This window comes from Phocoena phocoena, chromosome 14 (genome assembly GCF_963924675.1).
Source record: "Phocoena phocoena chromosome 14, mPhoPho1.1, whole genome shotgun sequence".
Lineage (NCBI taxonomy): Eukaryota > Metazoa > Chordata > Mammalia > Artiodactyla > Phocoenidae > Phocoena > Phocoena phocoena.
Window position 1 is genome coordinate 14,564,380 of NC_089232.1, and position 225,008 is coordinate 14,789,387.

General features: G+C 46.6%; 1 protein-coding gene across 1 annotated transcript; it reads right to left on the reverse strand.

Annotated features, from left to right (window-relative positions):
- Nucleotides 1-7,330: 7,330 nt before the first annotated feature.
- Nucleotides 7,331-168,021, reverse strand: TCF7L1 (transcription factor 7 like 1). Its single transcript, XM_065891248.1, has 12 exons — nucleotides 167,782-168,021; nucleotides 167,636-167,699; nucleotides 167,270-167,397; nucleotides 31,903-31,986; nucleotides 13,594-13,726; nucleotides 12,561-12,663; nucleotides 12,171-12,254; nucleotides 11,283-11,426; nucleotides 10,431-10,590; nucleotides 10,237-10,344; nucleotides 9,276-9,351; nucleotides 7,331-7,987 (listed from the first exon to the last, which is right to left on the reverse strand). Exons 1-12 carry the CDS (start codon nucleotides 168,019-168,021, stop codon nucleotides 7,554-7,556), a joined length of 1,758 nt encoding a protein of 585 aa, XP_065747320.1. The 3' UTR covers nucleotides 7,331-7,553.
- Between the last annotated feature and the right edge of the window lie 56,987 nt (nucleotides 168,022-225,008).

Below are 225,008 nucleotides of genomic sequence, written 5' to 3' on the forward strand. Positions count from 1 at the left end.
AATAATAAAATTAAAATAAATAAAAATAATCTTTAAAAAACCCTTTAATATGCTTCTCAATTGTTTCTCTGTTGTAAGAAAATCTCTCACACACACCCTCATTACTAAGGAGAGAATAAGAATCAGAAAGAAGTGAGAAATCTTTTACAAATTAGTTCAGAACTGTGACTCTGGCTTAAGGAAGTGAATTGGTAAATGAATGTTTCTAAAATGTCTCTCCACTTCCCCTAAATAAATACTTGACTAGCATTAAAGGATTTGGCTTAGGACAAATGGTTACTAGACTTATTGTGATGTATTTTGTAATGTATGCAAATGTCAAATCACTATGTAGTATACCTGAAACTAACAATATTGTCCATGAACCATATTTCAATTTTTAAAAAAGGATATTGGCTTGGTGCACTCGTGTGCGTGTTTGTGTGCGCTTGTGTCTGTGCATGTAGGTAGGGGAATGGCAAATTATTAAGCCTGATCTTGTGTCCATATTATTAGCCAGGAGAGAAAATAAGGGTCCGAATCATGCAGAGTTTGTGGGCTATGTCCAGGGTTTTATATTTTATCTTAACATTAATGAGAATCCATTAAAGCTGTTTAAGTAGGGAAAAGATAGAGTAGGGAATTATTTATTTATTTATTTTGGCTGCATTGGGTCTTTGTTGCTGCGGGCTTTCTCTAGTTGTAGCGAGCAGGGGCTACTCTTCGTCGCGGTGTGCGGGCTTCTCATTGCAGTGGCTTCTCTTGTCGTGGAGCATGGGCTCTTGGCGCGCGGGCTTCAGTAGTTGTGGCATGCGGGTTCAGTAGTTGCGGCAGGTGGGCCCTAGAGCTCGTGGGTTTCAGTAGCTCTGGCTCGTGGGCTCTAGAGCACAGGCTCAGTAGTTGTGGCGCAGGGGCTTAGTTGCTTTGCGGCATGTGAGATACTCCCAGACCAGGGCTCAAACCCGTGTCCCCTGCATTGGCAGGCAGATTCTTAACCACTGTGCCACCAGGGAAGTCCCCAGAGTTGGGAATTTTTGAAGATTAGTCTGGTTGTAGGGTGAAGAATCTACTCTTGGGGTGGTGGGGAGAGAAGAGTGGATTTAGAAGTTAATCAGGTAGGAGGCTGTTGAAATAGTCCTAGTAGGACTAGCATAGGGACAGTGAGAATGGAGGGAAGTGGTTGGACTCAAGATAAATTTGGGAGGTAATACCAACAGACTGGATATAGGCTATAGGCCTGCCTTACGCGAGGCACAAATCTACTGTGGCACCTATTTCAGGTGTGTGGTTTTTCTCCAGGAAGTGCTGCTACCTAGAATAGGAGTAGAGAAGGCAGATTTTAGCGCTAACTCCTAACTCACACCAATTTTGTTTTAAGGGAATGGTAGGGTGCAACTTGAATAAATCTTAAATTTCCTTGTACTTCTTTGTGATAAAAATGCTCAACAAATTTGGAAAAGAAGGGGCCTTCCTCAACCTGAAGGGGGCATATACAGAAACCTCACAAGTAACATTATAGTTAATGGTAAAAGACTAGATGCTTTCCTCCTGAGATAAGGAACCATGTCTGCTCCCACCACTTCTACTCAACTTCTTACCGTAAGTAGCCAAGACAATTCAGCAAGAAAACAAAATAAGAAGCATCCAGATTGAAAAGGAAGAAGTAAAACTATCTCTGTTTTCAGATAACATGATCTTGTATAAAGATAATCCTGAGGATTTTCTAAAAATTTATTAGGACGAGTTCAGCAAGGATGTAAGATGTGAGATCAATATATAAAAATCAATTATATTTCTATACACTTGCAACAGACAATCTAAAAATGAAATTAAGAAAAATTCCATTTACAGTAGTATCAAAAATAATAAAATGAAATTTAAGAATAAATTTAATAAAGAAACGCAAAACGTACACTCTGAAACAATAAAGTATTATTTAAAAAAACTAAAGAAGCCCTAAATAAATGGAAATACATCCCATATTCATGGATTGGAAGCCATAATTGTTAGAATGTCTATGCTCCCCAAATTGATCTACCAACACAATCCCTATAAAAATCCCAGGTGGTATCTTTGCAGAAATTGACAAGCTGATACTAAAATTTATACGAAAATGAAAGAGACCCAGAATAGCCAATACAGGTTTGAAAAAGACGAACAAAATCAGACGACTCTCATTTCCCAATTTTAAAACTTATTACAAAATTACAGTAATTAGGACAGTGTGGTTCAGGCATAAAGATATATGGATGAATGGAATAGAATTGAGGGTCAGGAAATAAACCTATATATTTATGGTCAGTTGATTTTTGACAAGGGTGCTGACTGTTCAACGGGGGAAAGATTAGCCTTTTCAACAAATGGTGCTGGGATAACTGGCTAATAAACATATGAATGGTTGTTCAACATCATTAGTATTAGTTGGGTAAATGCAAATCCAAATCACAGTGAGACACACTCCACACCTACTAGGATGGCTATGATAAAAAAACAGAAAATAGGAAAATGCATCAGGGAAGTGCAAATCAAAACCACAATGAGGGCTTCCCTGGTGGCGCTCGTGGTTGAGAACCTGCCTGCCAATGCAGGGAACACGGGTTCGAGCCCTGGTCTGGGAAGATCCCACATGCCGCGGAGCAACTGGGCCCGTGAGCCACAACTACTGAGCCTGCGCGTCTGGAGCCTGTGCTCCGCAACGGGAGAGGCCGAGACAGTGAAAGGCCCGCGCACCGCGCACCGCGATGAAGAGTGGACCCCGCTCGCCGCAACTAGAGAAAGCCCTCGCACAGAAACGACGACCCAACACTGCCAAAAATAAATAAATAAATTAAAAAAAAAAAAAAAAAATTAAAAAAAAAAAACCACAATGAGATATCACCTCACACCTGCCATAATGGCTATCATCAAAAAACTCACGAATAACAAATGTTGGTGAGGCTGTGGAGGAAAGGGAACCCTTGTACACTGTTGGTAGGAATGTAAATCTGTGCAGCCACTGTGGAACACAGTATGGAGGCTTCTCAAAAAACTACAAATAGAACTACCATATTGACCCAGCAATTCCATTCCCGGCTATATATCTGAAAAAAAACATAAACGCTAATTCAAAAAGATACATGCACCCCAATGTTCATAGCAGCATTATTTACAATCACCAAGATATGAAAGCAACCTGAATGCCCATCAACAGATGAGTGGGTAAAGAAGATGTGGTGTATATATATGGTGGGAAACTACTCAGACATAAAAAAACCACAAAATTTTGTCTTTTGCAGCAACGTGGATGGACTTGGAGGGCATTATGCTAAGTGAAATAAGTCAGACAGATAAAGACAAATACTGAATGACATCACTTATATGTGGAATCTAAAAAATACAACAAACTAGTGAATATAACAAAAAAGAAGCAGACTCACAGATATAGAGAACAAACTAGTGGTTACCAGTGGGAGAGTGGGTGGTACAAACTACTGGGTGTAAGATAGGCTAAAAGATATAATGTACAACATAGGGAATATAGCCAGTATTTTGTAATAACTGTAAATAGTGTGTAACCTTTAAAAACTGTATTTAAAAAAACGAAAATAATATGTTGGTGAGGATGTGGAGAAATTGGAGCCCTCAAACATTGCTGATTGGAATGTAAAATGTTGCAGCTGCTATGAAAAAGAGTTTGGCAATTCCTCAAAATGTTAAACATAGAATTACCAATATGACCCAGCAATCCCACTTCTACATATAAATCCCGAAGGATTGAAAACAGGGACTCAAACGTTTTATTTGCTGTACGCGGGCCTCTCACTGTTGTGGCCTCTCCCGTTGCAGAGCACAGGCTCCGGACGCGCAGGCTCAGCGGCCATGGCTCACGGGCCCAGCTGCTCCGCGGCATGTGGGATCTTCCCGGACCGGGGCACGAACCCGTGTCCCCTGCATCGGCAGGCGGACTCTCAACCACTGCGCCACCAGGGAAGCCCCAAACGTTATATTTGTATGTGAAAGTTCACAGCAACATTATTCACAATAGCCAAAGTGTGGAAACAACCCATGTGTTCATCAATAGATGAATAAACGAAATGTAGTTTATACATACAATGGACTATGATTGAGCCATAAAAAGGAATGAAGTTCTGATATCAATACAAGCTACAATATGGATGAACCCTGAAAACATTATGCTAAGTGAAATAAGCCAGACACGAAGGGACAGGTATTGTATTCTACTTATATGAGGTGCCTAAAATAGGCACATTTATAAAGATATAAAGTAGATTTCAGGTTCTTAAAGTCTGGGGGGAGGGAGGAATGGGGAGTTAATATTTAATAGGTACGGAGTTTCTGTCTGGGATGATGAAATGGTTCTGGAAGTTGTTAGTGGTTACGGTTGCACAGCATTGTGAACGTACTTAATGCCACTAGATTGTCCACTTATATATATTTTTTATATTTTTTATATTTGCCACAATTTAAAAAGCTGTATGTCTGAGTAGGGTAAAAAAATCTGGCAAGTACTCAAAAAAAGGTAAAGAAAGACAAGGCTTTAAAAAAATGAAATCCTAGGGACTTCCCTGGTGGCGCAGTGGTTGAGAGTCCGCCTGCCGATGCATGAGACACGGGTTCGGTGCATCGGTCCGCGAAGATACCATATGCCGCGGAGCGGCTGGGCCCGTGAGCCATGGCCACTGAGCCTGCGCGTCCGGGGCAAAAAATGAAATTCTGATACAACCTGAATGCACCTTGAAAACATGCTAAGTTAAATAAGCCAGGCACAAAAGGACAAATGTTTTATGATTCCATTTATATGGAATATTTAGAATAGGCAAATTCATTGAAAGAGAAAGTAGATTAGAGGTTACTAGGAGCTGAGGGGAGGGGAATGAGGGAGTTATTGCTTAATGGTTATAGAGACTCTGGGGTGATGAAACGTTTTGGAAACAGATAGTGGTGATGGTTGCACAACACTGTAATGGTAATTAAAGCCACTGAATTGCACGCCTAAAAATGGTTAAAGTGGTGAATTTTGTTATTTATCTATTTTACCATCATAAAAAATAAAAAAAACGGAATGATGTGCCGATACAGGTTACAACATGGATGAATCTTGAAAATACTCTGCTGAAAGAAGTCAGTGAGAAAGGACCACATAGTGTAGGATTCCATTTAAACGAAATGTCCAGAACAGACAAAGCCAGAGATGAAAAGTAGATTCATGGACGTAGAAAATGGACTTGAGGACACGGGGAGGGGGAAGGGTAAGCTGGGACGAAGTGAGAGAGTAGCACTGACATATATACACTACCAAAATAGATAGCTAGTGGGAAGCAGCTGCATAGCACAGGGAGATCAGCTGGGTGCTTTGTGACCACCTAGAGGGGTGGGATAGGGAGGGTGGGAGGGAGACGCCAGAGGGAGGAGATATGGGGGATATATGTATACATATAGCTGATTCACTTTGTTATACAGCAGAAAGTAACATTGTAAAGCAATTGCACTCCAATAAAGATGTTAAAAAAAAAAAAGTAGCTTCATGGTTGTTTAGGGCTGGAGGTGGGGACGGGGGCGTGAGAAGGAGGAAGTGGAGGGTAAGTTCTAAAGGGTACGGGGATTCTTTTTTTTTTTTTTTGCGGTTCGCGGGCCTCTCACTGCAGCGGCTCTCCCGCCGGGAGCACAGGCCCCGGACGCGCAGGCTCAGCTGGCCATGGCCCACGGGCGCAGCCGCTCCACGGCATGTGGGATCCTCCCGGACCGGGGCACAAACCCGCGTACCCTGCATCGGCAGGCGGACTCTCAACCACTGCGCCACCAGGGAAGCCCCGGGATTCTTTTTGAAGTAATGAAAATGTTCTGAAGTCCAGTGTGATGATGGGTACACAACTTTGAACACAGTCAAAACCATTGTACACTTCATGTGTTGTGTTTTTTTTTTTTTGTCTGCGCTGGGTCTTCGTCGCTGCACGCAGGCTTTCTCTAGTTGCGGTGAGCCGGCGGCTGCTCTTTGTTGTGGTGCGCACGCTTCTCACTGCAGTGGCTTCTCTTGTTGTGGAGCACGGTCTCTAGCAGCGCGGGCTTCAGTAGTTGTGGCACGCGTGCTCAGTAGTTGTGGCGCATGGGCTTAGTTGCTCCGCAACGTGTGGGATCTTCCTGGACCAGGGACTGAACCCGTGTCCCCTGCCTTAGCAGGCGGATTCTTAACCACTGCACCACCAGGGGAGTCCCGAATTGTACACTTTAAATGGGTGAATTGTATGTTATGTGAATTATACCTCAATAACACCATAACAACAAAAAAAATTAATTGCAGTGCTAGATACATGCAAAGCAATCCAAGGATACCTCTCCTATCTTGGCAATTACAAGAAGACAAACGAAAATAAAAAGATTCATTCCTTTGTATCTCAGTTATCTATACTGACTGGTCTGTGTACATTTGAGGCTGGAAACTGGGTTGAATTTTTCTAGTCGTGTCAGGCATGATTTATATCCCCTTCCAATAAGCAGCATTCCTCCTTTGCACGTCTGCAAAAATCTCACGCAGGGCTTGGTGTGAAGAAGGGGGCTTGATTCAAGAAAAGGACTAAAATACTCAGAAAAGGTCTTGCAACTGCAATTTTATTTTCTTTTGTGAAAATAAACAACTGGGAGTTTTAAATTGCTCCAAAAAACCCCATAAAAATGAAAAGAAATACACACAGAAGAAGCATGTGAGGTGATGGGGGAGGGAGGAGGGTCTTCAGAGCTTTGGCAGATTGCGCTAGCATGGACCTGGGTGACAGGAGCCAGACCTCGGAGCCAGGTCCTGTCTGCCACTCTGGGGCTGTGAGGGGACATCTCGACTGGTAAGGGGGTGGTACACAGGCTTCTTCACTGAGGAAGTGGCAGGCACCTTGAATCCCTTTAAATGCGGGGAAGAACCACTGCAGAGGACCTGTTCCCCCACCAAAAGCTGGAGACTGGGGCATTAGGGCCACTGAGGGACAAGGGATGCTGGTGGAGACAAACGAGGCCGAGGTTTCTTCTTACATGGTGACAGCCTTACACTGGGCAGAGGACGAAGGTGAAGGCAAGAACCCACGGAGCTGAGCAAAGGAGAAAAATGTGGGCCAGGTAAAAGGGAATGTCCAGGAATGGGATGTAGATGAAGAGGCTGCGGGCTAGAAATGGCAGCAACGGCCAACATGCAGGCTGGGTGGGGGAAGCCGGGACGCGGGGGGTGATGGGAAGCCGGGACGCGGGGGGTGATGGGAAGAGGCAGGAGGGCAGAGAGTCCAGGAGGTAGAGACAGAGGTGCCTTCTGCCCAGGTCCATCCACCGCTGCACATACAGGAAGAATAACACACTACTTTTCAGTTCTTGTTTTTTAAAGATTTTTGTTTTGTTTTGTTTTTTAAAAAAGCCTTAAGATCAGCTACTGGTTACATCTACAAAATGTAAAGTGCTGCTGTTACCAGTCACTTTACAGAACAGTCCAGAGTGGTCAAATATTGACCAATAAAGTTTCCTTTTTTTTTTCTTCTTCTTCTTCTGCATCGTTACTACTCGATGAGTCACGTCACAGCCTGCATAGGTCAGTGGGCAGCTTAGTGGGCAGACTTGGTGACCAAGGAAAGAGGCTGGGCCTGGAGCACGGGGAGGGCCTGGTGGGCATGGAGCGTGGCTGGGAAGGAAGGGGGGGACGTCAGCAGAGCTGTGGGCACGGACCCAAGGGGGAGGGGCCGGGACAGGATGGGGGGCTGGCTGCCCATCTGGCCAGAGGAGGTGGCGGCAGCCTTTGCTGACAGGAAGGTAGCCGAGTGGAGAGCCAGCTGGGCCCGGGTCTCTGGCTTGGTGGTGAGGGAGAGGGGCTGGGCTTGCTCTGAGTGGGTGGCGGCCGGGGCAGCCGGGGAGGCCAAGGCCGTGGAGGGTGTGGCCGGCGAGTCCAGCATGCTGCCGTGGGAGGAGGCAGGACTGTCACAGGGCTTCTCAGGGGGCAGGTACTGGACACATGGCTTCTTGCTTTTGGAGGCCAGAGCACCTAGGGGAAATAAAAAAACCACACAAAAGAGTTAGCAGCTAGGAGCGCGGTGGGAGGCGGAGGTTGCCGAGGAAGCCCAGCTGTACACATCGCCTCCGGAAACAAGAATGCGTACAGGGAGGGAAGTGAGAACCTGAAATGATGGCTATGGCTTTCAAGACACCTAGAGCACAGACAAGGGGCAATGCCCAAATGCCAAAGACTCATTCAGAACCTGCCTGGAAGGAAAATAGCTCAGCCTATCACATCTTCATCTTCCTGCTGAAATCTCATCATTCTGGGGATGGATCTCCACTCAATTTGCTTTAAGATCTTTGGTTTATGGTGCTGTCAGAGATAGTACAGCACCTGCTAAGCAACGTGGTATACAGTGGACTTTGCATCATATACATAGTTAGCTTACGTGTACTCCTATGGAGATGAATACGCAAATTATGCAGATATTAGAAAGGTAGGAAAGGAGATGAAAAGAAAAGCAAGGTGATAAAAAGCACTTTAGGGGACTTCCCTGGCAGTGCAGGGTTCAGGACTTGGCGCTTTCACTGCTGTGGCCCTGGGTTTGATCCCTGGTCAGGGAACTAAGATCCCACAAGCTGGGTGGTGCAGCTCCCCCCCGCACCCCCCCCCCCCCAAAAAAAAGCACTATAGATGGAACTAAACAAGTTCTGCACTTATCCTGGAGTGAGCATGAGATGGGAGGCTTGACTGAAATACTGGTCACAGTGTGAGCATCTCTCTGCTGGGTGGGATTCTGCTGTAGAAAGATCCAGTATATATTTGTGGCACAAAGGGGCACCCCCCAATCCAAGTGAACAATTATTTCTGTTATTCGACCAAACAAACATTGGAAGAAAACCTGATTCTACTGGATTCACTGATAGGTGATATGTCCATCCCTAATGGGCTGCCTTCCTAAGGGAATTTCAAGGATCATTTCAGTGACATTCAGTTTTTACCTTATGCATTGATTTTAGAACCTAACCCTCAAATAAGACACAACTCAACTGAATTGAAAAGAGCCTTCCAAGTGACAAAGTGCTGGACCGTTTAACAAGCAGAGTGACTGGAAAAATCCCTTCACTTCTTTGAGCCTCTTAACAGATCATCTCCAAAAAGGGGATGATAATAACACCCCCGCCCGAGTGTACATAAGGCTGAGGCCTTGAAAATGGCAGCTATCATACGGCATTGTCACCGTGTCCATCAGAGTCCTGGGTACAAAGTACCGGCGGGTGTAGCTGGGATAGGGAAAAAGAAGTAAAGATGCAGGGCCCTCCTGTAGACTCACCGTCTGCCTCCTGGACTTGCTGCTGGGACTGGGTCTGGGACAGCTGCTTTTCTCGCTTCCTCTTCTTTTTCTTACCCTGAAAGATATAGCCAAAGGAAGAGGTAACCAGGGACAGAATAACCGGTTTTTCTGGGGGACTCCCAGCTATGAAGCGGGGAGACAGGATACTTCCTGCACTGGGCACCCAGATCACACTCCCCCCAGGAGCCTCACAAGGTGGCACAGTGAGACTTCCTGGAACACTGCTTCCCTCCCCCACTGGATCCCTTCCCTCCAGCTCCGGTGTCCTGGCTTTCTCAGAAGGCCTCATTCTTTTCCTGCCCTTCAGGCTGATTTTTCCATTTCTCTCCCTAGAACAGTGTAAGGTTCCTGATCTTTTCTGAGGGGTCCCAGGTCTCACTGGAAATCTAATGCAGCTGGGAATTCCCCCCAGCTGTCCAGTGGTTAGGACTCTGTGCTTTCACTGCCGAGGGCGTGGGTTCAATTGGGGGAAAAAACCCAAATAACCCCCAAAAAACTAACGTAGCTATGCAGCCTTTTGGCACAAAAAAAGCAAGTAACAGCATACATACAAAAACCTTCCCAGTTTCAGGGAGTCATCAGAAATGCAGGCAGCGGCTTACACATTGGTCTCTGAGCCCCAGGTTGGGAACCCTTGGCTAGAGACACTGACCACAGAGCTAGCACACAGCTCACACTGCACCCTGAATTATGGAATTAAAGGCTGAGTCCACTTCCAATGGGACAGGCACAAATTTGATTCTGTCCCCAGGATACCAAACCATGGCCTTGTTGCCCTCCTGAGAACTAAAACGTCTTCCTTATTTCTAGAGAAATACAGGCTTCTCCCTGGCCTCCCTGGAAGCTGACTCCGTTGACAGGGTCCTCTGTCAATGGAGTCAGCTTCCTTTGCCCCTCTTCCTCTTGCAGAGGCTGCTCCTGGTGTCTGATGGGCACGTACGTAGTTGTCTCGGGCTGACCAGGTCGGGTAGAGCTGTGAGTGAAGCTGCCGCTCCTTCCGGGCCAGTTCATAGTACTTGGCCTGCTCTTCTCGGGACAAGTTGTGCCACTGCGGGAGAGAGGACCAGCGACGACAGAGCGGTGAGCGTGGGGGACGCTGAGCCACACAGCCTGGAGCACAAGGGCAGGCCTTACCTTTCTCCCCAGGATCTGGTTAATGGCTGCACTTTCCTTCAGGGTGCACTCGGCCACCACCTTGGCCCTCATCTCCTTCATATATAACATGAAGGCATTAAGAGGCTTCTTCACGTGGGGTTTCTTTTCTTCCTCTTTTTTCACTGTGACGGGTGATTTCCTGGGAAGTCATAAGGCTGTAGGTTAGCTGGTATCAGCTGTCATCTCTCTAGGAAGCTAAGGGCTGTCTGCCTCTGGGGAGGGGAGATGCTGTTGCTTGGACGATAATGTAAGTTGCCCGGGGTTGCTTTCAGAGCCTGAGCACCTAGTTCGTAGCCTCTGACAGACCTCCGGCCATATTCCAGGAAAGGACAACTTCCTGACAATGGAACGGAGGGTGGTGGTGAGAGCTGGGATGCGCTGGCCGCAGGGGAGAAAGAGGAGGGGGCAGGGCACTTTAGGCAGAAACGGAGAGAGGAGGTCTCCTCGGCTATGAGGCACCGACTTTGGCTTTCCTGCTGTCTTTATGGCACAGTGGACAAAGCACAGGCCTTGGTGCTGGGTACAGCTCTGCCACCGGTCAGCCATGTGACCTTGAGAATATTCTCCTTTCTGGGGCCTTACCATTTTCGAGTGTATGGGGGACGGGGTGGGAGGGGGAGAAGGAAGCTAAAAGCTCTCTCAGGTTCTCTTTCAGCCTCAAAGTCCTGGTTGTAAAACCTTCCTTAATGTGAGAAGAGATGCACGGTGTCTCTGAGAGGATGGGAACTCCAGGGGTCAAAGGGAACAGTTCCCAAGGGAGAGGGTGTAGTTGAGGAAGCTGTCAGGCTGCTCAGAGACTGGCCACCCCCCATCAGGCTGCCTGTTACTCACGCGATCACGGCCGGGCTCAGGCTGGGGGGCGCCGGTTCCTGCTTGACGATGGGGGAGACGATAGCGGGGTGGGGGATCCCTGAGGTGGGCAGACCAGGATGGGCCGGAGCCACCATGTGAGGGGAGAACCGACTGGAAACCAGGCTATGTACCAGATGGAAACAAAGACAACAGAGGGATTCAGGCAGAATGCTTGTCACCCACAGAGGATGTGGCGGGCCCCCAGTCTTGATGGCGGAGGTGTGTAAACACCTCTGCTGTGGCAGTGTTGGAGCAACGGAAGGCCATGCGCTGACCTCGACAGAACCGGTGTGGGAAACACCCAACAAACCTCCCTTCCCCCACAAGCGTGCAGGTTTCCTATATCTGGTGCTGAAAGCAGGTAGGATGAAAAACACAAAAGAAGATGCAGCGGGTCTGAGGCCAGAGTACACAGGGGGGAAAGAAGGGCTTAGGCTGTGGGTTGCACTTCTTTTGTCACCGGCGGTACCACTGTCAGGTAGATCGGCTACTGAGACAGAAATCCCCTTTGGCTGTTCCCCTCTCCTGACATCATTGCAGGAACAATTAATCTCCCAGCTTCAGAGTGATGTACTCAAAATGCTTCAGTGCCACAAAGCCAAGCCCAGCCCAGCCCGTGAGGGGACGTGCAGGAGGGTTGAGTGTGAGGGCTTTGAAATGCTTCTCTTAGAGAGATGGGGCAAGAGTGGGCTGAGCCTATGGTCTCCATCCCCACCTTATCAGAGAGGCGAGAGGAAAGGTGAGCGCCTGCCTCCTCGCTTACTGCCAAGAGAAAGCTGTGTAACGGTCAGAAATGGCAGGGACGCTGGTAGACAGCCATTCCCTGCACTGCCACTTCCTGCTCACAGCTCCAGTCCCAGGACTCACCTGGACATTGAGGCATTCATGGCGAGCGCAGGGTAGGGGTGCCGGAAGCCGCCGGGAGGAAGGGAGTACATGGGCTGTCCTTGCCTATAAGGGCCAGGTGCAAGGAAATCTGGTCAGCAAATTGGCTAAAATGGGAATGTTCAGGACAGGGAAGGAGAGGCGGTTGGGAAGAAAGGATGATAAGTAAAGGCAGGAAGTAGGAAGGAAGAGTTGGGGGGACACTGCCCTGGGGAGAGCAGGGAGGTCTGAGTCCTGGGCTTTGGTGAGAGGGCTCCACGTGGGGGAGGGGGGGGCGTCTGTATACAGACCACCAGGACCGGCTGGAGGTACAGAAGTTAGAACTCAGCATAAGGAAGGAGGGAGGGTAAGAAAGGCTGTAAGTTTCCTTACTGTGGGACGAGCCAGCCGAGGGGATGGGGGATTTGCCCGACAGCTCCGGGAGACAGTGGGTAATACGGAGACAGCTCAGATGGGTGAGGGGGCCGGGGGATTCCTGCTTCCAAAGAGAGATGTGTCAGACAATTCCTTGGCCCTACATTAACACCTTAAAATAATATCAAACAGGAGGTTCCTTGCCCTATATTCCCAGGTGCCCTGGAGCTTGGAAGGCCCTTTCTTTTATTATCCCTGCCCTCTGTCACCAGTAACTTCCAGCTGCTCATACAGGAGTCGTCCAAGACACAGGCAGGAAATTTTGGACTGAGAGACCCAAGATAGCTCCAGAGTCATCAGCTAGAAAAGCTGCCTCATTCATGGAAAGACAAACTTTGGATCTCTGTTCCACATTTGTCCTCCTTATTATCTGTAACTCATAGTAGCTGTGATTTCTCAAGAGGAGCTCCAAAAATGCTTTGACCCATGGAAACGCTATGGGAATTTTATGAAGACTCTGGCTCCCTCTGGGATGGAGTTTGGGTGAGCAAGTTAAAAACAACAAGTCAACTCAGTCTACTGCTTTATAGCTATACTTATGTCTGGCTAGACTGTTTACTTCCATATGTTCAGTCTGGGGCCTAGGTTTTGGTTTAAGGAGGCACAGCCTGCAGCCGGCTAGACTTCAAAGTCAATGAGAAAGGAGATTTTTTTCCCCCCCTTCCAGGTCATTCCAATCTTAAAGTTTTAAGACATTCTAACGTAGAAGCAGCAGTGGCAGAGCAACACCAAATGCTTGCTGTGGAGCCAGGCCCTGTGCATCATCTCATTTAATCTCCTTTCATCCTCACGATGACCCAGTGATGCAGAAGGGACACGTAAGGCACTGATGAGCGAACTGAAAAGGCTAAACTTAGTGGGCAGGGTTAGAGACAACTGAGAGTTGGAGACATGGTCTGTCCGATTCCAGGGCTGAAATACTCCCCGAAAAGAAAAGCCCGCCCCCACTGGAGCTGTGGAGCTGGTCCAGCCTGAGCGGGCCCTGACTCACCTGTCTTTGGATCGATCTCTGGGGAGAGGTGTGTGGGAGGGGAGCCAGGGGAGAAGTGGTCGTTGCTGTAGGTGATGAGGGGCGTCAACGGGTGCATGTGGTGCGGGTGCTGAACAACAGGAACTTTATTGGACTGAAAGACAGAGAGAAAAAGACTAGGGACAGTTGCCAAGGAGACGGAGAGTACGGGCAGACCTCAGAGCCACTGCAGGTTCCGTTTACTGCTTTATTTGCAGTAAAGCAAATCACACACACTTTTTGGTTTCCCGGTGCATAAATCTATTTTTTTTTTAAAAAAAGAAATTTCTTCTTTTTTTGGCTGTGCTGCACTGCATGTGGGATCTCAGTTCCCTGACCAGGGATGGAATCCGCACCCCTACAGTGGAAAAGCAGAGTCTTAACCACTGGACCGGCAGGGAAGTCCCTCCCAGTGCGAATAAAAGTTATGTTTACACCGTACTGTAGTCTGTTAAGTGTGCAATGGCATTATGTCTAAAAAAAATATGCACATACCCTAACTGAAAATACTTCGTCAAAAGGTGCTATCATCTGAGCCTTCAGTGAGTTGTAATCTTTTTGCAATAGTGACATCAAAGATCAGTGATCACAGGTCAGCCTAACAATTGTAATGAATACACTTGAAATATGGCGAGAATTACTGAAATGTGACCCAGAGACACAAAGTGAGCAAAGGCTGTTGGAAAAATGATGCTGACAGACTTGATGGATGCAAGATTGCTAGAAACCTTCAATTCATAAAAGATGTAATATCTGCGAAGCACAGTAAAGTACAATAAAACAAGATATGCCTGTAAAACCTATTGTTGTGTACTTGGTTGAATAGATACCAGGTGTTTTCCATGCAACATGCCATTCAGCCCTCGAAGGGTACTTGAGAGAAAGCAGCGGTCTATACAGCAGAGAAAGAACCAACAGAATTAGAGAAGGGATTACATCCACCCTCCTACGTACCCTCTTCACAACAGCCCAGCGTTACTCAATTCATGTGTACTGCGTGGTGCTAAATGCTACAGGCTGCTGAATTATGAACCGTGCTCTATGTAATCTCAGTGACTTTAGAACACACGCTTTCCTTTTCAGTTTTTTTCTTTTTTCTTCTTTTTGGCTGCATTGTGCAGCATGAGGGATCTTAGTTCCCCGACCAGGGATCAAACCCATGACCCCGGCAACAGAAGCGCAGAGTCTTAACCACTGGACCGCCAGGGAAGTCCCTCAACATACGCTTTCCAAATGAACTTCCTAGAAAGGGTAGCTCATAGGTTCACATCTGAGACTGGTAACAGAGCAGTGAGGGAACTGTCACCATCAGACCTCATATAACCAGTTGTCATGTACAGGGTTTACAGATACCACCAAGAGCACTTAAAACAGTTCTCCCTGGAGAGTCTCAAACACTCTACTGACCTAATTATCACATTTCATTTACAATACCAGAGAGTGTAAGGAGTGCATTTTGCATGACTGTTAAGAAAGCAAACACACTGGCATGTCACCAACACATCCTGCTTCAGAAACGTTAAAAAACGGAAAAACCTGCGTGTCCTGGAATTACTAAACTGAATTAATTTTTAATTGTCTTGACATAATCTGACTTAACAATAAAGATTTTTATTATAAAAATGGCTATCGTCCTTATTATAACCTAGCAAAAAAGCTATGATTATCTTCATTTGAGGAATGAGGAAACTGAGTGGGGAAAGATTAAGTAACTTAGCCTGAGCCACAGGGCCAGTAAGTGGTAGAACTGGATTCCTATCAGCCCTTTACGGTTCTAACAAACCACGGTGTCTTCTCTTGCACTTCCTGGCACCTCAACAGCCTAATCAAAACATCTGTCAGAGAAAGGACTGACACACATTTTTTCGGATAATAAGGTAAATGAGTTACAAGTGGAGAAGAGATTTATTAAAAAAGAGATTCGTAAACAGGATGATGATTTGGTGGCATCTCACGGGCCAGATTTCCAAACTTCTGTCTTCCCAGTTGAATGTTTCGTTTCATAGGTTCCTGAGCCCTTCAGCCTTTCACTCAGTGCCCCTTGGGTGCTCATCATGCAAGCAACTATATGTACATCTCCTAGGCGCTCGTGTGCTGACAGTAATCTTGCTCCATTTTCAGTAGGCTAAGCAGAGATGAGAGGCAGAGTCCTGGAGCAAGGCCTAGAACCCAGGGGCCCAGCTCTCAGACTCACAGAAGTGAGACCAAGAATGCAGATGGTTCATAACCAAAACCACTAGGTGGCGCTGGCACACGGCTGGACCCTGCTGGTACCTCACCTTGAACAGCTTCCTATCACCACCCTTAGTGGGCTCATTTGACATTGCACAGTAAATTCTAAAATTCTTTTCTTCTTACTGTTTTCACCTGTTCCTTCACTGGCTTTTGAAGAGGTCTCCACGTACATGAACATACCGCACAAAGAAGAGTACAAAAAAATTATTTTAAGGTCAGATTTCTAGGATCCTGATGCAACTCAATGATGCACTGAGGTTTCCCCGGAAACAGCTTTGTCTAAAGGGTGATTTTTAGTATCATAAAAGGAATAGAATTATTACTAAAGTGACAGTAAATGATAAAAAGAATGACACAAAATGATTACAATTTTTAAAAAACACATAAATTCTATGATTAAAAAAAAAGACTAGAGGCAGTTCCCTGGTGGTCCAGTGGTTAGGACTCGGTGCTTCACTACCATGGGCTGGGGTTCAATCCCTGGTTGGGGAACTAAGATCTCATCCCACCAGCAGTGCAGTGCAGTGGAAGAAAAAACAAACAAAAAGACTAGAAGCACACCAAAACATAAACAGTAAGTATATTTGAGTGGTGGGACTACAGGTGGTTTTGTTTTTCTTATTTCCCTTTCTGTATTTTCCAATTTAATTATTACCTACTTAAAACTATACTTACGATGAACATAAATCTCCTAAGAAAGAAATACAAACTATATTATAAAACATTTAGAAAACACAATCACACACACACACACAAAAGCCAAAAAAACTCCAGAATCACACTAGCCTAACCCAGTCACTATTATCATTTTGGCATATCTCCATTCATTTAGACTTCTTGTACATCTGTTTTTCATTTATAGCTCTCTTTTGTTAAATGTAAAATTTCAGCTTTATTGAGGTATAACTGACAAATAAGATTGTTATATATTTAATGTGTACTATGTGATGATTGGATATATGTACACAGAGCCATCTTAAAATACTTAAGAGTATTACGAATCCTGACTGGCCATGTGCTCTTGAGTTTGGCTTCATCAGAAACTGACAAACAGGACTAAAGGTCTGGAAGGCTCGGGTTCAAGATGGTGGAGTAGAAGGACATGTGCTCACTCCCTCTTGCGAGAGCACCGGAATCACAACTAACTGATGAACAATCATTGACAGGAAGACATTGGAACTCACCAAAAAAGACACCCCACATCCAAAGAAAAAGGAGAAGCCACAATGGGACGGTAGGAGGAGCGCAATCACAATAAAATCAAATCCCATGACTGCTGGGTGGGTGACTCACAGACTGGAGAACACTTATACCACGGAAGTCCACCCACTGGAGTGAAGGTTCTGAGCCCCACGCCAGGCTTCCCAACCTGGGGGTCAGCAACGGAAGGAGGAATTTCCAGAGAATCAGACTTTGAAGGCTAGAGGGATTGACTGCAGGACTTCGATAGGACTGGGGGAAACACAGACTCCACTCTTGGAGGGCACACACAAAGTAGTGTGTGCATCGGGACCCGGGGAAGGAGCAGTGACCCCACAGGAGACTGAACCAGACCTACCTGCTAGTGTTGGAGGGTCTCCTGCAGAGGCGGGGGATGGCTGTGGCTCACCGTGGGGACCAGGACACTGGCAGCAGAAGTTCTAGGAAGTACTCCTTCACATAAGCCCTCCTGGAGTCTGCCATTAGCCTCACCAAAGAGCCTGTAGGCTCCAGTGCTGGGTCGCCTCAGGTCAAACAACCAACAGGGAGGAAACTCAGCCCCACCCATCAGCAGACAAGCAGATTAAAGTTTCACTGAGCTCTGCCCACCAGAGCAACACCCAGCTCTACCCACCACCAGTCCCTCCCATCAGGAAACATGTACAGCCCTCTTCGATAGCCTCATCCACCAGAGGGCAGACAGCAGATGCAAGAAGAACTACAATCCTGCAGCCTGTGGAAGAAAAACCACATTCACAGAAAGACTGACAAGATGAAATGGCAGAGGGCTATGTGCCAGATGAAGGAAAAGATAAAACGCACAAAAACAACTAAATGAAGTGGAGATAGGCAACCTTCCAGAAAAAGAATTCAGAATAATGATAGTGAAGATGATCCAGGACCTCAGAAAAAGAATGGAGGCAAAGATAGAGAAGATGCAAGAAATGTTTAACAAAGACCTAGAAGAATTAAAGAACAAACAAACAGAGATGAACAATATAATAAATGAAGTGAAAAATACACTAGAAGGAATCAATAGCAGAAAACTGAGGCCGAAGAATGGATAAGTGACCCGGAAGACAGAATGGTGGAATTCACTGCCACAGAACAGAATAAAGAAAAAAGAATGAAAAGAAATGAAAACAGCCTAAGAGACCTCTGGGACAACATTAAACGCAACAACATTTGCATTATAGGGGTCCCAGAAGGAGAAGAGAGAAAGGACCAGAGAAAATGTTTGAAGAGATTATAGTTGAAAACTTCCCTAACATGGGAAAGGAAATAGCCACCCAAGTCCAGGAAGCGCAGAGAATCCCATACAGGATAAACCCAAGGAGAAACATGCTGAGACACATAGTAATCAAATTGGCAAAAATTAAGGACAAAGAAAAATTATTGAAAGCAGCAAGGGAAAAATGACAAATAACATACAAGGGAACTCCCATAAGGTTAACAGCTGATTTCTCAGCAGAAACTCTACAGGCCAGAAGGGAGTGGCATGATATACTTAAAGTGATGAGAGGGAAGAATCTACAACCAAGATTACTCTACCCGGCAAGGATCTCATTCAGATTTGATGGAGAAATCAAAAGCTTTACAGACAAGCAAAAGCTAAGAGAATTCAGCACCACCAAACTAGCTCTACAATAAATGCTGAAGGGGCTTCCCTGGTGGCGCAGTGGTTGAGAGTCCGCCTGCCGATGCAGGGGACGTGGGTTCGTGCCCCGGTCCGGGAAGATCCCACATGCCGCGGAGCGGCTGGGCCCGTGAGCCATGGCCACTGAGCCTGCGCATCCGGAGCCTGTGCTCCACAGTGGGAGAGGCCACAACAGTGAGAGAGTCCCGCATACCGCAAAAAAGAAAAAAATGCTAAAGGAACTTCTCTAAGTGGGAAACACAAGAGAAGAAAAGGACCTACGAAAACAAACCCCAAACAATTAAGAAAATGGTAACAGGAACATACATATGGATAATTACCTTAAATGTGAATGGATTAAATGTTCCAACCAAAAGACACAGGCTGGCTGAATGGATACTAAAACAAGACCCATATATAAGCTGTCTACAAGAAACCCACTTCAGACCTAGGGACACATACAGACTGAAAGTGAGGGGATGGAAAAAGATACCCCAAGCGAATGGAAATCAAAAGAAAGCTGGAGTAGCAATACTCATAGCAGATAAAATAGACTTTAAAATAATGTGACAAGAGACAAGGAAGGACACTACATAATGATCAAGGGATCAATCCAAGAAGAAGATATAACAATTATAAATATATATGCACCCAACATAGGAGCACCTCAATACATAAGGCAACTGCTAACAGCTCTAAAAGAGGAAATCGACAGAAACACAATAACATTGGGGCACTTTAACACCTCACTTACACCAGTGGACAGATCATCCAAGCAGAAAATTACCAGATAGATTTAATTGATATTTATAGGACATTCCATCCCCAAACAGCAGATTACACTTTCTTCTCAAGTGTGCACGGAACATTCTCCAGGATAGATCACATCTTGGGTCACAAATCAAGCCTCAGTAAATTTAAGAAAACTGAAATCATATCAAGCATCTTTTATGACCACAATGCTATGAGATCAGAAATCAATTATAGGGAAAAAAATGCAAAAAACACCAATACATGGAGGCTAAACATATGTTACTAAATAACCAAGAAATCACTGAAGAAATCAAAGAGGAACTCAAAAAATACCTAGAGACAAATGACAATGAAAACACGACGATCCAAAACCTATGGCATGCAGCAAAAGCAGTTCTAAGAGGGAAGTTTATAGCAATACAAGCCTACTCAAGAAACAAGAAGAAAAAAAAAAAAAAAAAAGAAGAAAAACCTCAAATAAACAATCTAACCTTACACCTAAAGGAACTAGAGAAAGAAGAACAGACAAAACCCAAAGTTAGCAGAAGGAAAGAAATCATAAAGATCAGAGGAGAAATAAATGAAATAGAAACAAAGAAAACAATAGCAAAGATCAATAAAACTAAAAGCTGGTTCTTCAAGAAGATAAACAAGACTGACAAACCATTAACCAGACTCATCAAGAAAAAGAGGGAGAGGACTCAAATCAATAAATTAGAAATGAAAAAAGAGAAGTTACAGACACCGCAGAAATACAAAGCATCATAAGACACTACTACAAGCAACTCTATGCCAATAAAATGGACAACCTGGAAGAAATGGACCAATTCTTAGAAAGGTATAACCTTCCAAGACTGAACAAGGAAGAAATAGAAAATATGAACAGACCACTCACAAGTAATGAAATTGAAATTGTGATTAAAAATCTTCCAACAAACAAAAGTCCAGGACCAGATGGCTTCACAGGTGAATTCTATCAAACATTTAGAGAAGAGCTAACACCCCTCTTTCTCAAACTCTTCAAAAAATTGCAGAGGAAGGAACACTCCCAAACTCACTCTATGAGGCCACCATCACCCTGATACCAAAACCAGACAAAGATACTATAAAAAAAGAAAATTACAGACCAATATCACTGTTGAATATAGATGCAAAAATCCTCAACAAAATACTAGCAAACAGAATCCAACAACACATTAAAAGGATCATACACCATGATCAAGTGGGATTTATCCCAGGGATGCAAGGATTCTTCAATATACGCAAATCAATCATGTGATACACCATATTAATAAATTGAAGAAGAAAAACCATATGATCATCTCAATAGACGCAGAAAAAGCTTTTGACAAAATTCAACACCCATTTATGATAAAAAACTCTCCAGAAAGTGGGCACAGAGGGAACCTACCTCACCATAATAAAGGCCATATATGACAAACCTACAGCAAACATCATTCTCACTGGTGAAAAACTGAAAGCATTTCCTCTAAGATCACGAACAAGAAAAGGATGTCCAGTCTTACCACTATTATTCAACATAGTTTTGGAAGTCCTAGCCATGGCAATCAGAGAAGAAAAAGAAATAAAAGGAATACAAATTGGAAAAGAAGGAGTAAAACTGTCACTGTTTGCAGATGACATGACACTACACGTACAGAATCCTGAAGATACCACCAGAAAACTACTAGAGCTAATCAATGAATTTGGTAAAGTTGCAGGATACAAAATGAATGCACAGAAATCTCTTGCATTCCTGTACACTAATGATGAAAAATCTGAAAGAGAAATTAAAGAAACACTCCCATTCACCACTGCAACAAAAAGAATAAAATACCTAGGAATAAACCTACCTAGGGAGACAAAAGATCTGTATGCAGAAAACCATGAGACACTGATGAAAAAAATTAAAGATGATACAAACAGATGGAAAGATGTACCATGTTCTTGCATTGGAAGAATCAATATTGTGAAAATGACTATACTACCCAAAGCAATCTACAGATTCAATGCAATCCCTATCAAATTACCAATGGCATTTTTTACAGAACTAGAACAAAAAAATCTTAAAATTTGTATGGTGGCACAAAAGACCCCGAATAGCCAAAGCAGTCTTGAGGGAAAAAAATGGAGCTGGAGGAATCAGACTCCCTGACTTCAGACTACACTACAAAGCTATAGTAATCAAGACAATATGGTACTGGCACAAGAACAGAAATATAGATCAACGGAACAGGATAGAAAGCCCAGAGATAAACCCACGCACCTATGGTCAACTAATCTATGACAAAGGAGGCAAGGATACACAATGGAGAAAAGACAGCCTCTTCAATAAGTGGTGCTGGGGAAACTAGACAGCTACAGGTAAAAGAATGAAATTAGAACACTCTCTAACACCATACACAAAAAGAAACTCAAAATGGATTAGAGACCTAAATGTAAGACCTGACACTATAAAACTCTTAGAGGAAAACATAGGAAGAACACTCTACGACATATATCACAGCAAGATCTTTTTTGATCCACCTCCTAGAGTAATGGAAATAAAAACAAAGACAAATAAATGGGACCTAATGAAACTTAAAAGCTTTTGCAAAGCAAACTACAAACAAGACGAAAAGACAACCTTCAGAATGGGAGAAAATATTTGCAAACGAATCAATGGACAAAGGATTAATCTCCAAAATATATAAACAGCTCACACAGCTCAATATTAAAAAAACAAACAACCCAATCCAAAAATGGGCAAAAGACCCAAATAGATATTTCTGCAAAGAAGACATAGGGATGGCTAAGAAGCACATGAAAAGCTGCTCAAGATCACTAATTATTAGAGAAATGCAAATCAAAACTGCAGTGAGGTATCACCTCACACCAGTTAGAATGGGCATCATCAGAAAATCTACACAAAACAAATGCTGGACAGGGTGTGGAGAAAAGGGAACCTTCTTGCACTATTGGTGGGAATGTAAATTGATACAACCACTATGGAGAACAGTATAGGTTCCTTAAAAAACTAAAAATAGGATTACCATATGATCCAGCAATCCCACTACTGGGCATATACCCAGAGAAAACCATAATTCAAAAAGACACATGCACCCCAATGTTCATTACAGCACTATTTACAAGAGCCAGGTCATGGAAGCAAACTCTATGCCCACTGACAGACGAATGGATAAAGAAGATGTGGTACATATATAAAATGGAATATTATTCAGCCATAAAAAGGAACAAAATTGGGTCATTTGTAGAGACGTGGATGGACCTAGTGACTGTCATACAGAGTGATGTAAGTCAGAAATAGAAAAACAAATATCGTATATTAATGCATATATGTGGAACCTAGAAATATGGTACAGATGAACTGGTTTGCAGGGCAGAAATTGAGACACAGATGTAGAGAACAAATGTATGGACACCAACGGGGGAAAGCGGCAGTGGGTGGGGGTGGTGGTGTGATGAATTGGGAGATTGGGATTGACATGTATACACTGATGTGTATAAGAACCTGCTGTATAAAAAAATAAAATAAAATTCAAAAAAATAATAAAAGAAAAAACAAGGGAAGGGGTGTTGGGAAGATAGATGAAATAAACAGCAAAATACTGACGGTTGTTAAGGCTAGGAGATGGGCACATGGGATTTCTTTGTACTGTCTGGTTTTGTATATGGTTGGACAATTTTGCAATAAAATTTTTAGAAAGAAAAAAACAAAGAAACTGGCAAACAGCACCGAATGGGTGGAGAGTTAAGTACAAAGCAGAAATATGTGAGTTATATCTAAAATGCAGGTCTCCTCACTTTAACACTCCGTGAGTTATTAGTATTGGTTCCCATTAGGTGGCGTCATTTTCCAAAAAATGGACTGGAAGGTGGTGGGGTTCTCAGAAAGAAAAAGGAAGGTAGACTTTTCCTTGGTCAGCCTGGGAAGATGAGGCCTCTGGGACTGATTAGCAAAAATCACTCCCTTCAGGGCTGACTCAGGCAAAGCTCTCCTAGGAGGCTACCCTCCCAAGAAAAGTTCCCGCTCTTTTTGCTCCTTCGCTGTCCCCAGGGGCAGGATGTCCACAGCATAAACACAGGCCAAGGGCAGGAATGTTGAGAACCAACACACACCTCTCTGTGGACAGCTTGCTCTGCAGTGCAAAGAGCACGCCCAACCCAGAGTACAGGTGTTCCCTGGGCAAGGTAGCCGAGTCCAGTTTTAACCAAAGAAGAGCATCTCAGAGCCACCTTGGACCTGAATCCTTCCAGCCCATCACGTAGACCCACCCCTTTCCCAGCTCAAGTGTTTCTTGTCTGTTTTGGTCTGTTTCTAGGGTTGGTCCAAGCCAAAGTTCTCCCTGAAACTCCTGGTCCTGAGGAAGCAATTCATCCTCTCTTCTACGGTTCATGACTTTCTTCCAAGTTCTAAGTAAAGCCCATGCACCACCACAGATGGACCAGCCACCTCTCCACAAACCATCCTTCCATGAGGCCCTGCCACTCTCCACTGCCTGCTTCTCTCAGTAACTGGCTTGAGGCCTTCACAAAGCCTCTTGCCCCGAGTGTTAATTCACTACCTCCTTTTCTTCCTGATCTGAATTTCAGCGATAAGAAGGATAACGTTTTTTAGATCAGGCAAAGAGGAGCCTTAATTCTGTGGTATCACCTACAAAGCAGACACAGACCACCGAACAGGCTGCCCAGAAAAGAGCCTCAGAGGTGCACCGGGTTGCTAACTGTACCTGACTTTATATGTTTAAGAAATATGCTCAGGGTTTCCCTGGTGGCGCAGTGGTTGAGAATCCACCTGCCAATGCAGGGGACACGGGTTCGAGCCCTGGTCTGGGAATATCCCACATGCCGCGGAGCAACCGGGCCCGTGAGCCACAACTACTGAGCCTGCGCATCTGGAGCCTGTGCTCTGCAACAAGAGAGGACGCGACAGTGAGAGGGCCCGCGCACCGCGACGAAGCGGGGCCCCCACTTGCCGCAACTAGAGAAAGCCCTTGCACAAATGAAGACCCAACACAGCAAAAATAAATAAATAAATAAATTAAAAAAAAAAAAAGCTCTATCCACAATCAATCGTCTGTTTAGTGGTTGAGAAAACCGTCTCTTTTAGTGGGCCAGAACTGTTTTTTCAAGAGATTATGTGCTCAAATGCAGGACTTGGGGGAAAAAGGAAACTGGTTTGTTCCTAAAATACTAGTCCAGTCACAGCGGTGGATTTATAATATAAGCAGGGGCAAACAGGAACTTAATTAAAGTTGAGGGAAAAAACTCCTAATTCTCTCTGTGTGCACACACACACCACTCTCTAACAAATACTACTTTAAAGGCGAAATGTAAGCTCTTTGCCAATTCTGTCATCGTATCCTATTAAAGAAAGGAAATTTGAACATGTCTCCTATACAGAATTTTCGAGAGAAATGGAAATTCACACTTTTATTTATTGGGTAAATGTTTGTGGAGACTGTCTACACAGCAAGGACCGAGTTGGGCAGTCAAAGGGCTGGAGGCCAACAAGCAGAGGTGGAAAGAACCTGGGTCTCTGACGACATGGCTGGATTGCTGATCTAATTGGCCCTGCAGAAAATACGGATCACAGGCATTTATGCTGCATCAAATATGTGCCAGGCACAGTTCTAGGTCTCGTGAACGCACTAGAGCATCTTGTCTTTTTAGACAAAAATACCTATCCTTGCATTAGGTACATTCTAATTGGACAGACAGACAATAAGCCAAATAAATAACTAAAATATTAGATAGTGATAAATGTTAAGGAGAAAAATCAAGTCAGGGACGGCAGATAAGAAGCGAGGCAGGCGTGGTTATAAGTTACACACGCTGACCAGGGAAGGCCTCAATGAGAAAATGACTTTTGAATGAATACATGAAGGCAGTGGAGTGAGGTGTGTGGGCATGAGAGGGAAGGGTGTTTTGGCAGAAGGCACCCAGCGCATTGGCTCCGAGGTGGGCAGGGTGCTCCACGTGTTTGAGGAACCCCCGGGAAGCCAGTGGACTGGAGCGCAGAGAAGAAAATGATGGGATGAGAGTCTATATTAACGTACTAACAAATATTCTCTGAGCTCCTCACAGGTGGCAAGCAGTAAGCTGAAGGCTCTGAAAGATGTGAAGATAAACCAGGGTCTCTGTAGGGCAGCAGCAGAGAGAAAACGCTGCAAGGAATTAGAAGGTGCTTTAGGTCCTTCTTGGAAGCAGTGGTACATTTCTGAGGTCTTTGCAAATTGGACTGGGCACAAAATTCTTGGTATAAATCTTTCCTTATCAAGACTCTCCCTTTTCTACTGTTTGCTGGCATTAAAGGCAGCAAAAGAGAATCCAGAGTTTACCTTTATTTTTGTTCCTTTGACACTGGCCTTTTCCTTCCTGCATAGCTGCTTGTAGGAAGAAAAAAACAAATTAAACCCTTACGGTTCAGACTGTTGCCAGGACGTGTCTAGGTAAATGTCAATTTTCATTTACTTTGTAGAATTCAGGTGAGTGCTTTCAAGCTATACGCTTGAGGTTTTTTATTTATTTACTTGTTTTTTATTTTTTGGACATGCCGTGCAGCATGTGGGATCTTAGTTCCCCGACCAGGGATGGAACCCATGGCCCCTGCAGTGGAAGCACGGAGTCTTAACCACTGGACTGCCAGGGAAGTCCCTAGTTGTTGTTTTTTTTTTTTTTTTCCGGTATGCGGGCCTCTCACTGTTGTGGCCTCTCCCGTTGCGGAGCACAGGCTCCGGATGCGCAGGCTCAGCCGTCATGGCTCACGGGCCCAGCCGCTCCGCGGCATGTGGGATCTTCCTGGACCGGGGCACGAACCCGTGTCCCCTGCATCGGCAGGCGGACTCTCGACCGCTGCGCCACCAGGGAAGCCCCCTAGTTTTTGTTTTTAAAGCCCAGTTTCACTTTCTTATTGCCCACTGCCGTTTTTATTGGTTGTGTGGTCTCTTCTTCAGGAACACTATTTGTAGACTGGTTTTTAGCTTCTGTCCTCTATCACCATCTTTTTCATCTGTGTCATCAGTGCACAGACCTGACTTGCCACGATGTCCATTCTGCTCTTCACTAAGAGTAATGAGCTGGGAGACACAGGTAAGGTTTCCCAAAAGCTAAATCTCAGTAGCAGAAACTAATAAAGGAATGATGGAGGTCGATAATCTTCAATGCCTGCCATGAATCGTGGGTGCAAGTTTGATGAGAAACAGGGCATTTATGTAACTTCAAAGCCTCTCCCTACAGAGCGCTTATTAATTACAAAGGGAAAGAATAACCTCACAGAGGAAACACATGTCAGACACCACCTTAATCAAATGATCAAAGCCAGCATCACCGACTTTGGGACAAATGGACAATAAATAAATAAGAACAAATGGACATCGGACTCCCAAGGTGATGCACGGAGAGGCGCACATCAGTGCGGTGGTGTTCTTGCCAAAAAAGCGCAACCCGAATCTAACCATGAGGAAACCTCAGACAAACCCAAATGGAGGGACATTCTACAAAATAGCTGGTCTGTACTTCTCCAAAGATGTCAAGGTCAGGAAAGAGAAAGGCTAAGGAACTCTGTGAGATCAAAGGAGACTAAAGGACTGGCAATGAAATGTAACCTGTGATCCTGGGTTGAACTGTGGACCAAGAAACACATACAGCTTAACAGACACTACTGGGACATTTACTGAAATTTGAATATATATTGTGGGTTAGGTAATATGAAATGTTAATTTCTTGATTTTGAAAACTGTACTGTGGTCATTGTAAGATACTGTCTTTCTTCTTAAGAAATACATCTGAAGTATTTAGGGGTAAAGGGACACAATGTTTCCAACTTACTGGCAAATTGTTAAGAAAAACTCATATATACTGCATGTGTCTGTGTGTGTGAGAGAGAGAGAGAGAGAGAGAGAGAGAGAGAGAGGGAGAGAGAGAGAGGGAGGGAGTGCAGGGTGGGCAAGGGATGGGGCAAAATCTCTGGATCTAGATAAAAAGTATATGGGAGTTCGTTGTATTATTCTTGCAATTTTTCTGAAAGTTTAAACTTATATCCAAATAAAAAGCGAATACTGTGTAGTAGGAATTGAAATCAGCACTGGAGGCAGAGTGGAGTAGCAACAGGCTATATGATGAATTTTGGGGTCTACACAGGTATATTTATAAGATGGAGAAACTATATAATTTAAAAAGGGAAACTTCGATGAATGTTTTTAATCGAGAGCTGGCATGCTGATCAAAGTCAGGCTTCTCAGCTCTCAGCTCAGCTACTTCTTCGGAGCAGTGAGACAGTCACCCTTTAGGAGGGCTTCCAGGCCCTGCCTTCCATTAGCCATTGGATACAAAGCTCTGCGCCTTGCTTCTGAGTGGGGCACAAAGCTTAGTGCTAAAACAGGGTGTTCATTATGGTTAAAAGAAGTATTCAGTCATCATCTAGAAAGCAAGTTACAGGTGTGCACACACACAGACAAGAGACTGAAATAACATGCTTGTGGGTTGTGGGATTACAGGTCTTTTTCTGTGTACTTTTGCATTTTCCCAAGTGTTCCACACACGTGCATGACTTTTCTGGTTTCAAAAACGATTTAATTAGGGACTTCCCCGATGGTTCAGTGGTTAAGACTCCATGCTTTCAACACAGGGGGTGCAGGTCCGATTCTTGGTCGGGGAACTAAGATCCCACATGCCACATGGTGTGGTCAAAAAATTAAAAAAAAAAAAAAAAGATTTAATTAAAAATCCTGAACGAGAAGAGGAATTGGACTCAGGGGCAGAGAGGGGTTCAGAAATGGGCATCTACCTTTCCCCAGATCACTGATTCTCCATCCATTCACAAATGCTTCCTGAGTACCTATGCTGTGCCAGGCATCATGACAGGTGCCAGGTAAACAAACGTGAGCAAAAGAGTCGAGAGTCCTATCTTTGGGTTGGTTATACTCTGGAAGCGCGTCTATTTGTTTTGTGTGGTTGGGCGCGGCGTTCCGGGGAGAGGGTGGAGGGAATGACACGGAGCAGGCACGTGGGCCACGGGGAGGGATCAGGGTAACAGTCTACACTCAGGGATACTTAGTTTTTAGAGCTTGTTTCAAAGGCATAAAAATTCAAGTGGTAATAACACGTAACTCCATCCCCACCCTGGCCCAGTTGCGGCTTATTTGTACACATTTCCCCGACAGGCAGCTTCGACACGACTCACTGCATCTCTCCAAGTATGCAGGCTGTTTCCTCCATTCGCCCTTCTCCCAGGGCCAAACTCATCTCAAAATATTCTGCTCGTGATTCCAAAAGGAATTCCATAATCCAGTGTTTTCATTTTTCTAATAAAAAAAGCCAGCTGGGCTTCCCTGGTGGCGCAGCGGTTGAGAGTCCGCCTGCCGATGCAGGGGACACGGGGTCGTGCCCCGGTCCGGGAGGATCCCACATGCCGCGGAGCGGCTGGGCCCGTGAGCCATGGCCGCTGAGCCTGCGCGTCCGGAGCCTGTGCTCCGCAACGGAAGAGGCCACAGCAGTGAGAGGGCCGCGTACCACAAAAAAAAAAAAAAAAAAAAAAAAAAAAGCCAGCGTCCAAACCTCCGACTACTTCCGGTAACCTGCTTCTCCGCTTACGCCTGCAGCCTACAGAATCCGGCATCTAATAAACTGGGATGGTCTCTGGTCCCTCCTTCCCTTTTGCCTCTGATATGCACTGAGGGCATATCAGATTCTCCATTCTGGCTGCCCCTTAGAATCTTCCAGGGAGCTTAGAAAACTAAGATACCAGCCCCACCCCAGACCAGTTAAATCATATCCTTGAGAGAGCAGATGCTAAATTCTCCAGGCTTATTACCTCCGTTACCTTTGCAATGTGTCTATTTGATCTGGCACTTAATAATTTGAGCCTTCATCACCTCTTAGTCTGCTAAATGAACAGTATTTTAATTGTTCTTTCCCTCTCTTCATCAAAGCAGTGCTAGTGGTGGTGCTGGTGATAGTAGCAAGCTAGCCACCACTGAGTCTTATTCTGTGCAAGTTACAATTCTAAACTCATTACAATGCGCGGCTTCATTTTCACACAACTCTGAGGTCAAGTCCTCTTCTAATTCCTGTTTTATAGATGAGGAAACCAAGGCAAAGAGAGATGAGGTAATTTCCTGCAGCTGCACAAGTAGGAAGAGGTGGAGGTGGGACTCAAGCCCACTTTATTAAACAACCTCCAACACACAGGCATCTCAGGTCTGGCTCCTACATACACGTACACACGTGTCTCTCAGAAGTTAGAATGAGAAGGCCTGACTTGAAAATGGAGAATGGCGGTCTTCTCCCAGTCTACAGAATTTCAAGTTAATGTTAAGGTTTTCTCCCATGAATGTTCTTTAAGTTTTTGAGGTCTGTTTATCTATATTAGAGCGTAGAGTGTAATAATATACAACTTACTAGAAAAGTATCCATTTTGCTGTCTACCATGTAATGTATCCACTGTTCCCGGTTTTCCACTGTCAGACAAAACATGAGCCCCTGCTCCACCGCAGTCCTGAGATCATATCCGTATAACACACATCTGAAGTGGCTGTAGGTTTGCCTGGCAGTGGGAACTATGGGTAGAGAACCTTGTTAAGAGCTTAGGGATTTCATATATTTTCATGCCACTTACAATGAGATAATAAGTGAGGATGAGTAGCTGATTTATTTAAGGAAAAGAATCCAGAAAGAAAATGGAAGCTTAGGGCAAAAAAACCCTTGATAATGTCTATTAATACAGTCTCCCGGAGCCAATGAAAGAATTATAGGAAGCAGAGGGCTGAGAAAAAGTTGGGCAAATGACTAGACTAGGTATCAGATGGCAAATGGATCGGGGATGGAGGTGCAAGGTCTAGCTCTTGCGTGAAGTTGGGCGGTGAACATCAGAAGGGAAATAACATGATGCATCACAGGAGGCGGAGGGCCATACACAGGCTTTTTATTTCATTTTTCAGAGCTGGATTGCTCTGCAACAGGGAGGATGGGAAACTCAAAGAGTCCGTGTGTTAATTTTAAAGAGAATTCACTTCCTCTAAACGTAAATGAAAATTTGAGAAGATACGAAGACAGTATGTGAAGGATACTGGCTGGGGGATGCCACAGGATGGGTGGGGTGCGATTTGAAACAGAGACAGCTGTGCTGGGAGGGGACAAGCCAACTTTGTTGGGGGGTGGGGGTGGGGGTTGGGATGCCGTGTCCTCCACAATGACTGACCACTAGAGGGCGCCTGTACCTCGCGCTCGGCCATCCCAAGCTGTCCTGGAATCTGGAAGGCCACAGGCCCTACAGGCTTACTCAGGACTTGGTGACTGGCCACAGACCTCTCAGGGCAGCCTGCACAGGACGGCTGGCCCTGTTGCTCACTGGTTTCTCCTAGAGATTGTGAAACAGCAATCCCCACGTGTCTCCCCAGTGGATGGCTATGACGGTCACCTCAGAACTACACATGACATTGCTTTGTGTACCACCAAGGGCTCTGCCACTGTAAGCTGGTGTCATGATTCCTGGAAATCACACGGGCTCACTGTGCCATTATGTATCTCTCTACGTATACCTTCCTTCTCCTCAACTAGGCTCTAAGCTTCTAACGAAAAAGGGCTATGAGGATATCTTAAAACGTCCTGAAGGAGATGAAATACTATGTCTGGATTTGCTTGAAAACAACCCAGTGTGGCTGAAGGGAACCACTGAAATTTGCCCTAATAAAGTTTTAGAAGCATCATGTATTCCCAGGTCTCCCTGTCTGTAAAATGGATGAGTCACACCAGCTGGGGTTCCTTCTAATTGGACCCTCTGTGTTTCTAAGATCCACTGCACAGGGGACAACAACAGTTAGCTTGTGAGGCATGTGGGTTGCCCCAAGCTCTTAAGAAAGTCCAGGAAAAGGGGGTGCAGGGTCCCGGCTGGGAACATCTCCTGTCCTAACGATTTCAGTCTGTTGCAAGCCCAGGTGAGGAGACCTGTCAGATCCCATTTCTCTTCCTCCTGGGACACACCAGACCTTCCTTTGTGGCTGTGTTGCCTCGGACCTTGGCAGGAAGGCCTCAGTTGCCCCTCGGGATTTTTGTTTGCCTATGTTTTAATTTAATTCTTTTCTCTAACATCCTTTATAGAAGAGCCTCTTCAAGTGTCGCCATGCAGCTCTGCAGGAGAATCGGGGGCTGCTGACGGAGCTCCAGCGGGAAAGAAAGGAGAGCATGGAGAATGCCACTGCTCAGGTGGGCAGCAGGGGAGGACGGGGGTCACCAGCCAGGGGCAGCGCTGGCGTTTCCGATCTCACAACATCCCGGGTGGTATGAACGTGTGCCGAGATGGCAGTGATGGGGGCGTGCACGGGCAACACCCTAACTGTTGTGCCCCTGACTCGTTCGGCTCACACACTTGGGGCAATACTTGCTAGAACTGCGGGAAGGTGGAGGCAGGGACATGGGACAAGACAGTGAGAGTGTCCCTTCCATGCTTTAAGGAGAAACGGACTTACCAAGTGTGCTGGGGACTGTGACCTGGTATCCTTGACCGTGGCGCTGGCGGGGACATCGAGGAGGGGCCATTTCATCTGCAGGTACTGCACAGGGGACAGAAAAGAATGCAGCTGGTGAGCGGGGGCCTCTCGTGCACCCCAAGTGAGCAGGGAGGCGCTCTGTGGTGTGGGGGTACGACCGTGGCTTATTTTACCTGCACGCTCCTTACTGTGTCAATGGCCAGAGATCAGAAGAGTGCAGAGCATACACTGACAACCACTACTGCCACCAGCCCCTCTGTCCTTCTGGGGTAAAAACATGACAGCACAACTGACCAAAGTATTCAAAGACCCTATTGGTGAGGGTCTTTAGTGGTGGGACAAGCAAGACGCATCAAGGGACCCAGGGCTCCCAGATGGTGATCCTGCCTGTTCATTTCCATCTCTTACAGCAGCACGGGCACAACACTCCCCAGGAGATAAACAGCCTCTCCAGAACTATCTGGTGAATGAATGAATAAAAACCATCTGCCTGACACTTCCAGGGTCACGACTAATATCTGTGCATATGCAAGATGTGGAACTTTACTTCTTGTAGTGTTTCTCGATCCTGAAAAGATTTTCCAGTACCCTACCCTCTCCCATGTATTACTGCAAAAAAACCAAATCAAACAATAAATCCCCAACACACACACAGTCTTTAAACGAAAAGCCTCTCCTCAACCCCAGCATGGCAGGGTGTTGGGCAAGAGTCTGGGAGAGAATGGGTGGAGAGGCAGTGACGGGCTCTGGAGTTGAGAGTTCATAGGTTCAGGTTCTCACTCTGCCGATTATGCTGCGTGACCCTGGATAAGCGTCTTAACAACTCTGAGCCTCAGTTTCTTCGTCCATAAAGCAAGGTGATTATCACTAACTTTATACGTTGTTAGAAGGATTAGGGACAATGTCTAGTATTGAACACAGTGCTGTGCACGTGGAAGACATTTGATAAATGGAAGCTATTATTTTCCTAAGCAAACCATTAGTCTTTGCCAGGAGCAAAATACACATGTTGTCCGAGTGTCAACACTGATATGGTGCTTCTGGGCAGCAGACCAGCCATGCAGCCTCTTTGCAGAGTTCTTGAGGCCACTTTGAAAATTCGAGCTCTGATAGAATGTGGTGGCTCCAGGAAGAGTTTCCCAAGGAGACAGAAAGAAGTCTTTGAATCATCCCTTGCTCTGGTCATTCAATTTCAGGGGAGGGGGAGAAAAATCATGATTTGGCCTTGAGCTCTGAGCACAGGTCAGGAAAGGAGGATGGGCAGTGCCCCTTTACTCTCCATCAACCACAAAAATTGACTGAGAGGGCAGGGGCTGGGCTTTCCAAAAGGTATCCACAGGCAGGAATAATAACCCAAGGACACATCTGCCAAGGGCCAGCGAGTGGCAGAAACAGCAGCTGGGATGGGCCAAGGATGCCTGGCCATGGGAGGTGGGAATGAATAAGGACTGCTCCACTCGGGACCCTCTGGTGCCCTGCCCCTCCCCCCAACTGAATGTCATCTCTATCCCTGTGCTTTGCTGATCCTATCTGCTTCCTTCCTTCACACCCTCACTCACCTATTTCCCTTCCCAGGAGCCTACACTTCCTAGATGAACTAACCGCGATTTAAATGCCTTTGGCAAGTTAATAGCACTGGACAAACATCGGTCTAGTGAGTTAAACTCATTTCCTCAGTGAACAACAACATTTGTGCTACGGTGGCAGTTTTCAAAGCAGACTTACACACGTAAACCAGTTTAATCTCCACAGCATCCCTGCTACGACAAGTCACGGTGACTGTCCTAATTTTCCGACGAGCTAATGGAGGTAAATTCAGGGTGAAGGACTTGCCTGCCCACGTCGTGAGGAGTTGGAGCTGAGGTCTCTTGACTTCCAACCCCACACTCTTCGCCACAACACGAGTCATAAAGCTTTTCATAACACTGTCCTCTTGAACATTCCACTGCCCCCCCCCCCCCCCACAGCCTTTGCTCTGATGGCCTTTTCTCTCTCCTTTTCTGTCTCGCACAGGGTTGGCCACCCAGAAGCTGAATGACTACATACACGGCCATGTTCTCCTGTAGGGACACTTGAGGTGGCTGGAGCTTACTTACCCTCGAGTGTTAGCCATCACACTCATTTCTCTACAAGCAATAAAAGGTGCTAAGGAGAAGCGTCCCAAATTCACCCCTCGCCACATGAAACACAAAAGAAGTGTTCCTAAAATCCATCAACTCTACCAGCATCTGATTCCCTATTTAGAGTCACAAAGATCCTCACTGAACACTTCTTCACTCTTGTTGCTTACCAGGAATGTTTCTTAGACCACGTCAGGGTGGCCCAGAGAAATCGATCTGAATCCTGGTTTGGGACAGGGCTGCAGTTTTGGGTCTTTAAGAATACTACCCGCTGACCTTATGGGCTGTTGGACATAGCAGGCTTGTAGGGTGCTTGCACAGAGTTTCTCAACCGTGGCGCTGTTGACATTTTGGGCTAGAGAATTCTTTGTCGTGGGGCTGTCCTGTGCATCTTAGGATGTTTACCAGCATCCCTGGCTTTACCTCCTAGAATCCAGGGATGCTGCTAAACATCCCTGCCGGTAGCTCCCACTCTCCGGCCCAGTTGTGATGAGCAAAAATGTCTCCAGACTTTGCTAAATATCTCCTGGAGGGGCAAAACTGTCCCCCCCGCAGTGAGAACCACTGCTCTAGTGGTTGAGGAGCTGGTACCCACTATACTATAAGATGCATGAGGGTCCACATGCCTTGGTACTGGGGCGATCAATGTACAAACATACATATAAAACATACACACACGCATAATAAGGGTTTTTAGTAGTAGCTACTATTTATGATTGTCTATCATGTGCTTGGTGGTTACGTACCCCCCAAGACGTCTGGGCTTCTGACGGGAGGAAACCACAGTAGCCTCTTCTCCCCTTAAGGTCCACTCTTTTTTAAAAACTTGAAGTATAGTTGACTTACAATGTCAGTTTCTGGTGCACAGCTAAGTGATTTAGTTATACATGTATATGTATATTCTTTTTCTTTATAGGTTATTACAAGATATTAAATATAGTTCCCTGTGCTATACAGTAGGACCTTGTTTATCTATTTTATATACGGTAGTTTGTATCTGCTAATCCCAAGCTCTTAAGTTAGCCCTCTCCCACCCCATTTCCCCTTTGGTAACCATAAATTTGTTTCCTATGTCTGTGAGTCTGTTTCTGTTTTGTAAATAAGTTCCTTTGTATCGTATTTTAGATTCCACATATAAGTGATATCATATGATATTTGTCTTTCTCTGTCTGACTTACTTCACTTAGTACGATCATCTCCAGGTCCATCCATGTTGCTGCAAATGGCATTACTTCATTCTTTTCTTTTTATGGCCGAGTGATATTCCATTGTATATATGTACCACATCCTCTTTATCCATTCATCTGTCAATGTACCTTTAGGTTGCTTCCATGTCTTGGCTATTGTAAATAGTGCTGCTATGAACATAGGGGTGCATGTATCTTGTCAAATTACAGTTTTCTCCAGATACATGCCCAGGACTGGGATTGCTGGATCATATGGTAACTCTATTTTTAGTTTTTTTTTAAGGAACCTTCATACTGTTTCCCGTAGTGACTGCACCAATTTATATTTCTACCAACAGCGTCGGAGGGTTCCCTTGTCTCTACAAAGGGGCCACTCTCACTCATTAATTTTAATGAAACCTGGAGGCTTGGAGGGTGGGTGAAAATTTTTAGCCCCGTCCACTGCTGAAGTCTGGCTCCTTACCGATAAGACAGGCGTGGAGAGGTGGTGCTGGGAATAGTGTACGTCTTCCCAGGATCCTTCCTGCTCCAGTCGATGACGGGGGCTGGGGGTGTGTGCCTGTGTTCAGACAGGACTTCATTCCGAGTCGTAGGGAAGTGGAGGGCTGTCACTTCCCCCTTTCCACTTTTCTGCTTTTTTTAAGATTTTGAAACCAGTGGTGGGAGTAGGGGATGGGAGAAGACCTGTTAAGAGTTGGAGTCCCTGCAGCTTAGTCATGGAAGGCCTCTGGACTGTAATTCTGAGGAAAGGAGCATTCTAAAGGGACAGCTGAGCTTCCCAGAACCACGAGTTGGGGCAGAAGGAGGTAGCAACACGGCTTATAACCCTTCCCAGCCTCCTTCCCAGAAATCTGGAGGTGGCTGTGCAGTTCTGAATTCCTAGGTCAGACTCAGCCCAACGATCAGCTGAAATAAATCTCTCTTGGCTGTAATTCTCATGTGCGGCCAGCCCCGCAGGGCTAATCACTCATTGGTGGGGAGCATGTTCTTGTGGATTAAGAGATGTGTGGCTAAGCCTAGATTCCCTGCACAGTAATGGCATGTGGGCAAACTAAAACTGCTGGCTTCTCCAAGCCCAGGCTAGGCTCCATCCAACTGGCCACAACTGGCTCCTGACCAGTCTATCATGGCCAGACTTCAGCACCTCCCTCCTGGGGGGCGCGCACCGTGATGGAACGCATGGGACCCGTGTGGCATCAATGCACTGACGGCCAAGCAACAGCAGTAGCCACCACGTATGGGATAAGCGCTCTCTTCTGATTCTCAAAAAACAGAAAGAAGAAACTAAACCCAAACGGTGAGGACTGCTAACCCTCAATTTACAAATGCTACTGAACATGCCGTTGTGTGCGATGACTCTGAGACAGGCCGACAGGCAGTTTACCAATCTTACTGAATCTGGGAAACTCTTTTTGTGGGACTGGAGTTCCGTGGAATGCACTTGGGGAAGTCCTTTTTTTTTTTTTGGCGACGCCGCGTGGCACGTGGGATCTTATTTCCCCGACCAGGGATCAAACCCATGTCCCCTGCAATGGACGCTTGGAGTTTTAACCACTGGACCACTGGGGAAGTCCCCTCCCCCCGTTTTTTTTATAGTTCGTTTACAATGTCATGTTAGTTTCAAGTGTAGAGCACAGTGATTCAGTCATACATACATATATATGGGAAGTTCTGCTATTGTGGTTCACAGTTAAGTATAGTGAGGCTGTGGTTTAGAACCTGTGTTTACCTTGTTAAGGAAGGATGATTCTGTTCCTTTTTTTTTTTTTTTGCGGTACACGGGCCTCTCCTGTTGCGGAGCACAGGCTCCGGACGCGCAGGCTCAGCGGCCATAGCTCACGGGTCCAGCCGCTCCGTGGCACGCGGGATCCTCCCGGACCGGGGCACGAACCCGCGCCCCCTGCATCGGCAGGCGGACTCTCAACCACTGCGCCACCAGGGAAGCCCCTGTTCCTATTTTTAAATCGTTTTCCCTGGGACAGTTGTTGAATTCTCTCAGAATCCACCAAAATGGTGGTTTCTCTTATTTGCCTCAGACATGAGATGGGATACATAATAGATTTTCTTACACTGAAACACCCTTGTATTCCCCAGGTAAACCCTATTCAGTCATGATGGCTTGTTCGTTCTTATATATACTGTGGAATGCTAAACATGAGTGTCTTAAGATTCATACTTCTACATTCCGAAGAGTGAACAAGTTTTCTTTTTTTGGTGCCGCCTGTATCAAGTGTTGCTATCAGTGTTATTTGGGCTTTATCATGTATACGGGTGCCGCTCGCTCTCTCTCTTTTTTTTTTTTGCGGTACTCGGGCCTCTCACTGCCGTGGCCCCTCCCGCTGCAGAGCACAGGCTCCGGACGCGCAGGCTCAGCGGCCATGGCTCACGGGCCCAGCCACTCCTCGGCATGTGGGATCTTCCCGGACCGGGGCACGAACCCGTGTCCCCCGCATCGGCAGGCGGACTCCCAACCACTGCGCCACCAGGGAAGCCCGCTGCTCTTTCTCTTAATGTTCTGGGTCCCTTTTGGCCTCTTGGGCTCCTCTCCAGTACCCTCCTTGGGGATATCCCTTGGCCAGGTGGGCTGTTGCCGCTCAACTTGGGCCTAGGGAAGGGTCCCTCTGCAGCGTCTCTCACTGGAGAGCCAGAGCCCTCTTCTTGCAGGGAGGTGGGGCACTGGGCCCACAGAATCCCGCTTAGCCTGGAGACTGTGAGGCAGATTAATTGCAGCTGTGCCCTGGAATTTCCCCAACATACAAATCTTCATGATGTAAAACAGCTGGGAGGAAATCCCAGCATGCCCTGTCCAGAGGCAGAACTGCCAATGAGCTCTGGAGATTAACCCTCCGCCTCCCAGAAGGTAGGAACGGCCCCTCCCCCAGCCAGCCCCCCCGCCCCAGCCAGGCCCCCCAGTTCCAAGCTTGCTTTGGTGGAGACGGGAGTCTCCAGGACTCTTGGCAACGCCCACGTTCTCCCCACTCACACGTTCTCACAGAAAACCCTTTAAGCAGGGCCCGGGCAAGAGAGGAAGCAAAGCCTCATGTCACAGACTCAATCGCAGTGTTCCCGGAGGAGGGTGCCCTACAGCGGGAAGTCAGGAAGCAAGTCAGCTCCAAAAGATGCCCAGGTGAGAAGACCCCACTCCACAGAATCCCTTCTGCTTCTCCTTGGCGGGAGGGACAGGCCTGGTGCACACAGAAAGGGCCCCTTTCTCTACCTTTCCCGTCTTGTGGTGTCTGTGCTTCAGAGCAGAAGCTTACCCACTTTAGGTGACCAGCCTTTCCTGCCTCTCTGGTCCCCAGTGGTGAACGGAGATTCTGGGACCCCATGAATAGAGAAAAGGCCTTCCCAGGATTCCCTCCCAGGAGATGATATGGCGCGGCAGCCACCCAGGAGCACAGGCTAGAAACCCAACCCCACAGGCAGATGGCCGTCCACCCCACAGTGACGAGGATGTCGTGCAAAATGCTCTCCGCTTCCTTTGAGAGATGATCTTTAACATCAAGAATCGTATTATAAATGAAAAATGTGAACAGTCTACCAGTTTTTACTTACTTTCCATTCTGCCACAGTTGGGGATGAAATTGTTCTTTGGGACAACTGCAGTGGTTTCCCAGACCCTACAAGAGTTCAGACTTCTAAAAACAAACCTACCAGATCTCTTCCCTACTGAAAATCCTTTCCTGGTTGGTTGCTGGGTCAGGGGATACTCACCAGCAATCTAGGGCCAATTTATCCTTCTGGCTCCAACCCTCACCATCCCCACACCCCCTCACACCAGCTGCACTAAAGTTCTTTTCTTTTTTTTTTTAATTAATTAACTTTTGGCTGCGTTGGGTCTTCGTCGCGGTGCACGGGCTTCTCATTGCGGTGGCTTCTCTCGTTGCAGAGCACAGGCTCTAGGCGCACGGGCTCCAGCAGTTGTGGCTCGTGGGCTCTAGAGCGCAGGCTCAGTAGTTGTGGCGCACGGGCTTAGTTGCTCCGTGGCATGTGGGTTCTTCCCGACCAGAGCTCGAACCCGTGTCCCCTGCACTGGCAGGTGGACTCTTAACCACCGTGCCACCAGGGAGGTCCCTGCACTAAAGTTCTTAATGCACTCTGACTGTGCCATATTGCTCGACTGGTTCTTGGCCTGGTGTATCCTTTACTCGTGGGAAACTCTATCCCCTCCTTGCACCAAGGTCTCCTTCCCTGACAAGCCTTCTCCAGCTGCACACAACGGCCAGCCACACTCACCTCTGGGCCCCAGCTGTGCTTGGTGTTCCCATGGCACTCAGTATGCTGCTGCAGTTATCCGTTTGCAAATTCTGCCTGTCTTTTGAACCGTCAGTTCCTCAACGGTCACGTCCGCATCCTCAATTCCTTGCCCAGAAGCCAATATTCATGATGCCTCCAGACCCTGTCCCACCTTGAGCTTAAGCATGTTATCAATCTCATAAGCCCCAGTTTCCACATCTGTAACATGGGTCATCCAGCCTCTTCCTGAATCCTTTAGAGACAATGAGACACACATAATGGAGCCCCTTTCACTCTTAAGCGATTGGTTCTCACTTCAGTTGGCTTAGTATTGCCGAGAATTTGTAAATGCAGCCCGGAGCCTATGATACCCAACCCTGCCTGTTCCTGGAGGCTTCTTAAAGTCCTCTATCTTCTATCAAAATGGACATGAAGTTGATCTAAATTTGAAAACGTACCAACATTGAGTAATGAACTCATCAGTGAGGAGACAGAACAGCTTTCCCAAGTGGGAGCAACGTTTAGTTTTCAGAAGTCACTGAGGAAGATAAAATGAAAGTATTAGAAGAAATGGTTCCCAAACGATGAATTAGACACAGTTCCAGGAGCAAAAGCATAAAAAAATAAGGTTTACACCCTTATCCCTTATTCCCTTTTTCTAAAGATGAGTAGTTTCTGCCTTTGCTTAGTTTTATGAATGGCACTAACCCCCGAGTATAATCACCTTCTTTGTTTTGCTCAAGTTTAGAAGGCCGGGTCCCCTTTTCTTCTTCTTTTTAAAAATATTTATTTATTTACTTATCGGCTGTGCTGGGTCTTAGTTGCGGCATGTGAAATCTAGTTCCCTGACCAGGGATTGAAGCCGGGCCCCCTGCATTGGGAGCACAGAGTCTTAACCACTGGACCACCACGGAAGTTCCCTGGGTTCCTTCTTGAGGCTTTGTTGATAGGTGAGTTGTTGCAAATAAATCCAATTAATAAATCCACAAAGCACTGTAATAAGTGACTATACAATTTAACAACAGACACAATTTTCCTTGGAAAAGTTATTTAGAACCACAGTTTGGTACTGCTTTAAACCAATGAAGTGACTTTTGTTTGTCTAGCAACTGTCACAGCAACTTAGTCAACAAATATTTTTGGAGCCCCTCTGTGCACTGGCAGCAGAGGGGCTCCAAGATTATTCCATGACTGAAGAGTAAACTCAAAAATAAGACTGGGCTGGGGACTTCCCTGGTGGTCCAGTGGTTAAGACTCCGTGCTTCCACTGCTGGGGGCGCGGGTTCCATCCCTGGTCCGGGAACCAAGATTCCACATGCTGCGTGATACAGCCAAAAAAAAAAAAGAAAGAAAGAAAAAAACAAGAGTGGGATGGCTGGGTTTCAGTTTCCCCATCTCCTCCCCTTCCTCCCCAATAATTCCCCTTCTTTCCTGGATGGCCTCAAACTACTCTCTTCCCCTCCCAATTCAGAGAATCTTGCCATTTTGCCTACCAGATTTGATGAAAGGGTTGTTTTTAAAATTGGCTCCCCCCCAGAGGCCAATTTCTAAGTAGTGGAAGACAGAGCACAGAGGTGACACAGCAGGGTTCCAGGCTCTTCCTAACTTCTCTGGACTAGATCATCTCACCTTTAAAATGGGGCTATTTTACTTAATCAGCCTGAAGGCCAGGACCTGGACCAGCCGGCCTCCTGTGGAAGAAAAATCAAATGCAGCTGTTTGTCTAAAGCACAGTGGACGCCTGGGAGTGGAGCCTGGGTTGAGGTGCTCAACAGATACAGAACCAGGAGTCCTAGCTGATCCCCACTTCCGACCTGTGTACCTGAGGACGTTACCTGACCTTTCAGAGCCTCTGCTTTCTCACCTGTAACATGAACATAAAGGATTTTTTTTGTTGTTGTTGGTACGCGGGCCTCTCACCACTGTGGCCTCTCCCGTTGCGGAGCACAGGTTCCAGACGCGCAGGCTCAGCGGCCGTGGCTCACGGGCCCAGCCGCTCCGCGGCATGTGCGATCTTCCCGGACCGGGGCACGAACACGCGTCCCCTGCATCGGCAGGCGGACTCTCAACCACTGTGCCACCAGGGAAGCCCTGAATAACGGGTTTTTTATTTAGAGGGGTGATCACTTGGAGAGGACCAAGAGCTGGGCATGCGGCAAGCTCTTGGCAAATGCGTGTTTAGTCACTAAGACTTAGTTATTCTCGCTCAATGAGCATTACCTGCATTTTCCCAGGGACAGCTATTAACAGGGTTTGGCTCTTCACTCATCTGGGTGCTTTGTGGGGAGAGGCCCTGTGTGGGTAAATGTTTAACAGCTGGCTCCCTAAACAAAAACAAAAAGACAGGCCCTGCTTTGAAGCATTTGCTGGGATTCATGGTGTAAATATTCCCACCGTGGCTGATTGCAAGCTCCCGCAGTGAGCCGCCATGGCAGTGTTGGGAAGAGATGCTTATAACTGGCTGGGGCAACACCAATGACTGTAGGCGGGAGCTGAGGGGATCTCAGATCTGCCCCGACTTGCTGGGACTGCTGGCTGTGTTCACAGATGGCTGGAGGCTGACACGTGTGGTCTTGAGGGAGAGCTGGACACTTGGCCGAGCATGTCTTCCTGGCCGCTGTGTGCTCCTTTCAGAAGGAGCAGGGGACTTCTGCCCCCAGAGCTCTGGGTACAGCTGCTCTGTGGTAAAGGGACTTCTGGGGCAGAGACCTGCGCTTTCCAGAAAAGTCAAAGTTAAACAAACTGCTTTTGGGTCCTTCATTTTCCAAGCCTAGAGCTACAGGCCTCCTGAGTCCTATGTAGCCTCTTGCAGTGGCTTTGAACTTGGGTCTGCTGGGCCCAGGTAGTTTCTGTGCTCACTGCCCGACAATGGACACACCAGAGAGAAGCTTCTTCACGGGAACTGGCCTTGGATGCCGGGCCCTCCTTCCCTGGGTGGACCCCTGCCTGACCAGTCCTCCTCTGCCCTCTGGCTCCAGCCTTGTCGTGGCCACGTCTGGCGTATACGGACGGTACACCCCTGCTATCACGTACGATCACCTGTCCTGGCCCCGCTGTGGCCTCTGCCCTTGCACCACGTGTGCACCTAGAGCTGACCCCACACCAGTACATAGGGAGCTGCCTCCTTCTGCTAACGGCCTCACAGTAACCACAGCATGGAGGTACCATAATCTACTAACCAGTCCCATAACTGTAGACGTACAGGTGCTTCCCAGACTTTTGCCACCATGAATATCCTCATCACTTTGCTCATGTCTGAGCATAATTGTAGGACCCATCTCCAGTTGTGAGGGGACTGCTAGGTCAAAGGTATGTACATTCAGCTTTTTGAGAAGGATTACCGAAGACCTCCCAGTCTAAACCGTTCGCTACCAGCAACACACGAGAGAGCTCATCTCCCCGAGCCCTTGCCCACACCGTGTTATTCAACTCAACGATCTTTACCAGATGGGCAGGTGAAAAACCGTAGCTCACTGTAGTTTCAATTCACATTTCTCTTGTTGTAAGTGAGGCTGGGAAATGTCACAAGTATAGGTACTGGGTTGAAGGACAGAAAAAAGATGTGTAGCCAAAAGGGCTTACAGTCTATGGGAGCGGCGGGGAAAGGTGAGAGTGAGTGAGAGGGGTTGCTGGGGTTCCTCATAATTACAGAGGACTGTGCAGCCTCTATTGCATTTGACCTTCACTCGGGCAGAAAAAGGGCAGATGTGATAGGAGCCGAGGGCACGGTCTCTGGGGCATGCTAGCAAGCGGAGGGAGAGGGGAACCCAGGAAGTCACTGCTGCTTCCACTTCCCACCACCGTCCCACCCGTCTCTGTGACTGCAAGGCCCTTGATGACTCGAGAAAGAAAATAAAGGCAACTGGCCTTTTACCTGCCAAATCCTATAGGCATCTCTGGGGAAACACATTTCCTGCCCGGAAGCCCTCTCCCGCCTTGGCTCCTGTGGTTCCAGGTTCTGTGTGGCCTCTGGTTGGTCTACATTTATTGACCTGCATAAATGTCTCGGACCAAGTCTTCAGTGAGAAAAGCCAGTTACGGCGGAACCCGGGAGGACAGTCGCCAAGATGTTCTCACTGGGTTTTAGCATCTGGGGCAATTCTCTTACTTTCTTCTTTGCCCTTTTCTTATTCATTTGAAATTTTTACGATGACTGTATAGCATACTACCGCAACAGTAAGCAAAGCTATTAAAATAACAGCAACCCTAGGTTAATTGTTTTCATCACCCCCACCTGTGCCTTCAGTTTTCCCAAGTAGAAACCTTAAAATCTACCACCTTAATGTCTTCAGCTGCCTCCCCTGCCTCCTGTTGGCCACCAAGTTCCACGGACCCTGGGCATCTTTCTAGATTCTAGGGATTCAGGTCCTCCCTCTTCACAGCTGGTCTCCTGGCTCCTGTTCAGCACCTGCAGCTGGTCTCCTGGCTCCTGTTCAGTGTCTGCTCCACACTATCCCGGAGGCACTTGGGGGGAGCAACCCAGTTCGAAGGGGGCGGGGGTGGGCTGCAGGTCATCTGGCCTCAGATTGACGAAATGTCTGGTGTCCATATCAAAGAACGGCGTGGTGAATGGAGATGAAGGGTCCCAGTCTTCTTCCACAGTGTCACCACTGTTTCTGTCTCTCTCCCCATCTCTTCCCGTCCACCCTTTACTGGCTCCCAGAAACATCGTTCTAAAACACAAGACTACCCTATTTAAAGCTATCAGGTGGCTTCCCATTCTTACAGAACTGCCTACTTAGACTTATAAAACTGACCAAGAGGCAGTGAAAGCTCTGTACAGAACACTCCATAAATGTTTAATGGGCACCTCCTCTATCGGGTGGCGATTTATGTGCATGATATGCCACAGGGGAGGTTTTTTTAAAAGCCGTATAAACAACTGGAATATAAGTCAGCAGATGACAGGTTCAGAGAAGAGAGGGATTGAAATGGGCGGGATTCTCGTGGAAAGACCGGAAGACTTCACAAAGGAGGTGGCATCTGAGCTGGGTGGGTCACACAGGGAGAATACACTTCTGTAGTCATTTAGTTTCTTTAAAAAAAAAATTAATTAATTATGGCTACGCTGGGTCTTAGTTACAGCATGCAGACTTCTTAGTTGCGGCATGCGGACTCTTAGTTGTGGCATGTGGGATCTGGTTTCCCGACCAGGGATAGAACCCGGGCCCCCTGCATTGGGAATGCAGAGTCTTACCCACTGGACCACCAGGGAAGTCCCTGTAGTCATTTACTTTTGAAAGCACTTTAATTACCTCATTTGATCTTACTGACCCCTAAATATGGATAAAGCAGATATTATCATCCTCATTTTAAAGATGGGGAAACTGAGCCTGCTGGAAGCTCTTGGATTTACACAAGGTCATGAACTAGTTGATGGTGCAGTTGGCACGGGGACATGGGGCTTTGGACTTTTATGGTATGACTGAGAGGGTACGAGGGCATGCTCTCTGTCTTCTAGAAGCTTCAATTTCATCCTGGAATCTTGGGATCGCAAATACCGGGCATGGGTGCTGCCACACTCCCCTGGTGGACCCATGGCAGACACTGCTAATAGATCATGGCACTTCTCCCAATTAATGTTGGGTTAAGACCTCAGAATTCTCAACCCAGTACACCGGGCAGCCACTAATAGTTGGCTAAAATTGATCTGTGAGGTGTAGGCTGTTCATTCTGATTTAAGCCTGAAGTAGATACAGATACTCCGGCTGGCGAAAAGGAGGTGAGACCAGGCCTCTGGAACATTTCCCTCCCGGCTGGCACATGAGGAGCTACGTTCCTAGACAGAGGGGAAGGAGCCATAGAGAATGTGACTGGATAGCAAAACCTGTAATGACTGCAAAGCCCATTGACCAAAAGCAGGCCTGGGAATTCTGAAGTTTATGGATTTCCCCTGTGGGAGGAGAAGCTGGAAGGCATCCCAGGTATTGAGGAGAAAGGAAGCAGGATCTGTGGATAATCAATGGGCAACAGGAAGCACTTATCTGGGGCCAGTAAAGTACACAACACAAAAGAACAGCCGGGCGGTCTGGAGCTGCCTCCCAGTGCATGGAGCTCCGAGGGCCTCACTCCAGAAGCCCTCTCCGTGGCTCCCACAGGCCCAGCAGTGGCCAAAGTCAACAACTCCTGGGCACCAGGAAATGGGAAATGTCTGAGGAGGTCCCTCAATAGGTGGGCAGCTCTGGGAGAGATCTGGGACCCCACCGGCGAGACAGGATGCTGAGAATAAGGCCACACTAGCCATCTCTACACAGGGCTGTCACTCCTGATAACGGAGCCCAAAGTCCAGGTTCCTGCATCCGATGCTGCTGTGTACGCAAATTTGTGTGCACGAGCGGGTTAGTCACGCAGAGGGACGAAAAATGATTCTACATTCATATGGAAGTGAGGCTGCAGGAAATTAGGATAGGATAGTGGAAGGGCTAAGAAAGTAATGTTTGTGGGGGTATATCGTATGTTGATACTTTACGTGCATTTATCACATCAAGCTCACGCCTCCTCCTCACTTCATTTTAAAAATTTATTTATTTAATGTTTAAATTTCTTTTTTCTTTTTGGCCACTCCATGTGGCACGCAGGATCTTACTTCCCTGACCAGGGATTGAACCTGTGCCCCCAGCAGTGGAAGCGTGGAGTTTTAACCACTGGACCGCCAGGGAAGTCCCCTCCTCACTTCATGAAAGGGTATTGCACCTCATTCCCAATTCCCATCTCAATTCTATTAAATAACATCTCCTATTTTTAGTATTAAAATGAATACTTTAGTAGGCATTAGCATATATATATATGTGTGTGTGTGTGTGTACATATATACACGGAAAACTGCTTTCTTGGACGCTGTTGCTTTCAATAAAGTTCCATTTTAAAAAGTAGAAATAAAGTGAGTCAATTCAAAGAAAAATGTTAAGTAGATGCCATAGGTACTATGTGGCAAAGATTATGTACATAAGGGACATTTGAGGAACACTGCTGTGGGATCACGTGTTTAGTATGGTCATCCAGAGGCTACAGCAGATTACAGGCGGCATCCCTAGGAACTGGGAGAGGTCTGCAGACATAATCCCAAAGTCAGCATGTCCCAAGACACACCACTATTCCCAAATGCTTCTCACCCAGACCCACCATCCTCTTGTGTACTCCCAGGTCAAAACCTCAGAATTCTTTCCCTCCACCCTCTCCCTCACTGCTGGCTACGTCCTGTCCATGGGCTGCCCCAGTATTTTTTTCATCTCTACCACCCCTGACCTTGCAATGGCTTCCTAGTTCCTCCTGCAAGTCATGCACACATCCTGCTGCCCCACTGACTTCCCTGCTCATAGCCAGGCTCGCGGATCCCCCCTCGTCTCCCCTGGAGCTTCTTGGGCTCAGGAACCACTTACTCGTACCTTGGGTTGCCACAGCCCTTGGCACAGCACATCATCTGAGAGCTGCTTGATGACTACAGCAGGGTGTTTCAGAGTCAACAGAATCAGAGACACAAGCGCTTCTACCCTCTAGGTGTTGCTTCCCAGGCAGTTCTAAGTGGAAATGCATCTAAAGGTCAAAGGCAATCAGTGGCTATGCTCCTGCGGTTGTTACCAGAGACCCTACCCTTGCTGGCCTAGGGCAAGAGTAGTGATAACCACAGCCTTCTGGGCAGGCAGTGGATAGAGCCAGTGGGACCATCTACTGGTAGTGGGTGGTCTACCAGCTGATAAAGACTCCATTTACTTAATACAATAAGACTGATCAAATAAAAAAAATTCACTGATATCATATCTGCTTCCAACTATTTTAACATTTCACCATATAGTTTATATATTGATCACAAAAAGTAACCTGGTATCTCACTTAATTTTTTTTTTTTTGCGGTACGCGGGCCTCTCACTGTTGTGGCCTCTCCCGTCGCGGAGCACAGGCTCCGGACGCGCAGGCTCAGCGACCATGGCTCACGGGCCCAGCCGCTCCGCGGCATGTGGGATCCTCCCGGACTGGGGCACGAACCCGTGTCCCCTCCATTGGCAGGCGGACTCTCAACCACTGCGCCACCAGGGAAGCCCCTAACCTGGTATCTCTTCTGTAGGGCTGGTTGGGGGGGGATGATGACCCCAGGCTTGTGACGCTCAGCACTACTGTGGAACACAGCATTTCTGGAATTCATATTCTTTCTGGTATTACCATTTAGATAAGCAGGTAAGTAGGCGCAGAAGCCAAGGATAGCAAACCGTCTGCATAGAAGAGTAAACAGATGTCTTTAAAGACAACATTTACTGGGACTTCCCTGGTGGCGCAGTGGTTAAAAATCCACCTGCCGATGTAGGGGACACGGGTTCGAGCACTGGCCCGGGAAGATCCCATATGCCACGGAGCAGCTAAGCCTGTGCGCCACAACTACTGAGCCTGCGCTCTAGAGCCCACGAGCCACAACTACTGAGCCCACGCGCCTAGAGTCCATGCTCTGCAACAAGAGAAGCCACTGCAATAAGCCCACGCACTGCAATGAAGAGTAGCCCATGCTCGCCGCAACAAGAGAAAGCCCGCTCGCAGCAATGAAGACCCGAGGCAGCCAAAAATAAATAAATTTAATAATAAAAAAATAACATTTACTGATCAATTACCTTGTACCAAGCACTGTACCATACTATTGTATTTCCATGTGTTGTTTCGTTTAATCCTCATAGCCTTATACACTTTTTTTTTTTTTTTTTTTTTTTGCTGTGCCATGTGGCATGCAGGATCTTAGTTCCCCGACCAGGGATCGAACCCATGCCCCATGCAATGGAAGCACGGAGTCTTAACTGCTAGACTGCCAGGGAAGTCCCGCAGCCTTATAAATTGATGCTATTATTGTCCCCATTTAACAGAGGAATAGAACAGAGAGGTTAAGTAACTTGCCCAAGCCCTGTTCATCCCAGAGGCCACACTTAACCCTTTCATTATACTAGTGTTGGAAGAGAAGTAAACCACACCACTCCTCCAGTCCATCCTGGCATTTCTCAGATAAGGGCACTCAGACCACTGGCAGAGCTGGGATTAGAACAACCTAGGCATCCTGGCGCCCAGTTGCAGAAGAGCTAGTATGGATCAGGTTATTTTTTTCAACCAACATATAACTTACAGGGGAAAATATAAAAATAATTGGAAGGGGATGATATATTACTCTAAGCAAAGCAATATTATGAATGCCAATCAGCAGAAGTCATATAACACACAACAAAGGAATGATTGTATTATTCAAGATTTTGTTTTGGAGAATCCAGAAGACTTTTTGAGTGTGGCCATAGCTCCACACTGCCCCCTGGTGGTTCCCATGCACACGTTGGGAGCAGGCCAGGCCAAGGACTAGCCTGAACAAAGACTTTGGACCAGGATAGATGCCATGTGTACTGAAAACCACATCAGGGAAAGGCCTCAGAAATCCCAGAGGCAGTCAAGATCCTTTGGTCTAGGTACTTATCCAAACAGTTAAGGGAAATCTCTGGGCTCCACTTCCATTGGTATGCAGAATTTGATGTAAAGAAGTTATGAACTCAGTAATGAGTTAAATACTTTCAGTCTGTCATATTGGCTAAGGCTTTCCCCCTCTTTAGTTACCACGCGCACTTTTTCATACCCTGTTGGTGGGAAAGTAAATTAGTAAAGCTTTCTTGTGCAATTTGCAGGTATGTATCAAGTCTTCCAAAGGCTTACCACCCCTAGGAATGTATCCTAAGGAAATAATTAAGGATGTGAGCAAAATATAGCTCAACAATGCTCACTGAAGAGCTGTTTATATAATAGCTGAAAGACATTCAGTACCTTATGCTACAAATATGATATCCTAACTTATGAAGTAGGTAAATATTTATAGACGTGGAAAAGTGTGTATACTGTTAAAATGAAAAAGCAGGATACCAAACATGTATAGCAACCCACTTTTGAAAAAGTCTTCATATATGTTTTGAAGAGAGGTCTGGAAGGGTACACATCAGGAGGTGAGCTGAACTTATCTCTGGATGACAAGATTATGGGTGTTTTAATTTTCTTCTTTTGGCTACACATATATTGCTTTTAAAGTAGAAAAACAAACATAGGCACTGGGAATCACTTTTTTTTTTTTTTTTTTGCGGTACGTGGGCCTCTCACTGTTGTGGCCTCTCCTATTGGCGGAGCACAGGCTCCAGACACACAGGCTCAGCGGCCATGGCTCACGGGCCCAGCCGCTCTGCGGCATGAGGGATCTTCCCGGACTGGGGCACGAACCCGTGTCCCCTGCATCGGCAGGTGGACTCTCAACCACTGCACCAAGGATGCCCGGGAATCGCTTTTTAATTAGAAGTTTTAAAGACAGATAAGACTGATCGGGGGAAAAAAAAAATCAGTAAAGTCTATATTCAAATCTCTAGTCTCTCATTTCTGAATTTCTAAGGGCTATTTTTCCTCGAGTGGTGTCCTGCCCCTGACAACTCCCCCCCACCGTCGCCACTAGGGCCTGAAAAGGGGTGATATCAGCCCCTCGAGAATCTCTACTTGTGTCTGGGCAAGATGCGCTGGGCCAGCAGTGACCACCAACTGCACTCAGCCCCGCTCCCCAGGCAGTGCCCTTTGACACGCTTCCTCCAGCTGTTTTCCTTCCCCAACTGAACACCGATGGGTGCCCCAAAGGGGGCAAGTTTGGGTACCATTTCGACCAGAGGGGAACGGTTGTGGAGATAACCCAGTCGACAGGAGCTCAGACCTCCCTGGGACCTGCCTGGAGGAGCTTGAAAACACTGATTCCTGTCTCCTCTCCCTATCATGTTCTAGGGTAGGACTAGAGTATCCTTATTTCTTTTTTAAAGCTCCCCAGGTGATGCTAAAGTACACTCAAAGAGCTTTCTTCAGCTGCTAAGAACCCCTACCCCCAAGAACTTTCCGCAGTTTCTACCCACTGGGTTTCTCGTTCAAAGATGACCTCCGTGGATCTGATCCTGTCCCTTTGACACTCTTCTTATCCCCCAGAGCAAGCATTCACCCACTTACCCTTTAAACATTTTTAAGTTTCTTATTGTATGCCAGGTCCCATGTCTCGCCCCTGCCTAAATGCTTACTCAGAACACTATCTTTATTACAGAGAAACCATTATATGGATAAAGTTCAAAGTGGAAGTGTCTGGGAAATATGGAGAATCCACAACCTGAAAGCATCCTTTGCAGAGTCTCACAAATTAACCGTCAGGAGGTTAGACAGGAAATGCCTGCACCGTGATTCCTGCTGATGTCACTCGGCAAATTCACCATCACAACCAGTATCCCTTTAACATTCCTACTGGCGTCAGCACAAGACATGCCTTATTTCTGGGGTGGGAGAGGGGCCGCAGAGCATTCCCCGACCTCTCCAACCAAATTGAGAGCTTGGTCTTTATGGAATTTCAAGCATCTGGGCTAGGCTAGTTAGGTTGGGGAAGGGGGATACATTTCAGAGCACGGAAGTCCTAAAAATATTTCTTGAATCTCATGTCATTTCCCAAGGGACCCAGGAGCACACCTACTCTAGGCTTGGCCTGGGCATGAGGCTGCTTACGGAACTGAACTTTCACAGGCAAGCTGTTTGGGGAGCGGGGCTGGGAGGTGATCAGGCCTTGTTCAGGGCCCGCATCCGATGACCCCAGGATTCCACATTTCTGCCACTTCCTTCCTGAGGCCCTGGTTCCCATCCACTGACTCTGAAAGGCGATCCTTGAAATGAGTGACAATTCTATCTCCATGTCCCGGGATCCGTGATGCACACAGAGCCAGACTGGCTAAGTGTGGCTCACCTGAACGCTTTTGGTAAGTCACTGGCCAAATTCTCTATTTGATCCACCTTTATTTTCTATGTTACGTTCGTAGATGTCCACACTACTTATTAATTCCTTGAGGCCAGGGTTACTCAAATACATGCTGCATTAAACTCAAAGTCATGGTTTGAATGGGTCATTAATTTCGTCCTTCTCAATTTCCATTTTTCTCCCCAAAGAAGGAAAATCAGAGCAGTTGGCCAGCGTGCCATGACTGGGTGGGCCCCTGTGCTGCTGCCATCTCTCCCTTATTTTATAGTCTTTGGGGGAATTCCCTGGCGGTCCAGTGGTTAGGACTCGGTGCTTTCACTGCCATGGGCCCAGGTTCAATCCCTGGTTGGGGAACTAAGATCCCACAAGCCGTGGGACATGGCCAAAAACGAAAAAATTGTATATATATAATAGTCTTTTCATAAAACCCCCAAAGCACCCAACGTTGTCCCTTCCACTCCCAATGCCTCATCCCACTGCCATCTGGCTTCCATGTCACTGTCACTGTTCCTGGAAGGTTACTGCTGACCCTCTAACTACAAATTCAATGTCACCTTCCAGCTCTCTTCCCTAAGAAGGCCCTCAGCTTCTGGGACCCCCCTTTCGGCTGGTTCTCCACTTGCCCTTAGTGTCGGGTCTACCCCTCAAAGGCTGTGTTCTCAATCCTCCTCAGGCTGGTCAGGACCCAGTGGTGGGCACGACCTGTGGCTGCCCCAACCTCACTTCTCATTCCCAGCAGCCTCCTCTGCATCTTGACACAGGCAGCTTGATCCCACGCAGACTCGGCGAAACTCAGCCCTGATGCAGTTTCCTAACGTCCTGCACACCAGAGCTCTTTTTAAAGCAAAGGGGAACATTTTAACAATTGCACCAGGTGTGACGGTTAGTTTAGAGGTCAACTTGACCAGACCACGGAGTGCCCAGATATTCGGTCGGCATTATTCTGTGCGTTTCTGTGAGGGTGTTTTGGGGATGAGATGATTACATTTGAATCGGTACATTGAGTGAAGCAGATCACCCTCTGTAAGGTAGGTGGGCCCCCGTCCAATCAGTTAAAGGCTTGAGTAGCACAAACACACTGACCTTCTCCTGAACGAGAGAATGTTTCCTGCCTGATGACCTTTGAACTAGGACATCAGCTTTTTTTCTGCCTTTGGACTCAGACAGAAACATCAGCTCTTCCTGGGCCTTGAGCCTGTCGGCCTTCAGATGGAAACTACATCATTGGCACTCATGGTTCTCAGGTCTTTGGTCTCAGACTGAAATTAAACCATCGATTCTCCTGGGTCTCCAGTCTGTTGATTCACCCTGCAGTTCTTGGGACTTGCCAGCCTCTATAGTTGCATAGACACACACACAGACACAGACACACACACACACAGACACACACACACACACGGCTCTGTTTCTCTGGAGAACCCTAACACATCAGACAACAGATATGAACCAGGACGCAAGGTCACTCTGACTACTTCACAAACCTGGGGACAGTCTTTGCTCCTTCCCTCACCCTTACATCTGACGGAGGACCAAAGTCCTGTCCTTCTAACTCTGGACGGTCTCTCAAATCATTCCCTTTGCTCTGTCCTCCTCCTCACTGCCCTGGACCTCTGCAAAGACTGCCAACTGACCTCCTGCCTGTAGCCCTTCCTCAGGCCAGCCCATCCGTCATGCTACTGATTGCCTCACCGCCTTGCTGAGAGCCCTGGTGGCTCTGTGTTGCTTGCAGAATAAAACCTTCCTGCTCCATGGGCATCAAGACCCTAGCCCACCCTTCCCACTGCCAGACACCTGCCCCCAACCTCCAGCAACAACGTCCACCCATGCTCTAGCCACCCCGCCTTACTCTGTTCTCCGAGTGCTTCACTGTCATGGCCCCGTGCTTTGGGCAAAAACCTGCCATGCTTTGCCAGGGGCTGGACCAAGGCACTCCTGAGGGACCTCAGCACCCCCCAGTTGCATCCAGAGGATGTGTAGCCATCACAAGGTACATGAGAGAGCAACTGAGACCCTTGTTACAGGGCAGACAGGCTTGCTAGTGGCCTCCTGTTATTTCTGGAATTCCAAGTTTGGGGTGAGGACAGGGTATATTTGAAGCCACAGCAGTAACAAATACCCAGCATTATTCTCCAGTTCCCCACCCTCAGGAGTAATACTCCCTCGGTCCCTGAGCCATAATCCCAAGGGAACCTGCTAGAAGGCAGTATGAGGCATCAGCTCCAGGGACCACAACCCTTACCCTTGCTCTCAAATTGCTTTTGGGGTTCCCAAGAGACCCTAAGGTTGCCGGGTACCCCCATGTGTATAATGGCTCGTTCTTCTGCAGTTTATCTCATTCTCTTTTGGCAGTACTCTCTCCGGGAGTCTTCAAACCTGGATCTCTAACAAGTCCTTGATGAGACTGCCTGAACGACCCACACCTGTACCGCGCACTTGAGGCCCAGTTTCTTCCGAGTCACATCCCTGAGGCCTGCAGACCACTTTCTCCCTTACTTCACTTGGATTGTCAGAGGCTCCAGGGCACCGACAGATTTCCTCCCGAGAGGAGGCCCCGGGCTCAAAGCATATTCTTTGTAGCTACAACACCACCTACTTCTACTTGCCCTGATCGCTTAGGTTGGCTTTTGGTCACAGCTAATGCATATCTTCCTGTCCTTCCAAACTCTGTCAAGACACGTGGGTGCTGGTGGAATCAGAGACGGCGCCCACTTCACAACGTTCTCTCCACGCGGTCAGGGAGGTGTCCATGGGCCCGAGCTCACCGTGCTTCATAGTCCCGAACCCACTGAAAATGTCCTTCCCTTTAACGCCTGCATAGACAGTGGCCACGGGAGCGGGAATCCAGAGGTGTGGCCTGTGTGACGCATCTCAGTAGAAACCAAATGCCTTCACATACAGGCTTGTGGGCCTTCGGGTCTTCTAGTTACCTTTTATGGTGGGCTTGAGGGGATTAAATAATTCTACTAATATTATTAAAAGTAAATGTTACAGCTTTGGAATACACCCCCACACACAAATACACACACACCAGCAATAATCCCTTAAGTAGTCAAGAACTATAGCAATGCTCTCGAATCCACAATACTATAAACCACGAAGATACTAATTAGAAATGGCTGAAAGGCTATTGGCAAGAAGGAACTCGGAAGACGTATATAGATAGGGCTTGTCACAAAGAAGATACGATGATCGAGGGTGAGCAAATGCTTAGTAATTGTAATGAAAGCCCCAAATCCCAACAGAACTACTTGTACATACTACTTGTAGTAGAGGACTGCTGCTTTGGGGTTTCACCACTTAGACGTACCTCTAACTATGGTACAGGTCACAGGATGACATTCAACACATCTTTGTCAAGTGACCACTGAAACATCTTTCAACAGGTGTTGACCAATGGCCAGGCCCGTCACAGACAACGTTTCTTTAAATGATGAATCAGAAACATGGATTATCTCTTCTTCGGTTTAAATTCTGGCCTCCCTACCTGTAAAACAAGGGTGGTAACACTGCCTACTGCACACGGCTATACTGAGGATTAAATGAGGGAACGCACCTCAAGTGCTAGTGCCTTGTAAGCACTCAATAGCCATTAGCCACCAGCATCGTTTCTTCTTGTTGATGTCGCTGTAACACTGTGGACAGAGCAGCGTTTGCCTTAGTAAATAAGGGTGAGTTTGCAAGGCTTGTCCCCAGGGACGTCTTTTTTTTTTTTGGCTGCATGGCATGTGGGATCTGAGTTCCCCGACCTGGGGTCGAATCTAGGTCCTCGGCGGTGAGAGAGCGGAGTCCTAACCACCGGACCGCCAGGGGATTCCTGGGGATGTCTTAGTTTCAGGTGCTTCAGTCCAGGAAATGGAGAAGCCAGATAATCCTGTAGTTTGGGGCAGGCCCCAGGAGGTCTGCTGGGGGTGCACCATCCCTCTCTGAAGCCCCTCCCTCACACGTGCACAATGTCTGGTGACCTGGCCTATGCCCAGGAACACCCAGCCAACCCGCCCTCCCTTCTTTTCCCGGCATTTCACAGCTCTCCACCAGCATTTATTGTCCATTGTTCAGAAAAAAAATGAATCAAGCCATGACTTGAGGCTTGAATTCAACTTAAAAAATTGTGTGGTTCTAAAGGTCTCCATCCAAGTTTTTCCCAGAAGACTGTTCTCCGAGGGAAGAAAGACAACGAAATGGCTATATCTCAAAAATTTTCAGGCTCCATTATCCCACGGCTCTCCTTACCCCTTGAGACACGATTTTCAATAGTAAACTGGGCTGAAGTTTGAGGGCAAGGCCTGGAGAAGCTGTTTAATTCCTACCACCAAAGACAAACTCGGATTCTTTCACAATTCTCCCTCAGGCTGGCCCTCTGCTTTATAGAGCCAAACCACTGACAGAATAAATGAATGCAAAAAATTTGCCTTACAGCAGCGAACGCTAAGATTTTCTACAGATACAAATTCCCAGGCAAACCCACCCCAAAGATAATAAAAACGAGGGCTGGGTTGATTGGGCTTGTTAAAGGCTGGTTGCCTGATTTTCTTTAGGGTCTGAATATGTTTACATGGGGTGGGAGGACCTTACTGACACAGCAGTTTGAGAAAATCAACACAGGTCCACAGAACATTAATTAGTCTGCAGCGAGCTCACCTCTCATTCCACAAATACTTGCCGCGCACCTACCGGGCTCAAGCGCTCTGTGCGGTGACATGGGGACAGAAAGACTGTGGCTTGGGATGGCCTCGGCCCAATAGGGAAGACAGGCCTTGTGCCCCAAGTGATAAATGTGAGGGGTAGTGCAGGCAAAGAGGTGGGATTTGACCTAGACTTTGAAGAAGCAGTCCCCTGGCCCCCCCAGTGTAGGGGTGTGCACACCATACTCAGGGCACACCCAGGAGGAGGGACCTAAGGAAGAGACGGGAGCAGGCCCTGGACTCAGAACACCCCCTAGTTCCTGGGCCCACGGGTGCTCTACACTGTGGGGAAGACAGGGGACACGCTAGCGGCAGAGTGGGCCCCCTAAAGTGGGGGGCCCAAGGCAGGGGCCCCTCCTGCTCAGCCTAAGGGTGACACTGAATATAGGGAAGAATTTGATTTGCGGGACGCTGAGGCACAGCGTCCTGTGGTTTTGGTTACGATGATGTTAGAGGCTAACCTTTATCCCAGATAATGAATACAACAACATTGGTTTTCACCTAATCCTCTCACAAGCCTGCGAGTTCAGTATTGTTTTTATTCCCTTTTCACATATGAGGAGGCTGAGATTAGAGAGATTGTAATTTTACCAAGGCCACACAGCTAGGGGTGGAGGAGCCAAGATTCGAATGTTAGACTGAGTCTCGTGGCCTAAAAATACAGAGGAAAACCATTCCCCGATCCTGAATCATGGAATCAGAGACAGAAGGAACCATGAAATTCATTACGGGTGAATCCTCCCAGCGTGGATCTGCTGGTGGGCAGCGCAGAAGAAGAATCTAGGGTCTGCCTGCTGGACCATCATCCCCTCTGTGCACTGGGCACAGGCTCCCCAGGGGTGGGGCAAGCCACCTGGGGCTAGCAGGTGGCCAGGGCTGCCCGGTACGCATGTCCTGTCCAGAGCCATCTCCGTGGCCCTCTGTGAGCTGGGAAGGTGACTCAGTCCAAGCAGGCCCCTGGGAGTTCTTCCTAAAATTGCTGCTTTGATGTGTTCTCCAAATCCTGAGAGCAAAGTGGCGGGCTGCGGTGGGGAAGCCCCAGAATCTGGCTGCTCTGCAACTTCATTCTGTCTGCAAATGTCGGTGTGGGAGCTCAGACATCCCACAGTACTCCGGGCGCTTGGATGCCCACGCGCTGGGCCCGGAACCCTTGTCCCCGGCTTCCCTGCAGCTGTGCCAGCCAGGCAAAGCCTTGCAGGCTGGGAAGGAGGATTTCTTTCTTTCTTTCTTTTTTCAAAAATAAAAGCTTTTTAAACGGAGGTATACATTTTATATAGGGAAGTGCCTGAAACCTGTGTGTAGCTCGATGTATTTTTAATATGTACAATATCACGTAAGCATCACCCAGACCAAGATAGAGAATGTTTTAAAAGTTGATTGTAGGGACTTCCCTGGTGGTCCAGTGGTTAAGACTTTGCCGTCCAATGCAGGGGGTGTGGGTTCGATCCCTGGTCGGGGAGCTAAGATCCCACATGCCTCGCGGCCAAAAAACCAAAACATAAAAAACAGAAACAAGGGTTTCCCTGGGTGGCACAGTGGTGAAGAATCCGCCTGCCAATGCAGGGGACACGGGTTCAAGCCCTGGTCTGGGAAGATCCCACATGCCGCGGAGCAACTAAGCCCGTGCGCCACGGCTACTGAGCCTGCGCTCTAGAACCCACAAGCCACAGCTACTGAGCCCACGTGCCACAACTACTGAAGCCCACGCGCCTAGAGCCCGTGCTCCACAAGATAAGCCACTGCAATGAGCAGCCCACCACCGCAACGAGGAGTAGCCCCCCCTCACCGCAACTAGAGAAAGCCCGCACGCAGCAACGAAGACCCAACGCAGCCATAAATAAATAAATGTTGAAAAAAAAAAAAAACCGGAAGCAATATTGTAACAAACTCAAGAAAGACTTTAAAAATGGTCCACATCAAAAAAGAGAAAAAATCTGGAAAATAAATAAATAAAGATGAGGAAATTGGGGGTGGGGGGAGGTTAGGTGATTTGCCCAAGTCCACAATTTAAAAAAAAAATTGATTGTAAATTGCAGAAGTGAGCACACGAACACATTCTCCTCGTAAAGCATTTACACACGACACGTAAGCTGACCCCGCTCTGGCCACCACCTCACAGCATTCCCCTCCACACACAAGGCCCCACTGTTATAATTCAGTGTGTCCGGAAGCAGGGGCTTCCCTCTCAGCATTCCCAGGCCTTCAGGCAGCAAAGCAGCCTGGCCAAACAGGTTTGGGGTCTTTCTCCTACAACATTCTCTTCTGCCCACCCCACCCCCCATGCAATTCCTGCAACAGAGAGCCTGTGATTCTCCCACTGAGGAGAGCACAGCTGCCTCCCCGAGCTCCTTCCTGCGGTGTCGGTGTCGGGGGGCGGTGAGGGCTGCAGGGACCTCTCCCCATCCTCCTGTCTTAAAGCAGTCTAACCAGGACCCCTCTGAAGCTTGACTGCTGCAAACAAAGAGCGGCCCCCAGGGGCCTGGGCTGCTGGGCCTACACAAGGTAGAGGGGACTGGGGGGGACGCCAGCCTCTGAGAGGTGGAGGCACGTCTAAGCCAGAAACTGCCCGAACTGGTTACATTCCAGCCAGATTAGCACAAGGCCCAGGCCTGCTCCCGAGGCTACCCCTCCCTCCTCTCTGGGACCGTGAATAGGAGGTTTAACTATTTCCCTTCCACTTGGTGTCCAGCTTCACACACACTGACAACGCTCCCTGCTGTTTGCACATTAACCTTCCATTTGCCAGGCAGCTTCTAAGGGGCTGTGGATTAACACCCTCCAACCCAGACAATGGCCTCCGGGGAGGGATGCAAGGGGCTCAGACAAAGGCTCCGGGGGCCCCAGGCCCAGTCAATCACTGCACAGTAACCACTGCCCACGTGGGGTGGGGCTCCTGAGGGCTGGCGGTGCTCCCATAACAAGGTCCTAACGGGGAGCTACCCCCACTCAGTCCGATCTGAATGTGCTGGCCTTGTGATGACTGAGTTCAGGCCTGTAAGGAACCCCCAGCTCCCAGGAGAGTCCTGCAGGGACCAGGGACCAAAGCGCTGGGATGGGGAGCCCTCGGGCAGGCCTGGTTACCCAGCCCACCAAGTTTAGCTTTTCTCCTCTCTCCTGGCAAAATTGGATTCTCAGGAGATACAGCAGCTGGAAGCAGGAGATTCTGACCCCTGCCCCAAGGCTCTCAGGGAAGGTTGCCTGTTCTCTCACTAAGCCCCGACAGAGGCAACCAGTAGACATTACGCCACGTCGATGCCATCTTCTTACTCTCGTGTGCAGGTACGCACACCTGCGTGAACTTGGAAAAGAGGCAGGAGGGGAGGGGAGGGAGAGGGGAGAGAAGCAGAGTATTAGGTGTAGAAATGGTTCTTAAATGTTCCAGGCTAGTGGCTTCTCAGCTCCGGCTGCAAGATAAAGGCCTGTCCTTAGTATTCGAAAATTCTACTCCAGGTGATTCTAATGCAACCCTGTCCTGAAGCAGTGCCTCTGTTCACAGGAATTAGCCTGGGATCTCATTAAATGCAGATTCTGGGGCAACAGGTCTGGGGTGGGGCCTGAGATACTCCATTTCTAACGAGCTCCTGAGGGATGCTTGTCTGAGGACCACGCTTTGTGTTCGAGGCACTAAGACTGCCACCACACCCAGAGCAATTGTCCCAGCTGTGCACAGCGCTGCTGGAGTCCTTCCCTACATGGAGATGACCCCACGACAATCTAAAGTCTCTCTTCTCTTGACCTGGAAGTTCCTGGCCCTCTTGAGAAAAACCATTGGGTTTCCGCTCCTGTTTTCCTCACATGCCCGTGGCTCCTGGTCTAGGCCAACGAGACCATTTTTCTGACCTGCATCCCGTTCATAGTACTAATACCAGACAGGGGGTGGGTGAGGGCGGCATGCAGATTGGTGAGACTTTGGGGGGTTGGGGTGCAAATACAGCCCCAACGGAAACAGAAACCCTGGGGCAGTGCACATACGAGAAATTTAAGGACAGTTAAAAAGCAACAGCCACGGGCTTCCCTGGTGGCGCAGTGGTTGAGAGTCCATCTGCCAATGCAGGGGACACAGGTTCATGTCCCGGTCCGGGAGGATCCCACATGCCGCAGAGCGGCTGGGCCCGTGAGCCATGGCCTCTGAGCCTGCGCGTCCGGAGCCTGTGCTCCGCAACGGTAGAGGCCACAACAGTGAGAGGCCTGTGTACCGCAAAAAAAAAAAAAGCAACAGCCACAATTAATAGGGTTTACACAGGCAAAACTCATTAGGGTGGGTCAGGGTGCCAGAGTTCACCTTTACTGGGCAAACCCTTTCTCTACAGATAGTACAAATTAACTGCAAACAAGTCTGCAACGGGGGATATTGAAAAGGCTGTGAAACAACTTTCGAGCTCCCCAGATGCAGGCGGGGGCACCACTGACTTGCAACAGACACATGCAGACCCTCGCTCCATGAGCCCTTTGCCAGCCTGGTCCAAGTCCCCGGCGAAGTTCACATGCAATAAACCTGTGCTCCGTTGGAAAGGTTTTTTAATTCAGAAGACTGCCTAATCCACACCGACATCCACCCTGAGACCGAATCAACCGTGTTTCCAGGCAGTGCTGCCCGGGCCCCTGTGTACTGCTAAGGGAATCACTTCATGGTCATTGCTGTTTACGGTTTGCAGTGGTAACAAGTCTACAAACGATTATCACAAACGAGATGATGTAAGAGCAACCCCAAATAAAGCGCTCATCTGGCCACCCCGGTGCTCCGCAGGGCTTTCTGCCCTTCCACCTGGCTCCAGGCGATGAGCCCTCTGGCGGGCTCTGAACAGCAACGGGGCTGTTCTAAAGACCCCAGGGATCCTGCTGCCATTCCCTGCCCCCCTGCAAGGTCATAGACCATCGCAGGGTCTGCCTGAGCTAGGATTACATCCTGACTGCACCCCTTATGAACTGTATTACCTTGGTCTAAAGTTACCCTTTCTGAGCCTCAGTTCCCACGTGTTAAAAAGGTATTAGTATAATTCAGTTCATAAGGTTGTGTTGAGGTGTAACGGAGTTAAGGTTTAGCAAGCATAGGGTCTGGCTCCTATAATGATAATAAGAAATGGGATTTTTTTTTTTAAGGTGGGCAGGTTGGTCTTGCACCTCTCCTTCTCTGAGGCTCCAAAGCATATCATTCTCTTGAGACACTGACCTTTCTCTGCCTCGAGGTCAGCTCAGCTACTAGTCTTGTTGTCCTGATAGATGGGCAGATAGGAAGTCCAAGGTCACGGTCTTACTCATCTTTAAACCTCCCGCGATGCTCAACCCAATGCTTGCAGTCAGTAGGAGGCTGGTGGTTATTTGTTGCACTGATTTTCCAGCATGAACCAGCCAACACAGGACAAAGCACGGACCCCATGACCAGGTGGGTCCAGTGGCAGCACAGACCAGACCTCCCTCCCACCGTAAGCAGGCGCTGTTTCTGTCCTTAGGAACAACGGTGAAACAGGAATTGCACTTCTGCCCTGGTGCCAAATTCTTCGTGAAAATGACCAACACTGTTTTTAAAAAATCAGATAGTAAATATGTCAGCCACACAATGAGTAGGATCATAAACCTCTGTAGTTTCAGAGGCCCCTGATTCTTTTTCAGAAGCATGAATCCCTAGGGACTTCCCTGGCAGTCCAGTGGTTAAGACTCCCCACTTCCACTGCAGGGGGCACGGGTTCGATCCCTGGTCGGGGAACTAAGATCGCACATGCCGCATGGCGGGGCCAAAAAAAAAAAAAGCACGGATCCCTAAAGTTTATATTCAATGTAACAAAGGCTCAGAATGCATCGTTCAACAGTCTGATTGCTCTCCCTATATTACACCTTGTTTTGTCATAAGGTCAGGGGCCACCTTCTCCCAGGTTGTGACACACTTTGGTTGGACAGGACCATCTCTTTTGGGGTGGTGTTGGTCTAATTTTAGGCTTTCTGAGAAACTGCTGTGCTGTTTTCCCCAGGCTTAATTTCCTGGAGTAGGCAACAAAGATGCAGTTTTTCGGTTTTCTGAGGTTTTTAAAATCAGTAAGTACTTTCGTTTGTTTGAGTTGTCATCTATTGAGCTCGATAAGTTTCAGCTTGCCCTTTTGGGCCCCAAGAGGGACAGGACTAGCTCCGAGGAAAGCCCGCCCGTGGAGCTGGATACTAGTGGTGGAGTAGGGGTGGGGTAGGGCTCCCCAGGCAGGGCTGGGTAGGCAGAGGCCCAGGGTCCTGGGGGAGCTTGTGGTGCAGGCTGCTCCAGAACCACGGCTTATTCAGATGACACTGTTTGTGTGTAGACGCTTCTGGAGCTCTTCCTCAGAAATGGGCTGGAGCAGACAGTTGCTTCATTACACACATACTCTCATGGTTTCCTCGGCCATTCCCTCCCTGGAGCCAGGGACTCCCCAAACCCGCAGGGAAGAGCAGTGCTGGGCAGGGACCTCTTTTAGAGGGGTCATGCCAAGGGGTCCCACTGAGGCTTGGAGCAGGTATAAAAGCAAGAAGACAGAGTGCACACCCGTTTTGTGCAGCCTGCCTGGAGAGCTGTCTGCATGTTATGACAAGGATGTAACTGCCTGTAACCAGGTCTGTGAATTATCTAGAAGTCCTGCAACTGTGCAGGGGGCAGTCCCTATGGTGGCCAATTCAGGCCCATGGCTATGGCTTCAAGAGAAGAGAGCAAGTATTTCTCAGTTTAGAACCACTAGAAACCAGAGGTGCAGGTGAAACCTGTTGGGGGCAGGGCCGGACGGGAGACCAACCCAGGGCTCCCCGTTTCCTTGGGTGATCAGTCACTCTTTTAGTCCTTTCTGTCACACTACCTCCTTCCCACCCTCTTGTCACTCCCGTCTCCCCACCACACACACCCCCCCCAGAGACACAGCATGTCCAGCAGGGAAGCATCTAGAATGTCTCTTTTATTTTTTCTTTGCAGTACGCGGGCCTCTCACTGTTGTGGCCTCTCCCGTCGTGGAGCACAGGCTCCGGACGCGCAGGCTCAGCGGCCATGGCTCACGGGCCCAGCCACTCCGCGGCATGTGGGATCTTCCCGGACAGGGGCACGAACCCACGTCCCCTGCATCGGCAGGCGGACTCTCAACCACTGCACCACCAGGGAAGCCCCTAGAATGTCTCTTAACTGCAATCTGAACTAGAATGGGAAACTGTCCGCGAGTTTCAGGAGCAAGCAGACTTAGATGTCAGTCACAGGGAACAATCAAGAAGCAGAGACTTGCCAGAGTGATCCTAGAGAAGAAGAGGGGGCATCTAACATGAAGCTGTTGTCCAGTCCTCTCCCCCAGTGCCTCTTATGTCCAGCGGGTCCCTTACCAGGTGCTGAGAGAAGTAAACGGCATCAGGCGGAGGCCAGAGACTTGGGTTTGGTCAACTCTGCCCCATTAGCAGTGTGACCTCAGGCAGGTCCCACCCCTCGCTGGGCACAGCTTCTAGAAAAAGCCTTTATTGAAACAAACAAGTATTAAGCACCCACTGTTTACACTATATGCTGTGCACAATAAAAGGCCGGGGCTTTTTATTTCTCCCCCCTAAGCCTTCTCTTTGTGTGTGATGAGAATGAAGGCTGGTCATCACTCTGGACAATAATCCTATCCAGATATGGGTCATTAAGCGGGGCCGTGACCTACCCACTTGTGACACTAACCTCTTCTTGGTTATTCCAACACGTTATTCAGACAGCATGAGAAATTGCTTAATTTTTCTTTCTACTCCTAAATTGTTCAATTAGACCCAAGCCCCAAAACAAACAAACCATGCAAACCTCCTAAATACAAAGTAGGACCTTGGTACTAACATCTGTTTCACTCCCGACACAGGGGCTGGTGGAGCTCTCTCCCCCTATGGTGGCCTCAGGCTATGCTCTCCACATTTGGCCCCTAACTCTTAGCTGCTATTTAGAAACCTGCTAATTACTCCTTTACCACCTTTTTTGCTGCCCAAACTGAACATTAAGTGTCCTCCGGGGCCTCTATTTTCTGCTTTCCCTTTTCTAAGTGGCTCTGAAACGTCTGTCAAAGGTTATTTATCTGTCCCCCAGATGTGCTGAATTCCCTGCATGCAGGGCTTCCTTCAGAGAGGACAGCACAACCTGGGAGCTTTGAACATACACAAAACACAAAGTAGTGTAATATGACGTTTGCACATGCTTATTAAAAATCCCGCTTTTTTTTTTTTTTTGGCCGACCCACGCAGCACGCGAGATCTTAGATCCCCGATCATGGATCGAACCCGTGCCCCCTGCAGTGGAAAATCCCACTTTTGAACTAGTCTATGTTTAAGATCTTCTCATCGAGTGTTTTTTAAAAAGGCCAAATTGGGACTTCCCTGGTGGTCCACTGGGTAAGACTCCGCGCTCCCGATGCAGGGGGCCCGGGTTCGATCCCTGGTCGGGGAGCTAGATCCCGCATGAATGCCGCAACTAAGAGTCTGCATGCCGCAACTAAAGATCCCGCATGCTGCACTAAGACCCAGCGCGGACAAAAATAAAAACAAACAAACGAATAAATAAAAAGGCCAAATTACCAATTCCTATGTGTGGTAGGGGGAGAGGCCAGGGATGGCCGCAGCCTTATGGTTTCTGTCTATCACAGACGCTTCCCAGCGGTGCAGGAGAGCCAGCTGGCCCTGGATTATCAGCATCTCTTCCAAACCCAGTGTTCACTGTCGCCACATTGGTAGCTTGAAATCGGTCATGGTGGGAGTTTTTACACCATGGAAAATGACAAACACTACAAATCAGGGCACCCTCCACCCTCAGAGCCAGTTGTTAAACATCTACCAGCATATCACGCTTGTAACTCATCCCTCCCATCATTCATTTAAAAGAAACATTTATTGAGCATACAATCTACTTCATTAGACACTGGAACCCAAAGATGAGTTGAATAAGCTCGTACTATAGAAAAAAAGCAATGCAAACGCCACATGAAAACCACAATAATAACAGCTAAGTTACTGTGTCCGGCACTGCCCTAAGTCTCTGCATATGCAAACTCACTTAATCCTTAAGACAACAGTGTGGATCCAGAACCATTATCTTATCTTTTCCTTTTCACAGATTTGGAAACTGAGCCTCTTCCTCACCCCTGGAGCCCAGGGGTTTTCTACTGTCCCGTGAAAAGGCCCGAGTGTCACCCAGGTGCAAAAAACTCAGAGAAAGGCTCCACCAGAGCTCAGACTCAAAAGCGAATGATTTTATGGAGGCCTTGTGCCAGGAAGGGTTCTTGGAAGTGACAAAGATTATGTAAGTTCTGAGGAAGGTTCCAGAGACCCCAGTAAAGGCACTGGAGTGACAGTTCAGGCCAGCCTGAGAAGACGGGGTGTCTGCAATACAACAGGCCTCTTGTCACAAAGCCCCCTTCTCCTGGCTCACTTTGTCAAGCCAGGGAAACCCCTTCCAATTCTGGAGGAGAGAAAAGGAAGAGGCGCAGTATGCAATTAGGAGAGAACAAACGCGTCCTTGGATTCTCACAGATGAACAACCGGGGGGAGAACCCAAGCCTTAAAGCATGCAGAACCTGGGGGTCGCCGGAGCAAACACCCCGAAAGTCTCTGCTCACCCCTGTAAGGGTAACTGCAAGAAACAGGGCCCGAATCAGCACCGGACAGCAAGGGGCCATATTCCCCAAGCAGTCATGGCGGTGGCGGCAGCTGCTTTTCCTGCTGGGTTCCCGGTTGGAAATTCTGGAGGCAAATGCTTTCTGCCTTTAAAGCATCCAAAGAAAGAAACTGCAATTAGCGAATAACAAAAATCACATTTCTTAATGCTACTTCGTAAGATGAAAATAGCTATATCCTGCAAACAACCAGACAGTAGGCTGGGCCTTTCCTTAGGATACTAAGGAGAGACAGAAAACCAAATCCACTCCCGCCTTTCCCTCCTTCCTCCTGCCTTGCGGGTTTTCTTTCTTTTTTTTTTTTTGCCTAGGGAATGAGTCAAGTCAGTCAACAACTATTTATGGAGCAACCACAGGATTGCAGAGTTTGGGAGGAGATGTGGGCTGCTGGAAGAAGCCCAGGATAGCTCTCACTTGAGACAGTAAAAGGAAATGTCAATCCTCAGGCCAGGTCTAAACAGAGCAGTAAAGAACTGACTGCCACCCTGGGTGGGTTTATTCTGGACCAATCATTCCCTTCTGGCTGAGCGGCCTCTGAGATCGTAAGGCCAGATGGGTGGATCCGCCATGGTCATGCACATTTTTGGAAAAATACAAGCACAGTGCTCACAATCTTGATGGTTCTGGGGTGGGGACTGGCGGCTGGCTGAGATGCTCTTCTTTCTCCCAACTCCCAAAGGGCCCCACAGCAATCAACATTAAACAAATGTTGTCAGATGTTCATGATTTTCTCCTCTGCAAATGTAAATGTGTATGCGCTAGAGGGGAGAGGCTAGGAAGATCTAGGGCCGATAGAAAAGGCCTTCTGGGGGCCTGGCCCTCTCGAGTTTGGAAACTGGGTCGCATTTACTTGGCTCTAGAGCCTCGCTACTCAAAGTGTGCTCCTCAGACCAGCATCATCACCGCCATCTGCATTATGTTAGAAATGCAGAGTCTCAGGCACCACCTCAGACCTGTGGGAGCAGAAGCCGCATGAAACCAACAAGCTCCTCAGGTGATTCCCACGCATGTGCAAGGCTGAAAGGCAACAACCAGATAACCATGCAGCTGTTATTAAACGCCGCAGATCCCCCAAAGTCACATTTGGGGAACACCTGTCCTCCATACTGCAGGGGGCCAGTTAGCAGGCTCCCTAGATTTTCTGTTCACAAAAAGCAAATATCAGGAAAGCCTAAAGATCTGTAATGATATTATGACTACTGATTTAAAAATAAGCCACCTGGAAGGTTCCAGGTCAATTACACATTTGTTTAATCAGGACTGGAAGATACCTTCTTGGAGCCGAACAGAACCGAACGCAGCCCACAAGGCGCCCTCACACTTCTGCATTACACTCGACTAACAGTGCATGCCGGCCTAGAGTCTCTTCTCTTTTTAAATATCCAAGTATGTCTGAATAACCTGTATGGTTACAATTAGGGTCAGTGCATCTGGGGAAGTCACCGCAAACCCCCGCACATAAATATGGTGATTTTAATAACAAATAACACATTTGGAGACTGGAATATAAGTATGCAGGCAGAGGGAGCCACTGAAGATTGCTAATTTGCATGTTCACAAAGGAATAGAATCCAGCTGCAACATTAACACTTCATTCTACAGAGCCATAGGCTTCACGAACAGCCTCACCATCTGAAGCCCATTTCCAACCCCTCACGATTTTGCCTAAAACTCAACTTTAGCTGCCTGAGAAGGAGACTGGATGTTATTTTATTTTATGCGAATCCTGAAACACTGCCCAAAAAAATCCATTTGTTTAAGTTTTGTAAGTTAAGTCCAAAAATCTGAATAGATTTGATCAGATTTCTCAAAATACCCGCCTTGGCACAGAAAGAAAAATGGTCTAATTGGAAGAGATTTCTTCTAATAAGGCACCGGAATTTTAGGACTAGGTTCCAGCTTAGCTGTTGCTTTCCGGCCTCCTAGACTTGTTTTCAGTGTAAAACAAGCCTTTAAGAAGATAAATCTTCTGAAATAGGATGTGTAAGAATGAATGTGGGTGTGTAGGAGGGAGAGGCTACTAATACTAGTGGTCCTATTGCTATACTACAGTCATATACGACTTATACTATGATATATGTAACACATAACATACTATAATAACAACAGGTAGGGTGCGAATTTGGCCATCTTTGGGGAAACAAGGTCCTGGGAGGCTTTGTTTATCAGTCTGTCAAGTTCAATATGGAGTCTATTGAACCACTCACAGCACGTGTACTTGCTCAAATATCAAAAAGACAGTAGGGGCCTCCTGGGACTTCCCTGGTGGTCCACTGGTTAAGACTCCACGCTCCCAATGCAGGAGGCCCGGGTTCCATCCCTGGTCAGGGAACTAGATCCCGCATGCTGCAAGTAAGATCCCGCACGTGCCACAACTAAAATCCTGCGTGCTACAACTAAGACCCGGTGCACCCAAGTAAATAAATATTTTAAAAGAAAAAAAAAAAAGACAGAAGGGGCCTCCTGTCTGGATGTAAACCCAGTGGGGCAATTAAACAGAACTTGGTAAGAGCACAGTCAATTAATTGTCTCAGTTATGAAGGAAATAACTACAAAACCCTCCCGCTCAAATGGCATATATCTCATTGAAAGCTGTTTACAGAGAATGGTGGAAAGCCAAGGCCTATGGTGACAACAGCCATAGGCCAACGCTCTGGTCCTACAAATCCTACAGTCTGGAAGAAGGAAGGTTGTTTTTCATCCCCATACACCAAGCAGATGTGGGTCAAACCCTCCTTGGGGTGCATGTATCAGATCATGACTAGACGGCATGATTTCATGAGATAAGGAAAAAAAAAAATGTCTTGAGAGTTAAATGCTGAGGAGTCCTTAGGATTGCAACTCTGCTGAAGCTTTGGCCCATCTGTTCTTAATAAATGCCAGTGGCAATATCCGTGAATACACTTGTCGGAGGGGCTACTTCCTTTCCTCTTCCCTCTGCCCTGTCAGGCGATGGCCAGATGTGGAAATCAGGAGAACCGGGTGGAAAGTGCGGCCCTGCCAGGGGCAAATCCATCACCTCGATAAGCCTCAGCTCATCGCCTATGAAATAGGAGTGATTATAGCAGCTGCACTTAATTCTTAGAACTATTCTGAGGATCAGATGAGACAATGGATGTGAGTCCTTAGGTACGTCAATCAGCTAGGAACCCGAGCACCTATGACATAATCTGGAACATCCGTGGGCGAGGTTGGGAGTGTTGGGGGTGAGCTTCGTTCTTCAATGTCAGAAAAGGCATGTGACACTCCTCATAGTACCTCACCCTCCCAGGCCCCCAGACAAGCTTGCCTTTAAATTTTAGCACATTTAGAATTCATTAAGCAATTAAATCCAGTTTTGATCTAATTGAGTTTCCTCTGAGGGCAGCTTAAGGTTCCTCTAAGCCTGAGAAGCTTATGAGTAATTGGAAGCTGGAACTCCACCCCACTCACTTGTGTTGAGAAGCCCATCACCCATTTTCTTCTACCACGAGACTTAAGCTCTCTGGAGGCCAGAGCCAGGCCAGCCTCCCTGACTAGTGGCAGCACAAATAACACGACTGCATCAAGTCAGCAGCGGGGATGGTCCTGCCCTGAGCCACTGGTCAGAAGGAATGCCCGGCTGCCTCTCAGATGGAGACCTTCCTGGAGAAGAAAGGCTGGCCGGTCACTGGAGAACCAGGGCCAGCGCCGCTCTGCCCCCGAGGGGCATGGCTGCCCTCTATCAGAGTCCCTCTGACAAACCCCTTTCAGTGTATGACAGTCGCTGGTTCACTTTAAAGAGGCCCCCCGGACCTGATCCTGGAGCTCCAAGATTTCCCATTGTGGTTTCGAGCTGCCCATCCGGGGCTCCTTGTTAGCACTGTGTCCAGCCGGGAGCCTCTTCAGCTGCTCACTCTATCTAAGACGGCAGAGGGAGTGGTGACCGAGGCCCTCGATTCCCAGGAGTCCCCTAGATCCCATGCTCCTGAGCCAGCCCTGGGCCACAGGCAGCTTCGGTCCTTTGCATTGTGGGAACCCCAACACTGACCCACCGACGACGCCAATCTTCCCAGATCAGGGAGTTCAGCGCAGATTCCAGGGACTCTCCCTCCCGAGGCTCCACGGTGGCCAGGCACGCCTGGCATTTTGGAGAGGAGCCTCCTTTGCCCCAGCATCTGCCTTGATGCCCCATCCTGGAGTCTGTCCCGCTCTCCAGTAGAGTGCCATGTCCACCTTGGGAACTCCATGGCAACCACGTTTTTGAGGACAGTGGTGACCTCCATTAGCTCAACCTTTACCTTCATCTGGCCCTTGAGCAGCATCTGACTCGTGATCCCTCCCTCTTCCTTCACATACTCCCTTCCTTGGCTCAGGGACCCCGGACCCTCCAGGCTCTCCTAGCTCTTCGGCTGCTCTCCTCAGTTTCCCTTGTCAATTCTTGCTGTGAAAGCTGCAGTGCCAGGGATCAGCCCTTCACCTTCTTCTCAGCCCTCATCCCCCAGGGATCTCCTGTCTGGGTACCAGCAGTGTGCCAGTGATTCTAAGGTCTCTCTCTCTCTAACCCAGACCTTCTCCCTGACATCAATTACCCTACTGCCCATCAGTATTCTCACTGGATGTCCCAGCAGCAGCTCATAGGCAACACGTCCTAAACGGAGCTCTGGGTGATTTCCTCCCCATATCTGCTCGTCCCACAGTCTTTCCCATTTCAGTTTAATGGCACTTCCATCCTTCCTGTCATTTAGGAGATACCCCTGACTCTTTTCTTCTTCTTATACCCTTATCAGCAAATTCTGCCGTTTCCCCTTTATTTATTTATTTATTTTTTCCCCTTTATTTATTTTAAAAAATTTATTTATTTGGCTGTGTTGGGTCTGAGTTGCGGCATGCGGGATCTTTCATTGCAGTGTGCAGGCGTCTCTCTACTTGTGGCACACAGGCTCTAGAGCACACGGACTCAGTAACTGTGGCGCGCGGGTTTAGCTGCCCCATGGCATGTGGGATCTTAGTTCCCCGACCAGAAATCGAACCCATGTCCCCTGCATTGGAAGGCAGACTCTTAACCACTGGACCACCAGCGAAGTCCCCCACCTTCAGTCTTTACTGAAAAGTCACCCCTCAGTGAGGCCTTCAATAAACAGTTGTTAAGCGAGTGAATGAACAAATGAACTGGCGGTTTTGCCCTGAACCCTCCCTGAGGGGCTGGGACGCCACAAGTTTGCCTTGTCCCCGTTAGTTCTTTCCCTGGGGCTGGATGCGGAACCCTCTGCCCATGGCATCTCGCACCTCTAGGGGTGCTGTTCCCACTGTGGTCCATGACTGGCAGGGGATGGGGTCTGTCTCTGAAGGCCAACTCCGCTGGCCTGTCCCTCCCTGAGAATGGGGACTGTGCACCTTGTGCGTCCTAACATGTATATTTGGCTCGCCTGGTGCAGGGCACGTAGAGTGGGTGGCTCAACATGTATCTCCGGAATGAATGGGTGAACCAAACACTGCCTCACATTTCATGGAACAAGAATCCTGCCTCTTGGGCCAGGGAGCTCTCCTTTCCCCACCCCACACCCCTGCCAGCTCCCCTTGGTCTGGCTCCCTCCCTTTCCTTGCTACGCTTCCCACACCTCTTCTGTTTAGACACAGACAATGGTTTCACAGGAGAAATGGGTTATATCTCTCTACTCAAACAATTGAGTCCCTGTGAATAACGTGTAAGCACAGCGTCCCCAAGTACAGTGACCACGCTTGCCCCCTTCATCCCTTTCTACTCAAATCTGGCGCAGAGGTGGACACTGTGTCACAAACGCCTCATCGCAGGATACAAAATGGCCCTTGAGGAGCTCAAAACGAAGTGTGGAAGCCCCATGTGAGCTACTGAAAAGCCTCCATTCAGCTTCACCATTCCCGGCAATGAGCTACAAACGCTCAGTCTTCCGTACCCACCTCTGGGTGATAGCTGGCCTCAATGTCCCCTCCATCAAAACACGAAGAGAGAGCAAGGGGATCTCAAGCACTTCCTGATCCCAAGGAGTAGCCATCATGATTTATAGAATGAGTTCTTTTGCAATAGTATGCCAATTTTACAGGAGCTGAATGCGTACCATTTTGCCCACGTTGACCAAGATACATGAGGTTCAACTAGAAGCCAACTCAAGTTACTTAGTTTTGAATAACTACTATGTGCTGATACTTGGCTGCGCCGAGGTCTGGAAGAACTGTAGGAGGCTTTACCTTGAAAGGTCTGTCATCTAAGTGGAGAAAGAAAAACATGCCCTTTCATTCAAGAGCTTTAAAACAAAAAAAAAAGCGGAGCAGCATACCAGGGAAGTCCGAGACAAAATAGCTGCTTCTAAGAATAGGGAGGCTGAGAAAGAGGGAGATAGAGGTGTCGGGGGAGAGTTCTTGCAGGAGACAGAAAATTAGAGATTTTCAAAGAGGAGACATGGCAGGAAGCAAACAGCCCGGTGACAAGGCTTCACGCTTGCTATCCACAAACTGTGACATGGAGCCCATTCAAGAAGGAGGACACAGAGCTGAGTGCAGCTTCTGAGGTCCAGAGACACGGGGTTGGGGTTTGTATTGTTATAATAGTGTGGTCAGGCTTGGAGGAGAAAGTTAAGCTGACAAAACCTCAAGGACCAAGTGTAGGACCATTCTTTCAGGCATCCTGCAGGAACAGAAGGGAACGAAATTCTTATGTGTTCACAAATGGACAAGTGTGGATCTGGCCGGCTGTTGGCATTTTACTGGACTTGCGCTTTATGTGACATGGGTTCTATGTTGGCAGCTGGCAGGTGGCAGCTGGCAGTATGGGGGTAGCAGGAATGCCCCAGGGAAGCCAGCAGCCATGAGGTTTCCAAACCTCAAGGTGCCTACGGAAGAACTATGGGATCCTAAGTGTCAGAGATGGAAAAGAGCTGTTGGGGGGACTTCCCTATGGTCCAGTGGGTAAGACTCCACGCTTCCACTGCAGGGGACACAGGTTCGATCCCTGGTCGGGGAACAAAGACCCCACACGCCTTGCGGCACGGCCAAAAAAATAATAATAATAAAAATAAATAAATAAACATTTTAAAAAGGAAAAGACCTGCTGGAGGACATCTAAGTCTCCCTCCCTCTGGGGTCCTGCAGGTAAATGTTTGGTTTGGTTTGAAGTGATCCAGGTAGTGGAAGACGTTCTCATCAGTTTCTTCAAGCTACATGTTTTTAGAATCTGGGTAATTAAAAAACTTCCCTGGCCATAAAAAAGAAAGAAAGCGAAAAGAAACCTGAAAGGAATATTTATGGGGAAATAGAAACAAACTATTCCTAGACCTATGTAGCTGTCCAGCTTCTAAATCATAGGAGAGTTTAGTTAAAATACTAAAAATAAACAGTAGCTGTATTTAACTTCTTTTTTAAAATGTTTCTAAGGGAGCCAATAAAATAAAAATATACTTGGGGCTTGAATTATCTCACACAAACAAGGACTGTTTAAAAACACATGCAGTCCCCCAGGCCAAAGAATGGGAAGAACACCTTCCTTACTGCTTCCCCATCCTTAAGGCACGATCTATGCGTCAGTCAACAAACTTCCACTGAGTGCTATCATGCAGGAAGCACTGAGGACAGGGCACTTGCAGAGTCAAGTGAGAAAACCCTAGTGTTCGAACTCTGTTCCCACACTGAAAAAGAAAAACCAAAAAAATGCTGAGCTCCAAAAGACATTCTGTGAAAAATGTTGAAAAGGAAGACAAACCCTTTAAATGGGTGACCTTGGGTGTGCCCTTCCCAATCAAGTTAAATGTCACTGCTCTGAGAACTTGTACTTTCTGATTTCCTGATTCTGCAGAATCCAAAGCTAGCGTAACGAATTTAAACCCTCCAGCTTCCTTCCTTTCTCTATTTCCTTAAAAACAAAAACAAAAGCCACAGATTTAATATTTCCATTAAAATACAAGTTAACAAAAAGCATCACACATGTTTACCGATACCATGGTTTAGGGAAAAGAAATACATTTCTCTCTCTCTTTTTTCCTTTTGCTGAAAGATTACCTTTTCAAATTTCAGTAAGACACTAAATTCTGCCCCCACGTAATCTAGTCCATAAGTATATGCACTATTTTAGGCAATTTATCGTTTTAATTGTCTGTGCGCGTTTCTGCTATCTCTTGCTTATAAAATGGTGACTGTTAGAATCAGGAGGGAAATTCCCACATCAGCCCTCTTAGTCGCACTCCGGTTTTCCCATCCACACCTTCTGGGAGGATAGCTTAGTTTATTAAGATCCTAAATCTCCATTGCAGCCCTCAGGCTTCCTCTCCTCACCGCAGCCTTGTGAGGAAGGGACTCATCTCCATTGTGCAGAAGAGGAAAGGGAGGCTCCCAGAGCCACCCATGTAGTGCGGTGGCCACTGGCCACCAGTGGCTTCAGTGCACATGGAATGATGGTACAGCACATGTAAAACACACGCTAAAAACTCAATATGGAAGAACATAAAGCACCTTGGGAATAACTTTTTATATTGAGTACATGTTGAAACGATAATATTGTTGATAAATTGGGTTAAATAAAATACATCATTAAAATTAATTTACTTGTTTCCTTTTAATTCTTTTTCTTTTTTTGGCCGCACCGCACAGCAGGCCGAACCTCCCCAACCAGGGATCGAACCCGTGCCCCCTGCAGTGGAAACATGGAGTCTTAACCACTGGACCACCAGGGAAGTCCCTTTTTCTTAAATGTGGTTACTAGAAATTTTAAAATTACCCCTAGGGCTCACATTACATTTTTACTGAGCAGTGTTGCCCTAGAGGGCTTGGTGCAAAGTCGTCCACTGGACCAGGGGCAAACCTGGGCTAGATCTATTGTTCCTACTGCGTTTGGGAGGCATAGAGTTTCCCAGGGCTTGAGGAATTGGGGAGGGCCTCGCACACAGATGGGAAATGGTCTGCACTGTGCCCAGGAAGGAGGGGAAGGATGCCGCCTGTCTGCGTCCAAGGCAGGGCAGGGTTCCAACCCTCACAGCAGCAGTGGGAAGAGGGTACGAGGAACCCGGAGAGGGCGGGCCCTGACCATCTGCCTGGGGAGGAGCCTGCACAGGGGTGGCAGGGGGACCTCAGCCTGGCGGCTGGATCCAGCAAAGGAGGTGAGGTGCACGCACCTCCAAACTAGGCACCCGCTATGGACCCAACTCCTGTCCCTTCCTTCCATCCCTTTTTGACACAGTAGCTGGAGAATTATTTTGACATTTCTATTGATGATGAAGTCACACCCCCCTACTTAAAATCCTCCAATCAATTCCTCTGCACACGGAGTAAAATCCAATCGCTACACTTTGGTCTGGCCTCTGCCCTCCTCTCTGATTCCGTCTCCCACTTCCCACCCCGTGGCCTTTTCAACAGTACATCCTCACCTGGATCTCCCTGTCACTCTCATCACCTCAACATCGATACCTCAACAGCCCTCCTCTGTCCACCAATCTGAAGGAGCTCCTCCAACCCTACATGCCACCCTGTTTTAGTTCTCTGCCCAGCACATCATTACTGGTGGTGTTTTATCTGTCTACCCCAGTAGAATGTGATGCCCCTGAGGGCAGAAAGCCAGCCTGTCTCAGATACTAGAACAGGGACTGGCTCTAGAAGGCAACCCATAAATTAGCGCTGAATGAAGTAGGAGTGAGTAGTAGCCCCCGGCAGTGCATGACGGCCGAGTTCCTACTATGTATACGTGCAACACACTTGGTAAAATACTGCGTTTAATCTCCCACCCTGGGAGCTGCCATCATCTGCATGTCAGAGGCGATGGAAGAGTCCAGGTCAGACAGTGCCTAGTGAGGGCTGAGGTTCAGACCCAGACTTGGCTCCAAAGCCCTGCTCCTCCCTGTTTCTAGCCTTTCTGCTCCAGCCCTTCCCCCAGTACCTGGCCCCAGCCAAGGCACTAACCCTCTGACCACTGTCCGTGCTCCCGCTGCCTCCGCCCCTTCTCCTCCGACACCCCCTTGCAGGACACAAAGGGCCAGGAGGGGGGTCATTTGTGTGCTGGCCTTTCTTCCCCACAGGCTTATGGACTCTCTGTGAATAGGGCCAATGTCCTACAAAGGAATCTCCACCCCCTGCCCACTGCCACTGCGCAGAACTGTTCTCGGTATACGGCAGGAACCCAATAATCATTGGCTGCTGGAACAAGCGACTGAGTCGAGAAGGAGAGCCCTTCCGACATTGACCCCGAAGGCAAAGAGCCTGTCATCTGCCACGCCCCCTCCATCTGGCCTTCCCCCATCACCTTCTTCCCCAATCACTTTCCTCTCGCTCCTTCTCTTTCGGTCAAGTAGGCCCAGACCGCTTAGGCTTTTCATCACTTCGCATCACCCCTACTTGTGTCCTCTGTATGCGAAAAGCCCAGAGTCTCCGTAACTCCCCCTCCTTATGCCTCACATTCTTATCCGCCCCTCCCCCACCTGGCTCAGAGTCCTCCCAGGGCCCCCAGGGAGGCCCCTCGATCGGGCACCCTCCCTCCTCCCCCATTATCCGCAGCTCGCCCCTCTCCCCCTGGACTGTTTACACAGCTGCAGAATGAAGGGGACGCTCATTTCTCCCCTCCCCAAACCCAGGGTTAATATATGTATATTTCCGGCTCCCCACAACCTGGGGCAATGGAACTGCTACTCCAGCCCAGTCTCCCGTAAATAGTCCGTCCGCTGATAATGGCTCTTTCTGGGGATTGGAAAAGCGTGCTGAACCGCTTACAGTAAATGATCTCGTGGACGCCCACGAAGGCTGCCTTTCCGCGGCCCAAGACCCGAGCAGCTGTTCTGCACCATCTGAGTCCCATAAAATAAGCGACGGAAAGGTAGGCACACCGTAGACCTCCAGGTGACCAGGGGTCCGGCCAGGGACAATCGCAGTGGGCATCCTTGCTTGAGTATCATAGAATCCAAGGCTCGACCAAGTTGCAGGAAAACAGAAAAAGCCCCCACTAGACGAGCTGTTCAAATATCTTAGAACTAAACTAAGTAAGCTAACTAACTAAAGGCCTGGAAAGTATTCTGGACCTCTCCAATCCTAAGAGGTGCCCCAGATGATTACCTCCTTGACCATACTCCAGGCCAGGCGGGAAACTCAAACCAGACACATCTCGAAAGCAACCCCCATTAACGTCTGTAGTAATGGAGGTCTCCCACACTAATGTGGATTACATGAGATCAAAGTACAAATAGAAAAACCTCAAGATAGTGACTTGAGGTCTGAAGAATCCAATTCCTGTAATTCCTGGAAAGCCATGGAACTTTCCAGACTTCTGTCTCTGAAGAAGGATTCTTACTTAGCATTCTGACTAACTTTCTCCAAGGAACTAGTCTGGGGCTCTTGTTACTACCTCCTGTGTTCCCACTTCCCCGGGCCTGACACATTCTGAGAGGAATAAATACATACAACCTCCCCTACCCCATCCCAGGTCTTAGTACTGCAGGAACCAAAGGTCACTTTCCTCCTCCACTCATGGAATAAAAAGATTCCTTTTCAAGAGATGACCTAACTTGTCTGATGGGGTGGCCCCAGCCAGAAACCTGACAAATCAGCTTTTTCTTGAAATATTCACTTTTACACTCTGGGCTTCAGGGACAAAGCAGCACGTTTATACGTTTATCCCATCCAGAAGCCTCCGCTACACACCTAGGAGAGGAGCCCCGGGAGTCTGACCCCAGCCAGGGGCCCCTCTGCAGGGAAACCTGAGGGTGACAGGCCTGATTCTGTCTGTGATGTCTTCATGGGGTTCAGGACAACCATGACAACCCAAGTCAGTCCAGAGCAGAGGATGGAGCCTGAAAAAAAAAAATCTACTTGTACTCAGAGTGCCACGGGGACTAAAATACTTGCTGATACAGACAGGGCACAAGCTGTGGAATCACTATAGGGTTGCTAAAGCCATCTTGGCCGATCTGCAAGGTGGTCCTGTGGCCAAGTTTTTTTATCATCGCCAAAACGGTGCATGATTTGCCCTTGCACTTGAGATCCTAATGCCTAGGCTAGTGGAGAGCCTCACAGGTACACATCTTCTCACTGACCTTCACAAGGTTCTGGGTTACAGGTAGTGCATCAGTTCTGTGTACAGATGAGGGAATGGGCCCATGGTCACACCACAGTGACTCCAGGGACATGGGTCTGCCCCTTAGGAACTACACTCCCGGGCATCTCCATAGCGGGAATGACAAACCAGTCCTGTCACCAGGGCTGAGTTTTGCTTTGTAGGATAAGGAAAATGCTTGGGGGAGAACAAGGGAAGACAGACAGAATCTGTAATTAAATTAAACTCATAATATCTAAGTGCTTTGGATTAATATTGGTGTGTTATTTCAACTTAGTGTGGACCCAGGCCTAAACTAAGGGAAAATGAAAACAACTTTGACAGCCATTTCCTTGCTTTCTTTCTCCACCCAAGAGGCACCAGTGGTTAACAGTATGGTGGCAACAAGTGGGTCAAAGGTCAGCCCCTCAGCCAGAGCTGGTTTCCATGGAGATGGGGCCTATTCATCCACCACACAGAGCCTCTTCACAGCCACTTACACACAATTGAGCTATTACTGAGAGCCCAGGAGAGCTGTGTCTGGAGCACAGTGCACTAGACAGGGCAGGGTTTAATGGAGCTGATTAAATGGTAGTTGGGGAATTATCCCAGAGCAGGATTTGGGAATGTCCTTCAGAAGCAAGTTAAATCTCCAAGCCTGATCCCACTCCTAACACCCGTCCCTTGTACTGGGATAATGCCAGTGTTCATGCACTACTGCTCACCTCACTTTTCTTCCCGCGTGGCCAAAGTTGAGGACAAACCCTCGTTCTGAGATTCCCAGACCTTTAGCATCTTCTTCATTTGCTCAGCATCGCTGTATTTTTGTGATTTAGAAAGATATCAACCCAAAGGCAAAGAAGGAAAATTTAAGTAGGTGATCCACTTTGAGCATAAAATAAATTCCAGTGGATAGATGTGGTTCAAATCCAGTACCTCTTAGAGGTGAGAAATCCTTGGCATTTGTTTGGGAATTCTTGAAATCCCGGGTTTTTTTTTTTTTTTTTTTTTCCTGAAAGAATGGGGGCAGCATTCCTTCACAAAATGCACTGCCATCTGTAATTTATCAGACGTAGATTCTACCAAAACTCCCACAGCCTTTCAATAAGAGTGGAACAATAGAGGTGAAAAGTAAAATGACTAAATAAAAAGCCCTATGAAAAAAATTACTCTCTCATACAAAAACTTTAGATGAATGCTTTATATATAACCATCCAAATCTGGAAACAATCCAAATGTCTTTTGACAGGTGAATGGATCAGCAAGTACCGGCTTATCCATACAATGGAATACTACCTAGTAATGAAAAGGAAACACTGATGCAGGCAGTGACAAGAAAAAATCTCATTCCACTAAGCGAATGAAGCCAGACTCAGAAGGCTGCACGCTGTACGACTCCACTTATATGTCATTCTGGAAAAGGCAAAACCATAGGGATGGAGACCAGATCAGTGGTTCCCAGGATTTGGGAGTGAATACAGGGCAGGGGTTGACTACAAGGGGATGCCCAGGGGAATCTGGTGGTGTTCTTGTTCTATACTGTGACTTTGGTGGTACAGTTTGTCAAGATCCATAGAACTCCACAAAGAGTGAATTTTATACTATGTTAAAAAAAAAATCTCTGAATTAAGTCTTTTAGAGAACAAGTAAGGAAACAGTATACTGACTCTCCAGGCCAGGATAAAACAATAAAGAATCTGCTCTGTTCTAAATTAGACCTGCCAAGATCTAAACGCAGCACTCTTTATAATTCCGGTTGCTGTTATCTCCAACAAGGTGAAGGTGAAGAGGAATATACTCAAGAACTGAAGCATATCTGTTTCTGTGTTTTGAGATCTTGCTCTTCCTGAGTATGATTTGGGAAGAAAAAAATAATAGTGGAGGAGACACTCCTTAATAAGTAGGAGAGAAAATAATGGAAAGAGGATGAAAAGAAAATAGTTATGGTCTCAAGTGGGTTAGTGCCCGTATGCTGAACTGGGGTGAACAAATTCAAGGTCTTCGTGCAGAGGGTCACTGTGACCTCACAGAGGTCGGCCAGCCTTAGAAGATGAGACATACACGTGTCTACCCAGATCCCTGGAATGGCATCTTCACCAGGACACTCATATCACTGCAGTGGCCCCAGTGGCCAGGACAATATGGCACCCACATGCATACAACAATATGTATAGTCAGTATTTGTTGAGTAATGAGTAAATCTGAGGTAGGAGCTCAGAGAAGAAAATCTGATTAGAGAGAAAAGGAGAAGAAATACATGGAAAAGAATGTGCTGTATAGCACAGGGAACTCTACTCGATTCTCTGTAATGGCCCACATGGGAAAAGAATCTTAAAAAAAAAATAGAGTGGACATATGTATATGTATAACTGACTCACTTTGCTATACACCTGAAACTAACACAACACTGTAAATCAACTATACGCCAGTAAAAAGTTTTAAAAAAAGAAAAAGAAATACATGGAAGATTTACACAGATCATTTAGTCAAGCTGAGTATTAGAAAGTGTGCTGAGAGAGATTTAAAATAACAATTACAGGGCTTCCCTGGTGGCGCAGTGGTTAAGAATCTGCCTGCCAATGCAGGGGACATGGGTTCGAACCCTGGTCCGGGAAGATCCCACATGCCGTGGAGCAACTAAGCCCGTGTGCCACAACTACTGAGCCTGCGCTCTGCAGCCCATGAGCCACAACTACTGAGCCCGTGCGCTGCAACTACTGAAGCCCGTGCGCCTAGAGCCCGTGCTCCACAAAGAGAAGCCACCGCAATGAGAAGCCCGTGCACCGCAATGAAGAGTAGCCCCCGCTCGCTGCAACTAGAGAAAGCCCATGCACAGCAACGAAGACCCAACGCAGCCAAAAATAAATAAATAAAAAGGTAATAAAATAAAATAACAATTACAAAACCAAACACGCATAAAGCAAAAAACAAAAAACACCACATAAAATAAACCCCCAAAAGAGAAGACAGAGGCATACAGAGGCCAGAACGAATGGTATGGGAGCCTTAACTCTCTAGCCCTGAGCTACTCAGCCCAGACCTGTGTGCCATGCAGGCTGCTGATCCGGGAGGTTCCCTGGGCAGACCTGGAGGGAACACAGTGAAGATCCTAAAGCATCTCAACAGGGCGAACATTTCCATTGCCTTAAACAACATCCAGGTGCTGTTTACTAACATTAAAACTCACTTCATCTTCACAACAAGCATCTGAGGTGGGAGCTGTTAGTCCCATTTTACAGGTGGGAAAACTGAGGCACAAGGAAGCTATCAGACTAGCCCAGGGTGGGGTCTGAATCTACCCTGACCCGAGGTCTGCACGTATAACCCCTACCCTATTGGAAAAATGGGATAAACCCATGAAGACAGAGGTTCACAGAGATAAAGCCCTACACTCACAGCTATTCCACTGCTAAGGGTAGGAAGGGCACGGAAGGGCAATTATGGCTGAACTGACAGCTACACATACGACAATAACTTTGGCGGAGTCAATCCTGCCCTGTGGTGCCCCAAAAAGGAGGCCGCTTCACTGTCTGATGCTCCCCCCCAGCGCCCAGGGAATGGTGTTCTGGTCCAGAGCAGAGCGGCTGCCCAAGGACATTCAAAAGTATGTTGTCCGGAGAGAGTCAGTGAAGAGAAGACAACAGACGTCTGTCTTCTGAATGTGAAAGGCTGTCACGTGGACAAGGAGGAATTCCGCTGGCTCTGCTCCGCCCCTATCACTGCAGGTGTCCAGGCAGAGACCAGACAACAAATTGTTGCACCAGATAGCCCTCTGATCTCAGCCCATGATGAATTATTCTCAGATGCAAAGTGATCCTCAGGTCTCCGAGAGCAAGTGAGGAATGGAAAAGCCCCGTTCCAAACTCGAAGAAATGCAAACCAGGCTGCTGGGAGGAAGCAGCAGACAGCGGAGGAGAGGTGTCCTGTGTGGCTGGGTCGGGGATGCAACCTTGCAGTCCAGGGCATCTAGACACCCCATTTCCCAAGGGCGGGCAACTGGCAGAGCTCATGGCAGGGGCGTTCTTCCTGACGGCTTATCTACCTCGTCCATCAGCAAGTGTCCTTCCTGCGTTGTATCGACAGTAACTGCTGACAAGCTGTCCAGCTTCCTAGCAAATGTGCACGAAGCTTATTACCAGAGAAGCAATCGAAGCTTAGCGCCTGAGAAGCAGCGTTTGTTTGCTACCAAACCTGGAGGTGAAGCTTTGGTTTTCCTTGAGGCCTAAACACTGTAAAAATCTCCAAGAAACTATTTAGAGCATTTAGGAACTGGCGGGACTTCTTATGCCTCAGCAAATTAATCCTTTCTGTTTTGTATTACGATGAACAGTTGCTATTATCAAGATGTATTTCCAAAGAAATGGTTGAGAGCTCTCTATGCTTCATAATGATTATTTTTTCCATCTTAAAATATGTTTTCTACCAATAAGAGCCAAAATTATGCTTGGACACATCTCTTAAGATAATTTACTGGATTAAATTTGTGTGTTTCAAAGGATTTTCAATACACCCTATAATGTGTTGGGGAACATTTACATGCTCTTCCCCCCAGAATAGAGCATTAATCCTGAGAGAACCAAGATTTCAAAAGGCAAGGGATCTATCCAAGCTTAGACTAAGTTTTGGAAAGTTTAAGACATTTGCTCCTAACAGCAAATTAAAAGGTGATATCTACCCGCCCCCTCAGGCTTTTTTTCTGGTGACACAATCAAGTCGACTGTATAGGATGTATGGCCTGGGAAAACCAGTAAAAACAGCAACAACAGCAACAACTTGAAGCTATTACATTTTCTTTGTTAAAAGGACTTGTAATACTACTGATTCTGTCCCACAGAATAGGAGTACCATGTAAGGGTGTAGGAGAAATGGGTACTTTACAGTAGCCCCAGGTATAAACTGGTTGAGTCCACTGTAAGGAAATTTGGCAACATGATGAAGAGCTTCAAAACGCTTCTAACCTTTCACTCCATGAGCCCAGTCTGGGAATCAACACTAGGGTCATAATCCTAAATTTATAAAAATCTTTACACACAAAAGACATGCACTGGACGCTTGTTTATAAGAGTAAAATACCAGAAAAATCTGAGTTTCTAAAAATAAGGGGAATGGTTAAGCGTGTCAATTGGAGACAAAGCTCGTGATAAAATATGACATGAAGGGCTTCCCTGGTGGCGCAGTGGTTGAGAGTCCGCCTGCCGATGCAGGGGACACGGGTTCGTGCCCCGGTACGGGAAGATCCCACATGCCGCGGAGTGGCTGGGCCCGTGAGCCATGGCCGCTGAGCCTGCGCGTCCGGAGCCTGTGCTCCGCAACGGGCGAAGCCACAGCGGTGAGAGGCCTGTGTACCGCAAAAAAAAAAAAAAAAAAAAAAAAAAAATATGACATGAAAAAAGCAAGCCACCAAATTCTACCTCAGTACGAAGACACTGGTGTTTGAAAAGAGAAGCAAGTACATAATTTACACACCAGAAGAAAGGTCTGGCAGAAACTGGACCAACATATTTAAATGGTTATATTTGGATGACAGGACTCAGGGACATTAAAAAAAAATCTTCCCCCAATCTCCAAATTTTCTTTCATAAACATGCTTCTCTCTCCCTTTCTCTCTCTTCGAGTAGCTCAGTTAACACAAGGAAATATTCCCTCTGTATGTGCTCGCCCACCGTCTGGGGTGAATCTTCCCCATCTCCTTTCAAGAACGTACAGCCATATATAAACAAACATGCACATGTTCATACCTTTCTAATCCTTCCTTCCATCCTCTTCCTTACCCTCTCCCCCTTCTTCCCCCTTCTTCTTATTCTTTTAAATTTAAACAGACTTGGTATTATATCACACTTTTTCCAATAGCTCCTCAGTTTCCTTTAAAATAAGGTCCTAATTTCTAAGATTTCTGTGGCCTTGGCAGCCCATGTCAGCCTCTCCTTCATGGCTCACTCTCACTAAATTCAAACCATTCTGCACTCCTCAGGGACCTCAAGTCAAGATGTGTATCTTGAAGGGGACCCCAACCCACTGCTCCCCAACCTTCCTTCAAGGCCCCCTAGGAGGCAGGTGGACTGCACACTGGCTCTGGCTGCCCTTCCCCAGCGTAAGGTCCCTACATGTAAATAGACACTGATTTGTCCCCCCATCCCGCCACTTGAAATGCAGTCCCTCCAAGTACGGGACCCTAACTTTTTAAATAAATAAATAAATCTAAATCATTTACCTACTTCTCTGTAGTTTAAAAAAATGTTACTTCCCTGGTGGCGCAGTGGTTGAGAATCTGCCTGCCAATGCAGGGGACACGGGTTCGAGCCCTGGTCTGGGAGGATCCCACATGCCGCGGAGCAACTAGGCCCGTGAGCCACAACTACTGAGCCTGCGTGTCTGGAGCCTGTGCTCCGCAACAAGAGAGGCCGCGATAGTGAGAGGCCCGCACACCGCGATGAAGAGTGGCCCCCGCTTGCCACAACTAGAGAAAGCCCTCGCACAGAAACGAAGACGCAACACAGCAAAAGTAAATAATAAATAAAAGTTTTTAAAAATGTTACTTTTAGTTATAGAACCAACTGCCTATAAATAATACTATTAGCCATATTTTTAAAAGTAGAGAAAATAATTGGAAGTACTAATGGACCCATTACCCATACTGAATAATTTAACATTTTCCCATAGTGATCTCAGATCTCTCCCGACTTAAAAAAAAGAAAAGAAACAAAGTGTTATTGATACACAGCTAGAGTACCCAATCTCAGCCATCCACTTCCCCACCCTCCCCAGAAGTAACTATCGTCCAAACGTGCTGTTTATCATGCCTCTGCATATTTCTACACTCATTACATATATATTTTCACAATTTACAGACTCAATTTGGGTGTTTTCCCCAACTTTTTATTTAGAAAAACTCCAAAGTTACAGGAAAACTGTAGGAGAAGAACAATGAAAACCCATTTGCCCTTCAACCAGGTTAATCATCATTAACATGTTCCCAAATTTGCTTTATGTTTACCTCCCTCCCTATACATGTGTGTGCGCGCGCGCGCACACACACACACACACACACACACACTTTCATTTTGCTGAGCCTTTTGAAAGTAATATGTAGACATCGTGACACCTTACCCTAAGCACCAGGACACTCTCCTATGTAATCACACTCTCTTGAGAGTTTTAAACCTTCACATAAATGGCACTACATTGTAGGTATCCTTTAGCAGCTTGTTTTTCCCGATCAACATTAGACTTCTGGAATCTATTCGTGTTAACACTCATATATCTGGTTAACTCACTGTATTCTACCATGTGACTGCATTTAATATATCGATGGCTACATACACTGTTCCAGTTTGTGCTCCTGTATCCGGTGCAGCAATGACTATTCTTGGTCACGTCCCTTCTGCCATGTGTAGGAGATCTGCTGGGTCAGAAGATATGGGCATCTTCAATTTTACTAGATAGTGCCAAATCACTCCTCAAAGTATTATACTAATTTAAGAATCATTTACTAACCAATATCCTTGCCAACACCTGTGCTCTCAGACTTTAATTTCTGCCATCTCTTTATTTTAATTAGCATTTCCCTGACCCTGCTTCTTCTTTTAAACGGAAAGTATGGAACACATTTAACCTCTTCTGAACATTCTATGTCACCATCATGACCCTCCGTTACAAAGCACCTTCCTGCAGTATTACTTCATGTCTTTCCCCTTACCTATATGGTCAGCTGCCACTTTTTTTCTTTTTAAAGATGTTGGGGGGTAGGAGTTTATTAACTAATTAATTTATTTTTGCTGTGTTGGGTCTTTGTTTCTGTGCGAGGGCTTTCTCTAATTGCGGCGAGAGGGGGCCACTCTTCATCGCGGTGTGCGGGCCTCTCACTATCGCGACCTCTCTTGTTGCGGAGCACAGGCTCCAGACGCGCAGGCTCAGTAGTTGTGGCTCACGGGCCCAGTTGCTCCGCGGCATGTGGGATCCTCCCAGACCAGGGCTCGAACCCGTGTCCCCTGCATTAGCAGGCAGATTCTCAACCACTGCGCCACCAGGGAAGCCCCGGTCAGCTGCCAACTTTAATCTGCAGGTGATCAGGCCATCCAGCAACCAAGTGGTGTTCCTCAATCAAGTCAGTAAAATCCTGGCTAAAGGTCCAGGGACCCCACCTACTGATTAAAGAGCAAGAACTCTAGTAAAGGACAATATGACGAGTTTTTTCAGTGGAACAAGGGCCTATTTTAATTAAATAGTTCCTAGTTCTTGATTTGAATATAGATGTTTGAAATCAGTAGATGTATAGTATCTAGATAAGTAGTATAAACTCTCTACTCTGGGAACTAGTAAAAAATGGACAAGACAGAGGTCAGAAAGCTTACCATCTCCCCTTAACAGAAAGGTGTGCAGCCCTCCAGCCTGAGTTGTTTAACTGCAGGTGAAAGGAAGCAGCCTCACTTCAGTTACTCAGGAGGGGACAGGGCGGAAGAAGAAGAGATGGGCAGAAGGCGTGTGATGATGGGAAATACACTCAGCTGAAAGTCAGGCCCGGCTGGTGGTTCCAGCTCATTCTCCTGGTCTATAAAAGGAGATCAACTCGATGGCTTAAAATTTTTGTTCTTTCAACTCAAACGTTTAATGGTTCTACATAAAAGCCTTTGAAAAATTCATTTTACTTTGGTCCTAGCCAAAACTGGAGTTCACAGAGCTGACCCTGGGTCATCAAAAACAAAACAAAAAAAGATTCTATCTTCATTATTGAAGAAGTTAGAAAAGGGTAGGATGCATTTTAGAATTTTCCCATCAAAAATGGCTACAGTTACTTTTAGCGTCTTGTAAAGCAAGCATTTATTGTCTGGACAACCAAATTTCTTAAGGGATAAAAGACATATATACATGAAATTTTTTACCCCATAAATACACAGTGAACACCTCTCGGGTACTCTTCTAGGCATGGGGAGAGAACACCGTATCTGATCCTAAGGAATTCGTGATCTAATGGAGGAGACAAACAAGAGAACAACTGTTTTAATATAAACTGATTGGTGCTATTTAATTGTAGTATAGGCTACTGGAGGGAGAGGTGTACAGAAGTCAATCATGATCAAGAATAGGCAGTTCGCTGGCTTATCTGGTCCAGTCATTTATGAACATTTACTGCTGAGTGAATATGCCCCTAATGCATCAGCCTGTTCTAAGATGATGTCAGTGTCTGGAAGGAGTTAGGGCAGGAGATGTCTACACCACGAGTCATGCAATTCACCTACTGAATGAAGATGGTTAGCCTCTGAAGACTTCTGGTGAATCCCCAGCATTCTACAGACAATAGGATCAGTAAGAAGAAGGCAACTGTCTCCCCTTCCCGGGAGAGTCACTGGAATGAAAGCAAGCCAGTGGGACCCCGGCTACTACTAGAACTGATGCTTTGTGTTCTCCTGCAGTGCTCTGCTCACACACCTCCTTGCCAGGGCCTCCCCTCGCTCCTCCGAGCCTGAGCTGCTCCAGGTGATGTTTTAGTCTACTTTATCAGTTCTGTAAGGACTGGTTTTCCTGTTTGTCTCCCTGCATTACAAGCTCCCACGGGCTGGGACCCTGTCAGATTCTACTTGGCAACCCCAGAAGGTGTTCCGTAATTGTTAAATGGATGGACGGATGCATGCACACCAGGCATTCTTCTAAGGCAGGCGGGAAGGGAGGGGGTTGATGATATCGGGCTGATTAATTTCACAACATGTATACATTCGCAAAGCAGTAGAAAGCCTGGAAAATGTTTGTGGGCTGGTATGTTTGTTTTGATTTGCTTTATTTTCTGAGGCAAAGTGAAGTGGGTAAAATGCACTAAGTGAACATCACTAACCACTCACTGAAAGTTGTTTGGAATCCATCGTTTCCGAAAACTCCAAGCACAGCAGGACGTGAGGTTCCCAGATGGCAAGTGGGCTGTCAGGTCTTCAGAGGCAACGGAAACGGGCCAATTGCATTTTGCACAGTCACATACCTTCTCAGCAGATCCCAACTATGATTTCCGCACCAGTCAAGTAATTCAGGGGCGGGGGCGGGCGTAGATTAAAGGTACCTGGAGCCAGGGTGAGGGGAAGGCTGGGCAGAGAGGGCCCCAACTTGCCCATACTTTGTTAGTCTCCTTTCATCCCTTCTGAATAAAGTCTGCATTCCTTTTCTCAGAGAAGGAAGCCCTACTCCCCACCTAACACAGCGCTGGATGTGATGGACTCGGAGCCCCCCAAGCCAAGCTCCGCAAGGAAGCTGAACCCCGGCCAGTGTTAGCACAGGAGAGAAAGGCAGATTGTCCCCCTGGCCCAGCTCAAATGGTTCATTCTCGTCCTAGGCCTCAAAACCCTAATTTGACCACAAAAACCTGGCCTCTGGTGTTTCTGTTATGAGTATCGGATTCCTTGGGCTGAACTTGGCTGTTCACTGCCTGAACAAATTACATTAACAATACAGAGAAATGTATACAGGGCCTTAAAAACACTGCTGAGCAGGGACCAAAACAAAGACGGTGGTGTCCTAGCAACAAACCTCACCCCCCAGCAGCCTCCGGCCCTGCCAGGGATTGTAAGCCATGGAGCTCCTCTCTTCTCTGCAAACAATTAGGGACAGAGAAGTCACAATTACATATGGGATTTACAGCCAGAGGAGCAATCTATAAATCACGGAGCTCCCACCCCCGGCCATTCCCAGCCACATAATCAGAGCCAGATGTTCACCACAGCTGCTTCAATGTGGGTACACTGCTGTCCAGCTCAACCCCACTCCTCCTCTGAGAACCGGCAGGGGCTCCAGCCAGAGAATCCTGCCAAGCCAGAGGGGGCCTCTGCACCCTGTAGCTGGCCCAACTGTATGAAGAGCTGGGTCGTGTGGGAACTGTTCGTGAGAACCACTGCCGAGGTGCCCGGCGCTCTCACTGGTGAGCACCGTGGCTCCCGGAGCGCTCTGGAACTTTGCACAATTTGCTGACAGTGGCGACAAAAAACAAGCAGCAGCATTAATATTCATGATCACTTGTGAAGTACTGAGCACCCCGTGAGTACTTTATAGGTCCTCCCTCATCGAAAAACACTCCTAAGAGATCAGCCCATTTACAAACCAAGAAACTGAGCCTCAGAGAGGGGCAACATTTTTCTAGAAGGCTCCAGCGCTGGTAAGAAGCAGAGTAGCAACTCAAAGCTGGGTCAGCTTGCAACTGATGCCCCAATACCCTCATTACATTGTGGAGGGATGGAGACTGTGATTCAGGGTGAGGGGCTGGCAGTTCCCAAATTACTCTCTTGACTGTCAAACTTGGAAGAGACTTGTCATTATTTTATTCCTCCGAAGTGGCTGGCGTTTTAAATTTCTGGATTGAACCAAGTCGAACTATTAGGACCTGGGGCCATGGGAACAGCAAACTCCAAGTATGGTAAAAGCTAGGCTATTCAAATATTGCCAAGGTGTTTCTCTTCCCAGGCCTCCTTTTCACGCACGTCTTAATTTTTTAACTTATTAAGAGATACATGCAGTGATATGCACACATCTTAAATGTGCAGCTCAATGAATTTTTACATATGGACAAACCTGTGTCACCACCGCCAGATCAAGATATGGAACATTCTAGAACCCATTCTAGAAGTTTCTCACATGTCCCCTCCCAGCCAATATTCTTCTGCGCCGCCCCCCCCCAAGGCAGCCACTATTCTAACCTTTATCACCATAGATAGCTTTGCTTGTTTTTGAGCACGTGGAATCACACATTGTGTCTCTGGTGTAAAGACGTGTCTTTTTCACAGTCTGGGTTATTCTCAGCGTCAAACCCGGGCTCCCAATTCAAAACTACCAACAACGAAAACCCGACATTACACAACTAGTCCTGTCCGCTATACCAGCTGTGCAAGACAATTCCATGACACTTGGAATTCCTCTTCCCAGGACACTGTTCGTGGTTGTCTAAGACGCCCTGTCCTCAAGGGGTGGACAAGCCCCTGGCCATTTGTCTTCGAGCACTGCTGGTAACTGAATCTGGTAGTAACAAGCTGTGTTTACCCCACTTGTCACCTTCATCCTTCACCCGCTGACAACCACCATCTTTCACTCCTCAGGAAGTGCAGGAGGCCAGGGAGGATATGGCGGGGGGGGGGGGGGGGGGGGGGGGGCAGGAAGGTCTGGGCTCTGAGTGCCCTCCAGTTCGGGCTGTCCCTCACACCTCTCACCACCCACTGGGGAAAGAGGAGGCCGCCCACTTGCCATCCAAGCGCATGGGCCCCCTGTAGGGTTGGGACTTTCACTTAGAAACCTGGGCAGGAAAGCTATGCGGGGGGGTGGGGTGGGGGGGTGGAGTTGCAAGAAGTTTCCATGGAGATGATGCAAAAAGGCCAGCACAACAGGAAGGGATCCTAAGCAAGGAGCTGGGAGGGGCAGGATTTTCTTTTCTTGGCTTTCTCCCCACCATCTTGACCTCCCCCTGAAGCGCAGAGCTGCTCACCTTAACTCCTTGGCACTGCCCCAATTTCACTTCCCAGGGTGGTTATTTTTAGCTGCTCTGAGCACCTGTTTGTTTCCATGAACGTTTTAAAATTCTCAATCTGTTGTCATATTACGACACAGGATACTTCCAAAGGATCTAATGCTACCAGCCGGAAGTGGCAGATCCTTAGGAATTCATACTCTCATCCAAGCGTTTATGGCTGACACATAAATACAGTGGCCTACCTTCCAAATAAAACTGCGGGGCATGGGATGCCACAAAGGATATTTTTGGGTATAACTTCTAGATGCAAGAAACAATTGAAGGGATGGAAATATGGAATTATAGTATATTCTTTTTTTTTTTTTTTTTTTTTGGCCACACCGCACGGCTTGCGGGATCTTAGTTCCCTGACCAGGGATGGAACCTGGGCCCCCAGCAGTGAAAGCGCAGAGTTCTAACCGCTGGACCACCAGGGGATTCCCTTATAGCATATGCTTGACTTGTAGGCATATGTCTATCTGTGATGAGGACTGCTAGAAAATTTCAGAACTTAAAATTGACATAGACGCAGGCCACTCCCAAGTTCAGCATTTTGAAGCCCAATGCAGTCTTCCCTCACTGCCGCTCGGGTCCAAAAAGGAGCTGGGGCCCATCCCCACACCCCTGGCCCCCCGCATGCAGGGAATTTCACATTCAAGGGATTTCCTGGGCTCCCCAGTCTCGGCCCGTATACCTCTCTTCTGCTTCACCACCTACCTCACCAACTTCCAGGACTCCTCCTGGAATCAAACAGATTCTCTTGTCCTGGGAGATGAGTTTTGTCCTGTTCTAGTCCTGGGGGTTTCTAAATGCCGGTCTATTTTCTAATTCAGTAACTGATACGGGAGAGTCTTCTGACCTTTCCCATGCCTCTCTTGGGACCCCAACAGTGACCCTGAGCACAACAGGCTGAGCGGGGGGGGGGGGGGGGTGTGGTCCAGAGGAGGAGTGCCCACGCCCAACCTGTGAGTGAGCACATCCTTCCCCAGGGGTTGAAGGTACGGAGGTGCACCTAGCTCCAAACCTTGTGCAAGGCACACGGAAGCAGGTGAGAAAACTCTCAGCGGCGATGGCAGGACAGCTGTATGTGTTTGCAGCCACTTAAAGTAGCATGCACGCTCCTACCTCCAAGCTTTTACTCTTGCTGTTCCCCTGCCCAGCATCCTCTCCTCTCTCTCCCAGCTCAGACTCAGTTCAAAAGGGAACTCCTCGGAAAAAAACATCAAGACCCCAGACTGCAATGAGCCTTCCTTCCTCTGAACCACAGGTCAAACACGTGAACGCTTCCCGAAGCCAGGCAGAGAGTCGTCCTGATAGTAACAGAAGCCACAGTGACTTCCCTGGTGGTCCAGTGGTTAAGACGCCACGCTTCCAAAGCAGGGGGTGTGGGTTCAATCCCTGGTCGGGGAGCTAAGATCCCACAAGCCTTGCAGCCAAAAAAAAAAAAACCAGAAGCCACAATAATAATGATCTGGTGCTTCCTATGAGGTAGGTACTGCCGCTGCCCAGACCTCGAGAGAGGTCATGCTCACGGTCATGCCATGGGGCCAGAGTGGGGCCCTGGCTAAGTGGTGTGGCCAGGGTTGAATCTAGCCCTGCTCTCAGCCCCGACACAACACGGCTCTGCTGGAGGGGTGGGCATGGCCCATCAGAGGGGGACCGCCGACCGTTACCAGGCAGGCCCAGCCTTGCTATGGCGCTGATTTTTCAAGAGAAGCCGGAAGTCTGGATTTTTACATGACATTTTCAAACTTTGTAAAATCACTGTTCTAGCCCCAAATCTTGTCTGAAACAGAACTGGGCCAGTGGGCACAGGCTCTGCCTGCTGTGAACAACGCATCCTACACCTGAACAGGCACAGCCCCGTGGGATCTCTCCTTCCAGGTCTGGAATCCTGATTTCAATGTCTGTGGTTTCAGACAGCCCTTCTTCCCTAATTTACAAGCTAAGTGAGGACAGAGAGCAGGTCTTAGAATTCGTCACGTTTTACGAAATCCTCCACAGCATCTTGCCCTCCTGGGAAGAAGAGGGGAGAGACTTACCTTTACGGAAACGCTACTACATGCCAAAGCTGTTCTAGACCCTTCCATGTATCAGCTCATGCAATCCTCACCTGCTGGGTCGATAATACTGACCTAGCTTATTCTTTTTAAACAAAGGCAGATCGTGAAGGGTTAAGAGGCACTGAGTCTCTTACCTAAAGGCACGGGCACTGATGGCAGCCCCACGCACGCTCTTTCCAGCTCATGAAAGTTGTAAATAACTGTTGATATGCTCTATCTCTTGTGGTTCCAGGAAGGGAAATCAATTCCTTAACTCATGTTTATGTTTACGTAATGTAACGTAATGTTTATGTTTGAGAGGCTCTCGGTAAATAATAAAGCACTTGGACCCCTGGACACGTAAATTCTTAGAGCTCTCAGGGCCATGCTACCTTTGTCACACTCCCATGGAAGGAACAGGCCCTAACAGACAAGGTTAAAGTGTTGGGAACAGCCTGGATGAACCCAGCCCTCTGCGGTCATCTGATGCTCCCTTCGATGGTCTACTGAAAACTCTTCCTCCTCTGGATGAGTCATGGCTGTGTCTCATTATTTACGGTGGGTTTCACTCAGCAAACTGATCGTTTTACCTCTTCTTTTCCAATCTTTATTGTCTCGGCTACTGTGTCAGTGCAACCCCTCTCTCCCTTCCTAGCTCTTCACATTTGTTGTTTACTCAAACAAGAAGGCCTGTCTATCTCGCCTACCCGGCAATGACCGAGAGGCACCGCTAGAGATGCCTGCCAAGGGGAGAAACCGTAGGGCTCAGTGAGAGGCTGCGGCTGTGTGAGGTCCAAGGCCTCCCCATCAGGGCGGGCAGCTCCTGGGAGAAGCTGGAATGGAGATGGCGACACTCAGTGTGTGTGGAGCAGGGATTAGGCAGGAGGCGGGACCTCTCAGGAGGCAGGGGAGAGGCAGAGCTGAGGTCACTAGAAGGACCCAGCAATGGTCCTATTGCGGGGAGTGTCCCCCACAGAGCCTGACACAGGGCTGGGACCCAAGAAGTACTGCTGTCCTGTCCCCAGGGACACAACCTAGGACAGGTCCTTCTAGATCCTCTCCTTCTCCAGGATTTTAGGTACATGGAGATCGAAATGCCTTTTTTCTTACCAAGAGACACCTATGTCTCAAATGGGAGATCCCTTCAAAGAAGATAAACAGTTTCCTAACTCATTAGCAATCTCACTGGGACCTCCCTGCTGGTCCAGTGGTTAAGCCTCCGTGCTTCCACTGTAGGGGGCACGGGTTCGATCCCTGGTCGGGGAACTAAGATCCCGCATGCTGCATAGCGCATCCAAAACAAAAACACCAAACTCACTGATTTCCCTGTCTGCAACCACCCTAGGTCTGCTAGACTCCCCAGGACTGGACGTGTCGGTCACATTTGGGTGGGGGGAAAAATCGTCTCATAATTTGGAAATGCAATAGCTGCAGAGGTAGGTTTCCGTGCAAAGGTGTTTCTTCCCATCACCCACTCCCTGTGTCAGCCTTCAGTCTCAATGCTGCACCTTCTGCTCCTGGGGATGACCCAGGAACCTGCATTTCAACAAGCAGCCGGGATGATTCTGAAGCAGAGGTCCGTGGACCACACTTTGAGAATCACTGTCCTGAGGGTTCTGTGGGTTTGAAGCCCCTGAGCATCCTCCCTGTAGTTCTCTATTCCCTCCTCTGACCCAAGAGGCCCACCTGGACATTCAGGGTTCGAGCAGCTCCCCCTGGGAGCACAGACAATGAGCAGACCACAGGAAAAGCAGGCTGGCCAGCGACTCCTGGTATTGCGGCCCTCACCCCCAACTATGGAGGATGGATGGGGCTACAGCACATCCAACTAAGCTCTCGCCTCATTCAAGTGCCACTGGCTTCACACGCACCTCTGGTCACAGCCTCAAGCAAAAGGAAGGAGAAGATGTTCCATGGGTTTCTGTGCTCTTGTGGGCCCTACACTGGGGTCCTCAATCACCCTCCTCCTTTGCGCTGCTGCCTGGGGATGTACTTCCTTATTCACACCCCAGGCCCTTCTCCTGGGTGGCTTGGGAACACACATTTACCTGTCCCACTTGGAGAAAACTCTCCTAACTAGACCACCCTCTTTACCTGTTCACCCTGTGGCACTTTTAGATTAAGAGAAATACTTGACCCTGTTTTGCAATGACTCCTGTAAAATCTACAAAAGATGTGGAGGAGAAAGAAATCAATGACATACAAATGGGGCTGAACCTCCCAAGCCCAGAATATTTTGAAAAATAACCTTTAACTTTTTCGTATTAATTTCATATTGACTCCCAAGGGGAAGAAGAAAAAAATTCAGTTTTTCATAATCCATCACTTCCTCAAGATAATAAAAAATGAACTGAAGATAGCAAAAATGTGGCCTATAAACATCTTTTTCTTTTTTTTTTTCTTCCTGGAATTGTCCCTTCCACAAAAAAAGGGAGTTCCTAGCATTCCAGAGGCTCTCCCTCCACTGGACTTGGTGTTCAGTCCTCCCTCGGTATCCACAGGGGACTGGTTCCAGGACCCAAATCCATGGATGCTCAAGCCCCCCTATATGAAACGGTGTCATATTTGCATATAACCGAGGCACATCCTCCCACACACTTTAAATCATCTCTAGATTAACTGTAACACCTAATACAATGTAAATGCTATGTAAACAGTTGTCACTGTGTGGCAAATTCAAGTTTTGCTTTTTGGAGCTTTCTAGAATTGTTTCCCCCTGGATATTTTCAACCTGCAGTTGGTTAAACCTGTGATTCGAAACCCACGGATACGGAAGACCAGCTATTTTTGGCTCCAGATGTGTGGTAAAACTAAAACTGCGTGTGTGACAAGATAAACACACATCTAGAAATCACTCGGAAAATACGTAATGGTAAGAATTGAGCTTTTCTACCATGAATTAGATATGGCTCGCCCCCTCACTTCCTTCAGGTCTCTGCTCGAACGTCACATCTGTGAGGCCTTTCCTGACACCATCATACAACAGCATCCCGATCTTTACTCTCTCCGTTTCTTTCTCTGCTTTATTTTCCTCATCAATACCTGACATTGTATATTTGTTCATTGTCTCTTTCCCCAACCAGAAGGTGAGCAACTTGAAAGCTGCCGTTTTCTTCCCTGCTATATGCCCAGTACCTTGAGAGTGCCTGCCAGGTCAGTGTACCCAGTGAAGGACCTCATCCGTCTGCCCATCAGTCCATCCACCCACCCAAATATCTCCCCATCATTTAGTAAATGCCAACCACAATCTAGACGCCATGATGGGTGTTGTGTAATGGGAGAGAGACAGACGTGAGACAGATGTGGTTTTTGCTCTTGGAGAGAAAGATACCAGGCAGAGGTGTGTATACAAAATACAAAGCTATGTCTGAGATAAGTGCCTGAAAAGGATGGGCAAGGTGCTAGGAGAACAAAAAGGGCAGGACCTATTTACGTTTAGGGGATCAGGGAAGTTCTCCAAAGAAAGGGACATTGAAGCTGAGCCCTGGAGGCTGAGAGGGTTACCCAGATGAAGAGTGGGGTGAATGGGAAGCACTCAGGAAGATCCAGGGTGGGAAGAGCTTGGTGGATGTGAATGAGCGAGAAAGTGGCATAAAGAACAAGAAAAAGACCACATCTGGCAGACAGACAGGCGGTCACCTGGAACTGAATCCGTGACAATCAAGCAACGACTTTGTTTTTGCTTTTTTTAAACAACTATTTTTTTCTTTTTCTTTTTAAAAATATTTATTTATTTGGTTCCGCAGGGTCTTAGTTGCGACATGCAGGATATAGTTCCCCGACAAGTGATCGAACCGGGGCCCCCTGCACTGGGAGCGCAGAGTCCTAACCACCGGACCACCAGGGAAGTCCCAAGGATCGACTTTGTTTACAAGATTTATAAAAGCAGGGAACAGACAACTTGAAACGTCTGTCACACATATTATAAAAGAGTACTAATATTAATTATTAAAATATGGGTTGAAATCCTCATTTGTTTCTGCATCAATGAAGGTGCTTCTTCAATGTTTGAGAAAACCTTGGAATGAGGAGTAAATGTAGCTAAACATTTCCTGGTGACAGAATACCATCCCTTCACACTGTCCTTCAGAATGATGCTTCTGGCTGGAAAGTGGAGTCCACATTCAGGTTCAGGGGACTGGATTTAAGGTACAGAGTCTTAAAGGCAAATCCTTAGAAGATTGGATTTTCTTTTTTACTAGAGCAAAATATCTTATAATTTTTTTGTTTCCTGGGGTTTCTTTTCTCCTCTTAAAATTACAATACATGCAATCATTTTATGTTGCACAAAATGAAAGAGGAGCTCTTCATTGAACTATGAGCTCCTTGAAGTGAGGCATTAACTCTGGATTCCCAGCACCAAGATTAGTGCCTGGACCAGAAAAGAGCCTTAAAACAAGTTTAAAGAGATGAAAGAGCCTCAGTTTAAAGACTCTGCCTGGTCTGGTTTAGCACAAATCGTGTTCTCAATTCGGTGTCTGTCTCATGCTAGCTGTAGGACTTCAGGCTCTGGAACTGATTTTCCAGAAAATTAAATGAAATGATGACTTATGAAGAGCACCCATTTTGAAGCCTGGAACTTGGCAGTCAATCAGTAAGTGGCAGGGATTACTGTTTTGTCCCTAAAATGCAAACAGAACCATGACTGTTCACGTAGCTTTTGCATTGTCATCTTAAGTGTCTATCTGAATCTTAACTTGGCACAAAACCACTAACCCATTGACACATTCTGTGGTCACAGAGCCCCACAGGGCCAGGGAGGAATGCAACCTGTCTGGTCAAAAACTAATATCAATACAAAAGGTCTCAGTGATAAAAGGGCCACCAACAAGGCAAGTCAGTGTGGCATAGGTGGGAGAAAGGCCACCAACTTTCCCAAAAGCTGGATGCAATCCCAACAAAGAAGTCACCCTTGGGCCACATGCCCTCATTTTCCACCACGGCCTCTGCCCCAAGACCCTCCGGCCAGGGTCCAAGAGCCAAACAGGAGGGAGTTAATGCTCCCCAGGCGGCTGTACATTCACTTGGAACTGTCTTTCTTTGTCAGTAGTAAGAGGTCGACTGTGGACATCATACCAAGAAAAGAAAGCATCCAAGTAGGTGAGTCCTTGATGATTTATCAATCCCAGGATCCAACTAAAGTGGTAACATTTAACTTTTACATAATGTCCACTGTTTTTAAAACCCACTGGAGTTGGGAAAACCACTTGGAAATTATTATATGAAAAAAACTGGGATACAGGGTGTGAGTTGAGGGCCTTCTCTGGTGGTCCAGTGGTAAAGAATCCGCCTTCCAATGCAGGGGACGTGGGTTCAACCTGGTCGGGGAACAACGATCCCACATGCCGTGGGGCAACTAAGCCCGTACGCCACAACTACTGAGCTGGCACACCTCAACGAGAGAGTCAGCGTGCTGCAAACTACAGAGCCCATGTGCTCTGAAGCCCTCGCGCCACAACGAAGAGCCCACGCCGTAATGAAAGATCCTGCACACCTCAACAAAGACCCAACACAGCCAAAAAAAAAAAAAAAGGACGTGAGTTGACACATTCCTGTCTGCTGCCCCCAAACTCTTCTATGAATATATCCATCGCCCCAGGGTGCAAAGGCTTACAACAATCTATCTGGACAGGAATCCATCATTTCAAAGACTTGAAATACTCAACCTTTGGTTGCCAATTGGTCCTACAGATGTGTGGTATCTTTGTTGTAGGAAAACAAAGGGCTTTTAATACACAACTTTCCTGCTGCCCTCAGCTCTAAGGCCAGCTCTATACTGAGACGGAAATGGGGACAGTAAACTACCTTATTTAAGGGGGGGGGGGGGGAGTTGTTTGATATTGTTTAAAAAAAATATCTTTATTGTTTTTAAATTTACAAAAGCAATATATACATACATATTTAAAAAATTTTTTTTAATTTATTATTTAAAACATGAAACATGACTCAAATTTAGAAAATGAAAAGTTCTCCCAATCCCATTCATTCCCAGGTAGTTTTCTATGCAAAAGTTGAAGATTTTTTTTCTTTGTTATAAAGAAAACCCAAAAAATGAGGTACAAATTCTGCCCATTGAATTAGTTTAAATTTAAACAGTTGTTGAGAATATGGAAAGTCATTGCCATACTGTTAATGGAAGTGTAATTTGTCTATTCACATGTCCATTTACAGAAAGCCTTTTTCTAACAGATGGCATTTTGGCCTAATTTATTAAAATTTAAAATGCACACATACCATTAGACCCGTAAATCTGCTATTAGTGATCTATTCTAGAGAAAGACTAACTTGTGGGCACACAGAGACATGTATAAGGGTTTTTTTGAATGTTTATCAAAATGGGAATGGTTTCAAGGTAATCTTTACTGTGGAATGCAACAAAGCAGCTAAGAATGAGGTTGACCCATATGTACTGATCTGGAAAGGTCTCTGAGATACAGTAAGTGGAAACACACACACACACATTACTGAGTATGAATAATATGATAACACAATAACTCTTTGTGTTAAAAAATATACAAAATAATACATAGTAGTATTACAAAATACTAATACATAGTACAAAATAATAATATAAATAATACATGTACAGTTGGCCTTCCATATCCTTGAGTTCCACATCTATGGATTCAACCAACTGTGAATCAAAAATATTCCGGGGAAAAAAGTAATTCCAGAAAGTCCCAAAAAAGCAAAACTTGAATTTGCCACAAACCGGCAAATGCTATTTACATAGCGTTTACAGTGTAGTAGGTATTACAAGTAATCTAGAGATGATTTAAAGTATAGGGGAGGATGCACATAGGTTACGTGCAAATACTACAGGCATGCCTTGGTGATATTGTGGTTCGGTTCCAGGCCCTTTCAATAAATAAAGGAAATATCACAATAAAGCACGTCACGTGACTTTTTTGGTTTCCCGATGCCTATAAAAGCCATGTTTACACTATATTGTTGCCTAGTAAGTGTGAAATAGCATTGTGTCTAAAAAACAATGTATATACCTTAATTTAAAAGTACTTTATTGCTAAAATCGCTAACCATCATGAGAGCCTTCAGTGGGTTGTAATCCTGTTGCAAGAGCAACATCAGAGATCACTGATCACAGACCACCATAACAAATATAACAATGAGAAAGTTTGCAAGCTTGCTAGAATTACCAAAACGTGACACTGAAACACATCTGTTCACAAAGTGAACAAATGCTGTTGGCAAAATGGCGCCAAAAGACTTGCTCAAGGCAGGGTTGCCACAAACCTTCCATTTGTAAAAAAAAAAAAAAACGCGATTTGTAAAAAATCTGCAAAGTCCAATACAGCAAATGCACGATAAAATGAGGTATGCCTGTACGCCATTTTATATAAGGGACTTGAGTATCCTCGCACTTTGGTATCCATGACGGGGTATCCTGGAACGAACCTCCTGCAGATACAGAGGGACAACAGTATGTACATGTTCAAACCAGTCCGGGAGGACACACACCAAACAGCTAAGAGTATGGCGTGTAAGTGAGGCAGGGAGAGGAGAGGTCAAGATATAACTTCATTTCACTTGTACTGTTTGAATGATCTACTACCATTAGCATACATTCTTCTCTTAAATTTAGAAAGAATGATGAAACAAAATCTTTAATCCAGTTGATATATTTGAATTCAGCATGAGGTTAGGGACCTGACTCCCCCTTCCAAGTCACCCCTTCCTCTATATGTGCTGGAGCCTGTTTGAGTTCCTTCTTCTGCTCTTTCGGTCTATTAGCACATCGTTATCACTTGCTGCGGCTTTACAGGATGCTTTAACATCTTTCGCAAAAACTTTTTAAAGTGCCTTTTAATTTTTTCACCTCCTAACATTTTAATCCACTTGGAATTAACTTTCTTTCGTGATACAGTTTCCCATTTCGTTTGCGTCTGATGTATCCATAATCCGAACTTGCATTTCAGTTACTCTTGACTGTCTAACTACTCAAGAATTAGCATCTTTAAACACATGATACTGAGTTGGCGTCTCATCTGCGGTAGGGGTAATGCAGTGTTCCAGTCATTTTAGTTAATCTGGTGTCGAGATGCACACAGTACCTCAGAAAGAAGTGCTAGCTTTCAAATGTTAGAAATGCTATTAAAATGCACGGAACGTGGAAAATATACTCTAACCTTTCACAAGTCAGGAAGGATTTTAGATTTCTATTGGATCCTAGGGTTACTATTTGCCCCTCCACTGAAATAACTCAGTACCTCAAGTTCCTCACTGTTACAGTAAGGAGGCTGGAGCCCCCAAATCCCATGGCCTGCTCTATCATTCTAAGATTATCAAACTACCTTACACAGAAGGAAGCTGTACTCCTAACTTTTGGGGGTGATAAAACCTACCACTTACAATATAGAAAAATTAACTCAAAATTGACTAAAGACCTCAAATTTAAGAGCTAAAACTACAAAACTCTTAGAAGAGAGCACAGGCATAAATTTTCATGACCTAGGATTAGGCAATGGTTGTTTTTTTTTTTTAAATAAATAAATTTATTTATTTTTGGCTATGTTGGGTCTTTGTTGCTGCACGTGGGCTTTCTCTAGTTGCAGCGAGCGGGGGCTACTCTTTGTTGCGCGGGCTTCTCATTGCGGTGGCTTCTCTTGCTGTGGAGCACAGGCTCTAGGCACGCGGGCTCAGTAGTTGCGCTGAACGGGCTTAGTTGCTCCACGGCATGTGGGATCTTCCTGGACCAGGGATCGGACCCATGTCCCCCATGTTGGCAGGTGGATTCTTAACCACTGAGCCACAAGGGAAGCCCCTAGGCAATGGTTTTTTAAATAGATATTACATACAAAGCACAAATGACAAAAGAAAAACTAAATCATCAACGTTCAAAACTTCTGTGCCTCGGGCTTCCCTGGTGGCGCAGTGGTTCAGAGTCCGCCTGCCGATGCAGGGGACACGGGTTCGTGCCCCGGTCCGGGAGGATCCCACGTGCCGCGGAGCGGCTGGGCCCGTGAGCCACGGCCGCTGAGCCTGCGCGTCCGGAGCCTGTGCTCCGCAACGGGAGAGGCCGCACCGGTGAGAGGCCCTCGTACTGCAAAAAAAAAAAAAAAAAAAAAAAAAAAAAAAAAAAAAACTTCTGTGCCTCAAAGGATACTATCAAGAAAATGAAATGACAACCCAGAGAATGGGAGAAAATATTTGCAAATCATATGCCTAATAAGGATGTAGTATCCAGCATACATAAGAACTCTTATAACTCAACAATAAAAGGACAAATAACCTAATTTTTAAAGATCAAAGATTTGAACAGACACGTCTCTAAAGACACGCCAACGGCCAATAAAAAGATGCTGAACAGCATTAGCCACGAGGAAAATGCAAATCAAAACCATAATGAGACACCACCTCACACCCACTAAGATGGCTATAATCAAAAGGACAGGCAATAACAAGTGTTGGCCAGGATGTAGAGAAATTAGAATCCTCATACACTGCTGGTGGCAATGTAAAATGGTGGACCCACAATGGAAGACAGATGGGCAGTTTCTCAAACGTTTAAACAGAGTTATCATGTGACCCAGCAACTCCACTCCTAGGTATACACCCAAGATAATTAAAAACATACACACAAAATATTATACACAAATATAAGTATTCATAATACTGTTCGTTAATAGCCAAAAAGTGGAAACAATCCAAATGCCCATCAACTGATGAATGGATAAACAAAATGTGGTATATTCCTCCAGTGGAATATTATTCGGCCATAAAAAAGAGGAACGTGTACCGATTCACACTGCAATACTGAATAAACCTTGAAAACATTATGCTAAGTGAAAGAAGCCAATTACATAAGGCCACATGGTATATGATTCCATTTATACAGAATGTCTGGAATAGGCTGCTCCATGGAGACAGAAAGTAGGCGAGTGGTTGCCAGAGGTTAGAGGGAGGAGATAAGAGAATGTGACTACTAACGGCTTAGAGTTTCTTTCTGGAGTGATGCAAATGGCCTGGAATTAGATAGTGGTAATGGTTGCACAATTCTGTGAACATACTAAAACCATGGAATTGTTTGCTCTAATAAAAGGGTGAATGTTATGGCATGTAAATTATAGCTCAATAAAATAAACAGGATTTATTTTCAAGCCATTAAAGGAATGAAAGAAAAAAATTATGTGTACAATATTTCTGGAAATAAGCCTGAATCTTTACATCCAACTGGCATACCCCTAACAATGGTCCCCAATCCCCGCCGCCCATTAGTCTCACCCAGGGAACTTTTAAAAACACAGATGCTTGGACCTCCTTCCCAGAGGCTGTGATTTAATTGATCTGGGGTGGGACCTGGGGACTAGTGTTTTTCAAAAGCTCCCCAGTTAATTCTAATGTGCAGACAGAACTGAGAACTGGCTGCCCTAGAATCTGAGCTTTCAAAAGAGTCCCTGGTGTTGGTTTAGATATCTGTTATTTTATCCTTTCTCATAAACAAGAGACAAACAAAAATTTAAATGACTCGAAGTTTCTGGTTGTTAGAACTGGGATTTTGTTTTATTGTCTCTTCCACATTAAAAAAAAAAAAACATCAGTAGGTTGCCATTTTACAGACAGAGAATCTGAAGTACAAAATGGCTAAGACACACACTGAGGTCACCATAGTGAGCTGGGGTGGGGATCAAATTACAGTTGAGTCCTTGGGAACATAACTTACTTCTAGTTACTGCCATTGAACTGTTTAGGAACATCCACTCGGCACAAGTGTTGCTGGCACAGGAAACAGAAAGGCTGGATGGAGCCTCCGTCTGGGAACACTGCAAAGGCTCAAGTCCACCAACTTCACCTTTGGATTTGGTAAAATGGAGCCACCCCTCTCCCTCCCCCGACAACAAGCAGTTTTTCTTACAAGGCTGGGAAGATGAGGTTATTTCAACCTCCTCACCCTCAGGTAAGCCACCCCCAAAGTGCTCATCTACCTAGAACACTGCTTGTCTGATTTTCATTATTTTCCCATAAGCTGGTGAAACCCATGTCAGGTCTGCATTAGTCTCCACGTTCGTTTTGGAGCCCCAAAGCTGTTTCCAATTGGCAGCATCACAGTCAGCGCGTGTTGTCCATTAGCCTATCTGAGGGAGGCGCTCCAGGCACCCATGCAGCACCCCCCTGTGGGAAATTCTTCCCCAATCCGAGGACTCAGCAGGCCCCTGAGACCAGGAACAAGGGGGCCGCCTCCACCTCTCCTACACTGGAAAGGAACACGCACACACACAGGGGCTGTCTGGGTTCTGATTTTGTTGAGGAACCTCTCGGTGATTTTCTATGCAGTTCCCTGGCCCTTCCACCCTGCTTCCTCTCTCACTCAGCTGTTTTGTAAGTTGAATTCTAATCTGGGTTTCTTCACAATGTCACCTTTGACTAAAAGCTAGTAAAACCCCAAACGGGAAATTCAGGAGTCATGGAGATGCCACATGACTGTAACCTAAGGTTGTTGGTCAACCTGATTGGGTTTTCAGGCTTGTACACCATCTGGGGGCTTCAGCCCCGCCACCCGCCTTTGTTCCTATAAAGAAGGTCTTTGTCTTTCCTCGCACTGAACGTGGAGTCCTGCAGACAGCCTCGCAAAGACCCAGGACTACTGCGTGCCCCTCTCTACGCCTATGACCCCCGCCAGTGCTCTGGGCAGAGGTCCCCAGCTCTGCTTGCCCGAGCAGCCACCTCCACAAGAGCCAGCGGGAGGGACCCCCTACCCCGTTGCGGGCTCTGCTTCCTACCTGTCACCCACCCAGGCAGCACAACTGGGAGGCTGCTCAAACCCGCAGGGGAGGAAACGTTTTGGTTAAGGAGCACGCAAATCCCTGACGTGAAAACCAGATAAATCAGTGGGAAGGACAAAGGTGTTCTGCTGTGTCCTGACATCCACGGTTATATGGTTGAGAGCTGTCTTCTATCCACCACATCACCTAGTAATTTATTTCTGATTCTTTTTTTTTTTTTTTCTTTTTTTTTTTTTTACGGTACGCGGGCCTCTCACTGTTGTGGCCTCTCCCGTTGCGGAGCACAGGCTCCGGACGCGCAGGCTCAGCAGCCATGGCGCACGGGCCCAGCCGCTCCGCGGCATGTGGGATCCTCCCAGACCGGGGCACGACCCCGTGTCCCCTGCATCGGCAGGCGGACTCTCAACCACTGCGCCACCAGGGAAGCCCCTGATTCTTGTTTTTAACTGCAAAGCGTTGAGAAAAATCTTGATTTCCACAGATAAGTGGTAGCAAATGCTAACAGGCTTTTAGGAGACTGGCTTTGGATCTTAAAATAGTCTTTAGTTAACCGAGTGTTTCTCGGCCTTTCTTTTTTTCTCACCTGCCCCCACCATCCCCGCGCCTTGGAAGCCATTTTTGCCTCACTGTGCCCTCCCCTCTTCCATGAATCACTGGGCATCTGTTTATGTACAGTGACCCTTTGGAGGGTCATGTACCATCACCACAGCTAGATTTTCTTCACCTCCTTGGGGACAATACCTTTCTTGTTGAGAATGCATGAGGTTCAATGGATCCAAATCTTGAAACAGTGGTAGAAAATTTTTGTTTCAAAGAGTCGTTAAAATAATAATATTAGAGGGCTTCCCTGGTGGCGCAGTGGTTGGGAGTCTGCCTGCCGATGCAGGGGACACGGGTTCGTGACCCGGTCTGGGAAGATTCCCACATGCCGCGCAGCGGCTGGGCCTGTGAGCCATGGCCGCTGAGCCTGCGCATCCGGAGCCTGTGCTCCGCAACGGGAGAGGCCGCAACAGTGAGAGGCCCGCGTACCGAGAAAAAAAAAAATATATTAGAAACAACAATAGAAAATTCTTATGTGATAGTTATTATTTGTCAGACACTGTTCTTATTTTATTTATTTATTGGCTGCATTGGGTCTTCGTTGCTGCGCGCAGGCTTTCTCTAGTTGCAGCGAGCGGGGGCTACTCTGTTGCGGTGCGTGAGCTTCTCCTTGCGGTGGCTTCTCTTGTTGTGGAGCACGGGCTCTGGGTGCGAGGGCTTCAGAAGTTGCGGCACGCGGGCTTCAGAAGTTGCGGCACGCGGGCTTCAGAAGTTGCGGCACGCGGGCTCAGTAGTTGTGGCTCGTGGGCTCTAGAGCGCAGGCTCAGTAGTTGTGGCACACGGGCTTAGTTGCTCCACGGCATGTGGGATCTTCCCAGACCAGGGCTCGAACCCGTGTCCCCTGCATTGGCGGGCAGATTCTTAACCACCACGCCACCAGGGAAGCCCTGCCAGACACTGTTCTAAGCACTTACTTTTTTACTTATTTAAGCCTTGTAATACCATTACTATTATCCTCATTTGAGGGGGTGGGGTGTGCTGAGCAGCTTGTGGGATCTTAGTTCCCTGACCAGGGGCCCTGGTAGTGAGAGTACTGAGTCCTAACCAGTGGACTGCCAGGGAATTCCATCCTCATTTTAAAAATGAAGAAAATGAGGCACAGAGAGATTAGGTGACTTGCCCAAGACTACACAGGCGGCACATGGCAGAGCTGAGACTCACGACCCGGCTCCACACCCTGGACCACCAGGGAATGCTGGCTTCCCGCACTACTGAACAACTCCTCGTGTCCTTATCACACATATAAAAATCAAGCAAGATGCACCCCAAACGTGCAATAAGCCTGAAACCATCCATCAGGAGACAGTTCCTCAAGGCGACACATCACACATTAGTGAACTGGCCACTGAGCCGCGAAGACACACAAGCCAACCTCACCGACGGCATGTGTGAGTGTCTGGATAATGGCCAGAGAGCAGACTGTGTATGCCTGAACACTGAACAACTCCGGCGATGGACTACAAGCTTCCTAACCAATACCACATTTACAAGAAATTCCAATACAGACAGAAAGTAGCAGGGGTCTCACCCGTCCCAACACAAGCCTGAGCCCCACCCCACCCCCGGAAGCTCCATCAGTGCACCCGTGGTCTCCAGTACGTTGAAATGTGGGATATTCCATCAGGCATGTTTTATTTTGGTTACTTGTAAAAAAGAGAATGAAAAAAAAAAAAAAAAATCAAGTCCAGCGTTTGAGCAGCTCTCAAAGCACCAGACCCATAGCGAAGAATTTGAACCAACCGATGACCCCGCAGGGCTCTTGGCCTGACCGACGTTACTGCTTGTGCAAGCCGGGATGGTCTCAATCCAGCCTCCTGTGAGGTCCCAGCACCAGCTCCTGCTGTGACATCTCACCCCTGGCCTCTCTGACCTTCCAATCCCTGTCCCTCAGCCTCACTTCCCACCAAAGACCTGATTCAATCTGAGTCTGGGGGCGGGGACCGGCCAGTGCTGGCTCCTAAGCTCCCCAGGTGATTTCAAAGGTGGGCTTGAGAGCTACAGCTCTAGTCCTGCTTGTCTCCATTTCCGGAAGTTAACCCCACTCTGAGCAGGATCGCATCTAGCTGGTCCAAGCCCCTACCGCGCACCTGAAATATTCACCACTTGTATGTGTGTTCTTACTCTTCACCGCCGTCAAGAGAGGGGAACTAGTTCTCGACTTTCCACCTGTGCGTGTGCTCCTGTTCATTGCTGCTTTATTCCCATTCGTTCATCTCTTATTTAGCAAATGCCTACTGAGTGCCAGCAGCTGGGAAATCAAAACAGATACGTACATAATCACACGCTGCTTCAAACCCCAAGCGTGACTCCCCGGGACAGCTGGGTTTGGACGATCTGAAGGCAGGCCGGTGAGGCCGGAGAATACGAGGGGCTGAGGAAGAGGCGGCGGCCTCCTCCATGGAGGGGCTTGCTTCTCCCCACCACCCTGTCATCCAGGAAGGCAGCAGTGAGATCACTGCAGTGAGGGGTGTGTGCTGGGTGGTGAGAATGCCTCACTCACTGTGACTTGGTTTCCTATCTGTCGATTAGGAATAATCATAATGCCTATTCCAGGCGGGGAGCTGATGAAATGCAGCTGTCCTCTAGAAGCAGTGGTTCTTGACCTTGCCTACACATTGGAATCACCTTGAGCCTTGTAAAGTCCTGCTGCCTGAGTCTCACCACCAGGCCTGGCCTGGGCGTCCGAAAGTCACAGTTCCCGGGTGATTTTAACTTACAGCTGGGGTGACAACCACTGCCTGCAGAGCGCTGGCAGAATGCCAGGCCCAAGGGATGTGCTAGAAAAATGAGCTGTTACCATTGGTGGTGTCTTCAGTCCTCCCTCCCACCGTCTTTAAAAACGCTCAAGCTCCCCATCAGAAATATCTCTGAGCCCTTCAACCATCATTCCTGTGCAGATGACTTCTGTGAAAAAACTATAAAAAATGTTTAGCAGCCAGATTCATAGAGACACAAGGTAGGAAAGGAGTTGCCTTGGGGAAGGGGGGTGGGGAGTTACTGTTTAATGGGTGTGGAATTTCAGTGTGGGAAGATAAAGTCCTGGAGATGGATGGTGGTGATGGTCAAGTAACAATATGAATATACTTAACTGTGCACTTAAGAATGGTTAAGATGAAAAAAAAAAAAAAAGAATGGTTAAGATGGTAATTTTTATGTGATGGGTATTTTACCACAATTTTATTTTATTTATTTATTTTTAATTTATTTTTTTTGCTGTACGCGGGCCTCTCACTGTTGTGGCCTCTCCCGTTGCGGAGCACAGGCTCCGGACGTGCAGGCTCAGCAGCCATGGCTCACGGGCCCAGCCGCTCTCCGGTACGTGGGATCTTCCCGGACCGAGGCACGAACCCGTGTTCCCTGCATCGGCAGGCGGACTCTCAACCACTGTGCCACCAGGGAAGCCCTTACCACAGTTTTAAAAACCTGCTTAAAATACTGTTTATTTATATTCACAAAGTCTTTCAATGTCCACAGAATATAAGAAATGTTAACTTGAAAAATAATGAATACGTCTATACTTTTCCATTTCAAAGCATCTACCTGACAGAAATGGCACATATGTACAAGGATGTTCAGTGGGGCATGTTGCAATGGGGGCAAAAGGCATAAACAACTTAGAAGTTTGTCACCAGGGGAGTGAGTGGTCCAATGAGCCAAGGGTCATCTTGGGAATACTGCACGACCACGAAAAAGAACAAGAAGATCTCTGCGGATGCTGACGTGAATGAATGAATAATATACTATTCAGGGAGACATTTGGCCCCCTGGCATCTAAACTCCCTTCCCCCATTTAGCAATCTCTGCCACCCTTATGAGTCCTGGTAGGAGGCAGGATCCACCTCTCACTCTGAAGGCTGCCAATCAACTGTGGCAGTGTCCTCGCCATTCCGGTTTTGTGGCATAATTGTGGCCATGGGGTCGGCTGCTACCTAGTTTCCACAGTTTCAGTCCACAGCCTTCCCAGCGAGTCTGGGAACCACCCTGATGTCCCTTAAAGAAATTCCTTTTCTGCTGATATCAGGCAGGTGACACCTACTGCTTGTAACTACGAACCCTACTGATAAAAATATTCAGAGTAGGACTCTGGTTTTTAACTCAAAGACATAGGTCCTTGTATGTCAATAGATAACAATAGCTAATATTTCCTGGGCACTGAACTATGTGCCAGGCACTGTTTCAAGCTGTTCTGATGTACCAACTCATTTAGTCTTTACAACAACCCTGTCTGTTATTCAGATCTTTAAAATAGGGAAATGGAGGCACAGAAAAGGGGGTAAGTAACTTGCCCAGAGTTACAAAGCTTGGAGGTAGTGGAGGGGGTCTGTGAACACAGGAGGTCTGCCGCCAGAGCCCACAATCCCACAGCCATGCAAACAGGATACTGCAAGTACTTTGGAAAAGGAGCTGTAGGGAGACAAACTGTCCACACCCCTTACCTCTGGGATCGGACTGGGGAGGTGGGTGCCGCTGAAGGAGGCCTGTGACGCGTTGCCTCTGTTTGGTTTGAATCTTTCGCAACAAGAGCCATCCACGTGCTACTTTCAGATAAAGCAGCATTTGGAGGGATTAAACTTGAACCAGGGTGTGTGCACGCTGCTGTGACGGCTTCCTGCTGCCACTAGCCAAGGACTTGAGGATTCAGCCCCAAGTCTCATCATGCCAGTGTTTTTCTGCTGGTTCTCCTGTGATAACCCCCTCCTGGGGTATCTACTATGATGGGGCACACACCACTAGTTGTGTGACTCACACAAGCCGTTTACCCTGGGCTCCAGGGCACCTGGGGAGCCCGTGTTCTGCACACACTCCTGAAGCGTGACGGTCTTCAAGCAGCATGTGGTCCCAGCCATCCTCACAGGACCTCCTGACTCATCCATCCCACAGCCCCATCCACCCACCCTGCCTTGTTCTCTCATGATTTTCACTCTCCAGGGCCCAAATCAGAGCTATTTCTCCTAGCAGCCTTGTTGTCTCCTAGTCTCTGCCCGCATCATTTCTGAGGGTAGTCCCTCCTTTTTTTTGGTGGGAAGATCCCATGTTCAGAGACCGTTTCTCTCCTTCTCAGTTTATTCACCCTCTTCTCTCGCCCCTCAGACGGTCTTCATCCCCCAGCTCCCGAGGGCCACGGTCCTGGGTGCCCCACCCGCATCCTTTCCCACAAACACCCCCACCAGGGTGAGTGTTTCTAGAAACCAATGCCTTGATCACGAGTCTATTCTGCAGTAACTCTGACACCCAAGCGCTATTACTTTACATGAGCCCTAACCACAAGAGGGTTATTTTTAACTTTTTTAGTTTGAAATAATTTCAGACCTACAGAAAAGTTGCACGAATGGTAAAAACAAAAGCAAAAAGAACTCCCTCCACCTAAATACCCTAAATGTTAACATTCCGTTTATCCTTTTCTCTGTCTTTATACAGCGTTTTTCTCTGAGCCACTTGAGACTAAGTTGCACTCAAGATACCCCTTTACCTCTAAATACTTCAGTGTACATTTCCTCAAAAAGTCATTTTCTTACATTACCACGTTAATTATTTAATCATGAAATTAACATTGATACAATACTATCGTCCAATCTACAGACTTTATTCAAATGTTGCCAATTGTCCCAATAATGTCCTTTAGAGCAAGAAAAAAAAAAAAGGAAGAGATAGAACAAACCCATGGTCCAGGATCCAGTCCAACCTGAACAATGCTCAGACTGGACTGGCCAGCTTGGACATGTCACTTTCCTCTCTGGGCTCCACCCTCCCTCACCCATGACAGGATAAAAGGACAGAGAAGCCTTCAGTGACTGTTCTGTATATCAAAGGCGATCAGCCAGGGCTTCCCCAGGCAAGGACATATTCATTCAACTGAAAAGAGAAAAGCTAATTTTATTGAGCTATTACTAGGTGTCAGCGCTGTACCTGTTTTACGTGCATGATCTCACCTAAGCCCCACCGCTTCCACTGTTATCCCCATTCTGCAGATGAAGAAACTGAGTTTCTAGGGGTTAAGGGCAAGGTCTTTTGCTCAAGGTCTTTCAATGCTTAAACTCAGAAATGAGGAGGGAAGAAAACACACCTTGCCATTCGCAATCTGACCAATCTTCTCGAGCCTGAAATAAGTCCCCTAGATTAGAGGGAAGCAGAATCTCTGAATAGAGACCACCAAGGCTGCAGAGGCCACCAGGCCATGGCGCTGGAACACTCTGGTCAGATGCAGCACAGGAAGACAGGAAACGAATTCTGGGACCACAGTGGAAACAAAACTACACCAAGTTCTATGCTGCAAGGCGATTTCTCTTGGTGGCCTGAAGTTGAATTTTGTCCCCTTCTTATGAAGAGCTTTTTCCCTATGGAGCTGAATATGAAGCCTCGTCCTTTCTTGGGAAGTTGGCCACATCCAATGAAGAAAGCACCTTCTAATGCACTAAGTATTAGAGTAATGAGCACACACTATGCCTCCAATGCTGACTAACTTGTAGGAGGGATCCCTTTTCACAGCCAGGTTCCGTGACCCACCCCAGGCTGAGCTGGCCCTGGACCCAGGTCTGTGAGAACTCACGGAGTGCCTGCGCCTTTCAGGACAAGCTGTCGGGGCCAGATGTTTTAAAGCTGGCATCACGGTAAGCGAATCCACATCCTTCCATTAGCCACGGAGCTAATCTACTCCTTCCTCAGGAAAAAAGCCCATGCATCTGCGCCAGTGGGTCCGTGACCACCTCCCCCAGGTTACGTGACACATGGGAAAGCTCTTCGCTTCCCGTCCTCAGCACAGATGCAGCCACCATTCTGGCTGCTGGCAGTCTGGAAAGTGTTTCTATGTTTACGTGCTGCGTTTCCCCAACTAAATTGTGAGGCTCTTAATTCTTCTTAAGATGTCTACTTTTTGAATGTCATGGTCCCAATAAAAGTGTGTGTGTTTCCTTTTCTTCCTTTTTGATTAGCACTTAAAATGGAGATAAAAATTATGACAATACCTTGGTTCACTGCACCAGAGTAATGTTTGCAGCAGCCAACACCTTCACCGCTAAGAGCCTGAGCTCTTATCTCCACTGAAGCTCTGACACTCACCTTGGGAAGCTACTTACTATTTCTGAGCCTCAGTTATTCCTTCTGTAAATGGGAATAATAATCTTGAAATACTTAAAGCACTTACATAATGCATACATGTATATATTTTACAAATGTGTGGGTGCGTACACAACAGCGTAACAGCTTAAATCAAATGAAGTATTATATGCAAAGCACTTAGCCCAGTAAATTCCCAGTAAATAGAAGATTCTACTGTTTCTTTGCCTGCTACTGCAACTCTTTGCAGTTTTCACCAAACAGTTTTGTAAAGCTGGGGAACGCTAAGGCTCCCTGGCATTTTGGCTGGTCCTTTTCATTCCCCCCATGTTCTCAGCCTGGTCCTAGGGTGCCTGAGCCTCGGGGAGAGCACAAGCTGGAGCTGACGGCCAGAGGTTTTGACAGTGTCGGCTGCCAAACGGCACAAGCCACGGAGAGTCAATTAAGTCCAAGCTCCCAAATCCTCCAAGTCAGCCCAAGGAACTGCCCCTTCCTGCAAAGGGCCTGAGGCTGACCTCTGCAGAGGCCTCGGGCCACTCTCTGCACAGCCTTTCAAATTCCAGATGCAGGTCCCTAGCAGCCAAAGGGCCCTTCTCCACGGCCACGTCCCACCTTGAAAATGTCCTCTGTCCCTTCAGGGTCTCAAAAAATCTACTGTCCTTCCAAACATGAGGTGAGCCCAGTTCTTCCAGTAGGCTGCCCGCACCCCAAGGGCAGAGCACCCTTAAGCCTCTTCAGAGAACAGCAGTGCACATCTCCAGCATCAGTGTGCCCTGGGCCTCAACGGAAGGAGCACAGCCTCAGTTCACTCTTCAAGCATTTATTGAGGGCCTCCGGTATGTAGGGCTGTGACGATAAAAAATGGCAAGGTCTCCATTCTTAAGCAGGGGATCAGACGGGTGGTACACAAAGATAAAGGCTGAAGGTCAGAGCCAGAGATAAGCTCAAGCAGGCCCGAGCTTGCACATTCCTCCTTTGTGGCAAGGTATTCCTCCCCCTCGCTACCACAGCTCCCAAGTGCACAGAATGAATGAGCCTCAAATGGCTGTCCAGCATCACCCCTCTGGGCTCAGTCCTGGGCCCCGGGCTCCGCTGAACAATCGGGGGCTCCTGGTGGCAGGCTGAGCCGGTGCGTTCTCATGTGCAGGGCCCACGGCGCCCTTCTCAGCTGATTGTGTCCAGGCGGCCGGGGTCTCTGAGGCGCATGAATGCCCTTGAATGGGCCCATTCAGGCTGATGGACAGGAGCTGAAAGCTGCACACACACAAAAGCCACTGGGCAGCCGGGAGGGCTCCCCAGTGGTTTGCCCACGGGAAGGGAAGCCGTCACACCACAAAGAGCAGTGTGAAGACGTCTCTGCGTCTTCAATGGCATCCTCTGGGCGCCAACCGCATACCACCCCCCCCCACCTCGACAGCAATAGAGGATGGCACTACGCAGAGAAGGCAGCGATCGCTGAAGTCAGAAATGAAAATCCAACGAACAACAAGTGAACACAGTAGGCTTTTCTTTACTAGTGAGATGGGGCTCTGGGCCAGGGGGGCTGTAGGGCGCCTCCTCGCGCCTGCCGTGTACATTGGTTAAGGCTGCATTCCTGACACCCACGGTGACCCTCGAGGACTCTGGCTGACCTGAGATTGTTGAACATGTCCCCAAGAAAAATGATCTCGAAAGGACACGGCCAGTATTTAAATGAGGACTGGAGAGACATGGTCCCATTCTTGTGTCACTCGGTGTTTTCCAGGAAAAAAAAAAAAAAATCTCGGAAATGATACTTGTATTTTTAAATAGGACCAGGCAGGGGAGAACCACCCACCTGGAATTCTTTTAATTGCTTCAAGGGGAGGGCAGGCTCTGCCAGTCAGAGGGGCAGAGAAGTCTATTTACACGGTTGTACGCAAATATTTTAAGCTCATTGTCAGGTGGCTACTTGGGAAAGGATGATTCTCAGCTCCCCAGATCACATTACTTCAGAAACAACCCCCCCAAAAGATAATTAAAGATAGTTCCTCCTCATAATGCAACTCTATAATGAGCAATTAAAATTAAATTAGCTTGTCATAATAACAAAGATGGATTGCGTTCCTAGGCTTCCTGACCCAGAGTTAGTAATTCACAGGAAGAAGGGAGAAGTCTGGGACTAAGTAGTTTTAGTAAGGAAACATTAAATGTTCAGACCAATTCAGTGAACAGATCAAGATAACATGGAGACAGACATGCACCCTGGCATAATTATTAGTTTTGTTTACATTTATTTTATTGTTTAAATAATGGAATAATTCAGACATTTTTTTTAAAAAAGGACAGAGAAAACATGACAACACTAACAAACCCATCATCCCAAATTCACAAATACTAACATTTTGTCATATCTGCTTCAGGTACTGTTTTGTTTTTGTTTTTGTTTCTTTAAATACACGTGAACAGGGGCTTCCCTGGTGGCACAGTGGCTAAGAATCCGCCTGCCAATGCAGGGGACACGGGTTTGAGCCCTGGTCCGGGAAGATCCCACATGCCGCGGAGCAACTAAGCCCGTGCGCCACAACTACTGAGCCTGCGCTCAAGAGCTCGCGAGCCACAACTACTGAAGCCCACGCGCCTAGAGCCAATGCTCTGCAGCAAGAGAAGCCACTGCAATGAGAAGCCCGCGCACCACGATGAAGAGTAGCCCCCGCTCGCTGCAACTAGAGAAAGCCCGCGCACAGCAATGAAGACCCAACGCAGCCATAAATAAAATAAATTTATTTTTAAAAAATACATGTGAACATATTTTATTTTTTATATTTTTATATATGTTCTTTAATTTTTATTTTTGGCCACACCACACAGCATGTGGGATCTTAGTTTCCTGACCAGGGATCAAACCCGTGCCCCCTGCAGTGGAAGTGCAGAGTCTTAACCACTGGACTGCCAGGGAAGTCCCCTGGGTTTTTTTGTTTTTTGGGTTTTTAAAATAAATTTATTTATTTATTTATTTTTGGCTGTGTTGGGTCTTTGGTGCTGTGCGCACGCTTTCCCTGGTTGCGGCGAGCGGGGGCTACTCTTCGTTGTGGTGCGCGGGCTTCTCATTGTCATGGCTTCTCTTGTTGTGGAGCACGGGCTCTAGGCGCACAGGCTTCAGTAGTTGTGGCTCGTGGGCTCAGTAGTTGTGGCTTGTGGGCTCTAGAGCTCAGGCTCAGTAGTTGTGGCACACGGGCTTAGCCGCTCTGCAGCATGTGGGATCTTCCCGGGCCAGGGCTCGAAGCCGTGTCCCTTGCATTGGCAGGCAGATTCTTAACCACTGTGCCACCAGGGAAGCCCCCCCTGGGTTTTTTTTTTTTAAAGAAATAAAATGTTACGGGACCAGAAGAAGCCCTTTTGCAGAGGCAACCACACATCCATATTTTTATTGGTTTGCCATTATTGATGCGACATGAACAGATTTTAATATTGTTGTGTTTTTTTAACTTATTTTGAAATAATTACAGATTCACAGGAAATTGAAATGAAATGAATAGGGAGGTTCCATGCCCTCTTCTCCCAGCCTCCCACAATGTGAACGTCTGGCGTAAATAACTGTAGTACACTATGAGAACCAGGATACTGACATTCGTACAATCCAGAGAGCTTATTCAGATTTTACCAGTTTTACAAGCACTCGTGTGTGTGTGTGTGTGTGTGTGTGTGTGTGTCCATGCAACTTTGTGTAACCAAGCAAGATACTAAACTGTACAATCCCACAAGACTCCCTCATGCTACTCCTTAATAGGGACACCAATCACCTACCCCAACCCTAACCCCTGACAACCACTAAGCTGCTCCCCATCTCTGTAATTTTGTTATTTCAAGAATGTTACATAGGGCTTCCCTGGTGGCGCAGTGGTTGAGAGTCCGCCTGCCAATGCAGGGGGTGCGGGTTTGTGCCCCGGTCCGGGAAGATCCCACATGCCGCGGAGCGGCTGGGCCCGTGAGCCATGGCCGCTGAGCCTGCGCTCCGCAACGGGAGAGGCTAAAACAGTGAGAGGCCCGCGTACCGCAAAAAAAAAAAAAAAAAAAGAATGTTATATAAACAGAATAGTACAGTATGTAGCTTTTGGAGATTGGCTTTTTCACACTGTAATTTCCTTGAAGTTCATCCACCTTGTTGCACGTATTGATCATTTGTTCCTTTTATTGCTGAGTAGTGTTCCATGTATGTGTAGACGTACCACAGTTCAAACATTCACCACTGAAGAACATCTGGGTAGCTTCCAGTTTGTGCTTATTTCGAACAATGGTGCTATAACTATTCATGTATAAGTTTTTTTGTAAACATAAGTGAAAGGCCCTAAAAGAGCCCAAATAATTTTGAAAAAGAATAAAGTTATCCCTCTTCTCAATGTTAAGGATTACTATATAACTCCAGTAATTGTGATCAGCGTGGTACTGGTTGAAGTCTAGACACACAGATCAATGGAATGGAACAGAGAACTCACAGTTAGTGCCACACAAATATGCCCAGGTGATTTTTTTATACTGTGCAATGAATTCAATAGTGAAGGTATAGCCTTTTCAACAAACGATGCTAGAGCAACTGGACAGCCACATGAAAAAAAATATCAACTTCAATTCCACACTTATACAAAAAGTAACTCAAAATGGATCAGACTTAAATGTAAAACATAAACTATTAAACTTTTAGCAAAAAGCAGGAAATATGGAGATATCTGAGCTCAGTTATTCATAGAACACCAGGAAGTGCCTCTCACTACATCTTCTCCTCTGGTTTGTTCCAAATGACTGAAATTCCACTATTAGACAGTCATACCTTTGGCTTAGAGATTCATCCACAAAATTCCTTTGGGAGATAAGATATGAGCTTTAAATCTTGGGGTGAATCAGAGTATCAAGAACTCTCCAGCTGACAGCTGAGAGGAGCCTCTAAAAGGAATTGAAATGAAAAAGGCACTAGGTGCTTGGAGAATAGAGCAGCATGAAAAGGAGTCAGAGGAAAATAATAACATTCTTACAAGTTCCACACCTGCTTGACAACACCAAGGTCAGTTCCTCCAAAATCTCTATCTGGTTTGGCATCATTGGCAGCGGTGGTGGTGATGATGGGTTTTCACCAAACTACACCCACCCAACAAGAGCAGATATCCATATGAGCTAACCACCAATGTATATACAAAGAAAAGGATAGTGTGTACGTATAGGTATAAGAGGATGAGGGCTTGTTGATGTTCCCTCATTAGTATAGCATGACTCTGACACAAAACAAAGAATTTATATTCCAAGCAAGATAATGGTATGGAAGATGCATTTATTACCCATCTAGTATTTTCCTTCCTGACTTTATTATTTCTTTATATAGATATTTAATGGAACTACTTAGGCAAATGCCTCTTGAGGAACTCGTTCTTGAAGAATTCTAGTCGCAGATCCAGTGAGCATATCACCAACTTCCATTAATTAAATGCTTTTAACTCTAAAACTCTGTTGAAACAAAATTTTCACCTATGCTAATTCAGAAGGCACCATCAAAGCCATAGGGTCATGAAATCATATTTACCAAACGATAAATTTATGTCATATAATCTGGGGAATACGCATATAAAAACAACAGTTAGGGCTCCCCTGGTGGCGCAGCGGTTGAGAGTCCGCCTGCCGATGCAGGGGACACGGGTTCGTGCCCCGGTCCGGGAAGATCCCACATGCCGCGGAGCGGCTGGGCCCGTGAGCCATGGCCGCTGAGCCTGCGCGTCCGGAGCCTGTGCTCCGCAACGGGAGAGGCCGCAACAGTGAGAGGCTCGCGTACCGAAAAAACAAAACAAAACAAAACAGTAAGTGTGGTCCATGAGATCTATATAAGGGGCCATTGCTTGCTTATCCCATCCATGTGGGAAGAACGTTCAGAGAGGAGGCATCAGGTCTCAATGGCGCCCCCTGAGGGCAAGGAGGAGCCACAGTCGCTTGCAGCAAGCCCTGAGCTTTAACCTGCCACTCTGGGCCCTGAAACCATTTCCCCTGTATTCTCTCCAGACTGGCAGGTAAACGCTCATCTCCTGGCCAGGCTGCTCGGAGGATATGACCCTCAAGTTAAAATGAGGCAGCAGAACACGAAAACAGACCAGGAAGCAGGGCCTCAACAAACGATGTGCAACGAGGGCCTCCAGTTCCGCTGCTCTTCCTTTCCACCAGCTACTCACAAAAGCCCACCATAGGCCATGAGCCGCCACAACCTTAGTGCAGGTGGCACCTCAGGCTGAGACACAGTCATTCTCTCCCTCAAGGCAGCCTCCGGAGAAGACGCACAAGCACAGACAGGACAACCCCCTCCAGAGCTGAGGCCACTCTGGGCCAAGCTAGCTTCTGTGAGGGCTCCGGCTGCCCCGAGGTTAAGAGTGAGGGCTCTGGCATCTGGCTTCTGCTCGGGGCCAGGCAACCTAGTTAGCCCTTCTGTGCCTCCGCCGCCTCGTCTGTAAAATGCCGTGACACGGATTCACGAGTCAACGCGCAGGCCTGGCCCTCAGTACAGGCGGGTCGTCACGATTTCACTTATTATCCTAGAGCGTACTTGCCTAAAGCTGATTTCCCAGGCATCTCTTAGTCTCTGCCCAGGCAGGGGCATTCTTAAGGAATGTGAAATTCTTCAGGGCTCTGAAGGATGCCGAAAGCTGGAACAAACTCCAGATGGGAAGTAAGGAAACTGAGACACAGGCAGACCCGTCACACAACTTGACTGTGACACCTTGGGGCAGGCCCTTGACCTCTCTGAGATGCTGAGAGACTGCCTTGCAGAGGTGCTGTGGGGATCAGAAGGGAGGACTCAACGCGAGAGTCCACAGACCTTTTCCCCATAAGCTGGCTCTTAAATTCAACCACTGTCCCTTATATTCTCCACCAAAACCCCATCCGGACATTCGCCACCAAACTTCTAAAACCACCTCCAGGTCACCTTTACCCTGGAAGATCCCACAATCCTCGGCCGGATTCCACTTTCCAGCACACTGGCTCTGCCAGGCCTGGTCCAGCCCCCTTTCCCTGCTGTGAAGGCCTGCTTGGCCTAGTCCTCGGGCCCCTCTCCTTTGGGAGGGCATTGGCCCACCCTCAATGCCCATCTGCTGACTGGAAGGCCTTTCCTCCTCATTTTCACTCTAGCATTACTGAGATACAACTGACATACTATGTAAGTTTAAGGTGTACCATGTGATGATTTGATGCACATATATGTTGTGAAACCCTCCCTTTCTTCTATCCACCCAGATCCTGCCTGACCTTCATAGCTTGCCTGAAGACCAGCTCCACAAAAACGGTCTTTCCAGATTTCTAGCCTCCAGAGACAACTCGCTTTTCTTCTAGTCCAATTTCTCTCCCCAAGACATCGTCTGAATGTGGACTCTGACCCACTCCACGTGAACAGTGCGCTGTGCTTTCGAACCGCCACAATGGTGCGAAAGTTCTCCTTCCACACCCCGAGTCAAAGATCCCCCTCACTCTGTCTAGCTCCCACGTAGCTCCAGCTCTCCCCACCCCCCAGCTGCACCCTTCGTCAGCTTTGCTCCTACTTTTCACAGCTCGTGACGGCCAACCTGCCACATCATCTTCCATCCTCCCCAGGCCAGGGCCTCCCGCAGACCCCTCCCCGATCATCAGCTCCCAGAACTGAGCCAGAAGCTCCAGAAGTGGGTTGAGCAGGACTGAGCTGCTGGGGCCATTCTCTGCCTTGAGCTGGACTCTCTGCTCTGACCACTGGACACACACAGCCCTCACGGAGCCTTCCCTTGTTTCACCGGCAGACCTCAGAGATCTTCTGGGTTTGGTTCTAGACCACTGCAATAAATCGAATATTGTAATAAAGCGAGTCACATGAATTGTTTGGTTTCCCAGTGCATACAGAAGTTGTTTACACTATCCTGTAGTCCATTAAGTGTGCGACAGCATCACGTACCCCCCCAATTTAAAAATGCTCTATTTATTGCTAAAAAATGCTGTCATCTGAGCCTTCATCAAATCATCATCTTTTTGCTGGTGGAGGCTCTCTGCCTCCATGTTGGGGGCCGCTGACTGATCAGGGTGGTGGTAGCTGAAGGCTGGGATGGCTGTAGCAATTTCTTAAAATAAGACAACAGTGAAGTCTGCCACATTGATTGACACTTCCTTTCACGAATGATTTCTCTGCAGCATGCAATGTTGTCTGATAGCATTCTACCCACGAAAGAACTTCTTTCAAAATCAGTCAATCCTCTCCAACCCTGCCGCTGCTTCATCAACCACGTTTACGTAATATTCTAAATCCTTTGCTGTCATTTCAACAATCTTCACAGCGCCTTCACCAGTAGATTCCATCTGAAGAAGCCACTTTCTTTGCTCATCCGTGAGAAGCAACTCCTCGTCCATTCAAGTTTTTTTCATGAGATTGCAACAATTCATTCACATCTTCAGGCTCCACGTATAATTTTAGTTCTCTTGCTATTTTCACCACATCTGCAGTTAGCTCCTCCACTGATGTCCTGAACCCCTCAAAATCAACCATGAGAGTTAGAATCAACTTCTTCTGTTCATGCTGATATTCTGACCTCTTCCCATGAATCACGAGGGTTCTTACTGGCATTTAGAGTGGTGAATCCTTTCCGGAAGGTTTTCAATTGACTTTGCCCAGGTCCATCAGGGGAGTCACTATCTATGGCAGCTATAGCCTTACGGAACGTATTTCTTAAAAAGGAAGACTTGAAAGTTGGAATGACTCCTTGATCCATGGGCTGCAGAATGGATGTGTCAGCAGGCATGAAAACATTAATCTCCTTGTACATCTCCATCAGAGCTCGTGGGTGACTAGGTGCATTGTCAATGAGCAGTAATATTTTGTTTTTTTGTTTTTTTGTTTTTTTTTTGTGGCAGTATGCGGGCCTCTCACTGCTGTGGCCTCTCCCGTTGCGGAGCACAGGCTCCGGACGCGCGGGTTCAGCGGCCATGGCTCACGGACCCAGCCGCTCCGCGGCACGTGGGATCTTCCTGGACCGGGGCACGAACCCGCATCCCCTGCATCGGCAGGCGGACTCTCAACCACTGCACCACCGGGGAAGCCCAGCAGTAATATTTTGAAAGGAATCTTTCTTTTCAAAGCACTAGGTTTCAACAGTGGGCTTAAAATATTCAGTAAACCATGTTGCCAACAGATATGCTGTCATCTAGGCTCTGTTGTTCCATTTATAGAGCATAGGCAGAAGAGATTTAGCATAATTCTTAAGGGCCCAAGGATTTTTGGAATGGTACATAAGCATTGGCTTCAACTTAAAGTCAGCAGCTGCATTAGCCCCTAAGAGGAGAGTAAGAATGTCCTTCGAAGCTCTGAAGCCAGGCATTGACTTCTCCTCTTTAGCTATGAAAGGCCTAGATGGCATCCTCTTCCAATAGAAGGCTGTTTTGTCTGTTGAAAATCTGCTGTTTAGTGTAGCCACTTTCATTAATTACCAATATCTTAGCTAGATCTACTGGATAACTTGCTGAAGCTTCTGTATCAGGGCTTGCTGCTTCACCTTGCACTTTTATGTTATAGGGATGGCTTCTTTCCTCAAACCTCATGAACCAACCTCTGCTAGTTTCAAACTTCTCTTCTGCAGCTCCCTCACCTCTCTCAGTCTTCACAGAATTGAAGAGACTTAGGGCCTTGCTCTGGATTAGGAATACTGTGGCTGGTTTGATCTTCTATGCAGACCACTGAAACTTACTACATCAGCAATAAGGCTGTTTCACTTTCTTATCATTCATGTGTTCCCTGGAGTAGCAGTTTTAATTTCCTTCAAGCACTTTTCCTTTGCATTCACAACTCGGCTAACTGTTTGGTCCAAGAGGCCTACTTTCCAGCCTACCTCAGACTTGGACACACCTTCCTCACTAAGCTTCATCATTTCTAGCTTTTGATTTAAAGTGAGAGATGTGCGACTCCTTTTCCACACTTAGAGGCCATTGTAGGGTTATTAACTGGCCTAATTTCAAAACTGTTGTGTCTCGGGGAACAGGAAGGCCCGAGGAGAGGGAGAGAGACAGGGGGAACAACCAGTTGGTGGAGCAGTCAGAACACACACATTTGTTGATTAACTCTGCCGTCTCATTATGAGCATGGTTCCTGGTGCCCCAAAATAATTAATAGTAGTAACATCAAAGATCACTGATCACTGATCACAGATCACCAGAACAGGTATAATAATAATGAAAAAGTCTGAAATACTGTGAGAATTACCAAAATGAACATGATACAAATGAACTTATTTACAAAATAGAAACAGACTCACAGACTTAGAGAACAAACTATGGTTACCGGGGTGGGGAACGGTGGTGGAAAGGGATAGTCAGGGAGTTTGGGATTGACATGTACACACAGCTATATTTAAAGTAGATAACCAACAAAGCCCTACTGTATAGCACAGGGAACTTTACTCAACCTTATGTCACAACCTAAATGGGAAAAGAATTTGAAAAAGAATAGATCCATGTACATGTATAACTGGAAAAAAAATGTATTACAATCCTAGGGGGGAAAAATCACTGAACTGTATACTTTAAAATGGGGGAATTTTATGATATGTGAATTATATCCCAATAAAATGAGGAATGCCTGTATTTGGGTTGCTCTGGCCTCTACAACTAGATAAGGTCATCGAGGATGGCCTGGAGCCGTGTTCTCTTGAATCCTCCGGCACAGACAGGCATGCAACACCTGCTGATTCACTCTTTGACTTTACCCCAAATCAGGCCTGAACTAAATGACATGCCTACTCACCATGGCTAAGATTCTGACTAAAAAACACCTCCTGCCCTATACAAGCAAGCAGCGTTACAGGCTCCGAGAGTCATCAGGCAACAAAAATGAAGACAAATACCAAGAAGGAACTGCGAACATCCAAAACAGAGCCCACCGTGTACAATTTGGCTACGGTTTGCAGCTTTCTTCCTTAGGCCTGATCCGTAAAGGATGGACCGGGGATGCCAAGGACCATCCAGCACAGGAACCTGAGTCTCAAGTGACTCACATGGTGGGACCAGTTAGACATTCAATAAGGAGCTCCATGAAGGTCCTTTCCGCCTTCTTGAAAGGCCCTGGTGCCGTGGTGAGTAAAGGCAAATCTTGGTCGACTTGCTCCACACATGCATTTTGAAATCTAGCCTTCCAGGCAGACAGCAGTGCAATCAGGATCTGGGCTGCCCTTTTTGATTGTGGCATAGACAATGCCATCTTATCTTCCTCCTAGGCCCACAAGATGACTCTATTTCTCAGGCTCTCTTGGAGTGCAGCCACCGTGGCTGACTTCTGCCCCCTCTCATCCCTCGGCTCCTGGCTGGATGCAGAAGCTTCAGTGGGGAATTAAGAAGCCCTAGGATGGTGGTTTGCGAAGTGTGGTCCCTGGACCAGCAGCAGCAGCAGCCGGAACTTGTTCGAAATGCAAATTCTCAGGCCCACCACCGTGGGAGTGGGGCTGAGCAATCTGTGTTTTGATAAGCCCTCGGGTGATTCGATACACACTCAAGGTGGGAAACCACTGCCCCAGAAGATGGCGGAGCTCTTAGATGGAAAGATTGGGCTTGCGGGAATAGGAATAAACCTGTATTGTGTTAAGCCATTTGGGGAGTTTTCGCGTCCCAATTAAAACAATAACAATCCCGGGCTTCAGGTCCGTCTACTCATTAGGGTCATGTCCCACCTGGGGTTTCCCAATGCCAAAGGCTGGCGGCCAGGAGACTGGGGTTATTTTACCTCGGCTGTGAGAGCCCACACAGGAATCCTTTCTACCCACTCATTCATTCATTCACAGTCTGGTTGGTATGTTAACAATGGGGGAAGCGGAAGTCGCCGCGGGGCCAGGATCAGATAGCAGCCAGCTGCTGGTGTTAACACATTCCTGCCGCCCTGCAGCCCTCCTGCCCGCCACAGGCTGCATGGCACCCTGGGCCGGCACCTGCCTGCTTGTCCGTTAAGGGCGTCCAGAGCCCGCATCTGGGCCCGAATTCACAGAGGATATCAGGGACCCTGTGCCTGCAGCCCCTGCCAGGCCAGCAGCTGTGGCTGCAGAACAAACCGGGTCCCAGGCTGTCCGGAGAGGCCTGGAAGACCGTCCTTCCATCCGTGACACGCGATTTGAGTTGTGAGGACTGGTCTCTCCTTGCCATCTTTCCCTGTCAGCTCCAGGTGAAATCCCACTTATTCCTCGAGGTCTCCCCCACATCCTGCCTTGTCCGCAGGTCTGCTGGCTCCTCCTTCTCCGGTGTCCTTAGAAGCCTCTATGTCTGACACTCTCAGTGTGGCCTTCGACGTCACCGAGCCCACCCACGCTGTTTAACTGCTTTATACAAAGCTCTGTGTCTTCCCGTCAAAACTCAGTTCTTGAGGATGGGGGTTGTGTTTTGCATGCCTCCCACGTACCCCTAGACGTGGCACTGGACCAGAGCACTCATATCACGCTGGCACTCACCAAATGCCTGCTTCATGACTGATGAGTGAGATCTGGGGAGAACGGAAACCCCACGTGAGCACCCTGACGATGCTGTACATATACCCCGCCGGACCAATGAACCGAGATGTAAGATACAGAGACACAGGGCTTCCCTGGTGGCACAGTGGTTAAGAATCCGCCTGCCAATGCAGGGGATGCGGGTTCGAGCCCTGGTCCGGGAAGATCCCACATGCCGCGGAGCAACTGAGCCCGTGCGCCACAACTACTGAGCCTGCGCTCTAGAGCCCGCAAGCCACAACTGTTGAGCCCGCACGCCTAAAGCCCGCGCTCCACAACAAGAGAAGCCACTGCAATGAGAAGATCGCGCACCGCAACCAAGAGTAGTCCCCGCTCGCCGCAACTAGAAAAAGCCCACGTACAGCCACGAAGACACAGTGCAGCCAAAAATAAACAAATTAAATAAATTAATTAAAAAAAAAAAGCTTAAAAAAAAAAAAGATAGAGACACAGACGAGGTTTCTTTGCTGGGGGCACACTATGACCCCAGACTTTCTCCTCCAGGTGGCCTCTTGCTCCCCTATGGTTATTCAATCATATAAAAGAACCTCAGCTACCTGAGGTTGGCCTTGCTATACTGAGCTCTCTCCCTGCCATCTATTCTTTCTTTCTATGAGCTATTTATTTCCCAGGCCCAGTACAGAAGCACACATACCTCTGCGAGCCTCCCATCCGTCCTTTACCTTCCAAAGCAGGGACTTTCCCTGGGCAATTTTAAAGGATGTGGCTTACTTACTTACACTTAGGTTTTTGGCCACACACCAAACTGGACAAGGAATGCGTTCCCTCCACCCTCCCCCACCCCAAATGCACGCTGGCCACTCCTGTTAGGCAGGTCTGCTTACTGGGTGATCCAACCCTCTCTCAGGTGCCCTCTGCTCCCTGTACCTCTCTCTTTTGCAAGCCTTGCCCCCACCCCCACCCCACGCCCCCGCCAAAAGAAGCCCCCAGCCAGGCAGGACCACAGGGCAGGATGCCTCAGAAATTTATGAAACCTGAAACCACCATCCTCCTCTTCTCTTCTTCCGTCAGGAGAAACAGTTGACTGCCCCAGTTAAGCAGCAGCTATTCCGCATGCCTGAGGAAGGGGAAGGGCTGTGAGAAGCCTTAGCAGGCTGGGGCTGGGGCTGGGGCTGGGATTCGCGCGCTTCAGACCTGCAAGCAAACGGGCAGACTGCTAACTGCTTGTTGTTTGCTGGTTGCACGACGTTGAGCAAATCACGAAGCCTCAAAGCTCCTCAGTTTCCCCACCTGTAACCCCAACCTCCTAGGGCTGCTACAGAGACTGCATGAGGGAATAAATACAGACACTTGGACCGGCGCCTGGTGCATAGGAAGTGCTCCTCGGGGCCCAGCTCTTACTCTTATTATGGTTATTATTTCCTCAAGCCTCACTTCAGGAGGTCACTAACCTCTGAAGAATATGCAAGGCAAAGAGCAGAGACCACTGTGAGCCAGAAGATAAAGGCCAAGGGGGAGCTCATGACTACAGAACCCTCTAGAACCTATGACCTCCGTGGAAGAGCATCTGGAAAACTCCACAATTATAATGCTAGGTGGAGCTCAATCCTTTTGATCCCGCACCTAGGCGCTAAGTAGCAACTGACTAAGCTGGCAAGGATGTCCTTACATCTAGAAGTCATTTAATCAAACATCAGATTTAAGTCAACCCAGTTCAATTTTGCAGATGTCGAAAAAAGTATGTATGTATATTCATATAGATTTTTTGTGTGTGTGGTACGCGGGCCTCTCACTGCTGTGGCCTCTCCCGTTGCGGAGCGCAGGCTCCGGACGCACAGGCTCAGCGGCCACAGCTCACGGTCCCAGCCTCTCCGCGGCACGTGGGATCTTCCCAGACCGGGGCACGAACCCGTGGTCCCCTGCATCGGCAGGCGGACTCTCAACCCCTGCGCCACCAGGGAAGCCCCCATATAGATAGTTTTGAGCCTGCAAATATTCTTCACTGAGCAACATCAGGGAGGGCACCTAGATGCTCAAGAATGCTTCAGTCTGAGAGCAGCCCAAAGGACTTCTCTCTTTTAAGTGGACCCGGTGGAGAGGGTTTCAAGGAAGACTCGTGGAAAGGGGAGCGCAGGTGACGGGCTGGCTGGAAGGCTTAGTGGCATCTAGCATGGAGCGCGCAACAAAAACGTGGGACTTCTGTAGCAGAATAAGCAGAGGATCTATCCAGTCTGAGGACACAGGGTGAGCAAAGCCTGGGCAGAGTTGATGTATGTGGTGTGTTCGTTCAAAGAGTGGTAAGGAGTCTGGGGCACCCACACTGTAGATGACGTGGTGAAAAGGCCGTAGGAGAGATCAGGGCAATTACATAGACAAATGTCAGCACACAGACTCAGCAAACATTTGTCATGCTCCTGCCGTGTGGCAGGCACCGTGATGAACATGACAGGCAGGGGTCCCTGCTGTGTGTGGTGGACGTTCTCCTAGGGCTGTTGGGCACACTGGTTGCCTTAGCCCAATACAGACTCCTGGGTCCCTCCCTGAAAGATGCTGATCCAGCAGGTCTGAGCAAGCCCCAAGGTACTGAATATTTTTAAAGCATCCCACATAATTCTTTTCCTTTTCCACAGTGAAATTTTTTGAGGTGTAGTTGCTGTATAATATTTTATAAGTTTCAGGTGTACAACAAAGTGATTCACAATTTCTAAAGGTTATACTCCATTTACAGCTATTACAAAATATTGGCTATATTCCCGGTGCTGTACAATATATCACTGTAGCTTGTTTATTTTAAACATAATAGTTTGTATCTCAATCCCCAGCCTTATCTTGCCCCCCTCTTTCCCTCTCCCCACTGGTAACCACTGGTTTGTTCTCTATACCTGTAAGCACCCCACATAATTCAAATACACATTTGGAAAACACCCATCTGGATCCATCTAACTCAGAAGGGCCTGAACCTGCTCAACAACATCCCTTCCTGAACTTGAATCCCTCCAGAGAAGGAGGGCTTACCACCTCTCATGCAAGTGCTTTGCAAACTGTAAAACATCCCATAAAAATAAGCTGTTGTTATTATTGATGCTGGGCCATTAGTCCACCTTTGGACAGTCTGATTTGTGGGTTGGTCTCCCTTACAGAGAGCCAAGTTTGCACACTGTGACACCCTTCAACTCCGAGGCCCAGCCTTTGTCCCCTCCCTCTCTTCCTCCCCTCCGGAGCTCAGCAAAGCATCTTCTCCTCTGATAAAGTTTAGGACCCATGGCACCCTGACCGCCCCTCCACAGGCAACCTCCAGTTGTCTAAGACCCTTTTAAAGTCTTGACTCAATATTCCCCCCAGGTGATCTGATGGGGCAAGAGAGCGCTCTGGCGGTCCCTTCAACAGTCCTCCCAGACCCAGACCAGACCACGTTCCCTCTGTGTTAGTGTCCGTTTCCCTCCTTTACAAAGGTGAGATAGGTTTGCGGAAGCTCCTGTGTTCTCTATCAAAATGACATAACGGATCCCAAGCATCAGGAACGCTGAATTTCTACTTAGAACAAAACTAAAAAGCCCATTTATTGTCTCCAGCAAAGTTTTTTAGGCCTCAACTCATTTGGGAACCTCATCCAGCAGAGGTGGCTATCAGCGGTCTGGGCCTGCCCTGTAAGGGTCAGCATCTCAGAATGCTCCGGGGGGGCTCCAGAATGAACACCATCAGAACCCAGGCCTCTCCAGCTGTCTTCCCAACGAGGGTGGTCTGCACGGAAGGGGGCCTTTCTTAGCCAGGCTCGGGGAAACCTGGTCTTTATGACTGGGCCCTTCTCCCCGGCTTTCTCCACTGCTCCATGACATGGGTCTCTCCCTCCCACTTCACCGGCGTTCTCCTTCTCCTTCATACGTGGGTCAGAGCAGCAAATCCTCTTGCTGGAGGCTGTCCTCTGGCAAGCCATCAACGTGTCAAACACACTCCTTTCAACAGCTGAAACAGCCAGAAGCTATCGGGATCGTCAAGACCCTCACCGGCATCCATGCTCTTTCTCTGGCCGGACAGGACGGGCCAAATAGGAAAACTCTGATGCCAAGGAAACGGGATCTTTCTCACGGGTCATGGGAAGCCATCAAGGGTTTTGCACTCCTGGAGGAGTGGGGAGCAGCCTGGGCTCAGCAGGTTCTAGGATGGCAATATGGTAGTGGTGGGAAGGGCAGGGAGGGAGGGGGAGAAAGCGGAGGCTGGCTGCAAACTACTGCAACCGTCTAGGCAAGGTGCGAGAGCAACCTAAGGAGGTGGCAGAGGGCACGGACACAAATAGGGATCCAGGGGGTTGGGGAGTCGTTGTTGTGAGGACCAAGGGGGAAGGCGATGTGGACAACAGAAGACTCGCCGGGATGGGAATTCCAAGTACACTTGAGAGGGGATGGTAACTAGCTGGGTTTGGCCATGAGGCCGAGATGGCTGAGCACCAGGCAAGTGGACACCCTACTGGCAGAGGCCCACGGCTTACACGTTGTGGCCCCAAAGTCAACCAAAAAGAGCGCTACTCTGCTGACCGGAAGCCTCGGGGCTCAACACCAGATTCCCAGCCCTCCATCTTCTCTCTTGCCGCCCTCCCCCCCTCCCCCGACCCAAAGGAGGTCTCCTGACCCTCTCCCCAGTTGGTGCCCCTGTGCCCCTCCTGGCCCATTTGGAGCCGTTCCGGGGCCTTGCTGAGCTGTGTCCTGACCAGAGACATCCTTCACACACGCGAAGCCATTAAAAATTAACTCCAGAGATCTTCTGAGAGCAAAAGAAAGTCAGAGAAAATTGTCTAGAAGAACAGAGCATTAACCATCTTCCCTCATTCAGCATCTAACAACAGTTACGACTCAAGAGAAATGTTGTATTTCTTTCTTTCACGAAAGGATAAATCTTTTTTATGCACTTACCACGGAAAACGCTTAGCTCGTCAAATTTCACGTGCTAAGAGGAGCTAAAGCAACATCGCAGCGGGGCCCTCTCTGCACCAGCTCACTCAGCCCTATTCTAACCTCTGCACGGGGTGGCATGCAAATGGAGGGGCTCAGCCTCAGGGGAGGAACGAAGGGGGCTGGCGGCCAGGCCCGGGGGCAGCTCCGGGACTCAGCCAAACTCTCCTGGCTAGTCTGTGCTGCGAGAAAATGAATTCTCTTTCAGACAGTGGCTCTCTACCACACCTACTGTGTTGGGTCTTGGAGGGGGCGGGTGCAGATGGGAGCAGAGGCCCAAATCTGAGACGTGCGCTAGTACAGAGGTTCTCGGAGTTAGGTCCCAGCGGCGGCAGCGTGAGCATCTCGGGAGACCTCGTTAGAAATGCCAATTCTCAGGGCCCCACCCCCGACCTACTGAGTCAGAAGCTCTGGGGTGGTGCCCAGCAATGAGCTAACCAGCAGGCAATGCTGATGCACTGGAGAACCTGTACTCTAGCACTCAGGCTGTGTTTCATTCCAAGGAAAAGCAGAAACTGTTCTGTGCCCAATGGGTAGGAAACAAACTCCAGGCGTTCCCAATTTCATTCGAAAGGTCAACGTCATTCTGAGTTCAAGGTGAGTGGCTCTACTGATTTTTTTAACATGGTGGTAAAGGCAACTTACTCTCTTTTTGCTGCTACAGAGCAAAAGAAGACAATGCCTGTGGGACACAGATGGCTTTGGAGGGAATGCAGCTCAACGGGTGTCTGAGTAACAACAGGTCAGCCTGCCACGACCCTTTCCTTCCCCTGTGGGTGGCCACTTCCTCTCATCTTGCGTTAACCAGCCCCCATCTCCTTCTATCCACCCTCTTCTTGTCTGTCTCCTCCACCCAAGCTCCGCTCACTCACAACAGACCCCAGCAGGGCTGGCTGAACCTCCACAGGGACCCCTTACTTGAGACACTCAAGACAACGGTGTTTAAAAATGCAGCCCTGACCGCCTCTGTCTGTGGCTCTCAAAGCTCAGACAGGACAGGTGGCAACTGTAGCCGAGCCAGGGCTTTGGTGAGTCCACGCCGACCTGACTTTAGCGACTAACTCAGCTTCAATTTCCCTATCTATAAAATGGACAAACCACTACTATCTAGGAAGAGCTCATTAAACGTCAGAGTTTTGAGCCTCAAGAGAGCGAGCCCCCTGGGAAGGTGGGTGGAAGCATCTGGATGCTGGGATTCCAGCACCTACCACTCTGCTACAAGGCTGCCCCTTCTTCCTCAACACCCACCACGGCCCCTTCTGGAACCCTGAGTGCATAGCAGGGGCTCAATAAATGAATTAAGGGGAGAGAGAGATGAAGCAAAGAGACTAGTGAACCTATGACTCAGGGAAAGGTAGAATTGATCAGGGATGGTATTTAAGGGGGAAGGAAATTGCTAAACAAAACAGACTGTGTTTACTACCATGAAAGGAAGCCAAAACAGTAACCAGCTACCATGAAACACAGGAAATTCGGAAAAGTATGTAAAAAGGGCACTGTTTTCTTTCCTCTTCTAAAAGGTTAAGACGGTTCCAAAACTTACTCCTTTCCTCTCTAAAGAGCTCACTGTCCTATGTATGGAGATGCTCCTGGGAGCCCAGAACGTGACCCTACCCCACGCCGCATTCCTTCCCCTCCCCTCAAGGTCCCCTGCTTCCTCTCAGGGGCAGGGGCCCACGACATCATTGATCTGTTTTTCTAGTCACTGTCACGATGCTGTACCTGTTCCACTGAACGAGGTGCACCCATCCCAATGCTCACTGGAGCCGCAAAATATTTGTGTTCTTTAGTCTTTGTCTTACGATGCCTAGAAGAACTGTGGGGGAAATTATTGCACAGTGAACGAAGAAACCCGCAAAACTTTGTATATTTTACTCTGATTCTAACTATATAATTGGATTCATCAGACTAAAGACAAAGGAAATACTCAAATGAAAACAGGTTTGTTAGGTGACGGGATTATCATCCTTTTCCTTTCTTCTATAATGTGGTGGATATTGACCACACACACACACACACACACACACACACACACCATATCAGGCTTCCAGGATCCACTGATCTTCCTTTGGAACAGATAACTTGCAGAAAACCATATCTGACAGGATGGTGAGGGACGAGAAGGGCACAGCCCACGTGAGGACCAGTTACCCTGAGACACCATGGCCCAATAGCCGGGGATACAGAGAAGGGTGAGACCTACCTGGGGGACTCTAGAGTGAGGAATGGAGAAGATAATAGCTGAATACAAGGAAGATATTCCCCTGGAAATGGAGCTGTCCAACAGCGGAAGTACCTGCCAAACCCTCGTCTCCCGACCACGCAGATGTGTGGGGAGGAAGGTGCTGAATAATCATCTACCTGCAGGAACGGGTGGGCTCAGGGACCTCCACATCTCAGATCTCATCACTGTCTGCTTCAAGGTAAACGCACAGTCTAAGGAGGATCAGAGCCCCAAACCCAGATCTCCCAGGGCCTGGACCGATACACCACAGCTTCTGATCAGTTGGTGCTTCTTGGCCTCACAGTGGGCTAGGGTATGTCCGAGGCAACTGAGGCAAATTGGTTGGCTCCGACCTTTTCACTGAACCCAGTACACCCGACAGATATCATCATTTTACACCCTTGCCATGAGGGGGAAAGGTTCAGAGTGCCTCTCACCACGGCAAGGAGGAGACGGCTTCCTACAAAAGCTGGTAAATATTTCATCAGAAGGAAGTCTGTTTTCATTGGAACTGCCCCATCTAGCTGTCCAGTCTCTAACTCTGATTTTAAGATATCCATCTGATGATCTTTCCTTTTCTTCAGAAACAACAGCTCCCCACCTCCCCGCTCCCAAAAAAAGCTGACCTAAACATGCTTGGTAACAGAGAGACGGGAGATGAGCCAACCAAAATGAAAGCGCACAGGGTCTGCGCCCAGATAGTCAGGAGTACTTGGTCACACTTCCACATGCTGGCTCGTGTTACAGCCAACTTTTGTTTACCAGGCCTGCAGATTCTCTTCCTGCCCTTCCCAGCTTCCTATTTTAACTTTCTTCTTTCTCTGTTCACTATTATCTCAGCAGACAATGAACGCAGGCAACAGAGAGGTAGTGAAAAAACTAAGTTACCTGCTAATGTGGATTACCTGATCCATCTGGAGAACAGAATGGGAGTGGACAAAGAACGGGCGGGCCTCGTTGTTATGGATGCGGTTATCGCAAGTCACCCCCTGCCCGCCAAGCCTAACTAAATGCTCGAGTCTGTGGCCAGCAGAGAAGGGAACGCGAGTTATCAAAGGTCCTGCCAAACGGTGGCGGGGCAGCAGCTGCTGTCCTGTAGAATTTACACAGATGGGCTTGGTCGCCACGAAAACCCGTGGTTCAAAGTTTTGACCAAAATGCGGGTTACTTTTCAGCTAGTTCAGCCATGCACTTGCAGGAATCAACAATGGGAGGTTAAAACAGGATTCGCAATGATTTAAACCTGATCCCCCCTCCAAGACCATTGTACAGCTGAGCAGGTGCCTCCATTCACCCTTCCATCCTCTCCAGTTACATGGCAAAGGGCTCGAAACTCCCAGACACCCAACCAGCCAGCATTCAGTGAACTCGCTGTGAGCTGCATCTGGGGGGCCCGGGGACAGGACATTCCGAGACACTGTCTGGCCGTGTTGCAGTTTGGTTTGGTTGAGGCCATGAGGCAAGACAACATCTAAGGAAAAAAACCATACGTAGTAACACGAAAACATACACTTAAACATAGGTAACAGTCTGAGGTAGTAATGTCAAAAAGGCCGGCAGAGCTGGCTTAGTATAATGGTCCTGAGGAGGAGAGGCGGGTTTCACAGGCACCTGCAGGGGCTGTGGAAGATGTCCAGGATGCCCAGCAGGGGAGGGCACATCTGGGTGGGGTACAGCTGGGGAGGGCACAGCTTGGGGGAGGGCACATCTGGGTGGGGTACAGCTGGGGAGGGCACAGCTGGGGAGGGCTGGATGCCCTCGGAGCTGACTGTGGAGAAACCAGGTGGGCAGGAGTGGAGATTGGAGGCGGGGGGTGGGGGGAGATACTGAGTTCAAATCTGACTCACAGGTCCAAGAAGAGGAACACTCTGATAATCTCACACATCATACACCAGCACAGAAAAGCCACAGAAGCGAGAAAGGTCCACTTTCAGGGTGGACAACAAACCAGCTAGATGAGATGTCTACAGCTTTGCAGATCCTCACACCCGCCTGGGAGGTGGGCCACATCACCTCCAATTTAGGGGGGCAAGGAAACCCCATCAGCATCAAGCCTTTCGTGACGTTTCAGCATGGTTCAGTGGTAGCCAAGAGGGAGAAAGAGTCCACGTGCTCATCAATGGATGAATGGATAAACCAAACATGACATATCCATACAATGGAATATTCTTCAGCCATAAAAAGGGATAGTGCTGTTGCATGCTACAACACAGATGAACCTTAAGGACATTAGGCGAAATCAAAGCAGCAAGATACAAGAGAGCATATGTTGCATGATTCCATTTATATGAAACTTCCAGAACATAGAGGAAGACATCTGCCGAGGGTCGGGTGGAAGGGAGAATGGAGAGTGACTGCTTATGGGGTGATGAAAAAGGTCCCAAATTTAAGTAGCAGTGATGGTTGCACAACTCTGTGAATATACTAAAAACCACGGGGCTTCCCTGGTGGCGCAGGGGTTAAGAACCCGCCTGCCAATGCAGAGGACACGGGTTCGAGCCCTGGTCCGGGAAGATCCCACAGGCCCAGAGCAACTAAGTCCGCAATCCACAACTACTGAGCCCGCGTGCTGCAACTGCTGAAGCCCGTGCACCTGGAGCTTGTGCTCCGCAACAAGGGGAGCCACTGCAATGAGGAGCCCACGCACCACAGGGAAGAGGAGCCCCCCGCTCACCTCAACTAGACAAAGCCCGCACGCAGCAACGAAGACCCAACGCAGCCAAAAATAAACAAATAAATTTATCCCCGCAGGGTGCTCTTTTTGGGTTTCTGTCTTGGGCCCCCAGTGCTCGCTGTCAGGATGTCTCATCTCCCCGCATCTCAGCATCTCAGCATCTCAGTGCAGGCCCCTGCTTGTGCGGGTGCTCAGAGCGAATCGTCTCAGTCAGGCATCTGGATGAGGCCCCTCTGCTGACACTGAGTAGAAAGAGCTGGGGCTATCACCCTGTTGTCTTCGTTTTCCTTTGGAAAGGAAGGCTTATTCGATGAGTTTAATTTTTCTCTGGAAGCAAGGTTTGTGTGGGGAAAGGAGGCAAATTTGGATCTTTTAAAATACTGTGACCACTTATTCATTTATTGAAAACTGTTTATTGGGCACCTACTGTGCGCTCAGCACTGCTCTGGTGCCAAGATACAGCAGCAGATGAGCCCCTGTGGGGCTGACATGCTAGTGAGAGGAGAGGGACGGTGACAGATGGTGATGGCGAGTGTCATGGAGTGAAATAAACCTGCGGAGGGGGAGCAAGAGGGCTGCGGTTTGAAACAGGGCGGCCAGGAAACCAAGGTGACAATTAAACTAAAGAAGGGGGGAGGGGAGTGAGCCATGCAGTTATAGGGAAGAATATTCTAGGTGAAGGGGGCATAGAGCAAGTGGAAAGGGCCTGAGACAAGAGAGAGCCCAGAGGGGAACGAGAAGTATGGATGGAGCAAGGTCTGTGCAGGGGCGGAGCCAGAGGGGTCACGGGAGGTCAGCTCAGGTAGGAAGAATGCCGGCTTCTACCTGGAGTGAGAGAAGGACTATCACCTCACTGTTACCTCAACATCATTTCCTGGTGCGTGTCATACAACGCTGTTGGGTACACCAAGCTGGACAGTCAGCTGAGCATGACTTGGGGCAGAAAGCACCACAGGGGCACTTGTAGTGGAGATGTAACTGGAATCTGCCTTCTGCAGGCGACATCAGGAGACATTTCCGACAGGCCTTGAGGGATGGCGTGACCCATCTCGTTGGACAGTCCAGGAGAACACACGGGAGCAGAGGAGACTAACCAATGGTCTCCCCAGGGTACCACCAGCACCCAAGCAGTAGTAGAGGATGTGTTTCAGAGCAAGAAGTGGGGAAAGTTATCCCAAGAGGTTAAAAACAGAGCGACTGTGTGCCAGAGAACCTCGGCATGCGTGGTCTCTACCCTTTACAATAACCTGGCAAAGGTGACGTTACAATCCCCATCCTACAGGTGATAAGACAGAGACCCGGAAAGGTCAAATGACTTGGCCAAAGCTTGGAGGCTAGCAGATGGGAGATGCTCGGCTCCAAGCCCAGGTGGGCCTCATTTTGTGGCCTTTCTCTCAGTCCAGTCATAGGGAATTGCTGATCATTGACTATTTCTGAACTGAAAGAAGGGCAGTTTCATACGGTGAGGCCTGCACTGACGACAGTGACCCACAACAGAAGCAGTGACGGTTCCTAAAGGAGACACAGCTTCTCATTCAAGTCTACTGTCAGGCCCTGTGAGTCGGGAGCACACACCACAAGGCTTCTGGGTGTCCCTGTCGTCACAATCACCCTAGGAGTCCTCCAGATGCCCAGTCCCGGCCTATCTGAATCAGAACATCCAGGGGCAAAGTCCAGGCAGCTGCATTTTAAAACAGAATCCCAGCTCCCCACCCCCTGCCCCACATCACCCTGACACAATCCTTCCCCCCAAAAGTCTGAAAACCCAACTGCCTCACTATTCTTTCAGCAAATGGAAACAAAACTAACTTCAAGGTGTGCATTTTCCGAAATGCTCCTGGACAGGAAAACCCCAGGGAATTCTCTGTCCACAGGTCGCCTGCATGTCCTCCTGTTGAGGGTCCTGTCAGGGAACGAGACGGTCACACCTACTGTGCGCTGGCTTCCTGGGCAGACAGGAAAAACTAATTTTCAAAACTCCGCTCCAGGGCTTCCCTGGTGGCGCAGTGGTTGAGGGTCCGCCTGCCGATGCGGGGAGCGGGGGTTCGTGCCCCGGTCTGGGAGGATCCCAAGTGCCGCGGAGCGGCTGGGCCCGTGAGCCATGGCCGCTGGGCCTGCGCGTCTGGAGCCTGTGCTCCGCAGCAGCGAGGAGCCCGCTTACCGCTAAAAAAAAAAAAAAAAAAGAAAACTCCGCTCCAGATGAGTTTCCCAGGCGCCATGTTTCTTTCTTGAGATGTGCAGTACTAAGATCTGTCTGCTCCAGTTAGCAGACAGAGAGGTAAGAAGAATCAGAGAGAACTCTCTCCGTTCATGATCAGGGAAGTCTGAACAGCAACAGGAAGGTGGTGGCAAAGTAACCAAGGAGGAGCTACTGGCTATAATTGGACATTCTGGCGTGTTTTTAGAACAGAATTTGGTGGTAGCTGGAACAACCAGCATTCCAAACCAGGAGCAGAGTTATTTGCTCCTCAATGTTTTTAATATCTCAATTCTCTATATGGCTCGATTTCCTTTTTCTTTTCTTTTCTTTTTTTGCTGGCTGCACCGCATGGCTCGCAGGATGTTAGTTCCCTGACTACGGATTGAACCCGGACCCCGGCAGTGAAAGCGCAGAGTCCTAACCACTGGACCATTAGGGAACTCCCCTGTCCTTTGGATAAATATGTATGACTTCCACCGCAACAAACTGACTTAATCCTATAGTCAGAGATTGCTTACTTTGTTAAAAATGCTAGACTTGATGCTTCTGAAAATGAAGCCCACGTAGGGAACACATGGTCTCCGCCCCAATCCTAAGACGACGCAGCAGAACGTCAGCTCCTCTCTCCACGCCGAAGGGAAGGCGGTGTGGACATCGCCACGCACTGGGCAGAGGGAGCCATTCCAGAGAGTTAGCAAATTGTCGGCCCTTGGGATCTCATCTCCCTCCCTCTGAAATTCTTATCTTTCAAGTCTACCTTGTCATGCTCTAGACTTGAGTTTGCAGAAAGCAGGTTTCAGCTATATCAACCTTTTTTTTTTTTTAAGCTGTGAGTTATGTTTTATTCCAGGAACTTACTGAGGACTGTAACCCAAGACATTGCCTCTCATATAGCTCTGAGGAACTGTTCCTCGGAGTTTTTGCTGAAGAAAACCCCATAGAGTCAAACATCAAAAGGTTCCTGCTAATCACAAAAAGCTGACATCTCTAGTTAATGATTGCAGTGCCTTTCTGTATATGGGAAGATGCTAGATGCTGTCTGGGCTCACTGAAATCATTCCTTTGATATGCACTTCAGCTATCCAGGGCCAGTATCTGGTTCTTCTCCATCCTGAATCCCCTCACGGTGCACCACTGTGGGGAAGGGGGGTGGCTCTGCAGTGGCAGAAGGCTTGATGGTGAGCAACATTCTCTGTCCACAGGGGCCCTGGCATCCCCCAGAGGCCACTGGGTGTGCAGGTCTTCCTAAGAAATGGGAGTCGGAGGCTGCTGCTCTGATGGGGGCAGTCAGCTCCTGGGTGCTGTCACCAACCCCATCATTCATTCCTTCACCCAACATCAGCTCAGAGGGGATGCCCGTGCCCCAGGCAGGGCACAGTCAGACAGGCACCCTTGGTCTTTTGGGTGGCGGCTGGGCCAGAGGGAGAGAGCAACCCCGAGGCTGGGGAGAAAGGGTGGTGGAGGTGTCCAGTACCTTCCTACTTTCTGCGCTTCAGAGGGTTCCTGCGCGTACGACATGCTCGCTGAACTGGAACGCGCACACAGCTCAGACTCACGCCCCGCATACCCGCGATTACCTCTCCGTCCTTTCTCCGCCCCTAGCCTCTACCCCGCACACACACCCGGCCCCGCCCAGCTTCAGCCGGGTCCAGCCCACCCCCGCCAGCGACTGGCCCCTTAATTCCTAGGCCCAGATTAAGACTCCATCCCGCCCCAGCTCCTCGAGGTCACGCCTATATCAACTTTTAACTCCAAGAAAATACTGTTCTTTTGTCCAATTCTGATCTTTCACGGTTACCTCAAAAGGAGTTCAGCTGACTACCTCACACTCAAATAAAACCTAACCATTCCTTAAAATATCCTGATTGCCAGCCGCTTGCATTCCAGGCTAATGACTACTAAGACAGGGAGCCAGTGGTTATAAATCCCAGTTTGCTTTGTTAAAGGCTGAAGAGTAAGGACCCAGACCAGAGCTCTCAGGCACTTCATGATGGGGAACGGCTGTATCCATCACTCAGCAAACCACTGATGGAAAGTGTACATGGCCACACGGGGTGCCCAAGGTGGACAAAATATATAGCACAGGCTCCCTGCCCTCCCCCTAGTTAGGAGACAAGGCCTACACATGGCAACAATTAGGGAACAACACAGTATGCTTTGTCTTATTCACTAATCACACAGACGTAAGTAACATACAGAAGTTGACAATAAAAATACCATTATATCAGAAGCCAATTGTGTTTGATTGTGAGGTACATAGGAGAAAATATGACAGCGGGCTAACCTGGAGTTCAGCTCATCAAAGCCAGTGTTGTTACAAAAGGGACAGAATGTTACGGGATGGAGTCTAGAAGGGAAGCAGAGACGCCCTAAGTGTGGGGAAGGGGCAGGGTTCAGAGACTGTTGAATGACAGGACTGGTTAGAAGTAAGGTTGACCCCAGCGGGTGAGGTCAGACGTGGAAGGGAAAGGGAGCAATTGCTGCTTTCCTAGAAATGAAGGTACAGGATGCTGGTGTTTTGGAAGATGGAACTGATAATATTGGGCAGGTGAGCTGAATGAAGGCAATGGAGGCGGGACATCATCTCAATCAGATTTCCTTCCTGGGACGGTAGCAACCTTGGTCTCCTGTCCTACGTTTGGTTTTAAAGATTGTATTTCCACATGCATTTGAGGCCTTCCTCTGACAACCTGCATGGGGCTGCAGCTCCCGGGTTCCATCTAAACCCCAGCTTTGCCAGTCAGCAGCTGGTGATTAGGCTGGCAGCACCGAGGCTCCCCCGCCCAGTTCCCTGGCACTATGCTGGTCCCACCTCCACCTGGGTTCCTGGAGCCCCCTCAGGGCCTGTGTGGGGCCTGCCTGTCTGAACCAGCCTTCCCTCTCCCCCCTTCTCGGCATCTTCCGTCTAGCGTCCCAGCACTTGCTCTCAGGAGGTGGTCTAGCACCACGTCCTAGCTCTTACCATCAGGCAGCCCCCGATGCTGGAATCATCCAGCGGGAGTTGTGTCTGCAGGGATGGAGCAGGGTGCCATCTCTTGACCATAAAGGTTAAGTACCTGGCTGAAAACCTTAACCAAAGAAACTGGAAAAATCAGCAAACAAAAAATAAAATAGACACATGTGCGCCAATATCCCCAAATGGCTAGCTGAGACCATACACCCAGACACAGTGAGCACTGTTTCACTGCATGGTTGGAGAATGGAGTGTTCCACTTAATCAGATGTCCTGTAACTGGGAAGTGCCAAAGATAAAATAAACACATGACTGGCTTGGGGAAAAAGTTACCACCTTTGTTTTGAGTGTGCTCTGGAATTTGTCTCAAGTATCTTCTCTTCTACCATGACCTCACGACAGCAATGGCAGCAAAGCAACTAACATTCCCATCCTCCGTCTAGAAGCCATGCCCAGCAGAGGAAGTACTCAGCACAGTCCATTCAGGGGCTCATGGAAGGATGCCCCCTGGGCACCCCCATGCTCACCAAGCTATGACTTTCCCCTACAACCCGCACCGTGTCTGCCCAGGCATCTCTCTAGTCTCTACCTGGCCCCTCATCCCCTGAGGCCCTGAACCCCAGGGAGTTGGCTGCTGCCCTCATTCCCTGCCTCTCTCTTGCTTCACTCCCTCCACCCAGCCCAGAGGAACGCTCTGATCCCAGGCCCTGGACACAGGGTGCTGTGCCTACAGAGTGCGAGCACTTTGCCAGCCAAGACTCCTGCTGTGGGGCTCCAGGTCCAGAATGGACCTTGTAAATGGCGACCACACCTAGCACTGGAGTCCAAGTGCTACAAGGCCTCTGGACAAGTTAAATCACTACCTCCAGCCCTGAGGCTGATGGACGGTGCTCCGGTTAATGGAACAACTGACAAGTAATTCACTATGCTATGTGCCTCACAACCAAGTTTCAAAGACGTGTTCTGTATCATGATTGTTGGGGTAGTTACGTAAATCTCTACATGGGATAAAACTTCACAGAAGTGCACAAACGCATGCGTGCGCGCACACACACACAGACACACCCCCCCGTGAGGGTATGTTAAAAATGGTGACAACCGAATAAAGTCTGTAATCTAGTTAACAGTAATGTACCAGTGTCAATATCCATTGACATTGACATTGACATTGACGTTGGACGGGAATGGGGTGGGGAGAGGGATAAATTAGGAGTTTGGAATTAACAGATACACACTACTATATATAAAACAGATGAACAACCAGGACCTACTGTACAGCACAGGAAACTATATTCAATATCTTATAATAACCTATAATGGTAAAGAATACATATACACATATATATAACTGAATCACACTGTAAATCAACTATACTTCAAAAAATTTTTTTTAAAAATTAAAAAAAATTAAAAATCCAAAAAAGGAACCTCAGGAGCGAGCAGCTGATGTATGACCTGCAAAGCCATGAAACACGCTTCCTGTCTATACCCTCATGAGTCCCTCACCGCTCACCAATGATAACGTATGTACATTCCAAAGAAGTACCACCACCAACACAGGCCCTCCATCCAGAGAGTTTTCACGCATCCACTCGGACTGACGTTTTACACCAGCACCTGACTCCAGCCTTTACCTGGGACAAGGAGGCCCACCCCTCGTAGCTCACCTCTCCTTCCAGCCTCTCAGCTGCTCCTGCCGCTATCAGGAAATATGTCCATCTCTGGGGGAGCCTGAATGTAAACCTTTATCTTCCAAGTGTACGCAGAACCAGGGGACCAGATGTCAGTCCCTTGGCAAGTTAGTGCTGAATGTTGAGAAGCAACCAGCCCTAGGCTTTGTGCTCTGAGCAATTTGAGGGTGGGAACAGAGGTAAAGAAAAACTATACTATTGGCTCTGCCCATTAAAAGCTGCAGCTAAGGTGGAAAGCTTGGAGAGTAGTTAAAGGTTGAGTGGGATGTCCCTCCAAAAGATATGTTGAAGTCCTAACTCCCAGAACCTCAGAATATGACTTTATTTAGAGACAGGGTATTCCCAGAGGGAATCAATTTAACATGAGGTCACTGGAGTGGGTCCTAATCCAATATGACTGGTATCCTTCTAAAGGAGGGAAATTTAGACATAGACACACACAGAGGGAAGAAGATGTGAAGAGACACAGGGAGAAGACAGCATCTAGAAGCCAAGGAGAGAAGCCTGGGACAGATCCTTCCCTCACAGACTCAGAAGGAACCAACCTTGCTCACACCTTGTTTTCACACTTCTGGTCTCCAGAACTGTGACACAATAAATTTCTGTTGTTTAAGCCAACCAGTTTGTGGCACTCTGTGACAGCAGCCCTAGCAAATTAATATTCAGAGTCAAATATATGGCTTGAAAAAAGGAGGCCATAATTCAGAGCCCATCATACCCCGTCTTCTTACGTGCCACTCATCAGTTTGAAATTTGATTCTGTTCCGAGTTGGCTTCTGGTCCCTGGGCAGGAGGAATGATCAAGGCCGAGTCTGTCATCAAGAATGACGGGACTGGATGATGGAGGGGCTTGGGGAATCCAGCGGTCACCGTTGGCGAATTTACCACCAGCCTATGGGCTTTTGGGGAGCCATCAACTCGCTCAGAGACCTTTTTAATCCTTTCATTCAAACATTCAGTGAGCTTTAAGAAAATTCCACCCAAGCACGGGTCCCACCCCAGACCAGCTGAACCAAAATCTCTAGGGGTGGGTGCTGGGCGTGAGCATTTGCTAAAAGCTCCCCAGATGATTCTAATGTGCAGCCCGGGTTGAGAGCCTCTGGACCCTATGACCTTTGAAGGCCTTTCCCTCTCGGAGTTCGGCGAGAGTGCGTTCTGTGTTTATCTTAGTGGTTCTCAGGAGCGTGCTGGGGGCCGCCTGGGGCTGGTTTCTCAGGCTCAGCTACAGCCGCCTTTGCTGGGTGTGAGCGGATGAGTAATGCTGGTGAACAGGGGGACGGTGGCAAAGAGGGGAGGGAGTTTTAAATGCCTTTTGCCATGTCGTGAAAACATTAATTCCACAAGCTTTGGTTACGAAGCTCTTAACGTGCCAGGAACTCAAAGATGAACCAGAAACGAATACTTAGACCTCCAGAAGCCCAGTCTCATACCAGAAACAAGCAGACAGCTGTTAAAGTGAGAAGTACCCCGGCTGAGGCGCATACAGGGAGCAGGGGATCAAGACACCACCCCCAAAGCAACAGAAGGTGACCCCGGAGACGATCTTAAAGGAGAAACAAGAGTGTCTTCCACGAGGACAAAAGGGCACGGGAAGGCTTGATCCGTGCTGGGCTGAAACCATACTGTTCAGCTAGAAACAGAGATGATACATCTGCAGAGACCAAGAAAATGTGAGGACCGCTGCTCTGTGAATCAGGGATTTAAGAAGGGGTGGCCTGGTTTGGGTAAGGCACTCCCCACTTTGTTGTTATCTCACTGTCCACCTGGGCCCGGCTTCTGTCTGTACCCACAGAGCAGCCTCCAGACCCCACTGCTGCCCGAGGCAGGGGGTCTCAACATGAGCTGTGCACCAACATTTAAAAGGAAGCTCTTTTTTTTTGCGGTACGTGGGCCTCTCACTGTTGTGGCCTTTCCCGTTGCGGAGCACAGGCTCCGGACGCGCAGGCTCAGCGGCCATGGCTCACGGGCCTAGATGCTCCGCGGCATGTGGGATCTTCCCGGACCGGGGCACGAACCCGCGTCCCCTGCATTGGCAGGCGGACTCTCAACCACTGCTCCACCAGGGAAGCCCCTAAAAGGGAGCTCTTAATAATACATGTTCCAGGACCCCATAATCTAGAGATTCTGGGCACAGGGGTAAAGCACGTGAGCATTCAGAAAAACCACAGTTCCCTGGAATTCTGATGGGTCAGTAATTCTCAATCTTATGGGCACTCACGGCTCTGATCTCCAAACCTGTTTCTGAGGGCAGTCCCCCAGGCCTGTGGGTCCACCACTGGCTTGCCTTGCTGGGTCTGCCTAGTTAGACCCTCGGCCTCGGTCTCCCACATGGGACTGCTCCCCTGGCTCCCACCCGGGAGGCTGACCCAGGAGCCTGAGTTCTCCCTGTAAGGACCTGGCCAGGCCCAGTGCCCTTCCAGCTCTGGCTCCTGCTCTCAGGCCAGGGTCCTAGCACCAACCTGGCCAAGGGGCTGACCCAGAGCGCAACCCGCCTCTGCCCAAGTGAATCACCACAAACCCTCAGCCCACAGTGTGGAACATCGTTCTCACCTTTTCACACAGGCTGAATCTGCACAAGGGCACAAATCGGGAGCTGTTGTATGTCCCACGTGCTTCACACGTTAACCTGGCTCCCCACAAAGACCACGACAACAGGGGTGTATTCATTCTCTGCACACGGAAGTCGTCCCCTCTCTGCACAGTCAACCATCCAATCCCTGGAGGCAGGCATCCCAGGAGGTAGGCGGGCAAGGCCTGGGCCAAAGGGAGAGCCTGGAGCTCAGGAAACCAGCCCCACGCACCTGGGCACCTCTCCCCTCGCTCACAGCTCAGAACCCACCTTAAAGAAAACTACAGCCTTCAGACTGTCCTCTGTTCCCCTCTCACAAGGGCCAATCACTTCACGTCCTGGCACCGAAAACCAAGCACCCAAATCACATTTTACAGACTTTATTTACCCTAAAATATATCCCGAGCTCATTCACGCTTCCAAACCACCAGAGAACCTGAAAACTTACCAGGAAACTGGGCAACTGCAACTTATCCTGGAGACTCTGGAGTCAACACTTAATTAAATGAGAAAAACCTCTCTGTGAGTCAAAGCTGTCACAGTACTCAGAAGGATACGGGCAGGGGAAGTAGAAGTTTTTTCTGAGGGCAAGGTGGTTGGTAAATCCTTAGCTAGAAGGATACTGGCAAGTTCCCCAAAGCCAGCCCAGTAAGGGCATTCATATGTCTGTGAGCTGACAGAACACATCTGTGGCCCTGATTCTTCCACACGGGCTTGGGGAGCCCAGACTGACCTTGACAACCACACCCTGTCTTACTCCAATTAAAATGATTTGTGGGTTCTTGTTACAAATGACTTACAAATGATCTTCTGGAATAAAATTAATCCTCTTAACTTAAAAAAAAAAAAAAAAAAAAGATGTACCAAGACTTCAAAAATAAAAGATGGGCTCAAATCCACTGTCAAGAGTTTCCTGTGCACTTTTTTCCAACTCTTTCTCCCTTGGCAATCTCCAGCTGAGGGTTATTGTTACAGACAGCATTCTTTTAAACTTAGACTTCATCTGTTTCTTCCTATTACACATAATTTTGAAGCACTGGGCTAAGGGAGGTGTTTTTACGATGAGCAGGAAAACCGGGATGCAAGAGATAAAAAATGCTGACGTGCAGGCACGGCTGAAGGTGGGAAGGAAGAGGGCCGGGTTAATGCTGATTTGTCCGTACTGCAGAAGCACTCAGTAGGTGTCAGGGCTCAGCACAGTCATGATAAAGTGCAAAAGCAAAGGAAGGTGGAAGGCTTTCCGAAGAGTGGACTTCATTTTCATGCTCTTATCTTACGGCAGTAGGTACCAGTGAAATTTATGGGAAGACACAGTTAACACGGACCACAGATCTTTGGGGAGCACGTCGGAGGACAGAGCAGTGGTGGCCGGGAAAGAGGTGGGTGGGAGAGCATGACTACAGAGGGGTTGTGGCACAGTTTTTAGGGGTTTGGAACTGTAGTGGTGGAATTACACAAGTCTATTTACATGAATCTATATGTGTTAAAACGTGTAGAACTGTTATTATTTTTTAATATGAAAAAGAAAAAAAAATCAACAACACAGACTCTAGGTAGGGGAGAAAAGTGTTGGCTAGAGATCGGACATGGCAAGTAACACCTTTCCTCCCTCATGTGGCGGTGTCCCCGGGGCCATCTGGGCACGTGTAAATACTCAGCAAAGCTCTCCTTGGGAAGGCAAGCAGGCTCCAAACCCCAGAAACCAAGCGACCATCACTCAGAGCACCTAGGGAGGAGTGAGCCGCGACACCAGGGAAGTACCAGAGACGCTCTGGGAGGAAGCTGGCCCCCATAAGCAGCCGATGGAGAAAGTAAGCAAAGAAGGACTTTGAGGGGCAGAAGCAAACTGGCCGACGTGGCAGGAGGAGGCTGCCAGAGCAGCATGGCCGGCAGGATACCTGGTCCAGGCCCAGGCCTGCTGTGAGGGGCCTTGGAGAGTAGCCAGATGTCCCACTTCTCCCTAAGCATCCCTTTCATCAAGGTTTCCACAGGCCTTGGGCCAAGAAAGCCTGAATAAGATCTTTAATTTCCTCAGGGCTCTCCCTTCTCTGATGGCAAAGGGCCCAGCCCCAAAACTAGTCAGAGGACAGGCCCTGATGTGGAAAGCAGTAGGAACAGCCAAACCTGACTCCCTTCATACCCCACAAGATCTTGGAAGTGCAGGCAGCTACCTGTACCCTTCTTGGCCTCCAGGGCTCTTTGTGCAGAGACCATCACTGCAGAATCTCTGCACACAGACAATGACAGCGACGTAAAGAGTGAGGAAAAGCCAAAGCGGGGCGGGCATCTGCCCACTGCTTCCTGAGAAACCCCCAGCGGCCGAGCCTCACGAGGGGCAAGGTGTGGCTCTTTGGACCACAAAAGAGGTCCGGAGGGTCAGTGGTTGGTCCAGGAGCTCAGGGAATCAGAGCTGCTCCAGGAGAACAGGCTCCAGGGCTGCCTTACAGGCCATTAAAAAGGACCATGAGGCCAGAGGAAGCTGCAGAGGCTGCAGAAACACCAGGAAGAGTTTCTGGTCTCGGGCACCAGCCTCTCTCTTGTTCCAGGAATCCCCTTTTCCCGAAGAGACAGCCTGCTGCTATGCATGTATACAAGGCTGAATCCCACCTTCCAGGGCGCTGCAAAGCCCTCCTCCGCCACAAAGCCCGACTGTGCTTCTACATCCTCACAGCCAACTGGGAGACAGAAACTCGCCCAAGGGAAGACAATTTGTACCACAGACGGAGATTTAAAGGCAAGGTCCTTCCATAACAGAGATCTTTGTTAGGGTGGAGGGCCACCTTCCAAGGAGAGACAGAAAGGCATGGCGGGGGTTCCGGTGCCAGGAGGCTCTTCGGCAGGTGAGCTGTGGCTATTTGGTTTTGGACCATCTCCAAAGAACCAGGTCTCACCGCAGGCCTGACTGAGAGAGAAATTAGCATGCTGCTCTGCTCACATATCCACTTATAGAGAGGCACCATACCATTTCATTAAAGAAGGACATGCGAAGGAAAGACACATCGAGAGCAGAAAACCCCAGAGTGGTTTTTTTCCCCGCAAGGAGACAGCAAACTTTATCGTCTCTCCAAACTACTCCAGCCTGACCTATACAATTCAAACGCAATGATTTTTCCTCAGGACTTGCAATGTGGGCTTTCTCTCTGTCCTCAAACCTCTCTCAGCACAGGGTTAGGGAAGACATTATTTTTACACAGGTTCTTATCTTCCCACAACAAAACACATCTAAAAAGTGCGGAGACAGCCCTCGGGAAAGTTTGGACCCTGGAGCGCTGGATGGGTTTCAGCTTCACATGGAGTCTGTAGATGGTCTCTTAGACACCAAACCCAGAAGGACAGAGAGGTCCCAGACAGAGGGCAATGGACTGCCTACGTTCTAGAGCACCCATGCCAGAGGGGACAAGGCAGCAAAATGCGCACTCACTGGTCAGATCCTGAGGACAGGCTGAGGGAGCCGCTGGGCAGATGTCGTGGCCGCCAGCTCTCTAGCTGCTGCCCACGCAGCCAAAGCTTGAAAGGCAGTGCGGCTGGTGCCTCGTTTATACTTTGGATACTTGAGGATCTGAAGTGACCTCCCTAGGAGGTGACTGAACCTTCTTCCTTCCCACAGAATGCCTGCTTTCCTCTCGGTCCTCCACACAACATTCTGACAGAGTCCCCCAGCCTCTCTCTATCCCAGAAGGCACCAAGCCGTACCCACCGTCTGCGCAAACGGTGAGTAATTACCACCAACTGCCCCTCACCTCCTAGTAACCCCCAGGCCTCCCTTGAGCAGGGAAGGAGGGAGAGAGAAGGGGAAGGCAGGAGACCCATCGGGGCCTCTCCAGTCCTGCCCCACCCAGCTCCCCGGGTCCATGCAGACCGATTTGCCACCGTCACTCCTGCTCTCCCCTCAGAGGCCTCCAACCCAGTGCTGCGGGCCAGGCAGTGGGCTGTGGGACCTAAACTTCTGTGGGTTCCATAGCTCAGGGCTTCTCAGAGACAGCACTCAGGCATTACGAACCATTTCCAAACTGGAGCCTCAGAATACAACCACTGGACAGAGCCCCACGGGTCACCCCGCTCAGCATCTCCTCTGTACAGGCCACGTCCCTCAAGGTCACACGAGCCTCCGCGTGGCCCAGTGGGAGGTGGTGCCAGGTGGGAAGAGCCGGGCAAATGTGATCTCTATACCAGTCCCTGCCCCTGCATGGCTGAGTGGCCTCAGGCAAGCATCTTGACCTCTCTGAGGCTTGATTTCCTCCAGAGTAAAGCAGGAATAACCACAGTCCCCACCTGCAGTCCTGCTATGTTTTTCTCTCTCTCTCTCTTTTTTTTTTTTTTGGTCCAGCCTCGTGGCTTGCAGGATCTTAGTTCCTCAACCAGGGATGGAACCTGTGTCCACGGCAGTGAAATCATGGAGTCCTAACCACTGAACCACCAGGGAATTCCCCTGCTATGTTTCTCACTGGCTCTGTGAGGTGAGTAACTCTTTGCTTCTCTGGGACCCAGTTTCTTCAACTGTAACTAAAATCCAACCAGTATCTCTAATGTCCCTTCTTAAAAAAAAGTATGTGGGGCTTCCCTGGTGGCACAGTGGTTGAGAGTCCGCCTGCCGATGCAGGGGACATGGGTTCGTGCCCCGGTCCGGGAAGATCCCACGTGCCGCGGAGTGGCTGGGCCCGTGAGCCATGGCCGCTGAGCCTGCACGTCCGGAGCCTGTGCTCCGCAACGGGAGAGGCCACAACAGTGAGAGGCACGCGTACCGCAAAAAAAAAAAAAAAAAAAAGTGTGTGCATAGACATATATGTACGTGCACACATATGTGTGAATACATATAATCACGTGTGTGTATGTATTCATATATGCATGTGAACACATATGCGTGTGGTTTTATTCACGTGTGATATGTGTTTGTACACCAGTGTTTTTCAACCTCAGCACTACGAACATTTGGGACAAGATAATTTTTTGTTGTGAGGGACTACCCTGTGCCTTTTAAAATATTTAGCAGCATCCTTGTCCGCTATCTACCCATGAGATGCTAGTAGTATCCCTCTCCCACCAAGTCGTAACAACCGAAAATGTCTCCAGACATTGTCAAATGTCCCCTGGGGGACAAAATTGCCCCCGATTGAGAACCAGTCATGTGTACACACACACACACACACACACACACACACATTAATATGACACGTGCTTTGACAGAGTGAAGAGGTAAGCAGGGTGAGAACAGAGGAACTAAATTTCCGTGTACAGAGCCCTTGCAATGTGCTCGTGGAAACTTTACAGGGATTGAGACTACAAACATACACAGTACTTTTGAGCTTCTTTACATCTGTAAAACAGTTACTGTGCTTGTAAAGACTGCCCGCAGACTTAATTTGGCTTAGACATACAGAGTCCCATTTAGTGCGTAAACTCGCCGGGCCCCAGGTCTTCCCAGCTCCAGTCAAGAATGTGCTCGGGAGCTCAGCCTGGGGGAGAAGAATACAGGGGGACCCTGTGTGCTCCCTCCTCGCACGCTGGCCTTGAGCACGCTTGAGAAAAAGGAGCCGCCTGGGGCAGCAGGCTGCTGGGGGTCTTGCCCAAGGAAGGAGGCGTTTTTGCCAAATGTGCAATTCCCTTTTCACTGGATGCGTTAGCGGATTTGACTAAACGTCTGTCTGCCTGGTTCAGAAAAGCGAGGGGCTTGGTGAACCAACTCGAGGACACTGATGTGAGACCACATGTACACACCTACCCGCCTTGCTAATTTAAGTGAAAATGAACAGTAATCATAATGATAGGCAGAGAGGTAGAGTGGAAGAGGGGGAGGTGAATGTCTGCTTTAAAGAGGGGTCTCTGCTTACCCCAGTGTTTAAAAAGGAGAATCCTGAACTCCGTTTCTACCTCATCACGACTTCTGTAACATTTGTTTTTAATTTATCTGAGATCATAATCTTCACTGAGGACCACATGTGAGCCAAACCTGAACTTGAAAACCAAGCTGGGCCTTTTGTTCTACCTGCATTAATAAGTACACAAAGGGGCATCTGATTTCTCCTTCCCCCACCAGTCTCAACACGAGTTCCCATTTATGTAACTAACAACATGAGAGGGGACTTGCAGGTGGCCTGTGGGTACTGGGCCCAGGGACAGGTATCAGGAAAAGAAGGTTCCAATCCCACCTGATTCACCATGTGCCACTGAGTCAAGTTATTTCAAGCACTGAACCTCATATGTATTTATTTATTTATTTATTTTTATTGGAGTATAGTTGCTTTACGATATTGTGTTAGTTTATACTGTACAGCAAAATGAATCAGCTATATGTATATATATGTCTCCCTCTTTTTTGGATTTCCTTCTCATTTAGGTCACTACAGAGCACTGAGTAGAGTTCCCTGTGCTATACAGTAGGTTCACATTAGTTATCTATTTTATACATAGTATCAATAGCGTATATATGTCAATCCCAATCTCCCAATTCATCCCGCCACCCTCTCTTTCCCCCTTGGTATCCATACGTTTGTTCTCTACGTCTGTGTCTCTATTTCTGCTTTGTAAATAAGATCGTCTATACTAATTTTTTCAGATTCCACATATATGCATTAAGATACGATATTTGTTTTTCTCTTTCTGACTTACTTCCCTCTGTATGACAGTCTCTATGTCCAGCCATGTCTCTACAAATGACCCAATTTTCGTTCCTTTTTATGGCTGAGTAATATTCCATTGTATATACATACCACATCTTCTTTACCCATGCCTCTGTTGATGGACATTTAGGTTGCTTCCATGAGCTGGCTATTGTAAACAGTGCTGCAATGAACATTGGGGTGCATGTATATTTTCGAATTATGGTTTTCTCTGGGTATATGCCCGGGAGCAGGACTGCTGGGTCGTATGGTAGTTCTATTTTTAGTTTTTTAAGGAATCTCCATAGTGGCTGTATCAATTTACATTCCCACCAACAGTGCAAGAGGGGTCCCTTTTCTCCACACCCTCTCCAGCATTTATTGTTTGTAGATTTTTTGATGATGGCCATTCTGACTGGTGTGAGGTGATAAACCTCACTGTAGTTTTGATTTTCATTTCTCTAATAATTAGTGATGTTGAGCATCTTTTCATGTGTTTTTGGCCACCTGTGAGCCTCATCTTTAAATGTACTGACAGTTCCCTGCTAGCTGGATGCACTGCGTACGTTCAGTATTATCACGAAGGTCTACAGAACTCTAGTTATTCACAATGAAAATGAAGACTGAGCTATGGTTCCCAAAGTGGGTTTGGCAGAGCTCTGGTTCCGCAAGATGCTACTCAGAAATAAAGGGGTCTACGCCCCTTCACTCATCCAACAAATACTTATGGAGGGCCATTCTAAATGCCTGATGCTGAGAATCCCATAGAGAACAGAACGGACCCACTCCCCGACTTCTTCAGTGAGGGTAGGCTCCAGAGAAGACAAGTGTGTATCAGGTCACTGTTAAGCCACATATTTACCAGCAAAGAAACATGGTCAAGTACAGGGAGCTGAGCATCTGCAGCAGGGACCGCATCTAAGGCTGGGAGCCAGGAAGTATGCAGTGAGACTTATACACGGGGTGGGGGACGCCAGGTGGAGGGTAGTATTCCAAACACAAGGAAAGCCTTGATCAAATAAGCCCAAGGAATCCTGCGTAATACTCCTCTCTAAGAGATTTGCAGTGCACACTGGCATGTTAAAGGCCCCAGAAGTCTTGCAGAAATGAAGCAATAGGACTAACTCTTAACATCCCCTGGATGTTACTCTGGGAAATGCTGATAGAGGCACTATTGTTCCCATAGCCTATAAGAAAGTTCAGCATAAAACAAAAGCTCTAGTTTATGTAATTGGAAAACTACCATGTGTCCATTCAGAACAGCCAAAATACCTTGGAGTTGCTAATGTAATTCTAAAGTATTTTCCTTGGCAAAGGCCTAAAAACATATGGCTTCCACAACTGCTAACATACTCCCAGCATCACAGATGAAGGACTGACTGTCCACAGCTACACACCAGTGGGCACTCTGTCTCCAGCACAGAAATCTGCTTCATTTTTAAAAGAATGTACAGCCTGAATACTGGAATTAACTGAGAAAATCTTGATAAAAATTAAAATTAAAATGATCAACCCACCAAAGATCAATGTATCGAAGATGACGCCCTGAAAGGTCTCAGAAGTGAAAAATGATTTCCCTTGTTAGTCTAAAAATGTCCAGGAGGAAGACAGGTTTTTGCTGTTTATTTTATTATATACGATATATTAAAAAGAGAGAAATGCAATTAAACCAATATCCACACAGTACAGATTTTGTGTACAAGGCACTGTGCTGGGGCAATGGTAATCGAAAGGGAAATATGACAGCCAGGATTGCTAAGAATATGGATTCTAGAAAACCAGCAATCCAAAACTGAACATAAGCACTTGCCCAGGGACTGGTACCATATAGAGACTAGAGACTGCATTTCCCAGGGGCTAGGGAGGCCTGAAAACCCAGGACCACCAAAGCTGATAATGAGTTTACCTTAACGAAGTCCTTACTATGTACCAGGCTTTGTTCTTTGTGCCCCTGTACAACTTTTATCTTTGCAACCATGAAGTAGGTCCCAGGAATATAAAAAATATGGCCTCGGCCTCAGCATTCAATGTAAATCTGTTGTTCAGCTGTGGCTTCAGTCTTCAGAAGGCCTGAGCTTCTGCATGATGGATGATCACATGGTCACAGAGGTGACCAACATATCTATCTAATTAGTGTCACAATGTGAGAAATAAGCAAATGAAGCATGTTTGGCTTTGCTGCCATTACCTGAACATGCCCTTTCAAAAACACGGAAGCATTCCACAGGTAATGTGAGTGGAAATCTTATGAGCTTTATCCGTTGAAATGCTAACAGTTGGCAGAAGCAGATATGTATATATTTTATAGAAAGAATAAAATATAAGCATGAAAGATGTTAATTTCATAGAAAACAATTCTAATATACAACTATAATTACTAAAAAAAAGGAGGATTAATTAACATTATTAAGACTAAAAGTACATTAAAAATAGAGAACATTACATTCTTTTAGAACAAAAAAAGTGATTGTTTTAAAATTACAATATGCATATTATATTCTACTTTTAAATTCTACTGATTGCTTGGTATGCTCATACATTAAACGGAATAAACCTTTAGGAGCTATATATACACGCACCCTTCGCATTCAGACTGTGGTCTCTAAACAACATATTACGCTGAAAGGAAGCAGAGCTCCTAGAAATGGCTGGTTCCAGGTCTGCAGCAGGAAATCCACAAGATGAACTTGGAACCACCCCAGTAATCAGGGAAGCATCAAAGACCACAAGACCACTAGGATTGTGTACACAGAAAGACTCAGGAGCCATCTTGAAGAGGCTCCCACTGGCTAAAGATGGGGCAATCTGAGTTTCAATAAAGATAATAATTGTAAATTGACTAAACTACATACCAAATAGGTTTAAGTCTATGAATTTGTAACGATATTCTAAGAAATAACTTCGGTGGTCACCTTTGCAGGGTAATTGGAAACCAACTGAAAACTGGGGAAAGAATCAAATATTTAAATTGCTTTTTCCACATCATCTAGAGCAGGGATCAGTAAACTGTTTCTGTCAAGGGCCAGATCTTTTCAGCTCTGTGGGCCAATTACGGCCTCACTGACAACTACTCAATTCAGCCCTTGCAGTGCAAAAGCAGCCACTGACAATATGCAAATGAATGGGCATGGCTGTTTCAATAAAACTTTAATTACAAAAATAAATACTGGGTTGGATTTAGCCTGTGGACCTCAGTTTGCTGACCTCTGATCTAAGGTAACTAATAGTTGATGAGGGGTAGTTTCTTTCTTTTTTTAATATTTATTTATTTATTTGGCTGTGCCAGGTCTTAGTTGTGGCACATAGGATCTTTAGTTGCGGCATTCGAACACTTAGTTGTGACATGTGGAATCTAGTTCCCTGACCAGGGACCAAACCTGGGCCCCCTGCATTGGAAGGGCAGAGTCTTAGCACTGGACCACCAGGGAAGTCCCGAGGGGTAGTTTCTCTTTTAAAAAATATTACAGGGCTTCCCTGGTGGTGCAGCGGTTGAGAGTCCGCCTGCCGATGCAGGGGACGCGGGTTCGTGCTGCAGTCTGGGAAAATCCCACATGCCGCGGAGCGGCTGGTCCCGTGAGCCATGGCCGCTGAGCCTGTGCGTCCGGAGCTTGTGCTCCGCAACGGGAGAGGCCACAACAGCGAGAGGCCCACGTACTGCAAAAAAAAAAAAAAAAATTACAGCTTATAGATGAAGAAGTAATGATACACATAGACTATCGCCATTTTGAAACTGCTCAGGAAGCAGTGGATGTGGGTGATGACCTTCAGTGGCTGTTAATATCATGGAGAGACAACCAGACCTTAAGTGTCTCACAGTTAAGGACAACATCTATGAATGAGTCTTGCAAAAATAAGTTAAAAAGTAAAATAAAGTCTATAAAAGTTAATTTACAGAACCAAAAAGATAAAAAATAAAATAATAAAGAAGAGAGAGTGAACCTTGAAGCTTGATCAAGAATCTAAATCCAGCTAATGATTTTCAAGAACTACAGGGGACAGAAAAACATGTTTAAAGAAACCCTGGGGTTGCATTTAACCAAATCCAGACAGACAGTGAGAAACTCCAGTCATCAGATAAAAACCTAAAAATCCTAACTAGGAAGTTCTTTACATCCTATGAAGAACACAGAACAGAATGTAAACTCTGTGACCTCAATATTTCACAAGATTTCAAAATCATGTACCGTAATTTCTTGATTAATCATTGATTTATGATTGATGCTGCCACAAAAACTGTGAAGAACAAACTATTGTCTTTTAAAAAGGACCAAAAATATCTTGTTCCTTCATCTTATTCAGTATTCACAAATATGCTATATATAGAGCACAGAAACAATCTAGCAACTCATAGAGCTGAGAAACTGTTCCCGTGTTAAAATGTCAAACTTTAAAAATCTGACCAACATACACACACACACACACACACACACACACACACACACACACACAAACACAGACTATTACTCAGCCATAAAGAAAAACAAAATTTTGCCATTTGCAGAAACATGGATAGACTTGGAGGGCATTATTGTTAAGTGAAATAAGTCAGAGAAAGACAAATACTGTATGATATCACTTATATGTGGAATCTAAAACATACAGCAAACTAGTGAATATAACAAAAAAGCAAACTCTCAGATATAGAGAACAAACTAGTGGTTACCAGCAGCGAAAGGGAATTAAGAGGTACAAAATACTGTGAATTAAGGGAATTAAGAGGTACAAAATACTGTGTATAAAATAAACTACAAGGATATATTATACAACACAGGGAATACAGCCAATATTTTATAATAAGTATAAATGGAGTATAACCTCTAAAAATTGTGAATTGGTATATTGTACACCTGTAGCTTACATAATATTGTACAGCAACTATACTTCAACTAAAAAATGCAAAAATAAATAAATAAAACAAAAATATCTGACCACCAGTCTGGCCACTACCACAGTGATAACTGTTTCTGGCAAGATACATCAGTAGATGCTAAAACCAGCAGGTGAAAGTTTGATGAGAAACGGGATATCTACGTAGTCTCAAAGTATCTCCCCATAAGACACTTATTAATTACAAAAAGGAAAAATAGTAACTCTCTTGGAGAAATCTGATAGACCAAATTTTAACCAAGTGATCAAAATTAACACCACCTATAATGGGGAAAAACAGATGGCACCGCTTAGGAGAAGCATTGAGAAAGACATCAATGCTGCATCAATTATGCAGTTTTGTAGCTCAAAATAAACAACCTGAATCTACTTGAAGAAACATCATAAAAAAAAAAATGTTCAAGGTCCTACAAAATAAATGGCTTGTATTCTTAAAAAGTCAACACAAGAGACAGATCAAAAAACTGTTCTGGGGCTTCCCTGGTGGCGCGGCGGTTGAGAGTCCGCCTGCCGATGCAGGGGGACACGGGTTCGTGCCCCGGTCCGGGAAGATCCCACAGGCCGCGGAGTGGCTACGCCCATGAGCCATGGCCACTGAGCCTGCGCGTCAGGAGCCTGTGCTCCGCAGCGGGAGAGGCCACAACAGTGAGAGGCCCACGTACCGCAAAAAAACAAAACAAAACAAAACAAAACTGTTCTACGACTTCCCTGGTGGCGCAGTGGTTAAGAATCCGCCTGCCGATGCAGGGCACACGGGTTCAAGTCCTGGTCCGGGAAGATCCCACGTGCCGTGGAGCAACTAAGCCCGTGCGCCTCAACTACTGAGCCTGCGCTCTAGAGCCTGCGAGCCACAACTACTGGAGCCCGTGTGCTACAACTACTGAAGCCCGCGCGCCTAGAGCCCGTGCTCTGCAACAAGAGAAGCCACCGTGATGTGAAGCACACACACTGCAACGAAGAGTAGCCCCCGCTCGCCGCAACTAGAGAAAGCCCGTGTGCAGCAACAAAGACCCAAAGCAGCAATAATAAAATATAAAATGAATAAATAAATCTTAAAAAAAAAAGAAAACTGTTCTAGACTGAGGGAGACTAAAGATACATGACAACTAAGTATAGCACAGGTCTTGGGGCCATTCCAGACACCTCCCAGCCCCAGCAAAATTTTTTAATGTTTTTTTTTTTTTTTTACTGCAAAAGACATTTGAGGGATTCCCTGGTGGCACAGTGGTTAAGAAACCACCTTCCAATGCAGGCGACACAGGTTCAAGCCTTTTTCCGGGGAGATCCCACATGCCGTAGAGCAACTAAGCCCGTGCTCTAGAGCCAATGAACCACAACTACTGAGCCCACATGACACAACTACTGAAGCCCACGCGCCTAGAGCCCGTGCTCCGCAACGAGAAGCCACCACAATGAGAAGCCCGTGCATGGCAGCAAAGAGAGACTCCCGCTCCCCACAACTAGAGAAAGGCCATGCAGCAACGAAGACCCAATGCAGCCAAAAGTAAATAAATAAATTTATTTAAAAAAATGTGTTTAAAAAAATTTTTTGGTCACTAAACATCTTAATCAAGTTGTAATAATACTGTAAATTATTTTGATGACATTTCTGATTTCTTTCTATATCTCAGAGATTCATCCTATGATATTTAGTTTTAGCCTTGGAAAAATCCCGGTTTTAAAACACAGTCCATTCAGCCAAAATGTAATTCAGTGACACTCAAACACTACCACTATCCCCATTTTGCCTAAGAGGGCCCTAGGGCACAGGGGTACACAGTCAGACCATGGCTGGGCTAGGGTCCAAGGCCTGACTGAGTGTGGCCAAATGCTAGTCCCAGACCCCTTAGCCACAAATATCGCTGGTCAGTGGAGTATGCTTTTCTGCCCCTCAAGCCTCGGGCTTCTCTCCACCATTCCTCTCTCCTCTCTTTTGGTGCAAGCTCAAAGGAGCAGCTTACTAAGGTGTTCTCCCCATCTCTGGACTTTTTCACCATCCCCTCCTCTTCCTGCATTAACTTTCCTTAGGAGGCCCGGGAACATGTCCATGAGGATGATCTCTTTCCCACTCCAAAGCTTCAGACCAATGTCTCTCTCCCCGACAATCATTTTATTAACAGAAACGCTTATGTTGTAAAGTAGAAGTACGAAGTGTTTTCATCTCACGAATCTCTAAGACTCCCGCTATACCTCTCCTCTATGTATCCCGTCTGGAAATGTTTAAATAGATGATATGATTAATAAGCAATGACTGTATCTAATTTACATACAAACTAATATTCACACATGTACAAGCAAGTGGGGCTGGTCAGGAGTGGACCAGTAGGCAGTAGACCAAGTCAACAGATGCATATACCAATATTGCATATTGTGGTATCTAAGGATCCAAGTTTAGTACCTCAAGATGTCAGAAGAAAACACAAGGGAAACTGAAGGGGAAAAACATAGATTACATGGAGCTGCACAGCACAGAAAAGCAAAGGAAGATTAAGATCGCAACAAATACCATCTCTGAAACTATAAAGACGCCAACCATTAAGGCTCTGACTCTACCCCAGGCAAAAGCAGTGACTACAAGTTCCTCCTGTTAAAGGGCTGGGAAGGCCACTGAAAAGAATGAATGCAGAGATGCTGCTCATTAGTCACTTTTTATTCACACACCATTTCTTTGTTATCTTGCTCCAAATGGCATTTCCACATTAATTTGGCCGTCCACTTTCAGTAGAGGGGAAATTGCAGCATTGTGATTGGAGACGTGGCTCTGGAACCCTCGCTTACTCTCTCAGGCTCAGCTTCCTCGTGGATAAAACAGAGGTTGTACTATCAGATGTGGTAACAGTTGTAAATGGTGTGATACAGCACCCTGGAACACTGCAGGTGCCTACAAGGCTGTTTTTTTTAAATATTGATGTTTAAATATTCATGCTGTCAACATTCAACAAATGTCTATGAATCATTTATCATGGGTCAGGTGTTCTAGTTTAATAAAGAAATACTTTGAGATGCATTTTCTCCATAGCATGGCTTTCTGCCAGGGTTGCTGTCGATCTCCCCGAGTAGTGGAGAGGGTAAAGCTCCAGGGGGTGCAGCTGGGCTCTAGTCCTGTTTCCATCACTCATAATTGATCTTGGGCAAGCCTACGATCTCCCTGAGCTTGTGTTTCTCACCACTGGGGTGAGCTGGATGACCGCTTCCAGCTCAGAGGGCTGCAGGGTACCCATGTGGAGTCCCCTGCACAAGAAACTCAGGGAGGAACCCCCAATGCACTCCTAGAAGGTATGTCTTATAAATCCAGCTGACTCTAGTATATAATCTTTGGAATTTATGGAAACAGTATAGTCCTAAATATCAGAAATCACTACTGCCAACAAATCTGGACTTGTAAATTGATCAGCTTTTCTTTTCTTTTTTTTTTTGCTTGTTGGTTATTTATTTTAAATATAGTAGTGTGTACATGTCAATCACAAACTCAACTTTTCCTACTGCTCATTCCTACTTCTTTTGCTTTTCTTCCTTATCATCAGATCCATCTATTTCTTAATCACAGTTACTATCTCATATTTACATCTCTGTTTTTCCACACAACACCTTTCTATAGATATTCCTACAAATAACGGCCCCATCCACATTATGAAGTATATAAGACATTTATCTCGCCAAGATTAATGCCTTGTAATACACAGATCTCCAAGAGGGCTTAGATAAGACCCCCGGCGCCTCCCCAACTTCTATTAACCAGACTTGGAAGCCCCTTATTACTCTTTCTACCATGCTACTGTTTTCAGAAAGAGACCACCTGGAAGATAAATTTGGTAAGTGAATAAAAAGGTATCAAATTACCTGATTCCTAATTTCAAACCACCTTACACACATACACACACATACACAGAAAAGGGGTGGTGGTGGGGACTAACACATTCTCTGCAATTCTCTGTGTAAAAATCTAGTATTTATTTCTTTAACAGTCAATTTACTCAGAGTTACAGGTGATTGGGACTTATTTTTAACTTATAAAGAACTTTAACAAAAGCAACCAATTTATAAAATATTTTATAAAACGCACAACAAGGGGCTTCCCTGGTGGCGCAGCGGTTGAGAGTCCGCCTGCCGATGCAGGGGACACGGGTTCGTGCCCCGGTCCGGGAAGATCCCACATGCCGCGGAGGGGCTGGGCCCGTGAGCCATGGCCGCTGAGCCTGCGTGTCCGGAGCCTGTGCTCCGTAACGGGAGAGGCCACAACAGTGAGATGCCGGCGTATCGCAAAAAAAAAAAAAAAAAAAGTAAAACGCACAATAAGGAAATAATACTTGCATACTTGGTTCACCAGAGCTTGGTTTGTTAACCAAACTACGTTGTAATCCAAATTGCAGGGGTAAGCGAGCAAGCCTGCCCCTCCCACCTCCTTCCACCCCAAAGACACACTTGTGTATTCTTCCAACCTCACTGATCTCAACAGGAAAAAACAGTCCCCCAGTTCAGAAAAGTTCATGTCTCCGTTAACAGACAACCACTTTTTCTCTGAAGGAAGGTAACATGCCGGTAAAATTCCTGGGGCCGCCACCTAAAGGTTATTTGATGCCTGTAGAGCACAGATAGCACTGGACGAAGAACTTCAACCAAAGCCGCTCACTCACTTACACAACTGTTTATTTGGGAAGGTACCTTCCCAGGTCCGATTTGTAAAGTTGGAACAAATCTACCTGCCCTCCACCCTGACTGGTAACTCACGTCAGGATTTCTGAATTGGGAGACAAAGGTCAGCTGCCCTTCTCCCAAGAGGGGGAGGAGCTAGTGACATCAGGCATGCGTGTAAAGTCACAAGGGTGAAATGGGAAGACCCAGCCTTGGCACTCACAACCAAGTTAAAATCTCTGTGCTGTCGATGACTAGTTGCGTGACCCTGAACAAGATACTTGACCTCTACAAGTCGGTCTGCCCAGCAGCAAAATGGGAATAGCAAGTATCTACTTCCTTAAGTCAGAAGCAATGACAAATGTTAAGGTTTTAGCAACCATTGCCAAGTGCTTTCCCAATGCAGTGGGCTGTCAACACCCTTCAGGAACAGCAACTAAGAGCACCCAGTTCACCGTACATTTGCCAGCACTGAACAGTCTTAGTAAGACAAAACCTTTGTTAATTTGGTGGCCAAAAAATAGTGCTTATCTTTATTAACATTTCTGACTACCTGGGAGGCTGAACATAGTTTCACATAATTAGTAGGCGTTCGTAGTTTCTTCTTTTGTGAATTTTTTGTTTACACTTATTTTCCACAATTGGGGTGAACACTTGCAGTCTTGTTCCTCCTCTTGAATGGAACAGATTTCTAAACTGCTATAACAGTTTGAAAATGTATGTGTGACTTCATTTCCTGTCCTGAGAGCTCCAGGTGACTGGAGTTATCGTCCCTTACTACTTCCACAAAATCTCATGAAAAGGGTCATGTTCAGGAAAACATCTTTATGATTTAATTTTCAAACTTTGAAATGTATTTGTAAACTAAAAGGTCATTTTCCCATGAAAATCTGTAGGCTATACACATAATGAAAAGGAAAGACTTAGGATTCTGAACCTAAAACCTTCAGAACCTTAAAGCTACCTGGCAATCGAGGGATAACTCAGCATCTCAGAAAGAAGCTGCCCAGTGCCCCAGAGTTGTTCCCTGGGCGGCACACACAGTATAGAGGAAAAGGCAAGCCCCTTTCACTCCCCCCATGTCCCTTCATTCCCAAATGCCAAGGTTTTAGAAACTGCAATTATTTCACTGCTCCCTAAATCCAATCCAGTTTGGGAGAGAACAGTAACACATGGGACTTATAAAAACCTCCTCTAAAAATACATTATTAGATTAGCCAATATGGGGCAATTCTCTACATGCTTTTTTTCCAGTCCTTTCCCATCCCCAATAACTTAACACATGCCAACATCTGTCCCTGACTGAAAATGAGCTGTGTTTTGATCCTCACCTCTATCCCCCTTCAAAGTCAGCCAGCTCCAGACAATAAAAAGAGGAAAAATTTCCCAAGTGTGTCAGATCTTTCAATCAATGCACAAACATCTCATTATTCACATGTAGCTAAAAGGTTCCCAACAAGTTTGGCTTTATAACTGGGTACAGAGGAAGGGCCTGTGGTCTCCCTACTGCCAACAAAACCCCAGCCAACTTGCTCTTGGTTTTTACTGATAATCCCAAAGTCATCTAGACAACCAATGCACTCCCCCTCAATTTCTGCAACTCCACCTCTGCATTTTCTTTTCTACATCCCCTTCTTCAACGCTTGGGCTCACCCACAGAGTCAAGAGAACAATACCTACTGTTGGTGGATGGAGCCATGGAGCATCTCCATCTATGAGGGAAGAACACTGCCTTCGTCCCGAAGCTCTCAATCTCATCTCTTCCTCCTCTTCCTCCCCATTTACCCCGCTACCGCTAGTACAAACAAGCTCCCACTCCAGCATCCTACACGGACTCTCTCCGGAGCCTGCAGCCCTTCCCATCCCTCTCTTTGCCACAGCCCATCTTCTTAAATGGGTTGCCCAGAGTCTGGTTTTCCAGCACCTTCCAGGTTACGGGAGATAGAAAGTGAAATGTGTAAGGTAGGAGGCTGCTCGCATGTGTGGGAGTCTGGTGTGAGTTCTGGCTGAGGAGTGAGGGACGGGCCACACGGCAGGATCAGTCCTGGTTACAGCACCTCAACACCCGACGAAGAAGCCTGAGGCTGGCATCTACCGTTCTCATCATCACTTGCCTGGAATACTGCTCTCTGCAGGCACCAATTGCTTCCTGATTAGTGAACTCCCAAAGCTCCTTTTGAGTCCTCAGTCCTCTCTCTTCTCCCCTCTCTCTGTGGCATCTGACACTAAGGAGCACCCCGCCCCCTTCCCTCCCCTCCAGCTTCCGTGCAGTCGCAGTCCCTAAGCTCTCCTCCCACCTCGGCAGAGACCCCTTTCCATCCTCCCTCAGGGACTTCTCTGCTCTGAGCACCCCTCCCTTTCTTCTCCTGCTCCCTTGCATCATCCTGTTGCTGAAGCTTCAACTATTCCCTCAATATCCCCTCAAACCCAGTGCCTCTCCAACGAGACTGAGCAGCTCCTCTAAGTGAGACCCTCTGACAGACCGCGTGGGCTGTTATTGCTACAGCAGTTCCTAAGCATCTGGCCAGCACTGGGGAGACAAAGATGGAGGGCCAGGGCCCCACTTGCCAGAAGTCACACCCCGTCTCCCAGGCTCAGACACCAGGAGTTGACTGCGACATCAGCCCCTTTCTCCCTCCCTCCCTCCCTTCCATCCATCCACCACCTCTTCCCACGCAAACTCAAGCAACCCTGCCAGTCTCCCTCATGCTACCCTTCCTTTCCATTCAGATACTCTTAAAGCCCCTTTCACCTCGCCCCTGGCCTCCTGCGAGTCTCCCAAGCATTATTAGCTCCTCCCAGGTCCTCTCCCCACAATCACTATTATCGTTTTAAGCACATGTACGAGTCACATTATTTCCCAGCAGAACTTTGGATGGTACTCTGCTACTTCTTGAATAAGGCCAGATTCCTTCACTGGCATTCAAGGTCTGGCCCCTTACCCCTCCAGGCAAATGGAAAAACTTGCATTATCCCAAATGGCCCTGAACTTCGACCCCACTGCATGCCTTTGCTCTCCCTGTGCTGGCTTCTACCTTCAGATGTACGTGCAGGACTTCCGCTTTTCCCTCTAAATACCTTTGTACTGTTTAAATTTTTTTAGAGTTAACAAAAATTACTTTGAATTAAAGAGTGATGAGTTTCAGGGACTAGTCTAAAACAACTTCCTTTACCTGCCCTCCTTGACCATGCCAGCCCAAGACAATTTTTCTATTCTTTTTATTCTGAAAATTCTTCTCTGAATTTTACTGACTCTTAACGTGGACTTCCTGTTACAGTGGTTGGTACTAACATCACTTCTTCCTAACTCGATTTTTAGGTCCTTCAGGGCAAAGCTGGGTCTAATTCAGCCTAACTCCCACAGTCCCTTAGTCATTGCCCATGATAGGCCTACAATAAATATCAGAGGAAGTCAAGGCGTTATGACTTTTTTTTTCTTTTGGCGGTACGCAGGCCTCCCACTGCTGCGGCCTCTCCCGTTGCGGAGCACAGGCTCTGGACGCGCAGGCTCAGCGGCCATGGCTCACGGGTCCAGCTGCTGTTGTGGCGGGCCCAGCCGCTCCGCGGCATGTGGGATCCTCCCGGACCGGGGCACGATACCGCGTCCCCTGTATCGGCAGGCGGACTCTCAACCACTGCACCACCAGGGAAGCCCGCGTTATGACTTTTCTCTTAAGGATGCCAATCTGAATTTCCCCAGTTTTAGCAAGTAAAAATGGACTCTTAGGTTGGAATATAGGATCTTTACGTTATGCATTTTCCAATGAGTTAATCATTTAAATTCCTTTTCATGCCACAATTTTGGGTAACTTTGCACATCACTGTAAAGGCTGGAACACTCTGTATTGAAGGTTAGATGTGTATATGTGTGTGTGTGTGTGTGTGTGTGTGTGTACATGTGCTGGCCTACTTTTTCAAGATTCCCCAGAAGCAAGATCACTAAAGAATGAGACCAACCTAAACCTTTCCAAAATTGTAACAGAGCAAGCAGGTATTCTCTGTCAGATCCACCCACCCAAAGAAAAAGGACTGACAGGGTTTGAGTCCCTCCACAGAGTTTGTCATCAATTGTCACCCCAGAAATCTAAGTGCCAAAACTTCAGCAACGCAGGCAGGGCCCTCATAAATGCTCATTCCATGTGAAAAGCCCTCATTAAACCCTGAGTTATATTTAGAGAAAAATAGAACAGAAGTTATATTTAGATGAAATGGCTTAAAAGAACTTTCCCAAAAGCAGCATGTTTATACTAATCTTCCAAAAGAAGAGGTTTTATCAATACTTGACTTTTACATACAACTCCTAAAAACCGGAAAACTTCTCTATGCGTACACAAAGATTTCTGCTTGGACTCCTTTGTGTCAGGAAGGAAAACAGGAGCACCCAGGGTATCAGCAGGACTGCCCATGGGAAGCAGTGGGATGCGAAGGACTTGTTTGGAGGACAGAGTAATTTCCTCCAGAAATCTGAGTTGTGATGGTCTGAGAAATCTATGAATAACTTGGGGCTTGAGCTGCAAAAAGGCAGCTCTAAAATGTATACACTTGACCCAAAACTATAGATTTCCTCAGCAACCCTACCTGGAAGTGCTCTTTTCCAAAATGTCACTAGCACTCACACTGTGGTCACGGTCAAACGCCTGTCACTTTGCTGCCCACTCGCTGAACACATGCTGCATTTTCTTTGTGGCTCTGATTAGTCCAACTATTTTTGACATCTGCTTTCTTCTGTGCTGACTTACATTTTCCTAACCAAATTCTAGTCAACAGCACCAAGGTGGTTTAGTGAACTGGTGAAGCCTTTTCATGAATGAATGCATACTTTCGTGTGACTACTGGAAGGAGTGAAAAGTGATTTGTGGCCGTTATTCCTCTCTTCACAGGCCACAGGGTCCCCAGAGCTCCAGATGAGAATGAATCACGGCTCGGAGGCTTGGCACACACCCTGGGTTAAGGGGACCTCTTCTCTAAAGAGCCTCAGGAAGAGGCCACTTCCCAGCCTCCCAGCCAAACCAGAGTGGAGGGCAAAGGTAACGAATGGGGAGGAGATGGCCAGACTGGAGGACTGGCCGGCCCCCAGTTGTCCCAGAAGGAATTTTGCCAGTGGGTGAGGGTGCTGCAGCCCTGTTGCTATTCCTAGGGTCAATTAATACTATTCCTAGGGTCAATTAATACCCTGAGAACACTCCAGCCAAACCTCACGTTTGCCTCTGGCCTGGTATTTCCAGAAAGCGTTAGGGCATAAGAGAACTAAGGTCACCCAATTTTATACCACATATAGGCCTTCGAGCAGCAAGGACTAAGGTTGTGAAACTTAGATATGAAACCAAAAAAGACTCAGGCTGCTAAGAGAGACCAGATCATATAATCCACCACCCACCTCACCCTTCAGCCACCTTCCTCCCCCCCCATATCTATCTATCAATACATTCCTTTTACCAGGCAGGGACCCCTACAGAGGGCCACTCTGTCTGCACCTATAGTTTGCCTACAGTATCACATTAATATAATCATTAATCACATTAATATAATCATCCAAAGGAAAAGCATCATCTCAGTCCTACAGTCCAGACAATCAAGTGCTTAAGTGTTTCCTCCCTTGCTTTCCTAACAGTCATTGACGCCCAAGGAGAGAGTCAGATTAGCAGGTTCTACTGAGCGGATCTAACAGCAGGAAACTTCAACAAACTTCGTAACCAGGCAGGTCAAAATACAATGACAGACACATAAGGGGCACAGAAACAATGGGGGCATTGAACTCACTTTTCTGCAAGGGCAATTCATCAGGGAGGCAAGATGGAAACAGGAGAGTGAGGCAGGACATACTAGGTCCCGTATGAAGGATCAACAGGGAGAGGGTGAGTGTTCTTGGAGGCTCAAAAAGGAGGACAGTGACATGGGCTCAGGCAGGGAACAACTGCAGGAATGAGCAGGGACAGTCAAAAGCATGCAGAGGGGAAAGGCTGGCTTCCTCAAGGAGGGCTCCAAAAATCCCATGCAGGCCTAGATGCAGTAATCAGGAATAGCCAATACCAAAAAGAAGCAGCCTTTGGAAGCTCTTAGGCAAAAGTACATGTAAGATGGTAGAAAGAAGGAAGGGTGGTAGAAGATGGTAGAAGAAAGTAGGGGACTGACACAAACAAAATCTGTCCCATTTGGGCTCCTGAGGGGGAGGGGAAGAGCAGCATTATGAAGACAGGCAGTCGTCACCATTCAAAGAGGAAGAATCAAAATGCCCTGGTGAGAAAGGGGAAAGGAACAGCTAGCTTGAGTGAAAGAATTAGTCATATTTGGAACATTTCTGGCGACTTTATCTGCACCAGGACATGGATCGGTGCTGACTCACAGAAATGCCAAACTCCTTTTCCAAGACAACTAAAGGTAAAATGGAGAAAAGGGACTCTGATAGTGTAGTGACCTACCTTGTCACACACACACACGTACAGAAACCCTACTAAAACTTTCAGAACTGAGCCACATCTGCGGACACGAAAGAGAATCTGTGAAAACCTGAACGATGTTACTGCAGTTTGTTTTGCTCAACTTTTACTCACACATTTTTCTTTTAACATGAATGAGAAAAAGCAACAGCCTGATGCCAGTATCCAGCTCATATTCAGGACTTACATTCGGGAGTTCCCAGGATGCACCAAGGCAGGGCCAAAGGTGCAGGGTCTTCCCTGCTTGAAAGGAGAGGGCTGTGCGGCTCCACTCTGCTCTCGGTTGGCCAAAGTGTCCAACCTCCACTCACACCCCAACCGGCCGGCAGAGCGGCCCCACTGAACCGGCGGCAGATGTCTCCACTCTCCACCGACCGCTGTACCATGACGGCAGGGATGGTCCATTCAGCACCAGCGTTTCCCAGGCAGCCCTTTAACTATGATTATTATTTAAGGACAACTTGAGCATAAAGTGAGTTTGTCGGGTCAGCTCTTAAGGCGCCAAACACCTTCCACCCCGAATCAAAACAGCACGAACGGGCGGGCACTGGGAAACCGGGCAGGGAGCAAAGTGAACCACTACGGCGTGCGGGCGCCCAAGCAGTAGCGCGCAAGAGCCTGGCGCATAGTAGGCAGGTGTTCACCCAAGATCTGCCATTGGACCTAGCACCTGGGCAGCGGGCCCTCGGGTTGGGTGGTAACTCAGGGGACAAAAAAGCCTGGCCAGCCCCGGGCTGTGCCCCTCGCGACGCGGGGGGCGGGAGTTAGAGCCAGGGAGGGGGCGAAGGAATCCGCCCTCATTTGCACGTCGTCTGGGGCCCGGTCAATTTGCTTAATCACGGCTCTAAATGCCAGCGCGCAGCACACAATGCGCGCCCATTAACAGGTTTAAAGTGTCGCAGCGCTCGCTTTAAATGAGAAAAGCCGGCAACAAAGGGCGAAAAAGCCAAGTTCCTCAACTTGAAGAATGCCTCGATTCGCCCTCGGAATCATCTCGGCGAGTTTAAAATCCCGAGCTCTACAGAAAAGTTGAGGCCCCCGCGCGAGGGCTGGGGGTGGGGAGGGGTGTGTGTGAATAACCCGCCACGAATACTGGGTTTCTTAGAAACGAAATCACAGCCGCCCAGCGAAACTGGAGTCGAGGGGCAGCGTCGCCAACCCTGTTCCCCCGGCCCCACTGCCCAACTGCCAGGGAAAGCTGACCGATTTCCAGGAAGGAAGCGAGACCCCACACACACACACACACACACACACACACACACACACACACACCCGCCCAACCGGCACAAATCCAAGTTTCCCTTTAGTGCGGGCAAAGAATTCTGGAGACCAAGGAGGACCCCAGAAGTGGACCCCAAAGCCTCTCCCCAGCAAAAGGGGAGCACGTAAAGGCACTTTCCTTTCATGCAGGCACTGCCTAGCGCAGCCTAACCCTCGACCGCCAGAGTAGTTCAACCCCGTAAGCAAGTTCTGCCCAGGATCCTCACGGGACGGCCCCATCCCCCATCCCCCACCCTGTCGCCGAGCCCGGGGGCGCATCTCGCGGGCCCCGGCCGCCCACCCGCCCCGGCGGAGCGGGACGGGCACTCACCGTGCGCGCTCCTCCAGGAGACAGGGGTCCGTTGGGGAGGTACGGGCTGCTCAGGTCCGGTATCATCAGGAACGGGTACCCAGGGTAGGGGGGACCCTTAAAGAACGCGCCGTCCTGGGGCCTTCTCACTGCGGGCAAGACCAAGGAGGGGGTAAGGTCGGGGTCCCCGGGACAGCGCCGCGGCTGGGGACCCGGAGTGGGGACCGGGGACCCGAGCGCCCCCCACGCGCGCCCCAGGACTGCTGAGGCAGACAGGGGCGGAGAGCAGGGGCACGGCCACGGGGGTAAGGGGTACCGAGATCGGCCGGAGATGAGGCGCCGAGCGCCGCGGGGCCGGGAGTGGGGGCTGCCGGGGCCGGCACTTACCTTCGGCGAAATAGTCCCGCGGCTTCTGGAAAGCGTCCCGGGCGGGCTGCGGACGCCTCTCCGCCTACGGAGGAGACACAAAGGCGAAGGCGGGTGAGCGAGCGCGGGGCTAGGGTCCCCCGGGGCGGCCGCGGAAGCCTCCTCACCTCCGAGTCCGAGCTGCTGCTCTGGTTCTCCGACTCGTTGACCAGGGACGACTTGACTTCGTCCAGGTCCCGCTGCGCCGAGACGCTGTCGCTGCTCGGCTCCTGCTCCTCGCCCCCCTCGTCCTGGAAGGGGATCAGCTCGTCGTTGGCCCCGAGGTCGTCCCCTCCGCCGGCCGCCCCGGCGCCCGAGCCGCCGCCGCCGGCGCCTCCCCCGCCGCCGCCGCCGCCGAGCTGGGGCATGGTGGGGCCGCGGGCCGGGGCCGCCGCTCTCGGAGCCCCTCGCCGCCCGCGCCCGGCCCGGCGCCCGCCCCTCCCTCCCTCCCGCTGGCCGGCCCGCTCCGCTCGCCGCCGCGGCGGCCGCAGCAACAAAGTTTGACAGGGCGTGGCCCGGAGGGAAGCTGGGCCGGCGCGGCCGGGCCGGGGCGGGGGCGGCTCGGCTCGGGCCCCACCGGCAGCGCGGAGCCCGGGGCTCCCCAACTCGCTGCCGCCGCCGCCTGCTCCGCCGGGGTGTCCCAGCGCCTGGCCCGCCGGGGAGGGGCGAGCGGGGAAAGGGAGGAGGGACCGGCGCGCGGGCCAGGGGGGCCGGAGGGAGGAGCCCTGCTGCAAGCTGACACCCGCGCGTCTCACAGAACCCGGAGAGCTCCGGCGCGCACACACTCGCATTCACACTCGCCTGCCGCTCGCTCACACCTTCCGGGGCTGCGCCTCCCCGCAGCTCGCACCGCCCTCGCGCCCAGACTCGCCCAGACCCCCTCCCCGCGCCCTACCCTGCACCCCCGCGGCCCTGTCCCCACCCTCCGGCCGACCGCTCGGGTCCCGCCCCCACCCCTAGGCATCCCCTAACTTTCTTCCCGAGAGCCCCCAGAACTCCGCACCGGCTCCACACCCCCTCCCACCGGATCCGCGCGCCGGCGGGCGGCACTGCCCCCTGCGGGAAAGCTTCGGACCCACAGACCCGCCGGGGACACGCTCGGTGCCTGGAGACCTCGCAGCGCTGGGTCCCTCCCGGCCTGGTCGCCCTCGCCGGCTGCGTAGGGCACAGGATTGGGGAAATGTATGGCACCCCGGAATATGCCGGCGGCCTCCCGCTCCTCTTTCCTGTGGGGTTCCAACGCGCCCCCCGCCCCAGTTCAGGTTTTCGACTTTGTTCAGGTGTCCAGAGTCACCCAGGCTGAAATCCCAAAGATCACCTTCGCCCCATAGTTCCGGACTAGGTCCTTAATCGAATAACTCACGGTCTTGGTTTCAGAAAGAATTCGGATTTGGTTCGTTGCGAAGGAAGATTGTCTGCCCAGTGACCTTTGAAACGTTCACGAAGCTGCCTCGAGAGCCAATGAACGTATGAAAAATGCCCGACCAGCCTCATGCTTAAAGAAATGCCTCCTGTGATAACGTTAAAATATCTCTCCACCCAGTTCAGGAAAGTTTGAAAAAGTGGATCTTGTGTCCTCCATAGTGGGGAACTACTGGTGGGAGCGTCCGTTTTAAAAGGCAGACTGGAAGGCAGAATGGCAGTACTTAAAACTATTTTAAACGCGACGTGCAGAGGAGTTCTACCAGCGATGTGTATACGTATGGTCAAATTCACAGATACAAGAAAGTTCAAAGCAGCAGGGAGGTTGGTAAAAAAAAGAGTTCTGGGACTTTCTTATGGTGAGAGTCTGTGCAACAACCAGCTCAGGAGAATGAGGCCCCTGCACGTAAGGATCCTAAAATGATTTTGGAGAAACACCCTTAAGTGAAAATGTATATGGTACTCACTCTTCTTTTTTGTTCTCTAAAAATGACATACCTGTGTTTACTTTTTCATGGAAAGAAAGGCTGAGAAGATGCACGCCAAATTATTATCAAATATTTCTGGGAAGGGGGATAATTGAGAGGAGAGGGACAGTTTTGTTTTCTACTTTCTACATATTTTATTGTTTACAGCAAGCAGATGTGACTTATCTATATTTTCACACAATTAGTACATGAATATAGTTTCATAAAACTTCAAACAATAGAGATGCATCTTGAGAAAAAACTAAAAGTTTCTCTTCCCCCCACCTCCTTCCCACACCTCCCTCCAGTTAATCACTGTTACTAGTTTGATGTACATCCTCCCAGACATCTTAGGCAGTTGTGTACACCTGTAAACACATATACAAATATTCAGGTTTACTTTCACGAAAATAGAATTATACTGTTCATGTTATTGCATGATATTTCATTTTTACAAGTTTTTGAAAGTCAGAAGGATTTTTTCATGTGGTCCATAAACATGTGAAAAACCTATCGTATTAGTTTCCCATGGTTGCTGTAACAAATCACTTGCAAACTTGGTGGCTTAAAACACCAGGAATGTATTCTCTCACTGTTCTCGAGGCCGGAAGTCCGAAATGAGTTTCACTAAAATCAAAATCAAGGTGTTGGCAGGGCCATGTTCCCTCTGAGGCTCCAGGGAGAATATATTCCTTGCCTCTTCCAGCTTCTGGTAGCTGCCGGCATTCTTGCAATCTCATCACTCGTTTCTGCCTCTGTGGTCACATGGCCTTCTCGTTTGTCTTTGTCAAATCTCTCTGCCTCCTTCTTACAAGGAAGGATGCTGTGATGTCACTTAGGGCCCACCCAGATCATCCTGGATAATCTCCCCATCAAGATCATTAACTTAATCACACCTGCAAAGACCCCATTTCCTTATAATCACACCTGCAAAGACCCCATTTCCTTATAAGGTAATATTCACAGGTTCCAGTGATCAGTACACTGATCTTTGGGAGTGAGCCATTATCAACCTACCATACCCATCAACCTCGAAGAAATACAAATTGAAACAGCACAGAGATACCATTTTTCATCTATCAGATTGGCAAAGGTAGAAAAGAATAGCAACACCCAGCTTTGGCCCTTGTGCTGAGAAACATACAGCTGCTGGGCATACTCTTGTGTAACATTTCTGAAGGGAAGATTGGCAATACCTATTAAAATTTTTAAAAAGTGTAAACCCTTTGACTCACCTCTGTGCTTCTAGGATTTTATACTAAGGAAATAACAAGGTACACTAGGAAGCCTGTAGAAGTGTCGTTATCACGGTGAAAAGCTAGAAATAACTTCAAGGTCCCCAAATAGGGAAATGTTAAATAAAATCATTTTATTTGGGACTTCCCTGGTGGCACAGTGGTTAAGAATCCGCCTGCCAATGCAGGGGACACGGGTTTGATCCCTGGTCCGGGAAGATCCCACATGCTGTGGGGCAACGATTCCTGTGTGCCACAACTACTCAGCCTGCGCTCTAGAGCCCGTGAACCACAACTACTGAGCCCGCGTGCCACAACCACTGAAGCCCACGCGCCTAGAGCCCGTGCTCCGCAACAAGAGAAGCCACTGCAATGAGAAGCCCACCCACAGCAATAGAGAGTAGCCCTCGCTCACTGCAACTAGAGAAAGGCTGCGTGCAGCAACGAAGACCCAACGCAGCCAAAAAAATAATAATTAAAAAAAATCATTTCATTTAACATGATTTTTATATATTTTATTTAACACGGCGTGAAGGCCAGCAGGTCTCCCTGGGATCTGCAGTTGAACTAGATGGGGCAGAGGAAGATAAGAATGAAGGTCAGCTCACAGAAAACAAACTTATGGTTACCAAAGAGGGAAGAGGGGGAGGGATAAATTAGGAGTTTGGGGTTAACGTATACACACTACTATATATAAAATAGATAAACAACAAGGGCCTACTGTATAGCACAGGGAACTATATTCAATATCTTATAATAACAATGAAAAAGAATCTGAAAAAGAATATATATATATATATATATATATATATATACACACACATATGTACGTATGAATCACTTTGCTCTACACCTGAAACTAACATATTGTAAATCAACTATAAGTCAATAATTTAAAAAAAAGAATGAGAGTCAGCTGATGCTGTGCCTGGGCACTACCACCGTAGTCACAGCTGTCCTTGTTTTACCTCCTTGATAGGTTACAAATTCCCTGGGGCATAAATCATATCCTGTGCATATGTAGCACTCCATCAACAGACATTGAATTAATGAGCAAATGTATAAATGAACTCACATCTTAGAGGAAGTCCTGAGGTGTTATAGAATGGTGGAAATAATAATAATGGCCATTATTAAGTCACTAATTTATTCATTCAACAAATTATTGTTCGCCTATTATGTGTCGGGTATTGTGCTAGGAGGCACTGGAAACAGCAGTGGACAAAATAAAGCAAAACCAAATACCCCTGGGAGGAGGGATAAATTGGGAAGTTGGAATTAACATGTACACCCTACTACATATAAAATAGATAACCAACAAGGACCTACTGTATAGCACAAGGAACTATACTCAATATTTTGTAATAACCTATAAGGGAAAAGAATCTGAAAAAGAATCTATATCTGTATCTATATCTGAATCACTGTGCTGTATACCTGAAACTAACATTGTAACTAACTAACGACATTGTAACAAACAAACGACATTTGTTTGTTACAAATGTCGTTACATTTGTAACGACAAAACTAAGGACATTGTAAATCAACTATACTACAATTAAAAAAACAAACAAGCAAACAAAACCAAACACCGCTGTCCTCCTGGAACTTATGTTGTAATGGGGGAGAATTTATTCAAAATCTACTATGGTTTCTCTCAACTCTTGTCCCTTTGTCTGTTATCACTAATTTGGCATTTACTGATATATATTGAACTGTGAATCATATTTTCATGTATGTATGTGCTGCCTCTGGAGCCAACTCTTATACTGAGTGGACATTGCACGATAGATTGGCCAGGGGTGAGTAGAGGGAGGGGACTAGTTAAGGGGCTAATGTAGTTGTTTCGGCTTGATCTGAACTAGGGTGGGCCAGTGGGAATGGATTGAGGGGAGGGATCTGGGGCTCTAAGAAAATTTATAAGGAAAGGGCAAAAGAACTTGCATATTGGGCTTCCCTGGTGGCGCAGTGGTTGAGAGTCCACCTGCCGAGGACACGGTTCGTGCCCCGGTCCGGGAAGATCCCACATGCCGCGGAGCCGCTGGGCCCGTGAGCCATGGCCACCGAGCCTGCGCGTCCGGAGCCTGTGCTCCGCAACGGGAGAGGCCACAACAGTGAGAGGCCCGTGTACCGCAAAAAAAAAAAAACAACTTGCATACTGAGGGAAGGGGGATCATCTAGGGTGACTCAGGTTCTAAGCCAAGGATGACTGAGAGAACTATATGTCCCCGACTTAAAGAAAATCAGGAGGGGCTTTGGGGTTATCGGTAAGGAGGGAAGATTTTTATCAAGTAAATTTTTATTGAAGTTAAACATACATGCACAAAACTGCAAAAAAGTAAGTGCACAGTTGAATGAATTTTCACAAATGGAACACGTCTGTGTAACCACCACCAAGATGAAGATTTAGAACGTTAAGAACAGTCTTCACGCTCTTCTCAGTCTTTACCTTTCCCTAAAAGTAGTCCCGGTTCTGATACATATCACCATAGATTAGTTTTGCCTGTTTTTGAACTTCATATAAGAGGAATCATACAGTATTTTTATCTTCTTTTGCATAACCTTATTTCTGTGAGATTCATCCGTGTTATCGCATGTAGCAGTAGTTTTTCTTTTCTTTTTTGAGTTGCTGTATAAATTATGTCATATGACACACCACAATTTCTGTACCCATTGTTTTGTTGACGGATGTTTGAGTATTTTCACATTTTTTGGCCAAATGATGCTGCTATGAGCATTGTTCTCTACATTGTTGGATACTCACTTCCATTGAGTCCTAGGAGTGTAATTGCTTGATCTTGGGATAGGCATTTGTTCAGCTTTGTTAGATTTTGCCAATGAATCTTCCAAAATGGTCATACACCAATTTACACTTCCACTAATAGTATACAATAGTTCCATTCCTCCACGTTCTTGTCCTTACCTGGTATTGTCAGTATATATTTTAATAGCTTTAGCCATTCTGGTTGGTGTATATTAGTAACTCATTATGATTTTAATTTATATTTCCCCCAAAGACTAATTTTGTTGACTACCTTTTCATATGCTTCTTGGTTATTTGGATATTTTCTTTCATGAAGTACCTGTTCAAGACTTTTGCCTATCTTTCTCTTGGGTTGCCTGTTTTTTTCTCATGGATTTGTATGAGTTCTTTATATATTCTGGATATGAGGATCTTGTCAGACATGTCTAATACAAATATTTTCTTCTAGCCTGTGGCTTGCCTTTTTACTCTGCTAATGATGTCATGTGAGGAATAGAAACCTTAAGTGTAATATAATCCACTTTATCATTCTTTCCCTTTATTTTAGTGCTTTTGGGTCCTGTTTAAGAAATCTTTGCTCACACCAAAGTCATGAAAATATTCTCTATTATGTCCTAGAAACTATATTGTTTTACATTAAGTTCAGATCTATAATCAATCTGAAATATATCTTTGTGTATGGCTTGAATTAGAGGTCACGGTCCTCCCCTCCATATGTATGGTTGCCAATGCCATCCTTTCCCCTTTCATTGCAGTGGCACCTTTATCATAAGTGTAAGTGTGGGTCTGTCTCTAGATTTTTCCCTTAGTCTGCCTGCCTAAACTGGCACCCATGACACATTATACATGTTTGAAATCTGTTAGTGCAAGTCCTTTGACTGTTCTTCAAGATCATCTGTGCTATTTTTGGCCTTTTAAATGCCATATTGTTTTAAAATGTAGGTTTTATTATTATTACTGATGTATAGTGAGGCCAACAGATCAGGAGATGACTTCCTTTGAAAAGATAGTTTGTTACTCACAGTCCCAAGGGGGCGGGACATGCCAGCCTACCCAGGGCCACATGGAGAAACACCAGGGTGGATTAGGAGGCAGAAGGAACAGGGAGAAAGCATGGGCAAGAATCTTTTTTGTGGTTTTCATGGGAAAGAAGGGGAGAGGCAGGGTAAGCAGGCTAAGCAGGTTTGGGATTGGCTTGCTTGAATAATTTCAGCAAGCTTTGGTGTATAGACTCTGTCTTGAGTTACCTGGTACCTGGCTCTGGGATCATTAGGGCAAGGAAGTATTGGCCTAGAGTATAAGAGCCCAGTGAGAGCCTAGTAAAGATGGTGGCTGTGGGGGTATGGGTGTTGCACTGTTTGATTTGAACATGAAAGGCTCATTCATAGGACGGTCATTTGCTATCTCTAGGAATTAGCTTGCCTTGGGAGGGCAGTCTCTCCTGGATTAGCGAGGCCCCCGAGATATGAAAACGGCATGAAATATAGAAAATAAAAAACATGATTAATACACATATAAATTTTGGAATCAGCATGTTAATTTCCACAAAAAAGATCTGCTGGAACTTTTTTATTGGCTTTGTATACTGAATCTATTGATCAATTTGGAAAGAATTAATATTCTATAATATTAAGTCTTCCCATTGATGAAACCAGAAAATTTTTACTTTTTCATATTAATTGAGGTTTTCTTTAATTTCTGTGGGTGATAATTTTTAGTTTTCTATGTAGAAACGTGCATATCTTTTGTTCAACTTATTGCTAGGTATTTTCTATATTTTAATACTATCTAAATTGTACCTTTTATTTCATTTTCTCATTATTTATTGCTGGTATGTAGAAATACAATTGATTTTTGTTATATTGAGCTTGTGTTATATTGATCTTGTGTTATAAAATGAGTTGGTAATTATTCCTGCTTTCTCTATTCAATGGAATAGTTTATATAAGATTGTATATTAGTATCCTAGGGCTGCCCTAACAAAGTACCACAAACTGGGTGGATTAAAACAGCAGAAGTGTATTCTTTCACAGGTCTGGAGGCTGGAAGTCCAAAATTAAGGTGTCAGCAGAGTTAGCTCCTTCTAAGAGCTCTGAGAGAGAGTCTGTTCTCTGGGTCTGATGGTGAATTTTGTGTCAGCGTGACTGGACCACAGGGTGCCCAGATTAAATATTATTTCTGGGTGTGTCCATGAGGGTACTTCTGGATGAGATTTGCATTTGAATTGGTGGACTCAGTAAAGCAGATTTCCCTTCCTAATGTGGGTGGGCATCATCCAATCTATTGAGGGTCTGAATAGATCAAAAATCAGGGGACAGGAGGATTCGGTCCCTTCCAGCCTGCCTGTTCAGCTAGAATATTGGCCTTCTCCGGCCCTTGGACTGGGGTTTACACCATCAACTCCCCTGGTCCTCAGGCCTTCAGACTTGGATTGGAATTATACCACTAGTTTTCCTGGGTCTCTAGCTTATAGATGGTAGAGGGTGGGTCTTAGCCTCGATAATCACTAGAACCAATTCCTCATAATACATCTCTCTTTTTCTCTCTCTCTGTATCTATTTATCTAGAGATAGATCGATTGATCTAACAATTTATCTATGTCTATATCTATCTGTATTCCTATTGATTCTGTTTTCTTTGGAGAACCCTAACTAGTATACATTTCTCCCCTAGCTTCTGGTGATGGCCAGCAATCCTTGTTCCTTGTCTTATAGACACACCAATCTAATCTCTGCCCTCATCTTCACATGGCATTCTCTGTGTCTTCACATGGCTGTCTTCCTATAAAGACTCAAGTCAGGGGCTTCCCTGGTAGCGCAGTGGTTGAGAGTCTGCCTGCCGATGCAGGAGACACGGGTTCGTGCCCCGGTCCGGGAAGATCCCACATGCCGCGAAGCGGCTGAGCCCATGAGCCATGGCTACTGAGCCTGCGCGTCCGGAGCCTGTGCTCCGCAACCAGAGAGGCCGCAACAGTGAGAGGCCCACGTATTGCAAAAAAAAAAAAAAAAGACTCAAGTCATATTGGATTAGGGGCTCATCCTACTCCAATGTGATCTCATCTATAACTAATTACATCTGCAATGACCCTATTTCCAAACAAAGTCACACTTTGAGATACGAGGGGTTAGAACAACAACATATCATTTTTGGGGAACACAATCCCCCAAATTGTATTATTTTTTCCTTAAAAGTCTGAAAGAATTGATCAGTGAAGCCACGTGGGCTTGGAGTTTGTATTGTGGGAAATTTTGAAATGATGGGTTCTACTCCTTTAATAATAATAGAACTAATCAGGGACTTCCCTGGCATCCCAGTGGTTAGGACTTGGCGCTTTCACTGCCGTGGGCCTGGGTTTGATCCCTAGTCGGGAAACTAAGATCCCACAAGCCATGCAGTGTGGTTAAAAAATAAATATAAATAAATAAACTATTCAGATTTTTCAGCTCTTATTATGTCAGTTTTCATAGTTTTTCAAGGAATCTGTCCATTCATCTAAATTTTCAAACTTATTGGCAGAGTTCTTCAAAATATCCTCTTACTTTTTAAATGTCAATATGTTTAATGTCTGATGTTCCCCTTTCACTACTATGATATACCTTCTCTCTTGAAACGTATATCACCTATGGCAGTGGTTCCCAACCTTTTTGGCACCAGGGACTGGTTTCATGGAAGACAGTTTTTCCACAGGGTGGGAGCGGAGGGTGGGGGGTGCGGAATTGTTCAGGCGATGGGGAGCGGCAGATGAAGCTTCGCTCACTTGCCCGCCGCTCACCTCCTGCTGTGCAGACCAGTGCCGCACAGGCTGTGGACCGCTAACAGTCCACAGCCCAGGGGTTGGGGATCCCTATCTAGGGGACTTACCTGGTGGCCCAGTGGGTAAGACTCCGTGATCCCAATGTAGGGGGACCGGGTTTGATCCCCGGTTGGGGAACTAGATGCCGCAACTAAGAGTTCGAATGCTGCAACTAAGAAGTCCTCATGCTGCAACTAAAGATCCCGCGTGCAGCAACTAAGACCTGGCACAGCCTAAATAAATAAATATTTTTTAAAAATCACCTAATTTCCAAACATTTGGAGATTTTCAAATTTTCTTTTTCCTTTTTTAAGTTGTTTTTAACTTATCTCTGCTGTGGTCAAAGAACATACTCTGCATGGCAGTTCTTTGAAATTTGCATGTGCATTTAAAAGCACGGAGATTCTGCAGTTGTTGGTGCAATATTCTATGTATGTCAAGTTTGTGAATTGCATTGTTCAAGTCTTTTGATTTTGTGTGCCTTGTTCTATCACTTAGAGGAAGAGATATGTTAAAATTGTCAGCTATGTTTGTAGTTTTTGTCAATTTCTCCTTTTAGTTATGTTTTTTTTCCTGCATAGATTCTGAAGCTATGTTATTAGGTAAATACAAATTTGAATTATTATATCTTTCTCTTTTTAATTATGAAATGTCTCTCATATTTCTAGTAATATTATTTTTTAAAGTTTGCTTTGTCTAATATTACTATAGATGAAGCAGCTTTCTTTAGGTTAGTGTTTTCACCTTTATCTCCTTTTATCCTTTTACTTTCAACCCACTGTATCCTCATGTTGCAGGTGTAGCTTTTGTAAGAAGCATAGAGTTACTTTTTTAAAAAAATTATTTAATTTATTTATTTTTGGGTGTTTTAGGTCTGCGTTGCTGCGCTCACGCTTTCTCTAGTTGTGGTGAACAGGGGCTACTCTTCATTTCGGTGCGTGGGCTTCTCATTGCGGTGGTTTCTCTTGTTGTGGAGCATGGGCTCTAGGGCTTGGGCTTCAGTAGTTGTGGTGCGCAGGCTCAGTAGTTGTGGCGCACGGGCTTAGTTGCTCCGTGGCACATGGGATCTACCCGGATCAGGGCTGGAACCCGTGTCTCCTTCATTGGTAGGCGGATTCCCAACCACTGTGCCACCAGGGAAGTCCCTATAGTTACTTTTTAAAGATACAGTCTAAGAATTTTATCTTTAAATTTGTTTTTGTTTTTGTTTTTGTTTTGGCCACACCGAGTGGCTTGTGGGATCTTAGTTCCCCAACCAGGAATTGAATCCATACCCTCAGAAGTGAAAGTGCAGAGTCCTAACCACTGGATCACCAGGGAATTCTCTAAATTTGGAGTATTTAGATAATATACATTTAATAAAAGTACGAATACATTTGATTTTGATCTATCATCTTAAAGCATTTATTTTCTCATTTGTTCTTTAATGTTTTTCTCCTTTATTGTTCATTACTTTGTTAGTAATACATTCTTTAATGATTCTGTGAATGTCATCCTAGAGATGACAACACGCATCCTTGAATTACTAGAGTATACCTTAAATTAGTACTTTCACCATGTCTCAGCTAACCCTAGTACAGCTTAATTCCATTATCTTCTGTCTGCTTTTTGTGCTATTGCAGTCATGTATTTTAATTCTACATATATTTTATTTTTAATTTTTATTTTTTTTGCAGTACGCGGGCCTCTCACCGCTGTGGCCTCTCCCATTGTGGAGCACAGGCTCCGGACGCGCAGGCTCAACGGCCATGGCTCACGGACCTAGCCGCTCCGCGGCATGTGGGATCCTCCCAGACCAGGGCACGAACCCGTGTCCCCTGCATCGGCAGGAGGACTCTCAAATATTGCGCCACCAGGGAAGCCCTCTACATATATTTTAAACCACACCAAATACTAGGTTATTGTTATTGTTTCAAACATCAGGAGTTATTGTTATTGTTTCAAACATCAGTAGTCGTTTCTACTTATTTACCCATATACTTACCTATGCTGATGCCTTTCATTACTTCCTATTTTATCGTGCTCTTACTTGGGATCATTCTTCTTCTGCCTGAAGAATCTCCCTTTGGGGGATTCCCTGGTGGTCCAGTGGTTAGGACTCAGTGCTTTCACTGCTGGGGCCAGGTTCAATCCCTGGTCGGGGAACTAAGATCCCACAAGCTGGGTAGTGCGGCCCCCCAAAAAAAGTTCCCACAGAATAAAGCCATGGTAATGATTAAATGACATAAACATTTAATAAAGCTTAGCACCATACCAGTTATACAGTAAGCATTCAATAAATATTAGTTTAAAAAAAGAAAAAGAAATTCCCTTTGTTTCTCCCAGAGGAGGTCTGCTGGCAATAAATTCTCAAAGTTTTTGATTTTCTGTAGTTGCCTTTACTTTGCCTTCAACTTCATTTCAGTTCCAAAGTGAACGTGTCTGTCTGTCAAAGCCTGGGTTGTATATCCTGTATCACAACTGCAAGGGAGACTGGGAGAGTGAGAGCAACAAGAGCAGTCTTAGGTTAGGCTCTCAGGAAACGGATTCTGAGAAGATTTATGTGCAGGTGTGTTAGGGAATGATCTTAGGAGCAACGTCGGTAACTTAGGGAGGGAGGCAGGGTTGAATTAGATGGAAAAGTTGAACTGCAAAGTAGTTGCAACAGAGGACTCAGCTGATGCCTAGATCTGGAGCCCTAGAGCTAGAATATTCCTTTAGACTTGCCCCCAAATGAGGCAAGGGGCAGACTTTGTACTCTTCTTTTTTTTTTTTTTTTTTTTAATTTTTTTTGGATTTTCTTAGGTTTTTTTTTTAATTAATTAATTTATTTTGGGGTCTTCGTTGCAGTGCATGGGCTTCTCACTGCGGTGGCTTCTCTTGCTGCGGAGCGTGGGCTCTAGGCAGACTTTGTACTCTTAACATTGCCTACTCATTGAATATGGGCCGCCACCAGAGTACGGCAAGACAGCTCTCTTTAACCCAGAGCAATTTCTAGAGAAAGATTCAGCTGTGAGCCATTGGCAGCCGATACTCCCGGCAGCTGAGGAAATGAGTATCTCAGTCCTAAAGAGGGAACTTTGTGTGGCACACCACAGCATTCACTACAGTCTATCCCTTGCACCACTTGGATCTGCTTTCTTTGTATAGTCAGTTCACTCTATCTGGGAACAGCTCCAGGGTTCTGAATAATCTTCTTTCCTGGGAAGACTTCTGGGAGAAAGGTTAGTGGGACAATCTATAGCCCTCACTGCTTCAGCTGGTCTCAAGCCACAATCTCTAGTCTAGCCTTTCCTTTTTTGCTGATTTCTTGGCACAAGGAGCCCAAGATGATGGGCAGTAGTGTAGGGAACACTTACTATGTCCTCCGGTGGAAGCAATCCCCTCTGGGAACCTGGATCTCTGGAACTTAAAATTGAGGGGATGGGAAGCTCAAATCCCCCAGGTGGGCCAATGAGAGTGAAAGCAGGTGAGGCCACTCCCACTTACATTTCTTGGTTTCCAAACTCATGTAGTCTGTCTATTGTGGATACAAGACTATATAATGAACATTGATTTAGGGTATATACTACATCCTGGAAGATGATGTCCCATTCTTGTTGAGTATCATCTCTAAGCTAGTACCTCAGCTATCCCTTCAAAAAGCTAGTCCATCACTTTAGTAGTCCAGAAACTTCCGAGTGCTGTGGTATGTGTGGCATGAGATCAGTGGATCCCATTGTCATATGGTGATTGCCACACCTCCCTTGCTGTAAGTTAGGTTTCTTGATCAGAGGTGATGTTATGCGGAATTCCTTACTGGTAGATCACGCTTAAGTCATCAGATAGGGTGCTTCCGAAGCCACTGCAGGCAGAAAAGCAAGACTATATCTAGAACATATGTTAATTCCAGTCAAGATGAAGCAATACTCCTCCCAGAGGGGTGCAATAGTCAGCTTGGCTCCAAGTGGCTGGTTGGTCTCCTTGAAGAATGGCGCTATATTGGGGACCCAATATTGGCCTCTGCTGGCAGATTGGGTATTGCATAGCAGTAATGCTATGGTGGGTGGGAGCTCATGCTTTTGGGCTAATTAATAGCCACCAATCCTTCCACAATGCCTATTCCATTCCCGAGATGATTGTGCCAGCACTTGGATGGGTGAAAACAGAGGCTGGCTGACATCACCTGACTGAGTTGTTCTGTCTGATGGCTCTTCTGTGCATAGATGTTCTCATGTGGTCATTGAAATGTAGTACAAAGACGTTCACACTTTCGCCTACTTCCTTAGGTCCATCAGTACCAGGAGTTGGCAAACTAAATCCACCCACTGCCAGTTTTATAAATAAAGGTTTAAAGATGTGGCACATATATACAATGGAATATTACTCAGCCATAAAAAGAAACGAAATTGAGTTATTTGTAGTGAGGTGGATGGACCTAGAGTCTGTCATACAGAGTGAAGTAAGTCAGAAAGAGAAAAACAAATGCCATATGCTAACACATATATATGGAATCTAAAAAAAAAAAAAAAGGTTGTGAAGAACCTAGGGGCAGGACAGGAATAAAGATGCAGATGTAGAGAATGGACTTGAGGACATGGGGAGGGGGAAGGGTAAGCTGAGACGAAGTGAGAGAGTGGCATGGACCTATATACACTACCAAACGTAAAATAGATAGCTAGTGGGAAGCAGCCGCATAGCACAGGGAGATCAGCTCGGTGCTTTGTGTCCACCTAGAGGGGTGGGATAGGGAGGATGGGAGGGAGATGCAAGAGGGAGGAGATACGGGGACATATGTATACGTATAGCTGATTCGCTTTGTTATAAAGCAGAAACTAAGACAACAATGTAAAGCAATTATACTCCAATAAAGATGTTAAAAAAAATTAAAAATAAATAAATAAGTAAAGGTTTATGGGAACAAAACCACGCTCATTTATTTCCACGTCATGTACGGCTGTTCTTGCACAACAGCGGAGTGGAAGAGTGGCATTGGTAACCATATGGCCAGTAAGTTCAAGATGCTTGTTCTGACCCTTTACAGAAAATGTCTGCAGACTCTTCATCTACCTACCTCCAGTATCTCCTGTCTACGATCTTCCAGTCTTTTTCCTTTCAGGTCCTTGATCTATTTGCCATTGCTGTTAAGTCTGTGTGTATTTTTACCTCGGGCCACTTCTCTTTCCACACAAAGTAGATGACCGGATGTGCCACCCAAAACTCTGACCATGGGGAGGATTTCCCCTCAGCATTCTTGCTGGGTCACTGCTGAGTTAGGCTGTTCTGTATCAGCGGCCCACTTTTGGCTTTTACACCAGATATCAAGGCAGTTCACCCAGGAATCAACCTTGGAATTTTGCCTCTTCCATGAGCGAGTAGTTCTGGGAGGACGCATCAGTACGACAGTGGAGGATGACAGTGGTCTAGGCCACTTGCTTGTGTAGCTTGCTTTGGCCTCTGGCCCTACTTGCTATGTAATACTGCAATTTATAACGGATTGTTGCTGGGCTCGCTCAATCTTGTAACTTGGTAGGTCTCACAGAAGCCAGCTCATGATAGGCAGTTCTGGCTCTGTGGTCACCTGATGTCCCATAACCGCGTGTTCCATCTCTATCGTGGCCCAGGAGCACACCAGGAGCTGTTTATTCAGTGGCGTATAGTTGTCTTGGGTTTGCCATACACTCCTTACATGTCTTTTTTTTCCACTATAGAAACCTCTACTGTCACAGTCTCCTCTATCGCATGGCCCACGTGGCAGGGTTGCTTGTAATGTTACGTGAACCAGCTGCAGAGGCTTTTCTTGCTCTGGGCCCCACTCAAAGTTGTCAGCCCTCCCTGTGATCCAATAAATAGTTCAGAGCAGGTTTCCCCAGGATGAAACATACTATCTCCAGAACCCAAAGAAGCTACCAGGTATTGTGCTTCTTTCTCAACAGATCCTTAAACGCTTAATTGACGTGGTGAGCCCCAAAATCTTCCTAGGATTTATCTCCCGTTCTCTGGAGAGCAGGTATTTTACCAAGGCACCAACGTACTTCCCACTTCTTGCTGATGTGCTCCAATAGACATGACGTTATTGACATAATGGACCAATGTGATGTTCTTCAGGATGTTCAGATAGTCCTGATCTATTTGGACTATATTATGATGGTGTGCTGACTTTAAAATATGTCTAGAGGGACTTCCCTGGTGGTCCAGTGTTTAAGACTTTGTGTTCCCAATGCAGGGGTTTGATCCCTGGTTGGGGAACCAAGATCCCACATGCCATGTGGTGCAGCCAAATAAATAAATAAGTAAATAAATAAAAATACGTCCACAAATTCTTTCATATTTTTTGCTTCAAGAGGTGGAGCTTAATTTCTCTTTCCTTGTGGATCACTTGTTCTCAGGGAAGTTAGTGGTCATGTTGTGAGCAGACATGCAAACAACTAACGGAAAGGCACATGTGATAAGGAACTGAGGCTTCCTGCCAACAGCCATGAATGAGTCATCTTGAAAGTGAATCTTCCAACCCTAATTAAGACTTCATATGATTGCGGGATCTGTGGATATCCTGACTGCAACCATGTGAGAGATCCTGAGCCAGAACCACCCAGCTAAGTTACTCCTGCATCCCTGACCCATAGAAACTGTGAGATAATAAATATTCTTGTCTGCTCCAGGGCTTTTGTGACATGGTGCCATGGGATGCCTGCAGAAACCTCAGCATTCATGCATGTGCAACCCTGAAGTGTGAGGTACCTTGGTCAATGGGGGATAAAAGCCAGTGGATAAAAGCTTCTCTCTTTCATGACCTGGTAAACGCTTCAGAATATATCATATGGCTTCTCAGATGGTCCCACAGAATCAAGCACTAGTTACCTATAATGGTGGCCAATTTGTTAATGCATTCGTGTACTGGCTTTCCCTGTTTCTCTATTTCACTCCCTCTTATTCCCTGGGATTGTCTTTCCCCAAAACTATTTGTACAAAACCTTTTATTTGTTTTCAGGGGAACCCACAAGATAATGTAAAAAGTCACCTGACACAATTCAAACCTGATTTTATATACTACCCAATAGTTAGCATTGTATCTTACTTAATGTAGAAATATTGAAGTTAGGAATAGTGTTACTATCTCCATTATGGTTTAACATCATTTTGGCAGTATTAGCCAACACATATTTTACAAGGGAAAGCATATTAGATAAGAAATATAATTGAAAAGGAAGAGAGAAAAATGACCTCTGTTTAGCAGCATGCCCGGTGGACCTGTGGATCTGTCCCTTGTTTCAAGTGTTTGGAGGGAAGAGACCTAGGACTCCAACCTCTGACCACCCTCCAACCCTCTCCAGCCACAACCTCCAGGATCATCTTCTTGGCCATCCCCTGACTCTGGGACCAGCCAACGCAGAGGTTAGCTCCTTATGGCCCACCAACAAGGAGCTCCAAGATTCATCAGGGTTACTGCACTTAGATGGAGGCCATTGTCAACCGCCTGGTCAACCTACATCTGCCGGCCTCCTACACCCACTTCTTTCTGGGCTTCTATTCTGACCATGAGGATGTGGCTCTGAGGGAAGGAGGCCCTTCTTCTGAGAGTTGACCAGAAGTGCCAGTGTTCCTCATGTCTCTTGAAGATGGAAAACCAGCACAGTGGCTGCACCTTCTCCCAGGACCTGCAGAAGCTGTCTCAGGATGAGTGGTGTAAAACCCTGGACACCATGGAAGCCTCCGTGGCCCTGGAGGATTTTTGGGATCTGCATGCCCTGAGCTCTGCCTGTACAATCCCCACCCCCATCTCTGTGACCTCCTGGAGAGCCACTTCCTAGATAAACAAGTGAAACTCATCAAGAAGTTGGACCACCACCTGACTAAGTTCTGCAGGCTGTCCAGCCTCTAGTCTGAGCTGGGAGAGTATCTCTTGGAAAGGCTCACCCTGAAGCAGGACCAGGAGCCACCGGAGCCCAGCAACCTCTGAGGGCTCCCTCTGCTCCCCACCTGATGTCAGAGCTTCAGCCTGAGCCTGTCTCTGTAGCCACTAGGCAGCTTTTTAACCACCCTGGAACTTTCTCTCAAGCCTTAGACCAAATGGAAACAATAATGTTTTGCAGCAACAGCAAACAAACAACGACCCTATCTCTCTTTGCAGATAATTGTTTAGTTGGACCACCCAAAAAGGTTGAAGGAAAAACTATCACAAATGATAAAAAAAATTTAGTAAAGTATCATGATATAAAATTAACATGTAGAAATCAATAGCCTTCACATATACAGACACTAAGCAACTAGAAGATGTAATGAGAATATACATTTAAAATGGCAAAAATAGGGACTTCCCTGGTGGTCCAGTGGTTAAGACTCTGTGGTCCCAATGCAGGGGGCACGGGTTCCATTCCTGGTCGGGGAACTAAGTTTCCGCATGCCGCGCGGTGCAGACAAAAAACAAACAAAACAATAAAATAGCAAAAATAGAATAAAATATCTGTTGTAGATCTAAAAGAAATGTGCAAAACCTCTGTGAGTAAAAACTATGAAACATGCATGAAAGACACGGTAATGAACTAGAACAAATAGAGAGATGTATCATGTTCTTGGATTGGAAGACTCAGTGCTGTAAAGACGTCAATCCTCCCTAAGTTTAGTGATATATTAGTCATGCTGTCAATGGAAATTATCATCAGATTTTGATTGTTTGTTTTGTAGGGTTGAACAAAATTTTTATAAAAAGTCTATTCTTCCAAAAAGGAAGAATAAACAAGCAAGATTTGCTAGTAAAATTCCTTAAGAGAAAAGTGGAGAGTCTAGCCCTCAAAGACATTAAAACGTTATGGAGTTTTTATAACTAAAACAGCATAGAAGTGACACATGAACAGACAGACCAATGGAATTGAATAGAAATCCAGAAATGGACCTAGGTGCAAAAGGAAATTTGGCATACAAGAAAAGGTTGTATCTCAAATCAGTGGGGAAAAGACAAACTTTTAACAAATGATGTTGAGACCATATAGAAAAAGGTAACATGAGATTCATGCTTTTAATATACCAAAATAAATGATGAATGAGTAAAAGATCTAAATGTGAAAAATGAAAATACATAAGTACTAGAAGAAAACCTGAGTGCATTTCTTTATAGCCTGGGAATGGGGAAAACATTAATAATTTCACAAATCAGAAGAAATAGAAGAAAAGATTGATAACTTTAACCATAAAGATATAAATATGCTTTGTGGAAGACAAATTAAGAGACAGAGAGAAAGAGGATACCATAAATTTTCAAAAGACAAATTGACAAATGGAGAAAAGGTATTACAGCTTGTATCACAAAAGGCTAATACTCCTAATGTATGAAGTGCTCCTGATTTTTAATTTAATTTTTTAAAAATTTATTTATTTATTTTTGGCTGTGTTGGGTCTTTGTTTTTGTGCAGGGGCTTTTCTCTAGTTGCTGTAGGCGAGGGGCTACTTTTCGTTGTGGTGCACAGGCTTCTCATTGTGGTGGCTTCTTTTGTTGCAGAGCACGGGCTCTAGAGTGCAGGCTCAGTAGTTGTGGCGCATGGGCTTAGTTGTTCTGTGGCACATGAGATCTTCCTAGACCAGGGCTGGAACCCATCCCCTGCATTGGCAGGTGGATTCTTAACCACTGCACCACCAGGGAAGTCCTCCTGATTTTTTTTTTTTTTTTTTGCGGTACGCGGGCCTCTCACTGTTGTGGCCTCTCCCGTTGCGGAGCACAGGCTCCGGACGCGCAGGCTCAGCGGCCACGACTCGTGGGACCAGCCGCTCCACGGCATGTGGGATCTTCCCGGACTGGGGCACGAACCCGTGTCCCCTGCAACAGCAGGCGGACTCTCAACCACTACGCCATCAGGGAAGCCCACCCCCCGATTTTTAAAATGAGAAAAATATACAAACAAAGTAGGCAAAGAAATGCAAATGGCAAAGATGTACAATCTTTTTCATAATAAGGGAAGTGTTTATTAAAATTACCCTGTGATAATATTTCTCCCTTTTCCTGAGATATTTCTCCCCTAAGATTGGCAAAATCCAAAAGTTGACAGCATACTGTGATGGTGAGATGTAGGGAGTTAGGCTCTCTCATACATTACTCACGGAATGCAAAGTGATACAATCTTTATGGAAGGCAACCTGGCAATATCTAGCAAAATTAAATATGCATTTACCCTTTGATTTAGCAATCCTACTTCTAGGAATTTATCACAAAGAGTCACAGGTAAAACTATGAATGACATACAAACAAGGAGTTCATTGCAGCACTATTTGTGATAAAAAGGAGTGTATCTGGGGCTTCCCTGGTGGCGCAGTGGTTGAGAATCTGCCTGCTAATGCAGGGGACATGGGTTCGAGCCCTGGTCTGGGAAGATCCCACATGCCGCAGAGCAACTAGGCCCGTGAGCCACAACTACTGAACCTGCACGTCTGGAGCCTGTGCTCCGCGACAAGAGAGGCTGTGATAGTGAGAGGCCCACACACCGTGATGAAGAGTGGCCCCCGCTTGCCACAACTAGAGAAAGCCCTTGCACAGAAACGAACCCAACACAGCAAAAATAAATAAATAAATAAACTCCTACCCCCAACATCTAAAAAAAAAAAGATCCTTTAAAAAAAAAGAGTATATCTTAAGGACTATCAAAAAGGACTGGTTGAATATTATATCTGTGTGATGGAATACTATACAGATGTAAAAAGCAATGATAAGAATCCCCGTTGCTATGGTCTGAATTGTGTTCCCTCAACCTTCTTGTGTTGAAGCCATAACCCACAACGTGATGATATTTGGAGATGGAGCCTTTTGTTAATTAGGTTTACATGAGGTTATGAGGGTGTGGCCCTCGTGATGGGATTAGTGCCCTTCTAAGAAGAGATACAGAAGGGCTTACTCTCCCTGCCTTGTGAGGAGACAGTGATCAGGCAGCCATCTGCAAGCCAGGAAGTGAACTCTCACCAGAAACTCACCATGCTGGCATCTTGATCTTAAACTCCCAGCCTCCAGAACTGTGAGAAAATTAATTTCTGTTGTATAAGCCACCCAGTCTATAGTATTTTGTTATGGCAGCCCAAGCTGTTTAAGATACTACCTACCTCTATGCAGTGATTCCAGGATATATTGCTAAATGAGAAAAAACAAGGTACATAATAGTGCACAGTATGCTGTCCTTTGGGTAAGAAAGCTGTGGAAATATGAATATATAAAGGTATCTGCTGATATTTTCATAAAGAAAAAAATGAAAGCATAAATGGTTACCTACAGAGCAGTCTTTCCCAATCTTTTTACTCCAAAGGAACTCTTGAAATTATTTTTAGGTTCCAAGGAACCTTGCATAAAAATTGTACCTACAGCTCATGATACATTAGCATGATTTGTAAAATATAGATATAATCACCCAATAATAATTGACAGTGCTCTTTCGAGTAGGGAATTTTTTTTCCCCTGTGGAGTGTGCATTTTGCTTAACTTATTAGCACACTCTTTTTTTGTGGTTTCTCCAGTCACAAAGGATATCAACTCCAATGCAAGTCACTAGTGTAGGTAAAGGAAATTTCAGCCTTCATTTCCTGGTGGTCCAGTGGTTAGGACACCTCGCTTTCACTGCTGAAGGCCTCGATTCAATCCCTGGCTGGGGAACTAAGATCCCGTGAGCCGCACAGCGCGGCCTAAAATTAAATTAAAAAGTCTAACATGACTATTTTACATTATTCAAAAAGATCTAAAGTCTTACTTCAAATTTCAACTATACAAGATGATAATGAGGTATGGTATGTGTTATGTGTGTGTTTTTTCCCCACTAAAATAAAAAAATGACTTTATAGCCAAACTCTCTTGAAAAAAAAAATAAGTAAGCTAAGCTTAACTTTTTGGAAATTAATTGATTTCTTTCCTTTTCACAAAATTGTAAACAGTTTTATTGAGATGTGATTCACATACCATGCAATTCACCCATTGCAAGTGTACAATTCAGTGGTCTTTAGTATAGTCACAGATATGAGTAACTATCACCACAGTCAATTTTAGAATATTTTCATTATCTCAGAAAGAAATCCCATACCCTTTAGCTGTGACCCCCACTCTCCCATCCACTCCAGCCCAATGCAACCGCTAACCTCTTAAATGGAGTTATTTACTGTGTGGCCTTTTGTGACTGGCTTCTTTCACTTAGTTCATTCACATTGTAGCGTATATCAGTACTTCATTCCATCTGATGGCTTAATAATATTGCATAATATGGATATACCACATTTTGTTTATAGATTCGTGAGTTGATAGACATTTGGATTTTTCTACTTTTTCCTATTATGAGTAATGATGCTATAAACATTCATGTACAAGTTTTTTTGTTGTTGTCATTATTGTTTTGTTTTGTTTTGTGCCTACGTGGCTTGCAGGATCTTAGTTCCCTGACTAGGGATTGAACAGGGCCCTCGACAGTGAAATCGCGGAGTACTAACCACTGGACCGCCAGGGAATTACCATGTACAAGTTTTTATGTGGACATATGATTTTAATTCTCTTCCACCTAGGAGTGGAATTAACTTTTGTTAAGTTTACATACGTTTCCACTTTAAGTTTACGTACGTTAACTTTATGTTTAGTCATTTGAGGGAGTGCCAGTCTGTTTTCCATAGTGGCTGTACCATTTTATATCACCCCCAGAAGTATATGAGGGTTACACTTTCTCCACATCCTCACCAACACTTATTATCTGTCTTCTTGATTACAGCCATATTAGTGGGTGTGAAAGGGTATCTCACTGTAGTTTTTATTTGCATTTCCCTGATGACTAATGATGTGTAGCATCTTTTCATGTGCTTATTGGCCATTTCTATATCTTCCTTGGCGAAATATCTATTCAGAAACTTTGCCTATTTAAAAATTTTTAAAAATTGTTGTATAATACACGTAAAACTTAACATTGTAACCATTTTAAGTGTACAGTTCAGTAGTGTTAAATACTTTCACATTGTTGTTCTTTGCCCATTTTTAAATTGGATTATTTGTATTTTATTATTGAGTTGAGTTGTAAGAATTCTTTATTTGTTCTAGATAAAAATCCCTTATTTTATATATATATATATATATATATATATATTTTTTTTTTTTTTTTTTATGGCCATGCCGTGTGGCATGTGGGATCTTAGTTCCCCGACCACGGATCGAACCCACACCCCGTGCATTGGGAACACAGAGTCTTAACCATTGGACCACCAGGGAAGTCCCCCAAATCCCTTATTAGATATATGATTTGCAGATATTTTCTCCATTCTGTGGGTTGTCTTTTCATTCTCTGGATAGTGTTTTTTTTTTTTTTTTTTTTTTGCGGTACGCGGGCCTCTCTCTGCTGTGGCCTCTCCCGCTGCGGAGCACAGGCTCTGGACGCGCAGGCTCAGCGGCCATGGCTCACGGGCCCAGCCACTCTGTGGCATGTGGGGTCTTCCCGGAACGGGGCACGAACCCGTGTCCCCTGCATCGGCAGGCGGACTCTCAACCACTGTGCCACCAGGGAAGCCCTGGGTAGTGTTTTTTGAAGAACAAAATTTTAAATTTGGATGGAGATTAATCTATTTTTTCTTTTGTTGCTTGTGCTTTTAGTACCATATCTAAGAACACATTGCCAAACCCAAGGTAATAAATATCTACCCCTATGTTTCCTTCTAAGACTTTAATAGTTTTAGCTCTCATATTAGGTCTTTGATCCTTTTGAGTTAATTTTTGTATATGGTGTGAGGTAAGATATCAACTTCATTTTTCTTTTTGTGTAGTTATCCAGTTGTCCCAGCATCATTTGTTGACAAAACAATTCTTTCTCCATTAAATGATCTTGGTGACTTTGTCAAAAATCAGTTGACTATAGACAAATGGTTTTATTTCTGAACTCTCAATTCTATTCCATTGATCAATATGTCTATCCTTATGCCAGTACTACTCTGTCTTGATGACTTTTGCTTTGTAGTAAATGTTGAAATCAGGAAGTATAGGTCTTCCAACTTTGTTCTCCTTTTTCAAGATTGTTGTTACTATTTTGGGTCTCTGTCAATTCCAAATGAACTTTAGAATCAGCTTGTCAGTTTCTACAAAAAAGTCAGCTAGGATTTTGATAGGGATTGCATTTCATCTGTAGATCAATTGGGGGAATATTGTCATCTTAATAATATTAAGTCTTCTGATCCATGATCAGGGAGTTGTCTTTCCCTTTATTTAGCTCTCTTTAGTTTCTTTCAACAATGTTTTGTAGTTTTCAGAGTATGAACTCTACGCTTTTGTTAACTGTATTCCCAGGACTTCATTCTTTTTGATGCTATTGAAAATGGAATGGTTTCTTAATTTTATTTTCAGATTGTTCATCACAAATATATAGAAATGCATTGATTTTTACATGTCAATCTTGTATCCTGCAACCTTGCTAAACTTTTTATTAGTTTTCATAGTTTTTAAAGTGAATTCCTTAGGATTTTTTATATGCAAGATCTTCTAATCAAGATAGTTTATATCTTTCTTTTCATCTGGTTGCCTTTTATTGCATTTTCTTGCCTAACTGCCCTGGTTAGAGCCTCGAGTACAATGTTGAATGCAGTTGTTGAGAGTGAACATTCTTGTGTTGTTCCTGATTTTAGGGGGAAGGCATCTAGTTTTTCACCATTAAGTATGATATTAACTGTGGGGTTTTTGTAGTTGGCCTTTATCAGGTTGAGAAGATTCCTGTCTATTCCTAGTTTTTAAAGTGTTTTCATCATGAAAGTGTGTTGGGTTTTGTCAGATGCTTTTCCTGAATCTATTCAGATGATCATATGGCCTTTGTCCTTTATTTTATTGATATGGTGTATTATATTAGTTGATTTTCATTTGTTGAACCAACCTTGCGCTCCTGGGATAAATCCCACTTGGTCGATGTGTATAAACCTTTTTATATATTGCTGTATTTGGTTTGCTAGTGTTTTATTATGGATACTTGTGTCTATATTCGTAGGGGGTTATTGGTCTGAAGTTTTATTTTCTTGTGATGTCTTTGTCTAGCTTTGGTATCAGGGTAATTTTGGCCTTGTAGAATGAGTTAGGAAGTATTCCTTCTCTTCTATTTTTTGGGATGAGTTTGAGAAAGGTCAGTGTTAATTCTTCAAACACTTGGTAGAATTCAATAGTGAAACCATTTGATTCTGGGCGTTTCTGTGTTGGAAATTTTTAAGTTACTGATTCAACCTCTTCACTTGCTATATGTTTATTCAGATTTTCTATTTCTTTTGAGTTCATTTTGGCAGTTTGTGTCTATCCAGGAATTTGTTCATTTCATCTTGGTTTACAGTTTGTCGGAATATAATTACTTGTACTTTTCTAATTCTTTTTATTTCTGTAAGATTGTTAGTAATGTCCCCTCTTTCATTCCTGATCTTGGTAATTTGAGTCTTCTCTTTTTTTTTTTCTTGGTCTTCTAGCTAAATGTTTGTCAATTTTGTTGATCTTTTCAAAAAAATAACTTTGTGTTGATTTTCTTTTTTTTTTAAATTCTGTATTTCATTTATCTCCATTCTAATATTTGCTAATTTCTTCCTTCATTTGCTTTGGATTTAGTGTACACTTTTCTTACTAGTGTGTAAGGTGGAAGATTAAGTTATTCATTTGAGATCTTTCTACTTTTTAATATAGGCATTTATAGCTATAAATTTCTCTCTGTGCACAGCTTTCACTGTATCTCACAAGTCTTAGTTTGCCGTGGCTTTGTTTTCATTCATTTAAAAATATTTTCTGATTTTCCTCTTCATTTTATCCTTGACCCAATTGTTATTTAGGACTGCGTTGTTTAATTTTCACATATTTGTGAGGGTCCCAAATTTCTTTCTGTTTTTGATTTCTAATTTCATTGTGGTTGGAGAACAGACTTTATATTTCCACACTTTTACATTTATTGAGGTTTGTTTTATGGGCTAGCATGTGGTCTATCTTGAGAATGTTCCATGTGCATTGGAGAAGTTCTATTCATTTGTTATTGGGTGGAGTGTTCTGTAGATGTCTGCTAAGTCCAACTGGTTTATAGTGCTGTTCAAATCCTCTATTTCTTTGTTGATCTTCTGTCTACTTGTTCTAACCATTATTGAAAATTGAGTACTGAAATATGCAACTATTACTTTAGAATCATCTATATCTCTTTTCAATTCTGTCATTTTTTGCTTCACATATTTTGGAGCTCTTTGTTAGCCATATATGTGTTTATAATTGTTATATCCTGTTAACGAATTACGTAGCAGCTCTTTGCAGCAGAAAAAGTTGTCTTGAATTCCACCATTATTTACAAATATCACGAATGTTAAGGGGTGATATTTACTGGTGAAGTCTGTTGACTCACCAGCCTGGGTAGAGATGTTGATTTTAGTGTGTTACATAAAACGTCTTTGGCATTATGTGACTGTCATCAGCACACTGCCTTATTGTATTTTGGGGGAACAGAATTTTTCCATTTTCTCATACTGTACCTTGCTTTAGAGCTCAGTCAACTCCCATCTTACATCTGGTATTATTAGATTCTCACCAACAGTATGACCTTTTTATTCCTGGGCAACAAGCTCCTGCTTTTGGAGCTTTTTCACTTGTTTATAATTTTTTTAAATGAAAACTTGACTCTGTTTAGAGATTCCAGTAGCCATTTACAATAATTAGCCCCTTTACTTGTCAAATAGCTGTTATTTGTAAAGTGCCTTTCAATTTTGGAGCCTGCTATAGACTCATATTTTGTGTCCCCTCACAATTTGTATGTTAAATCCTAACATAACACCCAATGTGATGGTATTTGGATGTGGGGCCTTTGGGAGGTGATTAGATCATGAAGGTAGGGCCCTCACGCGTGAGATTAGTGCTCTTATAAAAGAGACCCTTCCCTTGCCCCTTCTCTTCCACACAGTGAAAAGACAGCTCTGCGAACCAGGAAATGGGTCTCACTGAATCTGCTAGTGCCTTGATCTTGAACTTCCCAGCCTCCAGAATGGTAAGAAATAAATTTCTGCTGTTTATAAGCCACTCGGTTTATGACAGTCTGTTATAGCAGCCCAGATGGACTAAGAGAGAGCCTTTGCTGAATGCGTAAGTTGTTCACCGCAGACAGCGCACAAAGGAGCAGAACACCTCAAATTACTGGCCCACGTAAAACCCATTCATAAACATACTTCATTATAAAGATGAACTTTTTATATCTATTGTCCTTTAGTGCATTGAAATGACTTAGAAGACTGAAAACCTTCACCATTAACTTAATCAAAACTGTTTATAAACCTAGGCCAGAATCCTCCTTTTCTTTTTCACACTGCATCTTCAAAAATCACCATTTGGGGACTGTCAAACATGTTTGTAAACCACAAATGCTAGTGCTAACACAATATGTAATATAACTGGAGGGACATACTAAATACCTACACCAAAAAAACTGAAAAAATACTGAGTGCATCACAACACATATCACTTTTAACACACACCACTTTTAACACACACAATACACATTTTGCAATATTTACAACAACTGCAAAATGACAGGGGTGGACAGCTAAGTTGCAGCACTAACGATTCCTTTTTCAGAATGAAATCTTCCCTTTTATATTCTGTTAAACTGGTAAGGCTTATTTGCCCTATGAGTAAGAGAGCAGTATGTAAGGAGTAGTTGGGGAAGGAAATTTGAGTGGGAGAATATTGTGTCTTATAAGACATCCACACATTTTTTGATACCTTTCCCTTCAAAAGGTGAAGCCTCCTTGCCTTCTCCTTAAGTATGAGTTATTTTTAGTGATTCACTTAATGAATACCAGGTAGCAGAAGTGACAGTGTGTGACGTTCAAGATTTGGACCCACAAGGCATTGTGGCTTCCTCCTTGCTCTCTCCTTTGGCTCATACACTCTGGGAGAAGCTAGCAGCCGTGTTATTAGGACACTCAAGCAGCCCTGTGAAGAGTCCCACATGATGAAGAATCAAGGTCTTCTGGCAATAGTCACGCGAGGGAACCATCGTGGAGGTGGATCTTCCAGCCCCTGTCAAGCCTTTAGATGACTGAAACCCCAGCTGACATCTTGAATGCAACCTCATGGGAGATCCTGAGCCAGAACCACTTACCTAAGCTTCTCCCAAATTCTTGACCCACAGAACTGTGACATGATAAATGTCGGCTGTAAGTTCTGGAGCAATTTGTATGCAGCAATAGATAACAAATACAGATTGGGGCTGACATATTAGCTTACCATCCTCCGCGCCATATAATACAGAGTTCATGCTTTATTAGGGGTCTCCCTTATTTTCTGTCAAAACTGAGGATGGACTCAGCCAAATGAACTCAGTACACTGTGCACTGCCAATAATGTCCCAGTGACAAAGCAAGTCAGATGCAAGCCCATCTCCAAAGGGAGGAGGATGGATTCCACCTCTTGATGGGAGAAGCTGCAAAGTCGTATACAAAAGGGCATGCATACAGGGGTGGGAGGAACTTATGACCATCTTTAAAAGTCTGTCATAAGCAGGGACATCTTATTGTGTCAGAAAGCACAGAAACTGTCAAAGACTAATGGAGCCATTTCAAAAGGGCACAGGAGACAACCAGAAGGGGCTTCCACTGGCCTGAGATGGAATGATGGAATTTGCTGTAAAATACTCCAGAAAGGAATTCCATGACAGTCCAGTGGTTAAGACTCGGTGCTTTCACTACTGTGGCCCGGGTTCAACTGGGGATCTAAGATCCCACAAGCCGTGAGTCGTGGCCAAAAAATGAAATAAAACAAAGTACTCCAGAAAAAACAAAGTTGGGGTATGCATAGATGAAATAAGATTGGCAGAATATTGAGAATAGTTGAAGCTGAGCGATGGACACATGAAGATTCATTTTAGTCGTCTCTTTACTTTTGGTATATTTGAAATTTTTCTTAAGCAGAATTTTATAAGCCTAATATGTATTCAAGATAAAAAAATGTAGAAAATACAGAGATATCAAAAATATAAAATTATTGGTCAATCCCCCCACTCGGAAATACAATTGGTAACATTGATCCATTCTTCTTGGCTGTTCCGAGAACATATTTGCAAACCCTGGCCTGTCCAGCATTGCTCAGGGGTGTCATTAACCATAACTGCACAAATACAGCCTTTTGCCCCTCACCAGGGAGCCACACCTCACGGTTACCCGTGGGAGAAGCAACTTGTTTGCAAACTGGTACTTGCAACCCCGAGGCTCTGTCCTTGGCACTGTGGCTTTGGGGCACATGTCTGAAACCAGGGGTTTTTTTTTGCCCTGACTCAGGATTTTACTTGGGCAGGTTCCTTCTGGCCCTCACACAGGTCTCTCCTTGAACTTGTCTAGCTGCCTATCACTGCACTGTCTGTCAGACCCTCACACCCACAAAGGGAATTTTGAGTATGCCATAAACCTGTACCTGAATTCAGCCCATCCTGAACATACCCTGCATGTCTGGAGAGGCTCTGTGGCCCCCTTTTAATTTTAGGGGGAACTGGACTTTTGTTTAATTCATATGGATTCATTTTTGCAAACTTAACCAATTGGGATCATACTTTTTTTGCTTTACATATGCTGGAAATATTTTCACGTGCCAGTAAATACACTTTCTAATGTGATTTTTAGTGCTGGCATAATTTTCTGAAGTAATAGCCTGCCTGGTATACATTTAAGTGATTTTCCACAGCATTTTTTACAGCTCTAGATAATGTTGCAATGAATGCTTTCGTAACAAAACCTTCCACTGTCTCTCTATTCCCCTAAGAGAGGTTCCTAGAAATGGGATTACTGAATCAAGGTATTTGAACATACGCATGTGTGTAGTATGTTAAAGTGTTGTCAATGCGCTGTGTGAAAAATGGTATTTACCTTTGATTTGCTTTTCTCTGATTACCGGTAAACTAAAGAAGCATTTCAATGATTTGGGGTAAAATGTCAGGAGATATTAAGGGAAAAGAGGACACAGAACTTTCTCTTTTGAAGGATACCTTTAATGTGCCCTGCGTCTGCTTTATCGGTGGTCGGGAGTGAGTAGTAGGGTGTTGGAGCCAGACCGATTGGGGCACCCTGGGTAGGTGTCTTGCTCGTTTCGTTACCTGTAAGAACAGGAGTCACGGGAGTACTTACCTGCCGTGTCCTGTGACGATCTCACGAGGTAATCCCTGCGAGGCTCAGCTTTTGCCTGCTGCGGAATAAACACATCTCTGTCGGGGGTCATGACATGAACGTGACCCTGGAAATATTCCAAAATGTTAACAGAGATTATTGCTGGATGGCAGTATCATGTGTGACTTTTATCTGTGATTTTTGGTTTTCCTTTTTTTCTTACCTTGTTATGCATTTTTGATGTTTTTAAAATAATGATCATGTGTCAGGTTAATGAAGTGAAAAGACTTTCTAAAACCTCTTGTAAAAATGCAGCACCCCCCAGCTGTAACCCCTCACTCCCCAAGGTCTGCAAACACTTCAGCACCAAGCTGGCCCCCCAGACAGCTGACACCCCCATCCCGTGACCCCGCAGCTGCCTGCCTCTCGGCTCAAAAGCTGCGTGGAACTGTGTCTCAGGGCCGCCTGCCAGGTGCACAGCTGTGACCCCTTACAGCTTGAGCTGCTCTCGCCGTGGCAAATTGAGGGCCTGGCTGGTAGGGGAGAGGGTCCTGCTGGAGTTGAGCAGAAATGGGAGAGCCAAGAACTGCTGTGGTAGCCCCAGCCCATCCGGTACCACCATCTGCATCTCTGGCCTGGCAAGCCCCAGCAGGCCCTGGACTATTTGTAGAACTGACAGAGGCCTTCCAGATCACCTAGCCCGTGGTTCAGCCTAGGCTGCGCCTAGGAATCAGGAAGGAAGCGTCTTAAAACCCACGGATGCTCGGGCCCCACTCCAGGCCTATTAGATCAGAATCTCCGGGGGTGGCCCCTGTCATCAGCAGGTGAGTCTGATGGTCAGACGAGGTTGAGAACCGCTGAGTCCAAACTCTACATCTTATCCTCTGAGATGCTGGGCCTCGTGATATCACATGGCCTGTGGTAAGACCTGAACACACTCCACAGCTGGTCATGCAGTGCAAACCGTCACAGCCCTCCCTTACTTCTTGAGAGGGCCAGGTGGTTTACAACGATTTTCTGAGACATCATCTCTATTGGTCCACATAACACAGGATGAGGAAGGCAGGCAGACGTTATCTGTGCTTTGAGGACCAGGACACTGAGGCCCACAAAGGTGAAGTGAATTCCAGGTCTGAGATGGAGCCAGAACTATAATTTGACTTCATTCCCATGACACCCGGAGCCAGGACCCCTTCCGAGGGGAGTCTGTCAGATGCAAACGCCTTGAGGGCCTGCATTCCTGAGCCCTGGCCCAGACCCACTGTATCAGCACATCTGGGTGTGGGAGGGAGTGACTGAAGTTTTAAGAAACTCCTCAGGGGATTGTGATGGACACGAAAGTTTGAGGATCATTTCAAGAGCCTCCACGGTGGTGACCTAAGGCTGAATAACAACATATTCGCCTATTTACAATTTAATTTTAATTGTTTATTTACAAATTAATTTTAATTAATTTTAATTTAATTCAAGTTCAATTTTAATTGTGGGACAGTAGACTTCTGAGTTCAAGATGGAAGAGCAGAGGAACATCTCAAAGAAATTGTAATTAATAGCCTCAGAAAGATAAGATATTACATTCATTAAGTTAGAATACGACAGTCTTTCATTTCATCAAGGAGTGACAACGCTGAAAGATGGACTCCAAGTGCAACTCCAAGGCGATGGAGTTACACTTACAAAATTCTGAGCGACAAAGTTTTTAACCCAAGAACTCATCCCATGCCTAGCCCAACTATCAATGAAGTGTCCATGAAACAAAGACACGTTTCAGATGTTCACAGTAAAAAATGGACCAGCCAGCAAATAATCACACAAAAGAATGTGTCCCTTCTCGGAAAGCTACTGTCCATCACACCTAGAAACCAGCCCGTTCAGACTGGAGGCCAGAGAACAGAGATCTCCGGGGTGGAGGTCTCTGTGAAAACAACGGACGGGATACATTCGACCCTGTGGAAAATTGTGCTGAGAGGCATTGTATAGAGCTGTAGGAATGCAGGGGAAGACGTGGCCAGAGATTCGGAGAAGGCAAACACAAACTGTTATGTTAGAAAGGAAATGTAATCTTAATACTCTACCTGGCTTAGCTGTGAGCAGTATTTCAGAGGCATAATAATGGAAAACCTGATTATCGATTTCACCAAAAAATGGTGATCTATTAAAAGGGTAGAGGAATTCAGGGGAGGGTGGGTTTGAGACAGCTAAAGTCCCTTTCTGCCACAATGGGATGTCAGTGAATAGTGAATGAATAAGGCTGATTATTAAGAGATGACAGAGCATGCATGTTATTTAAAAATATAGAGGTACGTGCTAACAAAAAATGAAAACAATTGAAAGTGATTGCTTCTAGGGAGTTGGAGAGGGGACAAAAGGGGGAGAAGGGGGGAACCAGCAGGCTAGGGATTTTAGTACAGACTTTTAGCCATTGTTTGACTTTCAAAACTATGTATGTATATTACTTTGATTTTTTAAAAAAAACTCCCATAACCTCCAAAGGTAATTCCAAAAATGTCTGACCCAATAGTATTATTGCTTGCTTGAATTTCAGAAGGGAAGAAGATATTCATAGCACATATACCCACAAAAATTTTTGTAGGGTAACTATATAAAGAACTCCTACAGATACGTAAGATGGCGGGGGGAAACTTGAATCCAAAAGAATAATGGGCAAGAAAATAGAAGCAGGAATCTGTGAATGGCTCACAAATATATGAAACATTTCTCATTAAAATTCAGGGAGATCGAAATTGAAAGCACAATAAGATACTGTTTCATTTTTTTCCCGTTTTTGTCTCTTTAAAACAATGACTTTAAAATTTTTTTGTTTCCTTATTCTATTTTTTCCTTCTGCTAGTAGAGAAGTTATATACACTTTAAAAATTCTTTTAGTAGCTACACTTGAAAGTTTAACAGGCACACTTAAAGCCTAAAGTAGCACAGGGAGCTATATTCAATATCTTATAGTAACCTATAATGGTAAAGAATCTGAAAAAGAATCTATATCTATATCTATCTGAAAAAGAATCTATGTCTATATCTCTATCTATCTATATATATATATATCTGAATCACTTTGTTGTACACCGGAAACTAACATAACATTGTAAATCAACTATACTTCAATAAAAAAAATGTTACAAAAGAAAGCCTAAAGTTACTATGTTAACATTCCTTCTGAAATAATCTAAGGATCTTGTTTATTTGTCCAGTATTGTAGTTTTGTGGTTTTTAACCCTAGAAATTAGGCATGATGATGATGAATTGTAATAGAGAGTACTTGTTCAGGTTTCCTATATATTTACAAGTTTTTTGCTCTCCAGTTCTTTTTGCATCTCAGGTATTTTCCTTCTCCATGAAGTATAGCAGTAAACACTGTCAGTGCCCCACTCAGATCTCCCTGGGTTGGTGCATCCTCTCCCGGCTGCTGTGAGTGTTGGCTGCCAAAAGCCCACAGCTGCATCTTGCCCTGGAGAATTATCTTTAGCCAAGAGGAGCAACCTTACCTGGAGGGACCTGGAAAATTATTCCCCCCTGAGGAGGCACAGTCAATGACAAACTGCCAATTTCTGGGGGTTGGGGGACATCAACCAAATGTCAAAATGGGAGAACTCTGAAGGACTATCTGTACTCCAGAGCTAGTCGGATGCTAGATTCAGCTGAAACTCTCCCTGCCTCTCCTGCCCTAACTTGCTCTCTCACTTCCTTACAGACTTCTCCTGAGAGCGCTACCTCAATGAATCATTTGTACAAGGACCCCATCACAGGCTCTGTTCTAAGGGTTTCTGACCTAAGACAGCATCTTACAGAAGTTCCTTTTGTATAGGTCCATGATATACAACTCTCCCCTTTTTTGTTTTCCTGAAACTGTCCATTTCTTCCTTAGTCGTGAGAGGTAGCTTTGCAAGGTACACAGTTTTAGACTGACATCTATTTTCTTCTTAGCACTTTAAAGAGATCATTTCAAATAAGCACATGAAATGATGTTCAGCATCATTAATCATGAGGGAAATGCAAATTAAAACCACAATGACAGGGCTTCCCTGGTGGCGCAGTGGTTGAGAGTCCACCTGCCGATGCAGGGGACACGGGTTCGTGCCCCGGTCCGGGAAGATCCCACATGCCGCGGAGCGGCTGCGCCCGTGAGCCATGGCCGCTGAGCCTCCGCGTCCGGAGCCTGTTTCTCCGCAACGGGAGAAGCCACAAGAGTGAGAGGCCCGCGTACCATAAACAAACAAACAAACAAACGAAAAAAACACAATGACAGACCACTTCACATCCACTACGATGGCAATAATCAAATAGATGGACAAGAACAAGTGTCAGCAAGGATGTGGAGTAGCCGAAACCCTTACATATTGTTGGTGGGATGTAAAATAGTGTAGTTATTTTGGAAAGCAGTCTGGCTGTTCATCAAAAATTTCAACATAGAATAAGAAACGAGGATATATTGTACAGCACAGGGAATTATAGCTATTATCTCGTAATAACTTTTAATGGAGTATAATCTGTAAAACTACTGAATCGCTATGCTGTACACCTGAAACTAATATAATATTGTAATCATACTTCAATAAAAAATTCAACATAGAGTTTCATACCCAGCAATTCTACTCCCATTAAAATTTCAGGCCCAGCTCCCCACACACCTCTTTTGCTGCTGGTCCAACGCTCAATCTCCTGTCTGCAGGGCTTCTGTCAGCATTTACTGTCCGGGCAACTCTGCCTTTCAGGAATTTTCCCCATTGAAGGTTTCTCTCTATTTCTTGCAAACCCAGGAAAACAGTACAAACAATGGTTTTTGTTTTTTGTGGGAGGCCATCTAAGAATTTCTAGCCCACCACACCACGGCGCTGGCAGCAGAATTAGATTCCATCTCACATCTATCAGAATGGCAAACACTTTAATACCTGACCCTTCAAGTGTTGAGGACTTGGGCAAATCAAACCCTTATGCATTAGTGGTTGGAACGTAAATTGGGACAAGCATTTTGGAGAGCTAGTTGTTATTATCTAGAAAAACATAAGTTGCACATTTCCTACATTCTACTCCTGGTATATACTCTAGAGAAACTCTTCCACACGTGTCCTAATATACAAGTATAACAACACCTATCACGCACTGTTTATAAGAGAACTCATTGGAAGCAATGTTCACTTAAGAGCATACATTATGGTCTATTTATGCACTGGAATACTATGAAGGAATGAAAAGGAACAAACCAGAGCTGCATGTATTAATATGAATAAATCTTCCAAACATAATACGAGTCAAAAAGCAAGTTGCAGAAAAATACACATAATATGATTATGCTTGCATAAAGGCTAAAACATGCAAAACAACAGTAAACATGACCTATGTAATGCATATGTCCATAGCAAGAATATGAAGAAATACATAATAGCAATCAACACCAAACTCAGAACAGCGGTCGCTTCTAAAAAGAAGGGTAGGGCTATAAACGGAGAGGGGAACCAAGAGCTCCAACTGAGCTAGTATTGTTTTATTTCTTAAACTGCGTGATGAATACATGTCTATTCACCCTATTATTCTTTGTATCTTTTTATAAGTCTTGCCTTGTCATCGAGCCATATTGGTACGTCTGAGTCCTTCTAGTGGAGCGAACCCCAGAGTCACCAGTAGTAATGCAGAGTTCAGTGAGGGAGAAGGTGTGCTGTGAGAAGAGCAGACAGCTGAGGTCCACCAACATCTCTGAAGGCTGCAAAGGGGAGTTTACAAATCCATGGAAGAAGAGAATTTTAAGAATGCTTATTTAGTAGGCAGCTTCTGAAATAGACCCCCGGTGACACTCACCTCCTGGTATTTATATCTTGTATAACAACCTCCCATTGAACATAGATGAGACACAGTCACCTGATTCTAACAAAGGACATGGCAAATGTGATGGAAGGTCTCTTCCCAGCTTAGGCTATAAAAGAATGTGACTTCCGTCTTGCTTGAATTGTCCTATGGAGAGGCCCGCTTGACATGGAACTGAGGCTGACTGTCAGTCAATAGCCAGAGATGAACTGATGTTCTGAGGAACTGAATCCTATCAACAGCTATGTGGGTAAGATTGGAACGGGATCTTCCTTTAGTCAAGCCTTCAGATGAGACCATAACCCTACTAACATTTTGATTGGACCCTGCGATGGACCCTGATTCAGGGAACTCAGCTAAGCAATGCTTAGGTTCCTGACCCACCAAAACTATGCAGTAATAAATGTTGTTTTAAGCCACCAAGTTTTGGGGTGATTCGTTATGTAGCGACAGATAACTAATGCAGATTTTGGTATCTGGAAAGCGGGGGGGCTGCCATAACAAATACCTAAAGGTATGTGGGTGGCTTTGGAAACTAGTGGTGAGCAAAGGCTGGAAAGGTTTTGCAGAGTGTGTTAGAAAAAGCCTAAACTGCCTTGAACAGACTGTTAATAGAAATCTGGAGTTCGAGGAGGCTGCCCCTGAAAGTTCAAAAGGAAATGAGGAAAATATTATTAGAAACTAGAGAAAAAGAGAGGCCAGTAGTTGCTACATAATGGCAGAAAGCTTTGTGATACTGTCATCTGCAGTTATGTGCAAGGTAGAAGGTGTGCCTAAAGATGTAAAGAATCAGAGTATTATTCAGTCACATAAAAAGCCTTTTCAAGGGCTTCCCTGGTGGCGCAGTGGTTGTGAGTCCGCCTGCCGATGCAGGGGATGCGGGTTCGTGCCCCGGTCCGGGAAGATCCCACATGCCGCGGTGCGGCTGGGCCCGTGAGCCATGGCCGCTGAGCCTGCGCGTCCGGAGCCTGTGCTCCGCGACGGGAGAGGCCACGACAGTGAGAGTCCCACATACCGCAAAAAAAAAAAAAAAAAAAAAAGCCTTTTCAAGAGGTTAAGTGTGTCCCTCTCAGGTACTCTCTTAATCAAACAACAGAATCTCTAGGACATTTAAGAGCCCTGTCCCCCAGCAGGAGCCCAAGGTAGAGAAGGACTAATCTTAAACAGACCTCCGAGAATAATTTTTATTGAATGGAATGAACCCCAGTGAGATGCAAAGAAGACCCACAAAGTTTTTAAGAAAACTATGTAAGCAGAAAGACTACTGACTTGGGGCTGGAAAGAGACAGGGATGTACAAAATGATAAAAGGCTGCAGGACCTCCAAAGTTTTGCTAAAAGGAAGCAGACTCAGTAAACTATTCAGGTGCAAACATGCACTACCCATCACGATAAAGGAAGGGTGGGCTCACAGGCAGAAACAGGAGCCTACAGAGAACAGCCAAAAGTCATAGAGAATTATTCCCAGGCCTTGAAAGCTAATCAACAAACTTGCAAGCTCTGGCTAGCTGGATTTCAGAATTTTTGTGGATCAACAATTTCCTTTTCTCATTTTTGAACAGGAATGTCTACAGCAGTTATCCCGTGTCTGTCCCACCACTGCGTGGCGGGGGAGCGGTGGAGGGTTTCAGATAACTCACCTCTTCAGTTTCAGAAATCCACAGAGAGGAACCATATTCAAGAGCTGGAACTGCACCTGAGTAGCTTCATCCACAGCTGGACCTGATTTAGATAATGAAATTCTGGACTTTGAGCTGATGCTGTGATGGGAGGAGACTTTGGGGGACCTTGGGAATGAGAGAAGGTATTTTGCGTGTGATAGGGACCTGAATCCTTGAGGGCCACAAGGTGGGCTGTGGTTGGCCGCTTCTAAGAGGGACCTCAATATTCCCTGCCTCTGAGTATTCATGTCTCATGTAATCCTCTCTCCTTGAATGTGGGCTGCTGGACACCTTAACTCTTCTTGAAACCAACAGCGCTGAAGCCAGCCACTATGGACCAGGATGTCGTGGTTCAACGCACGGCCCCACAGCAGCAGGTTCTCCGAGAAGGGCAAAGACCCAGCAGACCACGCATCTCTCCAGGCAGCTCTGGAGACCCTGCTTGGCTCTGCTTCTCCTCCAGCCACTCAGCTGACGGCTTCATGCCTCTTCCCAGGTTCTCTTTGCTCATTTCGTGAGAGCACCACCTGATCTGTCCTAGGCCCGCAAGCTTTACATTCAGCAGGAATCCTGAAGAGGAAAGAAGTCTAGGCCTTCTTGGAAATATCACGAAAAGAAAACAATCTGATTGTTCAGGGGCCCTGACTGTCCTTGGAGCCCAGGATCCTCATCCCCTGGACTGGGGGGAGTCACTGGCCCTTCTGCAACGTTGCCAATCTTTAGTCACCACCCTCCTGGTCAGACCTGCTGCTGCTATGCCTGGCATCTCTGCTCGTCAGCCTCTTCCCTAAGATGAAGGTTGGGCTGGGAGCTGGGGTGGAGCTGGAGCTCCTATGGGGCTTGTTAAGGGAAGCTGGATGGGGGATCCAGGAGACCTCGCTCTCCCCTGCCAACCCCAGACCCATCAATGGACTCGGAGCATGGAGAGAAGGGTCAGTCCTCCTGGGCTGGATGTCCTCTGCATCCTGCCAGCTCAAGACCCACCTATGTCCACTGCCAAGGGCGGCTATGCTCCTGAAGGTCCAGCAGCTGGCCTGGAATATTCATAAGTGCCAAAGCTTCCCATCCCAGGGCCTGTGGGTCTCCTCGGACCCCCTGGTACATGCCCTTCACTGCCTTCCATCCTAGAGACCCCACAAGCTACTCTGTACCACTCCCAACTCTTCTTCCTCCCCATCCAAATCCTCTCCTTCCCCAATTTCTCAGTCATACGCCATCCTGAGCCTGACTGTCATCGTTTTGATTTGCTAATTTCATCTCCAAAGATCTGATACATAGTGTTAAAAACTAGCTGTAGACATGACTATGTCCAAACATGGGCTAATTTTCCTTTTCTGTTTATACCCTTTACATTGTTCAAATTTTTTTTTTTGCAGTACGCGGGCCTCTCACTGCCGTGGCCTCTCCCGTTGCGGAGCACAGGCTCTGGACGCGCAGGCTCAGTGGCCGTGGCTCACGGGCCCAGCCGCTCCGTGGCATGTGGGATCCTCCCAGACCGGGGCACGAACCCGTGTCCCCTGCATTGGCAGGCGGACTCTCAACCACTGCGCCACCAGGGAAGCCCTGTTCAAATATTTTTATGTCTCTTCTCTTTTGTTACTTTCAAACTCGGGAAGAACAACAGACACCTCCAATTAGGAAGATCATTATTTTCTCTCCTGGTGATCAAGAGCAAGGACTCTGGAGGCTGACTGACAGTATTTGACTCCTTTTCCTGGGGTGAATTTGGGCAAAATACTTTACCTCTTTGTGCTTCAGAATTCTCAAGTATGAAGTGGAAATTAATAATCATTCCTTCCTCAGAGGGTTGTGGTAAAGATTAAATGAGTTAATGTGTATAAAATCCTGGGAATTCCCTGGCAGTCCAGTGGTTAGGACTCCACACTTTCACTGCTGGGGACCTGGGTTCGATCCCTGGTCAGGGAACTAAGATCCCACAAGCTGCGCGGCACAGCAAAAACAAACAAACAAACAAAAACACTTAAAAGTTCTTACTGATGCACAGTATGTCCTAAATAAATATTTGTTAAATAACGATTTAAAATTCAGCTCAGCTGCCAGTGAAAGGCAGGCGAGTCATAGGGTCCAATGACTCCCATCTCAGCCCCTGCTCCTGTCTCTCCTGACCCACTTGGGGCCCCGTCTCCCCAGGGTCCAGGGGTCCGAATTGGTGCTAGTTCCGGTTACTACTCCAAGCTATTGGCTCAGGCCACAGCCCAACCCTTGGGCCCCACAGGTCCTGTGTGCCTTTGGCCACCTCTATCCTTTGCCTGTGAGAGCCACCCTGCAGACCATCAGGGTCTGTGGACAGGCCATCCTCCCCTAGCTGCCCTCCCATCTGACTTCCCAGGGTCACTGAATCCCCTCCCTGTCCCTCGGGGGCCACCTTGGGACTGTCATCCCGAACCCTGACTGCAACTGCTTGGTCCTCCAACAGCACCACGCCAGGTCTTTAGCCCACCTAGTGTGCTGACCCCTTACCAGGGGGCATGGTCTAGGACCAAGTCCCAGCCTCCCCCAGCCTCCCTACCTTACTGGGTGTGAAGACCACCCCTCCCTGCCAGTGAAGCCTGTGGTTCCCTCCTGAGGGCTAAGCTCTGTCATCATCCTCTCTCAGCCCCACCCTGCTGCTATGGAGACGGAGATGAACTTGAACTTGAGGATTCCATCAATATTTGGCTCTGCCTGAACGATCTGCTTCCAAACTCTCTCAAATAGCTGTTTCCAGGCGATTGTCCTGAAGGTCTCAGGTTTCCACTGGCTATTGGCTAGAGGCCTACTGTAGTTCTTTGCCGCAGGGACCTCTCCACAGCGCAGCTCACGATATGGCAGCTGCCTTTCCCTATAAGTCAGAGAGCCAGAGGGCGTCTGCAAGGTGGAAGTCAGGTTACAAAGGTTACAGTGAGAAATCTATATTTGGTCTTTGTCCCTGGTTCCTGACACAGAGTTCCCAGATTCCAGGGAATTTCCTGGTAGGAGAGACAGCAACATCTTTTGTTCTCATGAGGCAACTCTCAACAGCCCCTAGATGGCTTTGGGGTCGGGAGATGGGCAGGCGCTGGTCACAGAAAGACAAAGGCATGATTGGGGGTTGGAACTTTCAGCCCTATCTCCCCAGTGTATCTGGGGAAGAAAAAGGGGCTGGAGATTGAGTTAATCACCATAGCCAATGTTTCAATCAATGGTGCCTACATCACAAAATCGCCATAAAACCCCAAAATGATGGCGTTCAGAGAGCTTCCAGGTTGATGAGAACATCGAGGTGCTAGGAAGGTGGTATACCCGGAGAAGGCAGGGGAGCTCTAAGACCCTTCCACCATTCCTTGCTCTATGCATCTCTTCCATTTGGCTGTTCCTGAGTTGTATCCTTTATAATAAATTGATAATAATAAGTGAAGTGTCTTCCTGAGTCCTATGAGCCATTCTAGCAAAATCTGAACCTCATAAGGTGGTCATGGAAACCCCCGATTGATAGCTGGTTTGTCAGAAGTACAGGTGGCACGCTGGGACTTGTGACTGTCATCTGTGGCTGGGATGGAGGAGGAGGACAATCTTGTGGGACTGAGCCCTTAACCTGTGCTATCTTTGGGTAGTTAGTGTCAGAACTGACTTGAATTGTAGGACACCCAGTTGGTGTCAGAGCTGATTGTTGATATGGGAAAAACTCACACATTTGGTGTCAGAAGTTTTATGAGTAAAAACAGCTTTAAAAAGAAAAGACGTAGAGATTGAAAAAGGAGAAATAAAACTGTTTCTATTGTCAGATGACATGATTGTCTATATAGAAAATCCCAAGGTGTCCAGAAAAGAAAATCCTTGAACTGGGACTTCCCTGGTGGCACAGTGGTTAAGAATCCGCCTGCCAATGCAGGGGACATGGGTTCGAGCCCTGGTCCGGGAAGATCCCACACGCTGCGGAGTAACTAAGCCAGTGCGCCACAACTACTGAGCCTGTGCTCTAGAGCCTGCAAGCCACAACTACTGAGCCCACGTGCCACAACTACTGAAGTTCACGTGCCTAGAGCCTGTGCTCTGAAACAAGAGAAGCCACTGCAATGAGAAGCCCGTGCACCGCAACAAAGAGTAGCCCCCGCTGGACACAACTAGAGAAAGCCTGAGCGCAGCAATGAAGACCCAACACAGCCAAAAATAAATAAATAAAAATTTAAAAAAGGAAAATCCTTGAGCTAATAAGTGAATTTAGCAAGGTCACAGGATACAAGGCCAACACACAAAAAGAAACCATATTTCTATATGCTAGCAAATGTACAAGTGGAAACCCAAGTTAAAAAAACCGTCGTTTATAATACTAAATACTAGTATTATAAATTAATACATTTATAGTACTAAAAACATAAAATAGGTATAACCTAATATATGTACAGGATTTGTATGCTGAAAACTACAACACTCTAATGAAAGTCATCAAAGACCTAAATAAACAGAGAGGCATATCATGTACATGAATTGGCAGACTTTACATAATAAAGATAATAATTCTCCCTAAATTCATTGAACTCAATCCAACAAAAAAATCCCAGCAGAATTTTTTTATAGACCTAGACAAGATATTCTAAAGTTAATAAATAAAGGCAAAAAATAGCTAGCACAATCTTGAAAAAGAGGAATGAAATGGAAGGAATTATAGTACCCATTTTAAAGTTAAAGTAACCCAGACAATGTGCTATTGGTGAACATTTAGATACACAGATCAGTGAAATAGGATAGAGAATCCAGATATTGGTCCACAGAAAAATGGAGATCTGATTTTTGACATTTGTTCAATGGACGAAGGATAATATTTCCAACAGATGATTTTGAAATAATTCTACATCCATATGTAAAAACAATGAACTTCATTTAACTTCATGCCTTATTTTTTTAAATCAAGTCAAATGGATTATAAAGACAACATTAAAAACTTTTGTGTATCAAAGGACACTATCAAGACAACCCACAGAATGAGGGAAAATATTTGTAAATCATACACTTGATAGGGGATTAATATCCAAAAGATATAAAGAACTCCTACAACTCAACAATAAAAAAATCAACCCAGTTTAAAAGTGGGCAAAGGGCTTAACTAGACATCTCTCCAAAAAGATATACAGCTGGCCAGTAAGCACATGAAAAGATGCTCAATATTACTAGTCATTAGGGAAATGTAAACCAAACCCACAATGAGATACCACTTCACATTAATTAGGATGGCTATTTTTTTAATGGGAAATAACAAGTGTTGGTGAGAATGTGGAGAAATTGGAACCCTGTGCATTGTTGTTGCAAATGTAAAATGGTGCAGCTGCTGTGGAAAACAATTAAAATGGTTAATTTTATGTTATGTGAATTTAAAAATCAATAAAAATGATACATCATCAAAATAAAAACCTTCACTCTGTGAAAGACACTATTAAGAAAATGAAAAGATAAACCACAGACTTGGAGAAGTTATTTACACAGCATATATGTGGTAAGGACTTGTTTCCAGAATATATAAGGAACTGAACTCAGTAAGAAGAAAAACAAGCCAAATGGGCAAAACAGACATTTCACCCAAGAAGATATACGAATGTCTAATATGCAAATGAAAGACGCTGCATATCATTAGTCAACTTAGAAGAGTAAATTAAAACCACATTGAGGGGTTTCCCTGGTGGTGCAGTGGTTGAGAGTCCGCCTGCCGATGCGGGGGACACGGGTTCGTGCCCCGGTCTGGGAAGATCCCATATGCCGTGGAGCGGCTGGGCCCGTGAGCCATGGCCGCTGACCCTGCGCGTCCGGAGCCTGTGCTCCGCAACGGGAGAGGCCACAGTGGTGAGAGGCCCGCGTACCGCAAAAAAAACCCAAAAAACAAACAAACAAAAAAACACATTGAGGGAGGGCTTCGCTGGTGGCGCAGTGGTTGAGAGTCCGCCTGCCGATGCAGGAGACACAGGTTCGTGCCCCGGTCCGGGAGGATCCCACATGCCGCGGAGCGGCTGGGCCCGTGAGCCATGGCCGCTGGGCTTGTGCGTCCGGAGCCTGTGCTCCACAACGGGAGAGGCCACAACAGTGAGAGGCCCGCGCACAGCAAAAAAAAAAAAAAAAAAAAAAAAACACATTGAGGGACTTCCCTGGTGGTCCAGTGGTAAAGAATCCGCCTTGCAATGCAGGGGACACGGGTTTGATCCCTGGTCAGGGAACTAAGATCCCACATGCCTCGGGGCAACTAACCCCGTGTGCCACAACTACTGAGCTTGTGTGCCTCAACTACAGAGAAGCCTGCGTGCCGCAACGAAGAGCCCCGTGCACCACAACGAAGGTTCCGCGTGCTGCAAATAAGACCTGATGCAGCTAAAAAACCCCCTCCAAAACAAAAAAGAAAACCACATTGAGATACCATTATATGCCTTCAAATCACTATAATTAAAAGAACTCTAGCGATTAAGCCAAGTATCAAGGATGTCTATTTCTAACACACACTGGGGACAAGGGAAATGACCACGGGGTAGTAAAAACCTCAGTGGACCTATTGCAAACTGAACATTGGGTAGAACTCTATTTAATGCCATTTACTCCCTTGCCCTACATGCTCCTGTCCTAACAAGGGGCCATGATTACTCTTTGGGTCTCAGGTTATCAAAGTCAACTGGGAGTCTGTGGGCAAATATCCTCCAAATGTTTACATATTTCCTGAGGCTCAATTACCCAAGTTATTAGCCATAGGTCCCATTTGGGAGAAGGCCAGAAGGAATCATTACCATGTTCAATTGCCATGTGTCACCGGGTCCTTCCTCCCGGAGTTCCAGCCTCTTATTTATTTTTTCCTTTTATTTTTTTGGCTGTGCTGAGCGGCTTTCAGGATCTTAGTTCCCCCACCAGGGATTGAACCCGGGCCACAGCAGTGAAAGCGCCGAGTCCTAACAACTGGACCACCAGGGAATCCCTGCCAGCCTCCTCTTTAGTCAATGGATTCTGGGCTGGAAAACTGGCTCAGTGTAGAAATAGGCAAAGGGGTGTGGCTTCATCATCATCATCATCATCATCCTTGATTTCTTCTTTTTTTCACTTTTTGGCCACACCACAGCGCATGCGGGATCTCTGTTCCCTGACTAGGGATCGAAGCAGTGGAAGTGCGGATCCTCAACCACAGGACCGCCAGAGAAGTCCCATCATTGATTTCTTTTGCTGGTTCAATTTGAGTAGCTCTCTTGCTGGCTAAGCAACTGTTTTGCCTGTGGTTATGCCAAGATGTTTCTATCACCATCTCCATAACTCCCTTCTGCTCTGACCCATCGTCGGCTGCCACTTCAACCTTGCTGCTTGCTGTGATGACTGCAAGCCCCTGGCTTCAAGTACGTAAGTGCTGCCACCTGTTCTCTACTGCTTTGTAGTCTTACCTGGCCCATTGTTGAGTGAACCCTTGCAGAGGAGGAAACACTACACTTTTACCCAATTCCCACTACTGCTCTGGAAACCTATAATTGTTAAAAGGGACCCCTTGGAGGCCTCCAAGAGGGTTGGGCGGGGGCGGGGGGGGGGGGGGGGGTTGCCTTTCCATTTGGTGTTGATGCACTGCCCCCAGGTGGCCACATCCTGAACTTCATCCTTGTTTGTTCTTGAACGCCGGCAGGCTTTCCAGGTTCTGTCCCTGCCATGGAGACCTTCCAACCTCACCCTGCTGGGAGGCACACCCCCGCCCGCCAGCGTGACCCCGGGCGGGTTACTTAACACTTCTGGGTCTCGGTTAGGTCCTTTCTAAAATGGGGTAATGATAGTGAATTAAATGAAAGGGTGAAATACTACAACTAAATTCCTGGATCAAACTAAGGGTCCAATAAACATTAGCTACGGTGCCAGCAAGCTTAGTTCCTTTCTCTCTAAATAGGGAGGCACCTTTGCTGCAACGTGTGAGGTCCAAGTCACCTGCAAACGTTCAGAATCCATAGTCAATACAAGGCCACCCCCCTTTTCAAGGCTCCTTGAAAAACGCTCAGCTTGGTTCTTGCTGGCTTGACTCCGACCACAGTTGAATAAAAGGTTAAAAGTTGCTGAGATGATGGGTAGCTTGGCCCAGATCCCTGATACTGAGACTGTCTGTCAGAAGTCTCTCACCAGGCAATGCCCTCCTGCTCTTAAAGCTGGAAGGACAGACTTCTCCATGGCTGGGGTCATGGAAATATGGATTGGCCCCCAGCCTCTCCTCCCTGGACCCATTGTTGGAGTCTTCTTGGTGTAAGACTGCCAGGTGATTTCACAGACATGACATCTGCTCATTGACACAGCTGGTCTGGGAGGAAGCTATTAGGGTCCGGGTCTCAGAGCAGGAGAGTCAGGCTCGAAGGAAAGGAGCTGTGAAATCCCAACCTCACCCAACGCTGAGCTTCACTCCCGATCTGGCACATCCCGGGCCTCCCTGCCTCTTTGTCAACATGGAGCCCATTTATGATGGCTGATCACCAGCCTCGAAGATCAAGAATGGGTACCCTGCCACCACCTCCATCCCTTCCGTCACTGCTGAAGTGATCCCTTCGACCACAAACAAGCAGAAACTTCTCAGGATCTGCTGCCTCTACCTCACAGGAATTAGCCAAGCTTGTCCATCTCGAGGACAGAAGAGGCAGCTGGAAGGTCAGGGTGGCAATTGAAGGCCTAGGTGACATGCCATGACCTCAATGTTCCTAATGGATGATGACCTCCAGCCTTTGGAAACTGCAGGGGCAATGTTGGAGGCAATATTCAAATATAGCATGAAAGCTACCAGTTTAATTTCTAATTTGGAGAAAGACATGTATGTGTATTCCTAGGCCAGTGTTTCTAAGTTATTAAGTGGTTTTAAGTGTCCTACCCCAAATTTTCCTAAGGATGACTGTCTAACTGTCCCAGAGAGACTTTTCTGAGTTGACTCTTAATTTGTTGTGATAAAGATTAAGGAAGAAATTTCGAGGAGGTCAGAGAAGAATGAATCACACCCCCACCTCCTCTCTTGTCTTTAGCAGAAGATGGTATTCAAGGCGCGGGGGTTTGGGGCCATTTTGGCGAGTTACTCAGTTTTCCTGGGCCCCTTCCATATTATTAAACTTGTGTTTGATTTTCCTTCTGTTAAAAAAATTTTTTTAATTAATTAATTAATTTTTATTATTGGCTGTGTTGGGTCTTTGTTGATGTGCACGGGCTTCTCCTTGCAGTGGCTTCTCTTGTTGTAGAGCATGGTCTCTAGGAGCGTGGGCTTCAGTAGTTGTGGCACGTGGGCTCAGTAGTTGTGGCTCGTGGGCTCTGGAGCGCAGGCTCAGTAGTTGTGGCGCATGGGCTTCATTGCTCTGTGGCATGTGGGACCTTCCCAGACCAGGACTCAAACCCATGTCCCCTGCCTTGGCAGGTGGATTCTTAACCACTGCGCCACCAGGGAAGCCCTAAAAAAGTTTTTAAAATACAAAATAAAAATCTACACTATTTAAAAACAAAAGAACAAATCACTTTATATTTTCTAGAAATGTCCTAATTTAAATGTACTGTCACATCAGATATCATGCCAGATGAAGTTTGCTTTGTCTGATTCAAGTCAGACCACCTGGCCAGGATCTTGGCTCCAGCAGCGGTAGGACCTGGGGAAATTTATTGCATCCCTGCCTCTTAGCATTAAGCATTCCCAAAGCAGCAGTGTGGTGGCCGACAGGGCAGTGAGGATCACCGCTTCAGCTGCCAGGCTGGCCGGCCACTCGTCCACAGGTTGGGCTGCAAGGAGATATTTAGCCCATGTGGATTCAGACCGGGTGTTACACACACAGGCAGCAAAAGCAAAATCAGCGTGGTGTCAGCAACTTGCATCCTTATAGGATGACCCTGAGCCAGAAGTCTGGGGGACAGATGGCAGGGGCAGTGGGGTGCTCTAGCCAAGCAGTTGTATGGACAGACACAGGGGTATCCTTGTGGAAGATAGGGAGACAGGTGGAAACTAGGGCATGGAGCAGAAGTGGCCTCGCAGCAGGCTTCTGAATGGCAGAGAGACAGGTAAGAAAGGGCCTCAGGGCAGCAACTCCCTAGGCTGCTCACCAGCTGTTGCCCCGAGTTACTGCAGGGTGGTCCAGCAAGACCCAGGTCGGACTGCGGCTGCCGGCACCAGGGCAGAGCCGCTGCCCTGAACTTAGTTTCTTCACCTGTAAGATGGTGAATTAGATATTAAGAATATCTAACACAGGTAAATATTTTTTAGGTAAAGTTCACATAAAATTTACCATCTTCAAGTATACAATTCAGTGTTTTAGTATATTCACAGAATTGTTCAACCATCACCACTATCTAATTTTGAACATTTTCTTCAAAAAGAAACCCTGTACCCACTAGCTGTCACTCTCCCGTCCCCCCAGCCCCTGGTGACCACTAAGCCACTTTCTGTCTCCATGGATTTGCCTATTCCGGTCATTTCATTTAAATGGAATCATACAATATGTGGCCTTTTGTGTCTGGCTTCTTTCATTTACCTTAATGTTTTCAAGGCCCGTCCAAGTTGTAGTGTGTGTCAGAACCTCATTCCTCTTTATGACCAAATGATATTACACTGCATGGATATATTATATTTTGTTTACCCATTCATCACTTGAAGGACATTTGGGTTGTTTCCCCTTTTTTGCTATTATGAGTAATGCTGCTATGAACACTCATGTATGAATTTTTGTGTGAACAAAATTTTTTTTTAATACACAGATATGTAGTTTATTTTTTCCCTTACTCATAATTAGTTCTTAAAAATGTTAAGCGTTCAGAAGCCCAGATTTAGCTATGGTTCTATAGGATGTACTGGGAGCCAGAGTATAGATACTGGTTGAAGAGAACATCAGGATACAATCTGGATAAGAATAGATGAATATTTTTTTCTGATAGTAGAAAATTAGTTCCTCTGATATCTGCCATATCAATTGACCTCAAGCCCAACTCTGCTGAAACAGTATAAGACCACAAAATAGCAGATTAAATTCTGTTTTCTTAAAGATTCTGCTTGGAACTACCAAAACCCAGAGGGCAAATATATTTCATTGGGATTAATGGATAATGTCTATTGAATGCAAAAAGTTAAAACTATATTATGTCTACAGTTGTGAACACTTTAGCCAAGAGAGGATGTAATTTTATTTATAGATTCTTGCTTTGAACTGCATTTAACTTTCTCGAAAGTATCTTTGGGCAATAAAACTTTCTGTGATTTTCTAAAAATAATTTTATTTTTGGTTCTGACTTTAAGTAAGAAAGGTTATAACATTTAAATTTTTTTATAGAACTAAGAACTAATGTGATAATATAATAAGGCTTAGAGAAGTAAAGTTATAGTATATTAGAAAATGGCAAATATGCTTTAAGAGAACATTGTAACGTTTACAATTTTACACTCAAGATCAGATTTTTTATTGAAATAATTATAATGCCAACTCATTTTAAAAATTGATTTTTAAACTTGAAATTTATTGGCACAATTTTTTTATTGTCTACATGTTACTGCTTTATTTTTTTTCAGGTTTTAAAAAAAAATTTTATTGGAGCATAGTTGATTTAAAATGTGTGCAAATAACTCAATTTCATTTCTTTTTATGGCTGGGTAATATTTCATTGTATATATGTGACACATCTTTTTTTTTTTTTTTTTTTTTTGCGGTACGCGGGCCTCTCACTGTTGTGGCCTCTCCCGTTGCGGAGCACAGGCTCCGGATGCACAAGCTCAGTGGCCATGGCTCACGGGCCCAGCCGCTCCGCGGCACGTGGGATCCTCCTGGACCAGGGCACGAACCCATGTCCCCTGCATTGGCAGGCGGACTCCCAACCACTGCGCCACCAGGGAAGCCCTGTGACACATCTTTTTTTAAAACTTATGTTAATTAGAGCTGTATTTATTTATTTATTTTTGAGTTTTACTTTTATTTTTATTTTTTAACATCTTTATTGGAGTATAATTGCTTTACAGTGGTGTGCTAGTCTCTGCTCTAAAACAAAGTGAGTCAGCTAATACACACACATACATCCCCATATCGCCTCCCTCCTGCACCTCCCACCCACCCTCCCCATCCCACCCCTCTAGGTGGACACAAAGCACAGAGCTGATCTCCCTGTGCTATGCGGCTGCTTCCCACTAGCTATCTATTTTACATTTGGTAGTGTATATGTGAACAAATGTTTTTAATTCTCCTGGGTATATACCTAGGAGTGGAATGATTGGGTCATATGGTAACTCTATGCTTAATTCTTTTGGGAACTGCCAAGCTCTTTTCCACAGCAGCTGAGTATTTTATATTGGTGTGTACTTTTAAAATCATAAAAACCACTCTTAACAGAACCTGGCCCACAATAGTCATCCTTTCATCCATAAATATTTATGGAGCACCTACTATTGCCAAAAACATTGTTGTAGACATAGGAAAATAGTGGTGAATAATAGAAAGTTGGGATTCATGTGTGTGTGTGTTTATGTATGTGCACGTGTATGTATGTGTGTATGCATGTGTATGTATATGTGTGTATGTGTTTATATATGTGTATGTACGTGTGTATGAATGTGTGTTTATGTATATGTATGTGTTTATATATGTGTCTGTGTGTATGAATGTGTATGTGTGTATGTTTGCATGTGTATGTGTTTATGTATATGTGTTTATATGAATATGTGTGTGTGTACGTGTGTGTATGTATGTGTGTGTGAGGGGGAGTCAGATGATGATAGGAGTGTTGGGGAAACACTGAAACAGGGAAAGGGACCGGGGAAGTCTGGGTGGGTGGGATCGCTGTTTTTTTTTTTTTTTTTAACGTCTTTATTGGAGTATAATTGCTTTACAATGGTGTGTTAGTTTCTGCTTTATAACAAAGTGAATCAGTTATATATACACATATGTTCCCATATCTCTTCCCTCTTGCGTCTCCCTCCCTCCCTCCCTCCCTATCCCACCCTTCTAGGTGGTCACAGAGCACCGATCTGATCTCCCTGTGCTATGTGGCTGCTTCCCTCTAGCTATCTACTTTTACGTCTGGTAGTGTATATGTGGATCGCTGTTTTTAACTGAAAGGTCAGAGAAGGCCTCACTAACAAGGAGCAGGAGGTGAGGGAATGTGGACCTTCCAAGAAAAGGGAACTGCGAAGGCAACAGTCCCGAAGCTGTGCTGAGCCCGAGGACAGTGAGGTGGCCAGCGGGGCTGGGGTGGGGGAATAAAGACAGTAGCAGGGGACGAGCACAGAAAAGTCACAAGCATTGCATCCTGCAGGGCCCTGGGGCCAAGATGAGAACTCTGGCCTTCAGCCTGAGAGAGAAGAGAGTCACCGGAAGGATTTGAGGCATGTGGTGAACGCATCTTCCTTGGGTTCTAACAAGATGGCCCAGCTGCTGCGTTGAGGACAGACCCCGAGGAGACAGGGATGATGGTCAGGAGACCACGGTGATGGTCCTGGCGGGAGATGGCGGTGATCTGGGCCCGGGCAGCCGTGGAGATGGTGAGGAAGGGTCCGTTCCTGGACGAGTTGTGGAATTAAAGCCAACGGAGTTTGCTGATTAAATGGATGTGAAGTGAGAGGAAAAGAGTAGGAATGACCCCAACAGATTTTGCCCTAAGCAACTGAAAAGAAAGCAGACTGTTATTCACTGTGCTGGGGACAGCTCTGCTTTGCTCCCTGTAGAACCCGAGTGCCTGAACGGTGCCTGGCACGTAGGAGGGCTCAACAAATTGAGTAAATGGAAAGGTGGCAGGGTCCTCAGTAGGGCCTCGGTCCATCTCTATTCTTTAGACCTGCGGTCACCTGACCTGGGGTGATACGTCCCTCCCCCTGATCTTTTCAGATAAAGAATCTTGAGTTTTCGTGGTTGTTTACTAGGTCACTGAGCCTCATGGAGATGGTTGCCAGAATCTCTTAGAAGTGTTGGAAGGAGGGCACTGCCTTTGTAGAAGCCTGCGCCGTCTGGAGTTTGCTCCCAGGTGAAACTTGTGCTGTTCTCTGCCATCTGATCTACCACGTACCATTTATTGAAATGGTTACTTTGTACCAGGCACTGATTGAGTACTTTATTTAATACTATTATTAGTTTCACTTAATAGTGAGGAAATATGCAAACTGTTTAATTAAGGTTAATTATCTCAACCAAGATCACACATCTAGTAAGTGGTAGATCCAGGACTGAAACCCACGTCTGTGCTTGTACCCACTGCACTTTATCTTCTTCCTGTTCTGGGTGGATGTTCACCTGTCAGGAGTGTTTCTGGGGAACCCCTGCGTTCAGACGGCGATCGAACCTTTCCAACCCTGAACTTTAATCCCGGAGATCCATTCTCCAGGTTTTCCCAAAATTTCACCTTTAACTCAACTGGATTTCAAACCCCATCCACCGCTCTTGATTCGAAAGCACGCATCTTTTAATCTGTGCTGTGAATTTCAAATTCTAACCTTTGATCAAGGAACACCATCATCTTCCCTCCCCCTCCCTTGGGGTGAGCGAATCAGTAATCCAGGGAATCCTGCAAGTTTCAGACTCTTGGCCAATTATTGCCTGGGACGTGAGGACTTGTCTACTAGTCCAGGCATATTTGGGTACTTTTAAGGTGGGAGAGGGAACCTCCAGGTGATAAGCTGAACCCTAATTTCTAATGCTCAACATTCATATCCATTCTCACCATTCATTGTAATCTTTCCAACACTTCTCCTCACCAATCTTATTCCATTCTTTCTCCTGACTACCATCTGTTATGGCAGTTACAGAATTCATAAACATGTAAAAGCTGAGCATTTTCCAAATTCTTCATCAAATACTGCCCTAAATTCTAGGTGAAATGCCCCGTAACCATATCTAACTTATAGCAGCATAATAAATTGTGAAAAGCAACCTTTGTTGCCTTCTTTAAGAAATCTTAGCCAATCCTTGGCTGCCTGGAAGGCAATTTGAAATAGGGCAGTGTGATAAGAATGTCTGGCACCAGGGCCACTGGACAAGAACCTGAAAGTCTACATGGTGGGTTTTGGTTTAATCAGATGGACCTGTTTGGTGCTCTGCAACCAAAGAATGGTGAGAACCTGGGGAAAAAAACACTACAAAGAATTGAAAGCCTTGTTGAAATATACTAAAATTGCTTTTAAAAGATACACTCTGGGGCTTCCCTGGTGGTGCAGTGGTTGAGAGTCCGCCTGCCAATTCAGGGGACACGGGTTCGTGCCCCGGTCCGGGAAGATCCCACATGCCGCGGAGTGGCTGGGCCCGTGAGCCATGACCGCTGAGCCTGCGCGTCCGGAGCCTGTGCTCCACAACGGGAGAGGCCACAACAGTGAGAAGCCCACGTACCGCAAAAAAAAAAAAAAAAAAAGATACACTCCATCTTCCCTCCCAGAGACCACTCCAGGCTCATTAATCTCAACCCTTAGAGCCCTAGGCTAAAGTGAAAGGCTCTTGTTCAGGGAGATGCCAAACATTTTATGATTTTCACCGATCACTTTTAACCCCACTTTTGTTCATTGGAGGCATTTGGCTGTTCAAAAAGGGAAAAACCAACAACAAGCAAAAAGCTAACAGGGACTCTGAAGAGGGGAAAAAAAAATTGATGAGGACCAAGCTTTGTCCCCTCTCAGGTCCTGGGCGGGGTAGGACTCATGTTGTGCTGACGAAGTTCTGGGGGCTCCTTCCCAATTCCCTCTCTGTAGTCTTGCTTGTCCTGTGAGGCTGTGAGTAGTCCTTGTCTGGACTGAGCAGAGGCCACACCTTCACCTCTCCGGCCCAGCAGTCTTCGTGTTCATCCCAAGTGCCATCAGCAGTGGGTCTTAGGGTAACCTGGGTGGGTCCTGAAAATTCTGTAGGCAAACGGAGCTAAAACTTCTACATGTCACCAGAAGCACTAACGAAACACACACACAGTTGGAAGACAGAGGAAATTGAGGAAGCGGAGAGGGACAAGAGGAAGAAGCTATTCATGGGGCATTTAAAACTATAGAAAATTCCCTGTAGAACAGCTAAGACACTGGTACCACAGTGTCTGTTGAGCATTACTTGAAGAGGTAATCAACACAGCCACTGACGCTCCACATGAAATGGAAAGTGACGTGTATAACACAAAGTTTGTTTATATATGTACCCGAAAATATATTCAAATCAGACCACAGATAAACTGGGTGGCTAAGTGATGATGCTATAAAAGATAATCCATGTAAGGATTCAGTGTCAATTAGTCTGGGCGCCTGTTACGATGTAATTCACTTAAAAATACTGCTGTATTGTCGGTGGGATATTTTTCAAGGTAAGCTTTAAATCAGACTGGTCAGTGGACAAGGTGGCTGCCATCCAACCTGCTTGCACTCCAGTGACAAGCTCTTTTGCAATGCAGATTTTGATAAGGACGCTGCATATCCGAAGATGGGTTCTTTTTATTGGTGAAACTAGTGTCTTGTTGTCATGAGAGGCTCTCACAGACAGAATTAAAGGCTTTCCAGACTAGGCAGAGCACCTTATGCAGGATGTAAGAACCCGTGAAATCTTCAGCCGGTAGAGACCGTGGCTGAGGCCTGCTTCCTAGTTGGTCTGGCGCACCTGCTGATTTAGGAGTATTAAAAAATCTTACCTGAAGAATATCGTTGCTTCTACCTCAAGTGTTTAAACCTTTTATACAGGGTGTGGTCAGAAGATCTAAAAGGAGAGAACTGGGACTTCATGCAGCTTACAGAATAGGACGTCCCAACTGTTTTTGTGCCAGCTTTGCTAAAACATCAAATTCGGATTGATGTTTTATGTGTAAGGTGGGATTCTAAACACGGGCACTCCAGTCTGACAGCAAGATTTAAAGAAGTAGCTCTCTCACCAGATCAGACTGGTCACCCTATCTACCAAAGGCAACAGGCTTGGTGACCTTTGAAAACACTCCCAATTGGGTGAGGGTGAAAGGCTCTTCCAGGAGTCATTTCTGATGAATTCTCTTACGGGGGGAACGTCTGTGAAAACCACAAGCTGTAAGCAATGCTTAGGCTTGGACTAAAGCTGTGTACCTACTGAGAGCTCAAAAAGTATACATCAATGAGAGATCAGGGGTGATGGTGGTTTATGGAGACAGTGGGGCCAACAAACCACAGGCCACACCCACTGTCTACAAAGGAAACAAAAGTACAGACTAGGTTCTTGGTGGTTCCTGAAGTATTAGTGAAGACCTCAGACTCTAAAACTCATCGGTCTAGGTCTGAGGACAGCAGCCTCAGGAGAGTGTGCGCACGTGTGGCCCGCAGGGTTTCAGGTCACATGCGCACATCCATCAGCGTCTGTGCACAGTCTGCACAGCAAGGACAGCTATCAGGGACACAAAGCCATACTGAAGGGTTTCTTTTTGATTGGACCATCTCTTTTACTAGTTGCTGTAAAGTTCAACTGACTTTATAAAACCTGAGAACTTGAGGGGAGCATCAGGCTTTGTGATTTGAGGAGGCCAGCCAAGGTACTACCCACCTGATAGCAACCGACTAAAATGCCATGTGGATTTGAGGTTCTGGACCAGCCTCTCTGAGAGATGAATACTCTTTCATACTTGAATCTGCTAACCAAGTTAGCAAGGCTTGCTGCAGGGTTCCTTAAATCAGGAACTTCCCAAGCTCATACATTTATTTACAGAACAATTATTTGACAGAGATGGGCTGAAAACTAGAAGAACCAAGAGTACTAGTCAGAAACAAAGACAAAGCATTTCTTGAGCATGGCTGAAGCTGATGGCGTAGGAATTACATTTTTACACTATTCTGAAAAACAAAGTAACCTAAATTTGGCTTTGTAATACTGTGATGAACTTATTCAGATTAAGGTCATGTTTAAAGCCACAGAATTTCACAACATTGTCACAAACGACCGGAAAAGTCTGCAAATTCCCTGGCGGTCCAGTGGTTAGGACTTGGCACTTTCACTACCAAGGGCTCAGGTTCAGTCCCTATTTGGGGAACTAAGATCCCATGAGCTGTGCAGCATGCCCCCCCACCAAATAAATAAAATAAGCATGGAAAAGCAAGACCTTTGTGCCAGACATCACAACTTCAGCATATAATTCTGGGAAAATTTCATACACAGCATTTTACTTATTCCTGCACATGAAATCAATTTGGATGTGCCTCCAAAACTGTGCCTGCAAATAAGGGAGAAACAGCAGACCTTGCATATATGAACACTGATGTGGGGCTTTTTGCTACAAAACTGATACATGTGTTAAAGAGCTTTTAGCACCCACTTGGATAGTTTGTTACACACTGCTGTTTCACAGGGCTGTACTACTTATCAGACTCCAGTTACAGCAGACTTTCCTATTTTTTTACCAGACACCTTCAGTGGCAGGGACCTCGTTCAGAAGAGCCCTTTTCACCAAGCACCTCCTTCCACTATCTTTCCTCTTGACCACCTTTCCTTATGTGGCCTTAAACAGAGCTATGAGTTATTGAAGTCTGTGATGCTCCCAAGAGCCATGGAGTAAAATACACAAGGGAAATGGAATACTTGCTGTGAGGGGCCGTCAAGAGAACTCTTTAAACTCCTTACCCGTTTTTTGTTTTTAACTGTGGCCCACAGACCAGAAAAAATACAACAGGCTTGGTATTATAAAATCTCTTTGTACGTTATTGAAATTCAAATTGAATGGGATGGATGGATTTTTGTGTTGCTTCTGTTATTCTAATGACATAATCCGCTATCCTAAACTACATTTCTTTATGGGTCACAGCAAGAGGGACCTTCTCTTCTATTGCCTGAGTCTAATTATAAATGAAATAATCTACTGCGTAACAAACCTAGGCTCCAACCTCTGTGGGTTAAAAAAGAAAACAAACAAAAGACCAATACAATCTAAATACAAATCCAAATATTTCACTGTAGCCAATCACAGAAATTGTATCTTATGACAATGGCCATAAATGCACAGGCATTTCTATTTGTTCAAAAGAGCAGAAGTATTTTAGAAAACTAAAGGAACGAAAAACAATCTGAGAAAGTCATGCGGTAGGTTCTATTTGAAATTCCAAAATTCCATTGTTCTCCACGATTAACTATCCAGGAGTGGGAAGCCCACAAACCCCTACACAGTTACAGTTTACTGTTACTGATACTTTGGGATTCTTAAGACACAGCATATTCTAGTCCATAAATTATACAGAAATAGAAACAAATACAGTTTCAAACATTCCCTGTAGGTCTTCCTCTTCACTAGCTTTTTTTTTTTTGGGTGGGGTGGGGGGTGGTTTCTCTGTGAGTCATGACATTAAACTTCTTCCAGAACACCTTGAGCAGATTTAAATTATTTCCACCCACTAAGTGAAGAGAAGCACTGCAGAACACTTACAAACGTACAGCCAGCCTAGACACTCAAAACTCAACAAAACAAAAACCTCTCAAAACTCAGGGTCTGGTCCTTAGAAGGGTGAAGCTGTAGCCAAAATAAACAATGGTATAGTGATTTTCTCTCCTCTACATCACCGTCTTTGCAATTATTTTTATTCAATAATCCCAATAATATGATGTTAATTCAGAAACTAAAGAAAAAGGACACAAGAATTTGAAGGGCTTAAATATGTTTTTTATATTGATAATCTGTGTCTTTCTACCCTAATACATTATTATTGATTACATACAGGGGGAGGTGAGGTATTTGTAAAATATCTGGTAAAAATGATTAATAGACAGTATTCTGAGATGGAATCTTATAAACCTTTAGGTCTTCTGAAGTGTCACATTGATCATCTAAATTAAACTGCCCTGACTGGACTTGCAGTTGTTCCCTGAGACCACGTTAAAAAAGCAAGGATCTTACATTTTCCCAGAACTTGTGCGGTAAAGGGAAAGCAAATAATTGGCAATTTCTATTTCTCACATCCGAAGTAACGCATTCACACAAAATCAGGACCTTCAAGTCTAGCATGAAACAAACAAACGAAAAACCCCCCAAAACCACAAACAAACCGAAAGACTAGATTAGAGATATACAATCTCTGAATAATGGTTAGGCTAATTCACCAACACCAAAGAAATCCAAGTGGTCAACAGTCTTGAAAATGCTTTATTGAAATGTGTGACGTATGTGCAGAAGATGTGTGTGAAAAGACCACAGCTTGAAAACTGGTTTTTGAAACGTCTCAACAACCAATTGGGAAAAAAAAAAAAATCCTACTGGACTGGACTTCTAGCATAACCAGAAGCCTGGTGTAAAATTTTCCTTTAAAAC

Coding starts and splice junctions, on each gene's coding strand:
- TCF7L1 (XM_065891248.1), bottom strand. CDS start 168,021: ATGCCCCAGCTCGGCGGCGGCGGCGGCGGGGGAGGCGCCGGCGGCGGC. Junction 10,591..11,282: donor CTGAGCCCGGCCGTGATCGC/GTGAGTAACAGG, acceptor ATGACTTCCCAG/GAAATCACCCGTCACAGTGA. Junction 10,345..10,430: donor ACCAGATCCTGGGGAGAAAG/GTAAGGCCTGCC, acceptor TCTCTCCCGCAG/TGGCACAACTTGTCCCGAGA.